Genomic DNA, 220185 nt, shown 5'->3' on the forward strand with positions numbered 1-220185 from the left:
AATAATAAAAATAAAATGTCTCTAATTCTAGCCCTGAAACCAGATTACTCCAGTGGAAAAAAATCCTCAAAAAAATTCTATTACACATTTTAAGATTAAAATAAAAATACATGTACATGGTAAAAAGAGATCAGAAAGAGATAAAATAAAGCATAAGACACTTCCTCTACCCTCTCTCTCAGTCTTTCTCCCCAAAGGGAACTGAGTTTCTTCTCTATACTTTTGAAATATGGGGAGCAGAGTCAGTTAAGGTCCCTGACCTCAAGGGGACTACACCCTAGTGGAAGAGCAATTATTAAGGAAGTGATCAGACAAGCAATGATACCATTGCAATGTGGCAACTGTCTACAAAGGAAATATTATGGTTTGAATTTTTAAATGCTCCCACAAAGATCCATGTATTGAAGCTTGGACACCAGCAGATGGTGCTGCTGGGAGGTGGTGGGATATTTAGGAGGTGTGGCCTAGTGGTAGGAAGTTAGGTCATTGGGGATGTGCCCTTAAAGGGGATAGTAGGACCTTGGCCCCTTCTTCTCTCTGTCAGCTTCCCAGCCACCATCAAGTAAACCAGAGTGCTCTACCATTTGCTTCTACCATGATGGGGCCAACCAACCGTGAACCCTTAAAACCATGAACAAAATAAATCTTTCTTCATTATAAGTTGATTTTTCTCAGGTGTTTTGTTACACTAATGGAAAGCTGACTAACACAGGAAAGCTATAAGATGCTATGAGATCCTACAGCTAGGATGCCTGACCAGCAGGTGAGTAGCATTCCAAATTTAAGTAACACTGGGGTTGAAAGCCAAAGGCAAGAGAAGAATAAAGTAGGTCAAGAGGATCAGGTAGGCATGTACAAAGGCCACATGGTGGAAGGTTGGCACATATGAAAGACTGAAAGAGAGAAAAGAAGTCCTGGGGAGAAATAAGGTCAAGAGGTAGATAGAGCCAGATCATGAAAAGATTTACAAACCATGTCATAGTTGTGCTTCTAAGAGCATCAGAATGACTGAACAATACCTAACATCCATTTTATCCTTTAGTGTGACTATAAAGACTGGAAAACTAAAAACTGTATTCGCAGACACAGTTGCAGCTAGGGAATTGGATGCAATCGAAGTGCAGGCAGTCAGATTCACTCACATGAAATCTGGAAGGTGAAGATGAGGCAAAGTCAGGTCTAATTGCTTCTGCAGTTTCTGCAGCTGAGCATGATCAGGAGAATGACTAGAAAGTGCTTTGGTGTCCATAGACCTAGTGGTCTAACAGGATGCAGAGTTTTAAAATTCAATTTATTTGTTTTAGCTATGCAAATGTAGGAGGAGCAGCACCACACTGGAGCCAACAAGTGTGGCAGTAGCAACACCCTCATACTTGGGCTGCTTCTAAGGTAAGTTATGAGCCCACAGTTCCAATGGCAGCTCCCTGTTTCCCCCCTTTGTGATGGAGATAACTGTTCCCTTAGTAAATCAATCCTATCATGTTCTTAGAGTCATTTCTGGAGATGCAATCTAGCACCTATTCCCCATGTCTCCTAATAGAGTTTTAAGCCCTGAATTCCCTGTATTGGATCATATTTTTCTTAAAAGAGTCATAGTTAAAAGTGTTCTGATCTCCAATTACTCAGTCATATCCTTTATAGTAATCTCCTTCTATAATTTGATCCACGATCACACATCTTAGTCTCTTTTAATCTGTAACAATTCCTCAGCTACTTTTCTTTTTAAAATCTTTTATGACCTTAACATTTTTGAAATATACAGGCCAGTTGTCTTGTTCCTTGTCAAAAGGAACACAGTCTTAATACTATCAATCTATCATCTTTATTTCCTCATTTTCAATGCCATATATGGACCTGAATCATATGTATTCTGCCATGTACTCTTCTGTTTCCTCCACAGAGCTGTTTATTAAGGCAGCAAATATGTAATGGCTGTCTAATCCATTCCAGGTACTGTGCTAGGTGCAGAAGACTGTGAGCAAAACAGACAAATAGTGCTCGGTTACAGATGTTAATATAGGCACTTTAACCAAGGGTCTTTGTGCTATAAAAAATGAGAAGCTAGCTGGGCATGGTGGCACAAACCTGTAATCCCAGGACCTCAGGAGGCTGAAGCAGGAGGATGGCAAGTTCGAAGCCAGCCTCAGCAAAAGTGAAGTGCTAAGCAACTCACTGAGACCCTGTCTCTAAATAAAATATAACATAGGGCTGGGGTTGTGGCTCAGTTTGTCGAGTGTCCCTGAGTTCAATTCCCAGTACACCCTCCCCTGCAAAATGAGAAGCTACTCTTGAAAATATAAACAAAAATAGAAATTTATTGGAAAGCTACAACTGGAAGAGTTAAACACCCAAGCCCTAGATAGAGCAGGATCAGGCATTTGTGAACTTTTTAGAGTGATAACGCCATTCTAGTGACTTAGCCTCAACAAGTCCCAACTACTGTGTCCCACACACAATTCATGCCTAAAGTTAATGGGGAAGAGAACCTCATCAGCCTGAGATGAAGAATCTATTCCTGCCTCATCCAATTAACTATGGCCAGAGTAACAGGTTCCTGTGGCTCAAATACGCCCAAGGGGAGCCTGCCCTATATATCTGAGTCTTCCCAGAAACTATGCAATTTTGGTGAAGGGACCAGAGTGGACACTCCAGCTAGTTTCTACATTATACAGTTCTAACACTTACATAGGTTCAGGGTTGATATTGGAAATATTTAAATGACTGGAGGTATAGCTCAATGGTAGAATGCTTTCCTAGCACGCATAAGGCCCTTGGTTCAATCTCCAGCCCCACCAAAAAAGAGAGAGAGAGAGAGAGAGAGAGAGAGAGAATAAAATTAAGAATTGCTGTGGCACAGGCACTGACTATTCAGAATAAATGATGGCAATATCTCAGGGACAGGCTCTAGGAGAACACTTGGTAGGCCAGGCATTAACACTTCTTGTTTGGTTGTTTGGTTTGGTTTTTGAGACAAGATCTTGCTCAGTTGCCTATGGCCTCACTAAATTGCTGAAGCTGGCTTTGAACTTGTGAACCTCCTGCTTCAGCCTCCCAAGCTCCTGGGATTACAGGCCTGTGCCACTGTGCCTAGCTACATTAACCCTTTAGCTATTACATCATGAGATTGGGGGAATCCCGTAGAGAGGCTGAGAAGAGATGGAGTTTGGGGGAATTTTCCTATAAGCTCAGGCGCCCTAGAGGGAAACTCTCAGATGAATATCCATTCATGCAGAAGTGGTTTATTAAGGAAATGTTCCCAACAAAGTCTGTTAAAGTGAACAAAGCAGTCAATGAGGAGAGGGAAGTCAAGCAAGGATGCCATAATAGAGTTTGCCAAAGAAACAGAACCAATAAGATATATAGGTTTAGATAGATACAGAGAGAGAGAGAGATGGAGATGGAGGAAGATTTATCGTAGGGGAATTGGTAAGTGCCCTTACAGAAGATGAGAAGTCTTATGATCTGCTATCTGTAAGCTGAGGACCAAGGACAGCCAGTGACATAGACCAAGTCCAAAGGCCTGAGAACCAGGAGAGCTGATGGTGTGATACAAGTCCAAGGGCAAAGACCAATGTCCCCATTCAAGCAGGCAGACAGGAAGCAAAAGGGAAAAATTCCTTCTTCCTCTGTATCTTTTTTCTCTCCATACTCTCAAAGGATTTGATGATTCCCCACCCACAGCCTGGGAGGGCCATCTGCTTTACTCCGTCTACAAATTCAAATACTAGTCTTATTCAGAAACATCCTCACAGACACACGCCAAATAATACCAATTATCTGGGCATCCCGTGTCCTAGTCAAGTCAACACAGAAAACCATCACAGACGCCAGCTCAGGTGAAGCCCCACAGATGCCAGCTCTAGCTTGATCCTGTGGGGTGCTCCGGAGCACATGCTATAATGCCACAGAGTTCTCTCAGCCAGAGAAAGGAGTCCAGTCACCAGACCTGTCAATCATTGTTCAAGGACTCTAGAGGACAGGGATAAAATCCCCAAGCACTTCTGGTGTTCTGTGCCCTCCTGAGATGAACTGCCAAAGAGCTACAGATGCTGGCTGCTGGTAGGATGGGAAATGGAATCCTGACATCATCTGTGCCCGTGGGATTAGGGCAGTGGCTACTTACCAAATGGTTCATAAGGGTTTGAACATTTTAACGATCATTATAGCCAAACCAGGTCTGACAGCTGAATGTCACATAATGTCACATGAATATGAGGCATAAACCACAGAGCAAGACAAGCCAAACAGTGATCCCGTCTCTTCGCCCAACTAGCTGGAGGATGGTAAAAAGTCACAGCCAGCTGGGCATGGTGGCTCACGCCTATAATCCCAGCAGCTCGGGAGGCTGAGGAAGGAGGATCGTGAGTTTAAAGCCAGCCTCAGCAAAAGCAAGGTGCTAAGCAACTGAGTGAGACCCTGTCTCTAAATAAAATATAAAATAGGGCTAGGGATGTGGTTCCATCGTTGAGTGCCCCTGAGTTCAATCCCTGTACCAAAAAAAAAAATCACAGCCATCCTAAGGCATTAGTTTCCCTCACTATAAAACCAAGGGTTGAAGGTAGATGAATTATTTAATCTCCAAATAAATAGAATAAAGGTCCATCGACAATTAAAAGAAGAAGAAGAAGAATCTAGCCTCACCTTCCTATTCCCTGATCTCTATTTAGGGAATAGAGATCCCCATATGTAGCATATCATGATACAGCCAAAAAGAAAATAGAAAATCAGCATGCAATTTTTCTGTAATTCTGAGACTTTATGCACAAGAACCAAAATACATAACTGTTCATGCAAGAAATTTTAAACAAATATTGATAAAACACTCTTCCACATAACTTTTCTTGGTCCAGTTCTTTAACTTCCTGACAATAGTTTGTTTAATTATGTGCAATGACTTTGTTTCTAAGCATAAGACTGAGTTTCCCATCACTGTTGTTTTGGAATGTGGAATTTTTTTCTTTTGCTCCTTGTAGATGGAATATCTTAATAACCATAAGGTCAGAAGCTAAAGCAGCTAGAAATCAATGCCCTAAATGGCTCCCCATCCCTTCCCATTCTCATCAGGATCCAAGCAAATGAGAACTTATTTGCTTTGAAGACATGCAACAAAGATACCGTGAAAGAAAGGGGAAAAACAAACAAACAAAAAAAACAGTGATATGAGTATTCCCAGCAAGGGAGAAATTTCTGTTTATACTTCGTTATGATTTATAAAAGATGAATTCATTATCACCCAAGACATCCTGAGTCAGAAATTCAGGCAACTGATTATTGTGTAAAATCAAAATGATAGCATCCTTGGAGAGACAGTTGCCTGGTAACTCAGACCAGAAGGTGGTCTTTAGATTTCTCTTGGATCATGTGTATCTATTTTGGTTTTTCTGTTGAGCTCATTTTCTTCCCTATGATCCAAAAACTGAACAATTTTTGGAGAAAATTTTTACACAGAAGATAGCTTTTTTCCTCCAGAAGATATTTTTATTAGGAAGTGCAGCTGTCTCCATGCAGTTGAATCGCTCTATTTTCAGGGCTATTGCAGGAACATAGAAGAAAGGGGTAGTGGGGAAGCCAGCGGAGGGAAGATTTCAGATGGAGAAGTATATTTTGAAACTGAAAGCCAGACACTGGCTTTCCACGAAAAGAAACTGGCTCAGCATCTCACATAAGATCAAAGTATAGCTTACTCAGGTAAGAAGCTCTATGACAGCTGGGCCAATGGCACACACCTGTAATCCCAGTGGCTCAGGAGGCTGAGGCAGGAGGATCATGAGTTCAAGGCCATCCTCAACAACAGTGAAATGCTAAGCAACTCAGTGAGACCCTGTCTCTAAATAAAATACAAAATAGGGCTGGGGATGTGGCTTAGTGGTCAAGTGCCCCCAAGCTCAATCCCCAGTAGAAGAAGAAGGAGGAGGAGGTCTATGACTTTTCACCCCTTCACTGGAGCAAGAAAAGCTGAGCAAGTAGGCTCCTCCTTACCAGAATCAGAAGCCCTGAGTCTACACTCTTCTGAATTAGTTGTCTAGTCCCAGATGTTTTATTTTTTTCCCCAGAAAGTTAGTTAACTCTGTCACTTCTGATTCTATAAGCAGGAGAACTTGAGTTTCCTCTCAAGTTTTCTTATGCAAAAGAAGATTTACTGAAGACTTGGGGCCTTTGGGAAAGGCTAGCCAGCCAAATAACTTGGAAATGCACAGGAACCAAGGCTTTAGAAGTTAAGAGACAGAGATGGGCTTGCTATGCCAGCTGCTCAGAGGCTGAGGCAGGAGGATCACAAGCTCAAGGTCGGCCTGGCCAATTTAGCAAGAAATAACATATAAAAAGGGAGGCTTTGAGAGGTAGAGGAGGAGGAAGAGCAGAAGAGAAAGGAGAAGAGGCAGGAAGAACAGAAAGATCCAGGAGGTGTCTATGCTGAAATCAATAAATTTTATTTTTTTTTTATTTATTTATTTATTTTTAGTTCTCGGCGGACACAACATCTTTGTTGGTATGTGGTGCTGAGTATCGAACCCGGGCTGCACGCATGCCAGGCGAGCGCGCTACCGCTTGAGCCATATCCCCAGCCCTCAATGAATTTTAATGAACCATTCTTTGTATTACTCCTGAAAGATTCATAATCCTAGGAGAGAGTGTCAAATTGGCTGAGATGAGGTCACATGCCTGGGCCTGCTGTACCTGGGCAGTAAGAGGAAGGATCTAATGCAAGCAGTCTCCAGGAACCCCTACAGCTTCCATGATGCAAAGGCAGGTACATAGATTTATAGTCACATCAAGACTGTCTACAAAGGACAGGGGAGTTATTATTCAAAAAGAAATTCATGCTTCTGTTTTTTCACTGGTATGATTTTGAGTTTTTGTTTTCATGGTTTTCAGAGACTGGCTGAAATACTAATTGTGTTTGTTGTAATTGTTTACAAAAAAAAAATAATGCTTTGCTGTCTTGTTTACTGCTGACTTAGCCCAATCCTTGCCCTATGTATGTCTTGTCCGGTCACCTGCCTTCTACCTCTGTGGACCTCTGGACTCTTCGGATGCCAAATACTCTTAACTGTCCACACCCCACATGATAGAGAACAAGAACTTTGGGTTACTTCCCCCAACTTTGTCCTCTTTCAGCAGGAAGCAGCTTGGAGATGTCATTGCCCATTTTTCCATAGAAATGGAATGTAGAAATTAACAGTGGGGAAATGTAACAGGGATCTACTTTATGTTTTGTTTGTCCCCTCAAAGGGGAAACCTCTGGTGTCATTCACACTCCAGAACTTTCCAGGAAATCAGGCCGTGAAACCCCATCTTTCTTTAGCCTCTTTCCCTGCTCTGTTCTGCTTCCCTCACCTCTTTACAGATTTTTCCTGAAAGCACAATGTCAACATGTCTTTAGGACAAGACAGGGGCCTCAGTTTCTGCTCTGGGAATTCAACCTAAAACAATGATGAACATTTGATATTTTTTTGGCTGCCTAACATTATTCTCTCTTACTAATAGCATGAGTTTCTTTTCTTTTTTTACTTTTTGAGAGAAAGAAAAAAGAAGGTTTATTGCTTTGCTAGCAAAGGAGAAACACAGGAGACTCCTGTCCCAGAGGCTGTGATTCTGCCCATCAGCAGGAACAGGGGGCTTTTAAACAGGTGATTCAAAGGCTACCTCCATGTGTTCTCTGTCAGAGTTATAATTCACTTGTTAATTTGGGAGATAGTAATTTCTGAGATTTTCTGGTACCATCTTCAAAGTCTGAATTAGTACCATTCCCATGGTGGGTGTGTACTCAAGCACAGATAAATCTGCCTAAAATGTGGAAGAAAGGTAATATTGTTTCCCTTGAGATTAGGGCAGAGGAAGAGATCAGGGAGGACCAGGGAGAGAGGAATAGAAAGAAATATGTCCATTTTAAAAATAAGTTGCAGTGGCAGAGGCTAAAGGAAAAAGGGTTCTAGGAAGGAGATTACCAAATGAACTAACAGACTTTCTAATGCATTTGATGAAATGCACCAGAAAAAAAAAAAAAAAAACAGTTTCGAAGAAGTTTCATAGACATAATGGGAAACTTGGAAATAACTAGTAATATATACACAGAAAATGAGGCAAAGGAAAAAGAAGCTATCGTTAACTCCAAGAAAAGCAAAATGACATATAAGAAAGGGAGTATTATTATGATTAACAACACTTACAACATGGATAAACAATGTTTATCCCATGTTGTAAGTTATTCAATATATTATGGTTAGAAACTTTAAATATACCATTTTGCACCTCATAATGACTTTTTTTTTTTTTGAGAGAGAGAGAGAGAGAGAGAGTCTCATTAATTTCCCTAGAGCCTTTCTAATTGCTTAGGCTGGTTTTGAACTTGAGATCCCCCTGCCTCAGCCTCCTGAGTCACTGAGATTACAGGTGTGCACTATTGCGCCCAGCTTCATAATGACATTTTGGTCAACAACAGACCATATATAGGACAGTGGTCTCATAAAATTATAATGAAACTGAAAAATTTCCATGGCCTACTATTCTTACTTTACTTTTTCTGTGATTAGATACACAAATATTTGCCATTGTGTTACAATTGCCTGTGATATTCTGCACAGAAACACGTTGTACAAGTTTTTAGGGTAGGCCATATCTAGGCTACCATCTAGGTTTGTATAAGCACATTCTGAGAAGTTCGTGCAATGATAAAGTTGCCTAATGATTCTTTTACCAGATTGTATTTTCATTATTAAATAGTACCTGACTTTACAATATGGAAAAGGAAGGCTATCAAATAAAATTTGATTCTTTTTAAATTTTTTTTACTTGTAGATGGACCCAATACCTTTATTTTATTTATTTATTTTTATGTAGTGCTGAGGATCAAACCCAGGACCTCACATGTGCTCGACAAGTATTCTACCACTGAGCCACAACCCCAGCCCTTTAAAATTTGATTCTTATCTTCAGTAATGAGAGAGTGTGCTGGGTATTTACCTGTTTGCTCTCAAATTCATTCCCTGTCTTTTCCCTCCTGGGATCATATTGTTCACGGCTACTTCTGTAAAATTTACTTCCCAGACCCTGATGACTAGATTTGGGTGAGTTCAGCCAATGGGATGTAGTCAGTAAAGACTGGAGAATTGGAGTGAAGGACAAACCAGGAGATTCGCTGTCCTGCTCTGCCTTGGGTAACTGCTTCTCCTCTTGGCTCCCGATTTTCTGGTCCTACCAAGCCATCCTACCTGGGCTGTGGAGGTGGTAGTGGCTTCCCTCAATTTCTAATCCGAGAGTTGCCTCACCTTCCCCTGGTTAGCCTTCTAAGATCTTGTAACCCAGGGGTTCTAACTTCAACACTATTGACATTTTGGGTTGGATAATTTGTTGGGATTGGAGGGTTTAACCATGTATTATGAGATGATTGGCAGCATCCCTAAATAGACTTTACCCATGAGATATCAATAGGTCACCCCATTGTGACAACTTTGTCTCTAGATATTACCAAATGTTCCTTGGAAGGCAAAAGCACCCACGTGAAAAGTACAGTTTCAACCTATTAATAACTTATAGTAACTTAAGTAATCTGATGAGGGTTTTACTTCTAACTTAAAGTTGATTGATTCACAAGGTTATAAACAATATCTAAGTTTGATAAATAAGAAATTAATATAGTAAGCATATTATTTAGAACTATGCAACTAATAAAAGAAATAATAAATACAAGTATTGAATGCCATTGCTCCTAAAGAGTAGGATTAGAAGGCAAGGAAAGGTGCACTTGAGCTTTTGATGTTATTTTGTTTTTTTAAATTTACGTGTATATCACTCATAAAAATAAAATATTAGGAAAATAAAACATGGACTATTATACATCTTATTACTAAATAGAAAGTTCCCAGGATAGGCTCACAATTTTTATTCTCAGAAGAGATTAAAGAAGTGTTTATTCAGGGGCTGGGACTGTGGCTCAGAGTTAAAGTGCTCAACTAGCATGCATGAGGCACTGGGTTCGATTCTGAGCACTACATAAATATAAAATAAAGATATTGTGTCCACCTATAACTAAAAAATAAATATTATAAAAAGAAGTGTTTATTCAGATTTTTTCTTAATCCCCTCTAAATCATATTCTCTTATATTTGACCCACAAGAGAGTTTGGCAGGCATCTAGGTTGATTGACATTTATTCATGTTCCAAAATAAAACCAGCCTGCTTCCTCCCTAATGGTCCAGGTGGAGAACTGGCTTGCTTGGTTGTAATGGTGTAGAATCCAGGGAAGGTAGGTGAAAACATTATGGTAAATTAGACATGAACATTTAGAGTTCCCGGGTCGGCCTGGTTTGTCTCCCTCCAAAAAACAAAGTAGAGGAAGAAGAGTTCAGATCTAGATTTGATGAGTGTGTCTTTCCCCAGTCTCCATTCACCCCAGCTCCTACACAGTGTAATCTCCATCCCTACCTCTAATTTATCTTTGCCTCCCGTTGCCAAAGCAACTGAAACAAAGTCTTGGGATTGAATTCTTGATTTGCTTGATTTACTAGTCATGACTGGGTCCCAATTAATTTGGAAACGTATCCAGCAAGTTCAAAGCCAGCCTCAGAATTTAGTGAGACCCTCTCTTAAAATAAAAAGTAAAAAAGGGTTGGAAATACAGATGAATGGTAAAAGCACCCTTGGGTTCAATCCCCAATACCAAAGATAAAAATAAATAATCACTGACTGTTGGTGATAAACTCAATTTCCTGTTCCTCTACTGTCCCAGAGTGGGGGTGGGGGGTCAAAAGTGGGGCTGAGGGCTGGGATTGTGGCTCAGTGGTAGAGCGCTTGCCTAGCATGTGTGAAGCACTGGGTTCAATTCTCAGCACCACATATAAATAAATGAATAAAATAAAGGTCCATCAACAACTGAAAAAAAAAATATTAAAAAATGAAAGTTGGGCTGAAACTTCCAACCTTTTAATTGTACCTTCATCTTTCTGGTTACCAGCCCCGCTCCTGAAGCTATCTAGGGGCTCCCAGTCACTAGTTATTTAATTGGTATGACAAAAGACACCCTCATCACTCTAGAAATTCCAAGAGTTTTAGGAGTTTTGTGCTAGTAACCGGACACAACTTATTTCGTCTTATATTTCTTACGAGTTTTTTGTAACTGGCCTCTTTTACTTACCTTAATGCTTTTATAGTTTATGTTGTACATTATATCTCTATTTCATTCTTTTTTTAATAGCCGAATCATATTTCATTACACAGGTAGACCACATTTTATTTATCAACTCATCGGTGTAATACTTTTGATTACTATGAATAATGTGGCTATGAACCTTTTTTTTCTAGTACCAGAGATTGAACCCACACATGTGCTGTACCACTGAGCTACAATCTCAGCACTGCTATAAACATTTGTGTGAACACATTCCTTTTTTTTCTTTCTTTTTTTGGTAAGGGGGATTGAACTCAGGGGCACTTAACCACTGAGCCCCATTCCCAGCCCTTTTTCATATTTTATTTAGGGACAAGGTCTTGCTAAGTTGCTGAGGCTGGGTTTGAACTCAAGATCCTCCTACCTCACCCTCCCGAGCCGCTGAGATTACAAGCGTGTGCCATCATACCCAGCAAGTGTGAACACATTTCAATTATTTTGGTTATATGTATCCAAGAGTAGACTTACTGGGTCGAATGACAACCCTATGTCAACCTTTTGAAGAACCGCCAGACTTTTGTAAAGTGGTTGTACCATTTTACATTCCCACTAACAGTGCGTGAGCCTGCTTGCATCCATTTTATAAACTTGCTAACTCGTCTGTACCTATTTCTTTTTTTGTTGTTGTTTTGTTTTGTTTTTTATTTTTTTTTTTTTTGTAGTTGTAGATGGACAGCATGCCTTTATTTTATTTGTTTATTTTTTATGTGGTGCTGAGGATCAAACCCAGTGCCTCACACTTGCCAGGCAAGCACTCTGCCACTGAGCTACAGCCCCAGCCCTGTACCTGTTTCTTTGTTTATTTATTTATTTTGCAATGCTGAGGACTGCAAACCCAGGGTGTTGCACATGATAGAAACATACTCTACCACTGAGTCTTTTTTTTTTTTTTAATACTAGGAATTGGACCCAGGGACGTTCTACCACTGAGCTACATCCCCATCTCTTCATTTTTTGTTTGAGACAGGGTCTCATTAAATTTCCCAGACTGGCCTTAAATTTGTGATCCTCCTGCCTCAGCCTCCTGAGTTTCTGAGATTACAGGCATGGGCCACAGCTCCTGGCACTTTTTAATTATAGTCTTCCTAGAGAGTATAAAGTGGTATTTCACTGTGGTTTTATGTTCCCTCATGGAAAATGATATCAAGCCTCTTTTCCTATGCTTAGTTTCTATTCATATATCTTCCCCCAATTGTTTTTTATGTTTTCTTTATCATACCTATATATTCTATGCCATTTGATTGTTTTATTATTTCAGCAGAGCCACAGCTTCTTATCTTTCATGTGTTTTAATATCTGGTAGGACTGTTCCCTGAACTTCACCCTCTTCACAATTCCTATGTTTTCTGAAATATCTTAGATATTCTCTCTCTCTCTCTCTCTCTCTCTCTCTCTCTCTCTCTCTCTCTCTCTCTCTCTCTTTCTCTTTTTGGTACCGGGGATTTAACTCAGGGACACTTGATCACTGAGCTACATCCCCAGCCCTGTTTTGTATTTTATTTAGAGACAGGGTCTCACTGAGTTGCTTAGTGCCTCACTCTCTGAGATTGACTTTGAATTTGAGATTCTCCTGCCTCAGCCTTCTGAGCTGATGGGATTACAGGCATGCACCACCACACCCGGCAGATATTGGAACCAATTAGAACTTTAGAAATTGTCACCTTGCCATTTTAATAAAACAGAGTTATTATTGTTTATAATCATTCCTTATTTACTCCTTATAGTATTGGGATATAGTTCTTATTAATAGGATGCAGAACATACTACCCCAAAATATGTCCCCTTGACATATTTTAATGAATACCACTCTCTGACCCTCTCTTCAGAGGCCTTGAAAACTTCACACAACAGGTATCCGATTTATCCCAGGAGGGAAAGAATGTCACAGAGAAACCAAGAAAAATCTGAACAAAAGATGGATGAGGAAAAATTATAACTTTTTCTCCTTATAATACACACCCTAAATATCCAGCAGTGATTTCTACTGGAAATAGTGTGCTTGTCACTTGTGGTTTTAATAAAATATTGTTGCATTAAAATTCAAAAAGTAGCTGGGTACAGTGGCATGCATCTATAATCTCAGCTACACTGGAGGCTGAGACAGGAGGATCACAAGCTTAAAGTCAGCCAGGGTGGTCTGGGTTTGGGCTCAGTGGTAGAATACTTGCCTAATACTCATGAGGCACTGGGTTCAATCCTCAGCACCACATAAACAAATTAAATAAACAAAATAAAGGTATTGTATCCCTCTACAACTAAAAAAAAGAAAAATGAAAAAAAAAGTCAGCCAGGGTAATTTATTTTTTTTTTTGTACCAGGGATTAAACTCAGGGACATCGACCACTGAGCCACGTCCCCAGGCTTATTTTGTATTTTATTTAAGGACAGGGTCTCACTGAGTTGCTTAGCACCTTGCTTTTGCTGAGGCTGGCTTTGAACTTGCAATCCTCCTGTCTCAGCCTTCTTAGCTCCCTGGCTTACAGGCATGTGCCACTGTGCCTGTACTGATTTTGTAAAACCCTTTCTCAAAATAAAATAAAAAGATGTAGGAATGCAGTTCAGTGGTAGAGCACTTGTCTCACATGCACGAAGTCCTGGGTTCACTCTCCGTATCTTACACACACACACATAAATTAGAAAAGCAGTTAGTTGATACACAGAAAAGATTTGACTTGAGCCAATGCCATGGGATAATGCTTGATTTGATTTGTGGTAGAAGGTTTAATCTAACTATTTCTCCCAGTTGTCCTCTTGCTTAGGTAATTGCTTACTAAAGCTAGTCTCTTTGCTTTGATTTCAATTTTGTAGCATTCAATTAATCTCAATAATTGGGATTCTCCATGGAAACTGTGGAACAAGATACTTACTACACCTTCCAAAAAAACATAAAAATAATGCTCTCCTTTTATTTGTTGCCTGGCAACAATACTTTTGTTTTTATTCAGAGGGAAATTTCAGAGATGTTTGCTGATCAGCATAACGTTGGCTGGGAAAGGAAAAGAAAAAAAATTTTTTTCAACACTCAAAAATATATAGGGCAGGGCTGGGGTTGTAGCTCAGTGGTAGAGCACTCACTTCGCACGTGGAAGGCACTGAGTTCGATCCTCAGCACCACATAAAAACAAAATAAAGGTATTGTGTCCATCTACAACTAAAAAAATATTTTTAAATGTATAGGGCAGTTTAAACTTTTTGCTTTTAAATACCCATATGGGGTCTTCATAACGGTAAAGAGCATAAAGCATATACAGTATAATGACAGAATAAGACAGATCAGAAAGGAGCCTTCATCAAGGATCTTTAGGGATACACTAAATGAAACTATTGGGGCTCTTGAGAGGCATGAGTCCAAATTGCATTTATCAGCCTCAACAGCAGGACTGAACCTAAATTTCATGTTATTTTCCATCCCAAGTGGTCCCTGTAGCACATACTATTTTTGTCTTACATTTTTTTTCTTCCTTTTCCACCATTGCTGTGGCTTATTATGAGTAGATTATGCTTCTCCACCATATTCCCTCCGGGCTTGGTCAATAGAATTTGGCTGGGTGTGACTGTCTACCCAGAGGCTTTATATGAATTGGTGAAATTTGGCATGACCTCTTACATTTCTGCCTTATGCCATGAGGAAAGAATGTCCCAGGCAGCCTTTGCCTCTGCAGCCTGGGTCCTGGAATAAGAAACTCATGGAGCAGACCCAAATCCAAGCCCAGACAAGCCTGGCCAATGTGCAATGCAGTGCAGAGAGCAGGGAGAGTAAAATAAATATTTGTTTTTATAAATCACTGAGATTGGGGGTGGCTTGCTATGCAACACAATGGCAGCAATAATTGGGAAAGGAATTCTTCCCCACAATGCCTACTGTGAGCAATCACACAGACTTTAGAATGTGCACAGTGGGCTTTAATCAGCTGGTTCTGTCTTCCTAGTCAACAGTCAGATGGAGCAAAGTCTGTTTAAGAGACTAACTAGCTTCTCTTGAAGATGCTGAAGATGTTCTTAAAGGTGAGATTTGTTCGTTGTTTTTTTAAGTCATTACTTATAAGCTAAGGACAGATATTCTAGAATATTATTGGTGGAAAACTTAAGTTATCATATAATTTCTATGTTCTCTTTCATGAAAATTTCAAACATGCACTCTGGCTGCTCCAGAATATCTGTGTCAGTGGGTGGGGTGTGTAAATAGCAATCTGAATGAAACTGATTTGGGGTGAGCATTTGCCTGGCACTTTAATATGATCTAAAAATCTCTAGATTAGCCATATTGGAGAGTTAGTTGGAGGTAAACTGATGAGGATTATGTGGGAACCCCAAAACCCCACACTCCTGGGTATTCCCTGGCCCAGATCATGCTTTATTAAGTTTATATATATATATATATACACACACACAGAGTAGGGCAGAAGGGATGTATATCAAAATGTTAATGGAAGTTATAAATAAAAAGTTGAATTTGGGGAATCTTTACCCTCTTTGTACTTTTCTGTATTGTTTAAATCTTTTATACTTGAACATATATCATTCTCCTCCCAAATGTGTGTGTATGTGTGTGTAAACCTGAATTTTTATATATACGTATATATAAAATTTACATATATACAAGTTACATATATAAATTATACATATATAAATTATACATATATATATATATATTTCACAAAGAAAAGTGGACCTACAAATTCCATTTTCATCCATATCTTACTTTAGTCACCAAAATGGTCCCTAAAATTCTCCAAGTATCTCTCCCATGTCTTATCTGTTATTTTTTGTTTTGTTTACTTATTTTTGTTGTTGTTTTTGTAGTACTGGGGGTTGAATTCAGGGCCTCTCTAGTGCTAGGCAACACTCTACCACTGACCTACATCCCTGACCCTATTTATTTATTTAGTTAAAGTCTTACTAGAGATTGTTTAAAAATATTTTTAATTGTAGATGGACACAATATCTGTATTTATTTTTACGTGGTGCTGAGGATTAAACCCAGTGCTTCACACGTGCTAGTCAAGCAGTCCACCACTGAACTACAACTCCAGCCCCTCACTAGAGATTTTTAAGATAAAGTCTTATTAGAGATTCATGAAGCTGGCCTTGAATTTGTGATTCTCCTGCCTCAGTCCTCTGAATAGTTGGGATTACAGGCATGTGCCACCGTGCTCAGATGTTTTACTCATTTTTTCAGCTATAACCCTTCCCTGAAAGCAACTAAATGTGTAAGAAACGACATAAGACATGCCCGAGAGTCCTGCTGTGAGAGGCAAGATTGCAGTTCCAGCCCGTGCTTTTCTGCAAAACCTCAGCCTTCACATCCAAAAAGGAAAGGATGGGACCAAGTAAGAGTTACACAACTCAGAAGATTACAGGAACCAAAGGGGAACAAACAGGAGAAGCAGGAGAGCCTGTGAGCAGTGAGGTTGTATTGCACTGGAGATTACCAGCTCTGTGGAAGGGGGCTCTGCACCCCAGAAGGTTGTTTTCTCAGACTGCTGGTCCAGGGTTGCAAGATCTTGCAATTTATTAAGAGATGGAAATCAAGTTTTTGTAATGCAGTCTCATGATTTTTAAAAATGTTGTTAAGTAAAGTTTTAAAACATTTTGTGAATTCCTTGCAGGCCAAATTAATCTCATTTACCAATCCATCTGACAGCAAGCAACACTGAATCAGATAGATGTCTTTCAGGCTCCCTGTTTTCCTCTCTTGGAGCCCACCCAGGCGCCACCTAGTGACCAGACCAGCAGAGCTCCCAAGAAAGCCTTGTTAAAAGAAAGGCCTAAATGGACCGCAGGTGCAGCTCAGTGGCAGAGAGCTGGGTTTGATCTTCAGCACTGCAAGTTAAAAAAAAAAAAAAAAAGTGGAGTTGGGGATGTAGCTCAGTTGGTAGAGTGCTTGCCTCGCATGTACAAGGCCCTGGATTCAATTCCCAGCAACACACACACACACACACACACACACACACACGGTGGGTGGTATGTTTTCTTTATCAAAATAAACAATTAAAAGTCAGTTTAACAGATAATTTTTTCTGCTGTGGGCTTTACTATGCTAACAAGGTAAAGGTAACTGGATTATTTTAATGATATATTTGCACATATTCTACACAAGTGTTTGTCCCTGACCACCTAGAATTTGCCCTTAGATCTGAGAAACTCTCTAAGATTATTTTCATAATATGGCAGGCCCTGCGTGTCTAGTTTTGGTTGGCTTTAAGTTTTTCTTTTTTATTCTTTTTTTTTTTTTGTACTGGGGATTGAACCCAGAGGTGCTCTACCACTGAGCTACATCCCCAGCCCTTTAATGTTTTATTTGGAGACACCGTCTTAGTAAATTGCCCAGGCTGGCCTTGAACTCTCAATCCTTCAGGCTCAGCCTCATGTATGGCAGGTGTTTGCCACCACACCTGGCAAGCCCAGGCATTTGGTGTGATGGCCAGACCTTTAGCCATCCTTCTACAGCTAAGTGTTCTGCTGCCTACACCCCTGTCCCTTCCAGGCAGGTCAGGACAGTGAGCACATCCTCAGGCCATTTGTTCTCTCTCTCTCTCTTTTTTTTTCTTGGGGGGGGGGGCATTGTTATAATATAAAGCCATTTGTCTTCCAATTGACAACATCTGAAGCTACAATGTCATTCACAGTGGGAAAGGGATGAGATACACTGAGAGAATAGGCAATAGGATCAAAACTTCAGACCTGAGCATTTTGACTGTTGTAAGCTTTCTCTTAACAACCTTGTCACTGCAGTCCTGGGGACACAGTTCAGAGGTAGAACAGTTGTCTAGCTTAGGAGAGACATTGGGTCCAATCTCAAGCACTGAAAAACAATTTGTCATTGCAATAAACCTACCCCAATTAAGACCACTCAGGTATCATGATGATAATAACAAACATTGCCAAGTACTTAGGAGAAGCCAAACTCTTCAAATATCTCAATGTGTTTAACAATAGGTTGAATTGGGCATGGTGGTGCATGCCTGTAATCCTAGCTGCTCTGGAGGCTGAAGAAGGAGGATCACATGTTCAAGGTTGGCCTCTGCAATTTAGTGAGACCCTGTCTCAAAATAAAAAGTAAAAAGGGCTGGAGATGTAGCTCAGTGGTAGAGAATCCTTGGGTTCAATACCCAATACCAAAAAAAAAAAAAAAAGGATTGAGTAATATATTACCCCCATTTTTCAGATAAGAAAAGCTAAAAAGAAGAAGCTTAGAAAGCTAAAGTTAGTACTGCATGTAGCCAAGAAGCTGTGCTGCTATGTTGTCAAAGAAGCACAATCACCTTCTTCTGTAGCATTTTATTTTCAGTATGTCTCCTCAGCCAATAACAAACACCACCATGAATCCACACCCACTATCACCAGCACCACAATGAAAGTAAATCAAATGATGGGCTTTAATGAAGGCCTTGAAAACATTATTTTACGTGTCCAAAGCTGTGTTTTTTCCAATCTGTGCTTGAGTGGGAAGGAGTAAATACTGTTAACCTCTTCATTAATCAATCCTCCCCCACCAGACTGATTCATCCCCATAAACAATAGAAATAATTACAATGAACAATTGTGTGTTTAGTTCCATGTCTAGACATAACTTTCATTTGAAAACAGAAAAGAACAGAAAGAAGAGGCACCCTGCTATTTTTTAATTCTTTGTGTCAAACTTTTTCTTAGCCTGAATGCTTCTCTTATGATCAGGAGGTATATACTCAGAATATCAGTAGTTTCTTAAAAAAAAAAAAGGAACCAGTGTCTACTTGGGAGTAAGATAAGAATATATTTAAACAGTCTCCAGTCTGAGTGTAAACAAGTCGATTTAAATTAGAGAGGATTCAGAAAATCATAAATGAATACTAAAACTAGTGAATGAAAGTTGGATTGTTACAGAGGAAGTCTGAGTAGTTCCCAAAGAAGAAGACTTGAACTGAGAACAGATGTCTCCTGAAAGCTCATGTGTGAAAAATTCAAGAATTTCAAAGGTGAAATGATCATATTATGAGAGGTATAACCTAATCAGTGCATTAATTAACTTATAGGGATTAACTGGGTGGTAACTATAGACAGGTAGGATGTGGCTGGAAGAAGAACACTGGGAGTGTGTGTTGGGAGTGTATATTTTGTCCTTGCTGAGAAGAGTTCTCTCTCTCTCTCTCTCTCTCTCTCTCTCTCTCTCTCTCTCTCTCTCTCTCTCTCTCTCTCTCTCTCTCTCCTCTTCTTGGTTGCCAAGTCCTGAGCTGTTTGCCTCTTCCATGCCCTTTCACCATGTGTTCTACTTCACCCAGGCCCAGAAATATGGACTTAGTCAATCACAAACTGAACCTCTGAAACTTTGAGCCAAAATAACCTTTTCCTCACCTACATTGTTCGTTGTCAGGTCTTTGGTCTGAGCAGCACAAAGGTGACTAAAACAGAAATTGGGACCCGGGATGGGGTCACTGCTGTGACTAACCTGAACATGTGGTTCAGAAGCCTTTGGAGCTGGTTGGAGGGGGGATACATTTTGAAAAGTTTAGAAATGCAGGCTGGAAAAGCTTTAGAATGTTGTAAGCAGAGTTTAATTGGCAATTCTGGTAAGAACACAGAAAACCAGAATGTCAATCGGACTGTAGACAGCAAAGACTGGGCTCGTGAGGTTTCAGAGAACATTATTAGAAATTTGTCTAGAGGGCTGGGGCTGTGGCTTAGCGGTAGAACTCTTGCCTAGCACGGGAGGGACCCGGGTTCGATCCTCAGCACCACATAAAAAAATAAAACGCATTGTGTTGTGTCCATCTACACCTAAAAAATAAAAAAAAAAGAAATTTGTCTAGAGGCAATTCATATTATGTTCTGACAAAGATGTCATCTACATTTTGCCCTTGCCTGAGATTTTTGTGAGGCTAAATTTAAAAGTGATATACTAATTAATTTGGTGGAGGAAATTTTAAAGCAACACAGCAATTCAGGCAGTAGAGTAGATATTGCTGGTGGCTTTAACCCAAGTTTACCATGACAATCAGGAGTAGAGAACAAAGCAGAAATATCTGAAAAACTTGAAGTTTGGCCAAAAAACTATGAGTAAAACTGGGGCTAAGTAAGTTGTGGTTCTGTGTGTGTGTGTGTGTGTGTGTGGTGCTGGGGATTGAGCCCAGGGCCTTGTGCATGCAAGGCAAACACTCTACCAACTGAGCTATCTCCCCAGCCCTTGAAGTTGTGTTTCTTAAGGACATTACACTAAAGATATGCTGAATACTTTGCACAGAAACAATAAAAAAGATAGCTTAAGAGCTATCTTTAGATATATTTAACTTGTATTTAGATAGATTTAACTTGTTTTTTAAAATTTTTTTAAAAATTTCTTGTAGTTGTAGATGGACAGAATGCCTTTATTTGATCTGTTTATTTTTATGTGTTGCTGAGGATCAAACCCAGTGCCTCACACATGCTAAACAAGCGCTGTGCCACTGAGCTACAGCCCCAGCCCTTAATTTGCTTTTGATATTACTCTCACAGCTAAGAATTTGCCTTGAGTTTCAGATGAGATTTTAGATTTGAGCTTTTGGGTAATTCTGGAACTGTTAAGACTAGATAACAGTCAAAATGTTAAGACTAGACTAGGTAATATGCTAAACAAATTTTGCATTTTGAGATGGATATGAGCTTTGGGGAGCCAGGGGTACAATGTTATGATTTAGATATGAGGTATCCCAAAAGAAACTTACATGTGAGAAAATGCAAGCATTTTCAAAGGTGAAATAATTATGAGAGGTGTAAACTGTTTTGTGGATTAATCCACTAATATGGATTAACTGGACAGTAACAATAGGCAGGTAGGATCTGACTGGAGGAAGTAGGTCACTGGGAGTGTGCCTTTTGGGTATGTATTTTGTCCCTGATGAGCAGAGCTCTCTCTCTTTGATGGAAAAATATCTAGTTGCCAAATCCTGAACTTCTGTATCTACCATTCCCTTCTGCCATGATGTCCTGCCTTATCTTAGGCCTAAAACAATGGACTGAATCTCTGAAACCATAAGCCAAAGTTGACCTTTTCTCCTCTACATTGTTCTTGTCAGCTCTTTTGGTCACAGATGCAAAAACCTGACTAAAACAATTGGGCTCTTGTGTGTGTGTGTGTTTGTACGTGTGTGTACATGTGTATGTTACTGGGGATTGAACTCCTCCATAGTGCATTTAGTGCTTTACCACTGATTGATTGATAATAGATCCATTATTCCATGAGCTATATCCCAGCCCTTACTTTTTTTTTTTTTAATTTTGAGACAGAGTCTTGTTAATTTGCTTGGAGTCTCACTAACCTGGTAAGGCTGATCTTGAATTTGTAATCCTCTTGTCTCAGCCTCCCAAGTCACTGAATTATGGGTGTGCACCATAATGTCCAGCTTCTACAAGTATTTATAAGTATATAAAAAATACTTAGCAATGCTTAGCAACTTAGTGAGGCCCTAAGCAACTCAGTGAGACCCTATCTCTAAATAAAATACAAAAGAAGATTGGAAATGCGGATCAGTGGTTAAGCGCCCCTGGGTTCAATCCCCAGTACCGAAAAAAAAAAAAAGAGTTATCAAGCAAGTTTTGGACACAACTTCAGACTCTTTAATGAAGGTAAACCAGAGCTGGTTCCTTACAGCTTAAAAAAAAAAAATCCTATTGAACTGGGCACAGTGGTGCACACCTATAATCCCAGTGATTCGGGCGGCTGAAGCAGGAGGATTGCAAGTTCACGACCAACCTAGCAATTTAGCAAGGCCCTAAAGACTTAGTGAGACCCTGTCTCAAGATAAAATATTTTTTAAAAGGGCTAGGGATGTGGCTCAGTGGTTAAATGATCACCCTGGTACTTACCAAAAAAAGCCCATTGTGCACATCTCTTCCCAACTCTACGCTCAATGACAGCACATTAGTAACTTGGAATTGGTCACCATGGGAATGTTTATCAATGTAAACTAGCAGATGCTAGAAATCAGAGCTTCCTCCTATATTTGGAAACTGGCTGTTAAGTATTTACTCACACACTACTGTCTTGGACTCACCTTTGTTTAAGCCTTGGATGCAATGACGACTCACACACAGGCTTTGACAAAACCCCCACAAACTTCTCATTTCCCATCCTAGCCTCTCTAAACCAGTTCAGCCCTTGCATGTGGGGAAGCTAATGCCTCAGGGAGCAACTTTGGTTTAACAGAAGTCCGTACCTGTTGGATAAGTGTTTCCCCTTTCATTCCTATATCACATAGTTGGGTGTTTGTTTGTTCGTTTGTTTGGGTAGTATTGGGGATTGAACTAAGAACCTCATGAACACTAGGCAAGCACTCTACCACTGAGCTACATCCCTAGCCTCAATAGACAGTTTTGAAGTTAATTTCATAAGACTTCTCAGAGCATTGATCAACAATATACCCTTAGGGATAGTCCGACTTCATGATGTATCCTTGAATTGATTTTTCCTCCATCTCTGTTTTCACTCATGTCACCTGGGGCCATAATCCCAAATAAAAACTTACACACACTTACACACTTAGCTTTAATGATAAGTTCTGATTTCAGAGGACCAAGTCGATCTACCATTGAGCTGCATCTCCAGCCCCCATTCCTTTTTATTTTTATCCTTTTTATTTTGAGAAAGTGTCTAAATTGCAAGACTCTCCTTAAACTTGCAATCCTCCTGCTTTGGTCTCTTGAGTAGCTGGATTATTGGCAAGTTTCTTCATGCCTGTCTCCTGTAAATATTTTTTATCTCCAAGGTTATAGGATTAGGTCATTAAAGAAATTTACTAGCCGGGCATGGTGGCACACACCTGTAATCCCAAGTACTCAGGAAGCTGAGACAGGAGGCTCACAAGTTCAAAGGCAGCCTCAGCAACTTAGCATGACCCTGTTTCAAAAAATAAGAAGGACCAAGTACCTGGCTCAGTGGTTAAGCACCCTGGGTTAATCCCTAGTACTCCCTCCTCAAAAAGAAAAGAAATACACTAAAGGGATGGGGATGTAGCACAGTGTTAAAACTCTTGCCTGTTATGTGAGGCCCTGGCTTCAATTCCCAGCACTGCCAAAACAGTAACACCACCAAAGGAAAAAAGAAGGTTTATTCCAGATTCATGACTCCTTCCAGAATCCTGTCTCCCATACATATATTTTTTCTCAAGGCCACCAGCCCCAAATCTTACTCCACCACCATTTTTTACAATGTGGTCTTGGTTGAGACCTCCTCAGTGTGGTAAACTATAGCTACTTCTGTCAAGACAAAAACCCTCAGTGAGTGACATGGATGGTACAGGCCCAAACCAGGGCATACTGTCTTAAGTTTCCTGTGGTGGAAGAGACTTTTAACTTGGAATAGTCTCAAGGGCAAGACTGGCTGAGAAATTTTTCTGTTCAAAAAGCACCTTGAACCTTTAGCTTCTTCATGACTTGAAGCACAAACCTAAGGCATTTGGTAAAGCCACTATTCTCTAGGAGTTGATCTTTTTAATCCATTTATGACTGATGTATAATTATAACCATAGGTTAAATTAAGCCATTTTGAAAGCAATTAATCATTTTTCCATCCCAGTCTACTAAAAAATTTTTAGTTTTATTGCTAAATAATTTGTGATTTTTTTTTAGCTATTATTACTGAAGACCAATGTGTTTTATTCATTTGTTTGTATTTCTGAGAATTAAATCCAAGGCCTCACACATACTACACAAGTGATCTACCTCTAAGCTACATCCCCAGCCTGCCTCACCCATTCATTTTGTTTTAAATATTTTTTAGTGGTAGATGGACAAAATACCTTCATTTATTTTTATGTGGTGCTGAGGTTCGAAACCCAGTGCCTCACATATGGTAGGCAAGCACTCTACCACTGAGCTATAACCCCAGCCCCTCCCACTTTTATTTTGCTAAAGCTGGGCTTGAGCTTGGGATCCTTCTGCCTCAGCCAATAGCTGGGATTGCAGGCATGTATCCCAGTGCCCAGCAATGACAATTTTTTAAAGTAAGCATAATTATGACTCATACAAGTATGAGAGGAGAACAGGTCAAAGATTTTATTTAACTTATTAACAAATTAGAGGACTAATAAGATGGCATAATTGGTTCAAAGGCCAATTCAACCAATCACGTATTTATATGCAGGCAGTAACACTAAAATGAATTTACAAATTGATGCAAAATTGGCTATCCTGTGGGGAAAGAATTCAATTGTAATTCCACAAATCAAAATTTATTTACACGGCTATGAACAAGAATGATCATCTATAATTTGTAGAATTATAAAGAAACTTAAAAGCCAGGCACGGTGGTGCATGCTTGTAATCCCAACGGCTTGGGAGGCTGAGACAGGAGGATTGCGAGTTCAAAGCCAGCCTCAGCAAAAGCAAGGTGCTAAGCAACGGAATGAGACCCTGTCTCTAAAACACAAAATAGGGTTGGGGATGTGGCTCAATGGTTAAGTGTCCCTGAGTTCAATCCCCAATATCCCCCCGCCACCAAAAAAAAAAAAAAGTAACTCAAAGGCAAGGAAAGGCACAGAGATTCCATAAAATCATGTAGCTCACAAGGCTGTGTTTATGCAATGTCAACCTACTTTCCCCATTGATGAAACCCAGTAATCATTTTGCTCCACTTCAACATCTTTCATATTTTTCCTGTGTTGTCTACTTTAATCTCTGTATTCACAAATAAAGAAAAGGAAGCCTAGTTGAAAATAGCAGTCATTATATTATACCATGAAGTGTTATAGTTAAAGCTCTGTCCCAGGGTTTCATAAACTGACTTCCAGACCACTCACGTATAATCGAATCAAGCCTTTATTGAAGCACACCGGTGGCGGCTGACCAGAACATAAAGCTGTTCCCCTGATCAGCCCCAAACAATTGCAAGGGCACTCCTTATAAGCCTGAAAACCGCAAAAGGGATGTTCAGGGGTCCAGCCAATGCAAGCAAGCCAGGTTACAGAAGCAGGACAGTGCAGTCAAGCGGAGGGAAGCCTAACCAATCACAGTTAGCCCAGTCACCCCAGTTACAGAAACAATGCCCCATTAGGTAGTTCCGTGTTCTTAAAGGTTTCTGTAGCAAAAGGAAAAGAACATCTTGCTCCAGTCATGACTCTTCTACTTGGCATGGTTGTTTTACAGGATGAAGTCATAAACAAAATGGAGTCACATTTGCTCCTACTATCACAAAGAAAGGCAATCTTGTTGAAGCTCAGGGCACCTGCTTCTCCAGGATAGTGCTAGACCTGTGCTTCTAAACTTGACTTCTTAAATTCTTATTGTCATAACTTTCCTTCGTTTCCACATGGCCCATGATCCCTTCCATCGGCCCATCAAAACTGGAGTTTTAAGACTCAATTCACTGCTTCTGCTGGCAGGTGGGGTCTGCATAAGCCACAGCCCTCTGCAGCCAAGAAGTGTTGCAGCTCTTAGTGGTGGTCCATGCCCTGCAGTGGCAGCAGACCCCAGGAGCTCACCATCAAGTCTTCTTCTTTTAGTGTTATGGTCTCATGAATTCAAAGAATGAAATCCACAGAACTGACTGAGTGAAAGAGTAGGGTTTGAAGCTGGGGTTGTGGCTCAGAGGTAGAGCACTCGCCTAGCATGCATGAGGCACTGGGTTCGACCCTCAGCACCACATAAATATAAAATAAAGATATTGTATCCACCTATACCTAAAAAATAAATACTAAAAAAAAAAAGAAAAGAAAGAGTAGGGTTTACTGTAGAAACAGGAACAGAACTTTGCAGAGCAAGAGGGAAATCCATAGAAGGTAACCTGTAGAGTGTGCTAGTCTAGGAGTTTATATAGCACTTGGTTCACTGCTATTGGTCAAAACTTAAGCTGGCTGGGGATGTGGCTCAAGCGGTAGGCGCGCTCGCCTGGCATGCGTGCGGCTCGGGTTCGATCCTCAGTACCACATACAAACAAAGATGTTGTGTCCGCCGAAAACTAAAAAGTAAATATTAAAAGTTCTCTGTCTCTCTTAAAAAAAAAAAAAAAAGATTTAAAAAAAAAAAAAAAACTTAAGCTGATCAGGGTTTGGAAACATACTAACATTATTGGTTAATTCCTCTTTTTTTGCGGGGGTTGGGTGGGATGGTGTTAACCAGGGATTAAACTCAGGGGCACTCTTCCATTTAGCCACATCCCCAGCCCTAGTTTGTATTTTATTTAGAAACAGGGTTTCACTGAGTTGCTTAGTCCCTTGCTAAGTTGGTGAGGCTAGCTTTGAACATGTGATCCCCCTGTCTCAGCCTCCCAAGCTGCTGGGATTACAGGCATGTGCCACTGCACCCAGACTGGTTAATTCTTGAGTCTGGACTTTCATTCTGATCTGCTCCACTTTCATTTTCTCATGGCAGGAGGTTGAGATTCTTCGATGGGTTGCAGTGTTCTATGGAGTGGCCTTCTGCAGCAGGTGCCCCGAAGGACGATAATTCAGTGCACCTTGGCTTCACCTAGGATCTGGCTCATGGTACCTGCATGGTAGACTCCACATGGCTGGCCACACAGGCTGTGCTCACCACCTGCACTCCAACCTACCCAGGGACTCAGGGCCACCACTTTACAGCTACACTGCCACTTCTTGGCAGGGACTAGTGGGCCAGCTGTGCAGTTTGGCAGCCAAGGAGCCATCTCACCATTGCTTTTCAATCCTGATATCATCCATTGTTCAGTCTCCTTCCGACCTTGGATCAGGGTGACGGTCTTGTAACTTTACACATAGCTAATTTCTGCCACTATCATTTTCTTTGCTATTCCATGAATAAAGCCACAGTCTTATATAGTTTCTGTAGTATGTACATAAATTACTTTCTACAGATATATCTGAGGTTTGTGATCAGAGAACAAGGTTCACTTTTAATTCCACAAACAAAAAGCACATTAACACTAAGCATCTTTTTGCACCTTGCTAGTTTCTCATCTTGTTTCCCTGCAAAAGTTAAACAGGACACAAACCAGCAGGTACCTCCCACATTAGGTTTTGGTTTATGTTTTTATGATACAGGGGATTGAACACAGGGCCCCATGCATAGTAGGCAAGTGCTGTACCACTGGGCTACATCCCCAGCCTGGCCTCTCCATTATTTACCAGAGCTCTGTTGTCCCTCACTGAAGCCACCCTCCTGTCATTTGCTCCTTCTCCAACTCCCAGTTGTCAGCATTGTATAATATTCTGCCAAAGGCAATGTTTTTCATAGGGTGGCAGGTGTAATGTATAAATAGAGAGTGTACTTTGGGCCAATAAATACTTCTAATCAAGAATGGTGAGTGGTTTCCATATCTTGGCTATGCAAATAATACTGTAATGAACATGGAAATGCAGACCTCTACGAGCTGCACTATGATTTCATTTCCTTTGAGTGTTTATCCGAGGGATTTCTGGGTCATATAGGGTAATACTATTTTTAATTTTTTGAGGAACCTCTATATAGTTTTCTTTAATGGCTACTAACTTACATTCCCACCAACAGTGTATAAAATCTCCCTTTTCTCCACATCAGAGCCAAGAGTTATCACTCATTTTCTTGATAGTAGTCTTTGGAACAGGTGTAAGTAATACCTCAGAGATAAATGGATAAAGAAAATGACTGGGGTGGACATGACACCTGGGTTCAATCCTCAGCACAAAAGAAAGAAGAAAAGAAAAAAGGTAGTACTACACACAATGAGGTAATACTCTGCAGACACTTAAAAAAAGAAAGAAATGATCATTTGCAACTCCCTTGGTGAATCTAGAGGATACTATGCTAAGCGAAAAAAGGTAGGTACAGAAAGACAGATACTGCATGATCTCACTTTGTAGAATCTAAGAAAGTCAAACTGATAGAAGTAGAGAAAGTAGAATGATGGTTACCAGAGCCCAGGGCAGGAGGTGGTACAAGGGGGTGGACAGGAAGTCAAAAAACAAGACTTGTCTATCTTTAAGTGCTTTGGGACTAGATGTAGGGAGAATTGGGTTGGACTTTTTTCCACATTTTTTTATTGGTGCCTTATAATCATACATATAATGCAGCCTAGCCTCCTTGTTCTGCCCTGTGAAAAAGAATTTGCCGTCCTATCATTCCCTTTAAAAAAAAAAGAAATACATATTTATTGTGTTTCAATATTCTTGCATTATGCAAAGATCGAGTTACAATAAATTTAGTCTTCATGTTATATATAAATAAGCATAGCCGGGCATAATGGTGCATACCTGTAAACACAGTGACTAGGGATTCTGAGGCAGGAGGATTGCAAGTTCCATACCAGCCTCAGCAACTTAGCAAAGCCCTAAGCAACTTAGTGAGACTGTGTCTCAAAATGAAAAATAAGAGTGGCTGGGGATGTGGCTCAGTGATTAAGCACCCCTGGATTCAATCCCAAGTACCAAAAATAAAATAAACACAAAAAAACTATAAATAACAGGAAAACCGCCAAAAACCCCTTCCAGTCCATGAATCCTCATTAAAACTGTATGACAGGATGATGGAATGGCCTTAGATAGCCAGACTCTGAAAATTGGTACTGGCAGCCACACATCATACATGCTGAAAGCAGCAAGGGAAGTGACACAGAATAAAGCCATAGTGGGTCTCAGTGTCACCTGTGAGCTAGGCAAATCTAGTGGGACACTTCAGCAAAGCCTTATCTTTATGTAGGGAGACCAGGGGCTCCTAAGCCACAGATTAGCTCTGCAGGCAGCCACAGGGGAACTGCCCATAAGATTTACCACACAACCTCAGAACAGAAAACTTCAGAGGATCCAGAGACAAGGAAAATGTCTGCTTTACCCCCAAAACCCTTTACACGGCCCTAACGCAAAAGCAGATTACCAAAAATGACTACGGATTGGCCTATGTCCTGAATACTCACAAAGGGAGCAAAACACACACACTCAAACACAAATTTCAGAAAACTCCTATGTAATTTCAAAACGGAAATGTGTGCTAATAAACTCCAAGTGAGGACACATTATTATAGCTGAAACATCTAAGTCAGGACTGGCCCACCATGTTCCTCCTGTCAATTCTGAGATCCTTGACAGACACAAGATACTAGTCCTCCTGACTATCTCCCTCCTGGGTGCACACTGTAAACAATGCTACTGTCTATGGGTCTCCACTGCCTTCTTCAGATGGGACAACTTGATGGATATGGGACAGTGGTAAGAAACACTCCAAAAAACTTGAGCAGAGCTTCCAGCAGTTTCCATTCCCTGCCAGGACACGGCTCCATCCCAGCAGTTCAGAAAACCAACAGCAGTCCCTCCTTTTGTGGATCTGGAGGACAGTCCCTGGACTAGCACTACCATTTTCCAGAAGGTAACACACACAGGCTGTGAGGCTGTGGAGCTGCAGACCAGGGACGTGTGTTACCATTAGGTTTTTTTTTTTTTTTTTTTTTTTTTTTTTTTAATTTTTTATTGTGGGTTGTTCAAAACATTACAAATTTCTTGACATATCATATTCCACACTTTGATTCTAGTGGGTTATGAACTCCCACCTTCACCCCATACACAGATTGCAGATTCACATCAGTTACACATCCATTGATTTACAAATTGCCATACTAGTGTCTGTTGTGCTCCGCTGCCTTTCCCATCATCCACCCTCCCCCCTCCCCACCTCTCCCCTCCCCTCCCCTCCCCTCCTCTCTCTCTACCCCCTCCAATGTATAACCCTAAGGGTCTCCTTCCATTACCGTGCAATTTACCTTCTCTCTCCCTTTCCCTCCCACCTCTCATCCCTGTTAAATGTTAATCTTCTTCTCCTGTTCTTCGTCCCTACTCTGTTCTTAGTTACTTTCCTTATATCAAAGAAGACATTTGGCATTTGTTTTTTAGGGATTGGCTAGCTTCACTTAGCATAATCTGCTCTAATGCCATCCATTTCCCTGTAAATTCTATGATTTTGTCATTTTTTAATGCAGAGTAATACTCCATTGTGTATAAATGCCACATTTTTTTTATCCATTCGTCTATTGAAGGGCATCTAGGTTGGTTCCACAGTCTTGCTATTGTGAACTGTGCTGCTATGAACATCGATGTAGCAGTGTCCCTGTAGCATGCTCTTTTTAGGTCTTTAGGGAATAGACCAAGAAGGGGAATAGCTGGGTCAAATGGTGGCTCCATTCCCAGCTTTCCAAGAAATCTCCATACTGCTTTCCAAATTGGCTGCACCAATCTGCAGTCCCACCAGCAATGTACAAGTGTACCCTTTTCCCCACATCCTCGCCAGCACTTGTTGTTGTTTGACTTCCTAATTGCTGCCAATCTTACTGGAGTGAGATGGTATCTTAGGGTGGTTTTGATTTGCATTTCTCTGACAGCTAGAGATGTTGAGCATTTTTTCATGTACTTGTTGATTGACTGTATGTCCTCCTCTGTGAAGTGTCTGTTCAGGTCCTTGGCCCATTTGTTGATTGGGTTGTTTGTTCTCTTATTGTCTAATTTTTTGAGTTCTTTGTATACTCTGGATATTAGGGCTCTATCTGAAGTGTGAGGAGTAAAGATTTGTTCCCAGGATGTAGGCTCCCTATTTACCTCTCTTATTGTTTCTTTTGCTGAGAAAAAACTTCTTAGTTTGAGTAAGTCCCATTTGTTGATTCTAGTTATTAACTTTTGTGCTATGGGTGTCCTATTGAGGAATTTGGAGCCCGACCCCACCGACTGTAGATCGTAGCCAACTTTTTCTTCTATCAGACGGCGCGTCTCTGATTTGATATCAAGTTCCTTGATCCATTTTGAATTCACTTTTGTGCATGGCGAGAGAAAGGGATTCAGTTTCATTTTGTTGCATATGGATTTCCAGTTTTCCCAGCACCATTTGTTGAAGATGCTATCCTTCCTCCATTGCATGCTTTTAGCCCCTTTATCAAATATAAGATAGTTGTAGTTTTGTGGATTGGTTTCTGTGTCCTCTATTCTGTACCATTGGTCCACACGCCTGTTTTGGTACCAGTACCATGCTGTTTTTGTTACTATTGCTCTGTAGTATAGTTTGAAGTCTGGTATCGCTATACCGCCTGATTCACACTTCTTGCTTAGCATTGTTTTTGCTATTCTGGGTCTTTTATTTTTCCATATGAATTTCATGATTGCTTTCTCTATTTCTACAAGAAATGCCATTGGGATTTTGATTGGCATTGCATTAAACCTATAGAGAACTTTTGGTAATATCGCCATTTTGATGATGTTAGTTCTGCCTATCCATGAACAGGGTATATTTTTCCATCTTCTAAGATCTTCTTCTATTTCTCTCTTTAGGGTTCTGTAGTTTTCATTGTATAAGTCTTTCACCTCTTTTGTTAGGTTGATTCCCAAGTATTTTATTTTTTTTGAAGATATTTTGAATGGAGTGGTTGTCCTCATTTCCATTTCAGAGGATTTGTCGCTGATATACAGGAATGCCTTTGATTTATGCGTGTTGATTTTAAATCCTGCCACTTTGCTGAATTCATTTATTAGCTCTAATAGTTTCTTTGTAGAGCCTTTTGGGTCTGCTAGATATAGAATCATATCATCTGCAAATAGTGATAATTTAATTTCTTCTTTTCCTATTTTTATGCCTTTAATTTCTTTCGTCTGTCTAATTGCTCTGGCCAGTGTTTCGAGAACTATGTTGAAGAGAAGTGGAGAGAGAGGGCATCCCTGTCTTGTTCCAGATTTTAGAGGGAATGCCTTCAGTTTTTCTCCATTCAGAATAATGCTAGCCTGAGGCTTAGCATAGATTGCTTTTACAATATTGAGGTATGTTCCTGTTATCCCTAGTTTTTCTAGAGTTTTGAACATAAAGGGATGCTGTACTTTGTCAAATGCTTTTTCCGCATCTATCGAGATGATCATATGGTTCTTATTTTTAAGTCTATTGATGTGGTGAATAACATTTATTGATTTCCGTATATTGAACCAGCCTTGCATCCCAGGGATGAATCCTACTTGATCATGGTGTACAATTTTTTTTATATGTTTTTGTATCCGATTCGCCAGAATTTTATTGAGGATTTTTGCATCTAGGTTCATTAGAGATATTGGTCTGTAGTTTTCTTTCTTTGAAGTGTCTTTGTCTGGTTTAGGTATCAGGGTGATGTTGGCCTCATAGAATGAATTTGGAAGTTCTCCCTCCTTTTCTATTTCCTGAAGTAGCTTGAAAAGTATTGGTATTAGTTCTTCTTTAAAGGTTTTGTAAAATTCTGCTGTATACCCATCGGGACCTGGGCTTTTCTTAGTTGGTAGTCTTTTGATGGTTTCTTCTATCTCCTCAATTGATATTGGTCTGTTTAGGTTTTCTATATCCTCCTGACTCAATCTGGGCAGATCATATGACTTAAGAAATTTATCTATGCCTTCACTATCTTCTAATTTATTGGAGTATAAGGATTCAAAATAGTTTTTGATTATCTTCTGTATTTCTGAAGTGTCTGTTGTGATATTGCCTTTTTCATCCCGTATGCTAGTAATTTGAGTTCTCTCTCTTCTTCTCTTCACTAGCATCGCTAAGGGTCTGTCGATTTTGTTTATTTTTTCAAAGAACCAACTTTTAGTTTTGTCAATTTTTTCAATTGTTTCTTTTGTTTCGATTTCATTAATTTCAGCTCTGATTTTAATTATTTCTTGCCTTCTACTTCTTTTGCTGTTGTTTTGCTCTTCTTTTTCAAGGATTTTGAGATGAAGTATGAGATCATTTATTTGTTGGTTTTTTCTTTTTTTAAGGAATGAACTCCAAGCAATGAATTTTCCTCTTAGAACTGCTTTCAATGTGTCCCATAGATTCCGATATGTTGTGTCTGTGTTTTCATTTATCTCTAAGAATTTTTTAATTTCCTCCTTGATGTCTTCTATAACCCATTGATCATTCAGTAACCTATTGTTCATTCTCCAATTGATGTATGCTTTTTCCTTCCTTCTTTTATCGTTGATTTTCAGTTTCATTCCATTATGATCAGATAAGATGCATGGTAATATCTCTACTCCTTTATATTGTCTAAGAGTTGCCCTGTGACATAATATATGATCTATTTTTGAGAAGGATCCATGTGCTGCTGAGAAAAAAGTGTAACTGCTTGATGTTGGGTGGTATACTCTATATATGTCAATTAGGTCTAGGTTATTAATAGTGTTATTGAGTTCTATAGTTTCCTTATTCAACTTTTGTTTGGAAGATCTGTCCAGTGGCGAGAGAGGTGTGTTGAAGTCTCCCATGATTATGGTGTGGTGGTCTATTAGACTCTTGAACTTGAGAAGAGTTTGTTTGACGAACATAGCTGCACCATTGTTTGGGGCATAAATATTTATGATTGTTATGTCTTGTTGGTGTATGGTTCCCTTAAGCAGTATGTAGTGTCCCTCTTTATCTCTTTTGATTAACTTTGGCTTGAAATCTATTTTATTTGATATGAGTATGGACACGCCTGCTTGTTTCCGAAGTCCATATGAGTGATATGATTTTTCCCAACCTTTCACCTTCAGCCTATGTATGTCTTTTCCTATCAAATGCGTCTCCTGTAGGCAGCATATTGTTGGGTCTTGTTTTGTGATCCATTCTACTAGCCTGTGTCTCTTAATTGGTGAGTTTAAGCCATTAACATTTAGGGTTATTATTGAGATATGGGTTGTTCTTCCAGCCATATTTGTTTATTTCTGTTACTAAACATTGTTTGTTTTCCTCTTTGATTGTTTCCCCCCCCCTTTACTGTCCTACCTCCCACTGTTGGTTTTCATTGTTATTTTCCATTTCCTCTTCCTGTAATACTTTGGCTAGGATGTTTTGAAGAGATGGTTTTCTAGCTGCGAATTCTTTAAACTTTTGTTTATCGTGGAAGGTTTTAATTTCATTCTCCATCCTGAAGCTTAATTTCGCTGGATACACAATTCTTGGTTGGAACCCATTATCTTTCAGTGTTTGAAATATGTTATTCCAGGATCTTCTAGCTTTCAGAGTCTGTGTTGAAAGATCAGCTGTTATCCTGATTGGCTTGCCCCTAAATGTAATCTGCTTCCTTTCTCTTGTAGCTTTTAAAATTCTCTCCTTATTCTGTATGTTGGGCATCTTCATTATAATGTGTCTAGGTGTGGATCTCTTATGATTTTGCACATTCGGCGTCCTGTAGGCTTCTAGGATTTGGGATTCTGTCTCATTCTTCAAGTCTGGGAAGTTTTCTTGTATTATTTCATGGAATAGACTGCTCATTCCTTTGGTTTGGAGCTCTGTACCTTCCTGTATCCCAATGACTCTTAAGTTTGGTCTCTTAATGTTATCCCATATTTCTTGGATGTTCTGCTCATGGTTTCTTAACAGTCTTGCTGAGCTGTCTATGTTCTTTTCCAGTTGAAATACTTTGTCTTCATTGTCTGATGTTCTATCTTCTAAGTGTTCTACTCTGTTGGTAGTATTCTCCATTGAGTTTTTAAGTTGGTTTATTGCTTCCTGCATTTCTAGGATTTCTGATTGCTTGTTTTTTATAACCTCTATCTCCCTGTATAGTTGATCCTTTGCTTCCTGGATTTGTTTGCGTAATTCGTTGTCGAAGTGATCTTTCATTGTCTGATTTTGCTGTTTAATGTCTTCCTTGATACTCCAGATCATCTGAAGCATGTATATCCTGAATTCTTTATCTGACATTCCATCTGCTGCAGCTGTTACCTCTTCTAAAGTTGCGTTGACCTGCATTGCTTGTGGTCCTTTCTTTCCTTGTCTTTTCATACTGCTTGCGTATCTTTCCTGCAGGTGCGGGCGGCGGCTCTGCTCTCTCCTTATTCCAATTGGGGTGTCGTGGCTACCACGCCGGCAGGTCACTGGGCCTGTTCTGGGAGCTGGTGGCGGCTCTGTTCTGCCCCTACTCCAATTGGGGTGACGTGTCTGTCGTACCAGCAGGCCACTGGGCCTGTCCTGCTGGTCGGTCGCAGATCTGCCCACCTTTCGGGCACGAGTGGAGGCTCTGCTTTGCCCCTACTCCAATTGGGGTGTCGTGACTACCCCGCCTGCAGGATGCTGGGTCTGTTCCTGGCAAGGGAGGCGACTCTGCTCTGTCACTACTCCAATTAGGGTGGTGTTTGTACCCCGCCGGCAGGCTCCTGGGCCTGATCCGCCGGTCTGTTGTAGGTCTGCCTACCTTGAAGGCGCGGGCGGCGGATCTGCCCTGCCCCTCCTACCACGCCTGCGGACCCCTGGGCCTGATCTGCAGGTTGATCACTGGTCTGCTCACCCTGCGGGCACGGGTGGCGGTTCCGCTCCACCCCCACTCCAATTGGGGTCACGTGACCACCACACCGGCAGGGCCTGATCCGGGCGTGGGATAAGGATCTGCTCTGCCCCTACTCGAGTTGGGGTGACGTGTGTACCACACTGGCAGGCCACTGGGCCTGACCCGCCAGGCTGTCACAGGTCTGTTTACCTTGCAAGCGCGAAGGGCGGCTCTGCCCTGCCCCTCCTACCACGCCCATGTACTACTGGGTCGTGGGTCTGCCCACCTGGCGGGTGTGGGTGGCGGCTCCGCTCCGCCCCCTCTCCAATTGGGGTCACGCGGTCACCACGCTGGCGAGCCGCTGGGCCTGCTCCGGGGGCTGGCGGCGGCCCGGCTCCTTCCCTCTGGCTCGAGGACAAATTGAGGAGACTCGGGTGACTGAGCCTCACCCCCCTTACCAGGAGACCAACTGCTTATGTCACCGCTGGTATTGATGAAGATCTCTCCTCCACCGCTTTCTGCTGACATCAGATCTCTGCCATGTTGGTATCCTATGCGAATGGCAGCATTTCGTTCCCCTTGCCAGGCAACCCAAGCAATGGGTGAGTCCTGACCTGCCCTCAGCAGGACCCGGACCGAGACACAGTTTCCGCGGGCTCCCAGCCCCGGTCCAGGGAAGTTCCGGGAGCCGGAACTCGGCCGCTCCGTGCTCGGTGTAAGCTCCTATAAGTGTAGGCTCCAAGAAGCAGCCCCCGCGGGCTCAGTTCCGGGAGCCGGAATTCGGCCGCTTAGTGTTTGGTGTATGCTCTGATAGTAGCAGGGTCCAAGAAGCAGCCTCCGCGGGCTCCGCCACCATTAGGTTTTGCTCAGGCCTGTCATCTGGAACTGCAGCAGCTTGACACTGTCCTCCTCAAAGACAACAAGGATGCTCCAGAGCTTCTGCATGTCCACCTTGGTGAATTTAAAGAGGATCTTCACTTTTTTCATCCATTCACTCTTCCTTGAGGCAGACAAGGCACTGGGACACCACCTCTACAGACAGGTTCTGGTTGGCCTAAGCTGTTTCAATCTCTGTCCATAGACACAGGGCTCCCACTGTTCACCACAAACTCATACTTGCTAAGAGACTGGTTGTCCGCTTGACCAGGTGAAAGGTAGAGTGCATGGCTTTATGCACCTCCATGATGACTGCCAATCTGAAGTCAGCATGTGGGAAGGGATCTGCATGTGTGGACTAAGCCCCAGGAAGATGCCCCAGCAGGCCTCCTGGTACTGAGTGCTGTGTGGGATGATGCAGATACAGCATGGCCCAAGAACTTCAAATACTGATTAGACCAGGCCCACAGCTCTGCTTTTCCAAAGCACCTGGTTCCCATACCAGGCAGGCAAAAATAAGGGGCATTCAGCACCTGTATCGTGTGCTGAAGGGTCTTGAGCACTGACAGCATTTGGAGTTGTCAATTTTCACAGTCTGAGAGTAAGGACAAATCTGTCAGGCACTTGCCCTTCCACATTCTCTAGCAGCACAGAGGCTTTCTCCTCCTCTTCAGCCCACGTTGTCCCCGCTTTCTGATTCCTCTTCTCAGTTGGCGAACTTCTCCATCTGGACCTAGGTATCCTCTCTTGGCATACCCTCCAGGGGCTTCTCTGTCAGCTGGCTGCCTCTGGCTTCAAGAGCCGGACAGAGGAGGTGCGAAGATGCCCCCAGGATGTTGCTGGTCAACAAAGTCAGCTGGCAACATTACCAATCCTTTGGTTCAGGAAGGGTGTTCATCTTCTGGGCTGGCTGCGGACGCCCAAACTGCTCTGCCTCAGTTACCTTGAGGGCTTTGGCTTGGAGCTTACCGATGACCCCTCAGATCTTTCCCAGCAGCAAGGGCCAGGAGTTGTTGATAAACACATCATGATGATAATGATGCTGTACCAGCACTGCAAGCTTCCACCCCGACCAGGCTGTCCTTGATGAAGAAGGTGTGGCTGAAAACAAAACCATGCTGCTTGTCCCCAAAGAAGATGGGGCCTTCACAGACAGGTGGACAATGCTGAAGAGCTGGGGATGGTTGGGGTGCTGGTGACTGATATACTTCATCAAGTTTTCTTTATTGTGGTTCATATAACCCTGGCGCCCTGCAGCAAATGACTAGCTGCTCTCACATATCAGGCTTTTGGGACTCAGCACTGCCCCCCTTGACTGGATTGTGGGCACTGTTACCTGGCTGCTCATTGGGTATGTACTTCTTCCTCCTTAGCCTGCTCTCCGGGCCTAGACTGTCCCCATTCTCAGTGCCCTGGGGCACAGGGGCATGCAGAACTTCTGTTCAGAAGAGAGAGAGGGAGCCATAGAGCTCAGAGAAATGACAGAATCACACTTCCACCATCCTGCCTAGACCAGAGAATGCAAAGTCCTGCCAGGTGAGTCAAGCATGACAACAGCCAGTCATAACTGAAGACCTCATACTTTACCATTTTTCCACTCAATGGTGCACCCTGGCCATGATCTACCCAGTCCTTACTTCCTCAGGCCCACAGTTCCCGCAGCTCTGCCTTCTGCTTTATTAATAAATCAGAGGACAAAAGTAGAAGATATACCCACAGTTGGCAAAGTTGTGAGACTAGACTAGCTGGACTAAGGAGGGAAAACAAGAGACCCATGTGCAGATATTTGGTAGTCCAGACAGAAATAGATAATAGAGGAGTTATTTTTATAGAAAATTACTAATGCACAATAGGCAATCAACAAATACGTACTGAACAGAGACATTGAGATACCCCAGCCAGTGACACTATACAGTTGCATGTGATATTAGACAGCTAAATTCTTTAAATTCATATTGGGATTGGATCCACAATGTTTAAAGTTTAACACTCTTGATCAGATCACTTTCAAAGACACCATCTTAAAATGCCTACCCTAAATGTCACATAATTTGTGCAATGGTACCACCTAGTGGCCAATGGTAAGTTTATGTTTTCAGTTAGAAGTATACAGCAGTCATCCAGGTATGAGCCCTGTGCTGTCCAATATGTAATGCAAGCCACAAGTGTGGAAGGTCCGCAGAGAACCTGGCAGCGTGGAGGGCACTTCCAAGGTCAATTCTGAGGCTGAATGTCAGGTCCTGGAATAGGTGGCAGCAGTGGCTATGGAAAATGGGCAACAGAGGAAAAAGTGTAAAATATGATTCTAGGTTTTTGACCCTAGACGCTTGTAGCTTGAACCTTAAGCTCATCTAAAGATCTGTTAGATGATCCCAGAGACCATGTGGCACTGAGCTTTGTTCCAGGTGCATTGTTCTGAATTCAGGAATGTTCTGACCAGTGTTTACCTGAGATCAGGGAGGGGAATGAATAAAGATGGTTCAGGTAGAGAATGTTTGAATGGTGCTCCATAGTCCTATTGTATATCATTTAACTCCACGTATGATAAGGGTCACCTGGCCTAGCACACATCCAGGTTGATCATAAACACAGAAGGCTGGGTCTAGGAGTCAGCAGTACTGGCCTACTGTGATCCTAGCTTACCTAGTCATAACTATTTACAACTCACCTCACCACCAAGCATACTCACACCCATAGTTATATATTTTTTTTAATTTTCAATTTTTTGAGGTGGGGGGTACCCAGGATTGAGCTCAGGGGCACCCGACCACTGAGACACATCCCTAGCTCTGTTTTTTTTTGTATATTATTTAGACATAGGGTCTCACTGAGTTGCTTAGCACCTCACTTTTGCTGAGGCTGGCTTTGAACCTGTGATCCTCCTGTCTCAGCCTCCTGAGCCGCTAGGATTACAGGTATGTGCCACTATGACCCACAATTTTTAAATTTAATTTTGCAACTCTTCATTTCAAAGAATACCTCTGAACAATTTGTTGTTTTCTGACTCTGTTCATTTCTCTCTGGATCCCTGAGGCATGTAAAATCTGTTTAATTTTTTTTTTTTTTTTAGAATTTTTTTTTTAATATTTATTTTTCAATTCTCGGCGGACACAACATCTTTGTTGGTATGTGGTGCTGAGGATCGAACCCGGGCCGCACGCATGCCGGGCGAGCGCGCTACCGCTCGAGCCACATCCCCAGCCCAAAATCTGTTTAATTTACCCAACAGGATAACTGAACTTGGCTTTCCTTCAATTGGAGTCAACTGTTAGTATTCATCAATACAGTTGCCAAGCAGTGGGTGAGAAAATGAGGCTTCTGGAGATAGCTCAGCCTCCTCTCTATACAGAAGGTCCAAGGAAATTATTAACTATCATTGACAGTTCAGGGATATTTACAACAGTTACTTAACTTTACCCCTTGCAATGGCCCAAGTTCAAAGCACAAAGAAAGAACCCAAAATAATTCACAACTGGGATTTGGACAGGTACAGTCCTGCCTAATAAACTGGGGTTTTCTGAATAAAGCTGGACTGGAGTGAATGACAATAGATTCTGGAAAAATAAATGACCATAAGAAAGAAATCCTCTTCAATTCACCTAAAAGAGTCTGTATTTGGCTTTTCTTCCATCAGAACCCTCTATGGACATACGTCTACACAGTTATCATGAAATAAGAGATAAGGTACATGTCTAAAGATGTTGGTTATAATTTTCTCTCTTGGTGGGGGGTAACTGGGGATTGAACTCAGGGCACTCGGCCACTGAGCCACATCCCTACCCCTATTTTGTATTTTATTTAGAGACAGGGTCTCACTGAATTGCTTAGCACCTCACTTTTGCTGAGACTGGCTTTGAACTTTCTATCCTTCTGCCTCAGCCTCCCAAACTGCTAGGATTATAGCGTGCACCACTGTATCCAGTATAATTCTCTTGGCAATAGTAAAATATTGGAAACTTTCTCAAGGGTCATTGTGGAAGGTTGGTTATAGATCATAGAACATTAGGTAACTGTTTGAGTAAAGGTCTAGAAAACAAACCAAAAGGGCAGAGTATATGAAGAACAATGATTTTCAAGACATTGAACATGAGTTAATGGAGGATTCTTGTGGAATAGAAAACAAATTAAACTCTTTAATGTGGATTGTACAGCCAAGCAGTCTAGCTCCTCTCTGCGGCACGTGACAAGGTTTTACACACACACACACACACACACACACTCTGAAACTGGTAATGAAAAGCCTAAGAAATCAAGAACATGGGTGCTTTAAGCTTTCTACTCCTCCATCCCTAGGATCCTTTACATGCTCTAAGATAACTGCAGGTTCATCATATTTGTATTTGTATTCTAAGCAGCAAAATAGAGAACTGATAAAAAGAGATGTGCCAGCAATCTCTTAAAGCAGTCTATCAAAAGTAGCCATTCAACTCTTCCTGCATCTCATGAGAAAGAACTTGGTCATAAAGCTATACCCAGCTGCAAGGGAGACCAGGAGAATGGGAAATGTTTTATTTGGGTGGTTATGCATCCAGCTAAAATCAGAGTTTGTATAATTTAGGATAATGAAGAGATGTTGGGATAGGTAGCTGACAGTCTACATTAGAAATGTTCATATAAAACTTTTTCTTTCTTTTGTTTTCTTTTTTCTTTTTCTTTTCTTTTTTTTTTTTTTTTTTTTTTTTTTTTTTTTTTGCAGTAGTGCAGGGGCACTCTACCACTGAGCTACACCCCCAGCCATTGTTTTTTGTTTTTTGTTTTTTTTTTAAACAGGATCTCACTAACTTGCCCAGGCAGACCTCAAATTTGCAATCCTCCTGCCTCAGTATCCCAATTAGCTGGAATTATAGGCATTCCCAGCTATATCACTGCTTGCTTTCTTTTTTCTTTTTTAATATCACTGTTTTTTGCTTTGTTTGGTTTTTAGGCAGTATGGAGGACTGAACCCAGGGGTGCTTAACCACTGAGCCACATCCACAACCCTTTTTAATTTTTGTTTTGAGGCAAAGGTCTAAGTTGTTTAGGGCCTCACTAAATTGCTGAGGCTGGACTCAAACTTGGGATCCTCCTGCCTCAGCTTCCCAAATTGCTGGGATTACAGGCATGAACCACCGTACCTGGCTATATCACTATTTTTTAAAATGTAGGGGGAAAGCATAGTTCTCAGAAACTTAAATTGCTTATAAGAGCTGACTGGGAAAAGGGTAGAAAAGAAAAGGATGATGATAGAGTTACATTTCTTTTCTTTTTGCAGTACTGGGGATTGAACCTAGAAGTGCTCTACCACTGAGTTACAACCTTTTTTTTAAATTGGTATTATTTTTTATTTTGAGACAAGTTTTCACTAAGTTGCTGAGAGCCTCACTAGGTTACAAAGGCTGATTTTGAACTTTTTTTTAATATTTACTTTTTAATTGTAGTTGGACACAATACCTTTTTTATTTGTTTTTTTTAATATTTATTTTTAGTTTTAGGTAGACACAATATCTTTATTTTATTTTTATGTGGTGCTGAGGATCGAACCCAGCGCCTCACATGTGCTAGGCAAGTACTCTACCGCTGAGCCACAACCCCCAGCCTGTGGCTTTGAGCCTTTGATCCTCCCTCAACTTCCTGAGAAGCTGAGATTGCAAGTGGTGTCACCAGCTTACATTTTTTTTAATAACACTTACTTTTTTAATACTTAGATTTTTTAATAACACTTTTTGTGGGGTATAGATCACTTAGCATGTGTGAGGTCCTGGGTTTGATTCCAAGCACTGGAAAAAAAAAAAAAGTTAAAAACCTGTTTTATATAGCTCTGACTCTAGACCCATATTAATACTGCATACTCCCTTCATGCTCTCAAAAAAATAAGTTATTCAAACCAATGGAGATGTATGGGGTGAGGGGACTACATGGAATATAAGCAGTAACATGCTGATCTAACTGTATTATAAATAAGAATATTGACTGGGCAGGTGGTGCACACCTGTAAACCCTGTGACTCAAGAGGCTAAGGCAGGAGGGTCACAAGTTCAAGCCTCTGAAATTTAGCCAGACCTTGTCTCAAAATAAAAAATAAAAAGGGCTGGTGATATAGCTCAGTGTAAAGCACCCATGGGTTCAATACCCAGTACCTTAAAAAATAAATTTTAAACAAAAGAATATTATCATCCTGAGTGGGTGAAAAAACAAAGAACTACCTTTATTGATTTTAGAAAACAGTATCTTGTCTGAATACTGCAAAGTTAGAGACAAAAACTACACAATGCTGTAATCTAGTTGGTAAATGTGTTTTCTGTGTAAGTTGGTAATTCCAGCACTACCTTATGTGTATACTACAACTGAATAGATAAGTATACATATTGTATACAAGGGAGAGCCTGCTTTCTCAACATTGGAGAGAAAAAGTTACAAACAAGGAATCCTGTGGTATTGTATTAGAATCAGAGGTCTGGGCATAAAATCAAGGTTTTTTTAATATACAGACAATAGAGAAATACAAGAGAAATTGTGGGGGATGTTTACATGCATGTATGTGCATGTGTGTTAGTATAAATACATTCTCTCTCTCTCTCTCTCTCTCTCTCTCTCTCTCTCTCTCTCTCCCCCCTTCCTCCCTCCCTCCCTCCCTCCCTCCCTCCCTCTGTCTAAACAGTACTAGAAACTGAACCTAGGGCTTCATGCATGCTGGGCAAATGTTCTACTGCTGAGCTGCATCCCCAGCCCTATTTTTATTTTTATTTTGAGACAGGGTCTCGCTAAATTGCCCAGGTTGGTGTCAACTTTGCAGTCTGCCTCAGCCTCCTGAGTAACTGGGATTACAAGCCTTGCTACCTTGCTTTGCATTTTCTAGCTTTTTCCACAGAAAGAGCCAAGAAATAAAGAGACTCCAGTAGCAATGAACACATTTAGAACTCACATATTGGCTTCTAGACACCATTCCTCAGGGAAAACAACCAGGATTCCATGGAGAATTGGTTGATTCAAGGGTTGGAACAGAGAAAACAGAGGAGTCCAGAATTTATTGTGGTGCTACAAGATAAGGAATCACAAAAGGATGGGGACTTGCCAGAAAGACAGGAACCAGCCTGATGTGGAGTTCTGAATGGCCAACATTAGAATAATCTCAATATTAAAATACTGATAGTGTTGGATTGCAATCCATAAAAATCAATAAATAAATGGAAAAGAATTCTTACAGAAGAATTCCAATTAATACCTGTAGGAGGAAAGAGGAAAAATAGAAAAATTAATATTTGGCAAATACTAGAGAACCAATTCTTTTTTTTTTTTAATATTTTTTATTTTTTAGTTATCGGCGGACACAACATCTTTCTTTGTATGTGGTGCTGAGGATCGAACCCGGGCCGCACGCATCCCAAGCGAGCGCGCTACCGCTTGAGCCACATCCCCAGCCCTAGAGAACCAATTCTTGCAGAAATGATGAATGCTAATTTCAAGTGGGTAAAAATTTGAGGAGAAATAGGATATTTGAATAATCCTATAATATCCACTTTGAGACATTTATTAATGGCAATGGGAAAATAACTTCTGAGTGGAGATGCCACACAGACATCACCTTAATTAAATGCTCAAGGTTAATATCACCAGCAATAATAACATGGCATATCAATATCATCAACTCCTTAATATGATATACTAAGAAGGACACAAAATTATTTCTGTACTATCCTTGCCCAAAATGCATAATCTCATTCTAACCATGAGGAAACATGAAACAAACCTAAACCAAAGGACATCCTACAAAATAACTGACTAGTGCTTTTCAAAAAAAGTAAAGGTCAGGCTGAGTATGCATCTCAGTGGTAGAGTGCTTGCTAAGCATATGCAAGGGGAGGAGGAGGGGAGGGGGAGGGGAGGGGGAAGGGGGAGGAGGAGGGGGAGGGGAGGGGAGGGGGAGGGGAGGGGGAGGGGAGGAGGGGAGGGGGAGGAGGAGGGGGAGGGGAGGGGAGGGGAGGGGAGGGGGAAGGGGGAGGAGGAGGGGGAGGGGAGGGGAGGGGGAGGAGGAGGGGGAGGGGAGGAGGGGAGGGGGAGGAGGAGGGGGAGGGAGGGGAGGGGAGGGAGGAGGAGGGGAGGGGGAGGGGAGGGGGAGGGGAGGGGGAGGGGAGGGGAGGGGGAGGGGAGGGGGAGGGGAGGGGAGGGGAGGGGAGGGGAGGGGAGGGGGAGGAGGAGGGGGAGGGGAGGGGAGGGGAGGGAGGGGAGGGGGAAGGGGGAGGAGGAGGGGGAGGGGAGGGGAGGGGGAGGAGGAGGGGGAGGGGAGGAGGGGAGGGGGAGGAGGAGGAGGGGGAGGGGAGGGGGAGGAGGAGGGGGAGGGGAGGGGGAGGGGGAGGGGAGGGGAGGGGGAGGGGGAGGGGAGGGGAGGGGGAGGGGAGGGGAGGGGGAGGGGAGGGGAGGGAGGGGGAGGGGAGGGGAGGGGGAGGGGGAGGGGAGAGGAGGGGGGAGGGGAGGGGAGGGGGAGGGGGAGGAGGGGGAGGGGGAGAAAAAGGAACACTTACCAAAAAAATCCCATAGCCCTCATAATATTTAGTACTAAAAGACTGGATACTTTCCCCTAAATTCAGAAACAAGACAAGAATATCCATTCTCAGCCAGGCACTGTGGCACATGCCTGCAATCCCAGTAGCTCAAGAAGCTGAGGCAGGAGGATCAAGAGTTCAAAGCCAGCCTCACCAATGGCAAGGCACTAAACAACTTAGTGAGATCCTGTCTCTAAATAAAATAGAAAATGGCTGCCAATCTTACTGGAGTGAGATGGTATCTTAGGGTGGTTTTGATTTGCGTTTCTCTGACAGCTAGAGATGGTGAGCATTTTTTCATGTACTTGTTGATTGACTGTATGTCCTCCTCTGAGAAGTGTCTGTTCAGGTCCTTGGCCCATTTGTTGATTGGGTTGTTTGTTCTCTTATTGTCTAATTTTTTGAGTTCTTTGTATACTCTGGATATTAGGGCTCTATCTGAAGTGTGAGGAGTAAAGATTTGTTCCCAGGGTGTAGTGTTAGAGTCTGTAAACAAGTCAAAAATAACACCTGGCATTTTGCCAGGGGAATGTTAGAGTTCGTAAACAAGTCTGGATGGTGCCTGGCAAAATGCCAGAGGGAGTGGTTTGAGAAGTAACAAAAGCGAGCCATTAAGTGTGGAGATTCCTTATTGGTTGACTGATGTATCTAGTTTATGCTAATTAGATAAGCTGTGTGGAATGTATAAATACTGCTCCTGTCCTGCAATAAACGGCTCCCACTCCTGCTGTATCAACATACACAAGTTATTCGTCACCCCCCGGTTAGTTTGCTGCAGCCAGACAGACTGCGGCAGATGGTGGCCCGTACGGGGAGCCCCGGGGACACTTGGGGGTAAGTGACGAAAAAAAAAAAAGCTGCCTGTCCATAGATAGGACGGGAGCAAATCTGCTCGTCCCTAGGCAGATAGGGCGAGAGGAAAAATGGCCATTTCGAGAAAATGGAAAAGATTGATACAGTATGTTTGTGTCTTGTTTTGTCTCAGTGTATTGTATTGTCTTTGTGACGAAAATATGGAAGGGGTGAGAAGTAAATTACTAAGGGAAGAAGGCACCCCAGTGGAACCAAGAATAGTTAGGGCATGTGTTGATAGAAGCCCAGGAACTCTAGTCAGAAAGAAAAAGAAAGTTCAGAAGAAGAAGGATTATCAGAAAAAAAGTTGCAGCAAAAGGCTATTACTAAATACTTTTCGTTACCGGAGGGTGCGTGAAGCGGAGAGGCAACTGCTGAGTGTGCAAGCCGGTCACAGCGCAGCAAGGATTTTCCAAGAGGCGATGGCGACTGGCCCTTCCCGCCTCCTGGCCGGGGAGCTGGCTCTTCCACTGCCGCGAGCCCAAATCTAGACCTGACCTGGAGGCACAGTCTCGCAGGCTCTTGCTCCCTGTGCCCAGTAGCAGTTTGAGTCCGGGACACTCCCCAGGGCCATCTGGGGCTGCCCAGGACGCTACAGCCAGCAGAAGACGCTACTGGTGTCCCTGATGTTTGGTCATTTTCAATGCCAATAACTAAGCTACAATGGTTCTCCCACACCTGGAAGCTAATGAGTAATGAGCACCATTAAGGCTTATTTCAAATGTAAAATCCTTGAGATAATGTACTAAATTGTTCAGAAGGTTGTTTTCTTAGTGGAATGCTACAGGATTTTCTTTAGCATCTTTGCAAGAGTTCCTGCCTTCGTCCCAGTGCCGGTGAGGACGAGGATGGAAAAATTTCCCGTGTTGCTGAGAACCGGAGGAGACTTCGGCTGAAAAACGGAGGAGACTTCGGAGCTGTTGCTGTTTCTGCTGCTACAGCTTAGGCTAGCTGCCTGAAGAACTTACCTGGACTGTGATTTAAGCTAGCTGCCTGCAGAACTTACCTGGACTGTGATTTACCTGGACTGTGAGTTAATCTATTGAGACACTGCTTTACCTGGACTGAGACAACAAACTGTAATCTATAACAAATTGTAATTCGGTATCTTTGCTAACAGTGTCATTGCTGGTATAATTTTTCCAAGGGCTTCTTGCATGGAGCCATCAATTGGCTTGGTATTGTGACATTTTGTATCCTCCCCTTCTGCTTGTAGCAGATTATTTATGGTGTTTGTGTAAAAACCACTATGGTTGTTATTTAAATTAAACAAAAGGGGGAAATGTTAGAGTCTGTAAACAAGTCAAAAATAACACCTGGCATTTTGCCAGGGGAACGTTAGAGTTCGTAAACAAGTCTGGATGGTGCCTGGCAAAATGCCAGAGGGAGTGGTTTGAGAAGTAACAAAAGCGAGCCATTAAGTGTGGAGATTCCTTATTGGTTGACTGATGTATCTAGTTTATGCTAATTAGATAAGCTGTGTGGAATGTATAAATACTGCTCCTGTCCTGCAATAAACGGCTCCAACTCCTGCTGTATCAACATACACAAGTTATTCGTCACCCCCCGGTTAGTTTGCTGCAGCCAGACAGACTGCGGCAGTGTAGGCTCCCTATTTACCTCTCTTATTGTTTCTTTTGCTGAGAAAAAACTTTTTAGTTTGAGTAAGTCCCATTTGTTGATTCTAGTTATTAACTTTTATGCTATGGGTGTCCTATTGAGGAATTTGGAGCCCGACCCCACCGAATGTAGATCGTAGCCAACTTTTTCTTCTATCAGACGGCGTGTCTCTGATTTGATATCAAGCTCCTTGATCCATTTTGAATTCACTTTTGTGCATGGCGAGAGAAAGGGATTCAGTTTCATTTTGTTGCATATGGATTTCCAGTTTTCCCAGCACCATTTGTTGAAGATGCTATCCTTCCTCCATTGCATGCTTTTAGCCCCTTTATCAAATATAAGATAGTTGTAGTTTTGTGGATTGGTTTCTGTGTCCTCTATTCTGTACCATTGGTCCACCCGCCTGTTTTGGTACCAGTACCATGCTGTTTTTGTTACTATTGCTCTGTAGTATAGTTTGAAGTCTGGTATCGCTATACCGCCTGATTCACACTTCCTGCTTAGCATTGTTTTTGCTATTCTGGGTCTTTTATTTTTCCATATGAATTTCATGATTGCTTTCTCTATTTCTACAAGAAATGCCGTTGGGATTTTGATTGGCATTGCATTAAACCTATAGAGAACTTTTGGTAATATCGCCATTTTGATGATGTTAGTTCTGCCTATCCATGAACAGGGTATATTTTTCCATCTTCTAAGATCTTCTTCTATTTCTCTCTTTAGGGTTCTGTAGTTTTCATTGTATAAGTCTTTCACCTCTTTTGTTAGGATGTGGGGAAAAGGGTACACTTGTACATTGCTGGTGGGACTGCAGATTGGTGCAGCCAATTTGGAAAGCAGTATGGAGATTTCTTGGAAAGCTGGGAATGGAGCCACCATTTGACCCAGCTATTCCCCTTCTTGGTTTATTCCCTAAAGACCTAAAAAGAGCATGCTACAGGGACACTGCTACATCGATGTTCATAGCAGCACAGTTCACAATAGCAAGACTATGGAACCAACCTAGATGCCCTTCAATAGACGAATGGATAAAAAAAAATGTGGCATTTATACACAATGGAGTATTACTCTGCATTAAAAAAATGACAAAATCATAGAATTTGCAGGGAAATGGATGGCATTAGAGCAGATTATGCTAAGTGAAGCTAGCCAATCCCTAAAAAACAAATGCCAAATGTCTTCTTTGATATGAGGAGAGTAACTAAGATCAGAGTAGGGACGAAGAGCAGGAGAAGAAGATTAACATTTAACAGGGATGAGAGGTGGGAGGGAAAGGGGGAGAGAAGGGAAATTGCATGGAAATGGAAGGAGACCCTCAGGGTTATACAGTGGAGGGGGTAGAGAGAGAGGAGGGGAGGGGAGGGGAGAGGTGGGGAGGGGGGAGGGTGGAGGATGGGAAAGGCAGCGGAGCACAACGGACACTAGTATGGTAATATGTAAATCAATGGATGTGTAACTGATGTGATTCTGCAATCTGTGTGTGGGGTGAAGATGGGAGTTCATAACCCACTTGAATCAAAGTGTGGAATATGATATGTCAAGAAATTTGTAATGTTTTGAACAACCCACAATAAAAAATAAAATAAATAAATAAATAAATAAATAAATAAAATAGAAAAAAGGGCTGGGGATGTGGCTCAGTGGGTGAGTGCTCCTGAGTTAAATCCCCGCTACCTTAAAAAAAAAAAAAACAAAAAAACGAATGTCCATTTTCACTACTTAGGCTCAAGACTGTACTGAAAATTCTAACCAAAAAATTTAGGCAAGAAGTACAGTGGCACACACATGTGATCCCAGGGACTCAGGCAGCAGAGCCAAGAGGATCACAAGTTTAAGGCCAGCCTCAGCAACTTAGTGAGACCCTCAGCATCTTGATAAGATCCTTAATTTTTTTTTAAAAAATGGAAAACCATCTCTTGTTCAAAATAAATAAAAATATTGAATATATAAAAAGCCATGATTCGGAATAATTTTTTTAGAAAGGAAATAGTCCTGGAGATTGCTAGGATATCAACTCATTTTTCTGAATATTGATAATTACAGGAAAAAAATTAAAATTTCATCCTGCCTTTCTGACATAAAGTAAACTTCAGCATATTGGAATATTCCTGAACATAAGGAAAAGTTCTCTAGTACTGAAGAGATCTAGTTAGGCTGGGAAAGCGGTGAAGCATGGGGATGTCTAGGGTATAGAATTTAAGGAGGCTTCACTTAACCTTGACTCTCATTCAAAAATGCTGGATTGTCCAAATGGAAAATCATTTCAGTCATTAGAAAAATAATGGGTTTAGGGAATGGACCTTAATGCTTCTAAAACCATTAAGGGGCAGAAGGTATATCTCAGTTGTGGTGTTTCCCTTAAAAGCATTAAGGGGCAGAAGGTATATCTCAGTTGTGGTGTTTGCCTAACATGCATGAAGCTCTGTGTTTGATCTCCCTGTACCACAAAAATAATAAAAGATTTTAAAATAAACCGCAACATGAAAGACTGACAGAAAGGGTACAAAATCAGGTCATCGATACTTGAATCCCAAAATCAATCTTAGAGTCACAAAAAAGTGAGACAATTAACCTGATATGCCTCCTGATAAGGATGTAGAAAGCATACAGTACCATGAAAAAGGAATTATGAGGAAAAATATTTTCTTTCAGGGCCTTTAGAACTGACTTCTAGCCTAAAGGAAATATTGAGTATAAAAGATTCATTCCACACAGAACCAATATAACCAATCTTAAAGGAGGGACGTTATAGTGGATTCCAACTTCATCAAAAAGTCAATGCAGGGAAAAAAAAAAGGTGGGAGGTACTGTTCTAGATTAAGAGAAACATAAAACACAAACACAAAGATAAAACCAAGATAAATGAATAACTCATTTTGATCCCGATTTTTAAATTACAAAGAGTTTTTTTGTGTGTGTGTGGTACTGGGGATTGAACCCAGGGACTTGTGCATGTAAGGCAAGCACTTTATCAACTGAGCCCACAAAGAGGTTATTTTAATATATCATAGAAGAAATTTGAGTATTTGGGGGGTATTGAATGATGCTAAGGAATTATTTTGAATTTTATTAGATTAGATAATGGCATTGTGGGTATGCAAGAAACTATTTTCATATTTCTTTTCGAATATATGCATATATGCATACTGAAGTGTTTAGAGATGATATGAAATGATGTCTGAGATTTACTGTAAAATACTCAAACTGGAAAAATAAAAAGGGGAAGGAGGCAGATGAAACTAATGAATGGCAAAATGAAACTGGGGGAATCAGACACATGGGATTTGCTGTATTTTTTACTTTTGTGAGAGAAGAGTGACGTGGCAGTGAGAATGGAAGGATCCATCATATCAAAGAAGTAAAATCTACACACTTTAGTTGGTCACTTGAACCAGATAAGGAAATGAGGAGTTGGGAGACATTGTTTCAGTTATATATTGCTTAAAAAGCATTCCAAAACTTGATGGTTTTAAAAAAGAACATGGATATCTGCATGGAAAAGATTGAAGACCCTAAATAAAATATATTGCATGAGCTGGGTGTGCTGGCACACACTTGTAATCCCAGTAGCTCGGGAGGCTAAGGCAGAAAGATCTTGAGTTCAAAGCTAGCCTCACCAATTTAGTCAGGTCCTAAGCAACTCAGTGAGACCCTTTCTCTAAATAAGATACAAAAAGGGCTGGGGATGTGGCTTAGTGGTTAAGCACTTCTGGGTTCAATCCCTGGTACAAAAAAATATATATAGCATGATTATTTACATTAAGTTTAAAATTAGGGGTGTAGCTTAGTGGTAAAGCACTTGCTTGCCTAGCATGCACAAGGCCTGGGTTTGATCCCCATCATTGCAAATAAATACATAAATAAATCCATGAGTCCACACTGATATAAACATGTGATTGAGCAAATTACTACATGGGGGGAGAAGAGGCAAATCTCCCCAGAAGAAGAAAATGTATTTACCTATTCCCCACTGCAGGAAGTAGCACTCTACATCCTCCTTCCCATCCTGAGTGTGGTGATTTGCTTCCAAAGATTAGTGTGGAAGGGTAAGAGGAAGTAAGTTTAAATGAAAACTAGTAAACAGCTCAAAGAGATGATCAAGGCTTGCATAATCAGTGACAAGTTGTTTGATAGCATATACCCTTGATTTGACGTGATGAGAATGGCCAGTTACCTCTGTAGACATTCTTCTTAAAGCCCGTAGCCTCAGTCTAACCATAAGGTAAATATTGGACAAACCCAAATTGAGATACATTCTCCAAAATATTTTACCAGTATTCTAAAAAAGTACTTTTCAAAAACAAGGGAAAAGGATGGGGATGTAGCTCAGCGGTAGAGCACTTGCCTAGCATCTGCGAGGCACTGGGTTCCATCCCTAGAAGAGGAGGGCAGAGACTTGAATAAATGCGGGGAGCCTGGAACAGAAAACTGGTGAAATCCAAATAAAGTGTGGAGTTAATAGTGATGCATCAAACTTTCCATAGATGTGACCTACATACCATAGTAATTGAATAATTAAGACGTTCACAATAGGGAACATTAGATGCGGAGTACTCAGGAGCTCTATGAATCATCTTTACAACTTTTCTACAAATCTGATATAAAATTAAAACGTGTTTGTTTTTTAACGGGGAACTGCAATAGCGCCTCTTAGGGTTGTTGTGAGAAATTAATGCAACAGTCTAGGCCAAAAGAAAGCTCCGTGCTTAGCACATGATTTGATGTAAAATGAGGGTCAAAAGATCTGACACTGGTATTTTAGGCAAGATAAGCAAAGGGGATCTGGGGTTGTGGCTCAGTGATGGAGGGCTTGCCTAGCATGTGTGAGGCCCTGGGTTCTCAGCACTGCATATAAATAAATTTTTAAAAAACAATTGATAACTAAAAATATTTTTTAAAAATAAGCAAACAAAATTAAAAATAAAAAATAAGCAAAAGAAGAGTTTGGCACAGCTGCTTTCGCTTCTACTTGGCACACTTGCAAGTGATGCGAGCTAGCGCGCGCACGTCATGTCGGGTCGCGCGCCCGCCCCGCCGGGGGCGGGGCGAGAAGGGGACGCCGGCGTGGGGCGGGGCCATCCGCAGTTCCCACGCTGGCGTTACAGGAGCGGTTGGACGCAGCCCCCGGAAGTAATGTGTACCCGGACGCCTTAGGGCGGAAGCTGCGGATGGCGGGAGGCAGAGGCACAGGCGGGGCGGGGACGCTGTTCCTGTTGCTAGACGACGCGAACTAGCCTCGTCACTTCCTCAGCCTGCGGTCTGCCCACTCCCCTGGCCGGAACAAGGGGGCCCGGAACTGCGGTGGGCTCAGAGTTGACCTCGGAGGTCCACGACAGCGGCCAGCCCGGCGGCGGGAGTCGGGGCCACGCCACCTGCAGGGAAGAACCCGAGCCGAGGAGGGAAGATGGCTGCAGACAAGGCTGCAGGTGAGGCGTCGGCGCCGGGTGCTTTGAGGCAGCGGGACGCGCGGGGGTGTGCAGATCCTGCGCGCGGAGTCGGCGGCGCCCGGGGTGGGGACTAGGGGTGGGGATTCCAGGACGACTTTACTTGGGGGCATGCATTTCTTTCCTCCAACCTTTGTCTCGCGGTGGCTTACGTGAGTCTTTGGGCCGCAGGTCCAATAGTTTTCTACTCAAGCGAAGCGTGAAACCCCCTACTGACCGCCTCTGCCCTGGGTCTCCAAAATAACTCTGGTCTAAATGACGTAAATTTATTTTGCCGCTTCAGACTTTTCGACTTCCCAATGAGAAAGGCAAATGAAGGATTTCGTCCCGGTGTACACAGGTGCATTTTTGTCACCTGGGCTGTTTCAGCCACTTGAGCGATGTCCTGTGGAACTAACAGTGAAAACCACTGTTTAAATAGGCATGATGTTTCAGTGTCTGTGCTGATACCTTCTGCTCAGGACCTGTTTTTCTCCAGTTCCTCAAAGATTAATTACATAATCTCGATTTTATTGGTGAATTATTTTCCCCGTCTTAGAATCTTCCTCAGTAAGGAATATAAAACTTTTTTCCAGGCAACTTCTACAAAAGTCAGGCACATGTTCCCTGCAAGAAATTAATAGTCTCTGTGGCATTGAAGTTTTATTGGAAGGAATTTAAGCGACAGAACTTAAAGTGGTCACCACACTTTTTTTATTTTTTATTTTTATTTTTAGTTGTAGATGGACACAGTACCTTTATTTTATTTATTTTTGTGTGATGCTGAGGATCGAACCCAGTGCTTCACACGTGCTAGGCAAGCGCTCTACCATTGAGCCATAACCCCAGCCCTCACCACACTTTTTTACAGTGCTGTTTAATTTAAGAAAAGAAAAAAATCTCCCTGCATACTATGGCTCATGCACAGTAATTCCAGTTACTTGGGAGACTAGAGCAGGAGGATAGCAAATTTGAGGCCAGCGTCTGCAATTTAGTGAGACCCTTTCTTAAAATAAAAAAAAATAAAATAAAACCTAGGTATGTAGCTCAGTGGTAGAGCATCCAGATTCAGTCCACAGTACTGCAAAAGGGAAAAAGAAATCTAAATGGCTGTAGATTTTAGTGGGTCCTTACCTCAACAACTGAACTTTGATTTGAAATACAAGTCAGCTGACCCTAATACAGGAACAGATGATAGGTCTCCATAGCTGGTGTCCTATCTCAGTGGTAGAGCATGCACAAGATCCTGAGTTCAATTCCCAGCACCACTACCACTACCCACCCACCACCCACCCCCGAAAATTTAGAGAATCTCTTCATTAATCTGCTAAGAGGAAAACGATTTAAAAAGTGAGGGTAGTAGCATGAGCTATAGAATTTTAGATAGGTTGGTCAGAAAAGGCCTGAGGAAATGATAATTGAGCAGAATGAAGAAGCGAGCCATATCGAATAGGGAGAGATAAATGGAGAGGAAAGTTACAGAGAGGCGTGTCCAAGATTGGACAAGGGGACCAACATCCTCCTTTTTAGTTTAGGACCATACCTCTGTTCCCCAAGTTTACCATTCCTACCTGCCCATCCCATTGCACTTACTTGACCAGACTCATTCTTTTAGACCTACAACCCATCCACTTTTTAAGTCCTTCCTCAATTTAAAAGCCTTCTGTTGGTGAATTCATTCATAAATAGTTAGTGTAGGCACTGCCTTAGGTGTTGAAGAAATGGATGTAACGCAGTACCGCTTTTGAAAACCTGCTCTTTATTCTGTTAGAAACAGACCTATCATATTTACATTTGGTGAGAGCTGTGTAAATCTATATATTTGAAGAATAAGGTCCTTTGTGATTAGGGGACTATTTCTTTTACAGTTTTAAGTTTATGGCCACATAATAACAAACGGTTCTGTAGATAGTAAAGTTGAATTTGTGTGGATAGTAAAGTTGAATTTGTATAAAGTAGATGAATGTTTAGTGTCATTCCATTAAATCTCTGCTCCTTTCCATCTCCATTTCACCTGGTGTGGTTGTAGCCTTTATCTCTTAATGTGGTGTTTCTCATTAAGTAGCCTTCTGATTGGTTCTTGTCTTTTCTTATTGAATCCATTCTCTTTGTTGCTGCACTCTATTTTTTTCCCCAAAACAATCATTGGATGATGGCATTTCCCTGCCTGTAAATGTTCTAAGATTGTCCCATCTTTTAGGCATTAAATCCTTAATCTTTAATGTGGTTTATGAGCTTCTTTAGAGTCTCTTTCCAGCAGCTTTTTTTTTTTTTTTAACTCATCAAGCTCTTCACACCAGACTGACTCTCTTATGAAGTGTTCTGTTCTTTTGAGCTTCTGAACTGTAATAACCTTCTTCTCCATTTGGTGAACACTTTCCTCATTCAGAGTCTGCCTTACATGCTGCTTCCTCTTTGAGTTCCTGAGATCAGGGTCCTTGTCATGGAGGGTCTTGTTCATTAGGTAACAAAAGAGGGCCATGAAAGGATTTAAGAAGGTAAGTGACCAAGGTGCTAGGAACTTAGTATAGATCATTTGCCTAGCATATGCAAAGTCCTGAGTTTTATTCTCAGCACCACAAAAATTTTTAAAAATACGAAAAAGGTAAGTGAGTGGATCACACTGTGTGTGGTAGAAGATGAATTTAAGTAAAGCAAGACTGAAAATGCAGGACCACCTGAGACCAGCTAATACTGTGTGGTATTATTGTATTCAGCCTTCTTTGCAAGCCACTACTTTAGGCACTGGGCAGGAAACAAGACAAAGTCTATATCTTAATGGAGTTTATTAAATAGTATGAAAGAAAAACATGACTGAAAATGTGGCTGCCCAAATTTAGACTTTCAGTTTCCAAAACTGAGCTAATTAAACCTCTTTTCTTTACAAAGTATCCAGCCTCAGGTATTTTGCTTTAGCAATGGAAAATGGGCTAATAAAAAGAAGATAACTGAGAGCAAGGACCTCATTTTTTAGATGGATTGATTAGAGAAGGGCTCTCTAGAGGTGATATTTTGGAGAGAGACTGTAATGATAAAGAACTATGTGGGTAGAAGGAGCAAGAAATATACAACACTCTCGATTGGAAAATGTTTTAAAGAACAGCAAGAAGATCTCTTGAATAGAAGCTCCCTGAGGAACTTTTCCATGTGTAGCATGAGAATGATAATAATGCCTACCTTACAGAACTGGTAAAAGGTTAAATAAGATCATTTCAGGCACTAATATTTTTAAATGCTGGCTAATATTACTCTAGGGTCATGGTAGGATGGACAAAAGCAAATGTGGAAAATGAAGTTTAGAGTAAAATTAGCAGAGTTTGGTACAGTAGACAAACAGAAAGCTGTGCTCCTTGGAAAGGGGTCTTAGGTGAGTAACTCAGCATCTTCATTTGTGAAATGGGAATCCTAATAGCCTTAACCTCAAAGGATTGTAACTTGTGAGGATCAACTGATGAAAGGTGTGTATTTCAGCCCATGTCCTCTTGGAGGCAGAACCCAATTATTTTATTTTATTTTTATTTTTTGGAAGATGCAAATCCAGAGTACTGAAAGTAAGGGAGAGAAGTAAGGTGAAGGGTGATGCAGGTCACTTGCATGTGGTATTTTTCTGGAAGGTTTTTTGAGGAGAAACTTCAGTGCATAGAAGAGAGAAAGGAGGGATGATTTACTTATCCAGCTTCCTCCTGTTTCTTTTTCCCAGTTAGTTAAAACTCATCCCAGTTCACCCTTTCTGGGTTGTATGGCTTCTTGGAGCTGGATTAGCCAGCAAATCCCACACCCAGAGTTGTATTTCAGCCAAGTTCTAAAGGGAGAGGTATCCCAAAGTAGAGGGGCACCAACCAAAGACAAAGTGAAAGAGGCAGTATAAGGTTCACATTTATTTTCCTGTATACTATAGAAGAGTGGAGTGAAACCAGTATCATTTTGTTGACTAACAAAATACCAACAAACTTGTAGGATGACTTGATTGACTTTACTTTTTATGGTTATTTGAAAGGAGGAAGTAGCTGGAGCTGGGACACAAAATCCTAGGTTTTAAGTTGCCAGAGAATTTGGACTATTAGGATGGCTTAATAAGAAAAGGTTGGGGCTATAGAAGATAGTTTCTTTGGTTGTATGTTATTTCTCTGTGCTATGTAGAAGCCAGCCATTTATATGTGGGGTTTTGATAAGTTGTTTCTTCTTCAGGTTATAGAAACCACATGTGAGCCAGGCGCAGTGTCACACACTTGTCATCCAGGCTACTCCATGGGGTTGAGGGTGCTGAGGTAGGAGAATTGCAATTTTGAAGCCAGCCTGGGCAACTTAGACCCTGTGTCAAAATTTTAAAAAAGGGCTGGGGATACAACTCAGTTGTAAAGCACCCTTGGGTTCAGTCCCCAGTACAAAAAAAAAAAAAAAAAAGGAACAATGAAAGAAACCACATATGAGGTATGTTAACCTCAGGTGTCTTAACCTTAACCTATATGGGGACTTTAATTAGCCTGAATTATTTTTATTACTATTTTGGAAAGGAATGCTTCACAAAAAGTATTATCAGTATTGTGTGGCAATAGCAGTTGATTCCTTAGGTCTTTTCACATTTCCTTTTTTCTTTGGAAAATCTTTTCTTCAACATCTGGGGCCATAGTTTGACTGCATAGGTTATAGTCATCCTCCAATCAAATTTGAATTGTTAACATTCTGTATTGGAATGTACCTGTGCTTTCAGTTAACTGACTTTCTCAGTTTTGAAAAAGTGGTGCATTTCTTGTCTACGTTGTTGAAACCTAGAGGCAACTAACTCTTTGGTTAGAAATGAAGTCTATTGGCTTAAAGAGTGTCAAGGTTTGTGGGTCGAAGAGCTCTGCACACCTAGAAGGTCAGCCATGTTTGTTAAGCCAGAGTAGAAGGAAAGTGAAGCTTATGGATGAACGGTCATATACACTTTCAATTGGTAATGGAGACTATTTTTGGACAAATAAAGACACATTGTGGAATTATGTGCAGACTCTATCTGGTAAGAAGTCAGCAGTTATAAATAGTGAATGTTTTAAAACATTTGAAAAACTGATTACAAAAGTTAATACCCATTTCTTACAGAAAACTTGAAATGTGTACAAACATAATAAGGAAAAAATGGTAATCTTACTGAAGTGTATTTTTTAAAATTTTTATCCTGAAGTAAAAGAATGTAGGTAAAATAATGATTAGTTTACATGTAAAAGGTTATTTATCGAGCTTAGTTCTCTGAAATGTAAATAAAAATGGGACTTGTTGAGTCTCTTATCAGCCTTAGAGTCCAGCTTGTTTGTATTGAAATTGGCTTCTTTCTTTTCTTGGAGAATTTTAGGAGACTTATACATTTCCTAGGGGATAATGAGAGCTGTAGTTAGTTGTGCCACTCTGCTTTAAGTAGAAGTCTAAAATCTTCAATTACTTAGCAAATTGTTGGGTATGTTTCCCTTTGATCTCTGTTTCTAAGTCAATTTAATAATTGGGCCCAGAAATCCCATTAAAGAATGAGGTCTAATCTGGAGAGCATATGTTTTAGAAGGTGGTATGGAGATAACTGGATGGCCAACCAAGAATTTTGTGCATTTAGTTTCAATTTATTACCCTTCCTTATGGGGGAAGATCACTTTTTTATGTGGTCCTAGGGATTGAGCCCAGGGTCTTATGTGTTCTATGCAAGAGCTCTAACACTGAGCTACACCCAAGTCACTGAATACCATTTTTAATTATTATGTTATTGGTGTATTTTAAGCATACGTAATAGTGGGGTTTTTTGTTACTTGTCATACATGCAAATAACAAAATTTTGTCATTTTTATTTTCCTGTTACCTTTCCTTCCACTTCTCCAATTTGTAATACACCTGCCTTAGACTCCCAAGTAGGCTGGAATTATAGGACTGTGCCATCATGCACATTTCAGAATCATTAATCTTTAATCAGGATGCATATAGACATTTAATTGAGTTAAGGAAACTGAATTGTTGACTTTTAGATTTTTTTGGGGGGGGGGAGCGGGTACTGGGGATTGAACTCAGTGGCACTCGACTGCTGAGTCACATCCCCAGGCCTATTTTTTAATTTTTTATTTTTATTTTATTTTATTTTGTATTTTTTATTTAGAGACAGTGCCTCGCTTTTGCTGAGGCTGGCTTTGACCTCCTCCTGCCTCAGCCTGCTCAGCAGCTGGGATTACAGGCATGTGCCACAGTGCCCAGCTGACTTTTAGATTTCTAAGCCTGGAGAAGCATTCTTTGACTAGAAATTAACTGTGAGCACTTATTTGTATCATTTTCTAACTGTTAAATGTTACTGCTTCCCACTTAGATTACAAACCTCCTGAAGTCATTGTGGGTGTATTTGTAATTTCCTTCTATCTCCAGGACCTGGCGTAGTTTCTTGAATATATCAGATTTTTTAATATTGCTGAGTGGTGGATCTAATTTTTTTAATATTTATCTTTTAGTTTTAAGTGGACACAACATCTTTATTTTGCATTTATGTAGTGCTGAGGATCAAATTCAGTGCCTTAAGCATGCTAGGTAAGCACTCTACCACTGAGCCACAGTGCCAGCCCCCGGATCTAATATTTTTAAGGGAGCATATTCTCAGCCTGAATGTCTCTGTCAACAGCTTGTAGTCCTTACTTCAGTAGGCATGCAGGTTTTTATTGTGTTCTACCATTGCCAAGGAGGCATTTTCAAGTTTTCCAAAGAGTGGCTTCATGTAACACTAATTGGCCAGTGTTGAGGGAGTTCTAACTTTGACAACTTGATTACGAATAGAATGAGGGGGGGCTGGGGATGTGGCTCAAGCGGTAGCACGCTCTCCTGGCATGCGTGCGGCCCGGGTTCCATCCTCAGCACCACATACAAAGATGTTGTGTCCGCCGAAAACTAAAGGATAAATAAATATTAAAAAAAAAAAAAATAGAATGAGGGCAGGCTGGAGTTGTAGCTCAGTGGTAGAGCACTTGCCTAGCACATGCGAGACCCTAGGTTTGAACCTCAGCACCACATAAAAATAAATTCATAAAATAAAAAGTATTGTGTCCATCTACAACTAAAAAAATAAAAATAAAAGAATAGAAGGAGGGGTTGGAGGGGTTGGAGGTATAGCTCAGTGATATAGCACATGGTTAGCATGCTCAAGGCCTGGTTTCATCCCCAGCACCACAAGAGAGAGAGAAATACGGACCAATTCATTGTACAACTTTCATTTCTAAAAACAAAACAACAATAACAAAAAAATATAACACTTTTATGTTTGCAGATCAGGGAGCAGAGAAACATGAAGGAACTGGTCAGTCCTCTGGGATCACTGATCAAGAGAAGGAATTATCCACCAGTGCTTTCCAGGCTTTCACAGTAAGAAATGGCTTCTCTTTCAATCTGCTCAATTTTGACTATCAACTATGAATCTTTTCACAGTGAATTTTTAAATGTATAAATTTTTTTCCTGTAATAATTGAGTTAAGTTTAGAGAGAAGTAGGTTTACTTTTATAACATTTTAGAGCTTAACTAACTATGGTAAAAGGAATGGAAGTAATTTTAGCCATTCTCAAGCTTTTGTGTTTTCTTAAACATGTTTTAACTCTCGCTCTGTTGTTTTTTAAGTCTTTTAAATTTAATTTTTAAGTCTTTTAAATTTAGATTTGTAAATATGTTGGTCAGTCTTTTCATTCCACTACTCTGTTCAATTCTTTGTCTTGAATGTACTTTAAAAGTGGAACCCCCAAAATTTATTGTCAGAATTTTAGCTTTTCTGACCTTAAACAATATGAAAGAAAACTTTATTTGATATTAGGATGTGTATATATATGTATATAAGTCAAAGAATTTGATACTGGCATATTCAAAGTATATTTACTAGAAATTAAAATTTGAAGTAATTTTATTACTTTTCTTGCCTAGACTTAGTTATTTAACCCTGCTACCAATACATACCAGTATATCTAGTAAGTACATACATATGTTGTTGGTATAATGTGTCAGTGTCAGAGTTTGATTCCTAGGAAATGTAGATTCTTTTTTCTTTATTTTTAATTTTAATTTTTTATTTGTTCTAATTAGTTATACATGTCAGTAGAATGCATTTTGACATTGTACACAAATGGAGTACAGATTCATAATTGACATGAATATTGCTTTATCTAATGACTTTAATTAGTATATTTGGGGGGGACTCTATTTTTTTAAGAATTTTTAAAGTAAAGCTTAGTGAAATATATTTGGAAATAATGTTCTTAAAGCTGGTATGTAATTTTGTGTGTGTATGTGTGGTTTTTTTTTTTTTTTTTTAGTCTGGAAATTATGATGCCTGTCTGCAACACCTTGCCTGTCTACAAGATATAAACAAAGATGATTATAAAATAATTTTGAATACAGCAGTAGCTGAGTTTTTTAAAAGTAACCAAACAACAACAGATAATTTGAGACAAACACTTAACCAGCTGAAGAATCAGGTGATACACAAATGAATTTAACTATAAGAAAGTATTGTGTTAATTTGCAAAATACAAATAGTTAAGGAAAACAAATGTGATTTCTTGTCTTATATTGCCAGCACAATTTCTAATGTATCTGAAGCATTTGTCGTTATTAATTTTATTTGTATAAAATTATTCCAGGAAATTAAAGGTATGTTGTACTTTTTCTTTTTAGTTTTTAATTAACTTGAACAGAGTAGACTAATATACCAAATTTAAATGAGCTTTGGGATTTTAAGAAAGAATTCAAGTAGAACTATATGAAGAATCTTAGCTCCTGAGTGTTTTTTTTTTTTTTAATTAATGTATCTTTGGAATCTGTTTAGCCTCTATCTGGGTTGTATCTATATATACATATAAAGATATATATATATAGAGAGAGAGAGAGTATATATGTAAGGATGTATCTTTATATATATAAAGATATTTATATAGTATATGTGTGTATATAAATTATAATGTCAAATTGTTTTAGTATTTTGTATCAATAGGTGATTAATTAATAATTGGTTTGGGCTGGAATTGGTCAGTGTTCTGGTCATAACAGCAGTATGTAGCATATCCCATCACAGGGCTAGATCATTGATATTAAGAGGGATAATACTGATGGTACTGATAGGGTCAGCTAGCCATATATGAAGTACTGTGACAGGGCTATGCTAAGAACTTGTATGTAATGTCTCATGTATTATTCTCAATAGCCCTGTAAAATAGCTTCCCTCCCCCGCCTGCCTGTTTCCCTCCCTCCCTCCCTCCCTCTGTGTGTGTGTGTGTGTGTGTGTGTGTGTGTTTTAAAATGGGTAGGAAAGTTTAAGGGACAGATAGCTACGTAAATTTAAATTGTCAGACAATTTTTTAGGTACTAGAGCTACATAAACCCAATTCCTTTTTTACTTTGAAGCTGGCGTTTTTAATTACTGCTAAATGCTACAGGGTGTCATTTTTTTTTTTTTTTTTTTAGGGTATCTTAAGATCCATTTGAGCTGCTGTCCTACAATAATGAGTACTTTTTATACTGTATAATATTGTCCTAAAATATGGTGCACTGAGAAATAAGTGATTCCTTCGGGTTCTTCATAATTTTTTATTAGGATTAAAGTCATTTCTAAGTCCTGTTAAAAGTTTTCAACAAAGCTGTGTGTGGTGGCACATACTTATCATCCCAGCAGTTCAGGAAGCTAAGCCAGGAGGATTACAAATTTGAGGCTAACCTCAGCAACTTAGCAAGACCCTATCCCAAAAAATGAAAGGGACTGTGGACATAACCCAGTGGTAGAGCACCTGTGATTCAATCCCCAGTTTAAAAAAAAAAAAAAAAATTTTTTTTTTTCCAATGAAAATGAGGCTAATAGCCAACATTGAGTGAATGCTTCCTTGATACCAGATTCTTTATTCAGTGCTTTTTATGTCTTATTTCATACAGTCCTCATATTCAACCCTTGAGATAGGAACTTGTTATTTCATCTTTAACCTTAGAGTATAGGAAGTTTAATAATTTTAATTTTGTACAGCTAGTAAGGGGAGGAGCAAGATTTTAAGAGCAAAGTTTGAACCAGGCTGTCTTTCTAACTGCTTCTAGTCTTCATAAATTTGTACATTGTCAGGTTTCATTGTCAGGTTTCATTATTACTCCAGTATTAGTACCCAGATTATCTTGGCTGATATCATAGGTAATGCACAGTATGGCCCATAAACAGTTTTTTGTACAAAAGATTTGTTTGGTCTTGGAGTATAAGGTCAGCCTTGAAACTATTTTTTTTTTTTTTTTTTATAATAAGAGCTCCTAGAATAAGAGGCATGGTGACAGCATATGCCTGAAATCCCAGCTACTCTGGAGGCTAACACTGAGGAGGATCACCAAGCTTGAGGCCAGCCTGAGCTCTCAAAAAGATCTGGGGTCATAACTCGGGAGTAGAGAAATGGCCTGGCATACACAGGCCCTGGGTTCAATCCCCAGCACCCGCCCCCCCCACACACACCCCCCTGAAAATATACTTCTTAACTATATAGTGTTGGATAAGATAAGATTACTGTGCTCATTTCCTTATTTATAAAGTAGAAATTATGATATCTGTGTTCTGGAGGTCTGGCAAGGATTAACCTATAAAAGTGATTTTTTTCCTTGTTTTTTTTTTGGTTGGGGGGTCAGTAGGGGGGTTGTTGGGCATCATACCCAGGATCTTGCACATGCTAGGTAATAAGCAGTCTACCACTGAGCTGTATTCTCATCCCTAAAAGATTTTAATGTGGCAAGCCTGACACATAAATGGTTAGCTATTGTTTTTTAATGTGTAAATTTTATGTTTTTAGAAAATGGAATCAAATTATGCACACTGCATAGCATTTTTATGGGAAAGATCATTTTGAGTTTTGTCCACTCTCCATGTAGCTTTTTTATTATTATTATTTCTTTTATTTTTTAGTTGTAGTTGGATACAATACCTTTATTTTATTTATTTATTTTTATGTAGTGCTGAGGATCAAACCCAGGCTCTCGCATGTGCTAGGTGAGTGCTCTACCACTGAGCCACAACCCCAGCCTCTCTATATAGCCTCTTATTACTCATGAGGCTAGAAAGTTGGACTGTTAATAAATGGAACATATCTTCACAATGCCAAGGAAGAAAACTGCCTGATACTTAACAAAGTCCCATTAGAACAACTGATGTAACAGAATTTTACTCTGTTTGAAACAGATGAGTAAAATAATTTTTAGCATATGAGAATAATTATTGTTGATAGTGTAGAAAATTCAAATAAGAAATATGGGGAGCTGGGGATTTAGCTTAGTGGACAGAATGCCTGCCTAGCATTCACAAGGCCCTGGGTACAATCCCCAGCACCACCAAAAAAAAAAAAGAAAGAAAGAAATATCATGGGACTGGGGTTATGGCTCAGTGGTAGAGCGAGTTGCCTAGCATGCAGAAGGCACTGGGTTTGCTTCTCAGCACCACATACAAAAATAATAAAGTTATTATGCCCGTCTACAACTAAAAATATATTTTTTAAAAAAACAAAGAAATGTCGTTAAGGGCTGGGGATGTGGCTCAGTGGTAGGGTACTTGCCTAGCATATTTGAGGTGCTGGGCTCAAACTCTAGTACTCTTAAGAGAAAAAGAAATGTTGACCTATGTTCCTAATTTTTGTTGTTTTGACTGTACTGGGGATGGAACCTAGGGGTGCACTAACACTGAGCTATGTTCCCAATCCTTTTTATTTTGTGAGACAGGATCTCACTAAGTTGTTTAGGCTGGTCTTGAACTTAGTGATCCTCTGGCCCCAACCTCCTGAGTAGCTGTGATTATAGGCATGTGCCATTGTACCTAACTCTGTGTTCTTATTTATTCATATAAATTCTTTCACTATTGCTTTTTATTTTCTTACTGTTGTTAGAACACATTTTCCATTGGTTGTTTTATAGGTCCACTCAGCTGTTGAAGAAATGGATGGATTAGATGATGTTGAAAACAGCATGCTGTACTATAATCAAGCAGTCATTCTTTATCACCTACGGCAGTATACAGAAGCAATATCAGTTGGTGAAAAACTTTATCAGTTCATAGAACCTTTTGGTATGTTATCTGTCAAGTCACAAATTTTCTTCTCATACTTGTAAAATTTTCTGGTATTTTTACCTAGATAATATTTATAAGAGAATCACATGTCATTATTTAAAGAAAAAAGAAACTTGTGTCCATTTTTCTTAATAGAATAGATAAAAATTATGTGACATTTAAATTATTCCAGGGTTATTTTTTAGCACCTCTTTCTAGTCAGTTTTTAAATATAACTGTTACAAATAGTATTGGAAAATGTTGGAAAGACTTTGCTGTTTAAACACTACCTTGGTGAACTGGATTCTTTTTTTACCTTTGTGCTTAATTTAAAGGAGCATTTGGAATTTTAGAGGAGAGAATAGTATTTCATTTTTGTCTTGCTGACATTTTTGTAGGTAATCATAGGTAGTATAGAACTATGTGAGCTTTTTTGTTATCTTGACTAGCTATTATTGCTGACCTCAATCAAGTTAGAATAGTAAAAGCAAAGGAAAACAGCAGCATAGGGAATAGTGGACCCAGGGGGTCATTATTAGAGAAGCTGTTGAGTTCCAGCTCACAAGCAGTCTGATGTTGTTTTTGATTCACATTGCCTTTTTTCCTCCAGAGTTCCTTTCTTTTAAATTCGTAATATAAGTGGAAATTCCTAATTTTGAACACCTAATTTCTGATGTGGTTACCACAGAACAAGTGGTAGGGTGTGAACGTACTCCTGTGGGCTTTGAGAAGAGTTGTGGGGTCCTTTTTGCTGACAGCTATTTGAGCAGCTGGTTACTATGGCTCCAGAGGGTCATTTTGAGGGCCTTCTCTTCTTTCCTCCTATCCTGACAACTTGGTGACTGAACAGGCAGGCTGAGCGGGAGAGAGATCAAATAGGAAGGATTGTCAGGCTGAGAGAGAGATCAAATAGGAAGGATTGTTTAAGCATCAGGTAGTTTCTTATATGTAGCTAATAGTCAAAGTTATGACTCACTTGTGTTTTTCTATAAAGCTACGGTTATTTGTGTTTTGTAGAATTCCCTAAACAGTTAACAAAATTCTGTTAATATATATTGTAGCTGAAGAGAATACAGCAATCAATAGTATTCAAATCCATCAGTTTTTTTGAAAATTATTATAATTTTTCTATCTTACTACTTTTTAAGTTAAAAAAAAAAAAAGCTGAGCTTAATGATGCATGCATGCCTGTAATTCCAGCAGCTGGTGGAGGGGAGGTTGAGGCAGGAGGATCGTGAGTTCAAAGTCAGCCTCAGCAATTTAGTGAGGCACTAAGCAACTCAGTGAGACTTGCCTCTAAATAAAATACAAGAAAGGGCTGGGGGGTATGGCTCAGTGGTTATGTGTTCCTGAGTTCAATCCACAGTACCAAAAAAAGTTTTTTTTTTTTTTTTTTTGGAGCAGTTTTAGGTTCATAACAAAATTGAGAGGAAAGTACAAAGATTTCCCATGTGCCTTCTTCTCCCACCCATCTATACCCTCTTCCACTGCCAGTGTGTCTCTATGGTAAATGTACCAGTAAATATGTTACAGTTGATGAAAGTAGGTAGACTCATCATAATCACACAAAGCCCATAGTTTACCTTAGGGTTCACTCCTAGTGCTATACATTCTGTGGGTTTGGATAAATGTATCCATTATAGTATTACTTAACATGTTTTTACTGTTCTGAAAGTTCTATATGTTCTCATTCACACACACGCCCTGCCATTGCTCATTTTTGTATCATCTGCCATCTCTATAGTTTGACCTTTTTTAGAATATCAAAAATTGGAATTATATCTACTCATTTTCTATTTTTTTGTTTGTTTGTTTATTTTGGTGGTACTAGAGCTTGAACCCAGGGGTATTGTACCACTGAGCTAAATTTCCAGCCCTTTCTTTTTTATTTTGCTAAGTTACTGAGGATGGCCTTGAATTTACAATCCTTCTGCCTCAGCCTCCTTAGTTGCTGTGATTGCAAGCACCTCCCACCACACCCTGGTCCTATTCAGATATTTCATATAGTATATTTATCGTGCACATGACCCAATGCAATGGGACAAACAACATTCTAGGATCTGGGGATATTGCCATGAGCAAAATTGGAAAAGTCTTTACCCTCATTAAGCTTAATTTGTAATGATAGAAAAAGCAATACAATACATACACACACACACACACACACACACACACAGTGAGGTAGTTGGGATGCTTTGTGAAGTAAAGCTAAAATTGGGTAAGAGTTTAGAGATTAGTGATGTTTAATTTTAGATAAGGTAATCAGTTTCTGGAATAAGTCAGTATTTGAAAAGAAATCTGAATAAAGAAAGGTGACTCGTGCAATTCTTGAGGAGGAAAGCATTTCAGCCAGAGGACCTGCAGTGAGTGATGGTAAAAAGACAGCAGAGAGGCTATTGTGACTGGAGCTTAGGTGAGGAGAACCCATAGAAAATAAAGATAGAAGTAGCCAGTATCACAAGAAAAGGCAGGAGTAGGGGTAGTAGTCAGGGCAGAGCTGAAAAGCATTGTAACCTAGGTAATATCTTCTGTCTTAGATGTGCTGAGGAATCCTTGGAGATGTTAATTTCAAATTTTAAATGGATTTCATTCTTTAAAGGCTTTTGAATTTTTCTGCTCTTGATTATAGCAGCTATCTTTTAGACTTTACATTTCCCTTTTGTTTCCTTTTTTGGAAAGGAAAATAAAATAGTTTTGTGTCACACCAAGTTATCTTTTCTGTCTTCTTTATATCCTTCCTTTGAAGGCTTGTCTTTATATTTTCCTCTTGGCAGTCTCTGTTTTCTAATATACTGCAGTTCACACCTTGCATCCTTTATTTCTGCAAGCAATTGTTTCTTTTTTCCATTTCTAAGAAAAGAAATCCATTTCATAAGAGTCATAGACCTTTTTAGTTAAAAGGGATTTGAAAACTGGGCAACAGTGGTACACACCTGTAATGCCATCAATTCATGAGGCTGAGGCAGGAGGATCACAAGTTCAAGGCCAGCCTCAGCAACTTGGCAAGACTCTAATTCAAAAACTTTTATAAAGGGCTGGGAATGTAGCACAGTGATAAAGCTCCGTTCAATCCCTAATACCAAAAAATAAAAAAGGAACTTCAAGAGATCCTTGACTTCATGCAGGTATTCTCCCATTTTATAAGCCAGCCAGCTGAGGTCTAAAAAGTTGAACAATTAGTAGAACAGGTACTGAAATTTGGATTTCTTCTCACCTGAAGTAATAATATTCTTCATTACATCTGCTAGTGTTTAGTGAATACTTTACCAAAGAAGATACAGTCCCTAAATCCCTAAAGTGAGAAGCCTTGAGATGCCTGATAGAATGGCATTGCTGCTATAGCAGATTGCTTTCATTCATGACTGTGGGTGATGTGCATTCACTTGGGTAAATAAAGATTTAGGGTTTTACTCTTTAGAGCTTTGTATCCTATTTTGGAGGGTGGTCTGAGATGTGTGCTTCCCTTTGGATTTCAACTTGACTTTTCCTGTTTGTTTTCTTTCCCCACCAGAAGAAAAATTTGCCCAAGCAGTGTGTTTTTTGCTTGTAGACCTATACATTTTAACTTACCAGGCTGAGAAAGCATTGCATCTTCTTGCCGTCCTAGAAAAAATGATTTCACAGGGTAACAATAACAAAAATGGGAAGAATGAGGTGAGTGTTCTGAGATAATCAGACTAAAATTTAAAAGTATGATTATATTTGTGGTTATGAAATATTATCTTAACAGCTTTTTTGAGATGTAAATTACATAAACTACCTTTTTTTTTTTTTTTAAGGTTCCCATTGTCCAGACCCAGTAAACTACCATTTTAAAGTTCAGTGTTTTATTATCACTAATCTGAACATTTTCATCACCTGAAAAAGAAAACCTGTATTCACTATCAGTCACTCCATTTCCGCCTCCTCACAGCTCTTGCAACCACTACTCTATTTCCTGTATTTCCTGTCTCTCTGAATTTGCTTAGGATTAGACATTAGATATTAATGGAACCACGTAATATATGGCGTTTCATGACTGAGTTCTTTTCACTTACTATGTTTTCAAACTTCCCCTGTGTCATAGCATATGCTTTATTCCTTTTTATTCCATATGAATGTTCCACATTTTTAAAAAATGTATTCATCAGTTTATGTATATTTGGGTTGCTTTCCACTTTTTTGCTAAAAATAATGCTACTGTGAACATACATACACAAATTTTTGTGTGAACATGTATTTTCAGTTCTTTGAGGTATATATTTAGAGGTAGAATCATTGGGTCATACAGTGACTATATGTAGCCTTAGGAAAACTACCCGACTTTCCAAAGTGGCTACACTGTGTTATATTCCCACCAGCGATTCATGAGAATTATGATTTTTCCATATTCTTGCCAACACTTAATGTATCTTTTTTTTTTTTTTTAAGAATTTCATTTTTAATTATGGATGGACATAATACCTTTATTTTGTTTGTTTTTTTATGTGGTACTTAGGATCAAACCCAGTGCCTCATACATGTTAGGTGAGCACTCTACCATTGAACCACAATCCCAGCCCCCACTTAATGTATCTTAAAAAAAAAAAAAAAAGCCATCTTAGTGGGTGCAAAGTGGTGTCTTATAGTTTTGATTTATATTTCTCTACTAACTAAGGATGAATATTGAGTATGAACTGGGCAAGTGACACATGCCTACAATCCCAGCCACTCAGGAGACTGAAGAATCACAAGTTTAAGGCCAGCCTGGGCAACTTAGCAAGACCCAGTCTCAGAAGAAATCAAAAAGGAGTAGGGATGTTTCTCAGTGGTAAAGCACTCTTGGGTTCAATTCCCCAGTACCACAAACAAACAAAAAGAATTGAGACAATGAATTAATCCATAATCTGAAGTTGGGCATTGTGAAGTATGCCAGTACTGTCAACTACTTGAGATGCTGAGGTGGGAGGACCACTTGAGCCCAGGAGTCAGCCTGGGCAACACAGCCAGATCCCACCTCAAAAACAAAATCTCCATAATCTGAATAAACAGTGTAGCTATCATTAGAGAAAAATTTTATTATTTAAGTTCTTCACAAAGAACATACATTTCTTTCAATTAAGCTTTTCCATGTTCTGCAGAGAGACTTCAGTGGGGGAGAATCAAAGGAAGATCAGTAAAGAAAAGGCTCTAGGGGGAGGAAGGAGGGGAGGAAAAGGGGAAATACTATGGAATGATATTTGCCAAATCATATTGTTATATTGTGTGCATGAATGAATATATAACAATGAATTCCACTTTTATGTACAAAATATAGAAAAAGAAAAAATATATATCCTCCTGGGCCCTGTGGCACATGCCTGTAATCCCAGAAACTCTGGAGACTAAGACAGGAGTATCACAGTTCAAGGCCAACTTCAGCAATTTTGACCCTGTCTCAAAACAAAACTGCAAAGGGCTAGGGATATAGCTCAGTAGTGGGTTGGGAGTAGATCCTGGTCTTCTATTTCTTTTGTATGTGTAGCTGGTTTTAAAGGGGTAGCTCTTTTTTGTGTTTCTGTTCCTACTCCTTGTTGGGTTTTTTGTTTTGTTTTGTTTTTAAGTGTTTGTAGGAAACGAACAAGGTATGGTCAGTACCTTTTGCCTGTATCAGTTCTTGTGGTTAAAAATAAATATCTAGCATGTTTTGCTTTTTACAACTTATGTGTGTATATAAGGGGTTTCAGTTGTGTAATCATAAACATTCCTAAATATTGTGTAGTCAAAATATTTCATTTTTATGGTCAGTACTTATAATATTTGCTGAAATATAATTTAGTTCAGCATATGCTTGCATGTTCTTCTATGTACTAGAGTGACAAAAATGGAAGCACTGCAGTTCTTACTCTCAAGGATCTTGGGTAGGGAGACATAGATTGAGTAATATCAATTCATGAACAGGGAGGAAGGAGATTAGGGAATGTTTCAGAGGTGTTCAGATGTTTGATTTGGACCTTGAATGATCTGACAGATGAAATAGTAGGAGCAAAGCAAGATAACAATTCTGGCAGGAAAAACAGCACAAAAAGTATATCTGGTGTGCTACAGAAATTTCTGATAATAAATTGAGTAGTCCCTGAGAAATGTAATGGAAAGCAGCAAGAGTAGAGATGGACAGTAAGTATGGGTCATAGCCTGAAGAACTTTGAACACTTTTCTAGCAAGTTAGGATTTGGTGGTGTTGGCAGTGTCTATAGCAGAGAGTTTCTAAGAAGGAAGTGATATGATCTTGATTTTAGAAAAATAGCCTGGATAATAACCATGCTTTGGGGATTTAACTCAGTGTACTTAGGCCCTTTACCATTGAGCTACATCCACAGCTCTTTTTATTTTTTATTTTGAAACTGTCACATTTAGTTGTTGGGACTCATCTCAAATTTGCAATCCTTCTGCCTCAACCTCCTTGGTTTCTGGGATTATAGGCATGCATCACTGATACTACCCAAGCTTTTTAAAAAGAGTTCATTATTATGCTCAACTGTGAGCTTCTCCTAAGTAGTTTTTTGGTGCATTTCAGACTATTGAACTTGAATCTTTTGGGAGTGGGACCTGGGGTTTTGCCTTTTTTGGGGAAGGGGAGTAGGTGGGTGGGGGATCCTGGGTATTTTCCACTGAGTTACACCCCCAGCCTTTTTATTTTTTATTTTGAGACAGGATTTCAATAAGTTGCTGAGGCTGTTCTCAAACTCGTGATCTTCCTGCTTCAGCCTCCTGAATCGGGATTACAGCCCTTAAGCCACCGTACTTGGCTTCATTTTTAAAATACTTTCTAGATGTTTATGTTAACTCACTTGGAATTTAGTTAGTTATGACCAAAAATATTTAATTTTGATTAACTTTGTTTCATCGTCCTGCAGACTGGTAATAATACCAACAAAGATGGATCTAATCATAAAGCTGAAAGTGGAGCTCTGATAGAAGCCGCAAAATCAAAGATACATCAGGTAAATTTTAAAGGATACATCTTCTTTATTTTCTTTTTATAAATAATGAAACAGTGTGAAAAACCACTAAAGCAGTGTATAACTCAATGCTCATATATTTATTTGGCTTTGAAAAGTTAGTTTAGAAGTACATTTATACTTCCAAATACATTTTGCTCTAGATGATAGTATTATTCTACAAAAAATTTGAGATATATGATCTGGAAATATACTGGATGATAAAATTAATTTGTGGAATTTTAAAAGTCACTGTTAATTAATTGCAGATAAGAATTCATAAGATTTTGGGGGGCCCGGGCTGTAGCTCAGTGGTAGAGCACTTGCCTCACATGCTCGAGGTACTGGGTTCAGTCCTCAGCACCACATATAAATAAATAAATAAAATACAGATATTGTGTCCATCTACAACTAAAAAAAAAAATAGTTTTTAAACTTGTAAAATTTTTGCTTGGAACTCAAGTATAAATTTTTTTTTTTATCATATTTTTAGTGTTTTGGAGTATATTCCAACAGTTTGATTAAAATAGACTACTTAAGAAAAATTTAAACTAGTCATTGCAAGTAACTGGTATAACTATATTGTAAATAAATGAATAAATAAATAAATATTTATTTTAATTTTAATAAAATTAATTTTAATTTCCTTAACTAGAAAGTAAAACTTTAGCACATGTAAATTATTCATAGTTCTTCAATAGTATCATTTTCCTTTGACAGTACAAAGTAAGAGCTTATATCCAAATGAAGTCCTTGAAGGCATGCAAAAGGGAAATCAAATCAGTCATGAACACAGCTGGAAATGTAAGTTTCTTTTGGACTTTTTTCAGTTTTTGGCATTCTTATTTAGACTGCATAATTATCAGTTTTAAATAATTTATTTTGTGTTGGATGTATAGCTCAGTGGTAAAGGACATGCTTAGCGTGCGTAAGAACCAAATTCAAACTTGCACCAAATCAGTAATTTATCTTGGTCTATTAAATAGACTATCAGATATGAACCTTGATATTATAGAGTTGGGAGGTAACAATTATAGGGTATGCATAGTTTAATATATTTTCACTTAAAATTATAACAATTTACTGGGTGCAGTGGCACACACCTGTAATCCCAGTGGCTCAGGAGGCCGAGACAGGAGGATTACAAGTTCAAAGCCAGCCTCAGCAACTCAATGAGACCCTGTCTCTAAATAAAAGACAAAATAGGGCTGGGGATGTGGCTCAGTTGGTGTCCCTGAGTTCAATCCCCAGTACTCCCCCCACCCCCACCGTCACCCCTCCAAAAAATTATAACAGTTTGAGACAGGCATGATGGTGCATACCTGTTATCCCAGCAACTCTGGAGGCTGAGTGAGATAGGAGGATTGCAAATTCAAGGCCAGCTCAGAAACTTAATGAGACTCTGTCTCAAAAAGTAAAAAGGGGTGGAGATGTAGTTCCGTGACAGGTAATAGTTAAGTCCCCAGTACCACAAAATAAATGAAGAACGAACGAACTTGGGTGGCAGGAGGGTGTATAACCGTAGTAGAAAACTTGTCTTGCATGTGCAAGGCTCCTGGTTTAATCCCCAGTTCTACTAAAAATAAATTGTAACAAGTATTTTCCCTTTGTGTGTAGCTTTCAAAACCTCCATTTAAAATAGCTGCCTAGGGCTGGGGTTGTGACTCAGTAATAGATCACTCGCCTAGCACATGCGAGGCCCTGGTTTGATCCTCAGCACCACATAAAATAAAGGTGTTGAGTCCAACTACAACTAAAAAATAAATGTTTAAAAAAATAAAATAGCTGCCTAGTATTCAGTGAATGGTTTATCACAATTTACTTAAACATTTTGCTAATATTAGGCATTTGTGTTTTTTGTTTATTTTTTTCTTTGTTGTTGTTGTTGCTCAATGTTTTGTTTGTGGTATCACATATCGAACCCAGTGGCACTTAACCACTGAGCCACATCCCAGCCCTTTTTTGGAGGGTGGATACTGGGGATTGAACTTGGGGTCACTTGATCAATGAGCCACATCCCCAGCCCTGTTTATTGTTCTTTATTTAGTTTCAGTAAGTTACTTTTGCACCTCAACCTCCTGAGCTGCTGGGATTACAGGTGTGTGCCACTGCACCCAGCCTCCCCAGCCCTTTGCATATTTTATTTTGAGACAGGGTCTTGCTAAGTTGCTTAGAGCCTTGCTAAATTACTAAGGCTAGCTTTGAACTTACGATCCTCCTACCTCAGCCTCCCAAGCCACTGGATTACAGGTGTGTACCACTGTACCCAGCTAGAATTTTTAGTTTTATACTCAAAACCTTTATTAAAGATTTAACAGTCAAGTTATAATGAAAACCTGTCCCTTCCAAATGAGTTTTGGCTTGATGATACCTTAGATTTTTGACTTATGTTAGAATATTTGAGCTTTAGTTACTCCTTTCCTCTATTCTCCTCACCATATTACTCTACTAAAAAACAATTTTTAAGGTGATGTAGGAAAGAAACAGAACTGTAACCAATCTTAACATTTTTAGGAAAACTGTAAATTTAGAACTGTAAAAGCCAGACAAGATAGAGTTTGAAATCTCAGGCAGAATCCTGCTTGATGGCAGGCCCCTGGGATATACTCAATATATCCATAAATTATAAATTGTGAGGACAAGCGTTATAGAACAATTGAAGGTTAAGAAGGGAAATCCTAAATAGCTAGCTAGCCAGCCATTATCAAACTTTCTTTGTATTTAATCTTTATTTTTGATGAAAGGCATAACCCTGTCATAAAGGAAGCTATAGTCATAGTAGAGAGACAATGAAAATAAATAATTGGAATGCAGTACAGTAGTTATACCTGAATCAGGGAAAATGTTAGGAAGAAGTGCTGCCACCTAAAATAAGCTTTGAAAACCGTTTTCACCCCTGGAAATTCTGTACCTCTGGGACAGGACCAGGGGCTCTGCCCCAAACTCTTCCAGAGCAGTTAACAAAACCAGGTGGATGAGGAAGGAGTCACATGCTGCTAAGGTGCCTAATGGTGGATGTGCCTCATAATGCCAGGCTGGGGCTGATAGCAGAGGGTCACCAAAGGGCACCAGCCCACATAATGCCAAGAGGGCCATTGCCACATATGACCTGCTGACCATAGCAGCCAGGCCATTTTAGGTCTGTTTTTTTATTTATTAGTGCTCATACTTTCTGTACATAAACCTGAGATTTGAAAATAAAAACATCAAATGGCAGAATAAAAAAGAAAAGACTTGTTTCCTTAGTGAACAGAACTCTTGGGTGTTCAGGAAACAGATCAGAGGAAGAAGTAGGATTTTAGAAGGAAAGCCTATTTTTTTATCTCTTTTTTAATATATTTTTTTTTTAGTTGTAGATGGACACAATATCATTATTTTATTTATTTATTTTTATGTGGTGCTGAGGTTCATACCCGACGCCTTGCACATGCAAGGCAAGTACTCTACCACTGAGCTACAGCCCCAGCCCAGGAAAGCCTGTTTCCAAGCTAAAGTGAATAAATAATAATAATAAGGATTACAGATGCCTTCATAGATGGGTGTTACTATAGTGTTCAAATCTTTGCATGCTTTTAGGCTCCAAAGAAGTACTATTTAGGGGACCTGCCACCATGAGAAATCTTAAAAGTGAAAGATGATATGCAATCCAAAATATGATCTTTGGAACAGCAGAATTATATTGTTTGCAAACAAAGCCTTCCGTCGGAAAATTCTTCCATGTGGAGAATAACTTTTTTTTTTTTTTTTTTTCATTTGGAAAAGTATTTGAAAGGCATATTTATATCCTAAGAAATGAGGAAACTCACTAAACGCTTTACTAATCATTAAAATGGAAGATCTAGTTTGTTCTGTCTTTGGCTTCTGGTTAAGCCAGTGGAGATGATGCTTGAGAAGGGTTACTTGAGCCTACAGGTTCAAGGTCAGCCTAGGCAAAATAGTAAGACTCAGTCTCTAAAAATATTAAAACAAAAACTTTAATTGGTTTCCAATTATTAGCATAGTAGACGAAAACAGTCAATTGATACTTTTCAGACTGTATTCTCCTCCCCTCCCCCTTTGGTGACACTGGGTATTGAATCCATAGGTACTCCATCATTAAGCTACATACCCAAACCTTTTAATTATTTATTTTGCTGTGCTGGAGATTCCAGGGCCTCATGCATGCCAGGCAAACACACTACCCCTGAGCCACATCCCCAGTCTTCCCTTTTTATTTTTCATTTTGAGACAAAGTCTCACTGAATTACTCAGGCTGTCCTTGAACTTGCAATCCTTCTGCCTCAGTAGGTGGAAGTACAGGTATGTACCACTATGCCTAGCTATATACTGAATTCCTTTTTCTCTTTTGTTCTTCCAATGCTGGGGATTGAACCGAGGGCCTCAAGCGAGCAAGTCACTCTACCGTTGAGTTTTTTATATATATATATATATATATATATATATATATACACCCCCAACCATATAGACTGAATTCTAATGCATATATGTTGTATTAATTTGTTAAGGTAGACCCTTAATCATCCTTTTTACATTTTTAAGTAGACATTTAGTTATCCTATTTACAAAGTGCTTTCTTTCTGACAGGTTTCAATTTCTTAGATTGAGAGAGCAGTGAAAAATTTAAGAGACTATATACAGTTTTATGGGGCTCTGGATGTAGCTCAGTGTAGAGCACTTGCACAGCATGCCCTGTGTTTAATCCCCAGTACTGGGAAAAGAAAAAAATACTTTTTTGTGACCATGTCGTAACCAATTTATATATACTCTTGAGCACATACCTTTATAATTTAACTATGGTTTTGCATTACGTATCTGAAAACAAATTTTGAATAACTTTTGTATTTGCTTTACAGTCTGCACCCTCTCTATTTCTTAAAAGCAATTTTGAGTACTTACGGGGCAATTATCGGAAAGCTGTGAAACTGTTAAATAGTTCAAATATTGCTGAGCATCCAGGATTCATGAAAACAGGTAAAATAAAATTGTAAAATTTTAGTATTTTTTCCTGACTCTTATACCCCCTGTTGCTTTTTGTTTCCCTTGGAATGTTCTTTTTTTTTTTTTTTTCTTTGGTACCAGGGATTAAACTCAAGGGCACTCAACCACTGAGCCACATCCCCAGCCCTATTTTGTATTATATTTAGAGACAGGGTTTCATTGAGTTGCTTAGCGCCTTGCAGTTGCTGAGGCTGGCTTTGAACTTCTCCTGTCTCAGCCTCCCAAGCTGCTGGGATTACAGGCCTCGCCACTGCACCTCAGCCTTTTTGCTAATTTTTTTTTTTTTTTTTTGAGAGAGAGAATTTTAAATATTTATTTTTAGTTTTCAGTGGACACAACATCTTTATTTTATTTTTATGTGGTGCTGAGGATCGAACCCAGCACCCCGTGCATGCCAGGCAAGCACGTTACTGCTTGAGCCACATCCCAGCCCTTTTTGCTAATTTTTAAAATGAAAATTTTTTACTATTTCTGCTGCAGGAGTTTTAGTTTATGGCTTGCTTGTATTTCAGAAGAAGACTCATTACTTCTTTACTTTTTTTTAACTTCACTTGCTCTTTCATTTTGTTTTTTAATACTGGCTTAGAAATAACATATGGAAGCCAGGCATCGTGGCACACACCAATGATTCTCACTTCCGGGGAGACCAAGGCAGTAGGATCATAAGTTTGAGGCCAGCTTGGATAATTTAATAAGACCTGTCTTAAAATTTTAAAAGACTTAGGGCCAGGCCTGGTTATGCACACCTGTGATTCTAGCGACTCAGGATGCCGAGGCAGGAGGATCACAAGTTCAAAGACAACCTGGGCAGTTCAGCAAAACTCTGTCTCAAAATAAATAAAAAGGGCTGGGAATGTAGCTCAGTAGTGGAGCAGCCCTGGTTTCAGTCCTCCATACAGTAAATACATACTTACATACATACATACATACATAAATGGAATCAGGATTAGGTGTATAGTTAACTAGTCAACAGTTATGGTGATTTAATGGGATAGATTTTTGTATAGTTATACATGTATTTTGTGTATTGATTTTTTTTTAGATATTGATGGACCTTCATTTTATTCATTTATTTAGATGTGATGCTGAGAATCCAGACTCACACATGCTAGGCAAGCTCTTTACCACTGAGCCACAACCCCAGCCCCCGTATTGATATTTTGAAATCTTTAATTTGCTTCCTATATACAAACATTTTTTGCTGTTGATAAAGCATGTTAGAGAATATTTGGAAAACAAGATTTTTCTTAAATTGTATACAATGCCACTTACCCAGAAGCAATCTCCTACTTTTCCTTTCTTTTTTAATACGTTTATTTTATTTATTTTCATGTGGTGCTGAAGAGCAAACTCAGTGCCTCCCACATGCTAGCGAGCGCTCTACCGCTGAGCCACAACTCCAGCTCTCCTACTTTTTCTAAGCTTCGTTTTTCTTTCCTTTTTTTTCAATGCTGAGAATCAGACCTCAAGCCTGCTAATAAGAGCATATTCTACCATGAGCTAAATTTCCAGCCGCACCACCCTACCCTTTTCAGGGGCACTCAACTATTAAGCCACATCCCCAGCCCTATTTTGTATTTTATTTAGAGACAGGATCTTACTGATTTGCTTAGTGCCTCGCTTTTGCTGAGGTTGGCTTTGAACTCTTGATTCTCCTGCCTCAGCTTCCCAAACCACTGGAATTACAAGTGTGTGCCACCACACCTGGCTTGTGTTTTATTTTGAGACAAGGTCTCGCTAATTGTTTGGGGCCTTTCTAAATTACTGAAGTTGGCCTTGAGCATGAGATCTTCCTGTCTCAGCCTCCCAAACTGAGCCGCTGGGGTTAAGGCATGCACCACTACACCTGGCTTCCTTTTCTCTTTTAAAACATTGTTATTTCTTAATTTAAAACTATACCAGCCTTTAGTTTTTACTGTTAACTAATAAATGTCCTAATTATGAATTTTTTCATTCTAGTCAGATATATGATTAAAGGTATGGACTGGGGCTGGGGATATGGCTCAAGCAGTAACGCACTCGCCTGGCAGGCGCGGGGCGCTGCGTTCCATCCTCAGACCACATAAAATAAAGATGTTGTGTCCACTGAAAACTGAAAAATAAATATTAAAAAAAAAAAGGTATGGACTATTCAGCAAATTATCTTAGAATGTTTGGGGAGCCATTTAGAAAAAGAAAACTAAAACTTGGATTACTTTCATTACACCAAAGTAAAATATGTTGAGATGAAGAATTAAAATATAAAAACAAAATAAAAAAACAGCAAAAGAAAACTCTGATGAGTGTGAATATACTTTGTATACAACCAGATATATGAAAAAATGTGTTCTATATGTGTAATAAGAATTGTAATGCATTCCACTATCATATAAATAAAATTAATTAGATTTAAAAAATAAAATAATTGTATAGTTATAAAAAAAGAAAACCCTGATGAGTAGTTTAATTTTGTGATAGGGAATGCTTAATTAAGAAATATAGAGTTTAGAAAAGATTGTTAAGATTTTGACCACGTACAAATGTTAAACATTTTTATTATCAAAACCAAACATATATATATTGAACCAAGTCACAAAACATGACAAATAGAAGTGGGCAAAAATATTTGAAACAGATGTGACAGAATGTGTCTATAACATGCAAGTCAGCTGGTAAGCAATAGGAAAAATGTCTGTAACTAATTTTTTTTTTTTTAGTTGTAGTTGAACACAATACCTTTATTTTATTTATTTATTTTTATGCAGTGCTGAGGATCGAACCCAAGGCCTCACACATGCTAGGCAAGCACTCTATCACTGAGCCACAATCCCAGCCCTGTAACTAAATTTTTAAACCAGATAAAAGACAAGACAAGATAGTACAGGTGAAGAAATGTGAATGACCACCAAACATGTGAGAAGATGGTCCATCCACGCTCATGTTTATTTGAAGAGGTTTAAATTAAAATAACAGTAGAAGCTGGGCACAGTACTACATGCCTGTAATCCTAAGCAACCTGAAAGGCTGAAGCAGGAAGATTGTAGGTTCAAGATCAGCCTCAGCATTTTATTCAGGCCCTAAGCAACTTAGGGAGAACCTGTCTCAAAATAAAAATTAAAATGAGCCAGGATGTAGCTCAGTGGTAAAGCAACTCTGGGTTCAATCCCTGGTACTAAGAAAAGAAAAATAGGGCTGGGGATGTGGCTCAAGCAGTAGTGCGCTCGCCTGGCATGCGTGCGGCCCGGGTTCAATCCTCAGCACCACATACAAACAAAAGATGTTGTGTCCACCAAAAACTGAAAAATAAATATTAAAAAATTCTCTCTCTCTCTCTCTCTCTCACTCTTTCTTTAAAAAAAAAAAGAAAAGAAAAATAGAATTTAAATTTTTTTCAGATATTTTCTGAGTTTTAAATATGAAATTGCAAAATTAACTTATACTCCATGAGCCTGCTTCTTTCATGAGAGACATCAAGAGTAAAATATTTTCTGTAGACAGATTTATTTGTATGTTTCTTAGGTGAATGCTTGAGATGCATGTTCTGGAATAATCTTGGTTGCATCCATTTTGCCATGAGCAAGCACAATTTGGGAATTTTCTACTTTAAGAAGGCTCTTCAGGAAAATGACAATGTCTGTGCACAACTCAGTGCAGGTAGCACTGATCCAGGTAAGCCCAGCACTGGGGGACATTTCATATTTACTGATTTTTGACCAGCATCTGGTCAAAATATATGCTATGTGGACCTACATACAAGTAACACTGATTCTGCCCAACAAGCTGGGGATTTTTCGTAAATACTGCTACTTTGAATAACAAAGCATTTCACATCAAGGTTCCATGTAATATGAATATTAAGTATATTATATGGATCCTTGATGTCTGAAGTAATTTTGAATGATTAAAAGAATTGTTTCAAGCTGGGCACAGTGACATAGGCCCATAATCCCAGCTACTGAGGAGGCTGAGCCAAGAGGATCAGCCTTGGCAACTTAGTGAGACCTCTCTAAAAATAAAAAAGTAGCATGGGGCAGAGGCACTGAGGATGTAGCTCAGCAACAGTAGACTGTCCCTGGGTTCTATCCCTAGTACCACAAAAAGAAAGAGAAAAAAAAAACTAAGCTACATGCAGTTTTTCATGGACTATAAAATCTGTAATGTGGCATGGTAATATGAACCATATCTATTTACTCAAAATTAATTTTTTTCTGTTTGTTTTTTACAGTACAGGGGATTGATACCTGTTACCTCAGGCATGCTAGGCAAGCCCTCAACCTCTGAGCTACATCCTCAGACCTTTTTTTTTTTTTAATCTTATTTTTGACATAGGATCTAAATTGCCTAGGCTGCACTCAAATTTAGGATCCTCCTGTTTCCATCTCCTGGGATTACAGGTGTGCCACACTACACCCCACTAAAATTAGTTTTCTTGACTGTTCCAAACTAGCTTTATTTACAGGTTCTTTGTGGAGTTTCACATGTGATACCATTAGAAATATCTGACAACTTTAAGCAAATTCCTGACATTTATTCTATAACATTCATATTACATGGATCCTTGATGTGAAATGCTTAAAATCAAGCCATTGACAACTGCTTAAAATAATAATAAAAACCTATTTAATTGATGGAAAATGTATTTTTTTTTTCATGGTTATAGATGGACAGCATGCTTTTATTTTATTTGTTTATTTTTATGTGGTGCTAAGGATTGAACTCAGTGCCTCACACATGCTAGGCAGGCACTCTGCCACTGAGCCACAGCCCCAGCCCTAGAAAATGTATTTTAAACGACAAATGATCCTATTCACCCCCCCACACACACACACACATACACACACACAGTACTGGGGATTGAATGCAGGGGCACTTTACCATTGAGCCACATCCCCAGTCCTTTTTATTTTTTGAGACAGAGTCTCACTAAATTACTGAGGCTGGCCTTGAACTTGAAATCCTCCCTGCCTCAGCCTCCCAAATTACAGGAATTACAGCAGGTACCACCATACCCAGCCTGCTCTTATTTTACTACTAAGATTCGTTGAATAAGTGATAGCACATAATAAAAAAATTAACAAAGCAGAAAATCTAAAAAGAGTAGAATCTTATAAGCTCTGAAAATGTGGAAAGGTACCATAAGCTTCAAAAGAGTGAGAGTGATTCCTGTGTCTTACCTTTGTCTCCCTGGAGCATTATTACCTGAGAAGCTGGTACATGAGTGGAGATACTCTGGCCCTGCCCCTTAGACAACTGAGATGATTCTAGAGAATATTTATGGGTTTGGGGATGGAGATTCCCATTGGTGAGAGCTCTTGCAATTTCAAAGTATGGTTATTGGTATTAAATATAGTAGTATTTAAATATATAGTGGAGTAAATATTTTTCAATGTAACTGTTACTTTAATGATTTATTCTCATCAAATTTTTATAACTAGGCAAAAAATTTTCAGGAAGACCCATGTGTACGTTACTAACCAACAAGAGGTATGAGTTGCTGTATAACTGTGGAATTCAGCTTCTTCACATTGGAAGGCCTCTTGCTGCCTTTGAGTGTCTGATTGAAGCTGTTCAGGTTTATCATGCAAATCCCCGCCTTTGGCTACGGCTGGCTGAGTGCTGCATTGCTGCCAATAAGGGGGTGAGTGCTACTGGGTGCCATTTCAAACCCCCTTTTCTCTTCCCCGAAACTTGTTACATAGAAAGCAAAAAAAAAAAAAAAAAAAACAACTTTGGAACATGTAAGACCTCATTTCTTTTTTAAAAAAAATAAATTTATTTATTTATTTATTTCCCCTGGTAGTAGGGGTGGAACCTAGGGGCACTCTACCACTGAGCTACATTCCCAGCCTTTTTTATTTTTAAATTTTGAGACAGGGTCTCACTAAATTGCTGAGGATGTCCTTGATCATGTGATCCTCCTACCTCAGTCTCCCAAGTAGATGGAATTACAGGCATGAACCACCTTGCCCAGCCTGATTTCCTCTTCAATCCTCATTGAATTTGTAAAGATAGTCTACTGTTTTTTAATAGTTGGGGAGAAATTTAGTTTTTAAAAGTCATTTGTTAACACTGATTCTTGGTAAGTTTGGCAACATTCAGGAGTTGAAGCTTGTAAGAAGACAATATCTGTTGGAATAGAGATCTAGCTGCTAGGGTGAGGCCATTCCATCTGATAATGTGATTAATATTTTGTGTATACCCAATAATTAGTGAAGGGTTGATAATAGAGTGTGGAAAGAACTTCCTGATGGCACATGTCTATAATCCTAGCAAATTGGAAGGCTGAGGCAGGAGGATTGCAAATTCAAGGCCAACCCTGGCAATTTAGCAAGACTCTGACTCAGAATAAAAAATAAAAAGCTAGAGATGTGGCTCAGTGGTAGAGTACCCCTGAGTTCAATCCCTAGTACCCTGCCAAAAAAAATATATATATATATAGACTGCATTAAACTGCACATTTACTTCATTGCCTTGGAATTTTACTTCTGTTTCAATAAATAGTAATAGAATTTATAAATTACCAGGCTGTTGTCTCTACATTTGTCCACAGTGGTATGAGACTAGACTAGCTTACATTGACATTATCTCCATACGGCAGTTGGTGGATGCTTTTTAGATCTCAAACTGAGAGAGGTTAGTAGGAGGTAGGAGAAGGACAGTTTATATCAGAATCAGAATAACTAAATGTTTGTATCACCTCATATCTTACCCCCCCTACACACACCCTTGGAGTGCTGTCTGGATGTGTTAAGGTTGGGGAAGTGTGAGATCTTGAAGCTTAGAATGACATGCCTGCCTGCCATAGGCAGTACAGGATATGGAAGCTCTTCTGCTAAGCAAACTCTTCCTGAGGGATAGTATGAGAACTAAGAAGTATGTTTGCCTGCCACACACAGTACTCAAGTATTGTTTGTGATTTGAGAATACCAAAGGAGGAAGAGACCTCAGTGATATCTTTGAAAGGTCTTCTTTGTTGGGGGCAGTGGGGTACTGGGGATTGAACTTGGGTCACTCAACCACCAAGCCACTCCTCAGCCCTATTTTGCATTTTTTTTAGACACAGGGTCTCAGTGAATTGCTTAGTGCCTCACTGTTGCTGAGGCTGCCTTTGAACTTGCAATCCTCCTGTCTCAGCCTCTGGAGCCACTGAGATTATAGGCATGCACCACCACACCTGGCTCTTTGAAGGGTTTTATTAATACCTTTAATTGTACTTTGCTTTTTAAGAGAATTTTCTCATTGGATTTTTTTAAGTTGTTGATGGGCCTTTATTTATTTATTTATAAGAATCAAACCCAGTGCCTCACACATGCTAGGCAAACACTTTACCACTGCAATCCCAGCCCCTTGGATAATTTTTAAATTAACTGATTGACAATTCTAGTCAAAATTTATACTTCTTAAAAATAAGAGGATCTCTAGAAATTGCCTTTCTCTTTATTCCATTCACAATTCTAAGTATTGAGGGCCTTTCTATACTTTCTGAAAATTAGAGAGGTTCTTCTTCCTGAGACTAGAGAAATATAGTAAGGTTTATTGTCTTTTTAAGTTACTTATTTTTATATAAAAATAGTACTTGTAGGATGATATTTATTCTCTGAATTTCATCAGGCACATAGTCTTTGTCCTCCATCATCTTCTAGAAAGTTCTAAATTTGTTTTATTTGGGGGGTTTGGAGCAGTAGGAATTGAACCCAAGGGAATTTACCACAGAGCTGCATCACCATTCGTTTTTATTTTTTATTTTAGTGTGAGAGTATATAACTCGGTGGTAGAGTACTTGCCTGGCATGTGTAAGGCCCTGGGTTTCATCCCCAGCACCATAAAAATAAAATAATTTTCTATCTTTGACTGTACTTTTCTTCTTTCTACAAAAGATTTAAGGAGACCTGAAGGACAGTAAAGACATCTCCAACTCACTGTCAAATAAAATAAAGTCACAGCACAAAATCCCAGTGGGAAAATTAGAAGCTCTAAATAAAATTCCATTAAATTATTTTTATTTAGTCAGGCCAAAAGCAAAGCTGTTGCTGAACAAATTCAAGCAAATTTTTCTTTTCTTCGGTGGAGGGTACTGGGATTGAACCCAGGGGTGCTTACCCACAGAGCCACATCCCCAGCCCTTTTTATTTTTTGAGACAGGATCTCGCTAGCTTGCTTAGGACCTCACAGAGCAGCCTCCCAAGTAACTAGAATTACAGGCATGCACCACCATGCCTGACAAATTTAAACTAGTTTTAAATTTAAAAGTAACTTATTAAAATGAAGTCACTTCTTCCTTTTTTATTTGGTACATATTGTTTCAGATTTCTTGGCAGAGACAGTTTGTGTTTACCTGGGCAGTATGAGGAAAAAATCTTACAGACAAAAAACATTGCTGGGTGCGGCAGCACACGCCTGTAATCCCAGCAGCTCAGGAGGCTGAGGCAGGAGGATCGCCAGTTCAAAGCCAGCCTCAGCAACTTAGCTAGGTGATAAGCAACTCAATGAGACCCTGTCTCTAAATAAAATACAAAAGAAAAAAGGGGGTGGGTGTGGCTCAGTGGTTAAGTGACCCTCAATTCAATCCTTGGTACCAAAAAAGCAACCATTGACCCTGTATCATAATTATGTGTGAAGCTTTTACATTAAAATTGACCTGTGGAGGGGGCTGGGGATGTGGCTCAAGTGGTAGCACGCTCGCTTGGCATGCGTGCGGCCCGGGTTCGATCCTCAGCACCACATACAAACAAAGATGTTGTGTCTGCCAAAAACAAACAAACTAAATAAATATTAAAAATTTAAAAAAAAAAATTGAGAGCACTTGCCTAGCATACTGGGTTGGATCCCCGGCACCACATACAAATAAACAAATAAAGGTATTGTGTCCATTTACAACTAAAAAGATATTTTTTAAAAAAATTTTTTTTGACCTGTCATGGGGCTGGGGATTTGGCTCAGTTGGTAGAGTGCTTGCCTCACATGCACAAGCTATGGGTTCAATCCCCAGCACCACAAAAAAAAAATAATAATATAAAAAATAAAATTGAGCTGTCATACTTTCCAGTAATTTGTTATTGCAGGTATAGTTTATTATTTATTTTAATTTGATTCTATCACAGGCCAGATTTCACCTGTTACATCTTAATATATAACCATCCAGATAATTTTGTGTGGCCTTAGGCATCAGGAAAGAGAGTATGGATGAGTCATTGTAAATGTATCACCACCACTGGGAAGGGAACCTGGAATGCAAGTCTAGTAATGATTTAGAATGTCCACTTTTTCTTTGTTTTCATTAATATTGCTTAGCCACCACCTTTACACAAAATTAATTCAGATTAGAATCATTTTATTGTATTTCTTAGCATTGTGTAATTTTTTTTAAGTGAATTTTTGTTTTGTTTTGTTTTTGAGATCAGGGATTAAGCCCATAGGGGCTTACCCACTGACTCACATCCCCATCACTTTTTTATATTTTTTAGAGACAGGGTCTCGCTGAGTTGCTTAGGGCCTTACTAAGTTTTTGAGGCTGGCTTTAAACTTGCCATCCTCCTGCCTCAGGCTTCCAAGATGCTGGGATTATAGATGTGTGCCACCATGCTGTTCGAATCCTTGTTTTATTAAAAAAGTCATATATGGAGCCAGCCCCAGTTCACCTGCCTGTAATCCTAGGACAGTTACAGGAAATTGAGACAAGAGGATCACAAGTTTTGGGCCAGCCTAAAATTTTAAAAATTTGTCTCAAAATTAAAAGGGTGGAGTTTGAAATGCCCCCTTGGGTTCAATCCCCAGTACCATTAAAAATATATATAAAAGTACAGCTATGTAAAGTTACTCTAATACAACTAAGGAAAAATAAGTAACAATATAGAAATATTTGTGTTCAGGGCAGAGTTTAGTTCCACAAATTCATATTGATTGGTTTCAGTTTGTTTCTGTGTATGATAATTTGGGCATTTTTATATGATGAGTGGTTGGGATTTCATCTGAAGGTAAGTTAGAGACTAGAGTGAAGGGAGAAGATAAATATAATGGTCATTATCAAGCTACCTGCAGTGAAATAATATATCTTGATAAAATATTGCTGGAATACTATATATGAATGTAAGTAACTTACTATTTTCAATTTAAAAGTTTATTGATTTTATGGTTTAGGAATTTTAATTTCCTAGAAGGCAAGAATTATGTCCATATAAACTTTGATGTATGTAATTTCTTATGATTCATGTGTTGTTAACAATTTAATATTTCCATTTAAAAAGGAAGATACCTGTTTTAGGAAGTAGAACTGCTTCCTTTTTCTTTCACTCTGTGTTTTTGACTCACCTGGTTCTTTACTCTGATGTCAATGTACCCATAACATGCAGCATGCTATTGAGGTGTAGAATGCTCTAAATTCATCATTTTAAGTAAATGTTTTAAGTCATTTTTTTTTTTTTAGTTGTAGATGGACACAATACCTTTATTTTGTTTATTTAATTTGTTTATGTGGTGCTGAGGATCGAACCCAGTGCCTTACACATGCTAGGCAAGCGCTCTACCATTGAGCTACAACCCCAGCCCCTTAAGTCATTCTTGAATGGCTTTTTTTCTATAGAATTGCCTCAAATATCATATTAACAGATTATAGCACATATCACAGGTTTTCATCCTCATGTACTCTTTTTTTCTCAAATACCAGGCACACTTCCTTTAACACCAAAAGCATCCTCACTGACAGATCTTAAGAACTTTCTTAAATTTAGAGTGATTGTGAAAAGTATCTGATCATTTTTTATAAATCTTACAATTTCCTTAAACTTATTTGAAATTATTTGTATTTTGTAGAGTTCTGAACAAGAAACTAAAGGTCTTCCAAGCAAAAAGGGAATTGTACAGTCTATCGTTGGTCAAGGTTATCATCGTAAAATAGTTCTGGCATCACAGTCCATACAAAATACAGTATACAAGTAAGTATTTTGCAAAGTGTGCATACTTTTTTTTTTGTGTGTGTGTGTGTGTGTGTATGTGTGTGTGTGGTGCTGGGGATTGAACCCACAGCCTGTGCAAGCAAGGCAAGCACTCTATCAACTGAGCTATATTATCCCCAGCCCTGAAAGTGTGCATACTTAATTTCATTTCATATAATGTACTTACATATAGAAGTATGCTTAGGACTTAACTATTTTATAGGAGGGACTACTTTGTAACTCAGTTTTATTGCTGTTTTAGTAAACAGCCCTCCAAACATAGATCCGTAATGAATATTCTCTAGCTTGTCATGATTTTGGTTTATTATATACTTGCATGCTGAAATTGTTGATGCTTTAAGAAATTAGTCTATTCAGAGCCATTATTCAGACTATCCAGAAGAGGGCATCTTGGTATCTCTTTTTACATACAATCATTTCCATATCTGGAGGTAGGGGATTGGTTCCACAATGACTTTACATCTGTGAGTTCCTCATCCATGGATTCCACCAGTCACAGGTTGAAAATATTCATAAGAGGGCTGGGGATGTAGCTCAGTGGTAGAATGCTTGCCTTGCTCACCCAAGGCCATGGGTTCAATCCCCAGCATTGCAAAAGCAAAAGAAAATATTCAGTGGAAACTATTGCAACCATACTGATCAAGTCTAGTCTTTCTTGTCATTATCCCCCAGACAATATAGTATAACAACTATTTGTGTAGCATTTATATTGTATTAGGTATCATAAGTACTCTAGAGATAATTTAAAGTATATGGGAGGATGTCTATAGGTTATATGCAAATACCACACTATTTTACACTAATGACCTAAGCATGCACAGATTTTGGTATGTGCACTAGGCCCTGAAATCATTTCCTCATGAATACTGTATAGTTCTGGTTATCAGTGGTGCTTTTTTAGTTGTTTTTTTTTTTGGTTTTTGTTTGTTTATCTGTGGTGTCATCCCCTCCCAACCCCCATACTAGGAATTAAACCCAAAGTACTCTACCACTGAGCAATATCCCCAGCCCTTTTGATTTTATTTTGAGCCAGATCTCTCTAAGTTGCCAAGGCTGGCCTCAAACCTGAGATCCTCCTGCCTCAGCCTCCTGAATTGCTGGGATTATAGGCATGCATCCCAGCCTCTGGTTCATTTAATCCTTAAGAATGTAAATACTGGGTTGGGGCTGTTGCTTAGTGGTAGAGTGCTTGCCTCACATGTATGAGGCACTGGGTTTGATCCTCAACACCACAGAAAAATAAATAAATAAAGGTATTGTGTCTGTCTACAACAACAACAAAAAAATATGAAAAAATACTTTTTGGGTGCTATGGCACATGCCTATAAACTCATCAACTTCAGAAACTGAAACAGGAGGATCAAAAATTCAAAGCCAGCCTCAGCAACTTAGTGAGACCCTGTCTCAAAAATAAAAAGGGCTGGAGATGTGGCTCAGTGGTAGAGTGCTCACCTACCATTGTATGAGGCACTGGGTTCAATCCTCAGCACCACATAAAAATAAAATAAACACATTTTGTCTACCTAAAAAAACTAAAAAATAAATATTTTAAAAAATGCCCCTGGTTTCATCCCCAGTACCTCCCCCCTCGAAAAAATATATATGTGTGTATATATATATATATATATAAAAACAAATACTTTCAGGCAATGGGGCTATAGTTCAGTGGCAGAGCACTTAACTAGCAAGTACAAAGCCCTGGGTTCCATCCCTGACACTGAGGGGAAAAAAATACTTCAAAGCTAATTCCTAGTTTTTGGAATATATACTAACGAACAAAGCAACCAAAGCAATATAGGAAGTTTCACCTGTGCAGCCTTCATTTGAACTACAGTGGCACATGCCTGTAATCCCGGTGGCTCCAGAGGCTAAGATAGGAAGATCACAAGTTCAAAGCCTGCCTTAACAAAAGCACTAAGCAACTCAGTGAGACCTTGTCTCCCTGTCTAAATAAAATACAAAATAGGACTTGGGACATGGGGTGTAGCTGGCTCAGTGGTTGAGTGCCCCTGGATTTAATCCTTGGTATCAAAAAAAAAGTAACTTGAATAAAGGTTCCAATTTGGAGTTGCTATTATTTCTGAAGTAATTAGACTTTGCAAAAACTAAATGCTTTTTTTTTTTTTAACCGCTTTTAAAAAGTTTTTCCAGGACTGGCAGGAGGATTGAAAGTTTGAGGCCAACCTCAACATAAAATGAAAGGACTGGGGATGTAGCCCAATGGTAAATCACCTCTGGATTTGATCCCTAAAGCCAAAAAAGGAAAGAAAAGAGGACAGAGTTTTCACTCACAGCTCATTGGTTTTATTCCTAATAATAGAAAAGTCTTATTTGTTTTTATGCTATGTACTTAGCTAATTTGGTTTTGTTCTTTTAAGTGATGGACAGTCTTCAGCCATTCCTGTAGCCAGTATGGAATTTGCAGCCATATGTCTCAGAAATGCCTTGTTGCTATTACCTGAAGAACAGCAAGATCCAAAGCAGGAAAACGGCTCTAAAAATAGTAGTCAATTAGGAGGGAACACAGAAAGCAACGAGAGCAGTGAAACTTGCAGGTACTGTAATCCCTGTCACCTCCCATAGCAAAATATCTTCAGGATTTGTTTAGTTAGCCTCATTGTTCTTTAGGTAAATTCCCCAAATCTTCAGCCTGAATTTCCTGAATTCTCTTTTAAACCGTAACAAAGGAGATTATGTTTCTAATATTTCTAGAAGAGAGAAAGGCTAAGTAGAGCTCCTTGAAAGAGAAAATGGAAAGAAACAGCTGTTCATTGACAGTGATATTTGTAAGAAGTACCGTGGTTATCAGAACAGTAAATTTTTACATTAATTACAGTAAATACTTAAATTCTGAAATTTCTCATTTCTTTTTGTCCTCTGACTCTTCTCTTAACATACTATACTATAAGCCACTAACCACCAGAATATCTGTTCCTAGTTTTATAGTACAAGTTAAAAATTGTGCTACTATAGAAATTAAAAGAGCTTATCTAGTAGTAACAAACACTATTATATAAAGTTCTGCTTTATACACATGGTAACTTATATCATAATTATAATTTTAAATGATTTTTACAGAAAATTTGAAACAGAATTTTGAGATTTCTTTTTTACCCCATCAATGAGTTTGGTTCTGCTGTATTGATAAAAAACCAAGCTGAAAATCAAAAATATGTGAAAATACTGAGTAATTACTTTTATATAGTATAGTTTTTTTTTTTAAGTGGCATTGTGTACGAGGGAAAAGGAACCGATATATAGCATAGCTTTAACATATAATAAATTTTTTAAAATTCTTTAAAAATTTTCATACTAGCCAAGCACAGTGGCATACGCCTATAATCCCAGCATCTCATGAAGTTGAGACAGGAGGATTTTGAGTTCAAACCAGCTTCAGCAATAGTAAAGTGCTAAGCAACTCAGTGAGACCCTGTCTCTTAAATTCAAAATAGGGCTGGGGATGTGGCTAAGTGGCCAAGTGCTCCTGAGTTCAATTCCTGATACACAAAAAAATTTTTTTAAACACCAAAAACAAAAACCTCATACCAAATTTCTGAACATTTTCTATGTTTTGACTTTTATACTTTTTTATAACAACAGAAGTGGGGATAGGGAAACATCACATTTAGTTGTTTCTTTTCATAATTAAGAACCTGTCTTTATTTCAGCAGTAAAAGCCATGATGGAGACAAATTCATTGCAGCTCCACCTTCTTCTCCATTGAGGAAACAGGAATTAGAAAATTTAAAGTGAGTATCTAAACAAAATGAGTGTTCCATCTATGGAAACAAGCACATTTTTTAGAACCTACTTTATTGCAGTTAAAATCATGAATTAAATTCCTTAAGGGTTAAACCAGATGCATGTTCTTAGGCTTTCCAGCCTCCTTGATGCACTGGCTTCTGACCTTCACCGTTTCTAATTTAACAGTCATTGTATAGAAAATGTCATTTTTCTGTCAAGATATATTTTTTCAGTTGGGAGTGGTGGTGCAATTTGAGAGGCTGAGGCAGGAAGATCACAAATTCAAGACCTGTCTTAAAATAAAAAACAAAAAAGGACTGGAGATGTAACTTAGTGGTAAAGTAGCCCTGGGTTTAATCACCAGTCCAAAAAATATATATATATTTTTCCCTCTTTGTTATTTAACAGATAAGACTATTATATACCTAAGTGTGATTTTCTTTTGGGTTATGATTATTTTGGATGGTCCTGGGGAACTAATCCAGATCCTCCATCATGCTAGTAGCCTCTACCACAGAGCCACATACCTAGCCCTTGTTTTTAGTGTTTTATTTTGAGACAGGAGCTCAATAAGTTGCTGAGGCTGGTCCTGAACTTTCAGTCTTCCTGCCTCCACTTCCTAAGTAGCTGGAATTATAGGCCTGAGCTAGGTACCTTTCCTTTGTTGTTGTTGTTGTTGTTGTTGTTTTGGTACTGGGATTGGAACCCAGACACTTCATCAGAAAGTTACATTTGTTTTTTTTGGTTTTTTTTTTTTAAGCAGTCTTGCTAAATGCAGAAGCTGACTTCAAATTTGAGATCAGACTCCCCCATCCCTGGAATTACAGGGTTATGCCACCACACCCTGCTTTTTCTTTGGTTTTTAAACTTGTTTAGGATTAGCTGATTTCTTTAAATATGCAAGTTTATCTTTCAACAACTTGGGATTTTTTTAATTTTTTTTATATTATTTTTGAAGCCAATCATAATACATAGCAGCATTTTTGTGAAAAGACAAGGCAAGTTGGGCGAGGTGACACACCTGTAATACCAGTGACTGGAGAGGCTGAGGCAGAGGGTTCCCATTCAAGACCAGCCTCAGTAACTTAGACCCTAAGCAATTTAGCCAAGACCCTGTCTCAAAAAATTATTGAGTTAGGAGCTGGGTGTAGTAGTACACACCTGTGATCACAGCAGCTCAGGAGGCTAAGACAGGATTGTGAGTTCAAAGCCAGTTTCCACAATTTAGTGAGGCCCTAAGCAACTCAGAAAGACCTTGTTTCTATGGGCTGGGGATGTGGCTCAAGCGGTAGTGCGCTCGCCTGCCATGCGTGCGGCCCAGGTTTGATCCTCAGCACCACATACAAACAAAGATGTTGTGTCCGCCGAAAACTAAAAAAATAAATATTAAAATTCTCTTAAAAAAAAAAAAAAAAAAAGAAAGAAAGAAAGACCCTGTCTCTAAATAAAATATTTTTAAAAAGGACTGGGGATATCGATGGTACAGAGCCCATGGATTCAGTCTCTAATACCTTAAAAAAAAATGAGCTGGGGCTGTAGCTCAGTGATAAAGCACCCTGGGTTCAATCCCCAGTACCAAAAAGGAAAAGGTTTTTTTGAAAAAAAAAAAAGACAAGGCAAAATTACAACAAATTTAGTTAATTTTTTTTTTCCAATTCTAGAATTAGTCAACATCTCATTCTACAAAATAGAGTATTCCCATGATCCAAGCAAGGGAGATTGGTTTTATAGATGGAAAAGGACTAAGGAAAGCAGAAATAGAAAATAAAAAGCAAATTGGTTGTTTCAAAGTTACTTTCTTGTAAAGGTTAAAGCAGAGGGGAGTTGAAGGTGTATCTTAGTGGTAATGTTTACCTAGCATGCAAGAGGCTCAGGGGTTCCTTCCCAGCACCACCAAAAAAAAAAAAAAAAAAAAGACCAGGGTCTCACTTAAGTTGTTCAGGCCAGCCTCAAACTTGCAGTCCTCCTGCCTCATCCTCCTGCACTTCTGGGATTACAGGTTGAATTTTTACTTCTTATATGAGCTATAAGATAGCAAGGAGATGGGGCCTGGGAATGTAGAGCACCTATCCAGCATGGGTAAGACCTTGGGTTCAATCCCTGGCACTAAAAAAAAAAAAAAAATGAGCTAGGCACGATAGTGCATGCATGCTTATAATCCCAGCAGTTTGGGAGGTTGAGACAGGAAGATCACAAGTTCAAAGCTTATTGAGGCTCTAAGCAACTTAGTGTGAGACCCTGTCTCCAAAAAAGGAGGGCGAGGGGGTGCTGTGGATATGGCTCAGTAGTTGATTAACCCTGGGTTCAATTCCTAGTACCAAAAAAAGAAAGAAATTTAAAATACTGTGACAAATTACCAGTAAAATAGTGACAAAAAAAAAATAATATATACAGTAGAAGAATGTTGTTTGTGAGTGAAATATGATTGATTTTAAAAAGCAGTCAAATTTCTTCTGTATAAATTCATGATGTTCAGGTCTTTTAAAAATCCAAATACAGGGGCTGGGGGTTGTGGCTCAGTGGTAGAACGCTTGCTTAGGGCATGCGAGGCCCTGGGTTTGATCCTCAGCTCCACATAAAAATAAATAAATAAAATAAATATATTTTTTTAAATGATAATTTTTTTAAAAATCCAAATACAGTAGTAGCATAGAAAGGTTACACAGTAAGAAGTATATCTCGTCCTGTACAGATTCTGTTTTCTCTCCACTGAGGGGCATTCATTTGACTGGCTTTTTACTTCCTTTTTGTGGTACTGGGGATTGAACCCAGAAGCATTCTACTTCTGAGCTATGTCCCTATCCCTTATTTTATTTTGTATTTAGAGACAAGGTCTCACTGAGTTGCTTAGCACCTCAATATTGTTAAGGCTGGCTTGGAACTTGTGATCCTCCTGTCTCAGCCTTCCAAGCCACTGGGATTACAGGTGTGTGTCACCATGCCCAATTCTTTCTATATTTTATTCTGAAAGAGTGTCTTGCTAAATTTCTGAAACTGGCCTCCAACTGCAATTCACCTACCTCAGCTGCCCAGTTGTTGGGATTATAGGAGTACATCACTATGCCCAACCACTGACTGATTTCAGGTATGTCCTGGTAATATTTCTCATTCCTATCCCAATATAATTGTGTAGTAGTTTTTTCTGTTCTTTTTTTTTTTTTCTTTTTTTCTTTTTCTAATCAGTTATACATGACAGTAGAATGCATTTTGACATATTGTACACAAATGAGCACAGCTTCTCATTCCTCTGGCTGTACATGGTGCACAGTCACTCCAGTAGTGTAATCATACTTGTATATGAGGGTAATAATGTCTGCCTCAATCTACTGTCCTTCCCAGCCCCACAGCCCCACTCCCCCACCTCAAGCCCCTTTACACAAACCAAAGTTCCTTTATTCTTCTCTAACCCCCGCCCCACTATCCACTTATCAGAGAAAATATTTAGCTTTTGGTTTTGGGGATTGGCTAATTTTACTTAGCATTATGTTCTCTAGTTCCATTCATTTACTTGCAAATGCCATAATTTCATTCTTCTTTAAAGTTGTGTAATATTCCGTTGTGTATGTGTACCACATTTTCTTTATCCATTCATCTGTTAAAGGGCATCTAGGTTGATTCCATAGTTTAGCTATTGTAAATTAAGCTGCTGTAAACATTGATGTGGCTGCATGACTGTAGTATGCTGATTTTTAAGTCCTTTGAGTATAAACTGGGGAGTGGGATAGATGGGTCAAATGGTGGTTCCATTCCAAGTGTTCTGAGATATCTTCACACTGCTTTCCATAGTGATTGCACCAATTTGCAGTCCCACCAGCAATGTATGAGTGTACTTCCCCCCACACACATCCTCACCAACACTATTGCTTGTATGCTTGATAATTGCCATTCTGACTGGAGTGAGATGAAATCTTAGAGTAGTTTTGATTTGCATTCTCTAATTGCTAGAAATGATGAACATTTTTTTTTTTTTTTTTTTTAAAGAGAGAGTGAGAGAGAGAGAAAGTATTGAGAGAGAGTGAGAATTCTTTAATATTTATTTTTTAGTTTTCGGTGGACACAACGTCTTTGTTTGTATGTGGTGCTGAGGATCGAACCCGGGCTGCACGCATGCCAGGCGAGCGCGCTACCACTTGAGCCACATCCCCAGCCCCGAGATGATGAACATTTTTGATTGATTGTATTTCTTCTTCTGTGAAGGGTTCAGTTCCTTAGCCCATTTATTGATTGGGTTATTTGGTTTTTTGGGTTTTTTTGAGTTCTTTATGTATCCTGGAGATTAGTGTTCTGAGTTGAATGTAGTAAAGTGTTTTTTTTTGTATTCTCTAGGCGCTCTCATCATATTATTGTTTGTTTCCTTTGCTGAGAAGAAGTTTTTTTAGTTTGAATCCATCCCATTTATTGATTATTGATTTTACTTCCTGCACTTTAGGAGTCTTGTTAAGGAAGTCAGATCCTAAGCTGACATGATGAAGATTGGGGCCTCCTTTTTCTTCTATTATGCACAGGGTTCTGTTCTAGTACCTAAGTCTTTGATCCACTTTGAGTTGAGTTTTCTGCAGGGTGAGAGATAGAGGTTTAGTTTCATTTTGCTACATATGGATTTCTAGTTTTCCCAGCACCATTTGTTAAATAGGCTATGAAGAATGTTGTTGGGATTTTAATTGGAATTGCATTAAATCTTTATAAACACTTTTGGTAGTATGGCCACCTTGAAAATTTTTTTTAAACCAAGATTTGATGTGCATTTATTTATTCTTAACATGTGGAACATATAGTATAAAGATTTCATACCGAATAAATGATATTCATTAAGCCAAAAAAGGAGGAACTTGCATTGTTGAATACAAATATGCAGATTTTATCACTGAAAAGAAATCTCAGTTGTGTTTCTTTATCAGGAACTTCAACTGAACCTAGAACTTTTTCACACCTCTATTAGAGGTATGAAACAAAAACTAAAAAAAAAAAAAAAAAAAAAAAAACTGTAAGTTGATTGGCTGCTCATTTATTAATTCTGCCTATCCAAGAGCATGGGACATCTTTCTATCTTCTAAGGTTTTCTTCAATTTTTTTCCTATAGTGTTCTGTAGTTTTCATTGTAGAAGTCTTTTACCTCTTTTGTTAGATCTGTTCCCAAGTTTGTTTGTTTGTTTGTTTTTGTTTTTTTAAGGCTATTGTGCATGGGATAGTTTTCCTAATTTCTCTTGCAATGGATTTATCACTTATGTATAGACATGCATTTTATTTATTGGTATTGATTTTTATATCCGCTACTTTGCTGAATTTATTTCTTGGTTCTAGAAGTTTTCTGGTGGAATTTTTTGGATCTTCTAAATATAGAATCATGTCCTCTGCCAATAATGGTAGTTTGAGTTCTTTTTCCTATTCGTATCCCTTTAATTTTTTTCATCTGTCTGATTGCTCTGGCTAGAATTTTAAGGACTGGGCATCCCTGTCTTATTCCAGTTTTTATAGAGAATGCTTTCAATTTTTCTCCATTTAGAATGAGTTGGCCTTGGGTCTTTTTAAAAATCTAGTCTGCCAGTCTGTCTTTTAACTGATGAGTTTAGGCTACTAACACTCAGGGTTATTATGGAAATATGATTTGTATTCCTGGTCGTTTTGGTTTATTTTTTGGTTTTTAACTTGACTTGGTTTCTCTTGACTTTTCCTTTAGTGTAGGTCCTCCCTTTGCTGATTTTCATTGTTGTTTTTTATTCCCTTCTCATAGAATATTTTGCCAAGAATGTTTTGTAGTGCAGGCTTTCTCATTGTAAATTCTTTTAACTTTTGTTTATCGTGGAAAGGTTTTTATTTCATCATCAAATCTTAAGCTTAATTTTGCTGGATATAAGATTCTTGGTTTGCATCCATTTTCTTTCAGACTTTGGTATGTGTTATTCCAGGATCTCCTAGCTTTGAGGATCTGGATTGAAAAATTTGCTGAGATCCAAATTTGTTTCCCCCTATATGTAATCTGAAACTTTTCTCTTGCAGCTTTTAAAATCCTATTCTTATTCTGTGTGCTAGGAATTTTCATTATGATGTGGATCTGTTGTAATTTTGTACATTTGGTGTCATATAAGCCTCTTGTATTTGATTTTCCAATTCATTCTTCATTTGGGGGAAATTTTCTGATATTATTTCATTGAAGAGATTGTGCATTTCTTTGATTTGTATCTGTGTGCCTTCCTCTTCCTCTATCCTGATAATTCTTAGACTTGGTCTTTTCATGTTATCCCATTCTTGGAGGCTCTGTTCATTGTTTTTTTACCATCTTCACTATGTGGTCAACTTTGTTTTTGAGATTATATATTTTGTCTTCATTGCCTAGGGTTCTGTCTTCCAGGTGATTTAATTTGTTGATGATGCTTTCTATTAAATTTTTTTCTTTGATTTATTGCTTACTTCATTTCAAGGATTTCTGGGTTTGTTGTTGTTTGTTTGTTTGTTTGCTTCAGAAACTCTTTCTGGACAAGTAATGTTTTGCTACCTGTCTTTGTTCTCTTGTCTCTTTGTTGGCATGATCATTTATTACCTGTATTTGCTCTCTTATATCATTCTTTGCTTTGCAGATCATTTTAATTATGTACATTCTGAACTCTGTCTACTGCGCTGTCAATGGATTCTGTTATTGCAGCATCTTGGTTTGTTTGGGGCACTTTCTTCCCTTGTTTTTTCATGTTTTCCATGTGTCTTCCTTACTAGCAGTTCGGATCTGAGGTACTACATTTTCTACTCTATAATCTTGTAGTGTCTGCAGGTTACCAGTACCTCACCTTTAAGGGGGAGATTAATATTCACAGCACCCAATGCAAATAATATGCAGCTTTAAATCAAATAGCTCCTATTTAGACAATTACAGTTTTGTCACAATAACCAGAAATGATGTGTTGGGATAATATCTACAATATAAATAGGTTTGCATAGGGGTCTATAGTTTCTAATGGTGGACAAAGAGCTGGGGGGAGTATTGGATGTGGGGTTTATGAGGTAGGAGGTGAGAATATAGAGGTATTATTAGATTTTAGGAAGAGTGAAAGAGGAATCAAGAGAAGTAGGCTAGCAGGGATACCTCTGGTGTAACCAAGCTTGCAGGATCCTTGGTGATGGTTTTCTGGGTCCTGGCTGTTGTCTCTAGATGGAAGTGGCCACATCCCTATTGGTGTCAGTGGCAGCATCAAACTTGTGAGTATCTTGATGTTAGGCTTCCAGGCCCTAGCTGGTGTCCTAAGATGGAAGCTGTCCCAACTAAAGATGGTGGTGGCGGCAGCAGAGGTAACCCAAGATGCTGGCAGAGATGTCCCAAGATGGTGGTAACTACTTTCAGAGATGGGGCCGAGAGGGCAGGTGGTGCAGTGGCATTGGGCAACGCTGGAGTATGCAGTGCTGCGGTGGGCTGCTGCCTCGAGGCCCTGTCCAGAGGTGGAGGCTAACACGTTGCTGGGGTGCTCTGGAGGTGGCTGCAGTGTCCCAAGCAGGCCACGAGAGCCACTTGTTGGTAGATGGGGACTGCAGCATGGTACTCCTTCACACATGAACAGTTGCTCTCTGCTGGTGACTCTGCTGTTGCTGGTACTCTTCCTCTTTCTCTTCTTCCTCCTTCTGCGGCAGCAGGCTGCCATGGTTTTGTTTTTGTTTTTTAAGTAATTTTAGTTGTAGGTGAACACATTTTAGTTGTAGGTGAACACATATCTTTATTTATTCATTTATGTGGTACTGAGAATCGAACTCAGTGCTTCACATGTGCTAGGCAAGTGCCCTACCACCATGCCACAACTCCAGCCCCATGTAGTGGTATTTTTAACACTAATAATTATATAGCATTCACATTACTCTAGTACCTCTTTTTTCTGTTTGACAGTATGTCTTTAGTGAGGGTGGTGAGTACTGGGGATTGAACCCAGGAGTGCTCTACTACTGAGCTATATCCCTAGCCATTTTATTTTTAGAGATAGACTCTTATCTTATACTCTTTTGTTTGTTTGTTTTGTTTTGTTTTTTTATATCTTTATAGATTGTCAGTACAAAGCTCTGATTTATTGTTTCTCTTGGCTTCCTAGAATTTCATTATATGGAATGACATTTATATAGCATTCCTTTATGTTTAACAATTCATAATGTTTTCATTTTTTGCTGTTACAAATAATACTGTAGTACATATATTATATGCCTTTTTAAAAATATTTTTTAGTTGTAGATGGACACAGTATTTTTATTTTATTTATTTATTTTTGTGTGGTGCTGAGGATCGAACCCAGGGCCTCACACATGCTAGGCAAGCATTCTGTCACTCAGCCACAACCCCAGCCCTCATTGTATGCATTTAAGTAGAATCCTTAATGAAGAAAGTATTTGAAACAATTTTGAAACTCAGATTTTTTCCCCCCCAGTACCAGGGATTAAACCCAGAAGCATTCTACCTCTGAGATATATTCCCGGCCCTTTTTAAAATTTTATTTTGAGCCAAGCACCATGGCACACACCTGTAATCCTAGTAACTCACGAGGCTGAGGCAGGAATATGACAAGGGCTGGGGCTGTAGTTTTGTGGTAAAGCACCCCTGGGTTTAATCACCAATACCTGCCCTCCCCAAAAAAAGATAATAGTAATGGTAATGTGGAGACAAGTAGTAAAGGGAGAGGGTGGTAGATTTGTGTCATCATTTTCAAAGCTATAAAAACTAAAAACAAGCTGTGCTCAGTGGCACACAACTTTAATCCCAGCAACTTGGAAGGCTGAAGCAGGAGGATGGTAAGTTCAAGGCCAGCCTCAGCAACTGGTGAGGCCTGTCTCATAAAATACAGGGGACTGAAGATGTGGGCTTTTTTTTTTTTTTTCTTTTTTTTTTCTTTTTTGGTACCAGGGATTAAACCCAGAAGCACTTAACCACTGAGCGGCATCCCAGCCCTCTTTTATGTTTTATTTAGAGACAGGGTCTAGCTAAGTTGCTTAGGGGCTCCCTTAGTTGCTAACACTGGCTTTGATTCGTGATCCTCCTGCCTCAGCTTCCTGAGCCGCTGGGATTACAGATATCTGCCACCTCTCCTAGCCTCTGGTGGCCACTTCTTATGATCTGGGTTCATAGTCTCTTTGAATATTCTTAGTTTTTTTTCATTTGTGCATAAATGAAGATGAGTCTATAATATTCATTCTAAACAAGTTACAGGTGTGTTTTCTGAAGGCAAGTGACAATTCATACAATTGTGAAATTCTCTATTAAATCAAAGTAGCTTTCAAAAAAAGTATTCTCACAATTAAAATAAAAATTTGTCCCCAAATTAGAAAAATGTTTCATTTTGTCAACCAAATAGGGCTTGGAATGCGGCTTAGTGGTAGAATGCTTGCCTAGCACGTGTGAGGCTTTGAGTTCAATCCCCAGCACCATTATCAATATATATACATATACATACACACACACACACACACACACATACACATAATGACACTGATAGGATATTGCTTCAGTTCCTAAACCACTTAAAGCTACACAAAGCCATGAGTTTCTTTCGTTTAGGAATCTCTCTTTCCTCTCTCTCCTCTCTTCCCTGCCCCTCTCCTATCTGGAATTAAATAAATGCCATGACTTTAAACCTTAATGCGATCATATTGCTAAGTATTTATACAACAGAAATGAAAAATTGTTCACACAAAAATTTCATATCAACTATAGACAAACCCTGGACATATCCCAGGTATCCAACAATGGGAGACTGTTGTTATACTCCTGCATATTAGAATGCTACTAAGCTATTAAAAAGGAACAAATTACTGGGCTGAGGATATAGCTTGGTAGAGTAACTTGCCTTGCATCTATAAGGCCCTGGGTTCAATCCCTAGCACCACAAAAATAAATAAATAAATAAATAAAAATGAACAAATTACTAATGAGTATCTTAACATGGGTATGTATCAAACATTTTTATATCTTAACATAAGGCACATACTGCAAATCCCACTATATCATTTGACAGACAAAACTCTTTAAAAAAAGAGACAAAATTAATTTATGTTAATGAAAATCAGAACAATGATTAGGGTAAATGACTGGGGAGAAACTTTGTGGAGTGATAGAAATATCATCTTTTTTCTTTTTTTTTTAATCCCCAGCACCATTATCAATCAATATTTTTGGTTGTAGATGGACATAATATCTTTATTTCATTTATTTGTTTTTATGTGGTGTTAAGGATCAAACCCAGTGCCTCACATATGCTAGGCAAGCACTCTACCAGTGAGCCACAGCCCCAGCCAAAAAGAATCATCTTAAATGGGTTGAAGGTTAATATGCAACATATATTCAAACACATCAAACTATACACCTTAAAATGGTGAATTTTAATTTCCTAATTATACCTCAGAAGTGTAAGATAGTCAGGCATGGTAGTGCACTACTGTAAGCACAGCTACTCTCGAGGTTAAGGCAGTAGGATTGCAAGTTTGAGGCCAGCTTAAGCAATTTAGACTATTTCTCAAAAATAAAACAAACAAGATCTGGAGATAAAACTCAGTGATAGAGTGCTTGCCTAGTATGTGCAAAGCCCAACCATCAACCCCCAAATCCACTAAAAAATAAGAGAGAAAGCAAATAAAAATTTAAGATAAAATATCAAATATTTTGAAATTTTGCAAAATTAACGATTTAAAATAATTTGACAGAGTCTGTAGCTAAGTGGTAGACCACTCCCCTAGCAGTCTCCAGGCCCTGGGTTCAATCCCCAGTACCACAGGAAAGTTCAAATTAAAAAAAAAAAAAAAAATAGGATGCTGGACATGGTGGCACATACCTACAATCCCAGCGACTCTGGAGGCTGAAGCAGGAGGATCCCAAGTTCTAGACCAGTCTCAGCAACATAGTGAAAACCTATCTCAGAAAATGAAAAAGGACTGGGGATATGGCTCAGTGGTAAAGAGTGCTTGCTTAGGGGCTGGAGTTGTGGCTCAGCGGTACAGTGCTTGCCTAGTGCGTTCAAGACCCTGAGTTCAGCACCACATAAAAATAAATAAATAAAGGTATTGTGTCCAACTACAACTAAATTAAATTTTTAAAAAAGCACTTGCCTAGCATGTCCAGGCCCTGGGTTCAATCCCTAGCAATATACACACATACTCACACATGCAAAAAAAAAAAAAAAAGATGACGACGACATATATTTATATTTGTGTATGTATATACACGCTCACACACACATTTTGTTGTTTTTCTGGCTTCTGGATATTGTGGCATAGGCCTGTAATCCCAACAACTCAGTAGGTTGAGGCAGGAGGATCACAAGTTCGAGACCAGCCTCAGCAACTTAATGTGAATTCATCTCAGAAAGGGCTGGGGTTATAGCTCGATGGCAAAACATTGAATACCAAAAATTTACATAAATATTTAGGAAGGAATCTTTATATATACATACAGTCAGAGACACACACACACGTGTAGAACATAACTGTGAATAGTTGATAAATCATATTTCTCTCACATATCATTTTTGAGGTAGTAGTTTTTTTGTTTTGTTTTGTTTTTTTTGTACCAAGGACTCATCACCTCGGGGGCACTTGACCAGTGAGCCACATCCCTAGCCCTGTTTTGTATTTTATTAGAGACAGAGTCTCACTGAGTTGATAGCACCTCGCTGAATTGCTGAGGCTGGCTTGAACTTACTATCCTCCTACCTCCGCTTCCCGAGCTGCTGGGATTACAGGCGTACACCACTGCACCCAGCCTTTGAGGTGGCAGTTTCTTAAGAACAAATTAAAAAAATTCTCAGGACCAGGGCATCTCAGTGGTAGAATCCCATGTATTTCTTAGACTTGCAGGTTGCACTATCAATTACCACTTCTGCATGTAGTTGACTAAGCACTTGAAATGTGGCCTGTGTGAGCTACAATCTCAGCTACTCTGGAGGCTGAGGCAGTTTAGTCTGAAAAATTTAGTGATACCCTGCCTCCAAATAAAATAAAGGGCTGGGGTGTAGCTCAGTGGTAGAGCACATCCTGGCATGCCGAAGATCTTGGGTTCAATCACCAGTAACACACATTAAAAAAAAAAAAAAAAGTCCAGTGAGAGCTGAACTATATTTCTCAAGTGTATGATGCATGTCATATTTTAAAACTTACTATAAAAAATGTAAAATATATCATTAATAAGTTATATTGGTTATACATTTAATATTTTTTATATTTTGACATTTATACAAACATGAAGTATATCTTATTCTAATTAGGATTGAAATGATATTTTGGATGATTATGTTGGGTTTGTTAGAAATACCAATGTGGTGGGCTGGGGGGTATAGCTCAGTTGGTAGAGAGCTTGCCTCACATGCACAAGGCCCTAGATTTGATCCCTAGCACCACCAAAAAATAAATAAATATCAATGTGTCCCAAGAAATCAAACTCATGCTTAAAAGTGGGAAGGCAAGGCATTTACTTCTGACAGACAAGCATGTTACTGAACCTGTCTATGAAGGTTGCATGAGGGGGCAGTCCCTCATTGTACATACCTAACCCAGTGTTTCCCTTTCACCCTGAGTGGAGGACTGAGGTACAATATATATGATAGACTAATTTTAAAATTAGGGTGACAAAAAAGAAGGGCTATAATTAAAATGGCTACAATTGGATCCAATTTAGGCTGAATACTATATTCTGAAAATGGACCACCAGTCTTTCTATTTCTCACAGGTTACTACTTGGTTGTAATCCAAGTACTAACAGACTGAGAAGACTGAGGCAGGAGGATCACAAGTCCAAGTCCGTGTCTCAGCCTTAGAAAGACCATGTCACAAAATAAAAAGGACTGGTGATGTAGCTCGGTGATAGAACATTACAGTGTTCAATCCCCAGTACTGAGGGGGAAAAAAAAACAACAGGTTTAATTAATTTTGATATATTTAACCCAACATATCTTTTTAATTTTTATATATTTAACCCAACATACCTTTTTTCAATAAATTGCCCAGGCTGCCCTCAAACTTGTAATCCTCCTACCTTAGCCTCCTGGATAGCTAGTATTAAAAATTTTCTAAGGCTGGGGTTGTGTCTTAATGGTAGAGCACTTGCTAGCACGCATGAGGCACTAGATTCAATCCTTAGCACCACATAAAAAATGAAGTTAAAAAATACATTCTATTTACTAAAATTAAAATGGAGGATACTCCTTGTTTTAGTCAGCTATTTTGCTACTATGATAAAAGACCTGACAAGAACAGTTTTTTATTTGGGGCTCATAGTCCATAGATGACTAATTCCATTCCTCTGGGCTGGAGATGAGGCTGAATGTCATAATGGAAGGGTGTGGTGGAGGAAAGCAGCTTAGGACATAATATTCAGGAAACAGAAAGAGCTCTCGCTCACCAGAGACAAAATATATACCCCAGAGGTACACCCCACAGTTACATATCCTCCAGCCACACCCTGCCTGCCTACAGTTACCACTCAGTTAATCCCTATCAGTGAATGTACTGATTAGGTTAAGGCTCTCATAACCCAATCATTTCAACCTCTGAACCTTCTTGCATTGTCTAACATAAGCTTTTAAGAGACACCACATGTCTAAACTATAACACTCCAGAATCTAGAAAAGAGTACAGCAGAACTAGAAATGATAGAAAATAATGTTAGACCAACATGAGAAATATGTGCACAATAAATTAAAATAAAAGCATACCAAATAAAAATGAAATATTAATTAGTCTTTTTTTTTGGTTTTTGGTTTTTTAAATAGGAGACCCTAGGATTGATAAAAGGAAACATTGGGGCCAAATATAATTAAGCCCTGCTAAGTTACTTCTCAAGTATAAATTGTGGAAAGCTAATTAGTTCCTTCAGACTCTAATTAGTGATGCTCAGTGAATTATTTCCCAGTTAGTTAAAAGGGACTCTCCATGGTCCAGTGTTTATGGAAGATGATGAAGCAAACAAATGGTTAATAACATAAATATTACAGGCAGTTTTAGTGTACTTAAGGAATCATATTTATTTTGGTCTTAGCTCAATAGTGACATTGTATCTCATAAGACATACAGGATGTCTCATAATCTTTTTTTTTTTTTTTTTTTTTTTTTTAATGGTGGTGGGGATTGAACCTAGGGCCTTTGTGAGACAAGCACTCTACCAACTGAGCTGTATCCCCCAGTCCTCATAATCTTTTTTTTTTTTTTTTTAAGTTGTAGATGGACACAATATCTTTATTCACTCTTTTTTTTTTTCTTTTTTTTTTAATGTGGTGCTGAAGATTGAACCCAGCGCCTTGGGTATGTGAGGCAAGCGCTCAACCACTGAGTTACAACCCCAGCCCCCTTCATAATCTTTTGTACCTCATTGTACCTTCATAATCTTTTGACCAAGTATGGTCCTACTGAAACTTCATCTGATAAACTTTACCAAAAAAGGACCCTTCCTGTGTGTCCCCTCCTTCACACTATCAGCAGTTTGTATTCACCTTGGCATGATTCACTTCTGCCTCTGAGGATCTGATTTAGATGAACTGGTGATCAAATTGATCACAAGCCTGAGTTAAAGTAATTCTTCATGGCTCTGCCACTCCACAGAAATCCCACAGGGTTGCTGCTGATTTTCTACAAATCGTGTAACTTCTCTGGGCCTCTCTTTCTTCTTCTGTCAAATAAAGGAATTAGATTGGATGATATTATTAAGTCCTGACCATCTATAAAATGCTAAATTTTGCCTTGCATGCACAAAGCCCTGGGTTCAATCCCAGTACCCCACACAAAGAAAAACCTAAATTTCTGTGACTTTATATTTTATTTGCTCCATGGGATAGGACTGGGCTTTTTGGGATACTAGATTTATTGAAGATCCTTTTGCTTCTTGGTGCTGGACTGTTGGATTTGGAATGTGTTTGGAAATAAAGTTCTTTTTTACAAAACTATTTCTAGAAAGTAAAATGTTAAATAAGGAACAAAGAAAGCAGAATGTTTATAGAAAACAGGAAGTGAAAAACAAATCAAACGTTTAAGGTTTTCCTTTTCGTTTGTTTTCTATTTGTTTTGGTACTGGGGATTGAACCCAAGGGAGCTTTACCACTGAGCTACATCCCCAGGTTTCTTCACTCTTTTTTTTTTTTTGAGACAGGGTCTCACTAAGTTGCCCAGGCTGGTCTTGAACTTGGGATCTTTCTGCCTCAGCCTCTCAAGTCACTGGGATTACAAGTGTGTGCCACCGTACCTGGCTAGCCAGTTTTTCAAATAATGTTTGCTATGAGATTTCAGTGTAGACTTATTTTCCTCTGACAAATAGTAACTGACTGGATTTTTCTCATTTTAGCTTCTTTTAATAAGGGTTAATATTTCAGATACTTGGTTAGATTCATTTAACTCATAGGATATGCAACTTGACAAATTTTAATGCCCAGTCTTGCGTAGCTTATTGTAATTTGGTACTTAAAGGGGGGAAAAATCCCTTTCCTGTCTTTTCTTTCTTTCCCCTCTTCTCTTTTAGCAGTTGGTATATACTGAAGACCTACAGCTAGCTCCTCCAGCGTGTAGGGAGAGAATGTGGGGTTTTGTCAGGTCCTCCACAGGGGGGAGAAGCTAGTGTGTCTCTTCCCTTGAGGTATAGTTCTTCCAGTCTGATGAACTGTCAGATCCACTGAGTGGTTGGTAAAGCAGATTGGACAGTGACTCGAGGAAGTGGGGGGGGTGATATGTTAACCAATAACAATCAAAAGCAAAGTGATTTCTCCAAGGCCCTGTAGATAGAACCATGTATGTTTCTAATGTTCCCTGTCTGCCGGAATTATTGTTTTCTATGGGGAAAAGGAGCCTGTTTGTGAGAGGGTGCTTTAAAAGGTAATTTGGAATGGACTGTAAAGGCACAAAGAGCTATCTCAGTGCCAGTGCTGAAAACCAGAGGCTGTTAAAAGGGCGGGGGGGGGGGGGCACCAAGAAAAAAATGCTGGTGTGTGTGTCAGGTGATGAAACTTGCTTAATCTCAGTAGCGAAACTTGCTTAATCTCAGTAGCCCTTGGACAGAATGCCAACCCAAAGTTTTTGTTTTATTGTTATTTTGCACTGGGGATTGAACTCAAGGCTGTAAGCACTTCATCACTGAGTTGTGCCCCCAACCTCCGATGTTTTGTATTCACATACTTAGGTATTTTTAAATGGAATTATTTTATTCAAATCTTTTATCCTATTATGATTTAATATACTACTTTGCAGTAAAAATCAAAGAAAACAGGTTTTTACTTATGTTCACCATTGTAGTTTGAGTTTACTGGGAAATAGAATTCTGCTGCAGATCTTACATGACTGATTTCTCGACCCAAAGTGGGCTTGACAGTGGACTGGAGCAGTAATAGCCCACCTACTGTCAGGAGAAGCCAGGGCAGACTTTTCCCAGCAAGCCTGCCTGAGGTGGGCCTTGTCCTAGACCCCAAGGACCTAGAGTAGGCAGTCCCCCGGCTGTGGGAGCCAGGAACAGGGCAGGTCCACCAGCAGAAATTCTGCCAGCAGGAAAGTTTGGGGTCTGGGTACCTGCAGAATATAAGTTAAAAGGTTGAAGCCTATGTTCTTAAGTATATATGAAGCACCTACTACAGAATGTTGAGAAATGGCTATAAGTCTAATAAACAATGTGTGCTGGGGCTGGGGACGTGGCTCAAGCGGTAGTGCGCTTGCCTGGCATGCGTGCTGCCCGGGTTCGATCCTCAGCACCACATACAAACAAGGATGTTGTGTCCGCCAAAAACTGAAAAATAAATATTAAAAAATTCTCTCTCTCTCTCTCTCAAAAAAAAAAAATTAAAAAAAAAAAAAAAACAATGTGTGCTACTGCTTTTAGAGTGTGGTTTTTTTATTTTGTTTTTTGTCTTGACTCCGCAGAGTCACAGACAAAAATGGATAATTAAACATTGTGATTCTCATTCATATAGGACCTGAGTTGTTCTGTTCTTGAACCTTTTTTTTTTTTAATTATTTTTTTAATATATATACTGGCGATTGAACCCAGAGAGGTGCTTTACTACCAAACTATATCCCCAGCCTTTTTTATTATATTTTGTTTGGGGATTTTTTGATTTATTTTATTGTTTGTTTGGGGGTGAGGGACAGGTTCATGGTGAATTGCTCAAGCTAACCTCAAACTTGCAGTCCTCCTGCCTCAACCTCCTGAGTTGCTGGGATTATAGGCTTACACCTTGGCATCAGGCTGCATTGACATTTTAAAATAACTACAAATACGCCAAAAAGAGAAATTAAGTCACCTAATCTTGCCGTGCAGACCTAACCACTGGTGTGCTTCTGAAGATAGCAGATAACTAATTATCCAATGCCTCCCTCCTCTGTTCCCTTGAGTCCTTCATCATGGAGAGCCCCACCCACCCCCCAAGCTTGCATTGACTCCAGCTTTTGGAGACCCCAGGATATAGACAATATTTCACGAGGAAAATCCCTTTCAAAGTGGCTGCTCTTACCTGCTTTCCAATTACTCTTCTCTGGGTTCAGATTTAAAATTAGATACTTAATATCGAAATATAAAAAACTGTTTGTGGTATTTGGGTTATGTTTTTATTTTCTTCTTTTGCAAAAGGACTGGATAGAATGTGTATTATACACACACACACCTAGAATTTAGAAAAGTCATAATATAATCAAGAATACTTCATGTTTAGGACAATTTTGTGGTAGGACTAGAAGAACAGTGGGTTGGGAGTCTACAGTGTTGAATGATAGTACCTGACTAATCACACATGCCATCTAGAGAATATATCTAACCACTTGGATTTCAATGTTCCTACACTGATAAAACCAGGAACCACATTAGACAGTCTTTCAATTCGACTATAGTAACCTAAGGCAATAAACCTTAATTTCCTTGTGCCTTCTCCATGATCAGTTCAGTTTTCTGTATTGAGGATTATATCTATTAGTGGATAATTTTCTAAGATTCTAGCAGCCAGGCATGAGCAAGTGAAGAGTAAACACCTGACTCCTTATGAATTTGCCCAGTTCCGCTTCTTCACCAAAAGGGTGAAGACTTCAGGGCACTAGAAAACTGTGATGATATGACCTTAGACTGAAATTATATGAATGTACTTTAATGATAAGATATATATTGTAATTTGTAAATGTAACTCAAAACCCTCCCTCTGAGTCTGATCATTTGTGGTTGGCCATTCAGATCTCATTTCTATTTGACAAGGGTTTATTTAAGATTGATTTGTGGAACAGTTGTTTAACATTCAAGTGATCTATTATGTCAAGTCTTTAGCTAGACCTGTTTTAAATGAGCTGTTCATTAAATAGAAAACCAAACAAATTCAGATTTCTACCCCAACTTAGCAAAACCAGTGTAATTAAAATTTTATCTTCATATATGTTTATTTAATCTGGGTTTTTTCTTGAATATTCATTAAAGATAATAATTGTATAAGTGACAATCCCCCTCCCATGGTGCTGGAGATTATACTCAGGGCATTGTGCATGCAAGGCAAAACCTATACCAACCTGCTATATTCCCAATCCCCATATAAGTGACATTTTTAAAGTTACTCTTGATAATACTATTTCTTATCAAGACTACAGGGCTGGGGTTGTATTTCAGGCTTGCCTAGCATGTGTGAAGCACTGGGTTTAATCCTTAGCACCATATAAAAATAAATAAATAAAATAAAGATATTGTGTCCATTTACAACTAAATGTGTGTGTGTGAGTGTGAGTGTGTGTATACATATATGATACGAACTACAGACTTTAATAGGTTCAGAGAAGAACCAATACTGCACACTAAACTAAGAGAATTCTTTACTATTTGGTTATATTTGGGGGATGGGGATCAGTTGGATGGAAGCTAAAGATGATAGTTACATAGTGATCAAACTGCTTTAGATGGTAGCTTTATCCATCATTCCAATTCTTACTGTTAGTGTCGTGGCCTTTCTTCTTTTCCAGTGTCCAGCTTGTTACAGCTATAATTGGCACATTGTTTCCTATTGAGCAAATACAACCATTGTCTGGTTTTTTAACTCAGATTTTTGTCCCTTTTCTGTGTTCTAGGTGCTCCATACTTGCTTGCAGTGCTTATGTGGCTCTGGCTTTGGGTGATAACCTTATGGCTCTGAATCACGCAGATAAACTTCTTCAGCAGCCTAAACTGTCAGGATCTCTTAAGTAAGTATGACTCACTCTACATGTTCCTGGTTTGTTTTATTTCAAGGTTTCTGGTTAGTTCCTGGTACATATTGTCTTTTTTACTCCTCCAGTAGAATATGTATTTGTGGAGAAAATAATGGCTTATAATTTTTCTTATAGATTTTTTTTAACCTATTGCACTTCAAAGATCAGTGGAAATGGCATTTATTATGCTGAACATTAACAAAAACCAAATTCAGGACTGTCTGCTGCTAGGGCTGATAGGAACACTTTAGGCCCCAAAAATACAGCAAGTACTCAGAGAAAAGACCCACAAAAAAAATTTTTTTGAACCATCACAGTGGTGTACACCTGTAATCCCAGCAATTGGGAGGCTGAGGTAGGAGATTTGCAACTTCAAGGCCAGCCTCAGCAATTTAATAAGACCCTAAGCAATTTAATAAGACCCTGTCTCAAAATAAAATACAATTGCTGGATGTGGTGGAGCACTCCTGTAATCCCAGCAGCTTGGGAGGCTGAAGCAGGAGGATTGCAAGTGTGGGATCAGCCTGGGCAACTTAAAGAGATCCTGTCGTTTGTTTTTGGTTTTGGTTTTTTTGGTACTGGGGATTGAATTTAGGGGCACTTTACCACTGATCTACTCCCGTAACCCTTTTTTTTTTTTTTTTTTTTTTAAACTTTGAGACAGGGTCTCACTAAGTTGCCGAAACTGGCCTCAAATTTGGAATTCTCCTGCCTGAGCCTCTGGAGTCACCGGGATTACAGGCAAGTGCCACCACAACCCACTAGGGAGACCAAATCTCAAAATTTAAGAAAAAACTGTGGGTGGACAGGGATGAATGTGGTGGCACATGCCTGTGATTCCAGCATCTTGGGAGGCTGAGGCAGGAGAATCACAAGTTCAAAGCCCAGTCTGAACAACCTAGCAAGGCCTTTAAGCAAATTAGTGAGACCCTGTCTAAAAGTATAAAGGGGATGTAGCTCAGTTGGTAAAGTGCTTACCTCACATGCACAAAACCCTGGATTCAATCCCCAGCACCACAAAAAAAGTGGGGGTGGGTACTGGGAATACAGCTTAGTGGTTAAGCACCCCTGGGTTCAATCCCCAGTATCCAAATAAAGGCGTAATAAGGACTGGATATGTAACTCAGTGATAAAGTGACTCTGGGTTCAATCTCCAGGACCAAAGAAACTGTAAAAGCTTAGTTTGTTTTGTTCTGTTCTCAAGTAGAAAAAGTCATTAAAATTTTGAGCATGGGGCTGGGAATGTGGCTCAAGCGGTAGCACGCTCGCCTGGCATGCTCGAGGCGCTGGGTTCAATCCTCAGCACCACATACAAATAAAGATGTTGTGTCCTGCAAGTGTCACTAAGTGGAAGAGCATGTTCTTAGCATGTACAAGGCCTGGGTTTGACCCCTACATGCACATGCATGCAGACACAAATTTTTTTGAATTGCTGTATGATATGTCTAAGACTATTTGAAATCAGTCAGGTGTTAATGGGGGAAATGGCTCAGAATAAGAGACTGGAAGAATCAGACTGTTATTAGCCAGGCAGATGTGCATCTGATATCACATCAGGGGGCATAAAGTAAGTAGCATGGAAAGCAGAAAATCTTGGATTAGAAGTAAAGCCTGATCTGGCACATTGGTGCTTTCTGAGTCTTCCAGCAGCAGAGACTGAAGGAATCTGAGTTTGAGACAGGGTCTTGCTAAGTTCCATAGGGCCTTACTAAATTGCTGAGACTGACTTTGAACTCATAATCCTCCTGTCTCAGTCTCCTGAGTTGCTGTGATTACAGGCATTTGCCACCACACCTGGCAAAAATCGGATTCTGATGCTCCACACAGTAGGCATTCAGTTTTGAATCTCTTTTGTTAGAACTTTATTACCTTTTGTGTTAATATTCTCTTTTAAAAAAAAAAAGAGGGCTGGGGCTGTAGCTCAGCAGCAAAGTGCTCACCTAGCATGTGCGGGGCCCTGGGTTCAATCCTCAGCACCACATAAAAATAAATAAATAAATAAATAAATAAATAAAGATATTGTGTACAACTACAACTAAAAAATAAATATTAAAAAAAAAAAGACACAAATTTTGTTTAAAAAAAAAAAAAAAGGATAGCACAAATTTGCCAGCTTGAATTGCATATTTAATTGCTGTGTATGTGCTTTGTTCCATTTGACTAGCATAAAATTATTATATATTTTAAGGTGTTTTTTAAAGAGAAAATTTAACCCTCAGTTATTCTACTTTTCCTAAATAGAGATTTTAATTCAAGGATATAAAATATTTGAAACATATACCCACTGTAATGTAATATAATACACCTGGTAGTATCACCCATTGGACATTTTTGTGATGACCTACTTTTCAGTTTGGAATATGTTTGTTGTTGTTTTTTTTCATTTTAGGTTCTTAGGCCATTTATATGCTGCAGAAGCCCTCATCTCTCTCGACAGAATATCCGATGCTATTACTCACTTGAACCCAGAGAATGTCACTGATGTCTCCTTAGGAATCTCTTCAAATGAGCAGGACCAAGGTTAATGAGGACACATTTGATCAGAATTGGTCACTGTTTCTACTTCCTTCCTGTCATAATTCAGGATATGTAGAAACATAAGGGCATGGTTTTAAAGGAAAGGGGTATCAGAATGGCCTTCCACATTTTGAGTTGTACTTACTCTGTAATATTTGTTAAGTAACCCTTTTGATCATTTAGTCTAAATTCTTACTTTTGAAAGACTGATGTTAGGAGGATTTTTTTCTCCTTTCTTTTTATAAAGAAATGAGATCCTCCTTCCTTTCCTTTCCTTCCCTTTCTTTCAAGAAATGAGATCTCATTATATTGCTCACACTGGTCTTAAACCAAGACACTAGGGATCCTCCTGTCTCAGCATCCTGAATAGCTGGAACTAGAGAGTCATGCCACCATACCCCAGCTTAGAGGATTCATTTGGGTTTGATTTTGAATTGTATATTTTTACTTTCCACAGATCCCCAATCCAGGAGGGAATAAAAATATATTTAAAAGTTAATTTTAAATCGTGGTTAAGTTTTTGAGGAAGTGAAATTATGTGGTATTCCTTTACTTGAATTTAGCTCTCAGTATTGGTGTATTGTAGATAGTAGCATTCTCACTTCTTTCAATAGAACCTCCAATACATTAAAAGTAAATATTGTTACTAATTATATTAGGTTTCTACTTTATAAGGAAACTTAGATTTTTAGAAAATATGCTCTGTTGCCCTGTCCCTCAGATTTATTTTCATGTCTTTGTAGGATCAGACAAGGGTGAAAATGAAGCAATGGAATCCTGTAAGTAAGGAGTTTTTAAGGCTGGGGGTATGACCCAGTGGTAGAGCACTTGCCCAACATGCATGAGGCCCTGGGTTCAGTCCCTAGCACTACCCAAAAAAAAAAAAAAAGAAAGAAAGAAAGAAAGAAAAGAAAAAGCTTTGTAAATATTTAAATGTGCCTGGCCTGCATCCCCAAGTTTTAGACCCTAAATCTTCTGTGTCCTTCATTTGTCTGCCTGAGAAGCAGTGCTGTGCTTCATTGTGAGTGGCTCCTCAAGGGCCTTAGATTGGGCTATTCCCTCACCGTTGGCAAAGACTGTTCACCCTGTTTGTGCTCTTTCCACAGCTGGGAAGCGGGCCCCTCAGTGCTACCCCAGTTCTGTCAACTCTGCCAGGACGGTGATGCTATTCAATCTTGGCAGTGCATACTGCCTGAGGAGCGAGTATGACAAAGCCCGAAAATGTCTGCACCAGGTAAAGCCACAGTGGGCAGAGCTGAAACTTCCTGTAAAGCAGCCAGCAAATGGTTTGAGAGTTATGGTTTGTTTTTTGTTTGAGGCTTTTGGTCAGTTTGTTGAATTGGAATGTTACTTTTCAAGTTTAAAAATATTCTTAAAAGGTAAATAGCTGATCAGTATTGCAAATGAACTACACACTTAATGTAGAGTGTTTACCGATGATTTATTTATGATTTATGATTTTTATTTATTTATTTATTTATTTTCTTTGGTGGGGGAGTACCAGGGATTGAACCTAGCGGCACTTAAGCTGTGAGCCACATCCACAGCCATTTTTATATTTTATTCTAAGACAGGATCTTGCTCAGTTGCTGAGGGCCTCACTAAGTTGCTGAGGCTGGCTTAAATTCACGATCCTGCCTCATCCTCCCCAGGCCACTGGGATTAGAGGTATGGACCACTGAGCCCAGCCTGATGATTTTTTTTTTTTTTTTAATAATTAAATTTTCAAAAGATTGAAAACCAGTCAGGCATGGTGGCTCATTCCTATAATCCCAGCAGCTTGGGAGGCCGAGATAAGAGAATTGTGAGTTCAGAGCCAGCCTCAGCCACTACAAGGCACTTAGCAACTCAGTGAGACCCTGTCTCTAAATAAACTACAAAATACAGCTGGGGATGTGGCTCGATTGAAAACCACTTAAATAGGAGACCACTTAAATAATAGTACATCTACATAGTTGAGTACAATGTAGTTTTAAACTCCGTTTACTAGTGTGTAAAGATACCCAAAACATAACTGAGTGAAAAGAGCAAGGTATAAACCATTTTCTGCATGGTCATGTGTATGCATGAAAGATCTCTGATTGGGTACACTAGTAGCTGCAGCATTAGTTATAGAGGCAGCAGGAGTAGAGTACTACTACTGGGATACTTTTTGCTGCATTCTCGTAAGCATTTTAATTTTGAATTGTGTAAATCTTTATTCAGAAAGGTAACTTAATACACTCTAAGTCAGGTTTCAGAAAGCCAGTAATAGAGACACACTAAAATAAGTTGACACACTACAATAAGTTGCTGGCAATATGTAACTAACATGTATGATATTATCTAGGAGTTGAGTTTATGAGTTAAACTGGTAACAATAAGCCTATAAGTATAAAAAAAATCTCCTTTTCTGGATTAAGTTGTTACACCTCATCTAATGTTAGAGGAATAAAAGCCTTTCTATATCAGGCACAGTGGGGCACACCTGAATCTGAATGATGCAGTGGTGCATCATTAGGCCTCAAAGATTATTCCAATTGGACCTGTATAGGCATCTTACCATAATTGGAAAAATTCATGGGTGTAAACTATACCTGTAGTAATGAACTGAGATTACCATTGATTTCACAGAATTTGAAAGATATAAGCCCTCAAAGGACATTGAAACAGCAGATATCTATTGAATACATAAGTCTCTGTTAAGCCATGATAATAAGACTTATTAGGCTATATCTTCTCTTTTTTTGAGGGGTTGCGGGATACTGGGGATTGAACTCAGGAGCACTGAATCACATTTCCATCCCTTTTTTATTTTTATTTTGAGACAAGGTCTCACTGAGTTGCTGAGATTGACTTTGAACTTGCAATTCTCCTGCCTCAGACTTCCAAGTTGCTGGGATTACAGGCATGTGCCACTGCGCCAGGCTTAGATGATACAGAATATAAGACTTCTATTATAGAAAGTTTATGCCAAATGGTACGTTCACCAGAAGCACATGAGAACACATTCCTACATGTTTGCTAGTATAACTGAAATCAAAGTTAAACCTATTCTAAGGAGATTTTGATGGCTTCCAAAATCCTGCCTATTCAGATTACCTTGATGCACTTAAAAGTGATAATGCTTTACCATGGAAAAACTATAAAATAATTATAAATGATATTTAGTCAACTTAGTGGCATTTAGTGAGCATTTCTTTTTTGGTACTGGGGATTGAATTCAGGAATGCTGTACCACTGAACTACATCCCTAGTGTTTTATTTTGTATTTTGAGGCAGGGTTTCACCAAGTTGCTGAGGCTGGCCTTGAACTTGTGACCTTCCTTGCCTCAGCCTCCAGAGTTCCTGGGATTTCAGGTTTGCGCCACCATGCCCAATATCTAGTGAGCATTTCTCATCCAAAAGACTGTGACACACTATCCAGGGAACATGTTTGATATTATCTAGGAGTTGAGTTTATGAGTTAAACTGGTAAAAGTAAAAGATCTCACCGTTCTCAGTGGCAAGATATTTAACAGCCCTTTTAAAAGTGCTCCTGGAACTTAGGATAGACTATATGCCTAGCATGCACAAGGCCCTGGTTTTGACACCCAGTGCCACAAAAAATTAAAAATAGTTTAAGAAAATGAAAGTGCCCCTGTATCCCAATTACAGCAAACAGGGCTTTTGATCTAAAGTTGTAGTGTGTGCAGTTTCGCTCAGGTTCTCATACAGCAGGTGGCCACGGCTGCTGACAAATGCTGAGAGAGACAGATGGGGTCAGGCCTGGTTCGGGGTCTGAGGGGGTTTTGTTTTGGTCCCTTGGTTTTTAGGTTAATCCAATGACTGGACCTTTGTTAATTGGGAGGCCCACCCTGCCTAGGAGAGCAAAACAATGACGTTAGGAGTTGCAAAGGCCTCCAAGTAGATGTTTCCAAGGTAGCCTGCCCACCACTAACCATTCTGAACTGCCAGTAGGCAAAGTGTCATTAAATCTCATAATGTCGTAGCCTTGAACCCTTGTATTTTATGAAAAATTGCAAACTGTGGTCAATGCAAAGAATAGTAAACATCCTGTGTTTACTAGCCACTTGGGGGAAGAATTTTTAATATCCACAAAAATGGTGGCCATGTTCTTGCTTATATAAAGGTAAGCCTATAAATATAAAAAAATCTCCTTTTCTGCATTAAGTTGTTACACCTCAGTGATGTTAGAGGAATAAAAGCCTTTCTATATCAGGCACAGTGGGGCACACCTGTAATCCCAGCAACTCAGGAAGCTGAGATAGGAAGATTACAAGTTTAAGGATAGCCTCAGCAATCTAGTGAGGCCCTAAGCAACATAACAAGACCCTATCTCAAAATAAAAAGGGCCGGAGATGTGACTCAGTAGTGAAGAGCTCCTGGGTTGAATCCCTAGTATAAATAGAATGAATGAATGAATGCATACAGGCTGGGGGTTTAGCTCAGTGGTAGAGCACCCATGGGTTCAATCCCTAGTACCCCCTCAAAGGGCTCCCCATCCCATTAGTGAGAAACTTAAGGTTATGGCCTGTTTATATGAGGCTCCCTAGTAGTCTGGGATTTCTCCTAGTATGCCAGAAACTGACCACCCAGTGCAAGTTTCTGGTTTTCCCACACAATCCTGCATTCAAGCCTCATCCTTCAATGCCATTTACCATGGCATGGTGATGCACACCTATAATCCCACTACTCTGAAACCTGAGGCAGATGTATCACAAATTCCAGGCCAGCTTCAGCAATTTAGCAAGATCTTGTCTCAGAAACTAATGGGAGGGCTGGGGCTGTAGCTCAGTGGTAAAGCATTGCCTCACATGTGTGAGGCACTGGGTTTGATCTTCAGCACCACATAAAAATAAATAAAGATACTGTGTGTTCATCTACGACTAAAAAAAATATTTAAAAAAAAAAAAAAAAGGTAATGAGAATGTAGCTCAGTGGTCAGGTGCCCCTAGGTTCAGGTCCCAGTACTGCAGTAAATAAATACCATTGTCCCCCATTTTCTGGATATCAAATACCTGCCTCCAAGCACTAAGACAGGTCTCTCTTACTCCCAGATCTCCTTATTCAAAAGAACTTATTCTGCGTCTGAGAGTGCATCTCAGTGGTAGAATGCTTGCCTTGCGTGCACAAGAGACCCTGGATTTTATCCCAGCACCACACACACACAAAAAAAATATTTAATTTAAAAAACACCTTTCTCCAAGGGCTGGGGAGCTGGGGATGTAATTCAGTAGTAGAGTGCTTGCTTATAACATGTGTGAGGCCCTGAATTCAATACCCAGCACTGGAAAAAAAAATCTTTCTAGGTGAGTGTAGTAGCACACACCTATAATCCCCCAAGATTCTGGAGGCTGAAGCAGAAGGATCTCAAGTTTGAGGCCAGGCTTGGCCACTTAGCAAGACCCTATCAAATAAAATAAAAAGGGCCAGAGATGGATGTGGCTCAGTGATAGAGTACCCCTGCTCCAGTACCAAAAAAAAAAAAAAAAACTTTTTCTCTCCATTTTCACTGCACATTTCACTTAGCCTCTCTTCCTATCATTAGGTAAATTTGTTATTACTTCCATGCATTATTGTCACAGGAGCCCTTGTCTTGTCCCACATTTACCTCTGTTCAGTAAATATTTGTAGAATTACCTTCTCCAATTAGGTTAAGGGAAGAAGCAGAATACTCTGGAAGCAGTAAGCAGCTGACACTAGATGGGGAAATATAAGTTGATAAGATAAGGGAAAGGCTGCGGCCCAAAGAGACCCAGACTGAGTAATGGAATCTGTAATGTTAACACCTCTGACCATAACAACCCAGGCTTTCCTTCCTGAGTGCTGGATCAGAGAAAAACTGCTGGCTGATGTTGTGTCAGATCTAAGGACAGCATGTTGCCTAAACCAATAAATTATTTTATTTGACTGATTTCTATGAGGTTTCAGTCCTTAAAAATGAGGACATCACCTGGTACAGTAGTGCATGCCTCCTAATCCCTGTGACTCGGGAGGCTGAGACAAGAGGATGGCAAGTTCCAGGCCAGCTTCAGTACCCTTTTTTTTATTTATTTATTTTTTTTATTTGTAGTTGGACACAATACCTCTATTTTGTTTGTTTTTATGTGATGCTGAGGATCAAACCCAGGGCCTCTCATGTGCTAGGCAAGCAAGCTCTACCTTTTTTTTTTTTTTTTTTTTTGGTACCAAGGATTGAATTCATGGGCACTTGACCACTGAGCCACATCCCCAGCCCTATTTTGTATTTTATTTAGAGACAGGGTCTTACTGAGTTGCTTATTAGCACCTCACTGTTACTGAGGTTATCTTTTCTCCTGCCTCATCCTTCTAAGCCACTAGGATTACAGGCGTGCACCACCACACCTGGCTCAGCTTCAGCATCTTAGCAAGATCCTCCTATCTCAAAAAAATAAAAAGGGCCGGGCACGGTGACACATACCTGTAATCCCAGCAGCTTGGGAGGCTGAGACAGGAGGAGTGAGGGTTAAAAGTCACCCGCAGCAGTAGGGAGGCACTAAGCAACTCAGTGGACCCTGTCTCTAAATAAAATACAAAACAGGGCTGGGGATCTGGCTCAGTGATTGAGTGCCCCCGAGTTCAATCCCTGGTAACAAAAAATAAAATAAAAAGGACTCATGGGGTTAGGATTGTGGCTTAGTGGTAGAGTACTTGCCTAGCATGTGTGAGGCACTGAGTTCAATTCTTGGCCCCACATAAAAAATAAATTCATTAAATAACGACATTGTGTTTATCTATAAAAAATTTTTTTAAAAAAAATAAATATAGGGGCTGGGATTGTGGCTCAACAGTAGAGCGCTTGCCTAGCAAGGGCGGGACCCGGGTTCGATCCTCAGCACCACATAAAAATAAAGGCATTGTGGTGTGTCCATCTATACCTAAAAAATAAATATTTTTAAAAAATAAATAAAATGTATAAATAAATAAAAAGGACTCAGAGGATATAGCTCAGTGGTAAAAGGAATTGACCTCCAGGATTTTTTTTTTGGGGGGGGGGTTGTCAAACAGGCTAAATGAGACATTTTTTGTGTATTATCAACTGTTTAAGTTTGAACTCTTGACATTGGCAACATGTAAATACAGCTGTATCTGGTGTGGAGCAGCCAGCAGACCTTGGGTCTGTGATTAAAGTATAAGAGTCAGGGGTGTTCCTAGTAGCCAAGATTAAGAACCTCAACCTGATAAAATCTAAGTAGGAAGAAAAATTTCCCCTATTATAAAATGAAGTCCGGGTGTGCTGGCATATGCTTGTAATCCCAGCTACTTGGGAGGCTGAGGCAGGAGCATCCCAAGTTTGAAATCAGACTCAACAATTTACTGAGGCACTAAGGAACTTAGCAAGACCCTGTGTCAAAATAAAAGATGAAAAAGGCCAGGGAATGTGGCTTAGTGGCAACGCACCCCTGGATTCAATCATCAGTACCAAAAAAAAAAAAAAAAAAACCCTCACTATAGAATTGTAAGTCATGCTGCCTAAACAATTTAGCAACACCCTGTCTCAAAATAAAAAGGGCTGGGATATACTTCAGTAGTAAAAACATCCCTATGTCAATCCCTGGTCACCCCGCCCCCAAAAAATAATAAACTGCAGTGGATTGTACAGGAGAATTTTATCTAAAAATTACTTTTTTGTTGTTTTTTGTTGCTTGGAGTTTGTATCTTAAGCTGTTGGTTTTTATGGGTGTCTTTCTGTTTTGAACAAAGGCAGCTTCAATGATCCATCCAAAAGAAGTGCCCCCTGAGGCCATCTTGTTGGCAGTCTATCTTGAACTGCAGAATGGTGAGTATTTCTCTCAAGTTAGGACTATATCCCTTCAAAAAGTCCAAGATCATTTTTGTCTGCTTTTTCTCTTAAAAATCAAAACTTTGAGCTGAGTGTGGTGGTGCACGCCTATAATCCCATCGGTTTGGGACGCTGAGGCGAGTTCAGAGCCAGCCTCAGCAAAAGTGACGTGGTGAGCAACTCAATGAAACCCTGTCTCTAAATAAAATATAAAATAGGATTAAGGATGTGAAACAGTGGTCAAATGTCCCTGAATTCTATCCCTAGTACTTACATACATACATACAACTTTGGGCTGGGTGTGGTGGTGCATACCTGTAAATCCAGTGACTCAGGAAACTGAAGCATGAACATCGCAACTTCAAAACTAGTCCCAGCAACTAAGTGAAGTCCTAGCAACTTAGTGAGATCCTGTCTCAAAAAAAAATAAAAGAGCTAGGGATTGTAGCTGAGTGGTTAAACACCTATGGGCTCACAACCCAGTACAAAAAATAATAATAACTTTGTCCCTAATGGTGCCTGCCTATAATACAAGGGACCCAGGGGTCTGAGGCAGTAGAATGGCAAGTTCAAGGCCACCCTCTGCAGTTTAATGAATGAGTCCTTGTCTCAAAATAAAATTATAAGGACTGGGCATATAGCTCAGTGCTAGTACAGTTCTCCCTGGGTTCAATCCCTAATTGGGAGGATTGGGGGGACTAAAGCTATACCTTCTTTGAAGATATTGCCTATCAAGTTCTTCCAAATGAAAATGTCATAGTTAGGAATTGTGGTATCTTAAATGAGTTCTGTCTACAAATTAAGGATATTTCCTTTTATCTGTGAAAATACAGAATTGGTTGAAGATATAGCTCAGCAACAGAACATTTACCTAACATGCAAGCCCTGAGTGCTGGGAGGGGGAAAATCCCTGGGGACCTTTTTTAAAAATCCTATTGCCAGGGCTGGGGTTGTGGCTCATATTAAAAAAAAAATCCTATTGCCAGGCCAGATGTGGTAATACACACCTCTAATCCCATTAATTTGGGAGACTGAGGCAGGGGGATTAAAGTTTAAGGCCTGACTGTGCAATTTTTTTTTTTTTTTTAAATGATACTCAGGGGCACTAAGCCACATCCAGCCCTTTTTATTTTTTATTATTATTTTTTTGGTACCAGGGATTGAACCCAGGGCATTTAACCCCTGAGATACATCCTCTAGACCTTTTTATTTTTATTTTTTTTTTTTCATTTTAGGACAGGGTCTCACGAAATTGCTTAGGGCCTTGCTAAATGGCTGAGGCTGGGTTTGAACTTGGGGATCCTCTTGCATCAGCCTCCTAAGCCTCTGGGATTATAAGCATTTGCCACCACACTTGGCCAGACTGGGCAATTTAGCAAGACCCTGTCTCAAAATAAAAAATAAAATTAAGAGTCAGGCACAGCGGTAGAGCATGTGCCCAAGACACATAACTTGAATCAGATTTTTTTCTTTTGGAGCAGTTAGGATTAAACTCAGGGGCACTTTACCACTAACCTACATCCCCAACCCTTTTTATTTTTTTATTTTGAAACAAGGTCTTACTATGTTGTACAGGGCCTTGCTAAATTGCTGGGGCTATCCTCAAATTTTAGAATCCTTCTGACTCAGCCTCCAGAGTACCTGGGATTACAGGCTTCTTAAATCATTTCTGGAGATGGAAACTAATGTGGTGGTTCATGCCTGTAGTCACAGCTACTTAGGAGGCTGAAGCAAAAGAATGACAAGTTCAAGGCCTTAGCAACTTAGTGAGACCCTGTCTTAAAATAAAAAGTAGTTAGGTGTAGTGGTACACACCTGTAATCCCAGCAGTTTAGGAGGCTGAGGCAGAAGGATCTCAAGTTTAAAGATAGCCTCAGCGGTGGTGAGGTGCTAAGCAATTTAATGAGACCCTATCTAAATAAAATAAGTCTGGGGATGTGGCTCAGTGGTCAAGTGCCCCTGAGTTCAATCCCTAGTACCAAAATAAATAAGTAAAGAGGACTGAGGATATAGCTCAGTGCTGGAGCATCCTTGCAATCAATCCCCATTACCACAAAAAAATATATAAATTGTGAAAAAAAAACAAAACATTTTTTCTATTGTTGAAATGGGATGTGTGATTCCAGTGTCCAGCCAAAGCTGCAGACCGTGGCACTTCTAGATCATCTTTTACCTCCCTTGTGGGATTCTGATGACCTGCTTTGTGAGGAGAGTGGGTGTCCTGTTGTATTTGTGTTTTAATGGAAAGTGTTTTTATAGGTAATACCCAGCTGGCCTTACAGATCATCAAAAGAAATCAGCTGCTTCCTACAGTGAAAACACACTCTGAAATGAGAAAGAAGCCAGTGTTTCAGCCTGTCCACCCAATCCAACCCATCCAAATGCCAGCTTTCACCACTGTGCAGAGAAAGTGATATTTTGCTTTTGGGAAACTGTTACCTGAGACCCAGGGGAGCATTTATGGCCTTTTTAGTTGTATCACAACAAAATGAATGAAAGATGGTGACAGGTGCTAGTTTTGAAGATATAGTTTTGAGACCATTCTACCCTTAACTTTTTTGCCATACGCTCACTTAAAATTAAGGATTCACAAACTAATTTTCAGCCGTTTTCTTCTAACCCCTGCCAAACTATTAATTTTGAACCATTATGTGATGTATCTGTGTCACAGGCAATTAAAAAACATGGTCTTATCAGTACAGTCTTGGTAGTCTTTCTTCCAACTGTTTTTAACATCTGAGGTATTTAGTATTGAAGTTTAAAAAATTAGAGAGCCAAAGGTGGTGGCATACACCTGTACTGCCAGACAACTCAGAAGCTGGCATCAGGAAGATTGAAAGTTCAAGACCAAGCAACCCCATCTTAAAATAAAAAATAAAAGAGGCTCAGTGGTTAAGCACCCTTAGGTTCAGTCCTCAGTACAAAAAAATAAAGAATATTGTCAGAAGAACATGAAACTGGCACACACTGCTACTTGGGAGGCTCAGACAGGAGGTTTGCAAGTTCCAGGGCAATTTGGTGAGACCCTGTCTTAAAATGGAAAGGACTAGAGGTATAGCTGAGTGGTAGAGTACTTGCTTAGCTTGTATGAGACTGTTCAGTTCCCACTATGGGGGCGGGGTGCAGGAAAAGAACAACAACAACATTGATCAGGACTGGTATAATTGAGTTAGGAAGAGAGGACTGATCTGTTAGGAACCATTTATTAAAAATCACAGGCAGGCACAGTGACACTCAGGAGGCTAAGTCAGGAGGATCATAGATTTGAGGCCAGTCTTGGCAATTTAGCAAGACCCTGTGTCTAATTTTAAAAAAGAAAGAAAAGCAGGTGGCCTGGCTTCCTTAGGCTTCTTGAAGTCCTTTGCCTATGAGATGAGGGTAGGAGGACCTTTGCTGTGGTTTGAATATGGAGAGTGTACCCCTCACTCCCCGCCCCAAGGTCTGCATGTCAAAGGCTTGGCCCCCAGGGTGACACTATTGGGATACCTCCTTTAGGTATGGGGGTACTATGGGAGGTCCTTAGTCACTTGGAGGAGGGGTGCCCTCAAAGGTAATTGTGAGACTCCACTGGTCCTCAGTCTGTCCCTACTTTTTAGCTTGCTCATGAGAAGTAAGCAATTTGTTCCTCCCATGTCATTTGGCACTCTCATCAGAGGCCCAAAGCAGTGGGGCTGCCCAGTCTTGAACTGAAACTTCCAGAGCCATGAGCCAAAATAAACCTTTATTATTTTATGGTATTTTGTTGTAGTAATACAAAGCTAATAAAATCCTTATGATAGTATTGATCAAGGTCTGCAGCCTCTGCTTTCCTTGCCTTTGACTAACAACAGCACTGTGGGACCCTCAATTGCTGCAGGAGGATGGGAGCCTGGACATTGTGTGTGTGTGTGTGTGTGTTGCTCAGGATTGAACCCAAGGCCTTGTGTATGTGAGGCACGCACTCTACCAACTGAACTATATCCCCATCCCCAGCCTGGACATTTTCTAGAGAGTGACTACAGACTTCATAAGTTGCTGGAACCCCACAGGTTCTTACTGTAAACTGGGAAAAGGCCTGGAATTGATACTTGAAAATAACATCTTTGGAAAAATCTTAGGAAATTAGAATTTTGTTCTTTTTGCTGATTTGTTAATGGGGAAACAGGAATATCTGCAGAGGGCTTGGTAAGCCCCATATTAAATACGAATACATTTGCAGGCTGGGGATGTGGTTCAGTGGTAGAGAGCTTGCCTAGCATGTGTGAGACTCTGGGTTTGAGCCCCACCCCACATACAATATATTTAGCAATTTGGCACTATGTAACAAAAATGGTTGTTATTTATTTATACTGTGATTGAACCCAGAGGCACTTTACCACTGAGTTACATCCCCAGCCTTTTTTATTTTTTGAGAAAGGATCTCGCAAAATTGCTTATTAGTGCCTGGCTAAGCTGTTGAAGCTGGTCTTGAACTTGCAAACCTCGTGTCTCAGGAGTCGCTGTGATTACAGACATACACCACCATCCCCAGCTCTGGATCAGTAATTTAACAATGATTGTTTTTTTCTCACTTGAGACAAGTACATATAGACACCTGCTGGCCATATTTCTAGTGCGCACATATGCTCCTCAACTTATAATGGGGTTACATCCCGGTAAACCCTTGAGCAGTTGAAAATATCTTTAGTCCAGAGTATAATGGCTCAGCAACACAAAACAGACTGATTGTCCCTGATTTACTAACACACTACTTAAAATTTTTCAACTTGTCCAGGCGCAGTGGTGCATACATGTAATCCCACCAGTTCAGGAGGCTGAGGCAGGAGAATCTCGAGTTCAAAGTCGGCCTCAGCAAAAGTGAGACACTAGCAACTCAGTGAGACTGTCTCTAAATAAAATACAAAATAGGGGCGGGAATGGGGATGTGGCTCTGTGGTCTAGTGCCCCTGAGTTCAATCCCCAGTACCAAAAAAAATCTTCAATTTTATGAAGGTGTAGGCTGCCATTTATTTATTTGTTTGTTTACTTGAATAAAGCTGAAGGAGCTGAAGATCAGTGATCGAGTGCTTGCCTAGTATATACAAGGCCCTGGGTTCCCTGTCCTGTACTTCTGGGAAATAAAAAGCTGACAGTTCTTATGCATGAAACCTTGGGTTCCATCCCCAGTCAAGCATTGCAAGGGAAAAGATGTAAAAAATTGACAATGGTGGCATATACCTGTAATCCCAGTGGCTGGGTGGAGGAGCGAGGAAGCTAAGGCAGGAGGATTGCAAGTTCAAGGCCAGCCTCAGCAATTTAGCAAGGCCCTGAGCAACTGATACCTTGTCTCTAAATATAAAAAGGGCTGGGGATATGGCTCTGGTTCAGCACACTCAGGGTACCAAAAAAACAAAAACAAAAAAAACTGAGAATAACTTGGCTTAAAATAATATTTTATTGTTTTTCACTTTCAGTACAATGATCATTAAATTATATGTGCTATTCAGTACTTTTTTTGTTTGTTTTTTGCAGTACTGGGTGTGTGCATATACGCAGGAGCATATATACATTACTAGAAACTAGACCTGCAGCTACCTATGTACACTCATCTCAAGTGAGAGGAAAAACAATCATTGTTTAAATTACTGGTCCTGCTTGCCAGCAAGTGCTCACTAAGCTAAGTCCCTAGGCTTGAATTTGGGATCCTCCTGCCTCAACATCCTGAGTAGCTGAGATTACAGGCAAGTGCCACCATGGCTGGCAATAAAAAAGGTTTTGTCTTGTGACCGGGAAAGAGATGTCTCCAACAAAGTTTCCAAGGAGTCCCAAAGAGAAAGGAGAACTTGACTTGGGGACCAACAGGGTCCTTGCCTTCAGTATCAAAAGAATTTTAGTACTTGCCAGTCAGAGGGATAGTTTTATTTAGGAAAGCAGATACATATTCAAGGGGGAAAAGGTAATTTCAAGAGAAAGGTGCTTTTAAGGGTAAAGCAAGGAATACATATTCAAGGGACAATGCAGGCCATCTCCAGAGTGAAAGATGTGATATGGGGGTTCCTAGCTCCTCTTCTTAAAGGAAACTTGGTGAGAAGTAGGTTTGGAAGGTTTGTAGGAATAGTATCAGTTTGGTGATTTCTTTTTAGTTTTTTTGGGTACTAGGGATTGAATTCAGGGGCACTCAACCACTGAGCCACATCCCTAGCCCTATTTTGTATTTTATGAGAGACAGGGTCTCATGAGTTGCTTAGTGCCTTACTAAACTGCTGAGGATGGCTTTGAACTCAGATCCTCCTGCCTTCACCTCCACCTCCAGAGCCACTGGGATTACAGGCATGTACCACCGCCCCTGGCTAGTTCAGTGATTTCAAGACAGGTTCTGGTCTGGTCAATTCTCAGGATCCTCAGGCTAACGTGGTCTTCATTATCTGATCAACAAATAGCTAGCCCTGAGCTGGGCATGGTCACACATGCCTGTAATCCCAATAACGCAGGAGGCTGAGGCAGGAGGATCCTAAGGCAGGAGGCCACCCTCAGCTGTTTAGTGAGACCCTGTCTCATAATAAAAGTCAAAAAAAGGTTGGGGGTGTAGCTCAGTGGTAAAGCACCCCTGGCTGGGCTCAATCCCCAGTACCAAAAAAATATGAGACTGGCTTAGGGAGTGACATGCCTGGAAAAATATGTGGAACTTCAGAATTAAAATCTTTTTCCTGCCAGGGCATGGTGAGGGTTAGGGTGAGGCATGCCTGTAATCCGGCTACTGGGGAGGCTGAGGCACACAATACAGATGAGTTCATTTATCCCTCCTGCTGCCTACAGCAGGACCTGTTCAGCTCAGTCTGTACATTTATTTCATGTCAGCATTACTCTCTCAGTCTGTCTCACCCTTTTGAAGCCATCAGGAAACAGATGACTAGTATCAGGAATCTTGGACCCATACCATTTAGCTTTTTTTTTAGCTGGATTCTCACTATTGCTCAGACTGGCCAGGAAGTCCTGGGCTCAAGCAATCCTCCTGCCTCAGCCTCCTGAGCAGCTGGAACTAACTACAGACAATCACTACCATGCATGCCCTGTTTGGCTTCAAATCTTCATTGTTTCACTGAGATCAGACCAGTTGTTTTTGTATGTTTGTTTGTTTGTACCAGGAATGTTTATGACTGAGCTACATCCCCAGCCCTTTTTTATTTTTTATTTTGAGACAGTCTCCCTAAATTTTGTGAGAGCCTCACAAAATTGCTGAGGCTGGCTTTGAACTTGTGATCCTCCTGCCTCAACCTCCTGAGACACTGGGATTACAGGTATGCTCCACCATGTCCCAGACTGGCTTTCTGGGACAAGTTTGAGGTAGAACAGTTTCTTTGAGCCTGCTTTTTGTTCTTTTTCTTTTTGGTCACAGCTGTGACTCCTGCCTAGGGTTCCTACAGGGGCATCTTCAAGTTCTCTCCATGGTAACTGCTCCATGTGTTCCCCAAACTGGATTCTCTGCCATCTCCCAAAAGGAGTCACCATTTCAGAGCAGCTTCAGTCTGCTCTGGTGCCTTGAATTTTCTCCCTTGCAGTTTCACTGAGTCCACACCCCACTCATCTCATACTGCCTCTCCATGGCTCTAACTTCTGCCAAAGAAAGTCCTCTGGTATGCCAGCTCTTCCTTTCACGCATGCTTACTGAGGGCCAGTGAGGATTTTTTTGTTGTTGTTGCTGAGAACCATAGTAATTTGGCAAGTCAGGGAACACAATCTATGTTCCATCGTTCATGACACATTCTTTGTCAACTGCCTCCCTCCTGGATTCCACCTTGGAATCCACCTTGGAATCCAGGCTGTGCATTATACAGTGTGGATTGTTCTAGATGAACAATAAAGGCTGCTGCACAGAATTTCTGGTGGTGTTTCCTTTCTAAGTCTGGCAATGTTACACAGGACCTAAGGTGGAGATGGCCTATTAACATAACCCCCAGGTTCACAGGGCCTCAGCACCCTTGACCCTCTGAGCCTTATGGGGAGTTAAATAGCAGCCCAGGATGGGTGGGTTAGTTACTGGTCAAACTCAGCTGGCCCAGCCTAAAGTAAATAAACCCTTGCACAAAGCCAGCAATTTACACATTCATCTTCCCTTTCTCTCTGGGAAGGACAGGGTCGAATTGCTAGCTCTGGGGTGGGAGTGGGGCTGCCACGGGAGGAGGCAGCGAAGTTCATTAGCCCCCTCATTTGGGGCAAAGAGAATCCGTGTGGTGACAAACAATTGTCCTGGAGGATTTAGGGGGATTTGGCCAAGTGTCCCTGTGGGCCCCCAGCCTCCTCCTAATCCCGTCCACATTTCAGACTACTTAGGATCGCATTAAATGTCAAAGCCGGCGTTTAGGGAAATATCTACATTTCGTATGCATCGCCCGGGTCAAAAGAAAAGCTGAAACGAACCTTTCCAGCATTTGGCGCGAGAGGCGCTCTGTGTGGTCCGGAGTGTGAATGGGAGGAGGGGGGCGGTGCCCCCGCGGCCTCCGGGCCTAGGAATGCGGGCCTTTCACATGTCGAAAATGCAAATGCTTTGTTCCAGCCTCTGCCTCCCGGAGGCGCAGAGGCGCCCGGCCGGATTGTCACAGCTGCATTTGCATGTGAGTGGCCCCTTGTCCCCTTCCCCACCCCCACCTCTCCCCTCCCCCAGCCCAGCTTTGCTGGAGACTTCTGGGACACAAGAAAAGGCCTCCTGCAAATGTCCTCTTCCATCACTTAATCCCCAATAAAGCCACAGGTAGCTTGCTCTCTGAATTCTCCCGAGGCACCAGGCAGGTGAATGCTGTTACTCCATAATTAAGGTGTTGACACTTTGAATTCTTTTATGTGAAACAACTTATGATTATTCCATCGAGGAAAATCAAGGCGTAAGATGAACCACCCCCATTTATGTTCTCGTGGCAAGTACCGTGTGTTTGGTAGGATACGACCGGGACCTCCAAACCAAGCAATCCAGGGTTCTACCTCAGAGCGGGCATCCGAGAGACTCAGGGCTGCGGCAAAGGGAGGGGCGCGTATCATGCACATTTTTATTGAAAAAGACACAACCTAAAGGGTCAAGGGGGCGTCCATGGCCCCACCACAAGGCACCTTAAACGCAAATGCTTGGCTGACAAGTGGTGGTCCTGGCGGCCGCACAGCGTCGCGCGTGGACCTGGGACTCAGAGCGCCACCTACCGGTGGCACGGTGAGCTCAGGGATCCCTGCGAAAGCCCGGGAACGCAGTCAAGCCCGGGGCCCCGTCCCTGCAACCAGGCTCCACAGCGACCGGCTTGGAAACCTGCCCCACGCCGGTGACAGTGCTCCGCGCGCCGTCTTTTCCTGGAGTTGAGCCGCCGATACCCAGGTCCCGAAGACGCCGGCCAGAAAAGCAGAATCCTGCTCCACAAATACTCTGTTCCCTCCAGTGATTGCGGTGTTTATTTTATTACTTGCATTTATATGCATTTTATTTTCTTTTTTTATTTCGTTTTATTTATTTTACTTTAATTATTTCGTTTTAGTTTTATTTCACTTTATTATTTTATTCCATTTTATTAAATTTCTCTTACTGATTGATTTCATTTGAGTTTTTATTTTTCCATTATTTATAATTTTGCTCTTTCTCCTTTAATTAATTTGTTTCACTAATTATACCTTATTTTACTTTATTTGTGGGTGATAGAAAATGTAACAAATTTTTTCATCTTATTTGGGGTTTGTGTATTTTTCTGCCTCTGAGTTTTAAGAAATGGCAAAAGTAATGTCAGCTATTTATCCATGGCGTTTGTCTCATCTCTACAATTAAATTTGAAGCATGAAGGGGTTGTGACTCAGTGGGAGAGTGCTCGCCTTGCATATGCGAGGCCCTGGGTTGGATCCTCAGCACCACATAAAAGTAAATAAATAAAAACAGGATATTGTGTTCAATTACAACCGAAAAAATAAATATTAAAAAAAAATTGAAGCATGAAGCAGCCAAATGTCAAGAACAAGGTATTATTAGGTCATCACCGGGCCAGAGAACTATTAGTTGACTGAGTATCTTTATTACATATTTCTCCAATTGACACAATGTAAATAATAATAAGAAGAAGTTAGGTCAATCAGGTTTTTAAAATTTTTTTTTCCTTTGGTAGTTGTAGATGGACAGAATGCCTTTATTTGTTTATTTTTTGTGTGGTGCTAAGGATCCAACCCTCGGCTTCACACACGCTAGGCAAGCGCTCTGCCACTGAGCTACAGCCCCAGCCTAGATCAATCAGATTTTTAAAACTCATCCAGTGTGTCCTGGGCAAGACATATTGCCCAATATACAGGATAGAAGTCGAGGGGGCATTGGGGCTGGGGCTCAGCGGTAGCACACTTGCCTGGCATGTGTGAGCCACAGGGTTTGATCCTCGATTCTCAGCATAACGTATTAATAAATAAAAGTCTATCAACAACTAAAAAAAATTTTTTTAAAGAAGAAGTCAAGAGGGGACCATAGATAGGGTCTTAGCCTCTAGAACTCCAAGTCACAGGTGGGGTGTAGCTCAGTGATAAGCACTTGCCTAGCATGTATTGAGGCCCTGGGTTCAATCCCCAGCACGGCAAAAACAAAGCAAAACAAAAAAATTCCTAAATGGGCTGGGGATGTGGCTCAAGCGGTAGCACGCTCGCCTGGCATGCGTGCGGCCCGGGTTCGATCCTCAGCACCACATACAAACAAAGATGTTGTGTCCACTGAAAACTAAAAAAATAAAATAAATATTTAAAAAAAAAATTCCAAAGGATGAAGACAAGAACCCAAGGATTTGGATCCTCCCTTTCAGGGAAGAGGTGTCATTTCAGGGGCAATGAAAGAAGACAAGAGGCTGCTACTAGGGCATATTCCAGATAAATGAGACCAAGAAAGATCTGTCAAGCTGCAAAGCCTGGTGCTGCAGGGAGTTGTCTGCAATTTGAAGTAGACAAGAGGGTCATTTATCAGGGAAGTCCCAGACCCTATGGTTCTGTGGGTTCCATGGGAGGGACTTAGAAGTTGTGACAAACACTCATCCCTAAGAAAATACCAAGTATAGCCAGGCTCTGTGGACTGTAAAACCCAGACCCTGAAGGTTGAGGCAGGAGTATCTCAAGTTTGAGCTAGCCTCAGCAATTATGTAAGACCCTGTCTCAAAAAAAAAAAAAATACACAAAGGGCTAGGAATATAAAGACCAAGGGCAGCAGCTTGGTTTGGTAGGTATTATGTGTCCTTTGGGAAGATGATTCGCTATTTACCACCAGTTTTGTAGCATAGTACTTTTGTACCAAAAAGCACTGTGAATTGCACATCTAAATTTTCACCTTACCTCCTACACTTTTTTTTTTGGTAAGGGAATTTAACTCAGGCACTGGACCACTAAGCCACATCCCCAGCCCTATTTTTATATTTTATTTAGAGACAGAGTCTCACTAAGTTGCTTTGTACCTTGCCCTTGCTGAGGCTGGCTTTAAACTCTGGATCCTCCTGTCTCACCCTCCAGATCTGCTGGGATTACAAGCATGTGCCATCGCACCCAGCTCCCACACTTTTTATTTGAAAACTATGGCATATATAGAAAAGATTCAAAAGTTGCTTAATGAGGGCTGGGATATAGCTCACTTGGTGGCCCGCTTGCTTGCCCTAGGTTCAAACCCCAGCAACACACACACACACACACACACACACACACAAAGTTGCTTAATGAACCTCTTTGTGCCCTAGATCAAATTAACACTCTTTTGAATTCCAGCAATTGACTCTTCCAACATTGAATTTAGCATAACTTAACCTGTATCTTTTTTTTTTTTTTGGTGGTACTAGACATTGAATCCAGGGGCACTGTACCGCTGAGCTACATTCTCAGACCTTTTTTTAGTTTTTTGTTTGGAGACAGGGTCTTGCTTAAGGCTGGCCTCAAATTTGGGATCCTCTTATCTCAAAATAAGTTGTGGATACCAACAAAATTCCTTGCCCTGTATCTTTAAGACCAAGTCTGTGTTTTGTTTTCTTTTTTAATTAATTAATTTATTTATTAAAATATTTTTTAGTTGTTAATGGACCTTTATTTATATGTGGTGCTGAGGATCGAACCCAGTGCCTCACACACAGGCTAGGCAAGTGCTCTACCACTGAGCCACAACCTCAGCCCTCCATTTTGTTTATTTATTTTTATGTGGTGCTGAGGATCCAATCCAGCTCACACATGTGAGGCAAGTGCTCTGCCACTGAGCTCAGCCCGAGCCCTTAACTTGCTTTTGATCTTTAGTCCAGGCCAGAGTCTTAGAGAAGTTTCTTCCACCTAAACTTTTTGATTACTTCTGGATCCCTGCTTGCATTTTTACAGAGAGGGTCCACTGTTTTCATTCACAAGGCCCCTCCCTGCAGCTGAAGGACCCCTCCTAGAAACCATCACTGGGGTGGTTTTTTCAATAATGATAAAATACACTTTTATTTACTTTGTTGAGTCAGAGGGTTGTAAAAGAAATTATTGCTAAAATAGATATCAGGCATACATAAAGGTGCTTTAGAAGTCCAGTTATCTTGGAGTTTATTTACACTAAAAGAGAAAAGTTAAAATGTTTTCATGAAGTACATCAATGCATACTTGGTTCTTTCTTCCTTCCTTTCTTTCTCTCTTTCTTTACTTCTTTCTTTCTAGTGTAACTCCCATCATCTATCTTTTGAAATGACTGCATGAAAAACTTGGAAGACCGTCTCTCTGGATTTTACTGGGGAGAAGAAAACACACACACACACACACACACACATATATATATTTTTTTCCTTTCTGTTCTGGGGTACACCATGTTAGGCAAGAGCTCTACCAATGAGCCACATCTTCATTTCCAACTTCTTATTTAAAAGAGGGCCCTGGGCTGGGATGTCGTTCAGTGGTAGGGCTCTTACCTAGGATGCACAAGGCCCTGGGCCCCAGGTTCAATCCCCAGTATCAAAGTATCACAAAAATAAAATAAATAATAAAAGAATGCACTTTGCACATGCCTGGGTGAGTCCCATTCAATTTATGTGTTAGCATTTAGATTAAAAGCAAGTTTCCAGATGGGTGTCATGGTGCACACCTGAAATCTAGCAATTTGGGGAGACTGAGGCAGGAGAATCCCAAGTTTGAGACCAGTCTAAGCAAATCAGCAATTTAGCAAGACCTTAAATAACTAAAAATAAAAAGGACTGGGAATGTTGTTCAGTGGTAGAGTGCCCCTGAGTTCAATCCCCGATAACACACACATACACAGAAAGAGGACCCCTTTGGGCTGGGGATATAGCTCAGTTGGTAGAGTGCTTGCCTTGAATGCACAAGGCCCTGGGTTCAATCCCCAGCACCACCAAAAAAAAAAAAAAAAAAAGAAAGAAAAGAAAGGGTGGCACAGGCCAGTAATCCCAGTTACTTGGGAGACTGAGGCAAGAAGGTGGAAAGATCCAGGTCGGCCTTGGCACTTTAGTGGGACCCTGTCTCTGAATAAATTAAAAGAGCTGGGGGTAGCAAAGGCTTTGCATACTTGAAGCCTTAGGTTCCATCCCCAGCCCTGCCAAAAAAAAAAAAAAAAAAAAAATTCCTTCTTTTCCCTGGACCTGTGACTCATGCAAATGTGCCAAGAACCTTGCTAAGGGGGAGGGCCAAGGATCTGGGAAATGATTGCTCAAGAAGGGCTGGGCTGGCAACAGGGCCCAGTGATGACACAGTCCAGGAGTGATTCTCCACGCAGATTCCCATCACTCAAACTGGTATAAGAAATGTTTCCTAAAATATAAGAAATACAATTTTTCAGACAAAAGAAGAAGTGTTTCAGTGAATTTTTGGAATTCCACTTTGTTTTCTTTTTTTGTTGGTTTTTCTAATTTGTTTGTGATGGCTTCAGAGAAGGTGAAAAACACACAGGCTGTGGGGGTCCAGTTCTCAGATTCCCAGTTTCACTACCTGCTGTATGATGTAGGCCAAGTCACTTTACCTCCCTGTGTTACAGTTTCCTGTTACAGTTTGTAAAATGAAATTATAATAATATATACTTCTACCTCATAAGCCTATTATAAAGCTTAAGTGAGGCTATATTTGTAAAGCTCTATAATATCTCTTTCCTGGCACCTCTTAAGTACTAGATCAGTGATGATAAATTAAGTACACCCACAAGCCCTTATCAATGCTTTGCAGAGATCCTGAATCCAGCCCCTCTCCTCCATTTTGGAAAGGAAACAGGATGAATCAATGGGAAAGTCTCAGGCTTTTGGAATTAGGTATGCCTGGATTCAAATCTTAGCCATGCCCCTTCCTGGCTAGGTAACCGTGAAGGCTGCTTGGCCTCTCCCATCCTCAGTTTTGACATTTGTAAAATGAAGATAATGCTCATTTTGCAGGGCAGAGGGACAGAGAAGGCTTCGGTCATCTGGACTCCAAGGTGAATGGCCTCCAACAGGAGAATGGTTTCCCGAGTTTTCAATTTCTCCCTGTGAAAATCTAGCCCTCTAGAGATGGTAGAGGCTTTAGGTATAAGAAATAGGCGGGAAGGGGCTCCCTTGGTCTGCTCCTGGACTGCAGCCCTACACATTTACAGGTCGGTTTTTGGTGGGGGGATGCGTTTCAGGGATTGAACTCAGGGGCACTCAACCCCTGAGCCACATCCCCAGCCCTATTTTGTATTATACGTAGAGACAGGGTCTCACGGAGTTGCTTAGTGCCTCGCTAAGTTGCTGAGGCTGGTTTTGAACTCTTCATCCTCCTGCCTCAGCCTCTGGAGCTGCTGTGATTATAGGTGTGCACCACCATGCCTGGCCTCCAGGTTTTGGGTTTTTTTTTTTTTTTTCTCACTATATAGATATTTAGTAGTAGGCAGACACAATACGTTTATTTTATTTATTTATGTGGTGCTGAGGATCAAACTTAGTGTTTCACGTGTGCTAATGGAGCACTCAACTCCAGTTCCCCTTCAGGTCTTTTCTTGCAGGTAAAAAAAAGAAAGAGAAAAGAAAAGGAGAGAAGAAAAAAAGGAAGGAAGGGATGGGGGAGGGAGGAAGGGAGAAAGGAAAGAGAGAGAGACTTTAGAAGAACAGTGTGAAACGCACTGAAAACCTCAATGGAGACCTCATGGGTCAGGAATCTGAAGTTCTGCGTGGTCAGCAGCCCCTCACAGGCCACAGATATGGAGCAACTATTGGCTAAACCAGCATTTCTAGAATAATCTCCATTCCACTTGAAGTCTGACGTTTTATACAACTCTGCGTATGGGTTACTCTATCTACTGTTTCCTTAAATCTAGGCTAGGCTGATCATAGAAACAGGATTCTGGGAAGAAATATATTTGGTGGTCCCTCATTCACTGACTCTTTAAGTAAAATGCATAGAACAAAAGGATTCAAGGCCCCTGGGAACCTAAGACAGCAAAAAACAAAATTAAGGAGCTGAGGGTGCATCTGAGTGATAGGGCTCTTACATAGCACACAAGAGGCCCCAGTTCAATCCCCAGCACCTCAAGAAAGAAAGAAAAAGTACAAAGACTTTCGGATTTAAAGAATTTTAACCAGGTAGAGTTTTCAAGAATTTCAACTTTTTTTTTTTTTTGTACTGGGGGTTGAACTCAGGGGAACTGAGCCACATCCCCAGCCCTATTTTGTATTTTATTTAGAGACAGGGTCTCACTAAGCTGCTTAGTGCCTCGCTGTTGCTGAGGCTGGCTTTGAACTCAAGATCCTCCTGCCTCAGCCTCCTGAGATGCTTAGATTAAAGGTGGGCACCACCAGGCCCGGTTCAAGAATTTTTTTTTTTTTTTAATATTTATTTTTTAGTTTTCGGTGGACACAACATCTTTGTTTGTATGTGGTGCTGTGGACAGAACCCGGGCCGCACGCAAGCCAGGCGAGCGCGCTACCGCTTGAGCCACATCCCCAGCCCCCTAGAACATTTTTAATAAACATAAAGTACTTTGTTGATTATTTGTTTTCAGTACTGGGGATCATACCCAGGGCCTCATGCATGCTAGGCAGGCACTCTATCAGAGAGCTATAGCTCTAGCCCCTGTTATTATTTTTAATGAGAATGAAGTTCAGAAAAGTTCAGGCAGAACAAATGGAAGAAAATGGAGTTAATAGGGGGTGACTTGGGCCATCAGGAAATATTCTTTTTGGGGGGGGGGTACTGGGGATTAAACTACTTAACCACTGAGCCACATTCCCAGCTCCTTTTTTATATTTTATTTAGAGACAGGGACTTTCTGAGTTGTTTAGGGCCTCGTAAGTAGCTAAAGCTGGCTTTGAATTCGATATCCTTCTGCCTCAGCCTCCTGAACTAAGATTATGGGCATGGGCCACTGTGCCTGGCTTAGGGAAGTATTCTTGAATCCACTGAATCATAGGTAGAAAGAATAACCCAATTTGAAAGTGAAAGTAGATGAAGCCACAGAAAAGTGAAGTGGTAGTTTTCTTAGATAATTCAGGTTTTATTTTGCAGAGAAAAAAAAATACTTTTTTTGGAATTTTTTGTTTGTTTGGTCAGTTGTTTTTTCTTGCACATGCTAGGCAAGCACTGTAATATTGGCTATATCTCCAGCCCTTTATATTTTTTTATTTTGACACAGGGTCTCACTAAGTTGCCCAGGCTCGTCTCAAACTTGCGAAACTCCTGCCTCAGCCTCCCAAATTGTTGAGATGACAGGCTTGTGTCAACGTGCCCTACATAAAAGAGGCTTTTCTCATTATGATCCAAAATAAAGGTAACTTTAAGGTGTTGTGTGTAGGACTGGATTTCCCACCGTTAAAATCCTACTCTGGCTGGATGCAGTGGCACCCTCCTATAATCCCAGAGACTCTGGAGGCTGAGGCAGGAGGATCGCAAATTTTGAAGCCAGCCTTAGCAGTTTAGTGATTTCCCTGTCTCAAAATGAAACATAAAAAGGGCTGGGGTGTATCTCAGTGGTAGAGTTCCCCTGGGCTCAAGCCCCAGTACCGAAAATAAAGAAAGAAAAGAAGAATCCTACTGTGTTTGGGAAAGGCCTTAATTAGGTGGAGCAGCCCTAACTCCACCTGCACAGTCAGTGTTTCTCTTTTTAGAGAGTGATCCTGCCGAATTAAAATTCAATTAATCCAACTTTAAGGGCAAGAAAAACTATTTGTGAAAAATCATTAAACAGCACATAAAACCCTTTGAGGAACAGTGACTCCCAGGAGAGGTATAGCCTGGCTTTTGTTAAGGTACTTTGGGCTCAATGAGTTAACTTTTTTAAGGAATTTTAACAAGATAGTGGTCAAAGTGGAATTTGTTCTTGCAGTTTATTTAAGGTTTTACAAGGCCCTGCAAAGAGTCCCTCCCCTAAGTCTGGAGGAGAAGAGAGTTTGGCCAGGAGGACGACATGGTGAGAGGTAGAATCTTAGGAAGGCCTTTTGCAAACCTGTAGGGAAAACCATTGGCTTGGAGGCTTCATGAATGTCAGGTTCCTGAAGGACAAAGGAGGCCTGGGGAACTGTGGCCACCTGGAGACCTCAGGGACTGGACAAGGGACTGAGCTTGTGATCCTGGGCTGCACCCCGAAAGGGAAAAACAAATCTGCCCAGAGAGGACATTACTGGGGCTACTGGTGAAATGTGAAGGCAGCCTGTGGATTAGATAATAGTATTGTATCAACATTAAATTTCCTGATTTGATAACTATACTTTGGTTGTAAAGGATAATGTTCGTGATCTTAGGAAATGCAGGAGGAAGTGATTAGGCATCATATCCACAACTTTATTCCCAAATGGTTCAGAAAAAAAAAAGTGTGTGTGTGTGTGTGTGTGTGTAATAGATATGCACACATACACACATGTCTAATAACATCTATATCATGAGCATGTAATATTGACATCTTATGTGTGTGTATATATTATAATATGTACATCAATATGTGGGGAAAGGAGAGGGAGTGATCAGGTAAAAAGTTAATATTTGGGTATTGTAGGTAAAAGGTATATGGGAGTTCTTTGTACTTAGCCTGGAATCCCAGCAATTCTAGAGGCTGGGGCTGGAGTTCAAGGTCAGCCTGGACAACTTAGTTAAACCCTGTCTCAAAATAAAAAGGGATGGGGATGTAGCTTAGTGGGAGAACACCCCTGGGTTCAACCCCCAGTATTAAAAAGGTGAAGGAAGGAAAGAGTGGCAAATAGGGAAATTACAATTCATGTCTGAGCTTTTGTTGGTTTCCTCCTGCCCAGTAATGTACTAAGATAGGTGCTAACAGACTGCACAAGAAGTCTAAGTCATCCCAAGAGAGGCTTGTAACCAAACTGAGAAGACCTAAGGGATTTGCTTGCAATAATTAAAAACTTGTGGTGATCCACGTATCCAGTACCAGCGTTCATATTATTGAAAGCCTCCAGCTACTGCATGGGAGGCACATTTCTGTAATCCCAGAGACTCAGGAGGCCAAGACAGGAGGATTGCAAGTTCGAGGATAGCCTCAGCAACTTAGTGAAATCCTAAGCAACTCAGTGAGACCCTGTCTGTAAATAAAATATAAAAAAGGGCTGGTGGGCTGGGGATACAGCTCAGTTGGTAGAGTGCTTGCCTTGCATGCACAATGCCCTGGGTTGAATCCCCAGCACCACACACACACAAAAAAAAAAAAAAAAAAAATAGAGAGAGAGAGAGAGAAGGCTGAGGATGTGGCTCATAGGCTGAGTGCCCCTGGGTTGAATCCCCAGTACAGGGGAGGGGAGTGGGTGAAAATTACTGTGGGTAAGTATCCACAGGAACAGTAATGGCAATATGAATGTGGGAGTGTAATTCCCAGACTAGGGAGGGAAGCTGTCAGAAATGACTTAGTTTCCAGAAGATGTGAGGCTTGAAGCAGGTGCTTTGCTTTTGTGGCAATGGGGATCGAACCCAGGGGCCTCAAGCATGGTAGGCAAGTGAGCCACACCACCAGTCTTCAAGTGTTTTTTTTTTTTTTCCAGAACTGGGAATATAACCCAGGGACCCTTTACCACAAAGAGGTGTATCCCCAACCCACTATTATTATTTTTTTTGGAACTTGGGGGTGCTTAAACACTGAGCCACATCCTCAACTCTTTTTGTTACTTTGAGACAGGTTCTCTATAAATTGCTTAGGGCCTTGCTAAATTGCTGAGGCTGGCTTCAAACTTGCAAATATCCTGTCTTAGCCTCCTGAGCCGCTGGGATTATGGTTGTGAGCCACTATGCCATGCTTGAAGTAGGTTTTGAAGGCTGAGTAGAAACCAAAGGAGGGAGTTGTGAGCAATGGAAGAGGAGACAGTCTGCAAAATCACAGAGGGAGGAGACAGTATGCAGTTACCAAGTAACTTTTTAGCAAAAACATATTGGGTAAAAAGGCTGCTGAAATACATCAGGCAGGAGGCAGGACAGGTGAGTCTTTGCTGAAAGGCTTGGAGGAGGCTAAGGTTTCTGAGATGGGACCTGGGGAAGGAGATTGGCAGGGATATGGGGAAAGCCACGGGTTGCAGATAGAGAGCTGGAATGTAGGGAACAAAGCACAGAGGTCAGGAATGAGCAAATCCCAAGGTGAGGGGCTGGTAAACAGCCTGGAGCCTGAGAGTCTGCACAGGTGGAATTGTGCAAGGGGTTTGCCTCTCACCTGAGCCTGCATGCTCTCACATCAGGGCTCAGCTAGAGTCCCAAGGGCAGGGTCAGTCAAGGAAAATACCCCAGGATATGGAGAAAAGGGAACCCCTTAACACTGTTGGAGGGAATACAAATTTGTATTGTCATTATTGAACACATTATAGTGGCTCCTTGAAAAATTAAAAATAGATCTATCATATCTAGTAATCCTACTTCAGGTATATGTATAAAATATATATCCAAAGGAAATAAAATCAGTGTGTTGAGGCTGTTCCTACACTCCCATGTTCATTGTGATATTATCCGTAATAGCCAAAATATGCCATCATCCTAAATATCTCTTGACAGATGAATGACTAAAGAATATATAACATACACAAACAACGGACTATTCTTCAGCCTTTAAAAGGGAAGGGAATGCTGTCATTTGTGATAGAGTGGATAAAACTGAAGGACATTAGGCTTAGTGAAAAATGTCAGACACAGGTTGAGTTTACATCCCAGAGACTAGGGAGGCTGAGGCAGGAAGATCACAAGTTTGATGCAACTTAGTGAGGCCCTAAGCAACTTAGTAAGTCTCAAAATAAAAAGGGCTGGGGATGTGGCTTAGTGCTAAAGGCCTCTGGGTTCAATTCAATTCCCAATACCAAAAAAAAAAAGAAAAAGAAAAGAAAGAGAGAGAGAGGAGAGAGAGAGAAGTATGCCAGGTACAAAAAGATAAACATTGAATGATCTCCAAAATTGAATTAATGAAAGCAGAGAGTAGACTTATAATTGTCAGGGCTGTGGGGACAGGAAAGATGTTGGTCAGTTAATATTATTGTTATTTTAAATATGCATGTCATCCTTGCACAGGGGACATGCTAATCTCCTTTATATGGTTCCAATCTTAGTATATGTGCTGCCTAAGTGAGCACAGTCACTTATTATATAACTGTTTTAGTTAGGCAGGAAAAAAAAGTTTTGGCAAGGGCTGGGGTTGTGGCTCAGCAGTACAGCACTCGCCTAGCACTTGCGAAGCCCTGGGTTGGATCCTCAGCATCACATAAAAAAAGTAAATAAATAAAATAAAAGTATTATGTCCCCGACTACAACTAAAAAATAAATATCTTTTTAAAAAGTTTTGGAGCTTTAATGTACAACATGGTGACTATATGTAGGCAAGTGTTCTTTCCTTGAGCCAAAAAGTTTTACTTTTTTTTTTTTTTCTTGCAGGGCTAGGGATCAGCACAGGGCTTCCTAGTTGGTTTTTATTTATTTATTTTTTTGTTTCCTGTTTAAACAGAGTCTTCTAAATTGCTTAGGGAAATGCTCTACCACTGAGATTACATCTCATCCCTTCGAACTTTGGTCTTCCCCGTAGCTGGGATTATAGATCTGTGCCACTACACCCAGCTACTTTTTCTTTCCTTAGTGTGGAGATTAAACTCAGGGCCCTGTGCATGCTAGGCAAATCCTCTACCACTGCACCATATCACCAATCGACTAAAGTTCACACTGTTGCCTCTACTTGAAATTTGCTGAGAGTAGGTCTTAAATATTCTCACTGGGAAAAAACTAAGTATGTGAAATGGTGGAACTTGTCCATTAGCTTGATTTGGAAATCGTTTCACAATGTATATAGATAAAGTAAAATGTCATTCTTGGAAAGTTAACATTCACCTACCTTATGATCCTGCCCCTCTTCTCTTAGGTATTTTTAAGAGAGAGAGAGAGAGAGGGAATTTTAATATTTATTTTTTAGTTTTCGGCGGACACAACATCTTTGTTTGTATGTGGTGCTGAGGATGGAACCTGGGCCGCACGCATGCCAGGCGAGCACGCTACCGCTTGAGCCACATCCCCAGCCCTCTCTTAGGTATTTTACTTGTATATAAATAATAGCAACTTTTTATTTATAATAGACAAAAATTTAAAAACGACTCAATGTCCATCAACTAGTGAACGGATAAACAAATTATGGCATCCACACAATGGAATATTACTCATAATTACTCATTTTTGTCTAATAAAAAGAGATGAATTACTGATCCACACAAAAGTATAGTTTGGCATCAATGTAATTATCCTGAGTGAAAGTGGGACCTCCCCAGCCCCAATTGCAAATTGTATGAAAGACTATGGATTATGTAACAGAAAGACGATCAGTAGGTGCTCAGAAAGGTGTGGAATGGAGGACCTCATACTTTTGGGGGTGATGAATATTTCCATTCTTTTGGTTGTGGTCATTGCTTCATTAGAGTATCCATGTATCAAGATTTATCAAACTGAGTGTGATGGTGTTTCTCTGTAATCCCAGCTACTATGGAAGGTGGGACAAGAAGATCACAAGTTCAAGGTCAGCCTGAGCAACTGTCTCAAAATAAAAAATAAAAAAGGCTGGGAGTGTAACACAATGGTAGAGCATCCCTGGGTTCAATTCTCAGCATACACATAAACAAAACAAAACGAAACAAAAAAAATTGTTATCAAATTGTGTACCTTAAATGTATGTAGTTTTGGGGGCTGAGGTTGTAGCTCAGTGGTAGAATGCTTGCCTAGCACATATGAGGCACTTGGTTCCATCCTCAGCACCACATAAAACAAACAAAATAAAGATAAAGGTATTGTGTCCATCTATAATTAAAAAAATATTCTTTAAAAATGGATGTAGTTTCTTTATTGTATGTCAATAATCCCTCCATGAAGCTATTTATTAAAAAAAGAAAGAAACTTAGGGACATTAATTATTACAGTGTATCAGGTAGGCTGGAGTGGAAGGGTGTTCTAGTTATCTATTGCTATGTAGCAAATGGCTCCAAAATTTAGTGGCTTAAAACAACAATCTATTTTATGGTTTTGCAAACTAGGGATTCAGACTACTGGGCTGGGCTATACTCAGGTTGGGAGGTTCTGAGATGGCTTTACTCACCTTGGTGTGGACAAGCTGGACTCTGGGCCTTCTCCTGTGGTCTGTCTTGAAGGGAAATCCCACTTACATGAGAGCTTAGACTATAAGAGAACAAGGTGGAAGCTGCCAGTTCTCCCTAATGATTGGGCTGGGAACTAACATAGCATTACTTCTGCCATACTTTCTTGGTCAAAGTGGTCACAGTCTAGTCCAGATGTTAGGGGAGGGACAAAGAACTCAAATTCCAATGAGAGCCCCAGGAGCCTGGAAAAGGCTTCGTGGGTGGGAGTGGCCAGGCAGAAGCTACAAGAGGTCCTGAGCAATTTGTCTGGTGTATGTTGGCAGTGGGTGTATGTTGGCAGTAGGCAGGGTTTATGTAGAAAAGTGACACTGGGAAATATGTTGGGGCAGAGCAGAGAAATCCTAGGCAGATTGGATTAAGCAGCTTGAGCTAGCTTTTCTAGGCAAGAGGGAGCCCTTGCATGTGGGGACAGGTGGAAAGAGGGAGGAAAAGAGGCTGAGATAGGGAAGAATACAGGAGGTAGTTTTTCAGCTGCAATATCAGAGAACGCTTGGAGTAAGGCATTAACGGCATGTAATTGATTTATACACACAAGGTTTTGGTTGTGGGGATTGAATGCAGGGGCATTCTATAACTGAGGTACATCCCTAGCTCTTTTGGTATTACTGTGATTTTTTTTTTTTTTTGTACAAGAGTGATTAAACCCAGGGGGGCTCTACCACTGAGCCACATTCCCAGCCATTTTTTATCTTTTATTTTGAGACAGGGTCTCACTAAATTGCTCAGGGCCTCGCTAAGTTGCTGAGGCTGTTCTTGAACTTGTGATCTTCCTGCCTCAGTTTCCCGAGTCACTAGAATTACAGGTGTTCAGAACTGAATCTGTCCTGATTTATAAAGACTGAGATCTTAGCTTTAACCATAGGAGCTGGGAGTGACAGGGACAAGACTGAAACTTTCTCTCCTGGAGGAAAGGAAGGATGTGATCCCAATCAAGGATCTGTGATTTGGCAATGACAGACCTAAGGGTAAGTAGGCAGGCAGTTTGTGAATCCCTCTGCTGAATACCAATGATTCTTTTAAAAGTGTGTGGCTGGGAGTGTAGCTTAGTGGTAGAGGGCTTGCCTAGTATGAGTGAGGCCCTGAGTTTAATCCCCAGCACCACCCCCTAACCAAAAAAATTTTACTGTAAGCCCAGCAACTCTGGAGGCTGAGGCAGGAGGATTCCAAGTTCAAACCAGACTCAGCAACTTAGTGAGGTTCAAAGGAACTCAGTGAGATCCTGTCTCAAAATAAAGAATTAAAAAAGGGCTGGGGATGTGGCACAAAGGTTAAGTATCCTTGGGTTCAACCCCAGCATACCCTCCCTGCCCTGCCAAAAAATAGTGGATATTTATTAAGTGCTTTTTTGGGGAAAAGGGGTGGTTATTTATTAAGCACTTATTGGTGCTTAGCACTACATTTTACATTTAGGAACTCACTTAACCCTGATAGCTACGTACTTGTATCATCCCTGTTAAATAGATGGAAAATCTGGGGGCCAGAAATGTTAAGTACCTTGCCCCAAATCACACAGTAAAGAGTAGTGGAGCTGGGATCAGAGTTCCAAATTATTATTATTTTTGGTGTATGTGTGTGATGCTGGGGATTGAACCCAGGGCCTTGTATGTGCCAGGCAAGCACTCTACCAACAGAACTATATCCCCAGCCCCCCAAATTATTTTTGACTAGAAATGCTTGATATTTACTTTTAATCATTTATATGTGCAATTCAAGTTTCCTTAGTGTAGTTTATAAAGTTTTAGCTATTAAAGTTTTCATTATATCCCCTGATATGTTGCTACTGGGAACTCAGCGTTGTTCAAAGAGATGACACACTTGAATGGTTCCAAGGCCAGAGTCAGGATAGAGTAAAGTTGATACAGTATGTAGAATTCCATGTCCCCTCAACTGACAGGAGGCAGGCAATGATTCAATAGGTCACCATTTGACTGGTACCCCCCCCCCCCATCATGGTTCAAAATAGTAATTATGAGCTGGGCACAGAGGCACAGACCTATAATCCCAGGGGATCAGGAGGATGAGGCAGGAAGATTGAGAGTTCAAAGCCAGCCTCAGCAACTTAGTATGACCCTAAGCAAATCAGTGGAGACCCTGTCTCTAAATAAAATACAAAGAAGGGCTGGGGATGTAGCTTAGTGCTCAGTGGTTAAGCGCCCCTGGGTTCAATCCCTGGTACTAAAAAAAATAAAAAGTAACTATGACGTAGTAATGTTTATTTAATGTACTTTAAAAAATGTGCACTCTAGCTGGGTGAAGTGGTGCGTTCAGCGGCTGGGGAGGCTGAGACAGGAGAACTGCTAGTTCATGGCCAGCCTCAGCAAAAGCAAGGTGCTAAACAATTTAGTAAGACCCTATCTCTAAATAAAATACAAAACAGGGGTGAGGAGGTGTCTCAGTGGTCCGGGGCTCTGAGTTCAGTCCCGGTACCACCCCTCAAAAAAACACATGTACTCTAGTGGATTTATGCATTTAGAAATTATGCGAATGTAAACTGAGGAAGACAATGAAAGACAATGACAATTTTTTGGGGGGAGGGGTACTGAGCTCAGGGGTACTCAGCCACTGAGCCACATCCCCAGCCCTATTTTATATTTTATTTAGAGACAGAGTTTCACTGAGTTGCTTAGCACCTCACTTTCGCTGAGGCTGGTTTTGAACTGGTGATCCTCCTGTCTCAGCCTCCAGAGCCACTGGGATTACAGGTGTGTGCCACCACACTCAGCTGAAAGGTACAATTTTGATATTAAAATAAGCAGGTGGGGATGAGGATGTGGCTCAGTAGTAGAGTGCTTGCCTAAGGTGGCCTGGGTTCAATCCACAGAACCCCTAAAAATAATAAAATAAAAAAGCAAATACATCACATATTCAATTAAACAATCAAATGATGAAAAAACTGATTCAAGTTACTCTGATGGAAATATAGCCGAATCTGCAACCCATTGTCTGAAAGGATTTCAGGGGCTGGCTCTGGTGTCATCTTGGAAAACCAAAAAAAAAAAAAAAAAGATTACAGATGCATTGGGGAAAGAATGCAAATTTATTGCTTATGTAATTTCAGGACTGATTTCCTTTAAAAAGTGGTTACTTACTAAAATTCAAGGTGATTTATTTTCAGGATTCAGGAAGGTATATAGGACCCACTTTCTAATGAAAACTAGCGAAGGGAAAACTGGGAGGCTGCTTGTTCCTATCTTGCTTGTTCATTGGCTAGGATGGTAATGAAAAAATTAATACCATGTAGTTTACAGCAGGAGGGAACTATGCATCCTTTCCTCTGGATGCATAGATCTGAAGATCTGCCTCTTCTCAGGGATAAGCTAAACCTTATTAGGTTCTAATACTGATTTATTATTTATCTACTATTATACCACATTCAAAAAGATCATGATAGCCGGGCATGGTGGTGCACACTTGTGTGTAGTCCCAGTGGCTCAGGAGGCTAAGACAGGAGGACAGCGAGTTCAAAGCCAGCCTCAGCAACAGTGAGGTGCTAAGCAACTCAGTGAGATCCTCTCTAAATAAAATAAAATTTAAAAAAAGGTGGGGGGTTGCTGGGGATGTGGCTCAAGCAGTAGCGCGCTCGCCTGGCATGTGTGCGACCCGGGTTCAATCCTCAGCATCACATACAAACAAAGATGTTGTGTCCGCCAAAAACTAAAAAATAAATATTAAAATTCTCTCTCTCTCTCTCACTCTCTCTTTAAAAAAAAAAAAAAAAAGGTGGGGGGCTGGGTATGTGGCTCAGTGGTTGAGTGCCTCTGAGCTCAATCCCTGGTCCTCAGAATAAAAAACAACAACAACTGGGGCTGGGGATGTGGCTCAAGCGGTAGCGCACTCGCCTGGAATGCGTGCGGCCCAGGTTCGATCCTCAGCACCACATACAAACAAAGATGTTGTGCCCGCCAAAAACTAAAAAATAAATATTAAAAAAAGAAAAAAAAACAAAAAACAACAAAATCACAATAACTGTATTTCCATATAATTGGAGTTAAATTTGATGATTTAAAGATTTTCCTCTTTCCTATCTGTGGTAAAATCAAGTCTTCACTGAAATCAGGAATGTGCTAATTTAACAGTTTACACTGCACACTTGCTTTCTGTTAATATGATGTCAATTCAAGAAAGCAGAGAAGGGAAGCTACTTCGTGAAGAGAAATCAAACCTCCCCCAGCAGTCTCTCTCTCTCTCTCTCTCTCTTTTCTTGGTTTATTCTGAGCAATTGTCCCCAGGACACCAGCCCACCAACAGCTGTCAAGTTTGATTCCTCTTTCTGGAGTTACAGCCTTCCGGCTCCTCCTTGATGGCTCTGCTGACATTTCACCTCTGCTATCAAGACATTTTGAGTCTTAGTATCAGGAAGACTGTTAGGTGTTTTTTTTTTTTTCCTCTGTCATCTTCTTTCTTTTTTAAAATTTTTTTTGGTGGTGGGTGGGGCCAAGCCAAGAAGGAGGCAGGGGGTCTTGGTCCATCTCTCTGCTGACCCTCTGGGGCCATCTTCCTTCTGGCAATTCTCTCCCCCCATCTGTTTTCTTCTTGTTTTAAAGAAAAAAATAAAAACAAGGGAAAAATGGAAAAGAAACAAAATAAAAAAAAAAACATAAAAAACTCTGGAGTAAAGCTAGTATAGTAGAAAATTATAGGTGTGCGTAGATTTACTTGTTCACACATAGGTCTCAAATTATTATGAAAGAAACTTCTATTGGCAATAGATGATGGCATGAGATTTTTTTTTTTTGTACTGGGGATTGAACCTGAGGGCATTTTACTACCAAGCTACATCTGCAGTCCTTATTTTTTATTTTGAGATAGGGTCCTTACTAAATTGCTGAGGATCTCTCTAGTTTGCTAAGGTTGGCCTCCAGTTGTTGGAATTATAGACATGAGCTATGGTGTTGGGCTCCTCTTTTTTTTTATTATTTTTGGTGCTAAGGATTGAGTATAGGGACTCTCATTTGAAGGCGCTCGATCACTGAGATATACCTCCAACCCCTAATTTATGTTTATTTACTTCTTAGTCCTGGGGATGATAACCAGGAGCACTCTAACACTGAGCTATATCTTGTCCTCCCCCCCGCCCCCAATATTTTTTAGTTGTTGATGGACCTTTATTTTATTTATTTGTTTGTGGTGCTGAGACTTGAACCCAGTGTCTCACCCATGCTAGGCAAGCACTCTTCCTTTTTAAAATTATTATTTTTTTCTTTTTTAGTTGTAGATGGACATAATACCTTTATTTATTTATGCTGAGAATAGAACCCAGGGCCTCACATGTGCTAGGAGAGTGCCCTACCATTAAACCACACTCCCAGCCCCAAATTTTTTAATTTTTGAGACATGGTCTTGCCAAATTGCTCAGGCTGGCCTGGAATTTTCAGTCCTCCTGCCTCAGCCTCCCAAGCAGTTGGGATTAGATGTGTGTGGCACTAAAGTCAGCTCTCCAGTCCCTAATTTTAAATTTTAAAAGTTTGTGGCTGGGATTGTGGTTCAGTGGCAGAGGGCTTACCTAGCATGTGTGAGGCACTGGGTTGGAATCTCAACATCACATATAAATAAATAAAATAAAGGTCCATTGACAACTAAAAAAATATTAAAAATAATAAATTAAGAAAGTTTTCTTAATTTGATAGAGAAGGCTATTTTGGCTTTACTGTCAACAGTTTCACTGTTCACGGGTTACTGTAGGTGGGACTGATGTTTGCTTTGCTCTGGGTGGTGAGGCGGGTGATCTGGAGGGCAATGAAGGACTTGAACCTTCAGAGGGTTGCCAGACTCTTTGCAGCCAGAAGTTCTTTATCCTCAGCACCTGGGCTCCTCCCATGGCTCTGTCTTTTCAGCACATTTATCTAGTTGGGTTGATTTAAGGGTTCTTTCCAGATTGATCTATCCCTAGATTCTGACGACAAAATGGGAGATAGGTATTTCTACCCTATCATTATGATGCAGGTATAGTGATTCAAATTGGAAACCAAAATTTTTAAAAAAATTGTTTTGAGATATAACTTACAGTGAAATTTTGCAGAGCTTAAATAGCATTTTTAAGTCAGAATAAGTGAATACACCGATATATTTTCACTTCATTACCCCAGAGGATACCTTCATATAACCTTTTCCAGTCAGTCAGGCGTCATCCCCAAGGGTACCTTTCCTATCCCCATAGTTTAGTTTGCTTGTTTTAGAATTTTTCTGTAATTGAAATCATGGAGTTTTTTTTTTTTTTTGTAATTGAAATCATGGAGTTTTTTTTTTTTTGTAATTGAAATCATGGAGTCTTTTGTGTTTGGCTTTATTCTCCCAACATGATGTTTTGAAATTCATCTAGACTGTTTGCCTGGGCCAGTTTAAATAGGACCAAGATACCACTAACAGTTTGACAGTGTGAAGATGGGGACAATTGTTCTGCCTGTTGGTCTCTGGGCCAGATACTCCCTAAATCCTGGTAAGTGGCCCTGTTGGCCCTTCCACGTCAGGCTTCTTCTAGGGCCACGCAAGTTCCTCTCCTAGAACCGCCCAGTCTTGGGCACCACCCAGATGGCCATGGGGCCGCTGGGTCGCCTCCCCTGAACAGCTGTCCCCTCCCCCATCAAAACTCAAAATCAGAATTCAGATTCGTTTAATTCCACGCATCCAACGTATGATGTTTTGGTGTTGATGGCAGATATAGAGTCCTTAAGACGAGGGAAAGAGAAAAAAAGGTAGGGGGAAAACCCAGATCCCCGGGAGAGTGGATATCAGCCTCCGTTGAGGCAGGGATTCAGAATGAAGTCTTTTCTTTTTTAAATAAACGGAAGAGTCGCTCTCAGCTCCTCGCTCTGAAGGTTTCAAAGGTCGTCACACTGAAGCCCGGGGGCGTTCATCTCCCCAGCGGCCTAGAGAAGGGAGGAGGTTGATGGGAGGAGGGAGGGAGCACACAAAAGCGGGCCGTGCCGAGAGGGCTAATGTTTCCTGTTTGCCTGGAACCCCCTCCCCTGTCTCCCCTCCCCCAGCCCCCTCCCAGCACTCGGGCGGAAGTGAGTTTGCTCCTTTGGAGATTAAAAGGATTCCGAATTCCGATCAGTCCCAATAACCGGCGCACAGAGAGGAGGAGGAGGAGGAGGAGGAAGAGGCGGCAAAGCAGAGAAAGAGGGGGCGCGCGTGCGCGCGCTCGCAGCCCGAATTGGGGGAGTTGTGCAAAGCCCCAGGAGGCCAGGGCACGGCGAGAGCAAACCCCGGTAGGCGCAGCGCAGCCTGGCCACCCGCGTCCTGCTGGGCGACTCGTTTCAGAAAGAAGATGACGCAGGCGGGAGCCGGCGGCGTTGGCCACGCGGCTTCTGAACTCGCGGCGCGGGGCCGTTGCCGGTTCCACTGATTCCAACGCGCCCGGGAGGAGGCTCCGTCCCCGAGGCTCGGGATCGGAGGGGGGACCAGGGCGAGGGCGAAATGGCCCTATGACAAAGGAAATGTGATCCCCCTTCGCTGCCAAGGTTTCAGAGAGGACGGACGTGAGGAGGAGGAGGGGCGCGGGGCGCGCGCGGAGCTCGGATAGCATTGCACGACGGCCCGCGCAGAGCGGGCAGCGGGTACATCTAATATCTTCCTGCCGATGAATAATTCAGTGCGGCCCGCGGGGACCTGCGGCCCCGCGCTGCAGCGGGTCTAAGCCGGAGAGGAAAGAGCGCGCGGAAGGCGCCCAGGCCCGGCCGGGCTAGGCGGGGGCACGAGGGCCCCGGGCCGCGTGGGGCGCGCGTGCGTGTTAGCGCGGATAGCAGCGGCCGGGTTGGGCCGGCGCGCGGGAGACTCGAAGCGCGTGGAACGCGCGTGCGTATTGCACGCGTGCTGCCGTGGCCAGACCGACACGAGGTGCAGCTGCGCCGGGGCCGACCGCCCTGCAGGATAGGCTGCGCCTGGCGGTGCGCAAGCCCCGAGCGCAGTACGCCGGGCCACCCAGGAGCCCTTGGCCGCCGCGTCATGCGGTGGGGCGGTCGGCGTCGCGCGGGGGGACACCGGCTTGGCGACGCTTTGCTCCCGCCTTTACGAGTTTGGGGCACATTCCCTTCCCAAGAAGAGACTAAATCTGTTTAAAGAAAAGCAACACACCAAATACTCGTCTAACCAAATTCTGCTCTCGCCGGGACTAGGATTACACAGCGGACTCTCAATTTGGGGACTCCTCTTGGTTAGCGCGAAGCGAAGCCCCAGCTGCTCCGGGGAGTACACTGACCTCCCAGCCCCTGCTTGCCCCTCGCGTGTCGGGGCTTGTTCTGGCGTTACAGCTTCGGAAGGCACGCGGCCCCCACGTCCTCCGGGAGGAATCTGTGTCACCTCTGGTTAGTGGCATTTAATGCCCGCAGTGTTGGAGCTGGCAGCGCGTGGGCCGGACGTGGCGAGGCCAAGGGGGCTGCGTCGCTCTGGTGTCTGCTCCCGGATTTCAGGCCTAATCGATGCATTTTTCTGAGTGAGTCGGTGGCTTCCCCACCCACCTCGTCCGCGCTCTCCTCCTCCTCCTCCTCTTCCTCTCTGGTCTCCTCCCTCCTCTGGGCCGGGTTGCAAATGGCTTCGTTCCCCGAGACCGACTTCCAGATCTGCCTGCTTTGCAAGGAGATGTGCGGCTCGCCGGCGCCGCTCTCCTCCAACTCGTCCGCGTCGTCCTCGTCGTCGCAGACGTCCACGTCGTCTGGGGGCGGCGGAGGGGGCCCCGGGGCGGCGGCACGCCGCTTGCACGTCCTACCCTGCCTACACGCTTTCTGCCGCCCTTGCCTCGAGGCGCATCGGATGCCGGCCGCAGGCGGTGGCGCACCCGGAGAACCGCTCAAGCTGCGCTGCCCCGTGTGTGACCAGAAAGTAGTATTAGCCGAAGCGGCTGGCATGGACGCTCTGCCTTCGTCCGCCTTCCTGCTCAGCAACCTGCTTGACGCCGTGGTGGCCACCGCCGAAGAGCCGCCGCCCAAGAACGGGCGCGCCGGCGCCCCAGCGGGCGCTGGCGGCCACAGCAATCACCGGCACCACGCGCACCACGCGCACCCGCGCGCATCCGCCTCCGCGCCGCCGCTCCCGCAGGCGCCGCCGCCGCCCGCGCCTTCTCGCTCAGCGTCGGGTGGCCCCACAGCCTCCCCGTCTGCACTGCTGCTGCGCCGGCCGCATGGGTGCAGCTCGTGCGATGAGGGCAACGCGGCCTCTTCTCGCTGCCTCGACTGCCAGGAGCACCTGTGCGACAACTGCGTCCGCGCGCACCAGCGCGTGCGTCTCACCAAGGATCACTATATTGAGCGCGGCCCGCCGGGTCCCGCAGCCGCGGCAGCGGCGCAGCAGCTCGGGCTCGGCTCCCCTTTCCCTGGTGCGCCCTTCTCCATTCTCTCGGTGTTCCCGGAGCGCCTCGGCTTCTGCCAGCACCACGACGACGAGGTGAGTCGTGGGGCTGCTTGAGAGTGGGCTGCGCCTGGGTTTAGTGTGTGTTTGCGTATCGGTGACCGCCTGTGGACAGGGTCCTCCCGACCTGTGTCAAAGTGAGGAAAGGTGGGTCCTCAACCAGATATATTGCATTTTTCTTTGAGCATAGTGGCAATGGTTGGTATCTAGGAGGTCACGACCTAAAAAGTGTGTCGAAGATCTGGCTTCTGTATGCCTGCCGCGAGGGGCCTTCGGAGAGTCCCAAAATGTGGGTTCCCCTATTCCATATTTTCACTGTAGCGAAACGTGGCAGCCGTTGTAATTAACTTAGACATGAGGTGGGAGAGATAGGTGTGTAGTGTGAGTGTAGCCTTGAATTCCTTGTGTGGGCCGGCCTGAGGCCTCCCAAAGCGTTGAGAGGGCTCTCCTTCATTTTCTTTATTTGTGAAACTTGTAGATTATTGCTTTTGAGTAGGGTGTGAGCTGGGAAGGGGTGGTTGTGTGGATGAGTTGGTGTGTGGAGTGTTTGTGCCTATATAGATCAACTTTCCATGTGCATGGGGGGGTAGGACTGTTTTTTTTTGTTGTTGTTGTTGGTTTGTTTTGTTGTTTTTTGGACAGAAGCAATTGTTCCCTCTTGTGTTAAGTAAGGGACGTCTGTGGATCTTTGAGGGCCAAAGGGCCCCTGGTCTTGAGCTCATATCTACTCCGCAGCTGTTTCACGTAGTGTCAAAACGCATGGTCTGCCCTGAGCTTTCACGTGGCATTAACGTTCAGCATTGTGGACCGTACCCCGAGATAGAGGCGGAATCGGGGCGAACTCCTCGTCCATTGCCTTTACCCGGCTGAGACTCTTGCTATTGGGCTTCTCACACAGCGCCCCAGGTTATGTCCCTTCGGGAACCTGTTTCCCTGGTTAGAAGGTATCCCCACTCTGGTCAACCACAGGCGCAACTTCCCTTGGAAAAAAAAAAAAAACCGAGCAGCTACACGCGGCTTGAACCTGGGGGTGAGCAGCATCTGAGGGCTGCACAGCGGTTTTTGGGCTTGATTTCGCTCTTTGGGTTGTGGACACTGTGTGACACTTTTTTTTTTCACTTTGGTTTTGAGCAGCACCTTCCACTCGCCCTAACTCACGGGATAAGGAACGAAAAATTTTGAGGCGCAGCCTCTCTTGAAGAGTCGGTAACTTAAAGCTGTAGACCTGTGAGATTCGGCGTGTAGTCCTGCTTCCGCGGGAGAGCAGGAGATGGCAAAGGTTTTAAAAATCCTGCAGGAGTTGGAGTGGGTTGGGTGATACTGAGCACCTCCAAGACAAGCACCGCGCTCAGCCTTGGCCACTCTAACCTGTTATTGGGTAAGAGGGCGGAGCTACTGCCCGATGGCCTTAAGCCGACTTCTCCTATTGGAAAAAGTTGAAATTCTAATCTACTTGTGGGCACCCCTATTTCAAAAGGTTCCTTCTAGGTGTGGAGCTTGGGGCGGGAGGGATTGCTTCGTTTTTTAAGCTTTGAATGGACTTTCTTGCAGTTTTCTCACATTCATGGGTGAATGTTTCTAGTATGTTCTTTCATTACTTTTAGAAAATCCCAGGAACAGAAAGATGGAGCCAATTCACTTGCAGATTAGGATCAAATGGAGGGGGGGGGAGGGGAGTTAGAGGACAGGGTGCTCTGAAGCCGCGAGATTTCCCCTCCTGGAAGGGAGGTTGAATTTAAATGTCAGTTTTTATTTATATTCTTAAAGATCTACCTGTGTTTTAGCTGTGCGGGTACTGTAGGCGCTCCGTGTTACCAGACTTGTGAGAGGCTTATTCACTTTTTAAATCACAAAACTATAAATTTTTAAAAACTCAAGCAGTGTGGGAGAGCTCGAAGAGAGAAGTGAACCTCTCCACCCCTTGAGATACCTGGATGCTTTTAAAAATCACTTTTTAACACGTTCAATGCTAGGTTGAAGTTTTAGAAAGCATTTAGATATTAGGGTTTTGAACTAAATACAATTTTTTTGAAACAAATTTGAGCGATATTCTACTTCATGTCTTTAGCTTTTCATTAAAACAAGAAAACTTTGTTCATTTGAAATTACAGTGCTAGAAACTTTGAGTTTCAGAGGTGATAAGCTAGTTTCGAATCAAAGACTTAAAAAAAAGCACGACCAGGCAGTGAAGTTCCTATAAGCTGTTGAAATTCTTCCTTTTTCCTTTTGATGGAAGTGATTGTTAAGTGTTTCAGAATATTGTTCCTTTAAAAGTCTGCCTTTGGTTGGGAAGGAGCTTGAGGGCAATTTGAAGGATAGACTGACTCCTGTCTGGATTGGGACGACCCACTGAACGCCTAAATGCATATATGGGTTTTACTCTATGTACGTCTACCTCGGTTTTTAAAATGTGCTATTTTACTGAGTTGCTTTCTGTGACAACTGGCTCCATTAAATAATCCTGGGCGACTCTTTTCTTCTGTGAATACCTGGTTTGTCATTTCAGGCAGAAGGCAGGCTCACCGGGGAGATTGCTTTCCTTAAGCATCTCCCCGGGAAAAGACTCTTCCAAACCTGCAAGAGAGGCGTCATCTTTAGTTTAAAAACTCAGGATGAATTGAAAACCTAAAAGGAGGCAGTTGCGTTTTCCAGCGGAATAAAGAGTTTTGCTTGCTGCCACTGTCTAATCTCGTTTTTGGTTCTTAAAACAACAACAACAACAACAAAAAACAAAAACAGTTTGGGTTTTTTCGCTAGTCCTGTGCCTCGTGGGTCAGTCGGGCCGCAGGAACTGCTGGCCACGCACTACCTGCGTGCTGGTGTCGGGCGAGAGTCCTGCCGAGGTAGAGCTGCTGTGGGCTGCGCAGCCACCGGGTCACCCAGACCCCGCCTCGGTTCTTGAGACTTGGCGAGGGGGCACAGCCCGGCTCCAGGCTGCTCCCCGCGGGCACCCAAGGTCGGTGCTTAAGGCTGCTTAGGTCGTGAGAAAGGTTCTTTTTGCGTTTTAGGGGAAGACTTGAGGGGGTTAAATGTGTGGCTTTAAGGGCGCCACTTCTGCTGCTCATAAGTAGCCCTTTAACTCGCCCCCACCCGTTGCAACTTATCCTGAGCCCTTTGCTGCTTGGGAGAGGACACTGGGAATGAAGTCATTGTGTCAGGGTTCTCTAAATCGGAGGTAGCCTAGCAGAGTTGGAACATGCTGGGTCCCCAGGAAAGGCTGTGTCATTAGTAGGGTAGGGGGAGGCAGGGACTCAGTGACTCTGTTGCCATCTTGAGTCAAGGGAAACATTGTATGTAGTCCACCCCACCAGATGGTGGCTATGTTCCCAGTCCTTAAGGTCAGGGACTGGGATTTGGCCCAGTTCTTCTCTTGAACTGAAAATGGGGTACGGGTGCTGATAAAATTTATATTCATTCTCTGCAGTTGGGCTTTAAAATGCTTCCTGGAAAGACAGTTCTGTAATTCCAAACTGATATGGAGTTCTCTTGGGGACTGTCTACAACCAGGAAACCTAATCGGTTTGCTGCCTAAAATAATTGGTTGTTGTATGAAATCCTCTCTTGTGTCTTAAATTGTATTCATCATGATGTGTTTTATTCCTAGAACCTAAGCTTTCTCAGGTGTTTGTATACTCAGTTGTATGCATGTTTATTAAAAAATTATGTGCACGTTCTCGGGTAAATTATAAAATCTACACCAAAATGATTTTTGGAAGGGGGTGCTTACGGGATTGAACCAGAACTTTGGGCATGCTAGACAAGCACAGTATGTACCACTGAGCCATATCTGCAGCCCTCTACCAAAATGCTGTAAAGTGTTTTGATTCTTAGTCATGCTACATGTCAAGTTTTTTTTTTTTTTTTAAAGAAATGAAATACAAATAAAGGTAAAGACTCACTTTTCTACCCTTTTCTCCATCTATCTCAAGAGGTGCTCAAATACAGTTGACAGATTTTTATGGTAAAGTTTGAATTTCTATAAATTTTTTAATGACTCATAAGTTTATTCCTAAGGGTTTCTTGTTTGTGTGTTTTGGTAATGGTAAGGGGAGAAAATGAGTAGAAATGGGTATTCTAATGTAGTGCCCTTATAATTCATACCTGACATCTATTGGTCAGAAAATTAAACTTTTCTATACCTCAGAAGTGACTGAGGTTGCTGCTTTTAATCCAGTTCAGCAGGCAGATATTTGTAAATTGAAGTCTGTTGGATTAAGAGTGCTTGATGAAAATATACTGGAGGGAAATATTCATTATTGATGTATTCCTCCTCCCCCCTTTTTAAAAAATATTTTTAGTTGTTGATGGACACGATACCTACAATAATTTTTTTAGTTATACATGGACACAATATCTTTATTTATTTATTTTTATGTGGTGCTGAGGATCGAACCCAGTGCCTCATGCATGCTAGGCAAGCGCTCTACCACTGAGCCACAACCCCAGCCCCTACTCCCCCCCCCCTTTTTTTGTAGTTTTTTTGCAGTGCTGAGGATTGAACCCAGGCCTCAGTTTTGTGATGCATGCATGCCATGTGCTCTACCACTGAACAACACCCTCTGCCGGATATGTTATTCCATTCTGAGTATAATCTTTGGGCTTTGAAAAGTTATGCTTGAGCTGACATCTTCCATTAAAGTGCATAGAAGTGGATTTTATCAGCTTGGACCCTCCAGGAAGAAGGCCATGGATAGTTCACCTTCTGCTGCACAGGTTGCCTCAAAAGGGGCAGCTTGTCTAACTGCTAGAAATGTGGAGGCTGTGTGTTATCAGCCTTGTCTGGGGACCTTTTGTGACCTTGTGTTGTATTTTATCTAGGAAATTTCAATTTCCAGGTCTAGGGTTTTACTTTGGAAAATGAACATTTTGGAAGAAAGTGAGTACTTTCTTTGACGTCCGGCCTTCATTTGACACTACCTTATTTGTCATGAGATATTTTCAGAGTTAAACATCAGTTATATTTGGATTATAGAAATATCAAAGTGTCTAAATATTGAGTAAAATTGCCTTTTTTTCTTCCCAGTCCCCCCTTCCATTTTACTTATTTATAAGCATTTTAAAAGGCTGTGCTGTGCAGGCCTGTAATCCCAGCAGGTTGGGAGGCTAAGACTGGAGGATCTCTCCAGTTCAAAGCCAGCCTCAGAAAAAAAGTGAGGCACTAACACAATTCAGTGTATAGAGCACTTGCCTAGCCCTATACAAACTAGGGCTGGGGATGTGACTCAGTGTTGGGTTGAGTGCCCCAGAGTTCAATCCCTGCCAAATAAATAAATAAATAAATAAATAATAGCATTTTAGATTTCAGGAGTCTAAAATGTCTGGTTTCATAAAGATCTCCTTAGAATGGATGCAACTTTTGCCTGACATGTAAATTTTACTTAGTTTTGTCTTTTCATCGTAAAAAAAAAAAAAAAAAACCCTCTTAATTGTGCATTTATAGTAAGGAAGGTCTTGTTGAACCTTTGTAAACAAGAGGTGAATTGGCCGAAATGCTTTGTTGTTGAAGTGGTTTGCCAGGGTACAAAGGGTTGGATAATTTACATTTATTATTTGATTCCTCAACTTTGCTAACTCAGGTAGTTCCTAACCTGAGATCCATTCCCATCAATTTTTTGTTTTTGTTGAATCTGTAGAATGATCTCAGTTCAGTTATCAATAGGCACAAAAAGCCAGTTGTAGTTTGTTCGAAATAATTTTCCATGTAGATGCCTTATGGAAGCGGTAGTCTTTAGTGATAAAATTTCTGATTTCAGTAATTATATGTTAGCAAATTGAAGTTATGATTATTGGGAGGGGGCTTTTATGAAGAGGGTGTGTGAATACATTAAAAAAAATATTTTTTTGGTGGCACTGGGGTTGCACATGCTAGGCAAGTGCTCTATCACTGAGCTAACATTCTAAGCCCTTTTTTACTTTATTATTTAGTTATAGTTGGACACAGTACCTTTATTTTATTTGTTTCTATGTGGTGCTGAGGATTGAACCCAGGGCCTCCAACTTGCTAGGCAAGCGCTCTACCTCTGAGCCACAACCCCAGTGCCTCCTCCCCTTAAAATTTTTTTTAGTTGTAGATTTTTTTTTTTAAAGAGAGAGAGAGAATTTTTTAAATATTTATTTATTTTTTAGTTTTCGGTGGACACAACATCTTTGTTTGTATGTGGTGCTGAGGATCGAACCCGGGCTGCACGGTACTGCTTGAGCCACATCCCCAGCCCTAGATTTTATTTTTTATGTGGTGCAGGGAACCGAACCCAGTGTCTTACCATACTAGGCAAGCGCTCTACCACTGAGCCACAACCCTGTCCCCTCCAAGCCGTTTTTAATTTTTATTTTGAAACGGGGTCTCAGTAAATTGCCCTGGTTGGCCTGGAACTTGGGTCTCCCTGCCTCAGTGTCCAGGGTAGCAGATATTACAAGTGTGCACCACCATGTCCAGCTAGAAGGGTGGACAGTTCTTTATCTTGATTATTTAAGGGCTTCTGCAGAATAACATATTCTGCAGAATAGTATTTCTGGAGTTTGAATGAAGCAAAGATATGTACACAGAAAATGAAATAGACTGAGGGCCTTGTAGCTTTGTCTCCCCCCCCCCTTGTGAATTCTGGAGGTTCCTGCTTTAATTTTAGAGCCTGACTAGGTGAGGTGTACCCCTGGGAAGGAAGATTGTGTGCCTGAACATGTGACCAGCTTTATGTATCTTTTAGTTAACTTCTGGAAAATTTGGCCAGCCATTTCCTTCTATTCTAGATTTAACCTTTTGCAAAGTTAAAAATGTTGTTCTTGAAATGCCAGTGGATTTTGAGAACTCTTTCATATTCTTTTGAAACTAATAGGGATACTTCTTAAAATGCTGTTGTATTAAAAAAAAAAACTCATTTTGCTAAATGTGAATCTGCTAACTACTTAAAGCACAGGAGAACTTTGGAAGAGCATCAGCAGTCATTATTAGTGTTGGGAATTTAGAGGAAGCTTGTAGTTTGACTACATCTGCAGACTTTAGTTCGTGCCCTCTGAGATCAATGCCAAAATGAGGAGGGAGATAATTTATTAGAGCCATCTATAGGCTTGCGCTGAATAGCCCGACATGTGTGGGTAAGGTTAAAGCAAGAAAAGTGGATATGGTGAAGAAATTTTGAGTAATAGTTGGAACTTCAGGTAGTGAATGGTTTTTTTTTTTTTTAATTCACGAGTCTTTTAATTAGATTTACTTGAGCACTTTCCACATTGTGATTCTAGATTCTGCTGTGCCTCATTTTTTTTCTTAAATGTAAGAAGAGATTAAAAAAAAAGTTCCCTTTCAGTGCTGTAAGGATTATTAGAGCCGCTAATATATGAGGTATCATAGCGCTGTGTGCCCCCCACATTGAAGGCAATTGTGAACATTTATGTTAGTTTTATTATCAAACTATCCCCCTGCCAAAGAAAAAAAGGGGGGGGGGGAGCCTTCAGGGTCAGAAGAAAGAAAACCTGAGCTGTGCATTCTACCAATTCACCATCATAAATTGGAAGCTGTGTACTGATCTCCTTCATATGGTGATGCAAGGTGAAGGGGGGAAATGCATACAACTTGTTTTCTTTTAGAAAACCTGGAAATCCGGTTTTTTGTGGGGGGTGGTACTAGTGGCCGTGCTGGGATTGAACACAGGGCCCATGTATGCTCCTCAAATTAGCTTTCGATCATTTGAAGGTTGTGGGGCTTCCCAAGTGTTGGAGAAGATGGGGTACAAATACATTTAGAGATTTCCTTCAGCTGTTTGAGAACCACTATCCCCCACCCACCTACCCATCCAATACTGGGGATTGAGCCCAAGGACTGTCTGCCTCTGAGCTACATATATCCTCACACCCCCCCCCCTTTTTTTTTTTCCAGGCTGGCCTCAAACTTGGCATCCTCCTTCCTCAGCCTCCAGAGTCCCTGTGATTACAGGCCTGCACCACTGCTTGGCATACTCCCTCTAAATTATGGCATTTCAGTTGCTCCATAGAGCAGTCTGACTTAGGGGACTTAAAATTAAACCTTAATATTTTAAGCTTTAGTTTTACAGCTTTACTTGTGTGTATATGTGTGTATGTTTTGGAGGAGACATGAAGAAGAATCTTAATTTATCACAAGAAAAGCCTTAAATTATTATAGAAGAAGCGGCTACATTACAATTGGAGAGACTGAATGAAGCCAGGGTGACAATGACTTGATCAGAAACTGTATTGCTGATAGCACTTGATGTGTTATTAAGATCTGTCATGAAGCTGGGGGTGCATACCTGTAAACATAGCAACTTGGAAGGCCAAGGCAGGAGGACTGCGAGTTCAAGACTAGCCTTACAACTTAGTGGTACCCTTAGCAACTTGATGAGACTTGTCTCAAAAGGACTGGGGATATATGTAGCTCAATGGCAAAGCAAGTTTGGGCCTCAATACCAAAAAAGACTTGTCGTAACAGTATTTGAATGTTTGTTTTCTGTTCCATCCTAAAGATGAGAGCAGTCACTGCTTGAACCTTGTGGTTTGTCAGGGAATATAAAAATGGGAAGGAGAAGATGAATGGAGGAAGGAGATTCTCAATTTCTCAATATGGCTTTTTTTTTTTTTTTTTCTTTTTGGTACCAGTAATTGAACCCAGGGTCCTTAACCACTGAGCCACCTCTCCCAACCCTTTTAATTTTTTTTGAGATGGTTTCACTAAGTTGGTTAGAGTCTTGTTAAATTGCTGAGGCTGGCTTTGAACTTTTGATTCTCCTGTCTCAGCCTCCAGAGCCACTGGGATTACAGGCAAGTGCCATTGTGCCTGGCTGTATGTGTTCTTAAATTACTAGACAAAAGTCAGGGCTGGGGATACAGCTCAGTTGGCAGAGTGGTTGCCTTGCATGCGCAATGCCCTGGCTTTAATCCCCAACACGCGCACGCGTGCGCACACGCAAACACACACACAATCCCCCCCCTCCAAACTAGACAAAAAGTCTAAATGCTAAAGATGGTATCTAAACAGGTTTAGATGAGATGAGTTTGGGCCTGAAGGTAGAGGAATCTTGGGAGCGCGGTGGAATTTAGATAAAAGTTGACTGATAAGTAGGGTGATTTCCACTGGATTAGCTGTGCGTGTACATGGAATCAGTCTTTTCCCATTTCTAAGTAAGGTGGTAGGGTTCTTTCCTTTTTCACTCTTAGTAGAGGGTGGGTTATTGATAAACAGAAGTAGTAGTAACTGTCAGAAACTAGTCCCCAAGTAAGAAATTGTTGACTGGTGGTGTTGAGTTGTTAAGGAGGTAGCTGAAAGGAGAGAACACTAGGGTACTGGGGAAGTAGCAGCTTTGGGAAGTATCCAGGGATGGGAAAGGAACAGGTTCCAAGTGCTAATACTTAGGAGGCTTCCTGTGGGCCTTGCACCTGAAATGGAGGCTGTTCAGCCTGTGCCAGACTGGTACCTCTTCTGGGGTGAACTATGTTGGTAGGAAGTCTGCTGAGGACATCACCCAGGAAACAGTTAAGAAAGGCCAGACCCTTCCTCCCTGTCGTGGGACCTAGCTGGCAAAGCAGAGGTGAGGTTTGCTCAGTCCCAGCTGCCTCAGCCCAGAGGAAGAGGAATGGGCCTGGGGCTCACACAGTGAGTTGGAGTTAGCATTAGACCCTGGCTCCTGGCAGCATCACCTGACTCCTCACAAAAGAGAACATGTCCAAAGCTGGTAGGTCCTAGCGGTGGGGTGAGTGGTCCAGTCTCCAGACCCCAGCCTCCTCCCGTGCTGGGTCTTGCTGCTGACCTGTGCTCCCAGGCTGTACTGGCCTTGTGGCAGTCTGCTCTGTACCCTCTAGCTCTTCCAGTTGAGTTGTGCCTACCAAGGGGGACTGCTGTTTAGTGCCCAGACATGTTTATGTTGTTACACCTGTTGATTACAGCTACCCAAGTGAAGTAAAGATGAAAGATGAGTGCAGAAAATCATTATGAAAACGGATTTGGTAAAGTAGAAGACTTTTAGGGGTAAAAAAAAAAAAAGGAGCAAAGTAATCCAAGAATCCTGCCTTGTAGAGTTTGGGAGCCAATTTGGGATGAGCGTGGTGCCCTGTTGTGATGTGGTTCTGATCCCTGAATGGGAGCTGCTCTGTGTTCACAGAACTGGCAGCTAGGGAACTGTGGAGTGACTACCCTTAGACTGTGGGTCTCCCTCTGGTGAGAGGAGGAATTTCCCAGAACAGTATAGATGGTGTCTTGTGAAATGGGGACGCTCAGTACATTCTAGGTCTTTGTCCTGTAGTCTGTGCTGCGTAACTTCACCTGTCCAGGGAAAGGTTCACCTCTACTATTCTGATCAGTGTTTTTTTTTTTTTTTTTTTTTGTTACTTGGGATTGAACCGATTGAACCCAGGGGTGTTTAACCACTGAGCGACATCCTCAGCCCTATTTTATATTTTATTTAGAGACATGGTCTCATTGAATTGCTTGGTGCCTCCCTTTGAATTTGGGGTCCACCTGTCTCAGCCTCCCGAGCTCTTGGGATTACAAGAGTGTACCAGGCTATGTAGAAATTGTGAAGTGAAGGAACTGATTTGAGGACAGTGTAGCAGGCAAGCCAGTTGAAGCTCTGTAGCCTCCCCATCCCCTTCTGTGTGCATCCCTTTATATTTAATCATTTTTTCCCCCAGAAAAAGCAGTAAGTTTTTGTTCTTTTTTGTTTGTTTGTTTTTGTTGTTGTTGTTAGCTTGATCAAAGCTTTCTAGGATTTAGGGGAATATCCTAAGAGGACAACTTATTTTTCCAATTTGGTCCATCTAAAAACATTTATCTCTATCTATCTATCGAGATGCAGGATATTGAACCAAGGGCCTTGTGCATGTGAGACAAGCACTCTACCAACTGAGCTATATTCCCAGTCCCTGATTTTTTTTTTTTTTAAAACCACATGGGTGTAAGCAAATATAATGAAAATCCACAGCTTTGTTTCACTGTCAATTGAGGCAAATATTTTGGAACTTTGATGGCATCTAGGGGAAAGAATCACTCCATGCAGTATCAAGTAAGGTTTAAGAGTCTTCTCTGATTCAAAGCTGGCTACCGTGGCACTATCTGTAATCCCCAGCATCTTGGGAGGCTAAGGCCCAAGGATGGCAAGTTCAAAGCTAGCTTCAGCAAATTAAGGGAGATCATGTCTTTATTAAAAAAAAAAAAAAAAAAGGCTGGGAATGTGGCTCAATGGTTATGTGTCCCTGGGTTCAATTCTGGATACCAAAATAATAATAAAATAAATAAATAAACTGGTTTGGTAGGTGAGAAGGGTTAATTTTGTTTATGTGGCTGGCTATAAGATGGAATAGCTGGAGATGCAGTGGTTAATCCTAGGAGATATTTGGGGCTTGCAATAGTTGTAAATTTCCTAATCTTATTGTTACCCATTCTTCCCTCTGTTACGCACACAATATAGATTTCCCTTGGTATCTTAGAACTGAACTTACCCGCCTTCCTCTTCTGCATCTTTGCTAAACTAAATTGTATGTTAACTTTTAGTTACATAAACAGACATAAATAAAGTAAGACACAGTGAAAGGCATTATTTATATTTGGACATCTCAGATGGGGGAGTGTTGCTTCCAGTTTTAATGTTGGAAAACAAATATTTTCCTTGTAAGAGGAGAGATGGTGCTCACAGTTTGTGTGTGAGGGTCCTCCTCCACACTGCACTTAATTGGCTAAACCTGAGCATAGGATTTGGGTTCCATTTGTCTTCATAGTTCATTGGTCCTAGTCCCATAGAATTTATTTTCAAGATGGTTTGCTTTTTGGGATATCACATTCTTTCCCAACAAAAAAAACCCCAAGGAGATGGAGTAGCCCCTGTCTGTCCTCTCAGCCTGACCCTTTCGTGGTCTCTTTCTTACTTTTAAGTGTAGCTGTGTGAGGGCTTTCTCTCCATCCTGAGGATAAACACAGATTTGCTCATAGTTAACAGAAAGGAGGAACCCAAATAAATGAATGCTTAATGAAAAGGTATTTTTGTAGGATTGGGCTGTTACTCAGGGTTAGACCTCTTGCCTAGCATGTGCGAATCCTGGGTTCAGTCCTTAGTAACCACCCTCCTCCCAAAGTTACTTGTAAATACTTGACCAGGGATTAAGAGAGAAGCATGAGGTAACGATTTTGTTTTAAAATTTGTGTTCCTTTAACAATACCTAAGGATTTTCTTATTTATTTGGGTGGGCGGTTTTGGGGATTGAACTCCCCCGTGAGCTACATCTCCATAATTTTTTTAAAAAATTTTTTGAGAATAGGTTAATGAGGCTGGCCTTGTACTTGTGATCCATTTTTGCCTCAGTCTCCCAAGTTGTTGGGATTACAGGTGAGGACCACCAACAGCTGGTTTAAATTTGTTAATTCTAATCCTGATTTAATTGTACAAAAGTCTTATCTTTAGATTTTCAGTAAATTTTAAACAATTTTTTTTTTTTTTTTTTTTTTTTTTGGTACTAGGGTTAGAATCCAAGGCCTCCCACATTCTAGGCAAGTGCTCTACCACTGAGCTGCATCTCCAGCCCTTTTTCTTTTTTCTCTGAATGCGATCCCCCTATGCTGCCTTCTGAGTAGCTAGGATTATAGGTGTGTACTACCATGCCTGGCTAAAAAATTGTATCTTTTTAGATACAATTAATTTCTTCTAAACTCTGACAACCCTTTACATACACAGACATATGGAGTGAAGAGTCTCAAAAACATACACGGATTCTATGTTTGCTGACTGCTCTAGACTTGGTGATGTGAAATGGATCCTCCCCTGTACTGTTTTTGGGGTTGTTGGTACTTTAGGTCCTTGCCAGCAGCAGCCCCCCCCCCCGCCCCCTCCCCCTTCCCTTCTGGAGCCCTTCCCTAGAGGAGAGATCCTCTCTTCCGGCCTCTGCCTGCAGCTAGGGGATTCCTAGGACCCGGGTACAACACTATTGAAATGGTAATGGATCCTAGCACTGGCTCCTGGAGCTATTTCCCTCCGGGCCCATCCTTGGGGCCATCAATCTGCTGGGAGAAAAGTGGCTCATCCTGTTGTCCTACCCTGTACTTCCTGGAGTGCCCCGAGGTGGGGGCACCTTTTCATATGTTTATTGGCCATTTGTGTTGCCTCTCAGTTTCCTGCTTAGGTTCTGTGGCCAGTTTCTGGGATAAAAAAAAAAGTCAGTTGGTAGGTATTTTGTATAAATACTTTGTACTAACTGTGTGTGGCAAAGGAGTCCCTGAGCTACCTCCATTTGCAGTTGGTGTTCCCGAGTTCAATACCGGGTACCAAATAAATAAATTTAGATTTCATTGTGATCAACATTCTGTGTCTTGTGTCTTTAGTCCCATCTCAGAATATGTTCTGGTGTGTGATTTTTATTTTCAACAAATGATGAGCCTGCTGTCCTGACTCTGTTAGAGTGAATGGTCCTTTCCTTAGTTATCAGAGGAAATCACTCTGAATATAGCTGTTGGCTGGGGATGGAGAGCAGGTCCAGGAAAGCCCTAAACCAGAGTGTTACCTGGCTCACAGGTTAATGTGTATCAGTGGAGTGTTTGTTCTTCATGGCTGTATATACCTGTAATCACTTATAAACATCTTCAGTGTTTCTTAGCTATTAAGGAAATAGTTTCTGCAGATGTTCGTTTCTTCATGGCAGACAAGTGACAGTGCTTCTGTTGGTCTAGCTAGGCCTGCGTGAAAACTTTCATTCCTTCAGTATGGATAAGTGCTCCGGCTCTACAGAGCTGCAATCCTGCTGATGCCTTTAACTCCTTCAATATTATCTTTATTGAATTTTTAAATTGCGGAAGAAATAAGTAGTGGTAATAACACAGGCGAGTCCTAAGTTACAAAAAAAAAAGTACAAATTGCCAATTCTGCTTTTCAGGAGTAACTACTGTGAACAGTTGGGAGTGTTTCGTTGGTCTTAATTCCTATGTGATGCAACATTATCCTTGTGTCTGATTTAATCTTGTACAGGGTGATGGAAAGATTTTTAAATATGTGTTACATTGTATACTGTAGTTCGTCAGTTTGCATTTTAAAAGTAATGGATCTGGCATATCGTTGTGTGACAAATAGTGCAGAGTTCCATTTTCTCATTCTTGATCATCTTAGTTTGGACACAATAAGCTGCACTCATTTTCTTACATAGTTGTAACTAAAACACATTTTGATGTGCTTTGACAGATCTTCACATCTCTGCTAAAACCACTGCAGTCAAGATAGACTATTTCTGCCACCCCAGAGAATTCCTTTGCTGAATTACCTTTTAACACAGGTCTCTGGAGAATTTGTGTCTCAGAAGGTTTTATAGAAAATCAAGCCCACCTGGGCTGTGGATGTGGTGAGGGGAAGTTGCAATGTTTGATGTACTGGTCTCTAGGTCCAGTGGAGGATAGCTCCCTAAAATCTACCTGTAAAACATTTAGCTTACCAGGGGCCGCAGGGTCTGTCTCTTTCCTCTCTTTTTAAAAAACATTTGCTGTTTCAGGGCCACAATGCAAATGGCCAGGGACATATTGTTTTCCAGTGAGCAGATGCCTGCTGGGAGGCAAATTCCTCAAGGATTGCTTGGAAAATGTGGAAGTGAATTCCATTCAATCAACATACTTTTCATTGAGCATCTGCCATGTGCCTGGCTCTTTCTCTGGGTGTTATGAGGACATAAAGGAATAGAAGAGAGCTTGCCTTCTGGGACCTTTGCATCCCTACAAAGGGAAAACAGAATTACTGGGGATTTTGGGTACTCTGGCTAATAATGTATTTGTAAAAGTACTGCATTATTTTTGATTTGGTACTGTACGCTTCTCTGGTGGGGCGGATTATGAAACACTCAAAATGGGGAATGCATTGGAGAAATGACATCCTAAAGAGCTGAATGCCAGTTTCTGTGCATTCTACCAAAGGTGGCTCTGCTGTCCTTGGAAGAGGCTGCTTTTTCTCTGTTGAGGCTTCTGAGCCCTTCAGAGGAAATTCATAGCTTTTGAGGCCTAAATTAAAAGCGACAGGTTGGTGGTTTCTGTTCCTGAAGAGCCTTCTTTTCAGAAACATTTTTGGTTTAGAACTTTTTAATAGGAGTTCAAAATTTGCAGAGGGTATTTCATTTGAGGGGTTGGGAGTTTGCTACCATGGATGGGCTGCTATAAATGCCCTTCAGGACTGTGCCTTAGTGGATGATGAGGTCCTGCCAGGAAGTGACATGATCTATTGGGGGGGGGGGCTTTTCCCATAGTTTCTTTGGGCAGAATGGTAGAACCCTCCTTGTAGGTTGTTGAGCTTGGTTGTGGAGGAGGGGGGTCCCTTACTAGGATTCACAGTTGTTTTCTCCATTTCCTTTTATCTTTACTGCTTTTCTTATGTATGATCTCTGAACTCCAGAGTTCTCCATTGAGAACTGAATTAAAGGTTGGGTACCCAGACAGGCAGTGAGAAGAGGGTCCCAAAAGAAAGTCCTGAGAGCCTTTGAGGAATTGGGCCTTTGAAAAAGTGGGGAGTACTAAGCAGAATATTTCTTTCTTTCTTTCTTTTTTTTTTTAAGAGAGAGAGAGAAGAGAGAGAGAGAGAGAGAGAGAGAGAGAGAGAGAGAGAGAATTTTAATATTTATTTTTTAGTTATCGGCGGATACAACATCTTTGTTTTGTATGTGGTGCTGAGGATCGAACCCGGGCCACACGCATGCCAGGCAAGCACGCTACCGCTTGAGCCACATCCCCAGCCCCAGAATATTTCTATTGGCAGCTAAAGCTATGTCTGTAAAAGCAAATGTAGTGTTTTTACAGTTAATTCAGACTGGCTCCAGGGAGCTGTTGAGCTCTGTTTAAAACCAGCTATCTCCGCTCTCAAAGCAAGAGAAGAGAACCTTATTTCCTGATTGCTCTGAAAGTCCAAGTGACTTATCTGGCTCCATTTGAAGCCATCTGAAGATCTACCTACTATACTGTCAACAAGGGTGCAGCATGTTGGTTGCGGTGGCCCATGCCTGTAATCCTAGCACCTCAGGAGGCTGAGACAAGAGGATCACAAGCTCAATGCCAGCCTCAGCAACTTAGTGAGGCCATGTCTCAAATAAATAAATAAAAGGGCTTGGGATGTAGCTCAGTGGTAAAGCACTTATGGGTTCAATTCCCAGCACTAAACAGAAAAGAGTGCATTTGTCAGAAGAGTCATTCATCTTCCCTTTTCCCCAACCCTCTGCCCTATCAAGGACCCTTTCTGCTGAGGATCTGATTGGAATCTCCCTGAAGTCATGTCCTGTGGCGATGCAGGAGCTGCTGTTAAAAAAATAAAATAAACTAACAAATGCCACATTCCATGCTTTGAAGGACAGCAAAGTGTTTGCATTGGTTACTGTAAAAGCCCAGTACATAGCATGAATACAAAGAAGACCCTCAAGATAAAGTTAATGATTAAATGCAGGGATTTGGGCTTGTTTCTATGGAGATTGCTCTCCTGAACTTGGCTCCCTCACGTTTTGAGACTCCAAATTGCATTCCATGTTGATAATGTCCAGCTTTTAATATCTGCCTAGAGGTTTTTCCTTGGGTCTTCTAATTTCTCTGTCAGGACCTGGAAGGGAGTGGGCTTCCTGGGTCCTCTCTTGGGGGGGGGGGTTTGCTTGCTTTTGCCCAGTTTTGTTTGGATACCACCCATTCTTACATGCTTGGAGCAGCAGGAATTCCTCCCTGGGCTCTTTGTTCCCCCTAAAGGGCGGGAATGGCTGCCTCTTGGAATGTGGATCACTTGGCCAGAGTGGCCAGCACCATTGAAGCCTGGTCTCTGTGCTCCTGAGAGCTCTCAGGGCTTGGAAGGGATGAAAGAGGGTATGTGCCTGGCTGTGACTGTTGACCTCCCTTCTCGGTCACCCTATAGGCTGGACTTAAGTCAGCTAGCTTTTGTCTGACACAAACTAAACACCCCTTCCCCTCTGCTCCTTGACTCCCCACCCCCACCACACTTCTCTCTTTCTGCACCTTTTACTGGGGATAGATGAACCCAGGGCTTTGTGCATGCTAGGCAAAGTTCTCTACCATTGGACTACACCCCCAGGTGTGGACCCCACCCCATCACCTCCACTTTAAAGTTGAAAACAGGCTCTCTGCTAAGTTGTCCAGGCTGGCCTTGAACTTGGAATCTTTCTATCTCTACCTCCTGAGTTCCAGGATTATAGTCATGCACCACTGCGCCTGGCACAAGAGGTTGAGGTCACTTTTTCAAGAGGTTTTTGGGGCTTCACCTAACTTGAACCCCAGAACTCACTAGGTTCCGGTCACCTCTCTCTGCTTTTCTCCAGCATGAAAAAGAATGCTTGCCCATTGTTTGATTTCAGCAGGGATTTCCACAGGTCTGAAGAATGGGGAGAAGGGAAGTTCCTGGGTGCAGGTTGGCATATCTTCCTGCTTCTGGCTGTGCATTTGGGGCTGGCTGTCCAGGAGGGGAATTTACAGATTCCTTTACCGTGTGTGTAGATTGCTCCAGGGGAAAATGTTTGGCCCTCTCCGAAACTGATGTCTTGATAATGACATAATTGGTGTTGAGAGTTTCTCATTTTGCTGTGACTACTAGGAAGCTCAAGTCCCATTGGATGTTTTTTTTTTCCCCCTTGACTTAAGCTTTCTTCTGCTTATAATTGTTTTGCTTTATAAGCTGCTTTTAAAAAGATTTGGGTAAAAATTGCTGAAATAATTTCTCAATTAAAATAGACTGAAGGACTGGTGGTAAAGCGCTCGCCTAGCATGTGTGATGGCTCCTGGTTTGATCCTCAGCACCACGTAAAACCAAATAAATAAAGGTACTGTGTCCACCTTCAACTAAAATATATATAAATAGAGTGAAGCATGAAGGGTGGCACACTGTTTAGGCTGGGGACAGTTTGATGCAGCACGTCTGACTGAGTATGTAAAAGAATTACTGAGCCATCATAGCCCTTGGCAGACAAACCTAATCCTCATGCATTCTTTGCTCCCTTCCTGGACAGAGTCCAGACCTATGCCAAGGGGTGGGTAAAGAGACTTGCTAGATGTGCTTCACAGAGATGCCTGGGCAGCAAGGACTAGAGAGTCCTCATCTGTAAGAATCAAAGCAGTTTGAGAAACCCCAGGGTTAGCCATGTCCCCTTGCAGGGAGGGCCTTAGCCAGGTGTAAGCTCTTCTGATCCATGTTTCCCTACCCCCCTCCCAGGAACCCACTATTCTGCAATTTGGTACAGCTTGAAACCCCTTCTTGAGAGGTGGGAGGAAGTGGTTAATCCCCACTTCCTTCCCTGGGAGTTTTATGGGCCTCTGGGAGCCTGCCTTACTCTGGTCTTAATGGTCATAAATGACCCTCTCCCAGGGAAGGGCCAGGCCCCTGTGAATCTTTGCCTGGACTTGAGGCAGTTAGGTGCTTAATAAGTGCTCTTTCGTGATGTTACCCTTGGTCTTCTGTAATTGGGGGGCGGGGTGGGAGGCTTTGTAGGATTACTGGGGTGGTGTAGTGGCTAGAGCCCTTGCAGCTGGGAACCTTGAGACCAAGTAGGGGCCTGGGTACTGGAGCTGGGTTTGACTGATTTTATCAGGTCTGGTCCTCCAAGGCCAAGGGAGCCCTCTGCTTCCTGTTGCTTTCAGTCTATCCTCTCTGGCTTATGCAGTAGTACAGGGTAAAAGAAATGTTAAGGTGACCATAATTGAGGTTTGAGCAGCTTTTATACTATGAGGATCCCCCTCCCATTTACTTTGTTCCAATCACCAGGGTTTTAAGACAGCAATAAACTACCCAGTAAACTTAGTTTTTGTTTTTCTGCTATTTTTAATCGGTGCTGAAGATCGAACCCAGTGCCTTGCACGTGCTAGACAAGCACTTCACCATTTAGTGGTACCCCAGCCCCCCAGGAAGCTTAGTTGTTGATGGAAAAAAAAATGCTTGGGGATTGCAGCTCTTGGGACAGGTTCACAGAATGGCCTTCGGTGGATAGCTGGGCTGTAATCTTGATTAGTGGCCAAGGAGCTCTGGAAGGAAATCTTCAGGGCAGGCATCACCTCTTCTGCAAGCAGGTCCCCCCTTTTCCTCTGTCAGCTAATCCCCTTGCCTCCCCTTCTGCAGGGTTTTAATTAACTGTGTTTAATCTTTCCAGGGAAGCAGGCTTAATGCCCCCAGTGCCTGCCTATCCTGGAGCCTGCTGGGTTTTCTGTTGCAGCCCAGCGAGGCCAAGTACCATTCTGGAGGAGCCAGTTGCCCCAAAGGGCATTAGTTGAGGGAACCTCCCTGAGTATTCTCTCCTGTTTTGCTGCCTTTTGGGAAGATGGGAAGCCAACCTAGAAAGCAGCTATGATTATTAATGTGGTCCTCTCTGCCCACTGCCTCTTTGTGCAGGAGCTCCATAAACCCTGCTGGATTTAATATTATGCAGATAACTCCAGGTGCTGTACTTATTCTGGTTAAGGCTCAAGATGCCTAAATTCGAAAAATTAAAAAAAAAAAAAAAGAGGTGTCATAAAAACTATTGGAGAAGAAGTAATTATTTTGTTTTCATGTGGTACTGAGGATTAACCCAGGGTACTCTACCACTGAACTACATCCTCAACACCCCCCCCCCCCTTTTTTTTAAAAAAATTTTGGGACCATGTCTCCCTGAATTATCCAGGCTGGGTCTCTCCTATTTCAGCCTGGTGAGTCACTGGGTATACAGGTTTATGTCTATGTCTTTGCCCACAACTCCTTTCATTCTTGATTCTTTTGTGTAGTCTTTAAATTAGCCTTCCCTCCTTTTAACAATGATCTGGGGGGTTGGTTAACCCTGGGGCTTCCTGTTCTACAGAGATTCTGATTCTCTACAACTGGAGCAGGGCTCAGATTTACATCTTTCATAAGCATCTCTGGGGATTTTCATGCTGGTCCCTAGGAGAAACCCCCTTGGGGGGGACTTCAGGTCACAGCAGAGTCTGAGCACCTTTTGTGCCTCCACCCTCACTCCCGCCCTGTGCTTTATCACTGAGCCACATCTCTATCCCTAGTCCTTTTTATTTTGAGACAAGGTCTTGCTGTTACCAGGCTGGCTTCAAACTTGTCATCCTCCTGCCTCAGCCACCTGAGTAGCTGGGATTATAGGTGTGCTGTACTGTGCCTGGCAAGTTCCCAAAACTTAATAACATAATGATTAAAATTCAATTTAGACTGGTTAATGAATACCGGGAGTTTTCAGCCTGAATTTGAGTGAACTTCCCAAAGCCCTTGCATGCAGGGCTCTGCTTTTCACCATAGACAAAGGCAGCTAGGAACTGGGTTAGGGGCCTTGTCTGGTCTCTGCTTCTAATTTCACCTCACCTTGGCATCTTTCTTCTCTGTCTAAATAGAGCTGAACCGGGAGCCACCTGGAGTCCTTCCAGGTACCTGTCTAGAGGGCTTAGAGCCCTTGGGGCTTGCTCAGGCACTTGGGGAGATGCTGGGAGTTTGCAGGGGAGTCTTGGGACAGCCAAGCAGCTGTATGCTTCTGGGAGAAGAAGGGTGGCCAACACCTTGCTGAGTCAGACAGAGTAAATGATTGCAGTGCTCCCAAAGAAACCCAGATCTTCTCAGGTGATCGTTTGGAGGATTGTTTCGAAACCTCTGGTGCTATTCTTTGGAGGGGAGTAATTCTTTTGTGTGTGTGGTGCTGGGGATCAAACCCAAGGCCTTATGTGGGTAAGGCAAGCAGTCTACCAACTGAGTTATATTCCCAGTGTGGGAGTAGAGTAATTTTTAAGACAAAGCTGAAATGCGGAGCTTGATTGGTTTTCAGAGACCAAACCTGGGCTGCCATTTACTCCTAGGTCACTTGAGGAAAAATGCTGGGGACCTTTGGCTCAGAAGCTGCTTTTGATGTAGTACTGGTCCCACAAACACTTTGCAAAGATTTAAGACTCTCCAGAAAAAGTGCGGTCAAAGGAAATGGAAGAGAAAGCAGTGGCTCAGTGTTCCTGATCTGGCTGAGTATCTCCTACCACCACATCAGGGGCAGTCTTGTGGCAGCTGTGTGTGGTTAACACCCCCGCTCCCCTTCCCTTCCACACTATCATCAGATTTGTGGGGAATCTTGACTTTGGGGCTACTCACAGGCACAGACTTTTCTTAAATACAGGAGATACTAAGTACACTGAGCATTGTAGGAGATTATAAGCCAGTTGTATGCATTGTGGACTTGAAAATATCAACGTGTCCAGTCCTGTGAGAGAATAAGGCTTTGGAATCTCTCACGACGTTTCTGGGTCAAATTGCAAGCTAGCCATGTGCCCTGGGCAAAAATTTAGTTTCCACAATGTTAAAAATGGAGATGAAGACTATGGTCCATTAGGTTGTACATTTATTTATTTACTTTTTTTTTGGTTAAAATATTTTTTAGTTTTAGGTGGACACAATATTATTTTTATTTTTTTTTAAACTTTTTTTAAAATTTTTAATATTTATTTTTTAGTTATCGGCGGGCACAACATCTTTGTTTGTATGTGGTGCTGAGGATCGAACCCGGGCCGCACGCATGCCAGGCGAGCGCGCTACCGCTTGAGCCACATCCCCAGCCCCACAATATTATTTTTATGTGGTGCTGAGAATCGAACCCAGTGCCTCATGCATGCTAGGCGAGTGCCCTACCACTTGAGCCACATCCCCAGCCCCTATTTATTATGTTGTTGAGTAGGAAACCAAAACCCGTAAACCATTTTTAAAAATTTTCAGTTTCTAGTAATTATTTAATATTTGTGGGGGTACAGTTTTATTGGAATGATTATGTTAAGCTTGTTAACTTATCCATCACCTCATGTACTGAAACTTTTGGTACAGAGAACATTTAAAATTTATTTTTTGGTCATCCTCTTCCTCCATGATGGTGGCGATCAAACCCCAGGCCTCACACATGCTTAGGCAAGCACTGTGCCACTGAGTTATAACCCCCAGTCCATTTTATTTTTATTTATTTATTTAAAAATTTGTTTTAATTAGTTACACATGACAGTACAATGTCATTTTATTTTTGTATTTTATTCTGTATTTTGAGACAGGCTCACTAAGTTGCTGATGTTTCTGCCTCTGTCTCCCAAGCAGCTTGGTATATACTGCTCTGCCCAGCTCTTAGCCATTTTGAAGTAAACAACACGTGAGGAATAACTATGGTCAGCCTGCTGTGCAGTAGATTTCGAAAACCTGCCTTTCTTAACTGAAACTTTGGACCCATTAACCCACATCTCCCTCTCCATTCTACCACTCTGCCCAGGTCCTAGAAACCACCATCCTGCTCTGCTCCTATGAGATCAGCTCTTAGTATGAGTGAATTCATGCAGCGTTTCTCTTTCTGTACCTCGGTTATTTCTCTTAGCATAGTATTCTCCCAGGGTTATTGAAGTTGTCCTATGTGATAGAATTCCCTGCCGCCGCCCCCCCCCCCCAAAAAAAAAAGGCTGAATAGGCTGGATGTGATGATTCATACCTGTAATCCCAGCAATTTGGGAAGCTGAGGCAAGAGGATCACAAGTTCAAAGTCGGCCTCAGGGTCTCAGTGAGACCCCAGCTTTTCTTGGGCAGGTAGGGGGAACCGGGAATTGTACCCAAGGGTGCCTAACTACTGAGATATTTTTCCAGCACGCGTACCCACCCCCACACCCCCACCCTTTTTAAATTACCTAGTTTAGGGCTTCATTAAGTTGCTGAGGCTGGCTTTGAACTTGCAATCCTCCTGCCCCAGCCTCCTGAGCTGCTGGGATTATAGGCATGCACCCCTGTGACTGGTGAGATCCTGTTTTAAATATATAAAATAAGTGGGGCTGGGGATGTGGTTCAGTAGTTAAATGCTCCTGGGTTTTATTCCTGGTACCAGAAAAATGCTGAATAGTATTGCATTTTGTGTGTGTTTATATATTATATTATGTTATATACACACACACACACATACTACATACATAATACCACATTTTCTTTATTCATTCATCTATTGATGGACACTTAATGCTCATTCTGTGTCTTGGTAGTTATGAATAATGCTGCAATACAAATGTCTGACATACTGATTTAGGCTTTTTTTTTTTTTAAATGGTATTGGGGATTGAACCAGGAGCCCATTCCTTTTTATTTTTTATTTGGAGATGGGGTCTCACTGTATTGCTGAGGCTGGCTTGGAACTTTGACCCGCCTGGCCTCTCAGGCACTTGAATTACAGGCCTGTGCAATTGTGCCCAGCTTGATTTAAGTTCTTTTAAATATATACCCAGAGGTGGAATTGTCGGGTCATACAGTAATTCTATTTCCAGTCTTCTGAGGGACTTCCCTGCTGTTCTCCATAATGGCTGTACTTATTTAATGGTTCTACTTTTTTAAAGTTGCAATGCTATACGGAAAGCACCCTGCCCAGTGCCTGACTTGCCTTTAGACCTTTGGCAAGTGCACATCCAGCATTTATTGTGAGCTCAGCTCTGTGCTCAGTTGATGGCTGTCCCTTTCTCGTGGGTCAGAAGAATGTGCTGACCCCTGAAGAGATTCACCTGTGGTTTGGCTCTTCCCAAATTTGCCTTGAGTCTTGGCTCAGCTGACTCTCAACATGGAACCCTGTTCCCTTCCCTTGCCTGTTCCAACAGGGCACATTTTAGAAATAACATGTTTGGAAGCAGTTTCTACAAGAGTGGCTGAGAGCAGCTAATCACACTTGGTGTGAGTTCACCTCTCTTTGCCTTGGATTCCATATTTGTTAGAGATAAGGAGAGCCACTGCCTATATCTAAATGGCATACTACACACAATGAGATGAAACCAGGGTGTGTCGCAGCAGTTGTGCACCCCAGGGTAGGGTGCATTTCCCTCTGCCTTGGGTTCTGCAGGTCAGAGGAATCCTGTCAAGGGAGTTCTGCAGGGTCTGGTCCACAAACTTGTGTCTGGAGAAGTTAGCTGGTCTCACTTGTCTCCCAGGGCATGAGGCTGTGGGAAGGGTCCTACTTACTGCAGAAATAAGGGGGCAGTTTTTTGCTAATTCTTCACCCTCTTCCCCAGCATTTTATGTGACTAAATAATGCTTCTTTTCCAGAAAGGAGGCTCAAAAATGCACCTAGGTTTGTTGAGAAGTAGAGGACCTGAGGTTACTTTCTCTTTCCCCAGGCAGTTTCTAAATGCCAGATGCCTCTCAGTCTCAGTCACCAGGTTGAGACACCTGGGGCAGGGAACAGGCTGAGGAGCAAAGCTTAAGTGGTCTTTGGGGGTAGTGGTATTCCCTGGTTAGCTGGGAGCAGCTGGGATGCTGATTTCCAGAAAGCATCATGTGGAACCAGGGCAGAGTAATGGAGACTCATGGAATTCAGAGCCCCCCCTAGCCCTCCCCCCTGCCCGACTGTGAGTCCCCTTGCAGTACAAGGGTCTGGGAGGAGTTATGAGACTTCAAAATTTTTTTTTCAAAGCGCCCCCTCCCCATTAGATACTGGGGACTGAACCCAGGGACACTTTACCATTTTACCAGCCCCTTTCAAAAATGTCATTTTAAGATGCGGTCTCTCAGTTGCCAAGGCTGACCTGGAACAGAGATCCTTTCTCTCTAAGCCTCCTGAGTAGCTAAGATACCCAGCAGGTACCACCACACCCTAGGTACTCCTGTGTTTTAATTCAAGAAACAGGCCCTGGGCTATGGGGGGGGATGGGAGATTTAAGGACAGGATAACTCCAGTACTCCAATTTAGATTTGAAAGCTGCAGAGACCTCATTTTGGATGGATAAGGTTGGGAAGAACCAGGTACTGCTAGGCTGCAGTTACTTGAGCACTCACCCACTGAGCCACAACCCAGCCTTTTAAAATTTTGAAACAGGATCTTATGTGCTTTAGGGCCTCACTAAGTTGCCCAGGCCTCGGTCTTGCAGTTTGCTGGGACCATCTTGACAGTCTGGCACCTGTGCATATACTTTCCAGAAAGAACACATTCATAATTGTGCACACAAGTGGAGGGATTGCCAGGTCCCAGGACAAATTGTGCACACAGGTTGAAGGCGGCTCCCATCTCGCTCATTTGACTTTTTGACCGAAAGTGTTCTTGGAGTTTATCTTCAGTTCCTTTCCAAGCAAGATGTTTTTGTATTTAAGAAGTGAAGGGCTGGGGATGTGGCTCAAGCAGCGGTAGCCGCTCGCCTGGGATGCATGCGTGCGGCCCGGGTTCCATCCTCAGTACCACATACAAACAAAGATGTTGTGTCCGCCGAAAACTAAGAAATAAATATTAAAAAAAAAATTCTCTCTCTCTCTCTCTCTCTCTCTCAAAAAAAAAAAAAAAAGTAAATAAAAAAAGAAGTGAAACCAGGGGCTGGGGCTGTAGCTCAGTGGCAGAGCGCTTGCCTAGTATGTGTGAGGCACTGGGTTCGATCCTCAGCAGCACATTAAAAAAATTAATAAATAAACAAATAAAATAAAGGCATTCAACCCCCCCCCCCAAAAAAAAAAAAAAAGTAAAACTGGCTAGACCTGACACATGCCTGCAATCTGCAATCCCAGCAACTCAGGAGGCTAAGACAGGACAATTGCAAGTCCAGCCTCAGAAACCTTACCAAAACCCTGTCTCAAACAGTAAAAAAAAAAAAAGGGGAGCTGGGGTTGTGGCTCAGTGCAGAGTGCTTGCCTCGCACATGTGAGGAACTGGGTTCAATCCTCAGCACCACATAAAGATGAATAAACAAAGATATTGTGTCCGTGTATAACTAAAAAATATTAAAAGAAAAAAAAAGTAAAAAGGGCTAGGGATGCTTCTCAGTGGTAAAGTGCCAAGTTCAGCCCTCAGCCCCCACTTCCTTTGGGGGAGTGAGGAGAAAGAAAAGTGGAAGCAAACCCCTCTTGACCTGAATGGTTTCAGAACCTAGGCCTTGTGGTCCTCAGGCCCGTGGTGACGAGCCTTCAGCTTCACTGTCTCCATGCCTCTTTTGGAGATGAGGTAGGCAAGGTGTTGAAGCAGTTCAGGTTTTGTATGGGTGGATGTGATTAGAGGGCCACGTTTTCATCAATATCGGGAATACAGATTTTTGTGTGTGATTCGTTGACAGCCTGAGGGAGTGTGAAAAGCTAAAGAGAAGAATCTTTTCCCAAAAGGACTTTGGCAAGCCATTTCCCTTCCCTCTCCTTTTGGGTTTGACCTATTTATATACTTCAGAGTGCTGATGTCATAGCATTTCAAAGGGATATTGTACATCTTGACTAGCAACTTCTTTTAAATAGGCCCGAAATATTCTCTGCATTAGTAGTGACCAGCGTGGTTCCTGCCAGAAATGGAAATTGTCATAGAATGTCTTAGTCATCCTGATGACTAGAGTCATTCTCCTTCCTGCTTAGTTCTGGACTCCCTTTTGCAACAACTGGAATGTAATTGTCAAACCAAAATAACCTCTTAAGAAAAACTAGCCTGTGTAGACTAGTTCTTTGGATTTAAAAAAATGTGTCTTCAGATGAATTGCAGAGTTCTGGTTGGGAAGAAAGCCCTGCTAAGCAGAGTGTGTTTTGACCTACTTATTAGCTAGGGTTTTGTAGGGGGACCATTCCCTGCCCCATCCGCTTGTTTCTCTTGTGGGATTAATCATTTCCTTTTGACCTTGTGCTCTGCCCCTAACATGTTGCATTGATCAGATCCTGAAATCTCAAGTCATTTCTCCACCCCCACCTACCACCCCATTCTAATTAGAAACTCTGAGGTGTGGGCAGGGAGAAGGGTTGAAATAGAACAGTTGTTTATCAAAATGTACGAAATGGAAAAAAAAATTACTATTATTTCAAAAAGAAGCCTCTCTACCTCCCTGTTTTTTTTTTTTTTTTTTTTTTAATTCTGTGAGCAGGCCTTTGAGAAAAGTTCCATTTCATAAAACATGACTACAAAAATGTTCAAAATGAGCATTTTAAAACCTTGTTTGGAGGTGTTTCTTTAGGGTGGGGGGCTTTTAAAGAAATTTATTTCCTAAGTAGATGATAGAATTTGAATTTCAGGCTACAATTAGCAAAAGAATTGAATACCATTAGCAACAGAGCTGAATACAGCTGACAAATAGCTATGCCAACAAGGAGAATATGTCTGAGTGTGGTGGCAGATAACTGTAATCCTAGCTCTCCAGGAGGCTGAGGAAGGAGGATTGCAATTTTTGAGTCCAACCTCTGTCTTAGTCAGACCTTGTCTCTAAATAAATAAGTAAATAAATGAATGAATTAAAAAAAAAAAAAAAGGACGAGGATGTAGTTCAGTGGTAGCGTGTGTGAGGCCCTGGATTCAATGCCCAGTACCATGGTGGGGAAAAAGAATTTATAGAATTGACTTAATGCCTATTAATACCTTCCCTCATTTTAACTGAATTCTCTTGGCTAAATATCCAGTTGTTTAAGGCCTGTCTTTTCTTCCTCTTCCTATTGGAGAGCTGGCAGCTTGGAGAGGGATCAGGCAATTGTACTCTTAAATTAATTACCTCTGGTGACATTAATCATAGAAAAATTATTTGGAACTTAATTTTATTTCAAAACAGCAAAAAGGGAGCAAAAGAAATGCAAACTGAGTTTTATCCCCCAAGCATAGGAACAGCCTTCTGTTTTGGAGGACCAGGAAGGAATTTTGTGTTCCCTTCCCACTTGCAAGAAGCTATTCTCCTGCTGCAGTGGGCCCCAGGGAACCAGCAGGAACAAAGAGTGTATTGGCCCAGCTGCCATCTTGGACTCTGCTATTTCTTGATTGCTCCTCAGCCTGGGACTAAATTGATCACAGATTCCCTGGGGGTAGCCTTTTGGATCATGGGGCCATGAGTGAAATTGGTGACAGGGACAGTGTCACGGCCCAAGCTGCAGCCCCTGGGGCACATCTTAGAAAAGAACATTAAGGACTGTGTTCCTTTACTATGACCAGGGGGAGGGTGGGGATTGGGAGGCAGATACATAGGTTTTTCCAGCTTCTCTACATTTCCACTACTGGGCTTATGCCCCAGGGGTTTTATAGAAATCTGAGGTATTGGGAGCCAGGATGAGTGAGTGGTTCAGTATGATAGAGTGGGGACCTCAGAGGTGAGGACTTGGGAACAGGGACCCAAAGCAGAACAACGTTTGGTCAGACATTGCATTACGTTCACTGCTATGGAAGGGTTGTGTGTGTGTGTGTATGTGTGTGTGTCCGTGTCCCCGTCCGTCCATGTTCGTGTCCCATGCTGGGGTTGAACCCAGAGGTACTCTGCCCCACACCCTCCCCTTTGTATTTGTCTACGTTGAGACAGTGCTGGCCTGGAAATTGCCGTCCTCCTGCTTCAGCCTTCCCGAGTCTCAGGGATTACAGGCATGTGCTGTGGAGAGTTGTTGAGTTTGGAAATTATGAGAAAGAATGCAATTTGATTTAGTATTGGTTGATGATGCACAGATAGAAATGCCTCTGCCATCGAGTTATAAGCGGACACCTGAAGGTTTCTAGAGATGTTTTTCAGGGCAGTGCCAGGGGGAGTTATTATTATTGTTAGAGGCATCAAAAGCCTAGTAGTTTTTTTCTTTTAATTTTTAAATTTATGTATTTTAAAAATTTGTTCTTTTTATGTATACAAGGCCTAGCGGTTTCTATATGGGCCCTGAAACCACGTTCTAGTCGATCCTTGGGCAAAGTAAACTGTCCATGCGCCAGTTTCTTCTGTATCTGTAAAAGAGTGTGTTAACCAGCTATCCCATAGGGTAGTGGTCAGGATCAAACAAGTTAATACATGTAAGGCACCTGGCACAGGGCTTGATTCTAGTAAGTACTTAGACACAGCTCAGTGGCTAAGGTCTGTATTTATGCCCCTTTTAAAAAAATATTTATTTTTGGTTGTAGTTGGACACAATATCGTTATTTTATTTGTTTTTATGTGGTGCTGAGGATCGAACCCAGGGCCTCACATGTGCTAGGTGAGCACTCTACTGCTGAACCCCAGTCCCAGCCCCCCAAGGATGACTTTTAATGACCTGGTATATATCATTCTAACTTTTATGGTTGGGAGGGGTGGGGGGACATCCATCCATTCACAAATACAAGATCACACTGTGAACACTCCCTTATATTTTTGTTGTTCTCTTTCAGTTTTCATTACATCATGTTAATATCTGGTATTACATATCTTAAATGTGTAGTATTGTCTTGGTGAGTTTTTTAGGAATAAGAAGGGCTGGGGATGTAGCACAGTGGTAGAGTACTTGCCTAGCATGCTTGAGAAACCCTGGGTTCAGTCCTCAGTAACACCCCCGCCCCCAGGCAACTACATAAACACCCATTTGGTGTGAGGTTAAAAAAAAAATACACAATTAATCTGTGACATACATACATCTCACTGTAGATTTGCTGAGCAAGAAATACTGGTACCTATTTCTCTCTCTCTTTTTTAACAAGTTGTAGCATACCATGTACATTACTCTGTTCCCTATGTTTTCCATAGATATGTGTCTTGGCATATTATTTAGCTAGTTCCCCTATTGATAGACATTTAATTTGCTTCTGCAACATGATACCACATATATTTTTATTCTTTGCATTGCTGGGGATGGAAGCCAGGGCCTTGGCACACAGTGCTAGGCAGGTTCACTGAGCTACACCCAGCCCTCTATCAATCTGCATTTTAAAGAAAGTACCTCATTGCTACCCAGATGACTTAAAATGCAAAGATATATCTTGTAGCTTGTAATGGTTCTTGTTACTTAGAAGTAAGCCCTTTCTTGTTCCGGAGAGCCCTTTCTTGTTCCGGAGAGGTGGAGGTTGAGAGGTTTTTCCTGAAATCCTATCAAGCAAGTAGTATAGAAATAAGATTGGTTGGTGAGGACCTGGGTTCTGTCCCTGGCACCACAAAACCAGAAACAAGATTGTATCTGGACCACAGGCATGTCACATTTGGAGTTTGATTCTGGGTGAGAGAATGTGGCTTAGGGTGTACCAGTAGGAAGAAATCTCAGTGTTGGCCCCTAGGGAAGCCTGCCTAGGTGTTACCTTCTCATTCTAACAGTTTTTGTTAAAAAATGCTTTAGACCGTGGAAACACTGAGAGGATGTGAGCAGCTGTTGGGTTTAGAGACCTGATTTTTCCTTTCATTATTCTTTGTGCCTTCTTTCTGATTAAGGCTTTGTGGGATGGAATCCATGGATTTCTCTCTTTTTCTTTTTTTTTTGGTACCAGGGGTTTAACTCAGGGCATTGATTCAATCACTGAGCCACACCTTCAGCCCTATTTTGAAATCCTTGATTCTGTTTTTTAATAGATGACAAAACCAGAGTGACTGGGTTTTCCTCTGTGCTATTCTCTGGTCTTCTCAGATTGGGCTGCTGGGCTCTGAGTTTTCCCAGAACATGAAGTCTACCCTGCTTGAAACACTTCCATATTTCGTTAGGCAAGACAGATTGCAAGGCCAGCCTCGATTGAAGGGGAAGGGAAATAGAATCCAGGTGTTTGTTTTGGTACTGGGGATTTAACCTAGTGGTGCCTTACCACTGAGCTACAACCTCAACCCTTATTTAATTTTGAGACAGGGTCTTTTAAAGTTGCTTAGGTCCTCATTGAGTTGCTGAAACTGGCCTCAAACTTGTGATCCTCCTGTATCAGCCTCCTGAGTTTGCTGGGATTACAGGCATGCACAAGCACCACAGTTGTTGGGAGGAACAGAGATAAGTGCAGTCCACTTAAATTGATTATAAGTGGCCTTTTTAGGAAAATCCATAAATTCACCTAGATATTACCGCTCATGATTGAATTTGGATTTCCCTAAAATAGCCTGAATATTTATTCATGATTTTAGAATTGAAAGTTTGTGTTTTGGTACTGGGGATTGAACCCAGGGGTGTGTAAATCACTGAGCCACATCCCCAAGCCCTTGTTTTTTGTTTTGTTTTGTTGTTTTGTGGTGCTGGGGATAGAACCCAGGGCCTTGTGCATTCGAGGCAAGCACTGTACCAAACTGAGCTGTATCTCCAGCCTCCCTTGTTATTTATTTATTCATTCATTTATTTAGAGAGGGGCCTCCCTAAGTTGTCGAGGCTGGCTTTGAACTTGCTATCCTCCTGCCATACACTGCAATTACAGGTGTGTGTCTCTGCACCTAGCTGTCCTCGTCACCATCATCATCATCTTTTTTTTAAAAGAACACAACTTTAATAATTTTGTTACATATAAAATGATTCATAAAGTGATTTTTTTTTCAGGGCCCTAGGAGTCATGCTGAAGGCTTCTTTTATGGAGCTTACTGCTTCTAAATTAGAGTTGTTTGGAAAGGGAAAGGAGGCCTTGCAGTGCTAATTAGGTGCCTCTGAGACTTTTCGGAAACTTTCTATAGTCCAGAACGGGTAGTAGCACCCAGCATGGAGGAGAGAGAGGCCTAAAGGTGGGGTGGCTAGCATCTCCTGTGGCGCCATACTGAACAGGGCCTGTAGTTAACATGGGTGCTGACAGAGCAAGACTGACATGTTTTCCCCCTAATAATCTTCCTTGTCTGGAGCCTTCACCACACCCATTCCTACTTACACCTGTAGGCTGATGTCAGACTTTACATCCTAAGAAGTCTATTGAAATTACATCCCAGGCCCAGTGTTTCTCGTTTTCTCCCCCAAACCTGTAACTGCTGGCCTAAGTCAGTCCTTCCTCTACCGGACTGGGACCTGAGGAAGTGCATGCATTGGGATTCGTGGTTAACATGCTGTGGGACCTATCAGGTGGGGATGACAGGAGTAGGGTCACTGGCCTTGTGGGCAGGCCGTGTGGCCTGCAGAGGATGTTGGGCCATGTTTGGGCCAGAGGTTGTTATTCAGTGTCTTTTCTCCCAATTTTTAAAAAAATATTTTTTAGTTGGTGATGGACCTTTATTTTATTTATTTTAAATATATTTTTAAAAATATTTATTTAGTTTTTAGTTTTCAGTGGACACAGCATCTTTGTTTGTATGTGGTGCTGAGGATCGAACCCGGGCCACACACATGCCAGGTGAGTGCGCTACCGCTTGAGCCACATCCCCAGGCCCCTATTTTATTTATTTGTATGTGGTGCTGAGAATGGAACCCAGCGTGTCCCGCATCAACCCCAGCCCCGCCCCCAATCTTATTTAAGGAATCTTTCACTATTCTTTTCAGTGAGCAAACAAAATAATAGCCCTGGAGAAGGCTGGCCAAAAGGCCTTTGAGTGGCTTCCCAGCTCATTCTCCATCCTGCCTTGCACGTGACTAACCTGAACCCTACTAACCTGAACCCTTAGAGCCCTCTGGGCCTCCCTCTCCTTTCTGTTTAGAACTGTTATCAGCATTTAAAATTCATGCAGTTTCTTAGGCTGGATTCTTCTCCAGCACCAGTGTCTGATCCCTGGTTCATGGGTATAAGCAACTCGCTTATAAGCACTTGAGTCAGAGTCACTTGATAAGCAGCCAACTTATCACGAAGAATTGGGAGAAGCGTGGTATTGATGTTTGAACCCAGATTTCCTGACTCAACACAAGATGGTCCAATGCATGCTCTGGCCCTCTTCCATGTCTAGATGACTAGAAGAGTTAGTGTAATTTCTGTTCCTCAAGGCCACTTGGCCAGGGAGTACACCCTTGCTGGGAAGCTTTCTCCTCCTTTTTACTCCAGATTCTTCTACCCATGGGCCAGGAGCAGTATGCCACTTTTAACTGGATCTGTGTTTCACCCTCTGGCACCGTGTGGTGCCAGGAAGCCCTTCCCACATCGGCTCTCCACAGCGTCTCTTGCTTCTGTGGTTGAATGGAGTCAGTTATACAAAATATAATTTTCCTGTCATTTTTCGGCAAATTTTTCTTACCTTGCTTAGCATAATCTGGTTGGTTTTCTGCCATGTGTTTTCCAAACCAGGCCATTTTGGGGAGTGAAGAGGGTGTTGCTGGTAAGAGTTGTTTTATAACCTCCCAAGGCTCTTAAATTCCATGTGAGTAGGATAAACATTAGCAGTAAACACAGCATACTAGATAAGGATAAAGGCCACAACTTGAGTGTAGGCTAAGTTGTAAGAGCTGCCTCTTAAAATGGATCAGGTTGAGACTCAAGGAGAGAGACCTGGGAGAGCCAGGGTGCTCCCCACAGCTGCTCAGTGCCACAGGCCAGCACCTGCAGGGGAGGAGCCTTAGATGCAGCCAGGGTGAATGTGGTGGAAGACTAAGGAAAAAGCTACAGGGGCCAGGAATTCATTGTGAGGGTCCATTTGAGCCAAATGTTTTCTTGCCTTTTATCTTTCCCTCAACTGATTTAGGTTATAGCCAAAATGAGGAAGACTTTCATCCAGATGCAACCGGACAGAGATTTCAGGACCCACTGAGATACCAATTTAAGTTCTCTAGTTCCCTAATTTCTGAAACCTTGGATTACATGACTGATACTACGACTGATACTATGTAGTGCTTTCATTAGTTCAAAGCCAGCCTCAGCAAAAATGTGCCAAGCAACTCAGTGAGACCTTGTCTCTAAATAAAATAGAATATAGGGCTGCGGGGGCTGGGATTGTCTCTCAGCAGTAGAGAGCTCGCCTAGCATGCTTGGGGCCCTGGGTTTGATCCTCAGCACCGCATAAAAATAAATGAATGAAATAAAGGTATTAGGTCCAACTACAACAACAAAAAAAAATAATAATAATATAGGGCTGGGGATGTGGCTCAGTGGTTAAGTGCCCCTGAGTTCAATCCTTGTTGTCCACCCTCCCCAAGTTAAAGAAGGAAGAAGAAAAATGTTGAATAATACCAGGAATTCAGGGTTCTAAAGTGGAGTCTGGCTCCAGTGATTTGGCTTCCATGCCCCCAAGTGATGCTCTTCTGATTTGTCTGATGGCCAGTTAGTTGTGTCCTGCTGGCCTGGCTGTGTTGGGATTCCCTGACTTTCTCGATCATTTCTTTTGGTCCTTGCACCCACTGTAATTTCTGCTTCTGCAGGGTGCAGCTGTGGAGAGCTGTGCACACTGGTGGGAAGAGAATGGGCGAACTCCAAGGGGCTGGGGCTTCATTTCTGGTCTGAGCCAGGCCCAACAGCCATTCCTGGTTTGGCCTCTAAAGTGACCCAGTGCAGTTAGCAGACTTCTCTCCATCTGGTCCCAGCTAGGCTGAGCCCTTCTTCACTAGGTCACATACCTCTTAGCTCTGCAATTCCGATTTTCCGCTGCCCAGTTCTTTTTCTGTGTGTTGGACTAGCGCTGCTGGCTCACCTTGGCTCCCTGTGCCACCCTCTGTTGAGCTGCTTCTGTCCAATTTCACTTGCCTTCTCCGCATTGTCTTTCCTAGGACCCCTTTCCATCATTGATGGCTAATAGAAGGACACTGTTTTCTTCTGCAGTGTGGGTCTTTCTTTGCTTTCTCTTTCTTTCCTTTACTCTCTAGGGATTGAATCCAGGAATGCTTAACCACTGAGCTGTATCCCCGTATATTTTATTTTGAGACAGGATCTAAGTTGCTTTAGGGTCTTGCTAAGTTGCTGAGGTTGGTTTGAATTGGAGATCCTCCTTCCTCACCTCCTGAGCCACTGGAATTACAGATGTGCCCACCACACTTGGCCAGTGTGGGCTTTCCTTTTGGGGATGGTAGGTGGAGTGGTACCTGCCCTCACCAGAGAACCTTCCTCAGGTTACTTCCTATATTGGGACAGACAGGTGGTTTTCATCTCTGGGAAGTCCTTTGAAGCAGCTGGCCTGGCCTGGGCTCTGTGGCTGGCCCCATTTCCCCTTTGTCATTTGTAGGGGTATCCATGGGGTTAGGTTTCCTAGTAGAGGGAGGCGCCTAGAATATTCTGCCTAACACACTGGTATTTTAAAAGGGCTTTTAAAAAACAAACTTATTGACAGGGCCAGGGCATCTCTTCTGCACTAGAGCCTTTGCTTGAGGTCTCTTTGCTCTGGCTCATTTTTGCCTTTTACTTGAGAAAACTGTTGAAAGGCTCTGGGGAAAGAGGAAGTGCTGCAAGAACAAGCCTAGCTTCTGGTTTTTTTTTTTTTGGGGGGGGGTGTACCCAGAATTGAACTCAGGGGCACTCGACCACTGAGCCACATCCCCAGCCCTATTTTTTTTGCATTTTATTTAGACACAGGGTGTCACTGAGTTGGTTAGCGCCCCTCACTTTTGCTGGGGCTGGCTTTGAACACAGGATCCCCCAGCCGCGTGCTCCACCACCCAGCTCTGGCTGCTGATCTGAATACCCTTCTCCAAGAGGCAGTTTTGGGTACTGCAGCTCAAGCTCAACTTGGGGCTTGGCAACAAATCTCCTTGCCTCACAGACAAGCCCCAGTTCCCTCCCTGGCCTCTCCTTACCAAGGAGCACATCACTGCCCTGAAAAGGATTAGAGGCCGTATGTGGGTCATCCTAGGATTGGTCCCTGGTCCCCTTCCCAGTTTAAATAATCCTCACCAAGGAGTAACTCTGTAGTAAAACAAAATTCCTACATCACTAAATACTTGATTAGGCTATTGATTCAGACACAGTGCTTGGAAGGTAACGGTCTTGTAACATTGGCTACAGATCTGGCCTGTAATCATGAACCACCAGGAAGAGCAGAGTTGGATCTTTCTTACCCCATGACTGACTCATGAGCCTTAACCAGAACAGAGAGCTACAGAGTATAATGTAGGGGTCCGGCTACCCAAGATATAAATAATACTGGAATGGGAGAGAGAAGAGAATTTTGACTCTATTGTTAAAAGTGGAAAGGGTGGCTTTCCAAATATATTTTCTAAAATTTTTAGTTGTAGATGAACACAGTACCTTTATTTATCTTTTTTTTAAGAGAGAGAGAGAGAGAGAGAGAATTTTTCAATATTTATTTTTTAGTTAGTTTCAATATTTATTTTTTAGTTTTAGACATAACATCTTTGTTTGTATGTGGTGCTGAGGATCGAACCCGAGCCGCACGCATGCCAGGCGAGCGTGCTACCGCTTGAGTGAGCCACATCCCCAGCCCGTCCTTTATTTATCTTTATGTGGTGCTGAGGATCGAACCCAGGGCCTCACACGTGCCAGGCAAACGCTGTATCACTGAGCCACAACCCCAGCCCTCTAAATATTTTTTTAAAAACTTTAGTTTATTCTTATCTGTGTTCTTATTACTCTTCATCTTGGATAATTTCCCCCAGGTAATGAGTACTTTCCCTTGCTTTAAAAAAAAAAGCCACCTGTCTACATGATCCCCACCACACACGCAACTGAAACCTCCTTTGCTACTTTAGGGAGCGCAAGGGTTTCAGGTGTACAATGTTATCCTCTGCTTAAGAGGCAGGACTGAGTTACACGGCCACCTACAGTCTGGATCCCTACCACCCACCCCAAGTTAGTTCCCAGATCCTCTTGACTCCTATCCAGGACTCAACAGATTAAAACCTGCCCTGCTTTTTTGCAACCTTAGGGGCAACAGGAAAACTCTGTGTCTCTGTCAAAATCTATCTTTTTTACATCTGGCTTGAAAATCTATAATTTATGTGGGCAGTGATCTCAGTGTTAGGGCAAATCTCTTTTATTTGTGGCTGGAAGCTGCTTGGGCCACTCATTAGTACACCAGAGGTCAGATGCATGCTGGGTGGCAGCTGGGACTGTAATGATTTCATAGGGCTTTGCTTGACTGTTGGCTGCCTGTGGCGCTGTAAATCTGACTCGTTCTAATTTTTTGAAAACCTCCAGGGAATTAGTCCATACTTCCCTCTTGGGAGACAGAATTAATATAGTATTTCTCAGGAAGGCTGAGGCAGGAGGATCATAAGTTCAAGGTCAGCCCCAGCAATTTAGGGAGGTCCTGAGCAATTTAGCCAGACCCTATCTCAAAATAAAAAAATAGGAAGGACTGGGGATGTGGCTCAGTAGTGTTAAGTGCCCCTGAGTTCAATCCCTGGTATACTACCCCCAAAAAACAACCAAACAAACAAATAATAAAATACTATTTGTAGTGGAGAGCCAAGGAAAAAGAATATCTCATAAGAAAATTGTGGAGAAAGAATGGTAGCAATCTATTAGAAACAAAGTTTGCGGGCCCTTGGAGTAAAGGCATTTATGGGCTTAGTGAGTATTTTCTTAGGTACTTGCTGAGGCTGAGCTTCAAGCCTCACCCCGTTAACACTTAGGTTATTGGGTGGTCGTCCCTTTTCTGGGGGTATATCAAATGTATGATTAGAGCTTTGATGATGATATACACCTATGTAGTCCTCCCTTCCACAAAGATAACATTTCCATCACTCCTGAACAGTTCCACTGAGGTCCCAGACCCCCAGTCCATTCCTGTTCTAATCTGTAACTACTGTTTTCATATTTTTACAATTTATTTTCCCTTCACGTAAGTGGAATTGTGCAGTATGTCCTCTGCCTTTAAGAGTCATCAGTATAATTATTTGAATCATCATTCATTTCGCCCTACTGAACTATATCCCTGGCCCTTTCTGTTTTTGAGACAGGGTCTTACTAAATAGCTGAGGTGGGCTTTGAACTTGATCCTTCTGCCTCAGCCTCCCGAATTGGAGGGATTAGGTGAGCACCACTGCACCAGGCTCCAAATTGCCGCCTTCCCACCTTCCTTCATAGAACCTAAAAATGTTATTTAGACTGACTAGAAGATTCTGACCCCACGTTGTACTCTTGTTGGATATCCCCGTTTACATGCATAACTTGGGACTCTTACCTTAACCCTTGGAGTCACATGTGCTTCAACATTCAAAATTTCTGACACTATTCAGGTGTGGCATATGCCTGTAGTCCCTACTACTTTGGATGCCAAAGCAGGAGGATCTTACAAGTTGGAGGCCAGCTTGGGTAATTTAGCAAAATAAAATAATAATAGTAAAGAAAGGGCTGGGGATGTAGTTCAGTGATAGAGCAATTCTCCTAGTATGTGTGAGGCTCTGAATTCAATCACCAGTGTTGCAAAATTTTAAAAGGTTTATATCGCATGTGGAAAATATGCAAGGGTACTACAAAATAATGAAAAAAAATAGCGTTTCAGTAGTGAAATATAAAAACTCATTAAATGATATAAGTAAAGATCATAAGTCATTTTCATGCCAGTTCTGGTATTTAAAAAACTCCCCCCCCCCTTGATACTGGGGATTGGGCACATGGCAAGGGGTGCTTTACCTCTGAGTTACATTCCCTAGTCCTTTTTGAAACAGGGTCTTGTTAATTTGTTGGGTCTCACTAAATTGCTGAGGCTGGCCTTGAATTTGCCATCCTCCTGCCTCAGTCTTCCCAAGTTCCTGGGATTACAGTCCTGTGCCACCTCACCCAATTTAAAAATATTTTGACAAAAATTTTGTATTGTTTGGAAATATGGATACTTTGTGGTAGAATGGCTATATTGAGCTAATTATCACTCACATTATCTCACGTGCTCCTCTTTTATGAGAACTTTAAAAACTGCCTTAGTCATTTTTAAGAATAGAGGATATTTGTTGCTGTGGCACATGTTTTGACCCTAACTACTTGGAAGGCTGAGGCAGGAGGATTGCAGATTTGAGGCCAGCCTTGACAATTTAGTGAGATCTGTTTCAAAAACTGTAAGGGCTAGCAATAAAGTGCTTTCCTAGCATATATGAACCCCTCGGTTCCATTCCAAGCACTGCCCCCCCCCCAAAAAAAAAACCCCGAAGCAAACAAAACACAAAACCCAACAATACCCAAAACAAAAAACAACAAAAAAAGCCCCCAAACCAAAAAAACCCAAACAAAAACAAAACCTCAAAACAGATTGTAGTCACCTTATACACAGTTTTCTGATTTTGAATGATGATTGTGGATTTATATGGGGCTTCTTATAGTTCGTTTCACTGAAGTTTTTATGGTGCCCCTAAGTTCATAATTAAAAAAAATTGTTAACATCCCTTTTATTTTATTTCACCTGAGACCCTCCATCCACCTCTAAAAATGCCCTCATCCAGCTGGGCAAAAATGCCCTCATCTAGCTGGGCGTGGTGGCTGAGGCAGGAGGGGATTGCAAGTCAAACAAAACCAGTCTCAGTAATTTAGTGAGGCCCTGAGCAACTCGGTGAGACCCAAACACAAAAAGGGTTAGGGGTGTGGCTCAGTGGTTAAGTGCCCCTGGCCTCAATCCCCAGTACTCAAAAACAAAAACCAACCAACCCAACGAGGAAAGAACAACAACAAAAATATAAAGCACCCGACTCCTAAAAAGACCCCTCCCACCCTTGCATTTTGGAAAACCCCTTGTACACAACCGACCCAGTGAGGCTTGCTGCTTTCTTCAGTCCCCGTGGGTGCCATCGTGACTGTCTCCCTCAGCCAGAGGTCCCCTGCTGCCTTTGAGTTTGGTCTTCCTAAGTGCACCCCGACTGGCACTTCACTGCCTTTGCTGTCACCGGTCGAGGTTAACCCAATGTAGATGTTAAATTTGGGAATCCTTCCTATCCACACTTGGAAATAGATTTATCCTATTGTCTTCATATCAAGCGATAGAGCAATTGAACCTAGAATATGTTACCAAATTGAAGGTGTGCACAGCGGCATATGATGGTAATCCCAGTGACTTGGGAGCATCCAAGTTCAGCTGCAGCCTCTGCAGTTAAAACAGGGTGGTGGTGGTGGTGGTGGTGAGGGGCTGGGGATGTAAATGTAAAGCGTCCTTGGGTTCAACCCCCCCACCCCAGTTCCAAAAATTAAAAAAGAATATATTACCAAATCAAAAATTTGAGATAATAGAACAAGGGTATTCATTATGGCATTGCTTCTCCTCCCCCTGCAAAGAAATAGGAAGATTTTGGTGGGATAATGGGGACTGAACCAAGTGGTGCTCAACTACTGAGCTACATCCAGCCCTTTTTGTTTTGAGACAGGGTCTCCCTAAGTTGCTTGTGCTATCCTTGAACTTAAGATGCTGGGATGACACGCGTGCACCACCATGCCTGTCAAAACTTTTAAATTATGATAAATTGGTATGACAACATACCCCGCAACTATTAAGGAAAAAATAGGCAGTTCTAATACAGAGTGACACACATTCTGCAAGTTAATAATATAGTTAAGTGAAAAAGTTCTGCATACTTAAAAATGTGTAGAGTCCATAAAAATTGGCATATTTTTGGATTATCAGTAGACATTGAGAAGCAGATTTTTTTTTTTTTTTTAAAATGAACAATCTCACAAACTTCCTCAGGCTGGCCTCCTTGGCTCAGGAGATCCTCCTGCTATAGGCAGGACTACAGGGGAACACCACCACATTGGGCTCTACACTGGGGAGATTTAGAAAAAGTACTTGCATTTGTTTATATTTTTGTTTTTAAATAAATTATGCTATCTATTTAAATCAAAGATATTTTGGGGAAACCCAGCCCCCAGCCCCAGGTCATTTGTCCTCAGCAGATCTCCTCTTGAACTGGTGGTGAAATAGGTTTCTACTTCCTTCCCTCCTCTACAGGCCTCCCAGGCCAGGGATACAGGGTAGCACATGGCCTGGTTTTGAGGGGTGGGGGCCGCTGAGGGTTTGGACTTTGGGTTTCAGAAGAGTGGCATTCAGTCTTATATCTAAAATCATTTGGTTTTGATGTTAAGTCATTGACTTTGTTTCATGGTAGACTTTACATGCTCAACTTGATTTATGATTTTATTTGTTGCCTTTCTGTAATGGGAAACTTGAGACATCCCCCCCCCTCCCCTTAGGTGAGTAAAGAGAGCTCCTTCTGTCCAGGAGTTACTGGACAGCCCTAGTCTGTGTGAGGCCAAGTAAATATCCTTGATCGTTTTTTAAGGGATGTGGAATCTATCTGAAAAAATAAATTTTCAGCAGTTTCTATATCTCAGTTAAGGAATTTTGATGAACTTGAAACCACGTGGCAATCAGAAGCTGCCCCCTCCTTCCTTTTAGTTTACATTCTTCTTTTGATATGGGTAGCTGTACTTTAAACCTGATGCTCTTTCTTCAGATGTGTGGGGGGGGGCTCCAATAGGAGGCCCAGGGTGTGTGTGCCCCTTGTTGGACCACAGACAGTATAAAACTGGGTTCCAGGAGAGCATACACACATGCACGCCTTGTTCATGAACAAAGCACTTTATTTCATCACGGGCTGAAGCAAACCTGCCTACTTTGTATTTTTATTTATTTATTTTTCTTTTAACCTTCCCCCACCCCCAGTTCCTTTCCTGCTGGGCCTACATTCCTAGGTCTTTGTCTCTGCCTGGTATTTTAGAAATTTTGGGAGAGGAAGGCAGTGGGTGGGACGTTCTGGAAGCTGGGGGCAGGGAAGAGGGTGGTCACTAGTAGGGTCAGAGGTCAAACCTGCTCCATTTAGCTGGGGCAGCCAGATTGTCGCCAGGCCTGAAGGGGCGTATCCATGCATCTGCCTGGGAAGCCCCAAATGGGCAGTGTTAGGCCCTGGAATTCCTGCCGCCAGAGGACTTCTTCCCCATTTGCCCATCCCCCACCTACCCCCACCCCCACCCCAGGTCAGTCCCAGGAGAAGCAGTTCATGGCTGCTGCCACATTTCTGGCCACGGGACCCTCTGCAATGGTCTACTTTTTTCCTTTAAAATAATCTTCCAGTTCTTGCAAAGAAAATTGCAACCATGTACACACTTACCTAAGGATTGTGTTTTAAGCTTTGAAGTTGTGGTTTTTCAATATTAGAAATTATAGGCAGATAAGATGTGGAACTCCTAAATGAGCTGTGAAATCTTCCCAGTTTTATCCCAACTTTTAGCTGGAGAACTCACAAGAATTGATTTCATCTTACAATTTTGGACCATGCATTCTTTCTAAAAATTGTAGTTGATTAAATACAATAGCCTATGTGTTATCTGGAGTCCCCCCACCCATCCCCACTTTCATTTTCTTTCTTTCTTTTTTTTTTTTTTGTGATGCTGAGTATGAAACCGAGGGACTCATGCATGCTAAGTAAGTTCTGGGTGCTGCTGGGGAATGGCAGAAGCACTGGCTCTCAGATCCCATGTCAAACGGTGCCAGGTGGGATTGCATGCAAGGCGTCCTTTGACATATTATGGAGGCATCCAGGCTCTCAAGCCAGGGAGGGTATGGAAAAGTTTGGTGCCAGGGGCTCTGGACACCCTATCTCTTTCCTGCCATCACCTATTTTGGCCAGAATTTCTTTTCTGGCCACTGTAACTACAGAGTCCTTTAAGACTTAACCATTCACAGGGGATCTCCTATGCACATCACATGAGCTGTTTTAAGGTCAAACAAACAAGCTTCAGAAAACTTCTTGCAATTGCACAACTGCAGTCCAGGCCCAGCTTCCTAGTTCAGCCCAGAATTACTTGGAAGCCCTTTGGTTTCTGTTGTCAAGTCCCTAGAGAGGGGTCCTGGGATTTTAGGGTTGGAAAGGGTCTCCTAGTCAGACCCCCTGTTTGTTTCACAGATGAGATTGAAGCTCAGGCAGGTCAAAGGAGGTGACTGGACAGATGGCCCCACAGCCAGGTCGGGGCCGGCCTCTGGTTAACAGCCGGAGGTTCTTTTCCACTCCCAGGCCTTGAAGTGCAGAGCGGTCCTAGGCTGTTATGTTTGCATGAACCCACAGCCTGAAGGAAGCTAGGGGCCTTTGGCCAGTCCACACAGCTGTCCTGAGAAAAGATGTAAAGAAAATAGATGTGGTCTCAAGTTGCGTAGCTGATTGGTAGAAAGGGGAAGACCTCTGAGGGTTCAGAGCTGTGTTTTATTCTAATTTTAAAAGGAACCTTCTGATAGAAGGTTTTCACACTTCACATTAGCATAGGATTGATCCCTTTATTCCCATGACAAATGGAGGGAGCAAAGGGAAGGAATGTGGCTGAGGTTGTTGAAACTGGTAGAATTGCTTTAGCACCACCTCATAAAAGGGGGGTGGGTGGGTGGAGGAGGGCTGCCCAGGAATTTTTCCTGGATTTATCCAGCTTAGCATCGTTTGGTTAGTATTTAGACTTTGCTTGAGAATTTTTTAGTTTTAACAGATTAGAAGGATTAGCTCATCTCTAAAAAGGTGGACCTGCTTAAAAAGCAATTGGCCTTGAGGGAGGCAAATCCTCACCACCTGGCTTCAGGCTACTGCTGTTGTTGGAAAAGTACTGCAGTGCTCTTCTCTCACCTGGTAGTGGAGTTAGGAACTTTTTCACATTTCCCTGTGTAGAGTCTATATAATCGTAGGGAGTCTGTAAAACCTCCTACATCAGATCCACTTCTTTACAAAATTAATTTAAAAAAAAAACCAATATCCTAAAGCTTTTAACTTTTCTTGTTTCTGAATCCAGAAATTTCTTCTAAACTTTTAAGTTTCTAAGTCTAAGCATGCTGGACCACAAAACTTCCCTGTCAATAGCCCCAAGTGGAGCAGCTCCTTCTTGAGCCATGCGGGAGGATGTTTCCTATGGACCTGCTACAATTTTGGATGTTTAAGAAAATATAAACCTCAAAAGAGAGAAGCAGCCTCTTTTCCAGTATTTGCCTCATCCCCAGCCCCTCTCTGGGCAGGGCCCTCAGGCTTGCCTCCAGGCCTCTCAGTCTGTCTTCCACCTCCCTGGCTGCTTCCTGTTTAGCCTCTCCCTGAGGCTCACACCCTGGAGCTCCACCTTGCCTGGTGAATGAGGTAGCCAGGACCATGCTTGTGTTGGAACCAGCTCTTTAGAAGGCCCTAGTGGCTTCCTGACTGTGTCCTTGCTAACTGTGTAGCCCTTGAGCACGCCACAACCTCCCCTCACCCGGAGATATACATGTGCTGCTCTATATGGAAAGCACCCGGGTTCCTTGCACACTAAAAGTTTCCTTGCCGGACACGGGTCCCCTGTGCCAAGGAGCATGCTTTCTCGAGAGTGCCTTGTTTATCAACAGGTGAGGGTTGCGCCAGCCCTTCTCTGCTTCCCAGATGCAGGGCCCCAGGGAAGAGTATAACATCACATAACAGTAGTTCTCTCAGCACTGGCTGCCTCTCAGGTTCAACTTCTTGGAAAAACTTGGCAGGAAGAAGAAAGGCAAGAAGCTGGCTGGCTTTAACACTAGCTTTATGTCCGTTCCAGTATCTTAACTCTGTGAAGTGCCCAGGAGATGCGATCTGTGTGTCTTGTGTAGAGAGCTCAGAGCTCCTTCACGTGGGGTGTTTTTATGTATTTACCTTTTTTAATATATTTATGTGTGTATATATATATATATTACTTGTAGATGGACACAGTATCTATCTTCATTTATTTTTATGTGGTGCTGAGTTTCGAACCCAGTGCCTCAGGAATGCAAGGCAAGAGATCTATCGCTGAGCTATAGTCCCATATTTACCTTCTCCTCCTCCTCTTCCTCATCAACTGGCTCTTGACCATTGGGTATGTTTAACACACACCCAGTGACTGGAGTGCCACAGAAACTTTTGATATTCTTGCAATCAGGGGACATAGTTTTACGACGTATCTGGATAGTTAAGCTGAGTTGCCGGGAAATCCTTCATGCCTGGAGAGTTGTTTTGTTTCCATCCGCATCTTTGTCGAAGTATTTCAGTTATGATTATGGCCAAAATTTTTGGGGTATGACTGAACCTGCAACCCAAGGTGGGCTACCCCGCTAGCTTTTGGGCAGAGCGAGAGGGAAGCACCTGTAGGAGGGTGCCTGCTTGTTGGGAAGAGGGTCCTTTGGGTTCTGGGACCCAGGGTACCACTGTTGCTTTCTCCTCTCTTGCACCCTGCACCTCTCATATGTCCTCTCTCTGGTCCCCAGGTGCTGCACCTATACTGTGACACTTGCTCTGTGCCCATCTGTCGGGAGTGCACAATGGGCCGACACGGTGGCCACAGCTTCATCTACCTCCAGGAGGCGCTGCAGGACTCAAGGGCACTCACCATCCAGCTGCTGGCAGATGCCCAGCAGGGACGCCAGGCAATCCAGGTCAGTCTCCGTACCTTTCACTGATCCTACCGGGAACCTTTCCCTCTACTTGTCAGTCGGCATGTGGAGACAGTTGGGCAGACTGGGATGTGGGGGCACGTGGAATAATGACCACAAGGAGCGCATGTGTCCTCCATGCAGGGTACCTAGCACTGTCCTGGGAGGATGATAGGGATGTGACCCAAGTTATTAGATCCCCCCACACCTAGATGGGCCCCATCACATACCTTTATGTTACCTGAAATTTCAGCCTTTTCCCCAAATTCAAGTAGACATTGGCATTCTTCAACCAGGATTGCAGAAACTGGACACTTAATGCTTCTTAGGCAAGGGTACTCCCAAACAGATTTGCTTATTTACAGATGAGAAGTGATGAACACAAAGCATTTTAATACAATTTCCAGAGTGTCTTTGGGTGATCAAGACTTGGTTATTTAAAACCCTTGTCTGTTGAATTTCTATAATTTTAGGGTTAAGGAGGGGCATATGTGCTATTGAGAGCTGACAAAGGTCTCTTGAAATGGTTAGGTAATAGTGTACCTGGATTGTTTTTAAATCTTCTTGTCTGATCTAGGTGACAAGGTTTTAAGAATCAGAAAATCATGGCATACATTCCCCTTGTAGGATAAGGCTGAAGTCAAGAGAAATTGCTCAATAAGCTCTAGCAGAGATTGCATGGAAAACTTTTATTATTTACTTTCTGGAGGACTTGAATAGGTGAATCATTTAAGAAAATATGTTCCATATTTGGAAGAGCTGAAGAATTGAGATCATATACTCTGGAGAAGGGCAGGTTTTATTCAATGAGTTTATAAGCAGTTATCAGTTCATCTGCATGATATTGAAACAGTCTTTTCTCATGAGTCAGATTTTCTGACGTTGCAGTTTTGAAATTGAAGAGTCTGTATTTCTGGAGTGACTCATTCTGTCACCGTTTTTTAAGGAAAACCAGAGTTTTCCTTAAAAAGACCTTCACAGTGCCTAGGGGTTGCTGTTCAGGTTGTCACTTTGTTGTATGACAGTGTATTGGTGTCCACGCAGATGAAGAGAGACGATGAAGAGCTTGTGTATTCTGCCCTCGCTCCCCCTACTGGAAATTAAACCCAGGGCGCTTTCCCACTGACTTATAACCCTAGCCCTTTAAAAATTTTTGCACCAGGGTCTAAGTTGCTGAGAGGTTTCAGACTTGCATCTTCCTTCCTTATAGCCACCACGCCCAGTGTGTATTCTGTTTTAAGCCACTACAATTAGTACGTCCACAGTTCCCCACCAGAACCTCCTAGATTCTGATGCCTAACCTCCATGGTGCATTTCCTGGGAAGCTTCAAGGGCTATAGGTGTCTCGTCCTCACCTGTTAAATGGTAAAATTTTATTCACCCCTTTTTGTCCTTGTGAAAATATTCCAGGGTTCCTTGAACCATAAGTGAGAGAACTGCTGGTACTCTCTGCATTTTGTGAGCTCAGCCATTCTTGGAGAAAAAGGAGTGTCATGATTTGTTGGAAACTTATGAAGGGTGGTTAAAATGGTGAAATCTCAGAGGTGAACCTTTTGTTGAGAAAAGGGGCAGAAGATGGATGTTTGTCATGCTCAACTTTCTAAATTAAATATCATGCTAAGAAGCTGCTGTGGGAGTGGAAAACATTCTAGACCTAGCCCATGGGGGTCAAATGTTAGTTAATAGTATGTGGCTGTCATTAATTTGAGTAGTAGGTCATGGGGCACTTTGGGTGGAAGAGCCAGACAGCAGATGAGTTGAGGTGGGACACTGAAGGTCCTCACATGACTGTGTGTGTGTGTGTGTGTGTGTGTGTGTTTGGGAGAGGGAGAGAGAGAACGAACACGAACCTTTTGGCTCTGGGTTACAGTGCTTTAGCATCAATACTCAAGAAGTGATCTGAAGACTGGGTGGTAGACACATCTTTCTGTCTGAGGCCTTTTGGTTGGTTGATTTGTTTATGGAACCTCAGTGCATTGGCCAGTTCCAACTTCCAACTGGAAGTTCAGAAGCCCTCTTGGAAAACAGTGTCAGTGGCATAAGTGGCTCCTGGGTGTGGGAGCTGCTCATTCCCTTCCTGAGCTGCCTGCACAGGCCTTTGCTCAAGGTTGAGGACATGCTAGCTCTTCATTCCATTGACTGAAAATCCAGTTTGTTCCTCACACCATAGAAACAAACTATTCCCAAGCCCAGAAAGACTGGTGTGGCCTAGGTTTCATCATATAGAGGCGTTTTGTACACAGGCTGCTGGTAAGAATGGTGATCGTTCTGTTCTTCAGACACACAGAATGGGGAGGAGTTGGTACATATATAGTTTATATATTTTATACATTATGTAAAAATTATATAAAAATATAAAGACAGTTTTATATAAAGGTTTAATTTGTGTATGAAGGGGCAGGTATTTCTTTTTCTGGTCACAGAGCAATGGAAAAAATGGGCCAGGCTCTGAAGTTTTGAGATGATAACGAAAAAGCTCACTCTTGTTCTTATGCTGTCATTTAATAATTTTATAGTAAAAGTATAGCAATGCAGGAATGCAGACTGTCCTAACATGAACATTACAGAAAAAATGAATACAAGCCTTTAACATGGAAATTTTGGGGGGAGGACAGTGCCTTTTTTGGGGGTGTGTGTATATATACTATTTGAGCCCTAATTATATTAAATTGCTTAATCTGCTTAAATAAGTATAGAATTATTATGATTACATGGTAGGAACAGGGAATATTAACAAGTTTGATGTAGAAGTCACTGGTGTAAGAATCTTGACTTGTTCATTGGCTCTGTATTATTGATGTATTAATTCATTAAGTGTGTCATTCAGGAGTTTGTTTCTTTTATTTTTGGTGCTGTGGGTTGAACACAGGGCCTCATGCATGCCTAGCACATGCTGTAGCACACCCTGTGCTACCAGGAGCTGCTTTTTCTAATTTCCCAAGGCTAGCCTTAAATCTGTGATCCTCCTGTCTTACTCGGCCTCCCCAGTTGCTGGGATTACAAGTATGTTCCACTATGCCTAGTTCCCCAGGAGCTCTTATTGGAAAAGTTTTCCACATTTTTATTGGTGTTTAGATCATATGTAATTGTGAGATTGTTATATATTTGAGCACACAATATCCTAGGAGCTTTTTAATTTTTTTTAAAGAGCATTACAATGCTCAATAGTATTTGGGGTTCATTTTGACAGTAATGTATGCAAGGACATTGGTTCAGTCTCCATCCCCCTTCTCCTTCCCTCCCCTGGTTCCTCCCCTTGTTCTCCTCTCTTCTACTGATATTTCTTTTATGCCTTTGCTTATTTATTTTATTTTATTTATTGTTTTGGTACTGGGGATTGAACTCGGGAGCACTGAGCCACATCCCCAGCCCTATTTTGCATTTTATTTAGAGACAGGGTCTCACTGAGTTAGTTGCTCAGTGCCTAACCATTGCTGAGGCTGGCTTTGAACTCGTGATTCTCCTGCTTCAGCCTCCCGGGCTGCTGGGATTATAGGCGTGTGCCAGCCACTGGGCTGGACTGGGCTTATTTATTATTTTTTCTTTCTTTCTTTCTTTCTCTCTCTTTTTTTTTTTTTTGGTGCTGGGGATTGAACCCAGGGCCTTGTGCATGTGAAGCAAACACTATACCAGTTGAGCTCTATCCCCAGCCCCTTGGCTTATTTATTTTTGATTGCTGTTTTCCACATATTTATTACAGATGAAAAACTCTTTGGCACCCTTGTACATGTGTGTAACAAGCTATAATTTGATTCCTCATTTCTATCCCTTTCCCCTCATTCCTCCCTCCTTTTCCTTCTATTCTACTGATGTCTTACATCTTTATCATATTCAACCTCCTTCCTGCCATCTTTCCCTTATTTTGCTTTGGCTTCCATACTCGAGAGAAAACATGCGGCTCTTGATTTTTTTCTGAGTATGGGTAATTTCACACAGCACGATTTTTCTCCATTTCTATTCATTTACCAGCATTATTTAAAAGCTGTGTGTTTGTACTGACAAACTGACCCTAAGAAACAGAGTAGATATCTCTGAAATAGGCTTTATTTTGCTAGTAACCCTGTAGAATTAGTAAGACATTAGACCAAATAAGGTAATCATAGAAGCTAGAACACCTGCAATCCCAGCAGCTTGGGAGGCTGAGGCAGAGGCCCAACTCAGCAATGTAGTGAGAGACTGTCTCAAAAGGGGTTGGAAATGTAGCTTAGTGGTAAATTGGCCCTGAGTTAAATCCTCAGTTACCCACCCACCCCACCCCCCAAAAAAGGAAGAAGGAACAGATTAATTATAGTCCACACCAGAACATAACCCAGCCACTTTAAAGGGCTACATAAGAGGAAAGCATTAAACTAAAGTTGGGTATATATTAGTCCCCAAATGCTTGAGGGGACTCAATGCTTAGAAATGATACGGCAGATAAATAGTATTCTGTGCCAGAATAATAGAACTGCTTAACTATAAGCTTGGGGAGATGAGCAGTAACACTATTAAAATGATACCACTGTACTATTTTGGATAAATAATAACTGAATATCTCATAACTTTGGAAAATGTCTAAAGCGTTAAAGGTAGAAGTAACTCTTTGCTCCTTTGGGAGTCTCCCCTGAGGGAAGTGTCCCAGGTTCTGAAGATGTATTCATTATATATGGTGAGCAGGAGGAGTGAGGATTTTATAGCCAGTTACGGTTTATTGAACTCAGATATTTTTTAAATGGATCTTTATTTTATATATGTGGTGCTGAGAATCGTACCCAGTGCCTCATAAATGTGAGGGAAGTGCTCTACCACTGAGTCACAACCCCAGCCCAAACCCAGGGATTCTTTACCATGAGCTACATCTCCAGCATTTTGTGTGTGTGTGTGTGTGTGGCCGGGGATTGAACTCAGGGGTACTAAACCCTGAGCTACATCCCCAGCACACCCCCCTCTCAACCTCCCACACCTTTTTGGGTGGTGCTGGGCCTTGTGCATGTGAGGCAAGCACTCTACCAACTGAGCTATATCCCTAGCCCCTCCCAGCCCTATTTTGTATTTTATTTAGAGACAGGGTCCCACTGAGTTGCTTAGTGCCTCACCATTGCTGAGGCTGGCTGTGAACTCACGATCCTCCTGTCTCAGCCTCCTGAGCAGCCGGGATTACAGGTGTGCCACCACGCCCAGTTTCCAGCCTTTTTAAGTTTTTAGACAGGGTCTTGCTAAATTGCTGGGGCTAACCTCGAATTTGGGATCCTCCTGCCTCAGCCTCAGCCTCAGTCTGTGGAATTAACAGGCATGTGCTACTGCGCCTTTTAAAGAACTCTTCCCACAAGTCCTGGCTTAACACTTCTACTTAGTTCTCTTTGACCAAAACCCAGTTTTAACACCACATCGTCTGTAAGGGAGCCTTGGGTAAGATGGAGCTTCATTTACTTTTCATTTGGTGTTAGTGGTAAGAGAGGTGAGGTAAATACTATAGACAACCTACAGTAGTTATCTTGTCCTGGTCGCTCTGATTTTATTTATTGGGTATGTTGCCTTCCTAGTTAAGAAAGTGAACATAATCGGCTTTCTTCTGAGCACGAGTAATAGATAACGCACCATGTCACAAAGGAATTAAGGAACTGAGCCGAGTGTCTTAACATAGTTATTTAAACTTGTATAAATGCAATAGTGAACCTAGACCTTCTGGATTACTCTGCATCCCCCGTCTTCATCATTTTGACAGTTCAGGTGCCCTGAAGACACTTTTGCCTGCCGCTAGAGAAAAATTTGTCACAATGAATTCAGAGAATGCCTACCTCTTATGAGTCTATCAAATCTAAATTTTTCTAAGAAGTAGGTCAACCGTTGCCCATTACAGATGTGGAAATGCAAGGATAAAATTCGGTTGCTTTGCCCAGGATCCCAGGTTGCATTAAATGTAGATCAAATTAACAGCTCCCATTTGAGCTTCTACTCTACCCCACACACTCAAATATGTGCTCTGTGTGTAAGCAGCAGTTCCATGCAATGTGGGTGTAGTTGATTGTTTCGCAAAGAGATCAAATAACTTGCCAGAGGTTACATGTGTGTAGAAGCATTACACTTTTATGCCATCTCTGTCTCCTACCCACTGCAGTGGTCAGTCCTTCTCATTTAGGAGTCTTGTGTGCATTCCCACCTTTCCCTCTCTCCACCTCTTATCCTTGAAGGGTGGTGGAGGGGCAATGACAATTAATGGTTGAAGAACCGATACACCACGAGTTAATCAAAAGCTTTCACATGCTGTCTTAAGGAGAATTCTTGATTACAAATAACTGAAAGGGAAGGAACAGTCCCGGGTAACCAGTGACTGGTTCTAACCAGAGACTGGGATTTAGGTACAAGGGACTCAGACTTCTGTACTGCACTCTCTGCCCCTCCTTTCACGGGAACCTTGTTCTTATTCTTAAATCCATGCCTCCGAGAGAATGTTGGACATTAAATAGAGTTCTAAATGAACGGGCAAGAAGCCATGCCAAAAGTCAAGGATTGATTCTGGGCGGACCAACTCTGCAGTTAGTTTTGAGTCCATAAAGACTTTTCATATCAGTATCTGTGACACAGAACAGTACATCAGGGCTCAGTACTGGGTATTGTTTTAATTCCCAGTTACCAACTTTTGTTTCTATATTTTTGCACTGCTGAGGCTTAAACTCTGAGCTCTAATCTGAGTTACCTCCCAAACCCACCAACTTTTGTTTAGGGGGGAAACTTCAGGAACTCTGTCTTCTTTCTTCCATCAAGAGCATTTGCTTCTGGGCTGGGGTTGTGGCTCAGAGGTAGAGTGCTCCCCTCCCATGCATGAGGCACTGGGTTTGATCCTCAGCACCACATTAAAATAAAATAAAGATATTGTGTCTACCTATAACTAAAAACATAATATATTAAAAAAGAGCATTTGCCTCTTATCCTCCCCTCCCTCTCTTACTTCCCTAGAGGGGGAGAAGTTTTTTGCCTTTTTCTGATCACTTTGGGACACTTGAGTCACACCACCACTGATCATGTTTCTGTGATTTTGTTGGTGCCAGGAGGTTTGAGGTATTCCCAGCCCCTGTCTTATAACGAATTAGCAGCCCCATACTGCATGTAGGCCGTTAACCTCCCAGGAGCGGTCTGAGACACCTCTTTTTTCCTCAAGTCTTGATGTCCTCATCCACTTACTTCAAGATTAGTTTGCATGTTTGCCATTAGCTTCCAATAACTTGATTTTTGGGTGGAGAGGGTGTATCTATTAAAGGTACGTTTCCCCCATTGAGGGCCTGGTTTTTATCTGGTATTTAAAATTGTACATGTTGCTGAGTGTTGTGGCACACGCCTGTAATCCCAGTGACCCAGGAGCTGAAGCAGGAGCATCGGCAAGTTCAAGGCCTGTCCCAGCAACTTAGCAAGACCCTGTCTCAGAATAGAAAACAAAAGGGCTGGGGGTGTAACTTGCTGGTAAAGCATCCTTGGGCTAAATCTCCAGCACAAACAAATAAATAAAAGCATCTGACATATATGAATCAGAGTTACAACTGAAAGAGCGTGTCTTCATTCTAGAAAGAAATCCAGACTTTGTGAATCTTTGAAATAATTGTAATTCCAGGTAGTCCTGTAAAGAGGATCTGCCCAGCTGAGTGTGTAGGGATACCAACAACAAAGGGAGAGTGGAAGATGTGTGTAGTGCACCCTGTCTGTGCTTGAGGGTGTTAAGGAAGTCTCCCATTTTTTATAATTGCTTTTTTAGAACATTATACTGCTTTCACTTTTCCTCAAGGTGTAACTATTTTCCCCCCTTTGATAATGGGACTTGAACCCAGGGCTTCATGCATGCTTTTTTATTTTTTGATTATTTTTTAGTTGTAGTTGGACACAGTACCTTTATTTTATTTATTTTTATGTGATACTGAGGAAGGAACCCAAGGCCTCGGGTGCTAGACTAGCACTCTACCGCTGAGCCACAACCCTAGCCCCCTTGTTTTTATTTTTGAGGCAGGGTTTTGCTAAATTGTCAGAGTTTGTCTCAAACTTAATCCTCCTGCCTCAGCCTCCTGAAGAGCTGGGATTATAGGTGTGTGTCATCACAATCCTGCTAAGTGTAACATTTTTTAGTGTACCTTATAATATCTTGTAAGGTACTAGAAATAGTAGTTCTACATAAGACAGCTTTGATTGTTAATTGTATTTTATCACATTTAAGATGTTGTTTTCCTGTAACCAAGGGGGGGAAAACCCACTGACAATATTAGAATGAATTATAGCTTCAAAGACATTAAATGTGACAAAAACAATTTAGGGTGGACTGTAGTAGTTCCTTATATCCAATATAGGAGCCTTTGAGTGTTTGGATGATGTTTGCATTCTCTGTTACCTTCTGACCAATAGGAAACTTTAAATACCAATAATCATGCCACTACTGTCCGAGTAGCAGGTACTACTAGTTAGAACCTGGAATTTTTCCTCTCAGAACTCAGATTTGGCCTTAGACTCCTCCATATGAAATAGCTCCAACTCTGTAATTGGCTGACATGCACTGATTGCACCTACCCAGGTTAAAACCTTCATCTTTTTTTTTTTTTTTGAGGGGGGGAGGCTCCTCAAGGGCCCTAACTCTAACCCTAACTCAACCACTGAGCCACATCCCTAGTCCTATTTTGTATTTATTTGAGACAGGGTCTCACTGAGTTGCTTAGCGCCTTGCCAAATTGCTGAGGCTGGCTTTGAACTCAGGATCCTCCTGCCTCCACCTCTGGGATTACAGGTGTACCCCACCACGCTGGGCCTCCAAGACCCTCATCTTTCAAATGTTGGCTTAGATCTGTTCGCTTCTGAAAGATGATCACATGTTCTTTCATTTAATCATCTGCTTGTTGAATTTCTTCTCCTTTTCCTCCCCTTCCCCCCCTCCTCCCTCCCCCCCTTCTTCCTCCCTCTTCCTCCTCTTCTTCTAAAGCACTTTACCAACTGAGCTATATCCCCAGCCCAAATTTGTTTTTTCTTTCTTATTGCAGGTGTGTCTTTCTGTCTTGAAAGCTGACCCAGCCCTGTTACCTGTTGTCATTTCCCTTCAAACCAAGTTCCTATTTCCCAGAGCCTTGTTTCAGAGTGGGCACTAGTCCAGCAGGTCCTGTTCGGCATATCTTGGGATGACCTTCTTTTTGATTCTCAAGCTAAGGAATGATATTATCTTGGCATGCTTAGCAATTACTCAGGTTTCAATAAAATATTTGAATCCTTCCTATCTATTTAAAAAAATGGAAGAAACCGTTTTTTTTTTTTTCCATAGAATAGGGTGATAGACACAAGAGCCTCCAAGGACCTGACCAAAATCAGTTTGACAAGTGTATGATGTAGGTATAAATAGGAAGCAGTTTGCCAGTTTGTTAAGAGGTGGTATGTGCTCAGTCAGACCCTGACTTGGACATTGTCTTTCACCCTGGCAATAATGTTGATTCCAGCCTCCAGCTTTGGCCATTCCTGAATTAGTTGAATATGATCCCACCTCTTTACATCTGGGTCCTTCTAATGGCAGCTTTCTTCCTCCCCTTGTCCCCTAGCTCATGCTGAGGGGATGCTTCTTGCAGTTAGCATCTCTGTCTGCCCTAGCAGTTCTCCCACACCTATTCAACCATTTCCCTGTGTTACTGTTTAAAAGTCCAGTGAGATTTCTATCCCACCCATCGAATCCTCACCAACAGTCTGACGTGTTCAAAATGTATTGGTCCCATCCTGGCTTCTGTGGCTTGTATGCGTATGCTCATTTTCTTGGTCATTCTAAGTCATTTGCATGGATCTTTGTTGTTGGCTTCTTGTATTAGTTTCTTAGGGTAGTTTGGATGACTTGAAAATATTAGGGATTTATTTACTGGCATGCTATGGAGGCCTGAAGTCTCAAATCCAGGAGTCAGCCGTTCTGTGCACTTTTTTGACTCTTGGAGGAAGACTCCTTCCTGTTCTTCCCCCTGGTTTCTGGTAATTGCCAGCAGTTTTTGGTTCGTATCTATATCGCTTTAAATTTCTGTGGTTTGCCTGCCCTTTTTCCGCCTGTGTGTCTGTGTTATCACATGGCTGTCTGTGAACACCAGTTTTGGATTCAGGACTCACCCTAATATAGCATAAACTTACCTTTCTTTCCTTCCTTTCCTTTCCCCTCCTTCCTCCCCTTCCTCCCCCTCCTCTTCCTCTCCCTCCTCCCCTTCCTCCTCTCCCTCCTCCTCCCTCCTCCTTTCTCCCCCCTCCTCCTTCTTCTCCCCTTCTTATTTTTCTTTTTTCCTCCTCCCTCTCCCACCTCCTTCTTCATAAGCTTAACTTTCTCTCCCTTCCCACTCCTTCCTTTGGTTTGAACCCAGGGTCTCACACATGCTAGGCAAGTGCTCTACCATTGAGCTGTACTCCCCCAACCCCCTTATACAATTTGTATTTTGAGATGGGGGCCCCCCAACCCCCTTATACAATTTGTATTTTGAGATGGGGGTCTCCCTATGTTGCACAGTCTGGCCTTCAACTTGCAGTCCTCCCTGCCTCAGACTCCTGAGTAGCTGGAATTATAGACTGGTGCCACCATGCCCAGCTCATAAACTTTATCCAAAGAGGGTTACATTCTGAGGCTTCAGATATACCTGTTATTTTGAGAGGACAATATTTAATCCAGTTCAGCCACTTGAAGTTTGGTAAACATGCTTATGGCCAGACATAAGCAGATAGAAAATTTATAGATTTGTCCTATAATCTACAATGTTTAACTTGCACCAAATTGACTTTAGTGCTTTAGACTATGTATTTATTAGTCCCCACTTTGTTTGACATGCCACAGCACTTGGGACAGGGCTGTAAAGATAGTGTAGAAACACTGTGGACAGGTGTGGTACACCCTAGCTTCCCCCAAAAAGTGGCATCTGAGCTTGGCTTTGAAATTGAAGGTGAGAAGACATCACAGGCTGTGAACCATCCATATCTGCTCAGTGCCAGATGTGACCATCTCAGTGGATTCTTAAGCCTTGTAAGGATTGCAGGGAGAGGGGGATAGAGGAGGGTAGGTAGTTAATTATTTGAAACTAGGGTGTTTTGGGCATTTGTACTATGAGTGTTGCTTGCATAATAGGAATGTGTCAACCGTTATCTGGACCAAGAGGATTAAATGTGGAAGTAGAGGCTCCAGCAATACCTGGTGGAACATGTCAAAGTTATTGGGATGGAGAAATATTAATAAGAATAAGGTCAGGCTGGGGGTGTGGCTCAGTGAAGGAGTTCTTGCCTGGTATGCATGAGATCCTGGGTTTGAGTCCTAGTACCATAGAATAAAAAATCCAGGTCATGTATTGTATGATTCTATTTGTACAAAATCTCCCGAACAGACAAATCTGCAGAGGGCAGATTAGTGGTCTCCATGGGAGAAAGGAAAACTGGTGGGTGCCTGCCTCATAGATTTAGAGTTTTAGTTTTAAGTGTTGGCAATATTCTGGATCTAGATAGTTATATGGTTGGAAAACATTCAATGTCATTAAAACAGTAGCTTTTCTGATGTGTAATTTTTTTTTTTTTTGGTGGGAATGGGGATCAAACCCAGAGCCTTGTACATGCAAAGTCTAGTATGTGATCCAATTTCATTTATGATACAAGCTGTGGAGACAAATGGTTGAACTTGAGTTCCAGGCATTTATTAGTTGAGAATTATTAGCAACCACAGTGTTTTACTCCATGCCAGGTGCTGGGTTTAGCCTCTTAACCTATTGCCTTGGATCTCCCTCCCATTTACCCTTTCCAAGGTTGGAGAGGACTGGGAACGTGCCCCAGTCATTAGAGCTGGTAGGAGCTGGGATTTGACCCTGGGTTAAGCTGACCTGACTCACCTGCCTGATTTGCGCAGGACTGTCCCAAGTTTTAGCAATAGCAGTGGCATATTCTTGACTACCCCCAGTCTATACCTTTCTTATTCTTCAGCCCAGGTCAACCCCCAAAACCTTTTGCCTCCAGGGTCCCCTTATTGGATCACCTACTCTAAAACTTGTTGCTCTATTAGCAGTCAGGTTGGAATCCCTGATTTAATGCCACAGTACCTCAAAGAAATCCTTGTGGCTTTTGAACACTCATCATGTAATATTAATGAAAACACAGAGCCTTCTGTCTGGATTAATTTTTTATGAACAATAATATGTCTGATTAAACCTGCCGATTTACTGGGGCTGGTAGTACAGGTTGTGGAGTGTGTGGGAGTGTGTAGAAAGTCTCTGACCGCAGGGCAAGGCTTCTCAGTTAGAATAGGTGATATTCCCAGTGTGCCCTTGGTGTTGTTTCAGGCCAGGACAAGCCAAGTTGCTGATGACTGGGCAAGACCCTGATGGATTAGCTACTAAACTGTGGTATCTCCTCATGCGAGAGAGCGACCCGGCTTGTAGGATTTTTCCCGGTCGAGGAGCCAGGCCATCAGATCCGAGGAAGTTTCTTGTGTGTCCGGAGTTGTACACGATGTATCTGATCCTCTTTTTCTGGTTTTCGGCAGCCACTCAGCTCCACTGGTTTCACTGTGTCAGCCTCTTAATAGTCTGACGTTCACCGTGTAGGTGCCATTTCTCATACCAAGAAACCCAGCTCTTGCCAGCAGCTCCTTCAGTTACATGTCTAACAAATGCCACTCTCTCCCTGAGTGCCTGCTTTCTCTCCAAGAAAGTGGATCAAGTGGACTGGCTGTTCGCTCTTCAGGTCTGGTAGAAATAAATGCACGAGGAGTAGAGGTTGTTCTGAGGCCTCAGGGATTTTTCTTTCTTTCTTTTTAATCTCTAGCTGAGCATCGAGCAGGCCCAGACGGTGGCAGAACAGGTGGAGATGAAGGCGAAGGTGGTACAGTCGGAGGTCAAGGCTGTGACTGCAAGGCATAAGAAGGCCCTGGAGGAGCGGGAGTGCGAGCTGCTGTGGAAGGTAACGGGGAGCTCATCACCCCCACGCCCACCTCGGCCCCCCACCAGCCAAGGGAATTGTACAGGAATCCTAGTCGAAGCTCTGGCTTTGGAACATTTGGTCATTTTCCAGAAGGACGAGGGGGGTGGTCTCTGGAACATTGGGGGTGCTGTGCGTGCAGCCAAACAACAAGAAGCCTTTTCAGATGTACTTGGGTAACCAAGACTGGAAGGAGCCTCGAGTTTTATATCGCACACACTCAAAAGGAGGCAGAAAGAAGGGAGAACAATCAAAACTGTTGTTGGGCAAGGCAGGCTGGTAGGAAGCGTTCTTATTTTTGGTGTCCTGGCTGGTTGCACTTCCTGACCCCAGTGGAAAGCCAGTTTTCCACTTGGGAGGGCAGCAAGTGTGCCCTTTCTTCCTGTCCGAGCAGGAAAGAGCGCTGAGTGCACTGGTGGTGTGCTGTTCAGATAAGAATCGGCCGAAAAGACCACTCACCCACCCCTAGTCCGCATCTCAATTTTTGCTTTTCTGATTTTGCATTCCCACCCAGGAAGACGCAGTCTATAAATGGGCCGGTACCCTATGCCAGTTCTTTTAACTAAATTAATTAATGTTCTCTGAACACAGATACGACCTCATTGCTGACATAACAGGCCATACTTCTAATGCATTTGTGGGCTTGTTTTCATCTTGGTTGTACGACGGTAGGGACGACGGTGGCTCCATTTCTGAAAGTGACCCTTTTAAGTTTCATTGCACTTTCCATTTGGTTAACCTCAAAACTCTCCTGCCCCTTCTGACTTCTTAAAGAGATATGGTTTAATTGCCTCGCAACAAGAAGAGGGTGGGCAGGGGTGGGGTGGGGCGAATCAGTCCAAGATTTAATTCAGCACATGTCTTTGAATGCCTTTATGGGTATGACATAGTTTTCAGACACTGAGATGTCCCCTTGGGTCTGCCAGTCTCATGCCACCCACGAATGTTAATTATAACTGGAGGGGCCCACTTCATGTAACCCGAGAGCATTGTAGTGAATTCTGCCACAAACTGGCTCTTCTGGATTTCCTGATGAAAAAGGCCTTTGTGTGGGGGGCTTCTTTGGCCCTCACCTTCCCTGGGCTCCCTCCTGTGTGAGGCTGACCGCTGTCTTCTCTCTTAAGGGGAAATGAAAATCAAGTCTCTTTAGCATGTTTAGAAGGAAGAGCCAGCCCTTCTTCATAGAGTTGTTTCTACCTGCTCCCATTCTTAAGTGATAATTTTGAAACAAGGTGACTCAGTCTTGTTTTATAGGTATTTTTTTGCTTTGGATCCTTGCCCCTGATCCTATTAGAGTTCCCCTGTCTTTGACCACTTACTAATTTTTCTGCTCTAGGAGAAGTTTTCTGCCTGTCTCTGTCTGGGTTTCTCTTTGTTGTGTAAGGGTTTGTTTCTTGAACATTAAGATAGAAGAATGTAAGGATTAAGTCTTAATTTGCCAGTCCACCCAGTTATGTATCTGGACACACCTCTTCATTCTTGCAACTTAACTCTCTAGTGGCCTGGGCTAGCCACCTTGTGAGGTTAGCTATAGCTGCATAATTTCATGGGTCAGAATCAAAGGTAGAAGTTTGGTCTATATTAGACCAAAGGACAAAAACTTTCATTTGACCCCACATGGGCCTCTCTGTACACACGTCCTGGTTCCATGGAGAACAGATGGAAAAGCATGAATGGGCCAAAACCACGTCATCACCCCTCAAGGGAAAATCAGATTAAAATCCAGGCCTCAGAAGAGTGGGCTCTTATCTGAAATTGGCTTTCAGTGGAGCACTCAGAAGCGTGGATTTCCTTAAACAGTGAGAGTTTCGCTTCCTTCACAGGGTTAATCACTTAGAATTACAGAACTTTTAAAATGCAAAACAAACAAACAAAAACATTGAGAAATTGTTCTATTTTCATTGTTTAGGTAAAATATATTTCTAAATGGTTCGAGAATTTTCAGAAGAAGAAATTATTTTTACAGGTTGGAGTTTACGTTCCTATAGTCTAGCTTTTTAGTTGTAGAGGGCTTCTTTCCAAATGCTTGCTGTCTCTAGATTTGGATGCAGGGCATTTTAGGTCCCCAGCTGTTTCTCAACTCCGTTCTTCAAATACAGAAGTACGGGGCTGGGAACGTAGCTCAGTGGTAGAGCGTGTGGCTGGTGTGTGTGGGGCCCTGGGTTCAGCCTTCAGTACTCCTCCAAACTCAGGGGCAGAGAGCTTCTGTGTGACTGGGGCTTTTGTCTTGAGTTCCTTCTCTCATCAACCCTCCTTACATTCTCCATGTGACATCTCTCTTCTTGCATGTGTGCAGGCATGGATGAGAGGTGGGGAGAAAGAGATCCCTGGCTCCCAGTGTACCTGCATTCAAATATTCAGTGTTTTGATGGAGACAGATCTTGTGTCCCTCTAGTGCTGCCTCTGCTGTCCTTTCTGCCACTTGGCTCTCCATCTTCACTGCCACCTCTGTTGTCTAAGCTACAGTCATCCCTCACCTGGGTGATAGCTAGTGTCCACTTTCTCATTTTCTCCCCCTGCCCCCAGTCATGCTCCACAAACCCAAACTTTTGCCATACAAATCCATTCACCCCTCTGCTTAAAACTGTTTTTGTTTACTTTCTCTTTCACTCCTTCTTCCTTTCTCTCTCTCCCCATTTTCTTTTCCTCCCTTCCACCCCTTCCTTCCCCAGGTTTGAATCTAAACCCAGGGTGCTTTAGCGAACTGAGCTACATTCCTACCACTTGTTATTTTGAGACGAGATCTCCTTAAATTTCTGACTGAGCCTGATTTCTAGTTTACAATCCTCCTTCCTGCCTCAGCCTCTCAGCTGGGATTACAGGAATGCACCACTATGCCCAATTCCTTTATATTTTTAAAATCATCTCTGGCTTACTTTTAATACAAAATATAGTGTAAGTAATTGCATTTTTTTATCCCCCTGTATTGGGGATACAGGGCTTGGTGCATGCTAGGAAGTTGCTCTATCATTTAGCTATATAACCCTAGCCCTGTGTAAATAATTCTTACTCTGTATTATTTAGGGTTGACAAGGAAAAAAGTCTGTATGTGTTTAGTAAATATAGAATTTTTCACCAGTATTTTTTTTAATATTAATTACCACTATTTTTTTACAGAGTGAGAAAGGAGAGAGAGAGAGAGGTTTTTTTAAAAAATATTTTTCAATTTTCGATGGATACAACATCTTTATTTTATTTTTATGTGGTGCTGAGGATCGAACCCAGTGCCCTGCGCATGCCAGGCGAGCATGTTACCGCTTGAGCCACATCTCCAGCCCCTCCACTAGTATTTTTGATGCACAGTTGCTTGAATTCATGCATGTGATATGATTTTGAGAATAAGTTGAAATATTGGAGAAATGGCCTCTTTACCCCCTAAATACTTGAGTTAGCCCCCACGCCCCGCAAAAAGGTTAATTTTCCTTTTTCTGTGTCATGCCTTCCCCTCACCCCCACCCTTGCTGGTGATTGAATGCAGGGGCAATTAACCACTGAGCCACAACCCCAGCCACATTTTTTTTATTTCTTAAATTTTGAGACGGTCACTAAATTGTTGAGGCTGGCTTTGAACTCATGATCCTCCTGCCTTAGCCACTGGGACCTGGCTTTTTTTTTTTTTTTAAATGAACTGGGGTTCAAACCTATGACTTTGTACATGTTAGGCAATTGCTCTACCACTGAGCTACTCTTATTAACTTGGAAGTTAATCTTAATACAGTAACAGTGTCTAAGCCTCAGTCCCTAGTTACACTTCAGCAGTTATCTCAATAGTATTCTTTCTTGCTGTTTCTCCCGCACCTCAGGATTCAGTCCAGAATCACTGATTGCATTTAGTTGTCACATCTTAGTAGTCATCTCCTGTAACCTGGAACTGCTTATTAGACTTTTTTGGGGGTGGTGTGTTTTGTTTTAATATTAGTTGTAGATGGACACAGTACCTTTTTCTTTTATTTTTATGTGGTGCTGAGGATGGAACCCAGTGCCTCACATGTGCCAGGCAAGCACTCTACCACTGAGCTACACAACCCCAGCCCTGGTGGTACTTTTTTTTTTTTTTTGGACTGGGGATTGAACTCAGGGACACTCAACCAGTGACCACATCCCCAGGCCTATTTTGATTCTGTTTTATCAAAAGGGTTTGGTGGTTTAAAAAAAAAATTTTTTCCCCCGTCTGATTTATTTATTTATTTGGGTCCTCTGCAGCACTGAAGTTTGAACCCAGGTCCTTGCATGTGCTAGGTGAGGGCTCTACCACTTCCAACCCCAAGCCAGTTGTCTTTTTTTTTTTTTTGTAGTCATAGATGTACAGAATGCCTTTATTTATTTTTATGTGATGCTAAGGATCAGACCTAGTACCTCACACATTGATAGGCAAGAGCTCTGCTACTCAGCCCCAGCCCCAGCCCCAGCCCGTTGTCTTTTATAGACGGTTCCCAGTGTGTCTCTGATACTGACAATGAAAAAAGTACAGACAACTGGGCTGGGGAGTATAGCTCAGTTAGCTGGTAGAGTGCTTGCCTCGCATGCACAAGATCCTGGGTTCTAATCCCCAGCACCCCCCCCCGCCACACACACACACACAAAAGTACAGACACACATACCCCCTCCACCACCACCATCACCATTGTATTCTGTCTGCAGTAGCTTAAGTCTATGGATGTGGCCTGTGGATACTGAGGGCTTGATTTTTAAAACCGTGTCCTTTCTTCTTTCCCCAGGTAGAGAAGATCCGCCAGGTGAAAGCCAAGTCTCTGTATCTGCAGGTTGAGAAACTTCGGCAAAACCTCAACAAGCTAGAGAGCACCATCAGTGCCGTTCAGCAGGTCCTGGAGGAGGGTAGGGCACTGGACATCCTCCTGGCCCGAGACCGGATGCTGGCCCAAGTGCAGGAGCTGAAGACCGTGGGGAGCCTCCTGCAGCCTCAGGAAGATGATCGGATCATGTTCACACCCCCTGACCAGGCACTGTACCTTGCCATCAAGTCCTTTGGCTTTGTTAGCAGTGGGGCCTTTGCACCTCTCACAAAGGCCACAGGTGATGGCCTCAAGCGGGCCCTTCAGGGAAAGGTTGCCTCCTTCACTGTCATTGGCTACGACCATGATGGTGAGCCACGCCTTTCGGGAGGTGACCTCATGTCAGCTGTGGTCCTTGGCCCCGATGGCAACCTGTTTGGTGCAGAGGTGAGTGACCAGCAGAACGGGACTTATGTGGTGAGCTACCGGCCCCAGCTAGAGGGCGAGCATCTGGTGTCGGTGACCATGTGCAACCAGCATATTGAGAACAGCCCCTTCAAAGTGGTGGTCAAATCAGGCCGCAGCTACGTGGGCATTGGGCTCCCAGGCCTGAGCTTCGGCAGTGAGGGTGATAGCGATGGCAAGCTCTGTCGCCCTTGGGGTGTCAGTGTGGACAAGGAGGGCTACATTATCGTCGCTGACCGCAGCAATAACCGCATCCAGGTATTCAAGCCCTGTGGCTCATTCCATCACAAATTTGGTACTCTGGGCTCCCGGCCTGGCCAGTTCGACCGACCAGCTGGGGTGGCCTGCGATGCTTCACGCAGAATCGTGGTGGCTGATAAGGACAATCATCGCATCCAGATCTTTACCTTTGAGGGTCAGTTCCTCCTCAAGTTTGGTGAGAAAGGAACCAAAAACGGGCAGTTCAACTACCCTTGGGATGTGGCGGTGAATTCTGAGGGCAAGATCCTAGTCTCAGACACCCGGAACCACCGGATCCAGCTGTTCGGGCCTGATGGCGTCTTCCTGAATAAGTACGGCTTCGAGGGGGCTCTCTGGAAGCACTTTGATTCCCCGCGGGGTGTGGCCTTCAACCACGAGGGCCACTTGGTCGTCACCGACTTCAACAACCACAGGCTCCTGGTCATTCATTCCGACTGCCAGTCGGCACGCTTCCTGGGCTCCGAGGGCACCGGGAATGGGCAGTTCCTGCGTCCGCAAGGTGTGGCTGTGGACCAGGAAGGGCGCATCATCGTGGCCGATTCCAGGAACCACCGGGTACAGATGTTTGAGGCCAACGGCAGCTTCCTGTGCAAGTTTGGCGCTCAAGGCAGTGGCTTTGGGCAGATGGACCGCCCTTCCGGCATCGCAGTCACCCCTGATGGAATGATCGTGGTGGTGGACTTTGGCAACAATCGAATCCTCATCTTCTAAATCGCGTCTTCTAGGTTTCTGTGTTTGGGGTGTGCGTGTTTGTCTCTCTCTTTTTGAATTTCAAAGAAGAAGCAGTCTCAGGGAAATTTCTGTTTTCTTTCTTTCTTAAATTTTTTTTTTTTTTTTAAGAGAACAAGAAAAGTACAACATTGCTTAAGTCCTACCTCATCTTTATTTTTTTACAGATGAATGTACTTGTCTTTTGTGCAGGGATTGAGCCTGTGAAGTGATAATTTCTATCTACCTCATAAATCTTTCCATTTCCTTCTCCAGCAGGCCCTCTTCCCTTCCTCAGTGGAGTTCACATTTCCCTTGTCCCCATGTGGGGCGCGATATGCACAAGCCTAGCATCTCTATGGCTGCAAGGGCACTGGATGTGTGTGGCGGGGTGTATTTTGTAGATTGAGCCAAGGAAACCCAAAAACTACTAAGTTAAAAAAAAAAAAAGCAAAAAATTATAAAGCGTGGGTAGGATTTAAAATTCATAATTGTAAAGTATTTGTGTTCTTGAGAATGCTGTGTTTAGATTGTGTTGTGTGGTTTGATCTTTTTGTTTTTGGAAATTTTTTTTTTTTTTTAATGCTGCAACAGAGGACTTTCCTCTGTTCTCTTATTACCTCAGTGTGTCTAACATCCCTTCAGCGTCTTTTTTTTTTTTTTTTTTTTTTTTATTCCTGGGAGATGTGGTTGTGGCTTGCTAGCCAAGAAAAGCAGACCTTTAGTACTTTAGGGCACCTGATCTTTTTGTTAGGGAGGGTGTGTGTGCGCGCACATGTGTGCTCATGGGCGCACACACGTGTATTTTAAGCCATCTTGTACCCAAAATAATAAAGCTGGGAACGACACAGCACATCCCAAGGAACCTTTTTTTTTTTTTTTTTTTAACACTTTGGCTTCTTAAAAAAAGTAGGTATAGCTCAGGATTCTTAATGAAAAGTATTCTCAAAAGTTGATTATACTTATTTTATTATTGGTTAGAAAGAGTTCAGTGGAAGGAAGAAGAAAATTATCCTCATTCTCAGAGAAAGGGTTTTCAGGCATGGATTGACATGTGCTGAAGGAGTAGGTAGAGGGCACTGGCCAAGCGAGGCCATCCCAAACCAGGGACTGTTCAGGAGGAGCAGGGTTCTGCCCTGACCCCAGAGTGAATGTTCTGGTATGCTAGGAGTTTCTTTTCCTGAGAAGAGAAGCAAAGGAATAAACTTACTATTAAAGCACAATTTTTTTTTTCCTGCTTCGGAAGTTCAGGGAAATAGAATGTTTAACCATCATATTAATTGGAGCAGTCCTTTCCCATACCCTCTGCTCTGGTCACTTTTACAGAATCATTGCACCCGAGTGACGCTATAGGACCTCATGATTAACATGTATTTTTTTTTTTTCTCTCAAGGCCTTTGAATGTAAAGGATTAGTAAACCAAATCACCCCAACCCGAAATGTATGCCATGATAAACTTTTCTTAAACCTGTATCTCGGTACCAAAGAATGAAAACTTGTGTAAGCCAGTCCCCCCTCTTGCAGAACGGGGTGGCGGGGATGGCATCTGTGTCACTTTACAGGATTGGTTTCTTCATTAGCTGGACTTGGGTATAAAACTTTGTGCTTCTAGGCATTTTCTGTCTTCTAAGTGGAAAGCTGGTGAGCTAGTAACACTGCTTGTTAGAACCCAGGGGGGTTCCTCTTTCCCTCAAATAACTGATGTCAGATCCAAATTCTGAAGTAGTGATACTCAGGATAAAGAGGTCCTCTCAGACATCAGTAGCTTATGAGGGAGACCTCATGTTTGAAACAGAAAGACTAATTGATCAGTTTCTTGGTCATGTGTTTAAGAGCTATTGCAAAATGGATGTGGCTTTAAATGGAGGGATTTAGTTTTGTCATCCCCAAAGAAAAGATGATGATGGGGATAATGTGACAAGTCAATCAAATTGCTTTTCCCACCCACCTCCTTTCTACTTTATTATTATTTGTTTGTTTGTTTTGTTAAGGTACTGGGAATTGAACCTAGGGGTGCACTACCACTAAGTTATATCTCTAGCCCTTTTTAAAATTCGAGACGGGGTCTTGCTAAATTGTCCAGCAAGTAGCTGGGATCATAGGCATGCCCAGCTGGATTTTGATTTTTTTTCAGTTCAAGCTAGGCTACCTCCTCCCATCACTTTTAATTCTAGGTTTTCTTGAGTGACCAAAATGGTCGGGGGAGTGGGGGGGGACTCATCTCACAAAAGAAGAGCTGTATGCAAAAAAAGATCCAAAAATTAGAAAATAACTTCAAATTGTTGTTAGGAAGGTGGTACAAGCCCTCTCTTCTTTTTGATATCTTAACAGTTAATCATTTCCCATTTCTATTCAGTTAACCTTTTGTCTTTCCTGTAAGTTCTGAGAGTTCATGTAACTAAAGACTTTTTAAAAAAATTTGCATTAATTTTATATTTGTGACTAAAGACTTTTACAGTTTTTGCAGTAGCTTGGAGGTGATTGTCCTTCCTCCCCCAACTGCCTACCCAAAACAACTGGTTTTAAATGCCTTAAAAAAAAACAAAACAAAACTTTTTTTAATTGAAGAAATGGATCTTGATAAAAATGTTTTCCAAAAATCTAGGTCATATTTGTGGTTGGGAAAAGTTATTTCAGTTGGTCACACCAGTTTTTGAATTTTTTATTCCATCTTCATTTACTCTTTTTCTCCTCTGCTTCTCTATTATGTGGGGAGATATCGGAATCCTGAATGAGAAATTTTCTTGGTGAAGAACAGTAGATAAAAAAGACTTGTCTAACATTTTACAGTGGATTTTGTTGGTGAATCCAGGTTTTCCTTTCCGTGGCTGAAATAATCAGGTTAATAGATGGACCACTTTGCAGACTTAGAGCACCCAGGTAGGGTCAGTCCCTGAAGCGGTCGTGTCGGTGGCCTCAGTGGTGGAATGGCTCTTTACCTTTCTGCACCTGAAGTGGGGCATGAGTGGCATCTGAGAAACATGGTCACGTTTGGGAAGCTTTTGTTTTAAAAAACAATCTGCCATTTGTGGCTGCCTGAAATAGACTCCTGACCCATAGGGATTGGTGCTAAGCACTTTGGAGAGTGTTTATTGTATTATATGGAATGTTCCAGATCAAAGAAAGATGATTTAAAAAGCCAACGCGTTATACTCCCTGGTGTGAGGCTGTCTAAAGCACATGTTTCCAAATGCTTGTCTCCTGCCCCAGAAGAGGTAATACCAGGGTAGGTAGGAATTGGGTCAAAGATGAGAGAGTCTTCAGTGTGGTGAAAAAGACTAGGTCCTGGGTGCCCTGAGGCAGAATAAAATGTCTCTAGGGATTAAGTGATAATTACACAGTTGTCCCTATGTAGGTCTGATGTGGTTAGTGGGGAGGTGGCAGGACTTAAGGTCAGTCTGTATTCGGAGTGCCCATTGGAATTGCATATATAGGTTTGAGTATTGAGGTGTCTGAAGGCAATCAAACCTATAGGTAAAAATGCTTTGACACCAACTTAACATTTCAAAATTTAGTCCTTTTTAATAAAAAGAATCATTTCTCTATTTTAACTTGGTCACAAGAAAATCCTATCTCAGAACCTGTGCTTAATTGTGGCTGACAGGTGATGCCCCAGTTGACTGGAGCCCAGTGGCCCAGGCTGTACCCCAGGTGCACTAACCCCTCAATCAATGCCCTTTAAGTCTAACTTATTTGGGGAAACATGCAAGGGTACCATAATCAGAATCAAAATAATATTTTGGGCCAAAGAAGTTGCCGGGATCAAGGCACTTTGTGATGGAGTAAAAAGAGAACAGCTTGAGATTGGCTCAGTGTGTTTTACTCTGATTAAGCCAAAGCTTAATTATTGGAAGAGGGAAGTCTTTTAGGCTAGAAGCAGCAGAATA

At 41.5% G+C, this 220185-nt stretch overlaps 2 protein-coding genes, 2 non-coding genes and 1 pseudogene across 7 annotated transcripts; 3 read left to right on the forward strand and 2 right to left on the reverse strand.

Moving 5' to 3' along the window:
* Positions 1 to 36144: 36144 nt before the first annotated feature.
* Positions 36145 to 37643, reverse strand: LOC124087546 (folliculin-like; annotated as a pseudogene).
* Positions 37644 to 52309: 14666 nt separating this feature from the next.
* On the forward strand, positions 52310 to 123358 carry Cnot10 (CCR4-NOT transcription complex subunit 10). Of its 4 annotated transcripts, none has more exons than XM_058576509.1 (20): positions 52310 to 52582; positions 59844 to 59938; positions 60875 to 61036; positions 64482 to 64632; positions 68126 to 68268; positions 71469 to 71555; positions 72273 to 72356; positions 76406 to 76523; positions 80049 to 80198; positions 81965 to 82167; positions 87339 to 87460; positions 89860 to 90036; positions 91153 to 91230; positions 110237 to 110350; positions 111017 to 111097; positions 112746 to 112876; positions 113617 to 113652; positions 113980 to 114107; positions 120581 to 120656; positions 122919 to 123358. In XM_058576509.1, the coding sequence occupies exons 1-20, from the start codon at positions 52561 to 52563 to the stop codon at positions 123071 to 123073; spliced, it is 2313 nt and encodes a 770-aa protein (XP_058432492.1). In that variant the 5' UTR covers positions 52310 to 52560; the 3' UTR covers positions 123074 to 123358. The 4 variants fall into 4 exon arrangements, with proteins under 4 accessions (XP_058432492.1, XP_058432491.1, XP_046293137.1 ...); XM_058576508.1 differs by having other exon boundaries at positions 52311 to 52582; positions 91150 to 91230; XM_046437181.2 differs by lacking the exon at positions 111017 to 111097 and having other exon boundaries at positions 52312 to 52582.
* Positions 123359 to 133889: 10531 nt separating this feature from the next.
* On the forward strand, positions 133890 to 133962 carry Trnas-uga (transfer RNA serine (anticodon UGA)). Its single transcript has one exon. It is a non-coding gene; the product is annotated as a tRNA-Ser (tRNA).
* Positions 133963 to 141005: 7043 nt separating this feature from the next.
* Positions 141006 to 141112, reverse strand: LOC124088233 (U6 spliceosomal RNA). The gene has a single exon (XR_006850302.1). It is a non-coding gene; the product is annotated as a U6 spliceosomal RNA (small nuclear RNA).
* Positions 141113 to 151693: 10581 nt separating this feature from the next.
* Trim71 (tripartite motif containing 71) lies at positions 151694 to 216377 on the forward strand. The gene is made up of 4 exons (XM_046436551.2): positions 151694 to 152545; positions 197055 to 197222; positions 209979 to 210113; positions 214850 to 216377. The coding sequence occupies exons 1-4, from the start codon at positions 151694 to 151696 to the stop codon at positions 216299 to 216301; spliced, it is 2607 nt and encodes an 868-aa protein (XP_046292507.1). The 3' UTR covers positions 216302 to 216377.
* The last annotated feature ends 3808 nt before the right edge of the window (positions 216378 to 220185 follow it).

Source organism: Marmota monax, unplaced genomic scaffold (genome assembly GCF_021218885.2).
Source record: "Marmota monax isolate L192 unplaced genomic scaffold, Marmota_monax_Labrador192_F-V1.1 WCK01_AAM20220418_F8-fsc00021, whole genome shotgun sequence".
In the NCBI taxonomy this organism is placed as follows: Eukaryota; Metazoa; Chordata; class Mammalia; order Rodentia; family Sciuridae; genus Marmota; species Marmota monax.

Bases quoted from the DNA above. Each gene is read 5' to 3' on its own strand.
- Cnot10 (XM_058576508.1), top strand. From the start codon at position 52,561: ATGGCTGCAGACAAGGCTGCAG. The intron at 61,037-64,481 runs GTGATACACAAA...GTTGTTTTATAG, and splicing joins TTAACCAGCTGAAGAATCAG to GTCCACTCAGCTGTTGAAGA. The intron at 76,524-80,048 runs GTAAAATAAAAT...TATGTTTCTTAG, and splicing joins TCCAGGATTCATGAAAACAG to GTGAATGCTTGAGATGCATG.
- Trim71 (XM_046436551.2), top strand. From the start codon at position 151,694: ATGGCTTCGTTCCCCGAGACCGACTTCCAGATCTGCCTGCTTTGCAAG. The intron at 197,223-209,978 runs GTCAGTCTCCGT...TTTAATCTCTAG, and splicing joins AGGGACGCCAGGCAATCCAG to CTGAGCATCGAGCAGGCCCA. The intron at 210,114-214,849 runs GTAACGGGGAGC...TTCTTTCCCCAG, and splicing joins AGTGCGAGCTGCTGTGGAAG to GTAGAGAAGATCCGCCAGGT.